The 280640-nt window shown below is 41.7% G+C and overlaps 24 protein-coding genes across 45 annotated transcripts; 13 read left to right on the top strand and 11 right to left on the bottom strand.

The window, feature by feature from the left end:
* Positions 1 to 22542: 22542 nt before the first annotated feature.
* Positions 22543 to 36313, top strand: fscn1a (fascin actin-bundling protein 1a). Its single transcript, XM_026358771.1, has 5 exons — positions 22543 to 23565; positions 31714 to 31870; positions 32843 to 32964; positions 33463 to 33630; positions 34000 to 36313. The coding sequence occupies exons 1-5, from the start codon at positions 22725 to 22727 to the stop codon at positions 34206 to 34208; spliced, it is 1497 nt and encodes a 498-aa protein (XP_026214556.1). The 5' UTR covers positions 22543 to 22724; the 3' UTR covers positions 34209 to 36313.
* Positions 36314 to 38631: 2318 nt separating this feature from the next.
* rnf216 (ring finger protein 216) lies at positions 38632 to 76075 on the bottom strand. 4 transcript variants are annotated; one of them, XM_026346663.1, is made up of 18 exons: positions 75939 to 76075; positions 75014 to 75133; positions 73493 to 73623; positions 71893 to 73230; positions 71585 to 71661; positions 70920 to 71028; positions 70562 to 70723; positions 70339 to 70450; positions 68988 to 69121; positions 68437 to 68487; positions 67891 to 68028; positions 67333 to 67481; positions 66759 to 66837; positions 43720 to 43817; positions 42407 to 42629; positions 40864 to 40933; positions 40166 to 40611; positions 38632 to 39549 (listed from the first exon to the last, which is right to left on the bottom strand). In XM_026346663.1, exons 2-17 carry the CDS (start codon positions 75078 to 75080, stop codon positions 40202 to 40204), a joined length of 3348 nt encoding a protein of 1115 aa, XP_026202448.1. In that variant the 5' UTR covers positions 75081 to 75133; positions 75939 to 76075; the 3' UTR covers positions 38632 to 39549; positions 40166 to 40201. The 4 variants fall into 4 exon arrangements, 3 of the variants coding, with proteins under 3 accessions (XP_026202448.1, XP_026202436.1, XP_026202458.1); XR_003297964.1 differs by lacking the exon at positions 38632 to 39549 and adding an exon at positions 39643 to 40107 and having other exon boundaries at positions 40142 to 40611; XM_026346651.1 differs by lacking the exon at positions 38632 to 39549 and having other exon boundaries at positions 39643 to 40611.
* Positions 51267 to 62788, top strand: LOC113153187. 2 transcript variants are annotated; one of them, XM_026346685.1, is made up of 10 exons: positions 51267 to 51448; positions 52997 to 53048; positions 53566 to 53609; positions 54180 to 54314; positions 55061 to 55174; positions 56187 to 58221; positions 58588 to 58692; positions 59811 to 59867; positions 60142 to 60204; positions 60930 to 62788. In XM_026346685.1, exons 1-10 carry the CDS (start codon positions 51446 to 51448, stop codon positions 61154 to 61156), a joined length of 2835 nt encoding a protein of 944 aa, XP_026202470.1. In that variant the 5' UTR covers positions 51267 to 51445; the 3' UTR covers positions 61157 to 62788. The 2 variants fall into 2 exon arrangements, with proteins under 2 accessions (XP_026202470.1, XP_026202480.1); XM_026346695.1 differs by lacking the exons at positions 51267 to 51448; positions 52997 to 53048; positions 53566 to 53609 and having other exon boundaries at positions 54171 to 54243; positions 54315 to 58221.
* An 852-nt stretch (positions 76076 to 76927) lies between the features above and the next one.
* smurf1 (SMAD specific E3 ubiquitin protein ligase 1) lies at positions 76928 to 90115 on the bottom strand. Of its 4 annotated transcripts, none has more exons than XM_026350384.1 (18): positions 89851 to 90115; positions 84262 to 84300; positions 83625 to 83733; positions 83314 to 83447; positions 83139 to 83204; positions 82914 to 82989; positions 82330 to 82541; positions 82133 to 82217; positions 81522 to 81668; positions 80959 to 81184; positions 80485 to 80588; positions 79941 to 80055; positions 79690 to 79868; positions 79425 to 79562; positions 79181 to 79301; positions 78839 to 79040; positions 78417 to 78501; positions 76928 to 78333 (listed from the first exon to the last, which is right to left on the bottom strand). In XM_026350384.1, the coding sequence occupies exons 1-18, from the start codon at positions 89903 to 89905 to the stop codon at positions 78234 to 78236; spliced, it is 2193 nt and encodes a 730-aa protein (XP_026206169.1). In that variant the 5' UTR covers positions 89906 to 90115; the 3' UTR covers positions 76928 to 78233. The 4 variants fall into 4 exon arrangements, with proteins under 4 accessions (XP_026206169.1, XP_026206170.1, XP_026206167.1 ...); XM_026350385.1 differs by having other exon boundaries at positions 78417 to 78492; XM_026350382.1 differs by having other exon boundaries at positions 79690 to 80055.
* A 3325-nt stretch (positions 90116 to 93440) lies between these two features.
* Positions 93441 to 106729, top strand: LOC113156378 (myosin-16-like). The gene is made up of 44 exons (XM_026351487.1): positions 93441 to 93647; positions 93756 to 93899; positions 94175 to 94331; positions 94824 to 94851; positions 94941 to 95037; positions 95136 to 95228; positions 95473 to 95536; positions 95665 to 95763; positions 96185 to 96288; positions 96494 to 96632; positions 96906 to 97007; positions 97109 to 97275; positions 97381 to 97551; positions 97660 to 97836; positions 98022 to 98207; positions 98341 to 98428; positions 98554 to 98671; positions 99000 to 99120; positions 99225 to 99361; positions 99484 to 99565; positions 99653 to 99826; positions 100050 to 100130; positions 100275 to 100421; positions 100501 to 100605; positions 100688 to 100774; positions 100901 to 101046; positions 101202 to 101292; positions 101390 to 101446; positions 101601 to 101687; positions 101778 to 102023; positions 102145 to 102262; positions 102340 to 102467; positions 102767 to 102963; positions 103098 to 103230; positions 103523 to 103739; positions 103835 to 103971; positions 104112 to 104215; positions 104416 to 104608; positions 104701 to 104904; positions 105056 to 105181; positions 105281 to 105451; positions 105577 to 105777; positions 105945 to 106173; positions 106268 to 106729. The coding sequence occupies exons 1-43, from the start codon at positions 93441 to 93443 to the stop codon at positions 106140 to 106142; spliced, it is 5829 nt and encodes a 1942-aa protein (XP_026207272.1). The 3' UTR covers positions 106143 to 106173; positions 106268 to 106729.
* Positions 106730 to 107775: 1046 nt separating this feature from the next.
* On the bottom strand, positions 107776 to 113610 carry wipi2 (WD repeat domain, phosphoinositide interacting 2). Of its 2 annotated transcripts, none has more exons than XM_026359741.1 (12): positions 113392 to 113610; positions 112651 to 112733; positions 111835 to 112004; positions 111602 to 111698; positions 111066 to 111163; positions 110469 to 110561; positions 110266 to 110336; positions 110021 to 110134; positions 109708 to 109872; positions 108748 to 108855; positions 108563 to 108660; positions 107776 to 108416 (listed from the first exon to the last, which is right to left on the bottom strand). In XM_026359741.1, exons 1-12 carry the CDS (start codon positions 113463 to 113465, stop codon positions 108304 to 108306), a joined length of 1284 nt encoding a protein of 427 aa, XP_026215526.1. In that variant the 5' UTR covers positions 113466 to 113610; the 3' UTR covers positions 107776 to 108303. The 2 variants fall into 2 exon arrangements, with proteins under 2 accessions (XP_026215526.1, XP_026215535.1); XM_026359750.1 differs by having other exon boundaries at positions 110027 to 110134.
* Positions 113611 to 115956: 2346 nt separating this feature from the next.
* Positions 115957 to 124514, top strand: mmd2a (monocyte to macrophage differentiation-associated 2a). The gene is given in 8 exon segments (XM_033326120.1): positions 115957 to 116231; positions 116234 to 116286; positions 119982 to 120063; positions 120758 to 120918; positions 121649 to 121723; positions 121812 to 121913; positions 122028 to 122097; positions 122712 to 124514. Coding segments are annotated over 8 exon segments (840 nt in total). The 5' UTR covers positions 115957 to 116135; the 3' UTR covers positions 122913 to 124514.
* On the bottom strand, positions 124503 to 132139 carry ap5z1 (adaptor related protein complex 5 subunit zeta 1). Of its 2 annotated transcripts, XM_026362343.2 has the most exons (18): positions 131999 to 132039; positions 131585 to 131722; positions 130895 to 131075; positions 130425 to 130575; positions 129624 to 129736; positions 129364 to 129538; positions 129137 to 129184; positions 127920 to 128060; positions 127556 to 127593; positions 126913 to 127075; positions 126579 to 126757; positions 126315 to 126457; positions 126070 to 126188; positions 125836 to 125963; positions 125624 to 125721; positions 125383 to 125515; positions 125015 to 125229; positions 124503 to 124924 (listed from the first exon to the last, which is right to left on the bottom strand). In XM_026362343.2, exons 1-18 carry the CDS (start codon positions 132037 to 132039, stop codon positions 124672 to 124674), a joined length of 2457 nt encoding a protein of 818 aa, XP_026218128.1. In that variant the 3' UTR covers positions 124503 to 124671. The 2 variants fall into 2 exon arrangements, with proteins under 2 accessions (XP_026218128.1, XP_026218134.1); XM_026362349.2 differs by lacking the exon at positions 129137 to 129184 and having other exon boundaries at positions 131999 to 132139.
* Positions 132140 to 133661: 1522 nt separating this feature from the next.
* Positions 133662 to 150999, top strand: card11 (caspase recruitment domain family, member 11). 2 transcript variants are annotated; one of them, XM_026362330.1, is made up of 25 exons: positions 133662 to 133891; positions 139060 to 139268; positions 139511 to 139648; positions 139974 to 140150; positions 141120 to 141268; positions 141367 to 141546; positions 142083 to 142229; positions 142669 to 142794; positions 142931 to 143125; positions 143221 to 143373; positions 143642 to 143711; positions 143812 to 144002; positions 144108 to 144214; positions 144349 to 144383; positions 144590 to 144713; positions 144792 to 144993; positions 145128 to 145254; positions 145333 to 145576; positions 146076 to 146145; positions 146682 to 146777; positions 147208 to 147277; positions 147849 to 148031; positions 148594 to 148715; positions 149335 to 149450; positions 149922 to 150999. In XM_026362330.1, exons 2-25 carry the CDS (start codon positions 139070 to 139072, stop codon positions 150124 to 150126), a joined length of 3426 nt encoding a protein of 1141 aa, XP_026218115.1. In that variant the 5' UTR covers positions 133662 to 133891; positions 139060 to 139069; the 3' UTR covers positions 150127 to 150999. The 2 variants fall into 2 exon arrangements, with proteins under 2 accessions (XP_026218115.1, XP_026218107.1); XM_026362322.1 differs by having other exon boundaries at positions 147208 to 147325.
* Positions 151000 to 152220: 1221 nt separating this feature from the next.
* LOC113160896 (carbohydrate sulfotransferase 12-like) lies at positions 152221 to 161605 on the top strand. Of its 2 annotated transcripts, none has more exons than XM_026358362.1 (5): positions 152221 to 152316; positions 154406 to 155115; positions 155705 to 155857; positions 155947 to 156126; positions 156763 to 161605. In XM_026358362.1, the coding sequence occupies exons 2-5, from the start codon at positions 154750 to 154752 to the stop codon at positions 157309 to 157311; spliced, it is 1248 nt and encodes a 415-aa protein (XP_026214147.1). In that variant the 5' UTR covers positions 152221 to 152316; positions 154406 to 154749; the 3' UTR covers positions 157312 to 161605. The 2 variants fall into 2 exon arrangements, with proteins under 2 accessions (XP_026214147.1, XP_026214155.1); XM_026358370.1 differs by lacking the exon at positions 152221 to 152316 and adding an exon at positions 152371 to 152770.
* c1qtnf6a (C1q and TNF related 6a) lies at positions 161400 to 164564 on the bottom strand. 3 transcript variants are annotated; one of them, XM_026358381.1, is made up of 4 exons: positions 164435 to 164564; positions 163757 to 164241; positions 162398 to 162601; positions 161400 to 162204 (listed from the first exon to the last, which is right to left on the bottom strand). In XM_026358381.1, the coding sequence occupies exons 3-4, from the start codon at positions 162591 to 162593 to the stop codon at positions 161657 to 161659; spliced, it is 744 nt and encodes a 247-aa protein (XP_026214166.1). In that variant the 5' UTR covers positions 162594 to 162601; positions 163757 to 164241; positions 164435 to 164564; the 3' UTR covers positions 161400 to 161656. The 3 variants fall into 3 exon arrangements, with proteins under 3 accessions (XP_026214166.1, XP_026214173.1, XP_026214180.1); XM_026358388.1 differs by lacking the exon at positions 164435 to 164564 and having other exon boundaries at positions 163757 to 164285; XM_026358395.1 differs by lacking the exons at positions 163757 to 164241; positions 164435 to 164564 and adding an exon at positions 163098 to 163648.
* A 2963-nt stretch (positions 164565 to 167527) lies between these two features.
* Positions 167528 to 174926, bottom strand: il2rb (interleukin 2 receptor, beta). Of its 2 annotated transcripts, none has more exons than XM_026360118.1 (10): positions 174649 to 174926; positions 173709 to 173806; positions 173196 to 173349; positions 173010 to 173076; positions 172765 to 172858; positions 172431 to 172576; positions 171769 to 171949; positions 171434 to 171521; positions 171246 to 171324; positions 167528 to 169957 (listed from the first exon to the last, which is right to left on the bottom strand). In XM_026360118.1, the coding sequence occupies exons 1-10, from the start codon at positions 174651 to 174653 to the stop codon at positions 169187 to 169189; spliced, it is 1683 nt and encodes a 560-aa protein (XP_026215903.1). In that variant the 5' UTR covers positions 174654 to 174926; the 3' UTR covers positions 167528 to 169186. The 2 variants fall into 2 exon arrangements, with proteins under 2 accessions (XP_026215903.1, XP_026215896.1); XM_026360111.1 differs by having other exon boundaries at positions 171246 to 171333; positions 174649 to 174925.
* A 4951-nt stretch (positions 174927 to 179877) lies between these two features.
* Positions 179878 to 184813, bottom strand: LOC113155638 (SUMO-conjugating enzyme UBC9-like). 2 transcript variants are annotated; one of them, XM_026350375.1, is made up of 7 exons: positions 184498 to 184813; positions 184156 to 184241; positions 183953 to 184036; positions 182719 to 182791; positions 181992 to 182101; positions 181708 to 181787; positions 179878 to 181124 (listed from the first exon to the last, which is right to left on the bottom strand). In XM_026350375.1, exons 2-7 carry the CDS (start codon positions 184219 to 184221, stop codon positions 181061 to 181063), a joined length of 477 nt encoding a protein of 158 aa, XP_026206160.1. In that variant the 5' UTR covers positions 184222 to 184241; positions 184498 to 184813; the 3' UTR covers positions 179878 to 181060. The 2 variants fall into 2 exon arrangements, with proteins under 2 accessions (XP_026206160.1, XP_026206162.1); XM_026350377.1 differs by having other exon boundaries at positions 184617 to 184813.
* Positions 184814 to 186010: 1197 nt separating this feature from the next.
* zgc:162544 (uncharacterized protein LOC796025 homolog) lies at positions 186011 to 188084 on the bottom strand. The gene is made up of 2 exons (XM_026350370.1): positions 187273 to 188084; positions 186011 to 186995 (listed from the first exon to the last, which is right to left on the bottom strand). The coding sequence occupies exons 1-2, from the start codon at positions 187859 to 187861 to the stop codon at positions 186697 to 186699; spliced, it is 888 nt and encodes a 295-aa protein (XP_026206155.1). The 5' UTR covers positions 187862 to 188084; the 3' UTR covers positions 186011 to 186696.
* On the top strand, positions 187937 to 195941 carry LOC113155617. Of its 3 annotated transcripts, XM_026350352.1 has the most exons (5): positions 187982 to 187999; positions 188519 to 188719; positions 190232 to 190694; positions 190861 to 191262; positions 191676 to 195941. In XM_026350352.1, exons 3-5 carry the CDS (start codon positions 190251 to 190253, stop codon positions 195579 to 195581), a joined length of 4752 nt encoding a protein of 1583 aa, XP_026206137.1. In that variant the 5' UTR covers positions 187982 to 187999; positions 188519 to 188719; positions 190232 to 190250; the 3' UTR covers positions 195582 to 195941. The 3 variants fall into 3 exon arrangements, with proteins under 3 accessions (XP_026206145.1, XP_026206137.1, XP_026206129.1); XM_026350360.1 differs by lacking the exon at positions 188519 to 188719 and having other exon boundaries at positions 187937 to 187999; XM_026350344.1 differs by lacking the exon at positions 187982 to 187999 and having other exon boundaries at positions 188096 to 188719.
* A 3340-nt stretch (positions 195942 to 199281) lies between these two features.
* mief1 (mitochondrial elongation factor 1) lies at positions 199282 to 203209 on the top strand. Its single transcript, XM_026349649.1, has 5 exons — positions 199282 to 199357; positions 199579 to 199726; positions 199813 to 199993; positions 200334 to 200605; positions 200716 to 203209. The coding sequence occupies exons 2-5, from the start codon at positions 199580 to 199582 to the stop codon at positions 201553 to 201555; spliced, it is 1440 nt and encodes a 479-aa protein (XP_026205434.1). The 5' UTR covers positions 199282 to 199357; position 199579; the 3' UTR covers positions 201556 to 203209.
* Positions 203210 to 203364: 155 nt separating this feature from the next.
* Positions 203365 to 207382, bottom strand: napsa (napsin A aspartic peptidase). The gene is made up of 9 exons (XM_026349636.1): positions 207175 to 207382; positions 206698 to 206851; positions 206221 to 206344; positions 205860 to 205978; positions 205514 to 205713; positions 205279 to 205401; positions 204885 to 205029; positions 204664 to 204762; positions 203365 to 204517 (listed from the first exon to the last, which is right to left on the bottom strand). The coding sequence occupies exons 1-9, from the start codon at positions 207237 to 207239 to the stop codon at positions 204356 to 204358; spliced, it is 1191 nt and encodes a 396-aa protein (XP_026205421.1). The 5' UTR covers positions 207240 to 207382; the 3' UTR covers positions 203365 to 204355.
* A 1135-nt stretch (positions 207383 to 208517) lies between these two features.
* LOC113155092 lies at positions 208518 to 214169 on the top strand. Of its 3 annotated transcripts, none has more exons than XM_026349618.1 (13): positions 208518 to 208888; positions 210000 to 210098; positions 210541 to 210639; positions 210778 to 210930; positions 211027 to 211182; positions 211616 to 211729; positions 211855 to 211971; positions 212112 to 212204; positions 212379 to 212501; positions 212630 to 212713; positions 212836 to 212875; positions 212993 to 213047; positions 213347 to 214169. In XM_026349618.1, the coding sequence occupies exons 2-13, from the start codon at positions 210030 to 210032 to the stop codon at positions 214068 to 214070; spliced, it is 1827 nt and encodes a 608-aa protein (XP_026205403.1). In that variant the 5' UTR covers positions 208518 to 208888; positions 210000 to 210029; the 3' UTR covers positions 214071 to 214169. The 3 variants fall into 3 exon arrangements, with proteins under 3 accessions (XP_026205403.1, XP_026205410.1, XP_026205396.1); XM_026349625.1 differs by having other exon boundaries at positions 211027 to 211152; positions 212627 to 212713; positions 213347 to 214168; XM_026349611.1 differs by having other exon boundaries at positions 208519 to 208888; positions 212627 to 212713; positions 213347 to 214168.
* Positions 214170 to 214944: 775 nt separating this feature from the next.
* Positions 214945 to 217899, top strand: atf4b (activating transcription factor 4b). The gene is made up of 3 exons (XM_026361393.1): positions 214945 to 215112; positions 215918 to 216382; positions 216518 to 217899. The coding sequence occupies exons 2-3, from the start codon at positions 216022 to 216024 to the stop codon at positions 217513 to 217515; spliced, it is 1359 nt and encodes a 452-aa protein (XP_026217178.1). The 5' UTR covers positions 214945 to 215112; positions 215918 to 216021; the 3' UTR covers positions 217516 to 217899.
* A 2128-nt stretch (positions 217900 to 220027) lies between these two features.
* On the bottom strand, positions 220028 to 225586 carry si:dkey-110g7.8 (GTPase IMAP family member 8). The gene is made up of 6 exons (XM_026348115.1): positions 225001 to 225586; positions 223651 to 224206; positions 223222 to 223319; positions 222999 to 223130; positions 222206 to 222796; positions 220028 to 222092 (listed from the first exon to the last, which is right to left on the bottom strand). The coding sequence occupies exons 1-6, from the start codon at positions 225029 to 225031 to the stop codon at positions 222019 to 222021; spliced, it is 1482 nt and encodes a 493-aa protein (XP_026203900.1). The 5' UTR covers positions 225032 to 225586; the 3' UTR covers positions 220028 to 222018.
* A 754-nt stretch (positions 225587 to 226340) lies between these two features.
* Positions 226341 to 231802, top strand: adsl (adenylosuccinate lyase). Its single transcript, XM_026348124.1, has 12 exons — positions 226341 to 226649; positions 228848 to 229051; positions 229253 to 229297; positions 229540 to 229619; positions 229764 to 229935; positions 230019 to 230065; positions 230199 to 230289; positions 230512 to 230581; positions 230696 to 230843; positions 230945 to 231125; positions 231364 to 231540; positions 231629 to 231802. The coding sequence occupies exons 1-12, from the start codon at positions 226506 to 226508 to the stop codon at positions 231713 to 231715; spliced, it is 1446 nt and encodes a 481-aa protein (XP_026203909.1). The 5' UTR covers positions 226341 to 226505; the 3' UTR covers positions 231716 to 231802.
* A 119-nt stretch (positions 231803 to 231921) lies between these two features.
* On the top strand, positions 231922 to 235620 carry tmem150b (transmembrane protein 150B). Its single transcript, XM_026348136.1, has 7 exons — positions 231922 to 232401; positions 232507 to 232612; positions 233361 to 233420; positions 233575 to 233642; positions 233727 to 233860; positions 233949 to 234120; positions 234836 to 235620. Exons 2-7 carry the CDS (start codon positions 232548 to 232550, stop codon positions 235012 to 235014), a joined length of 678 nt encoding a protein of 225 aa, XP_026203921.1. The 5' UTR covers positions 231922 to 232401; positions 232507 to 232547; the 3' UTR covers positions 235015 to 235620.
* A 16876-nt stretch (positions 235621 to 252496) lies between these two features.
* Positions 252497 to 261516, top strand: pdgfbb (platelet-derived growth factor beta polypeptide b). Its single transcript, XM_026356285.1, has 8 exons — positions 252497 to 253274; positions 256677 to 256773; positions 257253 to 257309; positions 258082 to 258275; positions 258373 to 258552; positions 258734 to 259526; positions 259673 to 259835; positions 259924 to 261516. The coding sequence occupies exons 1-7, from the start codon at positions 253209 to 253211 to the stop codon at positions 259816 to 259818; spliced, it is 1533 nt and encodes a 510-aa protein (XP_026212070.1). The 5' UTR covers positions 252497 to 253208; the 3' UTR covers positions 259819 to 259835; positions 259924 to 261516.
* A 3314-nt stretch (positions 261517 to 264830) lies between these two features.
* Positions 264831 to 275278, bottom strand: csf2rb (colony stimulating factor 2 receptor subunit beta). 3 transcript variants are annotated; one of them, XM_026353690.1, is made up of 15 exons: positions 274453 to 275278; positions 272489 to 272694; positions 271745 to 271856; positions 271511 to 271662; positions 271212 to 271366; positions 270331 to 270475; positions 269931 to 270063; positions 269672 to 269826; positions 269271 to 269398; positions 268997 to 269177; positions 267757 to 267862; positions 267284 to 267350; positions 267091 to 267170; positions 266769 to 266931; positions 264831 to 266558 (listed from the first exon to the last, which is right to left on the bottom strand). In XM_026353690.1, the coding sequence occupies exons 2-15, from the start codon at positions 272592 to 272594 to the stop codon at positions 266163 to 266165; spliced, it is 2079 nt and encodes a 692-aa protein (XP_026209475.1). In that variant the 5' UTR covers positions 272595 to 272694; positions 274453 to 275278; the 3' UTR covers positions 264831 to 266162. The 3 variants fall into 3 exon arrangements, with proteins under 3 accessions (XP_026209475.1, XP_026209466.1, XP_026209458.1); XM_026353681.1 differs by having other exon boundaries at positions 264832 to 266558; positions 268997 to 269180; positions 274457 to 275277; XM_026353673.2 differs by having other exon boundaries at positions 264832 to 266558; positions 268997 to 269180; positions 274453 to 275276.
* Positions 275279 to 280640: the final 5362 nt, after the last annotated feature.

The raw sequence follows: 280640 nt of genomic DNA, 5'->3' as shown, positions 1-280640 counted from the left end.
AACTAAATGACACTTTAACGAGAGCAACAAGTGGAAGGTCGGGGCTTCCACAAACCTGTCATTTAGAGTCAGGGAGGGCTGAAACTTACAATGACTGTAATTTAGCAGCAAAGGCCCCATTCCCATGTGCAAGGTGCTCAAAGTGCAATAACCAACAGGAGGCAGGTGAGTTTTTCAACTGTCTACCTTTGGATGCTTGTCATTACCATTTTTTCTTAATGGCATGTGCAAAGCAGAAGGCTCAACCTGGAAAATCATAACTCACATAACGACGGACACACAGTTGTAACCTGTGAAGCTCCAGCATGGAAAACCCTCCTGAATTTAGCTTTGTATCTTCGTCTGTGTGATTCAGCGAGTGACCTCCCAGCGCGACGTCCACTTCACCTTCTTGCCTTTGTTTCTACTCTTTATGCTAAGCTAATCCAAACAGCTTTTGGATGGTTAATATTCTTACTTATATTCCTTTTAGTAAATAACAAGTGATCTCATTGAGTTCTTGCCTCATGCCTACTGAAAGTAGACATCACCAAGACCATGTGATTAGTCAATTAGTAACCCAATGACCACTGTAACACGTGTGTTTGTATACATCTCAGAGTATGTGATTCAAAGGTCACTCAAAGAAAGCTTTAAATAACAACCGCTAATCATAAACAAGTTAGATCTTTGATGACCTTGCAAGTGTGTGTATGAGTAATTCTGAGCTCAGCAGTAAGTTCAACGTCTATATATGATTTCAGTGAATGTGTGTGTCTGACTGAGATTTCTGAACACTCCACTTTACAACACCCGGTCCGCCTTCGAGCGTCTGTTTACCTCCAGGAAGCTGTTGTGACACCCTGGCGTGACGTCACCAGCTCTGGTTATTTCTCTTCAAATAAGGTAAGGGACGGCCAGCCAGGAGCAGCCCTGCAGTAGAAACAGCCTGTTGTGCAGTGTCGCCACTCCCCATATTACTAAACCCATCCTACCATGGCTTCCTGTTCCTCTAATGAGCAAAGATGCTGCAAGTTTTTCTTTGCTCTCAACCTAAGAAGGCCATTGTCGACTAATTCGGTCCCACCACCTCCTCTTGTCTCCTCTCAATCTACTTTTACGGTGCCTCTTCCTCTTTCTGTCGCTCTTATCATAAGAAGAATTTTATATTTTGTACACATATTATGTGCAGTGTAGGCTAGATACAAGAGAATTTCAATGTGTACGTGGGTGAATGTTTGCGGGGGAGGGGAGAAGAGTCATGAAAGGCCCATTGCTAATGAGTAAAGTTGACCATAGGGGGTGGACGTGAACACAGTATCTATTATCCTCACACAGACTGAGTTAAACATCTGCTGTCCTGAGTCTAGCAGCTACTAGACTGCAAGACTGCAGTTCAAAACAAAAAGCATTAGCTGCAATTAGCTTTGGGTGAGGCTGGAAGCTAAAGCCTGGAAATGTGGGTGTCAAAACAGTCAGGGTCAGATGAGAGCAAGAAATAAAACCATCAAGAGGCTTCTGAGTGAACCACAGATGGAGACATACTGATATAGATTAGAGGGAGGAAGATGATCAGAAGTGTTTGATGTCATCTTGGAAATCATGTTTGTCATCCAGGAGTTTCATTCTTGCTTCATTGACCATTTGGACATATAATAGCATGTGTGAAGGTCATGCAAAGGCAAACTGAATGTAGCAATGCCGGGATTTTCTGCTTTCGATTAACATTTTGAAAGTTGCGTGTATCTGATGCCGAGTTAGATGAGAATATTGTGTCTGATTTTATGCAGGAGATGAATGACGACATTTAGACACGAGAGTGTTATCTGTCTTAAGATAAACTTAAGATAAAATGAAAAGTATAACATGTCACGCACTGCTGCCAACAGAAATACACGCAAAACCAAAGCGATAGACGAAGGAAGGTGTTGTGAAATCAAAAAGACTGGCAGGACTCCAACAGCCTGCAAGTTTTATACTGTGTTATAATAGTAATGATGATGATAACAACAATTACATACTTTATTGATCCCCTTGAGGAAATTGTTGTTTAGACAGCTGTAGTAGATAACAGCACTACCGTGCGATGTCGGTGTCTTGACCAAAGACACCTCCACATATAGCCAGGAGGAACCGAGAGTGGAACCACCAACCCTGGCGTTCATAGGGTTTATACTGTACTGCACATGTATTCAATTCAGAGCTCTAGGATCTTCCAGCAGGGTGGATGCTCATGGATAGGGGGTGTAGAATTTGGGTCAAGTTGAGATTTAAGAAAGAAGTGGCTGCTTTTAAACAGCTAAACAGCTAAACAGTTGCTGGCTGTAGTGTCACATTTACCTGAGTGATACGGAGTGTCACCCTCCTCCAAACCTGTTTTTGAAATGTATTCAGCTTTTAATGCAGTGACTCAACGTTTTGCATACCAGCACCAACATTTTTCCACTGCTTCCCCTTTTCTTTCTTTCCTTCTTTTTTCATCCATACCCCACATCTCGCTGAGCAGGCCTCTCCTCTTTCCCCACGCCCTCTTTTCCTCTCTTGCCTTTTGCAGCCTGTTGAAAAGTGACTGGCTGGTTGATTGTTTGCCATCTGTGACTGGTCAAAGTTTCAGAGAGGGAAACCCTATTCACCCCCTTCCTGCCTCACTCCCTCCTTCCTCTCTAACATCCCCCCACCCTCCCCTCTCATGATACGGCCAATAGTTTGGTTGTCTGCAGCGTCATTGATCCGTGGGTCACCATGGTGGCAGTCTGACTCCAAGGCATGGGCCAGTTACCAGCTGTGTGTGTGTATTGTGCTTGCCAGCTGGCCTACTCTGATTGGATTAGCTTCCCGTTTACGGCCCAAATGGATCCTTAACTCCAACCCCCCACTTCTTACACACTAACACTTCACTGGCCGCACCTCACTGTGGCATCCTGACCGGTATCTTATGCCGTTTATCAACCCTGACAGTTGATAAACTGTGGAATTCCTTGTTCTTTTCCACTGTACCTTCATCCACAGTTGTTTCTGGTTATAAAGCACATATTCTTGTAAGGACCCGAACTTGTTTTAGCTGACTGACAGGCTTGGCACTTCCTCTTTTAAATCTGTGTCACAGCCTGTGTTGGTCTCGCTCCAACTTCTTGCACAGGGCTCTAAAACTAATGTGATTTGTTAGCACGCTGATGTAAAATGTCTTCAGTCTAATGCTGCATCCGAGACTCTCCCTGCTGTTTGAAAATGGTACAATTATTATGGCTAAATCTGATCAAGAGCTTGAAGTGTGTCAGTTTTCAGACTTTTTTTTTTAACAAAGGAAATTTCTCTGTAATCACATGTAATAACCACATGCTAGGCTTGAGGCTGTGCCACTTCTCTGAATGTTGTTCTCTTTCTCATAAACACACTGAAGACCTTCTGTCCTCCTTAGTTCTGATTCTCTTCCTCTTCCAGTGCACTCACATCACTTCCTCCTGGTGTTCTGGCCTCTTATTGGCCCAAAGTAGCAGCTGAGGTGCCTTTTAAGGCTGTGAGATTTTATTCAGGTGTCATGCAAAACAGGCACTGAGCGTCCATTGCCTCAACCATTGATGGAGAAGTGTCAGAACGTCAAGATTCAAACTTTATTAATCTGAAAGAGGGAATTACTTTACCCTTAAAAAAAAAGATCTAAAGATACAGAACAGACGTCTGCAGTCATGATGTAACACGAATAAAGATGATGATACTGGGCCAAATGTTGCATGATAACAGTGCAATTAAAAATTGTGATGAAGCAGAACATAGTTTGTGTTCATGTTGACAGAGACATCCTAATGTGTTCACCGTGGCTGTCTTTCAAAATACTGAGGGCATGCAAGGACACACAGCCAAAGAGAAACTTGTTGCATGTGATTTTGTGGGCAAAACAAAAGTAACGAAAACACATATACATATCTATAAATATATATATATAAATATCTCCTCATCTCTGCCGTTCAAGCCAAGACAACTGACCAGCTTATCTATCTCTGTATCTAATTCTATTTCCTACTGATGCACACGCACACACACGCTTCTTATTCACCCCCTGTGTGGTGGTGAGCCCTGGGAGGCTTATCTATCCTCTGCCATCTGTCTCTGTCTGGTGGGAGGGCTCCTCATCTCAGATTGGCTCATTTCACATTCTGCCGACCCTTTCATTGGTGAGTTGCGAGCCACTCGACTGGCCCCGGCTCTGCTTTACTTCCTGATTATCCTTATTCCATTGCTGCCCCCTCAGCTGTGCAGTGAGAGAGGTCAGCCACCTACTCACGCCCATGCACTTTGGTCTGCGTTTCTTCTGCTTGGACGTTCCTTATGCAACATCACATGTCGTGCCTCTTTGCTTTCTCCTATCTTTTCATATCTGTCATTTATTTCCTGTGTATCATCTGACTTTGGCATCAATCAGGCGTCAGCTGCTGATTATTTTGTGAACAATAAGCACCTACAGAGAGCCCACCCTGTCTGTTTACCACCAGAGATCAACCTCACTGTGGTGCTGCAGCGTGCATCCACTGCCCCTGAAATGCTGAGTAAACTTTGCTTTGCTTTGTTGCATTGTGGCACCTCTTTTTTGTTTCAAGCCAGCAGGCAGCTTTTCTATGTATATTGTTTTGTATGGTGCGATGCTGTTTGTTTCTGTTTGCAGTTCCCACCCTTCTCGTCTCTCACACTCGCTGTTTGAATGAGATGCCTGGTCTGCTCTGATTGGCTGCTTGCAGCTTCCATATAAGGACATAGGCCAGCAGCACAGGCAGGAAGTGGGGTAAAGAGGAAGCGGAGCGCCGGCTCTCGGAGACCGGCAGCAGAATGTGCAGCATAGAGGATTTAGAAGAAACTGCCACACCTTTAATTCAGCTCTTCTCCAGCTTTCAGTGCCAGTTTATAACATGTCATCCCATCATTTCTAACACACGATATCTCCTCTCTCTCCTTCTGCACAGTTCTCATTCACCCTCTTCTCTTTTCTCCTCCTCTCCTCGTTTTTCGTCTGCATCCTCACTTTGCATCCTTTCCTCATTAGCAACTTCAAAAATGGGTCTCAGCTCAGTAACACATGCTGCACTTTCTGTATCAGTGTTCTCAGAGTGTGTGACTAGAAGCCAGTTAATCACTCGTGGCAGCAACATTTCAGCTTAGTGCAGCATACTAGCGTTGCTTTACAGCCAAGGGCAGGGCAAAGTCCAGTTGGAGCAATGCAGCACTAGTACACGGTGTTGTGCAGCAGATTGTTATATGAGTACAGTATGATGTAATGTGTCAGTGTGGAACACGGAGGGAGAGCTATCTCTTAATTTGTGAGCTAATAACTTCTATTATACCTGCTTAGCACAGCAGAATAACTGAAGGATTTAATTAAGATCTAAACAGAGGTGAACACAGATTCAAAAAGTCCTGCTATTGCTCAGTTTTTGAGGACTTTCTGTTTGGAGTTGACTACATTTATGCAGCATTTGTATTATGTTTAAATGTGAGTACGATCGGACAAAGAAATCAAAGTTTCTTCACGTCAGTAGAGGGGCTTCTGGAGGGGAGGTGTCCCAATGATTTGCTTAGGATGCCTCTGCTTAAATGTACCAGGCACCATCCGGCTGGGAGGAGACCAGAGGACAGACTCAGAACAAAGAGAGATCCCACATGGCCTGGAAATTCCTCAGGATCACCCAGGAAGAGCTGGAGGAACATACTGCACCGACTGTCAGATCAGGGTTAGTCGTGGAAGACAACAGGATGCAATATTGACGTGGCTTTCTTTAGAAATTCATGTAGACAATTAAAATTTACAGAAGGTTGTATCTGAGGAATTAAACAAATAGTTAATGGTAAATGTGCCACAACGACTCATTTGTTGGTTTGTAGGTTAGTAGCTGTGTTTGGAAGCTTGTTGTCAGTGCCAAGGTGAGAAACATGAGACTAATGTGTGTAATCGTCACTGAAAAGAGCTTTAATGCTACACAAAACATTTCGAACCACGCCGTATCAATCTGCAGAATAACTTTTACTGCATGACTGTAACTCCCATTGTGTCCAACTTTATGACCCAGATTACACAACTAAGCTTAATACAGAAATGTGTTTAGTGTACACAGTTCGGATATTTTCTTGACCTAAATGCTTAATTTTCCCGACCCCGTGACACATGGAAACTTTCCAAGTTTACCTCTATGTCTGTTCGACTTGTGTTTGCGTTCCCCTCCATTAGAGACATCGGGAGGTGGTTTTGTTACTGGTAAACAGTGCTGGCCTAGCTGTTTACTGTATTTACTGTACACACATTTTCCTATTTAACTTTAGACAAGAAAGTGAATCATCATATTTCTTTAACAGATGAATGTGCTTATAAAACAGTAGTATTTTATTAAATTAGCCTATTTTGGTGTCAGGTCATATGTGGTGGATTCAAGTCATCTGCACAGTTGCCTTCCATCATCATTCAGCTTCAGCTCCACACGGAGGAGAAAAAATGAAACGAGGCAGACGTCGATGAGAGGACGAGGACATTTCATGTTTGTTGAACATTTACGGAGAAGCTTTCATTCAAATTAAACTGGAAGGAACAAAGTGTAACTGAGCAGTTTTTGAGAATAAGCCTGAAGAGTCTGTTGCACAGATTCAATTCTTTTATTATTATGCACACGCTGCTCACATTCCAGGTAAATCTGAGCCACCTCAACACTGTTCACACTGGATCTGGATTCACACCACTTACAAACATCAATGTGAACATATGCACAATAGGATCCACTAAGGCCTGTAATATGAACGCAGCCCAAGCTCATTTCCATGAAAAATAAAATAAAATAAAATAAAATCAGATCAGCAGAAGATAACAAATATGTGAACGCAGCCTGTGATATTCATGCTCTTTAATTGCATTAACATCCCCTGTCATTGAACATCCACCCTGCTGAGGTATTCTCAAGCAAAACACCAATTATGATGTGCATCCACACAGCTTTTCTCTGTCATTGTTACTCAGCTCATTACTGTAATCTTCCTTTTCGCCCTCAGCATTTCTTCCTGACTTCAGGAACTATATTATTTCTTATATCTCTATCTGCATTGCAACAATAGCAGCAGATAAACAGTTTTCTCTGTTACAGTTCTGTGATCCATGCATCACATCTTGTAGCTGAACTGAAACTTGCAGGCTCATGTGTGGAGTCTGGTTGTACCTGTGAAGCGACTTAGAAGAGGATGACAGTGCTGCCAGTCTGACTTCACAGCTCCTTCCCTGCTTTTGTCTCTTTCTCTTTGGCTTTGTTTGGAGTGTGTGAGTTGTTATGGTGAGCCATTATGTGCATTCTTTATTTGTATGTGTGTGTGTGTGTGTGTGTGTGTGTTTGTGACCTCCGTGTGTATTAGCGAGGCCACACCTTCCTGTTAACACTGACGTCCATAAAAGGAGATCTTTAAGTTTGTCACATGACAACAATCTGAGGAATGCGAGTGTGGTCACATGGGATGCCGTCTCAAGGAAATCAGCTTCACCCCCCGAGGACTGTAGAAATCATGTGTGTGTCTTTGTGCCCGTGTGTGTTTTCCTAATTGTAAGCAGCACTTTGAATATCTCTGTGTCAGCAATGAAAAGTGTATCTTTGTTTTTGCAGTGGCTTCCGATGAATGTGTGTGTGTCTGTGTGATTACAGGGGAATTCACAGCTCAAGTGATTTCACTTCTCTTTCAGTTGTATTTCGGTAACTGGAAACTACAAAATAGGACACCCCCCCCCCCGCTCTCTCTGTTTGAGTGTGTGTGAGATGATGGACTTCGTGTTAGGCCTGTACTAGTCAGCCACTAAAGTTCAAATATGGGCCGGTTCAAACATCACTTTTACATCAGCGTGGAATCAGATGAGCTGTTGAATGGTTAGAAATATCAAAGTAAAAGCCCCTGCTTTGTGTTGGACTGTCTAAAAGCCCCATGCAAGATAAAGTATGAAACAGCACCGTACATCTGTGTGTTTATGTAGAAATGAAAATCAGCACTAACACCACTTCCTAAAGCTGTACCGCTGTGTGGGCTGAAGCTGATGCTGCTCTGTGCTGCCTCCTACAGATGCCGACCGTTTACTGAAACCACAAGGTTGTCACTTGTTTCTTGTGCAGCACAGCGGGACTTCCTCTTTGTCGGCTATCGAGCACCATATAAGGTTAACATCTGACAGGTATAGACACACACATCACCGCTGATGGCACTGGTGGAGGAGTGGAAGCCATATCTGGGCAAACTGTATGAAGCTGTATGAACCATCTTTCCTTTCATCTGGTGCAGGGTGTGTGTTAGTCATCGCGAGGACAGGAAATTTTGGGCAACAGCCCGGTGAGGCAGTTTAGCTGTCATCAGCACATCATCTCTGTGTTTTTCCAAACTGGACAAACAGACAGAGAGAGAGAGAGAGAGAGAGAGAGAGAGAGAGAGAGAGAGAGAGAGAGAGAGAGAGTTTCTGGTCTAGATCTGTTTAACTTAAGTTAAGTTTTTCAAATCAAAGCTGCATAAATGTTCAAATCTGCTTCATGATTCTGATTTAATTATCATTTTCTTCAGCGTGACTATCGTAAATTTGGTTTCACCTTAATGATCCCGTGACTTTGGCAAATGTTGACTTATTCCTTATTTGTGGTTTTGAGTGAAATGTCTCAACAGCCATTGGATCAACTGCTGTAACATTTGGTACTTAGCTATTTCTGTTCCACAAATGATGAATCATGATCATGTGGCAGAAAAAAAAACAGCTTAAAGTGCTGGCTCCACAAAACACTGACTTCAGTTGATTCCTATTCAGAAAGTGTCGTTCTCTCTCTAGATATAATACTAAGTCAACAAATTCTATTCAGGAGTCATTGTGGTCTCAGTTGCTTCACACAGATCCTCTAAAAAGTGGACTGATGGTAATTTTAGAAGTAATTGCTCCATTTAGATCATTTTAACGGCTGTTAAAGTAACTTAGCTGAGTTAGCAGCTTGGCTAAGTTACTGTTTTAAATGCAGCCTTCACATCATGTCGTTTAAACCGATTGTAGGAGCAGAAGTGGGTAGAAATATTCACATGTAATTCTGAATCTGAGACATCAGAATTAACATATTTCATTCAGTTCATGCACGTCAACGTTAACACACTAACTCTAATTATTGAAATCTACGTAACTGTAAATAAAACTTAATAACTACTTCAAAGTTGCTCTTTCTAATATGGTGGGGATGATGACGTATGACGCAGTGGGCACTGTGGCGTCCACCAGCTGTAACCTATATTATGTCTGTGGCACAGATGCGTTTTTATGCAGTACATTTGTTTCTTGACATCAAATAGATGGATAGCCGATAAATCTGATAGACGTGCATGGAAGCTCAAGTTGTGCACATATTCCATCCATTGATTTCCCCTGACTTTTCTAGAAGTGCTTACATTCATGGTTCCAGGCACATGCCGTGGTAATCCCCTGACTTCTCCTCTACTTCCACAATGAGGTTTGTGTTTGTAGATTTGAGTGAAACATCTCATACCGAGCCCTGAAATTTGAATATTAATTTATCCAGCGTTTTCAGTTTTGAGGGTTTCGGGCTTTTTATTACAAAGTTTGAACTGTATTTGTAAAATGAGTGATGAGACATGAAGAACAAGACAAACATGTAAATGAAATCATCTGAACTTTGACCCCGAGCACATTCCTCATTTAAGGAATGTGCTCTACAGCAATGTACCACCGGAAATTGATAAACAGATTCTAATTTGGGCATCTGTCAGCCCCAAGTTTGTTTCTCCATGCATGGCCTCCAAGCTCCATCACCACTGACTCAGCTCCACAGTCTGTTCCCACCACATCACCACCAGCCAGGAAGCGATTCTGGGAGAATAAAGGAGGAAAAACAAGATGAAGCTGCAAATAAGTAGGAAAGAATGAGCTAGAAGGGGACAGACAGGGATATAGGGTAGGCTATCCGTGACTCAGACACTGCTTTTCCCATCCCCTCTTCTCCTCGTTCTCCTCCTCCCTTTTTAAACAGCCTTTACTCCCCGACTTCACGGCTGAGCTACAGCCTCGCCCCTATTGCCTCCACGATCCTGACACATACATCCCAGAGGAAATGGGAGGCGGTGATGTAATGCCCGACGGCCCTGCATGAGAATACAGACCAGGCAGGAATCCTCCTCTTTTCTCCCTCTTTACTAGTTTTCTATCTGATACGCTCCTTCCATCCATCCCTCCATCCATTCATTCATTCATTCATTCATCATTTACTCTCGTCATCTCCTAGACTTTGGTATGTTTCCCTGGCAATTAACTGCACCATCTGTGTGTGTTCAGGTTAACAAGCCTGTTTGGCAGTGTGTCCAAATAAAAAAAGAAAAACCACCCCTCCCTCCTGCCCGTCTTCCCTCCCTCGCTCCAGACCTTCTCTGTTACATTGCCTCTTTGCAGAAAAGCTGTGACCTAGTTGCACTCCTGCTTCCCTCTTCACTGAGTGCATATTTTCACTTCCTGTAAAGGGGTTAAAGTGGAAACACTGAATCAAAGTGCAGTTCATTTGAAGAGGAGACGAGAAGTAAGGAGAGAAAGAAGATGAAGACGGAGCCACAAGCAGAGGGAGAAGAGCGAGTGTGTTACAGCTAATCATGTGAAATTCCTTAAGCTTTGGGACAGAGTCAGACCTCAAAATATAGGTCAGGAGTCACAGCATTTTTCTTGTGCTGTTGCATAACCATGCACACACATGTTCTCCTACAGTACACGCACAGTTGTGGATCTGAATTCCTACATTAGCTGTGACTGTGCAGATGTGCTGGGATACGTCCAGTGTAAACAACTGGAAAATCTCTTTATGAAACATTCAGTCGCAACTTTTCTTTCTGCACATAGAACAACTGATATGAAAATGTCCAGCATCTGTTTAACCGTCGGTGTGCATGAAGTCCACATATGGCCTCAGAGGAAAGATTGGACTTTTACAGTTAGATAACTGCTGATTGGCTGAGGAGCCTCAGGTAATCACCTGGACTGGACTGCCTTTTAAGGACACTGGTGACAGACCTGCTTTAAATCCCTCCGGACACGCCCTCTCTATCTAAGTTCATGCTTCATTTGTTCCTCTTTCCATCCTATTCCACCGTTCCTGTTTCTCTTTTTATTCTGCGAAGCTTCTTTCTGACCCTCTCATCACACTTTCTCTCCATCCTGCTGTTTTAAACACTCCTCTGAGTTACAAAAGGTTTGCAGGCATCAGAAAAGGAAGGGAGCAGACGCAAGGGGAGAAAGATGGAGAAAGGGAGTTGCCGAACTGAGAGAGTGGATGTTACGCCTTTCTTGGCTCATCTGATAGTAAGCTAATAACCTGGAACATACTACCAAGCTGTTACATAAGGAATAGGAGACACCCTGGAACATGTTGGATGTGTGTGTAGGTCACAATATTACAGTAAAACCAAGTGAACTGTTTCATCTACACCAGTAAACTATCTTCTCAGTCCTTCTCAGTCGTGTGTTGGGAAATCCTGTAAACCAAATTTACTAAATTACTAACTCAAGTTTCATCGGGACTGATGCTGTTGTTTGCATAAATCATTTAAAGTAAAATTCCCTAGTTTCCATCTCCCTGTCAGTCCCTTGCTACGGTGCTGTATGTGTAGGGCGATGCAGATTTTCATTTTCGATGCAGTTTATCGTCCAAACATTTAAGAACTAAACGTGTTCATGGTGAAGGTTTTGAAATCTTAACATATTGTAAGTAGTCTGCACTGCACCGTGATGACTCAGAAAACAAAAGGAACATTTATTATTAAAACTGAAACTGATTCTTCACTTATAAAAAACACTCAAACCGAGTTGCAGTCACACTATGGCTTTTGAAGGGGGGGGCTTTCTTTTTCTCGTCTAGTGGCGTGACACCTCATCTCTGCAGCTTTGTGCTCCTTCCAAACCATCACCGCCTCAAGTTTTACAAGGAAATAAAACCAAAACAAAACTCACAACCGAGTAAGAGATTTAGATTTAGGTCGAGAGCGTGCTGAGATATTGGAGAGAGGCTGAACGTGCAGTCAACAGGTGCACGAAATAACACAAGCAAACAGCCTGTGAGTCACGATAAATAAAAAATACCCTGCACATTTTCTGATCACTCGTGTAAAGTCAGAATAACACTGAAATAATTTACTGTAGCATTAGAAATGTCTTGTGTTTAGTTACTGTGCAACCACCAAAGGCTGTGCAGAACTGTCATATGGTTATTTTATCAGTAATCTTAGTAGCAATGTGTGATGAGCTTTTGAGGCCTTAAATTATACTGTATATAAAAACTTTATAAAATCCCCACATCTGCATCGAAACCACAGCACTTCCTCCTTTGTCCACTTATCTCCTGACTTTCCATTAAATGCCACAACGACAAGACAAGTGTGCAGAAGTACATTTATTCTTATAACCAGTGATAAACAACAAGTATCTGAAGTTTAGCAAATTGATTTCTGGTCTCATGCTACAGTTAACTTAAGCTGAATGTTGTAACTTTAAGTAAAGGTACACTACGTAGGTGTCACCTGGAATATGCACTTAAAGTATTAAAGTATTCAGCCACAGTGACAACTACACAAACTGTATTTTAACAAATCTTGAAATGTAGTTTAAATTTACTTTTTAAATCACAGTAATATGCTTTTCATGCACAGACAGGATTCATTACATCAGGGGACAGTTTACTGCAGTTAGAACAATATACGTACAACAAGCTAACTTTACACCAGCTGTGTACGTCTGTTGGGAAGATTCACAATACCTGAGTTCACATGCAGGACATTAAAATTCAGGAGGAATTCCCAGGAATGAGCTTTGCAAATATCCAACACTAGTGCTGACATGTTTCTGTTGTTTAGTTTTTGCATATTAAATCAAATTAAGTTTGCCTCAAGGGGCTTTACAAAAAAACTCCCACGTACCGTCTCTCTTATCAATTTACAGCTTATCAGTCAGTTTGACCTTTATTAAAAATCTGAGGAAACTTCCCATAACTCCACGTTCCTGTACACACAGATTACCATCACTAATCCAATCAGAACCTTGGATCACCTCCATCTTCAGTACATGATATTAGATTTATACTACGGATGTTCAGGATGAATGTGTAAACACACAACGTCTTATAATAATCTGATGATCCAGACGTCTCACGTGACTCAGAAATAAGAATCATCAGTCCTGTGCACTTCTGTCTTTCAGCAGTTAGGGGCAGAGCTGAGAGCAGTCATTCAGCAAACCACTGAAACTTGTTTAATCTTTGTATCAGGTTTTGCCAGCTTGGTTTATTTTGAGTCTGAACAAGAAATTGAAGATATAGATAGATAAGCATATAAACAAGAATATCATGTTCTGAATACAGACTCAGTGTGAGATTACATTACACACTGTGGTTGTTTAGAAGGAAACTTAAATTAATCTGAAAAATCAAGTGATGGAGCTTTTTTTTACCCGGAGGTGAACAATCAACAATCAAATAGTTTCATCAAAAGCATTCAAAGTATAACGTAGTATGTAAACTGTTCGCTCATGATATCAAGTCTCAACTTTTATTTCTTCTATTGAGAAAATTACTTTACAGTAATAACAAGCAACGACACAGCTTCAGCTTTACCTGTGTGTGTAATAAAGTTAAATGTACAATATTTGAAATAGAATTTCTTCTTATTACATTTATATATATTTGTACAGAACTTGAGTAAATCTACTTATTTACTTTCCACCACTGGTTTCCAACATCTAGACTATAGTAGAAACCCGTCTGTAAATGTCTGTTAAGCTTCTGTACTGGCACCTTCACACTGGTTTGACCAATGATGGCGGCTGGCCAGTGTTTGTGTTTAAGATGGCCAGATGTTAATGATCCCCCAGTGTGTGTGTGTGTGTGTGTGTGTGTGTGTGTGATAGCATCAGCAGATGGTGTGTGTCTGTCACACACATGCTGTCTCCCATTATCAGTTCCCAATCATCAATTATTCACAGCAGGAGACTGAAACCAAGAGGAATAAATGAAATACTGTAAAATCAGTCAAATAACATCTGAGCTTCAATATTACAAATATATTTTCACCAGTTAATAACATTTATCATTTAATTTCACAATGTGAAGACAGAACATTATGTTTGTTGATAGGAAAACTGTGTTTTATATATAATATTTGGAAATAGGTTAGGAGAGAGATGATGATAAAGATAATAACATAAATAAATAATAAATATCGGGGAGGACCTTGTGTTTAGGTGTCTGTTTTACATGTGTGTGTGTGCAAAGTGAAAAAGAAGAAGAGAGCAGCTAAATGTTGCAGGGGGTCCGTGAAATAAGAGGCCAGCAGAGAACAGCTGGTGTTTGTGCTCGACGCTGGTGTGTGTGTGTGTGTGTGTGTGGAGGGTGAGTGTCCCAAAGAGGCTCTGCAAGGGGTGCCTCCAACCCTTTGTTGCAAGAGGGCAAATCATTAGCATCTAGAACTCCTTATTGCCCATGAAGAGAAAGACGCAGAGATAAAAAGCTGCAGAGAGAGGGCGAGCAAGATGCAGAGGAAAGAGAGAGAGAAGGCTAGAAGGAAAGAAGGAGGGAGGATGAAGGATGAAGGAGAGGAAGAAGGAGACCCAGGGGAGGCAGCAGGAAAGTGGTGGCGATGACCAGCAACACCTGCCACCTCAATCAAACGTCCCCTCTGTGTGTGTGTGTGTGTGTGTGTGTGTCCATCTGCTGCGGATGCACATGTGTTGCTACCGGTGTCGATCTTCTGGGTGTGTGACCATGAAATTGAAAGTAGACGGAGGAGGATTTGGGTGGTGTAGTTTTCTGCTGTCACCAGTGGTGGTGTAGTTTTCTGCTGTCACCAGTGGGTGGTGCAACAGAGCTCTTTTAGACTCAGAGATAGAAGAGTCTGGATGCTACTGTACAAATCAATGATAATGATGAGTAATAACTATAATATAAATACTATGATGTATTTTGTGCATTTACTGTAAACACAGTATAATACACAGTATATGTAGAATACAAACACTTCATAGTAGGAATATTTCACTATAGTGAGTAATTGAAGGTAAAAACAATAAGTTTTAACAATAAAGACTTTAATTATCTCCAAGTAGGGAAATCAGTTGTTACAGCAACGCAATGACAAACCAGGAGAAGAGCAGTAAAACAAACAGAACAGGCACGATTATACAACATGGTGGTAGATATTTTACTGCTACATACAGTAATAATACTTTCATGTGTGTGTGGATCTTTCCTGGTTGTGGTTCCTTTTCTTTCTGTCTGTGTTGAGAACAACTGTAATGAGGTAAAACTATTTTCCTCTGGGATTAATAAAGTTTTTTGACTCTTGAATCTTACTCAGTGTTCGTTAATGAATATGTTTATATAACAGAAACTAAAGATCAATAATATCAAACTTTATAATGATAAATTAAAAATTTAAAGGGACAGTGTTTGTGGTGTCTGTGCAGTTTTCAACATGATCATGTTTAAAGCTGCTCTTATAATTTTTTTTCTGTTAACAGTGAATCTAACGACTAATGTGAACTCTAACCTGACTCTGCAGTTCCTCATCAGCTCGATGGAGCATGTTGGCACCTCTCAGCTCTCTCATCTCTGCCCTAGTGCAGCAAGCAGCTTTAAAAGTAGACACAGTTATCAACACCCTAGTGGCTAAAGTGCTAAAAATTCACTTAAAACACAGATGAAGACCACAAACAACTGAAAGAAGAGTTCACATTGGACTTGCATTCTCTACATTTATAAAAATGTTACTTAAAACCTGCTGGATTTGACATTAGTCAACTGTTTGCTAGCAGATCCAACATGTAATCTTTATAATGATGATTGATTGGTGATAATTACATTCACACATTGTACTTATGTCATTTGTCAGATGCTTTTATCCAAAGTGAGTTTACATGAGATGCAAAGGTCTGAGCTCTGCTGAGAGTGAGTGGGAGTTCAGCACCTTGTGACTAAGTTGGTTGGATGTTGGACTGTGAGGTGTAGGGACCACTAATTGCAGTTTCTTGGTGAAGCACAGTGGACAAGAGGGATTGTGGACCTCGGTGTGGGTGTTCAGGTACCAGGTGAGCATCAGAGCTGTCAAACCGATGTGGATATCAGAGTTGGTTTGATGTGATCTTTTCATTTTGATAGATGATGGTTGAGATGTACGTCTGCGTTTTGGATCATCTGCAGGTTTTATTGCACATGCGTGGGCTTTAAAGCAGTGCTTTGAAGTGCTTGCAAGTATTTAGAATCTAGGGAGATGTCAGGTAGACAGGCAGAGATGTGTGGTGAGACAGGGAAGTCATCCAGGAGGTGGAGGATGGCTGCTATTCATGGTAAATGAAAAAGCGCAAATAAGCTCACCTTTATTTACGAGATGAAGAAAGAATAAATGTTACTGTGTGTACTGTGCAGCTGTTCACTACCTCAGAGGTAATAGAAGCTGCACAAGTTGTTTAGAGGAGGAAGGAAATTAGTCGTCATCAGGAAGGAGGGATATTTTGACCACAGTAACAGTGTGCATTCATGAGGACAGGATGTGATATGAGAGACAGGAAGAGGTATTTTAGTGGTGGTGTGGTCAATGTTAACGTTGGCAGTCAGCGCTGAAGGTGTCGATCAGCCCCCATCAAATTAAGCACAAATATATAAGTTGAAGATGAGATGATGCGACAGCTGCACACACGGATGACTGTCACGCTATCACACCGACACACATGCTTGCCTTTCCATATTTGCAAGTGCACCCACTGACATTCTTACCCTAACTTTACCCATCATGATAAAGTGCCTCGGTCCTCAGGCTGCTTAGAAATCGCAGCCGTCACCTGGCAACATGGTGCATTGTCCCACCGTGTGCATGTAAGTGGACGAGAAACAGTAAATTTAAGTCTTACCTCTCAAACAGATCTTTGGATTTGTGAGGACCAGCCAAAATGTCCTCACAACAGTGACATTAAAGTTAAATGTGTCCACACAACTATAGAAAACATAGAGACAGACATGAGAGACCCACTGACACAGTGACACACACCCTGCAGTGTTGTGCTGACGCCTCACTGCTCTGCTTCTCCTGACTGACCTATATCGTTCTGTTGGCTACAGACATCAGAACCACACACACTTCATAATGTGTTAAACAGGAGGAGAAGCCACGAAGCTGCTCTGCTGATCTTGGCTCGTCTACTTTGCTGTCACCATGACAATAAGAGGGTTGGTGGTACCCCCCAAAAGCACCCGCACAAACACACACAGGCTGACCTTTAACCTGAGGATAGAGGCCAAGACGAAGAGGGGAGTGTGTGGTGTTCCCAAGTGGCTCCAGCTTCCAGCTCTTTTGTTGGTGGAGACGAGAGGAGGCCCTCGGTGGGGCTGCAGCTGTGTGCAAACACACACTCACAAGCAAACACACACATTCCTAAGTGATTGCAATAGACACCAGGACTCACTGATCACTCACTCACCCCCTCATCGGCTGCAGCATAGTTTCACAGCATGTTTGAAAAGTAATCTTTCTATAAAAGCTGCTCTGACATCTGCTGCATAGCTCCGGTGTTGATAAAATAGCAATATATATCTTTATACTACACTTAGTTTATATATCTGTATGTTTATCCCCCCTTAGAGGCTTTAGAAGAACAGACTGTACGGACTGTAAAGCCTCCTGAGACAGCTACATGACTAATATTTGACTTGACGTGAATGTGAAACATCCTCATCCTAACAACCATACAGGAAGAAGACAATCAATCAAAACACAAAAAAGACTCTGTACCAGCTGTAATCAGGCTCAAGTGCAAAAACCTCACTGGAAAACATCATATTAGGGACGGGGCATGAAGATCTAATTTGATTTTCAAGATATTTGCTGCATCTGCCTGACAAAGCTTTCACAGTCTGACCTAAACACAGAAATGGGGCAGCTGATATTTTCATTCACATACAGAACCACATCGACGCTCACTGATCTTATCTAGTGTTCACAGTAAAATATAGGTTAATGCAGGAGCGATGACACAGATCCTGCATGTTTTTAATAACCAGTCCTAACATCCTGAACTAGCTAAAGCCCCTGTGGCCACAAATCTCCTCCAATTCAAGATGACCCAGTGTGAGGCATGTTGACCGAAGACACAATTGTATGCATATTTCTGCACATGCCCACTGTTGTGCAGTATTTTCTGCAGGCTTGAGATGTTTTAGAGAATGACTATAGGTCAGAGGAGAGACTCAGAGCCCCCTCAGGACTGTGTGTTTCTCTCCAGCTCATATTCACACAGTTTACTCTTCTTCTCCTCATCTCTCATTCAGTTTTTATCCTTCCTTCCTCAGCTGGTGTTCTCACGTCTTTGTCTTTGTTTGTTATATTACGAATAAGAATCATGACTTAAAGCTGCATTAGCATCTCTACAGCTGCAGCTGGAAACAAAGACAAAGGGCTGTTGGCTGTAACGTGAATCAGACCTCATACAAAACTTGAGTTTAACAGAAACTTCTCTGGTTGGCCACACATCTGGAAAGGCGTTCCCTAATTGGTTGGATATCATGTGAAAAGAGGTCCCAGTTGGCTCCAGCGCGGAGGTGTGTGTTGTAAAACGACGCTGGTTGGTCAGTGATGTGACTTGTGACTCAGTGCTGCACCGTCTGCAGGAGTTGCATGTGCAGCAAGTGTCTCAGTGTGTGTGTGTGTGTGTGTGTGTGTGTGCGCTCGCTGCAGCAGATTGCCCGTCCTTCATCAACCAGCAACAGTCTCCATAGCAACCATCCTGAAAGCTCGGCGTCTGAACAAAGCTAGCTTCCCCCTCCTCTCCTGTCTTTGACCAGGCGTCGGAGGCTCCGGTGTAGTTAGATCTCTCCGGGGGGTTGTGTGCTTTGTGTGCACGTGTGTCCGGGTGAGGTGTGGAGTAATATCACCAATCACTGCTAATCTCATCAATCTCCTCACATCTCAGGGTCAAGATCTCTTTAACAGATGCTTAATTACAAAGAGAGAGAAAAGGAGAGTGTGTGTGTGTGTGTGTGTGTGTGTGTGACATTTTCCACAATGGAGGCCCCCGTCTGTAGAGAACGGCAGAAGAAGAATGATCGGACATGCACCCACACACACTCTCACACACACATCTGAGTGATCAGCTTGTTTTGAGGTGGAATCATATCACGTTTAACATGTTTGTGAATCTGCTTCACAATATTCAAATATAACAAAAACGTAAACAGGAGGTCCATTGTAGGTGAGATGAACATCCAGTACTTTGAATTACTGTGAGGAAGTCATTCCTGTGTGTTTTATTTCCAGTTTGCAGCACATTAAATACATTAAGTTAGTTTAATCCTTCTCCTCCCAACACAAACTGCTCATTTATACAGACATACAGTATTATTCTTCACTTGTATGTTTTGTTTTCTGCTCTTCACAGATGAATCAACCACAACTCCTCATGAACCAGCGTGCTCCTCTCTCCTGATTGTGTTTCCTTCTGTTGTATTGGTTCTTTTTGCCACTAAGGAAACTGAGTTGGATTCACACTGTCTTTTAAAAGCAGTGTTTGTTTTTACCCCATGAAATAATCTCTCTCCACACCTCGCTATGAATTAAGTTCTATGTTGGTTATTGCAGACGAGGTTACAGTTTACTATGTGTCTTTGAATAAGGACATAATAAACTCTACTGCATGGAAATGTCAGTGCATATCTGTGGACACTGTGTCTACCTTTCCTAATGGTGAAGTCTCCCTTTCACTAAAAGAAATCTGCCTCAGGGGGCTTTTACAATCTGTGCAGCATATGTCACTATCTGTCCTGAGACCCTTGACTCTGACTCACCCAGACTCACTCAAAGCACTTTAACAGAGTTGGATATGAACACGCTGTAAACTAACTTTATTTTCCTAATGAGGATGGTCATTTACTGATTAGCAAACAAACAAAGCTGAATTCGTCCTTTTGGGGCAATTTCTGCTGCTTTTGGCTCAGGGGCATGTGAGGGATGAGCACTTTGGGGAGAAGGTCTGTTGCTGCTGCTGCACCAGACCTATTCCATCAATCAATCAATCAATCAGTTATTGATTCTTTCCATTTGGTGCAACATTTACTCATTGTGCAAAGTCTGTAGTCGCACTCTGAGGTGCTAAGCAAAGCTCGGGTGAGAATTTGTTTTGTGGTCAGTTCTTCACAGTAAGGTGACTGAAGCACTGAGCACTACATGAAGTATAGTTTGTGCGATGTGTGAGTTCCTGTTTCACCACCAATGTTTAATTAAACTGTATCATCCTTTTACAATTCATGCTTGTAACTCTATTATCATAAATACATGGGGCACAACAGAGCAGACAAATATATATCCAAGCAAGTCTCGTGTTTTTATTAGAATGGGATTCTGGAGCTGGAATTACACCGAGATTTGATTTGTTTGAAGATGTTCTGACTGCAGATTGGTTTTATCCCGACTGCAGGAGAGAGACAGAGAGATTACCACTGATTAGATTACCCTGCAGGGTCAGATTACTTTCAGGCGGCAAACCCATCATCATGCAGAGAGACCAATGGGACCCTGAAGCACAGTGATGCTCGCTGTTTGGGATAATCCGTGTTCATGAGTATTATTTATTTGAAATGAAGAACGTAAAGAGCAGTGGTGGAAGAAGTACTCAGATCTTCTACTTAGATCTTCTACTTTTCTAATTAAAGGACATTTGTGAAATTACAAAAGTATTAGCATCAAAATCCACTTAAAGAACCAAAAGTGACAAGAAAAGTCATAGTAGTTCAGAAAGATATTAGTAAATTACAATAATTGATGCATTCATGTGTAAACATCACCAGAGTTACAGCTTGTAAATAGTATTTACTTTGAATGACCACATATTAAATGTATATTGAGTTTTTTTGTTTCCAGATGTTCTTTTTGCTGCTGTTTGATGAGTTAATGCATTCAGATCTTATGGAAGCCCAAATAAACAAATAAATAAATAAAACTTTCAACTTTGTTATTTATTTACATTATCTTACTGACCCTGTGTTGGCTGAGAACTGTGTAGTTGTCCCAGTGAAACAATAATCAATAATACTAAGTGCATGAATGAACGAGTTAAATTCCCTCTGCCTAGTATCTTTGTCATCAGTCTTTACCATCTCGTTCCAGATAGAGCAAATACTTGTGACAAAGAGAACCCACTTTGGTGACACACACACTTGTTTACTTTGCATAGAGACTCAGGTTTTAATAATATGTGGCTTGTGCAGTATTCAGTTCAGGACTGAGCCGCTCTCATCACTCATTTCGCCCACAGACACAGGGACAGCTGAGCACTCAAGCCATTTCACCGGGAGAGAAATGAAACACAAGCCACTTCTGTTTTGACCTCCGAGTGTGTGTGTTGTAATAAAAAGAGATGTATTAGTGCACAGCTGCTGCTGATGTGGCCCCCACGCTTTGTATAAACCTGCATTTCTGTGTCAGTGTGTGTGCGCGATACAAGCGCGTGCACACGCACTGACTGAGAAGATGCCAGCGTGATCTGTTTGGCCTCTTTGTTTATGGAGCCGGGTCTTTCCTGCCCTCTCATGTGCGTGCTCAGGCCATGAATAGAGCTTTGTCTGTGGACGAACCTCGCTCTGTCCTCGATGATTTGAATGCGGAGTCTGATCTGATCAGTGTCTGCAACAGAAAAAGAGATGAGGGGGAAACAATGTCATCACATGCTGCAAATCACATCTCCTACCACCTGTGAGCTGATGTCACAGGCAGAAGAAAAGAAAGGAACGAGGAAAAGGGGAATTAATGATGTGTTGTCTGCAGGACTGCATCATCCTGTGTGGAGAGTCGTTCAATAAACAAACAGCAAACAGGCTGAATCAGGTTAAAGTGACTCTCTGTCCTCAACACTCTGATTATAAACAAAGGTTGCACTAATTCACCCATTACCTCCAGTGATGCATTAGAAATCACTTCTTCTGTGGTTTTTCCCTTTAACATTCTGGATCAGGATGTTTCACAATGAGGTAAAATCTCATGAACAAGTGCTGGAGCCACAAATTCACGTCGTCAAGTTTAAAGGTGAGCTCGATACGATAATAGGATAAATCATATGTTGGATTTTCAGAAAGACCAGAAGACACTAACTCCTCTAACTGTTCTTGTACTTGTACACAGATTTTCTCTTACTTGTGTTGCAGGTTACCCATCAACTACTACTGATACTGCATGCGATACTTACTAGTATGCTGCTTTGTGTGTTTTATACATGAGGGGAAATACTTTCATGTGGTGGAACAAGTACTAGATCTACTTCAGTAAAAGTATCACAGTGCAGAAACACTCAGATACAGATGTGGAGGGACCACAGTATTATGATCCACCTGTAGTACTAGCTGTAGTACTGACAGTAAAAGTACTCATTGATACTTTGATGTTACTGATGCACAAATCAAACTTATGTATTTATGATTTGTGGGGGGGTGGGGGGCGTGGCCTGCAGCTCCACGTCACTGATGCTTATATAGGCTGCAGCCGTGGCGGCGGGCTCGCGCTGCTGAGACACGCAGAGCACCGAGGACCGGCGGCGCGCGCTCACACACTCCCCAAACAAAGAGAAGCACGCGAGGCAGCGGAGCATCCCACCCTTACAGCCGCGAGCTCAGTCACTTGCAGAAGCGCCCACCCCCCCCACCCCGTCCCACGCACACGGAACCGGTCCGAGGCTCGAGCGCACAGCACCGACCATGACGACTAACGGCGCCGCGAACGGAACCAGCGACATGCTGCAGATCCAGTTCGGTCTCATCAACTGCGGGAACAAATACCTGACGGCGGAGACGTTCGGCTTCAAGATCAACGCGTCCGCCACGAGCATGAAGAAGAAGCAGATCTGGACTCTGGAGCAGAGCGGGGACGACTCCGCCGGGAACGTGTTCTTCCTCAAGTCACATCTGGGCCGGTACATCGCCGCCGACAAGGACGGGAACGTCACCGGGGAAACCGAGACCCCGGGCCCCGAGTGCCGGTTCATCATCACCGCCCACGACGACGGCCGCTGGTCCCTGCAGTCCGAGCCCCACGGGCGCTACTTGGGCGGCACCGAGGACCGGATCATCTGCTGGGCCCAGACCGTCTCTGTGGCGGAGAAATGGAGCGTGCACATCGCCATGCACCCGCAGGTGAACATCTTCAGCGTGACGCGCAAGCGGTACGCGCACCTGAGCGACAAGGTGGACGAGATCGCCATCGACCGGGACGTCCCGTGGGGGGTGGACTCCATGATCACGCTGGTGTTCCGCGAGCAGCGGTACCACCTGCAGACCTCCGACAACCGCTTCCTGAGGAACGATGGCGCGCTGGTCGCCACCACGGACAAGAGCACGGGATACACGCTGGAGTTCCGCTCCGGTAAGGTGGCCTTCAGGGACTGTAGCGGCAGGTACCTGGCGCCCTCCGGGCCCTCCGGTACCATGAAGTCCGGCAAGAGCGCGCGCGTTGGCAAGGACGAGCTGTTCGTGCTGGAGCAGAGCCACCCGCAGGTGGTGCTGACCGCCGCCAACGAGAGGAACGTCTCCACCCGGCAAGGTGGGTGTGGTGGTCCGGCCTAGTGCAGGCCTGTGTGGGTGTGTGCATGGTCTGTGTCACTCTTTGTTTTTGGAACCGGGCCTTTCCGGCCCCCCGCCGTGCGCGCATGTAGGGGTCTGGCGGTCTTTGTGAGTGTGTTGTTACCTCACCCTTTGGTAGAAGAAGGGTTAAAGTGATGGAATTTCAGATTGCATTTCATCCCCCCTGCAGCCACACACACACACACACACACACACACACACACACACACACACACAGGACAGTGATGGTCTGTATCAACACACAACACAACACAGGCCTGTCTGTGTGTGTTTGCACATGATACACAATCACTTGTTTGGTTGAGTCCACATAGGAAAATGAACTGATGAACTGAGGCTCGAACCCTCCGAAGTCCTGATGTGATAAAATGTGGAGAAACATGCAAAATAAATGAAATGAATCAGTTTGAATCACAAAGAAACTGCTGATAAAGATTTTAGTGAGGTTACTGACACGAAGGGACTGTAACAAAGAGTCTTCAGCCTTGTTAACACATACATGTGCACACACACGTGCCAACATTCAAATGTAAAACAGCCTCAAACTGGTGAAAGGCTGAGCTGGCACAGAGCAGAGTACGGAGCTCTGCCGCTAGAAGGCAGGAAAAATACAGCGAATGCATCAAAAATGGTGAAATTCAACTAAAAATACTTAAATTAATCATCAGACTCCTGAGTTTGAGCATCAGTTCGTGTTCAAATGAGCCAGAACTCCATCATACAAAACATGCATCACGACGGTTCTCCAGATATGTTCTCATCACTGGGTTTTTGTTGATGCACCTGGCTGGTAGCAGTGTGTGTAGGATGTCGTGCTCCACATGTTTTCTCTGATGAGATCAGTGTGTGTGAGTTGATTCTGTCCATGTGTGTCTGCTCTTCACGTGTGCAGATACACTCTTGTCCCTCCACCTTCTTCCTTCCTCCCTTCATAAGTTTTTCCACTTCCTGCTCGCTGACACCTTCCTTCACCTCTTCCCTCCCTCCTTTGTTCCTTCTCTACATCTCCTTTACAATTTCCTCTTTCCCATCCTCCCATCACTTCTCCTCCTGGTCCTCCTCACCCCCTCCCCCACTCCTTCAGGCTCCTTTATTTTTTATCAGCGGCGTCCCACAGGCTGCTGCCGTTTAAATACACATGCACCTTTTTTACTTTTGAAATGGCTGGAAAATCAAAATGAATCCAACGTGAACATTTTACTCATCATTATACTTTTGGATTGAGACGAGGGAAACGCCTGAACAAGACTGTGACTCTCTGTCTGCAATGAATGATGGGAATATTCTAATTGATGCTCTTTAAATCTATATTTAGTTCCTGGTCAGGAGGAGCACACTGGTGATCATACCGTGCGGTGCGGTGGTTTTACTTCTTCTCAGAAAGTATGATGTGTCTATCTTTCTATTTTCCATGTCACACCCTGAGCCTGTTTTGCTCTTTCTGCTTTGTTTACTTGTCACAGTTTCTTTCTCCACAAGTGCAGAGTCCAGACACAAAATGGAGGCCAGTTTTCAAGGTGGATGCTCAGTTAAAAAAGATTTGTGGCTTTAAACTAATCCAACACAATTAAATGATGGAAATCCCTGTGATGAGAAAATGGATCACACTTTAATAATCCCCTAGTGATGAAATGATGCCTGTCAGACATGGAGCTAAATCAGATTTTGTCCTTTTTATTATGGAGGATTCAACCGCCCACGCGACTGTTAACGTGTAAAGTGAAATACTAAAATAGGAAGCTTGAAGCTTTAAAAACAAACCATATGAATGAAATATGTGTAATGTGCAAGTTTCATCAGAATCCGGAACCAGTAAAGAGTTGAAATGAGTGAATCACTGGTCAGTTACTAGTCGGATGTCTTGCCCAAGGACGCCCTGCAGCCTACAGCTCAAATCTGTCCATAATGAGCAGGATGTCTCACTCTTTAGACGAAGACCACCTCCAACCTGCCAACAATTGGATCATTGTGATGTGAATTAAATGTTGAGTGGAATTAAACTCGCTCCAGATGTTTTGCTCGAAGCCCCTCGCTGCAGCGGCCTGGCAGACTTGAGCCAAAATGCCGGTTGCAGTCGGCTGACTTCCATCAGCAGCCAGAGGTTTTTGACGCGAGCGCATTTAAGTGGGTCACAGCTGCTTTATCCTGTCAAGATGTTGTGACTTGAAGTTTGGTGTCAGATGGAGTAAATGTCAGAAATGTTGTGAGAGAACAAAAAACAACAACAAAATTTTAATATATGTGAACTGATTTGTTTCTAGCTGAACTGACTCATTGTTTTGTAGGTTTATTATAATATTTAAATTTTCTTTAAGTTGCTCTAAATGAGAACTTATCTCTACTAAGGTTTTGATTTTAGATGAATCCTTAGTCGTGAGTTTGTTGGTAAAGATTCTTCATGTTTCGATAAATGAAGAACCTGCTCTCTGCTGAGAAATCTGGTTCCAGAATGGAACCAACTCTTCGCTGGTCTAGAACCTAGAACCACGAGTCGATGGGAACGAACGGTCACTATGACTGTTCCCATCCCTAAAAATGGGTCGTTAGGCATCATCTAGCTTGTGGACATGTGAAGTGGTCTTGGTTGTCCTTTTTATATGGATAAACTGCACTGTCCATAATGTCCTTGGTCCTTCAGATGCTGCCGGAAGCGTTTAACTCCTCTGTGTAGTTTATTCTGTTCTGCCCACATCTGTAATCGTTGTAGTGCAGTAATAATTAGAAAGGCAGACTCTAATTAACCAACATTACTTCACATGAAGTGGAATTCTCCACAACAACAACGAAACATGAGTCCAGTAAATTCGGGCTTATTGAATTATGCCATTAGTTAATGCAGAAAATCACCGGAAACTGTTTTCAGTCCTGTTTCTGCTGTTAATCCGACTCTGTGCTGGTGCTTATTTCCTGCTCCTAACATCTTTTCTCCTCGTCCCTGGTCGCAAATTCCCTGAGAGACTGTTTAACGACCCTCATGTGGACTGAGACACTTTTATCAGTCCTTTAGCCTGGAGCTCGATGGGTTTTAAATGGCCTGTTCTGCTCCTAAACTGTGGCGCAAGTGTGAGTGAGGACTGACGCTGGTTTGTCAGTTAAATGGATGATAGTCCATTATATCCTGTTGGCTACTGGTGTGACCGCTGAGTGCCGGCTGATGGTCCTCCAGGCCTTTGGCTGCAGGGAGGCAATGGTGAAATGAGTCATGTCGGGGGGGTTCGTCTTCCATTGCTAAAAAACAAACCATAGGTCACTTGTGCAACAGTCCTTCAGCAGCCTCAGTAATGACGGATGGGTCAACAACACTGAACACTGGACTGTTTCGTAACCTTAACAATTTCCTTATCATTAGAACCGTGACAGTGACGTCCTGTGATGTTAATGAAGTATTTATATGAACCCGAACCACAGTCTCTCCCTAATCACGGAACATCCATCATCCTACTGTTCAGCAGACATGTTGAACAGTTTATGTACAACTAACTTATCCAGGAAACCGGACCACACTGAGATGTAACAGAACGTAGGAACATCTGAAGGGGATTTTACTGAGTTACTCAGCTGCCTAACCTTTCAGTTCCTGGTAGCGTCTGATGAGGCAGTAACCCTTGAATGTTTTCTGGCTGAATCTCATGACTAACTCCAGTCTGTTAATTGGAAACTGGATTTACAAGACCTGGTATGATGCTCTTATAAAACATGACCAAAACCACATAAAGAGATTTTAAATACCATTTGGGAATAGGTCAGAACACTTTTAAAGTAACAGCTTAACATTTTGAGCTCCTGAGTGTTCGATGAGATACTTTGCTCATTTCTGCAGCCTCCAAACAGACATTTAAGATGTTATATGTCTGCGTACGTTTGTGCGACAGCTCATTTCTCTCCCCCTTTTATGAAAAAGCTGTTAAAGTTAAAAGTGGAAACACATTTTGAACTTGTTTTAGGACGGGGCGAATCCACATCCAATCAGCCTCTACCTCTGAAGCCCAATAAATAACACATTAGAATATGTCTTGACTCTCAGAAATGCAGTGAAGAAACGGTGCAGTGTGTTGCCCTCATCAAACCATTAATTTTCCTACACATTAAACAAGATTTAGCTGCTGTTTCATCTTATAGCTTCACATTAAATATTGAATTATTCAGTTACTTTACTGTATATTCACATTCAGATCTGTCATAAAATTCCAGCGTGTTTCATATGCTGTATTTTCACAACTCTCACACTTGTGCTCCCAGTAAAACAATACACGAGGAGGGCTGGAGTCTGTTTTTGGCGACTCTGTCGACAGCGCTCTCAAAAGGGCCGAAAATCCATCATCGCATCAACTCGGAGCTGAAGTCGGGTTTTAAACGATGCATTGTGTGGTAAAAGGCGACAGAAAATGTGGCTCCATGTTGTGTCTGGCCGTGATTCACCCCGACACCCTTTCTGTATCCTCCACCCCCCAGCTGGCAGGAAATGAGACGCACAACTCTGACCTTGGCTGGTGTGTTAATCCCTGCAGGCTGAGGCGGGGGGGCGTGATGTGCTCCCTGAACAACACAGTCACCCAAAAGGGAGGAAAAAAAATAAGGGAAGCAATTTATTTCTGCATCCTTGGTGGTGTCACTGGCTGTGACAGTGTGTGCATGTTGATGCTTCGATGTGTTGACACCCCCTCAGCGTGTTTGTGTTTTTGACTGTGTGTGTTGGGAGCGTGCCAGGGGAGCTGCCTCGTGTCTGCTGCAGAGCACCGGGGAGCCTCTCCTCCTTAATGTCGTCTACTTTATTACGGGTTAGGCTTGAGCTGGTCTCCAGTGTGTCTCCACATTAATGGCCTTTAACTCACAGCCCGACTGGGCTTTGAATCAATGTGCCAAAAGATTTGGGACATCCTCAGGCACGGTGCCGACTCTGACCTCCTTATTTAGGAGGTTTTGCTTTTTTTTTTTTTTAAACAACTGGGAGCTTTACTGGTGTGTGTGGTTTCCAGTTTGCCTTTACTGTATGAGCAGTCAGCACAGAGTTCAGTGTTGAGGCTGCTGGCCCGTTGTTCCGTGTGTTTGGATCAGAACAAAGGCCGATGATCTGGCTCTCTGTTTGTGCCCCAGCTGCTCGCCTCCTCTCTCAGGCCTGCTGAACAATAGGAGACGCACAAAAACACACAGACACAATTGCGCTTGATACAATCGTGTGCTTTCACAGCAGGCCTCTGGTGCTGGCTCACGGTAACTGAAGCCAGCAATCTGTGCCTGCCGCCATCAGGCCGCCTGACTGTGGTGGGTGGAGTGGACAGAAAGATGGAGAGGTTGCTTTCAAGAGCATGGGAGTTTTGGACTCTGTGTGTGGTGTGGTTTGCCAAAATGGGGACACAGCGTGCACAGACCCATGTCTCTCCTTTCAGTAGATTCAAGATTGAAGCAGCTTTATTGCATAGTGGACTGAAATGTTCCTCGTCTGGTCCCAAGTTTTAAAATAAACACACACACACGGGTCACGGCTAAAACTACGCAGGTCCAAGTTCAGGAGGTTTGTCTCTGTCAGTGATATTTGTCTTTCCTTGTGAAAATTTGTGAGTTCAAGGTGTGTGGAAAGATGAGACACTACGCCTCGGGCTGAAAGCAGATTATTTGAAAACCTGGTGGCACCATAAAGACAGATGTGTACATTCACATCACATCAAGACCTCAGGGGAATAATTATTCAAACCAGCTAAATGGTAGCGTGAAGCAGTTCACAGTACAGCATGCAGAATTTGCCTTTTGTTAGCGTCCTGCCCGATTTTCATATAGTAAAAATCATGTTGGTTTTTCCCCTGGTGTCCAGGGTGAGAAAGCAGCTTTCACAGCCTGAGTATTTATAGAGTAGCTTTTAATATCTGTGTATTCAACCTGTCCTTGGCGGAAACATTAAGGTTTCATCTACTGACTCCATCTTTTAACTTTGTTGTTGAGAGAGAGAAACCTTGTGATGAATCGTTCTTTGTAGTCTTATGCAGTAAGCTCCCTCATGTTGTAGATGAGTCTCGACGTTCCTCATGGGTAGAAACGCTGTAATAAATCGTCCTGTGCTGCTGCATCAAGTGTTTGCTGAGCAGGAAGCGCCGAGAGTTCAGCGACTGATCCTGCAGACGAGCAGACTCTGACCCGGCTTCAAGCCCTCCATGTCTGCTGCAGCTAAACGTGCATTTCATCTTCCTCTCCCTTCCCTCTGCACCATGTGGTTCCCATTATAGTCAGTTATATTTTCCTTCTGTGTGTGTTTGTGTGCTCGTGTGTCCCCGCATATTTCTGCAGAAACTCAATCTGTCCGCAGGGGCCCGAGTTTTGGAGTTGACTTTAGTGGGCACTCGTGTGTGTGTGTGTGTGTGTGTGTGTGTGTGTGTGTGTGTGTGTGTGTGTGTGTGTGTATTTCTTTTGTCTTTTTTTTTTCCAGTCACAAAATGAGAGCAGTAATTTATGAGCAAATAAAACCTTACGTAATACTTGGTCTGCAGAAACACAGGCCTAATAGAAAGTACATGTTTGGCTCAAACTGCACCAGCTCACTCATCAGGAGTAAATCGTAAAGATTTTTAATAATTAAATAAAAATCTGACTTGAGTTGGGGACAAATTGTGCACAACTTGTATGAAGGGAAACGGAATCACTATTTAGGGACTATATGAAAATAGGTGGGTTGCAGCAGAACTATTTAACATAAGTCATTAATATTTGTTGCACCTTCATGTTTATTTAAAGATAAAATTTAACACCCACATCAAACATGCTAATAATATTAGCCACAGGGGGGGTCACAGGAACTTATTTCTCTTTTCCATATTTAATCTTACCCAACACCACAATGATTGAAGAATAAGGGTTCATCTTTTCGCAGCTTCTTTGTTTTATTCATGTACACGCGATTAAAAGACGTTACCGTTGAACGTTCCAGGAAGAACAGAGCGTTGTTTCAACTGTAAACAGTGTGTAACGGTGCCAACACTCTTATTTACGTCTGCAAACGCACAGAGAACCAGGATAATCTGGTTAAAACTGACATTTATCATCTTTACAAACCACATCCTGTTCAATCGGTGGTCGAGTGGCTCTGCCAACTGAACTACAGCCTCCTGCAAAGAATGACACCAACATACGGCCACAAACTCGGTACATTAAGACACTTCATTAAACTTTGTACAGGAGTACAAGTAAAATGAAACTGAGGGATATTTGTCTTATGGTCCGTTAGTAATAATCATAGTTTATGAATTCAGCAGACAAACATCACTCTGGGGGCTGGTACTCACACAAAACATGGGCTGGAGGAGGGGGGAGGGTGTCACACATGAAAAGCACATGAGCGTGTTGGTTTGTCTTCTCGAACACATGTCTCTTTCTTTCTCTGGTTTCCCTCTGCAGACATTTACACAGCGCCCCAGCAGACAGCCCATCTCTCTCTATCCAGTCCTTTCGTTATAGACCATCCACACGATGACCTCATCATATACAATGGTGCACTTTGTTCTGCATCGTGTGCGTGTGTGTGTGTGTGTGGGGGGGTTGTTATACGTTCATCCTACGGTTGACTCGTGTCTGTTTATCTCTTAGTTGCTAAGTGCCTGAGTGCGTCCATGTTTTGTTTATGTTTAATAATCTACAGTGAAGAGATATTAAATGTAATGATTCATACAATGATGTAAAAGACAGTGATGGTGTTTTTGTGATCGATGCCTTAAACTAACCACTCGATCGTGTTGCTTGTTGTTGTAGAACCGGTCTCTCTGACGTTGCTTTTATCTTCTATGATTTGTGACCGTCCACCTGATCTTTTTGAACGGTACTAGACTATGACAGATGTGGTGGTGAGGGTTGGGGGGGGGGGGGGGGTGCAGCTGTGTGAAATCCTTCACTAATCCAAGTCGTCTCGTGTTGCTCATTTAGTTTGTCTGATCCTGATCAGAGCGTGTGTGCGTGTGTGTGTGTGTGTGTGCGTGTGCGTGTGCGTGTGTGTGTGCTCCTTAAAACATCAAAGGTCTGTGCGAGGGTTGAGGTAAGATTAGGTTCAGGAGTAAGGACTGAGGTTAGAAAGATATCTGCGTCTGTTCTGTTGCTTTAACTCTTCATCCGTCTGATTTCCACTCAGGTATGGACCTGTCAGCCAATCAGGACGAAGAAGGTGATCAGGAGGTGTTCCAGGTGGAGATTTGCCGCGAGAACAGGAAGTGTGCGTTTCGGACTGCTGCTGGGAAATACTGGACCCTGACTGCTAACGGCGGCCTGCAGTGCACCGCCTCCACCAAGTAAGAATCCCCACCACATCATCATCATCATCATCTTCATCATCATCATCCTCAGCTGCTCCAATCTGTCCGCTCACTAACCTCAGAGCTGGTGACTGTGTGTGATCACAGAGAACCTGACACCGGTCCGTCACAGCTCTTAAATCCAAAGTACCCTCTGGTAATCTGAGCTGTGACATGACTTAGAGGTTTTTTTTGTGTGTGTGTGTGTGTGTGTGTGGGAGGTAAAGTGTGAGTGATCTCGCGGCATGTTGTGGGAGATTAACCTGAAGGGAGTCATTTTCTTCTTATGTACAGTGGTTGTCCATCCTGAGCGCTGACTGTTAACCTCTGACCTTCGAGCCTGTGCTTCTGGATGATCTCCCTACGAGGCCCCAGGCAGATTGAGGGGTAGAGGCTGCAAAGATTAGTGTTTTGGACCATAAAAGCTGCAGATGTGCAGTCATAAAGCAGATCCATATGAACAGGAGGACACAACAATGATCGGATCCAGTGTTTGTACAAGTTTTTAAAATATGAGACGAAGCTGACGTGAGGGGCCACGCTGCAGAGCGCTCTGCAGGAAGTTCATCACATTCCTCCGTCACATTCTTGAGATTAGACTCGCTTCACTCTTCGCACATTAGACCACAGAAATGTCTTCAACTCCTCTTGTGGTTGTGTGGAAAACGTTTCCCAGCTTCTCTAAGACACTGTAGAAAGATGAGTTTGAATCCATACGTGTTGAAGCTACTTGTGAAGTGAAATGATTTAACGAGCTGCTTGAGTCGGATTAACCACAGACTGAGAGCTCATCCCGACCAACCGATCCAATTACCCAACAGTTACTTAAGTGCTTAAAGCAGAATAAGCAGCTGGTTGTAGTTTTCTGATTCACTGGAAGTGTGTGTACGACTGGATATCCACCATGTAAACTGAATTTTCCTACTTTCTGCTCATACCTGTACTCCCCCCCCCCTTCTCTCTCTGCAGGTCAGCTAACTGCTACTTTGACATTGAGTGGCGTGGGAAGAGGCTGAGTCTCCGCGCTGCTAATGGGAAATTCGTCGCCGCCAAGAAAAACGGCCAGCTCGCAGCCACCATCGACTCTGCCGGTCAGTTGTGATTATCAGACGATGACTATGATTTACTTTTCAGCAGGGACGGGGGGAGTTTCACTTTAGTGCGGGTAATTAAATCAAGGCAGGATGTTCCAGTTGTCAGCACTTCTCAGTGTCTTTCATGACGACCGAATGTCACTGTTGACTCATGAGGGGATTTAGCTTTATTGCAATATTTCTGTTTGTTCCTTTGCCATGTTCCTGCTCTTCCTTTTTCAGCGTAATTGCGTTGAGTGGAAACATTGTGAGAAAATAACTGAGTGTGCAAAGAGCGGCTTGCACTATGTCACTGAAATATCTAATCAGAAATGCATGGCTTTTACTGACTGTGTGCAAATGAAGAAGCACCTCAGCCCCATCAGATTAGTGCTGATGCTGGTGTTCACCCAGGAACCAGCACTCAGCACTCTCACTTCAAGCTGCTGTAGCTCAGCATCTAGTTTATTTATTTACTCATTTTTTAGTAACAACACATTCATCGTCTCTGTCCAGGTGAGTCAGAGGAGTTTATCATGAAGCTCATTAACCGCCCCATCATTGTGCTGCGTGGGGAGCACGGCTTCATCGGCTGCAGGAAGGTGACGGGGACCCTGGACTCCAACCGTTCGACCTACGACTACTTCACCTTAGAGTTCAGAGATGGAGCCTACAGTCTGCAAGGTGAGTTTACCTCCAGCCTCAGTGCTGTGTTGAACCAGACTCTGGATAACGAGGGATGTAAATCTGAGCGCATGTTCAGCAGCTAGAAACAGACATGACTTGTCAGAGCATGTGGAGGAAGCTCCTGCAGGCATCCAGGGGATTAAATGATTTATTCTTTAAGGGATCCTCATTATGGATTTACCAACACATGGGGAGTTTGTTCCAAAAGGAGGGATTTGATGATTTCGCTGACTCCACATTATGCTTTTGTTCTCATTCATTTTCATTTTCACACCCCTCCCCCACCTTTCCACACACCGTTCCTCTACTGCCCCTGATTTCACTGCCTCTTTTCTCCAATCTCACCTCCTTCACTTCCTCCCACAGACTCGACTGGCAAATACTGGATGGTGGGTAACGAGCAGTCGGTGGTGAGCAGCAGCGACACGCCCGTCGACTTCCTCTTCGAGTTCTGCGACTACAACAAGCTGGCCGTCCGCCACGCCGCTGACGGCAAGTACCTCCGCGGTGACCACGCAGGCGTGCTGAAGGCCAACGCCGACGACCTGGAGACGGCCACGCTCTGGGAGTACTGAGGGAAGTGGGGAAGCCACAGCAGAACGGACGAGGTCGCCCGCTGCTGCAGTGCTGATGAATGGGTGAAGCGTGGCGCCGCAGCATGGCAGCACTGCCCGTCCATACATCTACCTATCAACAGCCCCCCCACCTGGTCCCTGTCAATCCTCATATTATATCCTCTACTTATGACTTTATGTTATAAACTGCACAGAGAGAACAGGAAGGATAGAAGAAGGGGGGAGGAGATGCTCGTCCCTCTCCTGCTCCCTTACCTTCCTTTTATCCTTCCTCCCTTTTCCAGCTCTGCTCTGCAGTGCCGACCTCTATCTGTTGCCATAGTTACCACGGGGCTGTGCACTTTTTCTGCTCCGATCTGGTTCGCTGCTCGACCTGTCACTCACTCCCTCCTCGCCTCACGATTGAGCCGTCCTTCTCCCAGAGCAGAGCAGAGCCACGTTTAAAGAGCCCCCGTCCTCTTTGAGTTAACCCCCTCCTCCTATTGTCTGTGTGAGCAGCACACGGTGGCAGTATTTATGGTGTCTGACCTGGTGCTGTGGAGCCGCTTCTACCTGATCCAACCGCCCAAAACAGACTCGACTCTGAAATCGACTGCAGCAGCCTTCTGTGTGAGACGCTGGGTCTGTTTTTGTGTGTTTGGGTCGAGTAGAAGCTGATTCACACACCAGGTTAAGTACATTTGTTTCCACGAGCAGGCCTCGCTGCCTCTGTGTGACGACTGTGATGTAACTGGAATGATTCTTAAGACGATAAAGATATTGAAGATGATTTAACCAACGGGTTTGATGCTCTCCCACTCTCCTAACGTCCTTCATCTCTACTGTAAAATATTGAAATGTAAAGCAGTTTCCTGTGTAGTTCTCTCGCTGTGTTCTCTTTGGTTGGCGGGATGTCCGACTTCCTGGACCAAACAGGATGTAGGAAATTAAAATGCTTGTCCTCACTCCCCTCCACCACAAACTAAACCTATTGTCTCTGAGAACAATATAAAGAAAGTTTAAAAAAAATAATAAAATAAAAAATGGTGCGGTCACTCATTAACTGCACTCACGTCTTACTGGAAGAAAAAACATTTGGATTAGTTTCTTTTTCTATGTCCAAGGCACAGACATTATCATGAGTAGTCGTACGGTAGATAGACATAGCAACTGGAGTGAAATCTTTTTTTAAAAGCTGCATTTTGAATCCCTCAACCAAACGTAAACCACAGCCTATATCTAGACCAAAACCTTTGATACTGGAATAACAAACTGGAACCTGGTGCTACTAACTCACATGTTGAGCTGCAGGAGTGCCCTCAGCATCATCGATCTGCTTCTTCTTTAGGTTTTAATTTGTCAGCCAGGTTTGTGAGAAACGTCATAACAGCCTGTACAATGAAATACGACCAAACTGTATTTGTTTTTGTTTGTTGACTCCTCATTAGTGAAAGTGATGAATGAACTTAAAAAGAATTATTTATTCGGCTGAAGTGTCTGTTCTGCAGTCATGTAGCACATTGCACCCATGGGTCCTGCACCCTTTGATCCTCGACCCTTCTGCAACCTGCTTTCTTCATTAAACATTTAGCAGCAGTTTTTTTTTTTGTCTGAGTTTACCGTGCAGCAAAGATCACCTTGGCACATGGTGCCAAATTATTGGGCTCTTCCACCCGTCGTCGTTGTCGTAATCAAGCGTTCCTCAGATGTGGAAAACCAATCACTGTAGTCCCAAGACATGGTGCATGATTGTAGCCAGCTCTTCACAAAGCCCGTCCAATTTTTCTCTCTGAAGTTTTGACCGTTTTTCCACAAAGGGTTGAGAATCTCAAGTAAATAAAAGGAGCGGTTGTCCTCGGAGAAACCCGAGTCTCCAAGGTAACATCGGCTCAGACAAACGGATGTGGAAGGGTAAACATGTGGTAATGACTGTGCCTTACGCTTGAGTTTTTGGGCAGTAGGAAAATAAAACATAAAAAAGAAAAGTCCACATCTTTGCTTTGTATAACTGGAACTTCCTTTTGTATTATTTTGTATGATTTCTTTGGATATTGTGGATTAATCTCTCTCGTGCCATTGGTTCACCTGAAATCCAACGACCAATAAAACTGGGATTTGGAACGCTACGTGTCTCAATCTTTGTTTCCATTTGTCTTTAGTTCACTTCACTTTATTGAAGCTCTATCTCATCAATACTAGTTACTGTCTCAGTCCTAACCCCCCCACTTACCCTCGACTACGATACATTCAATTAAACAGAAATGAAATGATGAATGATGTGAAATGTTGGACTGAGGTAACATGGAAGCTCTCTGGGAGAAGTTAGGGTGGATCATAGCATGTTTAATAAATTCAAACTCACTCCAGCAGCTCCATGTGCTGCTCCACTTATAAAACACACAGCGTCTCCTGAATGGAGCCTTTGTGTTGAACAATTTATTCTAGTGCAGAGAAAGAACATGCACACACACACACACGAATACCATTCAGTGTGGTAATGTAATGATGGAGCCTCCAGAGCAGGTCTCTAATCCATTTCCCTCCCGTCAGGCCTGCAGATCCCAGAGGAACACCCAACATGGCAAAACAAACACACCCCACCCCTCCATCTAATCTCCCCCTCCCCTGCCTGCTTTAAGCATCTCCTCCCATCGATCCTTCTACACTTTTCACATTTTCCACCTCTTCCTTTCCCACTCCTCTTCTCCCTCGCTCCCTCTCTGAACAATTTTTGCTGAACAGATGAGTCACTCTGAAGAACATGACCCAGATCCCAGAAATTGGTGCAGTGGTTTGTGGGTAAAGTGTCGGGCTGCAGGCAGAGCCGGCTGGTTGGCTCCCAGCGAAGAAAGAGAGGGACGGGGGGGAGGTGTGCGAGAGAGCTGAGGGAGGGAGGAGAGGCTGTATGTGAAATGGCTGCCGTCCCCACCCACATCTGAGTCCCCCTGCTGCACAACCATTAGCTCTGTTGCCGTGGAAACGCCAGATGTTGAAATCTTTCATCACATCTAAAATGCAGGGTAACAGAAGCCTCTGTGTGTGTGTGTGTGTGTGTGTGTGTGTGTGGGGTTTGGAAGAGGTGGGGTGCACAGAGCTCAGGGGGGGTTGAGAGGGAGAAAGTGTGGGTGTCTGATCAAAAAAGAGCTGATCGTTGAGGAAACAGGACAAACCACTGCAGAGCTGTTCGCCTTTCTACCAGCGCCCCCCGCTCTAATCAAATCTACAAGCCTCCACCGGGTTTTTCCATCGCTCACATGGTGGAGCAGGCAGTCAGTGGGTCACTGGGTCAGTCCGTAATCTCTTTAGGGGATGTGCAGAATGAATAGCAGGTTGAATCACTATGACAGATCAGTCATAGGAGACGGACAGGGGAACTACGGGCATATTCTCACATCTACAGCGGAGGATAAAAGCAGTGTGTCGACATGTCTGTGCCTAAAAATGCAACGTTAGCACCGTGAGGCTGCACTGGAGCTAAATGTTAGCATCATCATGTTGGTTCTAGGCAGCCTCTGAGTTTTAGCATGCTTTCAGACTGATGCCTAATGAAACAATAACGCAACCGATCAATGCACACGATTCTGCTGCTCTGTTTTACCATGAATATATGAAGCAAATGACATGTCCAGTAGGACCTGTGTTCAAACCTGTGGTTTGAAACATCTTTCAAACACTGTGCAATATAAGGAGCTGCAGCAGGCACTCATTAAAAATATATACACTCATTAAAGATACACACAAACAATAAGAGATGCAAACAATGCCAGCGGAGGTGAAGCAGCAAGAACTGTCTGGGGAGCAAATGCTGCCAAACACCAGTGCTCCCTGTGGGGGAGGCAGCAGAGGGCTTTAACATGCACACACACACTGAACAGTTACATTCACTCTGACAGGAAGCTGCAGCTGAGGGGGTGTTTGTCAGTCACAGGTGTTGAGGTGGGATACGCAGGTCAAGTCTGGTTCAAATCTTTTCTAATCTAAACCCATTCAGAACATCAACAGCCTGTGTGTTAATAGAGAACGGTGACGTATCTCAAGGTAAATAAAGTGACGCCACATTTTTATTCATATTGGCAGTTTGATGTGTTTTATCACTGATTTGGATTCTATTTTAAAATATACATCACTATACTGTGATTTAACCAGCCTTTAACATTTCTCCTGTGTATTTACACTTCTGTCCAATCTAGTTCTTTAACTGCTTTTGAATTTTTATTTCAGAGAGGGTGTCAGATCTACAAGTGTGTTTGAGTGAGCACTGTTTTGCCAGAAGTCTCCTTTATTGAGCCTTATCACGTCAGTTAAGCCCGTCTTTTGTTCTCTGAATTAAATGAGTCATTAGCAGATAATACTCTATAATACTACCCAGCTGTAATCCATGACCCACCCGCTCGTCTAAAGGGCCCCGGGGTGTCTTCAAGGACTACAAAAGAATAAAACACAGTAGATTTATTGAAAACAAAGCCGGGCAGCCATTATTATGTAAAAGAAATATGCATGCTATAAAACCACCAATGTGTGAAACATAGTTATGTTGAATGTTTGTGAACCACTGGGTCACTTAACATGAAAGTTACTGAAAAAAAAAACAAAATTATTAATTTATAAGAATATATTAACAAAATATAAAGAAATCCAGTGAAGAGTGAATTAAAAACCTACGGAGAGATGAAAAATGAACATGAAGGGACAAAAAATGAATAAAAAGAGACGAGAGAGACCATGAGACTCAACAACAACTATCTTGGCAAAATAATGGACCACAAAGAGATGCAACATGACCAAAACTAAACTTGCACCTCATCTCTTACAGTCCATCCCTGGTGAAGACAGGTGAGTTATATTTGGATTAAAATATATTATGATATTAATCTGGATTCACTTCTTCCTATTACAGGGGGAGCTCGAAAAAAACAGCAATCATAAGTCAATAAAACGTTTTTCTAAGCTGAACAACTCAGATATTTTATTAAATATTTTTACATTCATGACATGTTCTGATCAAAGTCTAATTCTGTTTCTCACACAAACGCGATAAGTGTCACTTCACCCATGACTAACACCGTTAGGACCCTCGGGCTAAAAACGGGGGTTCACCGCGCTACTTGTATTGTCTGCATGTAGAGACAAGAGGCTGAGAGTGTGTGTGACCGAGTGTGTGTGCAGCAAAATGATTCGTCACACTCGCAGCACACTTGGCCGAACAAAGAAGTCCCCTCTCTCTGGAACATCACAAAGCCTGGAGGTAGCTGTGCCATGATTGGTGGAAGGCAGCTGCTCTGTCACGTGATGTGGACTCGGTTATCATGAGTCAGCCCCTTTTTCTGCATGTGAGCAGCCTGAGAGAGACTCAGTGACCTGACTGAGAGAAGAAGAGTCAGAGAGGCAGCAAAGAGAAACGTAACATTGAGGTTTTATAGAGAAATAAAAGAAAAATGGGTGTAAAAAGCAGAAGTCAAGGTGAACAGAAGTCTTTATTAGAAAAGTGTGTGGTCTCTCACATGTTACACAAAAGATACAGAAGGGAATGCTAACAGCTTTTTTTATTATGTACTCAAAAATATCTGTATAAACTGCAAAGAAACTGTCTCAAGATTCTCATGAGCCCCACACTGAAACAGGAGAAGATGAAAAAGGGAACATGTGACATGGGGATCCACATCATTACTGACGTCCAAGCTTCAGCAGGAGAAGGCAAGATGTCTGAAAAGGTGCCCGATTCTACAAATGCATGTATCATTTCAGTGCTTTTTATCATCTGAAAGCAAAAGGAAATGTAGAGTAGCAGGTGTTCTGGTGTCAAACGGGAGCTATGCAAACAGGTAAAGGAACAAACTGAAAGAGGTAACGCACACAGAAAAAAACCAAAACCATTAGATCTGAAGTCAGCACTGAAATGAAAAGTGTAACTGTAGTGAGCACGTGTGTGTGTGTGTGTGTGTGTGTGTGTGTGTGTGTGTGTGTGTGTGTGTGTGTACCGAGATTAACACACACTCCTCACTCGAGTCTGTGTGTTAGAAGCGTCTGTAGTAGCGGTGTGGAGGTCCGTAGTGCATGGGCAGGTCCATCATGTCCATGTTGTGGTGATGAGGGTTAACTGGAGGGTGAGGAGGGTGGTGGTGGTGGTGGTGGTGATGGTGGTTGTTATTATTGTTATTGTTAAGGGGGGGCAGGTGCTGTAGGGGGGGCACGTAGGGCGCTGGCGGCAGCCGTGGCATGATCACCTGGTGGTATATCCTGCCTTGTGGTGGACCTGGAGGGTAGCGGGGGTGTGGAGGGACAAACAGCGGCGCTTGTACTGCCTGGGGCTGAGGAGGGGCTGCTGGGTTCGGGTTGGGTGCGTTTTCCAGGGGCGGACCCACGCGAGGACGCTTGGCGTCAGCAATGGGCTCCGCTGGAGGGCCGACTCTCTTTCCTGAATTATCTGAGAGAAGGAGAAACATTCGAGTTGAATCCACTGGAGGTTTGAACCCTGAACATCCTCGCTGCTAACACGCGTTACACAAACACAGGAAACACGCTGCACCTGCTGCCGGTTTGTTCTGTAAATAAATAATGGTTAAAAAACAAAGAGGAAGCAGCAGAGAGGAAGACTAATGTTGCTGCAGAGCAACAAAGCTAACAGGAGGTGATTAACGGGACAGAAACAGAGCTTTGACAGGGTGACACCACCGACCTGCACACTTCTTATTCAGCTCGGCCTCTCCTTCCTTCTGGATCTCCTGAATGATTCGCTCGTCATCTTGCTGCAGAAACAAACACAAAGAAGGGTTTCGTCAAAGAAATGCCTCTGCTCTGTGGGTTAGAGCTTGTTGTAGGGCTGTAATGAATTCTACTAAATAGTAACAGGGTTCCTGTTATTTCGTCCCACAGCTAAGTGAGCACAGTTTCAGTCTCCACGTGGTAAATCTGTAGCTGCTGGTTCAGCCTACGCTGAGCTTTTCTACACGTCCTGTAGCTATAATTTAACCTTAAATCACCTATAAATGATGTTTTAACCTACACAGTGCTGGTTTGACTGCAGCCTTCGTTTGTCTCGTCTGAAGGAGACTGTCTCCAGAGAGGCTGGAGCTACTGTGGTGGGTGGGTTGTAGTTTGTCATTAGAGAAGCCGGCGTGGTCTAAACTGGCTGATGTTGAATTCTTTACAATAAAAAATGATTTTCTTCTAAGCTTGTGTGTTCTGAACTGTTCATTTCCTGCACTTCAGTCATGAAAATCTTTAAAATCACAGCAGCCGACCTCCTTTCACGGACTCTTCAATGGTCCCAGTATTTATCCATTTCTTGGCAGTGCTATCAGGACTAGCTCTTGGCCGGCTCCGTCTCTGTGGAGCTGCTGGAGTAGCTCCAGCTCATTAACTGCTTGGGGACTAATTGTTGCTTCTGGTTGCCAGAGACACTACGGCCAGGTCACTGTGGGCTGCCATGGAGTTAGATCCTCAGGGTCAAGGTTGATGCATGTCTTCTGACTGATGCTCCACTCAGCGACACATTCGCTGAGAAACCTACTCTGATCATCTGCAGTTATTTAGTGAGAGTTAGAGTTTCCAAAAGTTTCCAAATGTAGAATGGGAGGCAGAGCCTTTAGCTATCAAGCTCCTCTCCTGTGGAACCAGCTCCCAGTTCAGGTCTGGAGGCAGACACCCTCTCCACATTTAAGACTAGATTTAAAACTTAAAACTTTTTTATGAAGCTTATAGTTAGAGATGGATCCGGCGACTCTCTGTTCTCCAGGTATCCTTTTCCTTGGAGATGTATATCTCCAGAGTCCAGTTACTGGTTCTACCGACCTGTCCAGTGTTTCTGCTGCTTGTTGTTGTTTGTTGCCTGCTGTTCTTTTCTCTCTTCTCTTTCCACTCACTCCAACCGGTCGAGGCAGATGGCCGCCCACTATGAGCCTGGTTCTGCTGGAGATTTCTTCCTCTAAAGGGAGTTTCTCGTCTCCACTGTATCCTGGTGCGGCTCAAGTGCAGTTGTTGGGTTTTCTATATAATTCTGTATACAGTTATATTTTGTAAACTCTGTAAAGTGCCGTCAGACGACTTCTGTTATCAGTTGGTGGTATAAATATAAAGTTGAATTCAAAGGTGCAGGGAGAGTGTGTGGAGAGAACCACTGAAAGAACGTTGGCCTGACATTTTTACTCTTTTAAACGAAACCTGACAGCGCACACGTTTATACTGTTATAAAGAGGAAGCTTGGACAGTCAGATGATTACCGTGGGATCAGTCCAGAGAGAACATTTGCGGCAGTGGCGGCAGGGAGCACCAGGGGAGCGGGCGTGCTGGCAGAAGTGGTTGTAGCCGGTGATGGGCTCTCGGCAGAGGTAGCACATGAAGCTGCCACAGCGGCATGACATCCGGTTACAGCCCTCTGACTTGACCAAGCCGGTCCCACACTTGACACACTTCCTCACCCGAGCTGCCGTCATCCGCTCCTCACTGCAGCACACGGACAGACACTGGTTAGACAGTTAAAGAAGCGCTGACTAGAAGAATCTAATAGCAAGATCGTATGTGGCTGTAGCAGGGTTTTTAAATTAATTTTAAGGTGAAATGGAACAGGTTTTGTTCATCAATGTACCTTTGTCTTGTCATCAAAGCTGCCAAGAACATCCTTAGCTGAGTTTAGAGCTTGTAACATGGGACCATCTTAACTAAAGAACTATTTTTTTATGTATATTCACGTAATTTAATGCTGCTTAGTCATACAGTCATGATCTAGGAAAACAAAACAAAGCAGGACGTCCCAGACCTTCACCTGATTGTCAACCTGTTGACTAAAACACCTGAACCTCCTTTAGAGGTTCACAAACTTTTGCCAAACACCGTAATTTGAGATTGGATCATTTTCTAAAAATAATAGAACTTTCTCATTTGTTTTTATTGATTTTCCCTTATTTAGCTGTAGAACGTGAAAATCTGATCATGTTTTAGGTATAAAATGTTTATAGAGGCCACTGTAAGTTCTGTTATAATGACCAGGCCAGTTCTGCTCAGGCCCTGATCCACTGATCTGTCTACCAGGCTACTTCCTGTCCCTTTCAACACAAGACAGTAAGAAGATCTGTGAATGGCTCAAAACAGGAAGCACTGCCTGTGAGCTCCACAGGGCCACAGGAAGCAGCCTCCACTTCCTGCTGTGATGTCCGGGAAACTAAGCTCTTTGTCCAGCATCCTCTCCAAAGAGGAGTACACGGGCGAGAGAGAAAACAGAGAAACGAACTGGGCCTGGGACAAAACTGTCTAAATGTTCAAGGGAATAAAACATTGGAGATAATAACTATGATAACATGTGAAAAGTGTCCTGTGTGAAGCACGAGTGAGGCACTGTAGATTGTTCTGGGTCTCTAGATGGACTTGTGGTTTGTTATTCAAACTAGGGTGTCCTTCCTTAACGGTGGTGTGGTCTAGAAATATGTTGATAGAAATATATGAACTACCTCAGAGGTCAGTCAAACCACCCAGACTAAATAAGGTTTTGATGTGCTGATACAGGACTCTGATGAGTTTGTTTCTGTGAGCCACTTACAAGAGCACCCTCATGCGGATCTCGTCCCTCTCCAGGACCTGCTCACACGTCTTCCCGACATGCTGCTTCCACTGGACGTGGCACTTTCTACAACTCTCCTATAGACAAGAGAGATCAGGAAGAGGAACAAGGCAGAGAAAGCAGTTTCATTAGAATCTACCTATACTCTAGTATATTTTTTATAATATCATCACATATAAAAGACGTTCCCACGTTTCCACACCCCATCTCACCATCCACCCCCACCCACCCCTTCCTTAACACTATCTAATTTAATGCTGAATAAGAGCAGCCCTGCAGTCAGTGTGTGCTCTGTGCTCTGTATGCTGCTGCTGCTGCCACTGCAGGCAGCTGCATGGACACAGATAGGTGTGGCTCTCCCTGCAAAAGTGCGACTGCAGCCACAGTGCGATTTTTCTTGTCGCCGACTGCTCTGTTGCCTAGAAACAACAACTCCGTCCTCCATCCTCAGCTCCAAGACATTTAGCTAAAGGACGTTCTGAGCAGACAGCATCACCCCCTCCCTAACCCTTATCCAAGTGGTGTCATCATAAATATTTGAATCGCTCATGTAATAAGTGTGTGGCATATGACAGCTGATCCATCCATATCTCCATGGCAACTTCTGCCGACCCTCAGTCTCAGACAGAAACACTCTCCTGACATCCGGTGACAATATGTGTTTTATCTTTTATACCTTTTTGCTGAACACAGGCTTGAAGCTCTGACAAAATTCACAGAGAATTTTGTGTGTGTGTGTGTGTGTGTGTGTGTGTGTGTGTGTGTGTGTGTGTGTGTGTGTGTGTGTGTGTGCTCTTGTTTTTCCAATCTGGTGGGGACTTCAACCTGATTGCACACCTACCCATGGGGACTCATTTTACCGTGGGGACCTCAAATTTGGTCCCCACCGGCACAGCCTTACCAGCAGCTCCAAAACAGTATTTAAACATGTCCCATGCAGTTTTTTTAAAAAGTCCCCATGACCCTATTTCCAGACAAAAATCAGTGTATGTGTGTAGCTATGCGACCCTAGTGGTTACACTAGTGTATTGCAGTCCCCATGATGTTTGTTGTTCTGGAAGTGTGCCTTGCCATTTGTTCACTCTCTAGCGCCCCCTAGGAAAACCCCATTACCAAATCTATGATTTAATTATTACATTGAAAATACATACAGACAGACAGACAAAACATACAATATTACTATATATAATTTGTAAAATAGATGTAAATAGATGAATAGATGAAAATGCATTTATTTTCAATGACCTCATCCTGTGGCTGAATGAGTAACATTTCATTATAGAGTGAGTGAGACGGATATTTGCAATTGACATTTATACTAAATGTCTCTCTTTTAGCTGAGACCTCCACTGTTGAGCGGGTTTGCTGGTAAATGATTTTCTGAGGTGATCAGAGATTGGCAGGTGTCGGCCTAGGCACATCATGCTACATGACCCACATACTAATTCTGGTCTAGTGTTGGTTCAATGTTTGTTTGTTAACGTGCGAACCTTCTAAGAACCAACCTGCTTTTTTGCGGGCTAGAGAGCCACCATCATGTACTACCATATATATATCTGCATACGTTTCTGCCTTCTCTGGTCCGCTAATATTAAGAACAAAAATAACTACTAAAATATCTCTGTACAGGTGTTGCTTCTGACTTTGTGAGCCTAAACTAGGATTATTCAACTAAAATTTAAAGAGGTCCGGTTACACAATATTTTTGGAAGCAAAGGTCCAGAAGATTATAATGTCTAACTATTTACTGTGATATATTATCAAGTAGCCTGCATATAATCAATACTTGACTGTCAAATCAAATTAATTCATTACAATTCAAAAACCTTTTGACAAATTTATTGTTACGTAACATCAAACTGAGCATGTGGCTCAAGATCCTGGTGGACTGGTCTTATTACTGGTCTCATACTGGGCTCTGATACTAACAACTTTCTGTGATCGCACTTCAGATTTGAGTGGGTATGTGTGTTCAAAACCTTTGTTTTGTCTCATAATGCTGTTTGACACTGGTACTTTTAATAAGAGCCAGTTTCTGAACATATCAGACACACTGGTTTAGTGCTCCCAGTGGTAATATGAACAGAAAGGAGTCTGTTCATTCTGGATTAAAAACTCGATTTTCACTGTCCACTTTTCTCTTTTTGGACATTTTTAGATTTATCTCTTCCTTTTTCAGTCTGACGTGTACCTTTATCAGCGTTTGCCTCTCTGTCGTCTGTCTCTCTCCTCTCTGTCGTCTGTCTCTCTCCTCTCTGTCGTCTGTCTCTCTCCTCTCTGTCGTCTGTCTCTCTCCTCTCCGTCGTCTGTATCTCTCTCCTCTCTGTCGTCTGTATCTCTCCTCTCTGTCGTCTGTATCTCCTCTCTGTCGTCTGTATCTCTCCTCTCTGTCGTCTGTATCTCTCCTCTCTGTCGTCTGTATCTCTCCTCTCTGTCGTCTGTCTCTCTCTCCTCTCTGTCGTCTGTATCTCTCTCCTCTCTGTCGTCTGTCTCTCTCCTCTCTGTCGTCTCTCTCTCCTCTCTGTCGTCTGTCTCTCTCTCCTCTCTGTCGTCTGTATCTCTCCTCTCTGTCGTCTGTCTCTCTCTCCTCTCTCTCGTCTGTCTCTCTCTCCTCTCTGTCGTCTGTATCTCTCCTCTCTGTCGTCTGTATCTCTCCTCTCTGTCGTCTGTATCTCTCCTCTCTGTCGTCTGTGTCTCTCTCCTCTCTGTCGTCTGTATCTCTCCTCTCTGTCGTCTGTCTCTCTCTCCTCTCTCTCGTCTGTCTCTCTCTCCTCTCTGTCGTCTGTATCTCTCCTCTCTGTCGTCTGTATCTCTCCTCTCTGTCGTCTGTATCTCTCCTCTCTGTCGTCTGTGTCTCTCTCCTCTCTGTCGTCTGTATCTCTCCTGTCTGTCATCTGTATCTCTCCTCTCTGTCGTCTGTGTCTCTCTGTCTCTTTGTTATCACGGTCTTTATTTATTAATTCCTTTCCAACCTCTTTTCCACTTTCTCTCATCTACTGTTGAGTCGCTAAATTTATGCCTAGACGATGCCTAGTTTGAAAAGTGTTAAGTTAAAAAATACAGAAAATGATAGATTAATTATACAGAACTCACGCAGAAACAGATCTCAAGCAGTTGCAGAATGCAGGAAGCAAGTCACAGAATGTAACGTACCAAAAAAATGCTATAAAACATATATGCAATAAAACACTACTAGTCCAACACATACTGTATGTGCTTCTCATTGTGATCGCAATGTACATCGATTACATTTGATTTGATACATTTTGATCATTGTTAAATCTAAATGTTGGCTGTTAATGTTAGCCTTTGTTAGCTTTTTCTGTTAGTTCACTAATAAGCATCCACTCAGTTTTAGCAATCACACTGTAGTTAAACTAATATAATAAATGACAGATTTTAGCCCCCAGCTCCTGATGCCCCTTAATTTAGACAAGCAAAGAGTTTGTGCCAGCCTGGAACCAATTTTCCCAGCCCAGAACTAGTTCCTTAGCTGTCCAACCCACCCTGGAACTGCTATGATGTTTTGCACTAGATCAACATGAACATTTACATACATAAACCCCCAGACTGCAAAGCTTATGTAACGCTTCCTTCACCCTTTAACAGAAGGACAGCGCCCTGAGCTCATAAACTTTACTCCCAAAGTTAATTTATGAACACCCCTTGTGTAAAGAACAACAGAATGAAATCAATTAGTACCATTACCCCGTATAATTGTCTATTATTCTGTGTCAACCTATAAAACACATCACCAAAACAACTATGTCCCCAAATTATAACCAAATTTATTAACTAAGAGAAAATAAATAAAAGTACTTTTGGTTGAGTCAAATAAAATATCAGCAGATTGCTGTCACATATAGGTACTGTGTTCAACCTTTGAAAATAGGTGTACAATACTTAATATATTTCACAGTCATAAAACACAGTAACAAAAGTCTGTACTGAAATAAAAGAAAACATTAATTAGTATCACTTCACTCTAGGAGCAGAAATAAAAGTTGGAGTACTCACATACAGCCAGTGTCAATATCAATGTCCATCCGCTGCACCTCCTAACAAGCACAATATTCACCATAAAGCTGTACTTTCTCTCCTGAATGTCACTGTCTCTCGCATTTACATTTTTTTTTTCGAGCGCAGCGTGCCGCTCGCTTCGCTGTCTCTCCCTCTCTCTCCTCACCTCTCGACCTCTCTCTCTCTAACTCCCGCCCCTTAGCCAATCACAATACAAAACCACTGGCATTGACACTTCATTTTCCAATCACATTAACAGGGTTAAACATCATTGGTTGTTCACAGAACAAGCACATGGCACACAGTACATCACAACCAAACTACAACATACACTTTAATCTCAATGCACATTATTTCTTTCAACCTAAACATTAAATGAAGAAATAATTAAACTGAACACATCTGTAACACTTCTACAAAACAAAAGAACTTGTTATGCATAGTTATTTGCATGTCATTTAGTTGCCCAAGATATTAATCTGGGGCTACAATTGATACAGGACTTATGCTGATCCCTCTTCACCACAATATTAGAAAATCATATTACTGTTGTGTCTAATCAGTCACTCCCTTTAAAAATAATCCAGTCTGTAGGGCGTTTATAGGCTACATAGGACCATCAAGATGACTTTCCATTGTGATGTCTAAAACACTTGCATAGCTGCAGTTGCTTATATATTGGAAATGACATGAAACAAATTCCCTTTGCTGTAAGTCAGCTGCTGAATTACTGAAGTATAATTATATACATGTCATAAAATTGTAATACCAAAAGCAAGCTATAAGCTGGGTCAAGGTTTCCAAAAAATCCCCAGCCTTTCTCATCATTTTGCTGGTGTCAGAGGCTGTAATGCTGCTGCCCCATCAGATAGCGGCAAAGAATATTGCATTAGCTGCAACATACTGGCAAATAAGTCGAAACATGTTGCTGCAACCAATAAAGGCTTTATCAAGAATTAGAGTTTGCCATGTTCCTTCCTTTAGACAACCTCCAAGTTGCATTTTTGTATAATTTGTTGTGTAGATCAGGGGTGGCTAACCCTGTTCCTTGAAACCACAGTCCTGCTTATTTTCCAGTTATCCCTTTCGCACTCTCTACAGATTACCTGGATTAGTCCAGCCAATCAGAAATACAAGGATAGTTGGAAAACAAGTAGGACTTTAGCTCTCAAAGATCTTAGATATTGTACTTTTTATTTCATAACGTTTCTGTAAAATGTTGTTACTAGTTACTATTGAGATAAAGATTGCACATCAAGTTTAGCTGCTAGGTAGCTACATGCATTCAACTCGAAGTAAATGAATGAATGAATGAATGATTGTACTCAACAGCAGCAGCAAGAAATAATGGTCTGTGGACTTTCTTTATGTATCTTGTGCATCAGACATCGATCCTGCTAATATCCAGTACCATCATAGTATGGTAACACAGCTTCTCACGTTCTTAACCAAGGAGGTGACTGTTTGTAACGCTGTTTGGAAATATGAATGCCTTTGCTATAAAGTTAAATGCAGTAAACAGAGTTCTGCATACTACATGAATAAGGTAAACAGAGAGACAGACGACAGAGAGGAGAGAGACAGACGACAGAGAGGAGAAAGTTGATAAAAGGACGGTGAGACTGAAAAAAGAAGGTTTAAATATAAAAATGTCCAAAAAGAGAAAAGTGGACAGCAAAGAGTTTTTAATCTGGATTCCTCCTCCAGACTCCTTTCTGTTCATATTACCCACTGGGAGCACTAAACCAGTGTGTCTGATATGTTCAGAAACTGTGGCTCCAATTAAAAGTGCCAATGTCAAACGGCATTATGAGACAAAACAAAGGTTTTGAACACACATACCCACTCAAATCTGAAGTGCGATCACAGAAAGTTGTTAGTATCAGAGCCCAGTATGAGACCAGTAATAAGACCAGTCCACCAGGATCTTGAGCCACATGCTCAGTTTGATGTTACGTAACAATAAATTTGTCAAAAGGTTTTTGAATTGTACTGAAATAATTTGATTTGACAGTCAAGTATTGATTACATGCAGGCTACTTGATAATATATCACAGTAAATAGTTAGACATTATAATCTTCTGGACCTTTGCTTCCAAAAATATTGTGTAACCGGACCTCTTTAAATTTTAGTTGAATACCCCTGCTTTAGACAATATAATACCTCTAGTAAATTCCTTATTAAAAATACTATCAGACAAAGACAAGTGCAGCAAGGAGTACTCCTTAGTTGGTCATGTGAAATGAAATCTCTACCTCTAAGCCATAGGAACTGACAGCTACCATTTAGACCAGTTTCACTGACTAATCAACCAGCCATGTGGTTGGTAAACCATTGTGACTAAATCTCTGTAATGACGGTGCCAGTGCAGCACTTTTGCTGGCATCGAGGAACCAATCCAGGTTACTTCTGTTTCAAACGGTCAAAAATGACCTTCACTAACATCACAATGTACTGCAAAACAGCCTCCTAGGATATAAAATGTTGAAATCTATCATTTTATCGTATTAGACTTTTGTGTGAAATCTGGTCATGATTAGTGTATGAATTATTGAGTTCTTGTCACAAATGTATAACGTGAGGTCACAGTGACCTTGACCTTTGACCTACAAGCTCTAAACAGTTCATCCATTAGTCAAAGTGGATATTTGTGCCAAGTGCAGAGCTCATGAGCAGGTGTGTGAGCAGGAGTGAAAGCAAGTGGGAGCCTGTAGATTTTGGACAGAGCAGCTTTTTAAAAAAGGAGGAAGTGTCGCACGAGGTCCCACTCCAATTTTACTCCAGTATCGCTTAGACTACGAGCCTGAAGCATGCCTAAGATGGATCCACAATGCTTTCAGTCAACTGTTACGAGTTGTTGGGTTTTATTTCTTTGCTTGTAAGGCTCCAGTTTAAGTTACATGTAGATTGTTTCCTATTTGTAGAGTATGTGGATGCAGGTCTGAGTGAAAAATATAAATACTTACTGCTCCACTCTGCTAGTGTCCCCTGGTAAGATGTAGTTAAACCTCTACCAGTGACAAATACCAGAATGGGTTAAAACAATTCTCTAATTTTTCTAGCAAACTTTTTACTGTTTTATAGCCCTTAACTGGGAAAGAAAACTCAACCTCGTTCATATGTAAATATTTATAATCTTTCACTTTTAGTCTGGAATTATGTATTTAGCATACATTTTTCCAAGCCATGCATGAAGTCTTCCAAACCAGTTGTTTTGGGTATTCATTCACTCTCTGAGGGGAAAAACAATACTGGAAATTGTTTTCAGTTATGCATGTCTGCATTGTTTTAAGTTATTTTGTGAGTTTGTTTAAATCAAATTTCAGTTGAGTAATTTCATTTTTAAGGGAGCAGGAAATGTTTATAGTTCCTCGTTTTATTCTCAGCAGTCCTTGATATGTTACACGGATCCTGAGATTTGAAGTCCCCACCTAGGCCATGCCCTTCCCCCACCCTACTGTCCACAGCGCGGGATGCTGCGCGAGTGATTTGCTGTTTGTTTTAAGACACCGCGAGCCGTCGGTGTCTGTTGTGCTATATGTAACTACGTGCGGAGTTAATTTGGTGTGCGCCGTATAGCAAATCCAGCGCTACTTTTTGATCACCACACCTGCTCCGTCGGAAGGGACAGACAGAGCTCATGCGACACAGAAGAGTGGAGCTGCTTTTGGAGCGTCGACTGAAATGGTAAGTTTTGAGGTATTACAGTAAAACTCCCATTATAATATTGTGCTGTTCAGTTCACTGGCGTGCGGTTTGCACGTTGAATCAACACACGAGTTATATGCAATGTGGGACTGGAACTTTACTAGCTTGATTAGCTAATGTTAGCTAACAGCGATGCTAGCTAGCTAATTGAAGTGATGTTAATACCTGGTCTGCGCAGTTGAAACTAATCAAAATGTATTTTTTGTTATATAAATTATTTTCGTAGTAGTGTAATGGACCGAAGGTTATCTGTTATTAGTTTAACCTCCACGGTTTCATAATTTGATCCGCGGATTAATTGCCAAATTCACGGGTTTTCTGCCAGTGTTGCTTTTCAGAAAATACCTAAAAAACGTCGTCATACAGAGTTGCTGTGAAAATATCATATTATTATCACGTAAATGGCGAAAAGCAGCTGGGGTGAATGTCATGGTCAGTGGAGGAGCGGAAAAACTCCAGTCTCCCTCTTTATTTGATATAACATGATCAGTCGTCGAGCGATTGATTTGTGCACAGGTGTCGAGGAACAAACTAGACTGCGTATTATTAGCACTTAAAAAGAACAGTGAGAGAGATCAGCCACATGGAAATACAGTTACATGTCACTGTGGGGCTGTCACTGTGTCTCGGTAGCCGAGGGCGGAGTTCAGCTCCTCCGCACCTCGCGCACAGCCGACACAGACGGAGCCGAGACGTCAGTTCGTGATACAGAGCGAGTTACTGCACTGGCGACAACCTCGCAGAAAGTGTAACCGCGCGGTCTCCTTCCACCGTCGTCTCCAGGCTCGTTAATTACAACAACCTTATTAATTATTCTTTATAAACACGCTGAAACTAAAAGTGAACAGATTCAGGTGTACTGTGTCTGACAGCATCCCACACTCTGCCAGACTGTGTGCTCAGCAGTGACTAACATCAGCAGTAGATGAAGAGATAACTCAGTTCTCTGAATTGTGTTCTATTTGTACTTCACCCACTTCTTAAAGTGAAGACTTCAGTGTATTTATCACATAAGTGATGATTTATTGGACTAAAATATTTTCAGCTATGTGTACCTGATTAGGCTTTATCTTTGGAGACATTAGCCCATACTATGTTATGTAAAATTTAAACATTTTATTGGAGGTAGGGATGATCGAAAAATTATCTAATCCTTGACTTCTACAATCTGTTACACCTATTACTATTGTAATAATAAATGCCCATGGATAAATGGCTAGCATTATTGCTAAAATCTTTAATCATTTGTCAATTTCTTTATTATTTGAGATGGTATGTTGGTGATGACTTGGTGCTTTAGTAAGAAATTTACAGAGAGGAATAGATGAAGAAATTGTTTACTGTGGATAATCTAATACTAAAGATGGTGTAAAAAACAGAAAATACTATTTAGTTTTAGTCAGAATATGATGACCAGCATCCCTCTCGCTATTTTCAGTGTCACAAAGTTAGCTACATCAACATACAGTCAAAGTCTACAATTGAAGCTTGAAATTGAAATATAATATGATAATGTCGGTCCTTTAGGCAGAGGAGGATGGCCCAAGCTTTGTATCCACTGGCAGTACTGAACACACAGGTAAGACAAGGGAGTCATTATGAGATGATGGCATAGTGAGGTCATGTTGTGTGGTTGGAGCCAAGCTTATACCCTTGCATGAAGTTCACACTCCTAGCTGGCAAAACATTGGTGAATCTCTTAAGATCTCTTAGTGGATAAACATCCACTAAGAAGATGAAAACCTGCAATGCAAACATGTTCAGTGGAGACACCACTGTCACTGTAGGTAAACAGATTGTAATTTTTTCAGTAATTTCCATTTAGGATTAATAGTGTTTTAAATCTTAATAAATTTATTGTATGAAAATACAATAAAAAAATACATTAAAAAATCATGTTGAATTTTGCATAATTGGAGCTTATGCCAAAACAGTGCTTTAACTATTGGTGTTACCCAAATGAAACAATTTCCCAAGGGTTTAAGCTATTTTAATTAACCTTTACTGTAAATGAAATGAACTGCTGCAGCCTCACATTGCCGTTTTTGGTTGATCAAACCAACATAACATTTCATTTTGTGTAATTGTATTTGCAGTTGCTGATATGACAGATGGCTGTGATGCTGAACAAAAGAAAGAGGTAGGATATGTCATCTTTGCTCAAGGGTTTTAGTAAACATTTTACAGTTGGCTTTCTTGAGTACGCTGATTTCTTTAACTTCTTGGGTGTCATGTAACGCGAAAACTGGTCCTTGTAATTGGAGTAGGGGATCAGCGAAACCTGATTTTGCCCATGTAGATTTCTTCCAGAGAACTCTGAGATTACTTTGCCATGTATACACATAGCATAGCAAGTATTTATGTGCCAGTGGAGAAGCTTGAATGTCTCTCATGCATATGTCGCGGGAGAAAAAAAGTTGTCACTGGTGTAAACAGCTGATATTGTGACGGTAGTAGTAGCACTAGCATTGTTAAAAAACTCAGCATTACTGGACTTATGAAGAAATGTTACGTAATGACAAGCGAGTGAACGCTTTCTTTAGGTTTGGCTTGAGTAACTTTTTCTGGATGGCACTAAACAACTTAATGTTAATGGTTACCCAGTTCCTTGAGTGCATGTAAAGACACCATCTTTTCTAATAAAGCATGGCAGCTAAAAAGGAAAAAGTCTATAAAATAACAAGGGATTTGTCTTGTTTTCTGTTTGCAGTCTCAAAGCCGTCACTTACGGCGCCTCCAGAATCTGAAAAGGCATCATAATATGTGTGAACAACGTTATGAGGAGGCACACATCAAGAGGTTAAATGACCAGAGAGAGTGGACCTTGTTGAGCCTGAGCAAAGAGGTTAGTCGTACCACGCATTCTTAAAATATACATTAGAGGGAGCAGATGGAAGTCATAGAAGTATGGACACATTTGCAGTGTCAGTCTTGGCTTTCAGAAACTTTTTCCAGATCTCCACTGAGGTCGCTAAGGTCAAAAACACAGCAATTTGAGCTGGAGGAGAGGAGTTTGCAATAGCACTGATACATTTCTTTTTCAGCTTCAGAGAAGCTAAGGTTTGGTTAGCAAGATGCCGACTGAACGTCTTAGTCAGTGTAGTGTTGAGAAAGGTGTTCTCATCCTGCAAGAACACATGAGCAAGCAACAAGTTTTTCTTGAAGAGTTTTACTGTGATAACGGTTTCAAACTTGTCTTGATCTGTTTTGTTTGTTTGGAAACCCAAATCACATTTTTTTTTTTTTTATCTTAATAATGCATACTTTCATGTCAAGAGTACATGTCAAGCAGGTGACGATACATAGCTCACTAGTCAATTACTCTTCCAAATTTAGCAAAAAACAATCATTCCCTTGTTTAGAGTTTATATTATGCTGATCAAAGTGAAATTGTGATTCATCTTATTTAAAATGGACAACTGTGATATTGTTAGAGCTACTGCTGCAAGACAACACAACAAATCACCACTAGACAAATATTGACATAGAGATCTGTGTGTTAGCAACATAATAATTTTGATTTCAAGTCTGTGATATTTTCACAGTTTAATAGTAAAAGATTTTCTAATTTTAATTTTTTTTCCCCCCCAGGATGAACAACAATTGTCCAGCAACAGTGAGAGCACAATTATTCTGGAACTCACTCCAGCTGATGTTGAGAAAGACCCAAATGTACCTGAGCTCAGAAGGACTGACAGTGTCATTGTAAGTTTATTTGTACAACTTCACATGCTAATGTAAGAAATGCCATTGCACCTCTCAGGTGACTGTTGTCACAGGTTTGCCTGCATAGATGCCAAGGTGAATAGAAAGTAGGAGGAAATATTTCACAAAAATCGTCCTGGTGTTGAGAAATACTATGACAATAACTAACCTGTTTCACAGTCATACCTGCATATTGCACTTTGGTCTGCAAAGGTAATTCATACATGTAAAAATATGTCCAGTTTACATAAAATTAATCAACACATTTTTACTACCATATTTTATCCTAAAAAATAGAGCTTTTCATATTTTTAACATTAGTATGAAAACAAAAAGGTAACTAAAGGTCTACAGTTTACTAGTAACAGTGTCTAAACATAGCTTAGAGAATAGAAAGTTTTTCCAGATGTTTGAAACCAACCTATGTGACATGGCAACTCAGTTAATGAATGTGCCATTAAAGCTGTATTGTTAATCAGTTGGCAATGACAGCATATCCAGACAGAGCCACGCAGGGATGTTTGGTGAATGTGATACAACAAAGGAAAGTTATTACTTAATGTAACTAGTTTAAAGGAAGTTGTAACAAGACATGACTGCTAGACTGTTTTGACTCTGTTCCACCATTGCATTAGATTCATCTTTTACCTGCATATTGTACTTACATTCTTCATAGCATTGTTTGTCAAATGTTTTGCAATGGAAAATAATACATAGTAACTATGACCATAAGGTTAGTAGTTCAAATCCCAACTGTGGCAATAGTGATACTACAGCATGTGTTATTGCAAGCTACTATTATTACTATTTCCAACACTATTACAGCAGCAACTCATACTGTTGCAGCTGCACATACTATTACTGATAGCCGTTACAATTACTACTATACTGCCACCACCCCTTCTGCTCCTATTACTGGTGTATCTGCCAATATCTATGGTCTTTAAATGCGATGTATGTGATTTGGCAAAATACTTGATGATGGTTTGATTTTTTTTTTTTCTTTTTAAAGCTTACCAGAGAAATGCTTGGTTACACATCAGAACACTCTCTCTCATGTTCTGGGAGCAGCGGGGATGAATATGTTCCTCGATCTACAGAAGAAACAAAAACTGACAGTTCTGCAGAAAGTGACAGTTTGGCAGAAAACATCAAACGGCACAAAAGTAAGAAGCGAAAGTTACAGGAAACAACTTCAGCCAATTTTCAGGAAGTAGGTGTCCAGCCACTGAAGAAAATGTGCAGGACACCTTATAAATCCCCGACTGCAAATGACACCAAAGAATCCTCTTCATCTGATTGTGATGACACCAGAGAATCCTCTTCACCTGACAGTTCTGATGTGACTGTCATGACTTTAAAGAAGAAGGAACATGGTGGCAGACTCTACAACAAGAAGTTCTACTGTGTTTTTTGCTCTAAGCCTTTCAGCAAAATGGCACGCCATTTAGAATCAAAACACAAAGATAAACCAGAAGTGGCAAGAGCAGTTGCTTGTCCAGTAGGGTCTAAAGAACGAAAAATACAGTTGAGTTTATTGCGAAACAAAGGGAATCGTGCCCATAATAATCAGGTGCTTAAAGAAGGAAAAGGAATGGTGATACCTCGTCAACAATCCTGTGCACCTGTAAAAGCCAGTGATTACTTGCACTGTATAAATTGTGAGGCTTACCTTAAAAGGAGGTCAATGTGGAGGCACATGCAGAGATGTCACCTCAGCAGGAAAGTTAAAGGTTTACCGCCAGGAACGTCTAGAGTTCAGGCTCTATGTAAATATGCTGAGCCAGTTCCAGACAATGTGAATGCACAGTTTTGGAAATTGGTACAAGGTATGCATGATGATGAGATAACGAATACTGTTCGCAAAGAGAAATGTATACTGAAATTAGGGGAGCATCTCTTCAGTAAGCATGGCCATGATGTCACTAAACATGATTATATCAGACAGAAAATGCGTGAGACAGGGCGACTGCTGATCCAAGGACAGATAAATGGCAAGTTGAAGATGATGTCAGATTTTTTTGTACCAGCTAATTTCCCTCATGTGATTGAGGCTGTGAAAAATGTGGCTGGCTTGAATGAGGAAACAAACACATACAAAACTCCATCTTTGGCACTGAAGTTAGGCCACAACCTTAAGAAAGTAGCAGATGTTCTTGAATGTGAAGCAATGATCTCTGGTGACGAGAATAACATTCACAATATGCGGGTGTTCAAGCAAATCTGTGACACTAAATGGAGTGAATGTGTATCATCCAAGGCCCTCAGGAATTTGAGTGAGGCAAAATGGAATGCTCCACAACTTCTTCCCTTCGCTGAAGATGTAAAGAAGATGCACCAGTATCTCGACATACAACGGGTAGAATGCCAAACAAAACTCAAAGATGAGCTGAGGAGGAAGCACTGGGTAGAACTAGCAAAAATCACACTCTGTGACGTGATACTCTTCAACCGAAGAAGAGAAGGAGAGGTATCTAAAATGTCTCTCAATTCTTTTACATTGAGAGACACGTCCTCGACTCATCCAGATGTAGAACTTGCTTTATCTGACCTTGAGAAGAAGCTTTGTAAGCACTTCCAGCGAATAGAGATAAGAGGCAAACGTGGAAGAAAGGTCCCCATTCTCCTCACACCTGATATACTGACATCAATGGAATTACTTGTCAAGACTCGCCGCAGCTGTGATGTGTTGGATGAGAATCCTTTCATGTTTGGGAGACCACAAACACTCAGTCACTTCAGAGGATCAGATGTCATACGGCAGATTGCTCAAAGCTGTGGGGCAAAGCATCCAGAAGCCTTGTCCTCCACCAAGTTGAGGAAGCACATGGCCACTATGTCTAAGGTCCTCAACTTGAAGGACAACGAAATGGATGACCTTGCGGACTTCCTTGGCCACGATATCAGAGTGCATCGCCAATATTACAGGCTGCCTGAAGGGACATTACAACTGGCAAAAATAAGTAAAGTTCTTATGGCTCTGGAACGAGGACAGCTGTCTGAATTCAAAGGAAAGAATCTTGATGAGATCAACATTGATCCACGAGGTAAAACAGGCCTGTGCAAATGTATGTATTTAAAACCAAAGTAATAGTAATTCAAATTAAAGCAATATCATAGCCAGCAGATGGGTAGCAATGCAGTACATTGAAAATAATGCATCAGCAGATGTACAGACCCTAGTCTAGTAAGACTGTTTATATACAAGCACAACTAATATATGTATGTATGTATTTCTGGAAGTAGATTCATGGCACCCTTGTTAGGTTTGAGTGTTTCATTTCTCATGAAAGTTTGAGGAAATTTAGTAGGAGACCACAAATGTTATATTCCCTTTTATGCAATATTGATTTCTTAATCTTGTTCATGTGCTGTCTTAATATTTGTTTCCATGTGGTTGCTGTGTTTCCCAGAGAATATAGCTGTGGACAGTGATGCATCTGACACAGAAGATGAGGATGCCACAAGTGTCACAGATACTGCATCATCAGCTTCACTTTCATCTACACAATCATCAGGTATAAGTGGTGAATTGCTAGGCAGTTGCTGTGGTATGGGATTACCATAAGAGCATTTGCAGATGAATCACAAGGAGGGAAAGACGTACTAGATAATACTGTGTTTGTAGGGTTGCAGTGGTTAAAGAAGCAGACTTTCAGAGTAACAAACACTCCACCTCTTTTGGACTTTCCAAGGGGTCTCACACTTTCACAGCTCCCTAATGCTCGCAAATTATATAAAATCATCCAGACATTAGATATGTCCTCTTTTCTTGTCATTAGCGGATTTAGAGCACAGCATGGCCGTTCCTTAAAGTAGGACTAGTGAACCATTTAGTGTAGGTCATCTATATCTGTTTAGCTGTAATTTGTAACTTTTATTTTGTATTTTATGTGATGCAAAAATGAACAAACAAATAAAAACATATTAGCCACCCAAAATCACCATGGCCAACGGCTTAAAAAAAAACAACTCATATTTGTCGACAACTAATATTTAGCCAAATATTTAGATGCAAGATGGCTGCAAGAGAAAGAAACACCTCTCACATATTCCCCCAAAGTGTGTGTCGCATTCAGAACTTGAATCAACATTGATTAAACATGTAGTATTGATCATAAAATGTGGTCTTGAAATAATTTCTGAAAACCTCTTATATTTTATTACTCATTTAGAGAATCTTTGAATGTATAGCTCACTATTTTCTAATTTAGATGAACCCAGTCACTTGAAGGAGAAAATAATCAGCAGATTCATTAGTAATGAAAGTAATCAGTTTTAGCTGAATACAAAATATTTTAATATCACTTTCAATATCCACCTAAACAGTCACACAGAAAATATTAACTTATTTTTATATTTTTTCTTTAAATTGTTTAACTATTCAATTCAATTTTATACTATATTTATATACTACATTAATGTTATAATTCATACTTTTAACGAACATTTTATTTAGTGCTTTTACTTCAGTAAATCATGTGATTAATTATTCCACCACTGGTGTTAAGTTCTTAATTTGCATTCATAAAGATTTAAAGAGCATTGTCTACGCACCTATGCCTATGGACTGCTTTCACTGTTGAATACTCATTTACTAAAAGCGATATATATTTTTTTAATTTTGTTTTTACAGACAGATCGACTACTGGATCTACTTCTAAACAAAACAAACATCTATATCCAGCCACAGGTAGTATTCTTTTTAGTATTTGGAAAGAAAAGCAATGATTATGGACATTTTAGATGACGTTTGTCACTTGTAAAGAGTGCATACTGTCCAGTGCAATTGTTAGCTTTTGTGATTACGATACTTTTTACTTTGTTTCTGTCATTTTTATTTACAGTTTCTTTACCTGATATTGTTTGTTTAAACCACAGGAAATACAGAAGAAAAGTTTATTCTGTGAGCACCAACAGTTATTTTGACTGCATGTATTGAAAGTCTGTTTATGTGTCTGTAATAGGAAGGTCAGATGAAGAGATGCCACCTGTCTGTGAGGTCTCTGGCAGGTCGCACACCACAAAGGGTAAGCTGTTCAAGGTTTCCACTTGTGTTTCTGGTATTATTGACACTTTGGCTCTAGATGTCTGAAAACACCATTTGTAATCAATTAACTAGTTGACATTTTATCTTGTGCTCTACCATAGATACCTGTAGGTTACTTGTTTACTTTTTAAAACAGGATTAGACACCAATTTTAATTCCCTGATGACAGCAAACGTGCTATTTTTGATCTGTGTGGTGTTGGTTTGAGTTGGTGGACAGATGGGCAACAGTGGTATATGTAGAACATAATGTGTACTGTAATACCTCTGAACAATGTTGAATGATTGGGTGTCTCTGTAATTTTGTCTGGAAAAACTCTGAGTGAGAGATCTTCTCTAGTAAAACCATGAGCCCACCTGTCATTTTCATAATGTCAGAGTTCAAATGTTCATATCATGTTAATGAGTCAAATCCAATTTTGTTCTAACTTGTTCTAAATCTGGAATGTAGGTGTTTAAAGTGACCAATGAATGTAAATGATGTATGTATTCTTTTGCACAAATATACTTATTTGCATGTACTACTTCACCCCATCCCCTGCTGCCACCACCATGAAATTCTTCAATTTTTGTGATGAACACTGTGTTGTGTATACTGTTATTGTTGTCACCTTTTATCAATTGAGTTTCATTGTGGATAATGTAACTGCACATCAACATTATATGCTATTATTTTTTAAACACAGTTTCTTTCTACTTTATGCAGAGTTATCACAAAACAAAAGAAGAAAGTGGACTGAAGATGAAATCCAGGCTGTGGAGATGACTCTGATGGACTACATCAGCTCTGGCAAGGTTCCTGGGAAAGCAGAATGTCTGAAGTGCATAGAGACATCCCCAGTAGCATTAAAGGGGAGAACTTGGGAGGGAGTTAAATTTTATGTAAAAAATCGCATTGACGCTTTAAAGCGAGAATCTATGAAAAGAAGGTAAGCATTTACATTTCTCCACTATTGCTGGGAGATGGATTAAACAAGTACAGATACTGTACTGTACCTGTAGTATTATATGTTCCCCATTTTTGTTGTACTTTATGTTTGGATTTTAATATTTGATTGGCAGTATTACTTTCAATTACTGTAAACCGAGTTGTCCAGAGTGTGGAACGGTGGCTAAAATAAGCAACAGGGGTGTGCAATATTGACAAATGACATTTGGGTACTCATAAGTCGATGATGATAGCAAAATGTGAAACCTTTTGCATCAGAGTTTGCCAACAGGAATCATACAATTTAGGAAAGATTTTTGGACTGTAATATTTTCTAATAGGCTGGCACCTAAAGTACAAAATTAATTTGAAACAATTTGTCTAATTAAGTTTAACTTTAATCCCAGAATTCTGGGATGGGAAGTTTTATGGTGGCCCTAATCCTCTTCTGTAGTATTTTTATTATTATTTTTTTTTTTTGTAGGGCTTTTTTTGTAGCATGATTCTGCTGTGTGTGTTATGCTGGTGCCTTTTCTGGTTTTGGCCTGCCATGGACAGCATTTTTCATGTGACTGAGGATGATCTGTATCTAGCAATTAATAACTGATAGTTGACTGCAAGTGGTAGTGTCTGTATTTTGTCTCCTGGCACTGTTTTGGTTTGATAGTTTTCTAGTTCACTGCATACACTTTCAGTTGTGTATTTACAGTGGTGTATCCCGCTAGGCTTCGTAATTCAGTGAATATATGTTTTTGATGTTTGCAAACTGGGACATAATGCTACGATAATGTAAGCTTGCTCATTGTCAAAAGAACAGATTATTACAGACAATAAATATTGCACACCCCTATTATACAGTACTGTATTGTTCATAGTGGTTAAAATTGGCCCCACATTTTCAGACTTGTTCCAGAAGTCTGCATGCAACCCACTTTGATGCCTATTTTTTTGTTTTTACTAATTATTTTCCTTTTTCATAATTTCAACCTTTGAATTTGTTGAAAAACAAAGACTTTGTGATTAGACTTGGACATTTATGTCAACAGCAACAACTTTTATACTGTTTAAATTATTTTTTTTTTTTTGTAGAGACTTGACATTTGTACTTGAAACTACTTTTACCATATGTATGTGTGCATACATAAGAACTATAGGCACTACATCAATTTGGGCCAAATAAAATCCAATATGTTAAATGTATGTGCACTGTGGTACATATGTTTAGCTTTTTTTAGCCCAACTATGTTTGCTAGTGACAGCCATGGCCAGAGGTTATTATGTTTATAGATTGTATGTCTCGCAAACACAATACTTCAGTAGTGTTGTGAGGGAATTTCCTCAAATATAGCACAGGTATCCACTTGAATGAGCAGATGTAGTCTGACATACATGCGTAGAATCTGCAATTAATTTATTATATTAGTCATATACATGAGTCATATTATTGGATGCAATCATCAGTAGTAACAAAGTAGTTTGTTGAAAGCATTATTTATATAAATAAATAAGTTAATTAATTAATACATATTACACAGTAAAATATTAATTGTTGTGGTACCAGTTCTGGTACTGTGATATTTTATTCTCCAGTGTCCAGTGCACATTATTTGACAAATACAAGGGGTAATGGTAGATTAGAAAAGGATATATATATATATATATATATATATATATATATATATATATATATATATATATATATATATATATATATATATATATATATATATGAAGCAAAAGCCATTGTATTAAATTCAACAAACCTTTTAAAGAAAGTTTTTTGATTATGAAACTACTGATCATAAACTTACCCTCTATTAAACTGGGTTTTAAATTTGCATTAATAAATCCTCTACGGGTAAATGCATAACAGTGTCACCTGGTGGTGGTTTGTTATAAAAAACAATAGCAGTGTCCCCACCAGGATGGAAAAACCTGACAAAAAGGGAACCCTGTAAATTTCATAGATTTTGGTACCAAAGTAGATTTTTTGTCTCTAAAAAAATTGTAAATTATGAAAATGCCTTCATAATGCCTTTATTACATTCAGAAACATGGTGTCCCCATGCGTAACCTGCTAGTCTGGAAGAAAAAAATAGTCCCCACCAGGCTGGAAAAACGTGTATGCGTGTGTGTGTGTGTGTGTGTGTGTGTGTGTTCGTGTTCAAGGTCAGCCAGAGGGTGGGGAAACAGACAAGCCGGAATTTGATTGAATTCACACGAAAAAACAGACAAAGACCTTCAGAAAGAAACAGTTGAGCAGCGTGAATCAAAGGAGGAGCCTTTATCTGAGCCAAATCAAACATGAAATTATGAAAAGTTCACTACATTTTTATAGCGTTTGTGATTTATATGGGAGTGAAAAAGCAGAGAGAGGCAGGAAACACATTTGCCAAAATAAGGTTAATCCCTCTCTTGTGTATTATTTCAGCTAAATATCGGCTTTTAGAAGGGGAGAACCAGACTGAAGAGTCAGAAAATGCCAGATCACACAAAGACCCAGAGACACAGCGGCAGGAGGGGAGGAGGACAGCAGGCAGTGCAGTAAAAGATCACCCTCTACTGGTAACACGGACACTGGTGACAGCGACTGCATGAGAGAAAGAGTGACAGAGGGACCTGTTTGACATGCTGCTGAAAAGCAGGAACACACCTAAGTTCTTATAGCGTGGCTAAAAATACACCCGGTGACGTTGGAGTCAAACCTTACATGGGGCGTGTCTTCCCCACCCCAGGGTGTCTTGTTTGAAAGCAAGTGACTAGAATGCGAAAAAGGTTAAAGAGACGCCCACAGATGCATTTTTTGTGTGAGTAAGAGTAAAACGAGGAACCTGAATGTGGGCAAATGAGCCTGTTCTACCTCAGTCTCACATTCATGCATTTAAATGGACTCACTTCTGCTCTTGCTCTAACTCATCCTCCCTCTCACTGCACTCCTTTCCTTTAGATCCTAACCTCCTTCCTCCCAGTGTCTCATTCCCTCGTCTTCATTCATTCTTCACCTCTCCTTGTCTGGATCTCCCCCTTTGTCTATTTCTTCCCGCACTGTTCAGGTTGCAGCAGCCCTTATAGGCAGTGCAGGCTGTTTGCAGTGATTCTGATTGGAGGGGGGGTTGCATCAACTGTGTTTCTTAATAGGAAGGTGTGCACCGAACATGACACCGTGATACCAGAAATGATGAGATGTGCACAGATGTAACAACTGTTCACTGGCCTTATCCCAGGCTATCTCGCCCGTCCTTGTATCCACATGTGGAATACATTAGCATCAACTTGTGAGTGTAGGTCAGACAGAGTCAGGGGAGAGGAGCAGGAGAAAGGGAAAAAAGAGGGAGGGGGAATCTGGGTCAAACTAAATCTGAACCACATTTGAAAAAAGAGGAAGACGTGTCTAACCAGTAAGAAACCAGTATGAGGGGAGCGGACGGTGTGGCCAACCAATGAGGCAGCAGTGAAGCATGAGGCGGGTGGGCTTACGGAAGTGTGTCAATTACATAACAAAGCCCCTCCCTGCTGAGGGCTGAGGGCCGAATGTACAACAACTGCCTTCAACTGTGCTAAGGCTAACGCTAACGAGAACCAGGGGGAAAACGAAAACAAAAAAAACACAAAAGACACATTAAAGGTAGCTATTCTTCTGGTGATATGGGTTTGCACGGGGGTTTCCACCACAGAGGGGGGGAACACAGATCTCCAGGCAACACACTGCCACAGACTCACATCCTGGTGCTGACACACATTAAAGAAGGAAGACACTTTTGGCTTTATGTAGCACCAAAAAAAGCCACGACCACTGTTTTCCTCATAACTAGAAAGAGTCTATTTAAGTAAATAACACTAGTACTTTTATTAACGTGTTTCTTCTTATTATGTTATGGCGCTGACCTACATATGCAGTTGCTGGTTCTGTGCTGCAGATGACTAGTACTCAGAAAAGGATCACACTAAAGTATTTGAGCATATCTAACTTTTCTGTGTCTTTGGGTGTGTGTGAGTATCTAATAAGCTGCAGCTGTTCAGTAACAGTTCATGGCAGATACTAAGGCTCTGGCTCCATCTACAGGTTACTACAAAGAACTGCAGGAGGAACAACTGAAATCATAATCTACACAGAGTTCCTGCATTTCTATAACCTCAAGAGTTCTGCATGATTACATTTAGGGTTCTGTTATTTCCAACGGGAAAGGGAAATTATGTAAATATAAAATAACCTGCTTCAAGGGCAACACCACAGACTGTAACACATCAAAACTTTGGAAAATCAGTTACCAGGACTGCATAAGTAAAATATCGCTATTCGCTGCTGAGTTGCACTGTGGATAATGTCTGAATCAGGTTTTGACAAGGAAGGAGACCAGTGAGTAAAGGTTAATCCTGCCACTGTCACCTGACTCTAAGAGAGTACTAACTTCTTTAAAAACTGCAATGTACAAGCTACGTTTAGTTCTTGATTCCTCTGGCTGAAACACAGTTTTAGTTCCTGTGTTTCTAAGAGGTTCTTGGTCACCTTGGGAGGTTCCTGTGATGGAAAAAACCTTTAATACGATGGCTTTAACAGTAACAAACACATTATATCTTAGTACTGTTATCGAATCTGATGATGTGCGTTAACAACAGAAGCTTTCTTTTATTTTATTAGCAATAGAAGAAGAAACAAGAGGTTTTGCCATCTTGCTTAATAAAAGAAAATGTTTTCTAGATTTGCAACACTGCTAATCCACGTCTGATTAACTGATAAACGTGTACAAAGAAAACAATGTCAGTTGCAGTTAGAGAAGGACTTAACCTAAAACCATCCTGCTACTATATACTGTGTACATACACACACATTATGTCAGGATTTTTGATACAACCTCATTTCTCTCTCCCATTCTGAGAAATGTAATAGGAGAAGGGAGAGTGTGTCTGTGTTTGCTGAGTCAGACAGAGACTATGCGGTGAGCGTCAGACAAGAGCTGAGGCAAAAAAAAAAAACAAAGACACATGAAGAGAAAGAAGAGAGAGTGGTGTTTCTGTGAACAGTGAGTATAAGACTGTAGGTGTGTTTTTTTTCCAAATAATGCAGCTTGTCAACGGGAATGCATGTGTCAGCCTTGGCAGACTTAAAGCACCACCTCCCCCTGCATTCCTCAGACAGAAGGAGGAGGTCAGAGATAAACAGAGAAGGAGATAGAGGTGGCGACCGCTCCAGATGGAACCATTTTATCAGCTCCAAAAACTGTTCATCAATCTTTCCTCTCTCCAATTTTTTTTAATCTCTATCTCTCGTCCCAGCTGCACTCAGATGATTTATGCACCTTTCACACACAGATTTCAGAGTTCCTCTGTCATGACAGACAAGAATTATACATCACATCTCCTCTTGAATTCAAATCAAGGCCCAATCTCTCTTTTGTACAGTATAACTCAACTCTGCAACATCGAAGTGTTATTACATCAGGGGATGCACATAACATAAAACAAATACCAACTAAAACCCACACTATTCGACTGTAAACATACAGTTATGGTCTCTAGAGGAAAGAAAATCTCTAAATACAACAGCCGGGCATTGCCGGAACATTTAAGTGTTTACTAAAGCAAATAAACACAGAGAACAGGACTGACCTTACGGCACCGAGGGTTGGGACAGCTGAACAGAGACCTGTCTTTGTCCAACAGGGCCGGGAAGTTGCAAAACGGACATCTGCAGAGGCCAGAGAGGAAGGAGGATAGAGGTGTGAAGGTGAGAGGAAATATACGATCCAACTGTACATGAGGCACAAAAAGCATATCTAAAGAGCCTCTGGAATATTAACACGCTGATTCAGCTATAAGTAAGTCTAAATATGTTTGCCCGTCATAAAACACAAGAGCATCTAAAGATTATTGCCATTATCAATCTGCTGATAATTTTCTCGAACAACAGTTTCATGGTGTAAAATATTTGAATATCTAACTTTCACAGAGCCTGAATAAAGATCTTTAAACTGCCTAAAACATAATCTAAAGAAAGAAAAGCAAATCTTTCAAATCAGATTCAAATCTGATCTCCTGCATGGAGGTTGGTGATGTTACCAATACACTACCCAGCCCCTAATTTACATGCAAAATTGTGTAAAGAGCTCAGATACAAAACAACCATGAGGTGTAAACACACACACACACACACACACACACACACACACACACACATACATACCGCACAAGTTCATCAGCACAGGTGGCAGCGACCGCCTCCTCCGCCTGTCTTTCATTATATTTACACAGTATGTTCTCTGGTAGGACCTTCTCCAGCTCACACATTGGGTATGAGCAGGGGCAGCCCCCCTCCATGCAGCTCAGCTCCAACTGCAACATTAACACACACATGTATGAGTAATGACAAATATAGCACTATAATAACCACCTTCAGTTGATAGCCTAAGTATACACATTCAGCAAAAACACAGAATCTGAGTTCCCAGTTGATAACAGTGTCTGTCTCTTCATGTAGACGGAGCTGGATGAAACCTCTTCTACTATTAATGTAATCTAATTCAACACTAACTTGAAATACAGCTTGATAAAGCTGAACAAGACCAGATGTACTTGACTCAATACTATGTACCAACCAATATCTGAATTTATAATAACCTTCACTCTTTACAGTCACAATAAGTTGTTTTCTACATTAATTGACATTTATAGTTGCCTAGCAACATCAGCCCACCAGCCCTTCTCCCATTATGTGAGGAAAACCATGAGCACGAGTCCGTACCTTTCCGGAGCCAAACACTGCCTCCTGAGCGTATTTGACCAGGCACTCTTTACAGAACAGGTGACCGTCTGAGCACTGCGTCATCTTCTCAAAAGCAAACTCCCCATAGCAGCAGCCACACTCAATCAGTTGGCCGTCCTAGACGAACAATGAAGTACAGTAGTAAATGTAAAACTTATACCCTTTGCCTTATTTTCCAGAAATTATTGAAAGTACCTTCTGGTATTAAACAGATTAGGAAGTAAGCTCTCATACATACATTACTTAAGGATTAGAAAATCAAATCTGTAATTAAGTTCAGACATTTATTTCACACTCATCATAACTGCAGGACCTAAAAGACAGGTCTTAAAATTACAATTACTTAGCGTAACCCATGTAACATAACAATAACATAACATGTTATCATGTTATAGCACATTTTTATAGACAACAGAACCAGAAAAGATTAGTTGAATGAAGCACCAGCTTATTTCTCACAATGACCACATTTCAACTGTGAAGGCTGGATCAGTTTGTCAGTGATATGTGTGGTTCCTACTGTACCTTCTTATATTCGTCTTCATTGACCTGCAGAGCCAGGAGGAAGTCCTCATGCTGGAGGCAGGGAAAAGGCAGGACACTGTCAGACAGTATATTCTCCACCATGTCTTCTGGCAGTAAGAAATTCAACTGATGGATCACAACCTGTGCTTACACATGTTGTGATCCATACAGGGTGCTCTGACTGAACTATATTAAAAATGTCTTAGAACCAAGAGATCATATTATTTAAATCTGCCGATACTACAGTGGTCGTGACAGTAACGATGGGAGACTCTACTATAATCTTCACTAGAGGCACCAGAATCATTGTTTTAATGAAAGCTATGCCCTAGCTTTATATTACTGTTGTGGAAAAAGAGACTGTGAGACCACTTCAGCTGAAAAAAAAAGTATTAGAAAAAACTGGTTAAACTGAACCTAAATGTACTTCCTTTAGTCCCTCACCTCAACCTTTGAGCCAAAAGGGTAATGTAAATTGTAACTAAGATGAAAACATCATGTAGAACCCTAACTCTTGAAATGTGCATGTGCTTGTCTTTGCATGTCTATACCTCTGCCCATTCCTTGGCTTTCTGCTGATAAAACGACAGCTCCTTCTGCACAGAAGCTTCCAGATTGCTGTACGTCCTGCAATAGCGACGGTCATTCTCCAGGAAATACATTCTCTTGTCATACTTCAACGAACCTGGTGGACAGAGGGAAATAAGTGAGTGAGATCAGTTGGCTAAGCAGTCGTAAATGAATTGCAGGGTCAGTGGTTTGACTCAGTTCCTCTTGGCTGTGTCAAAGTCTTCCTGGAGAAGACTGAATCACAAACCATGAGCACCTTAAATGTAGCAAGGATTTTCCCATGGGGATTAATAATAATAATCATCTATTATTATTATTATTATTATTATTATTATTATTATTATTATTATTATTATTATTATTATTATTATTATGTTGGAGCGGGTGGAGGAAAGTGTCAGGAGTGTTGTGTGACAAAAGAGTGTCAGCAAGACTCAAAGGAAAGGTGTACAAGACAGTGGTGAGACCAGCTCTGCTCTATGGGTTAGAGACGGTAGCAGTGAGAAAGAGACAAGAGGCTGAGATGGAGGTAGCAGAGATGAAGATGTTGAGGTTCTCCTTAGGAGTGACCAGGTTAGACAGAATAAGGAACGAGTACATCAGAGGGACGGCTCACGTTGCCTGTGTTAGCGACAAAGTCAGAGAGGCCAGACTGAGATGGTTTGGACATGTTCAGAGGAGGGATAGTGAGTATATTGGTAGAAGGATGTTGGAGATGGAGCTGCCAGGCAGGAGGACAAGAGGACGACCAAAGAGGAGATATATGGATGTCTTAACAGAGGACATGAGGTTGGCTAGTGTTAGGGTAGAAGATGCCCATGATAGAGTTAGGTGGAGAAGGATGATTCGCTGTGGCGACCCCTGATGGGAAAAGCCGAAAGAGAAGAAGAAGATTATTATTATTATTATTATTATTATTATTATTATTATTATTATTATTATTATTATTATTATTATTGTACATACGTTTAATTTGCCAATAGATTTGAAAGATCCAAATCACAGCAAACATGTTTAAATTTTATTTATTTTTTAGTTATTTATTTTATTTATTTATTTTAACACTAATGGAAGTCTAGAGATTAAAAGGTACCTAAATGTTTTCCAATGATGCACCTGAGCTGCAGCTCTGCAGCCAAACCCGTTTACTGAGGCTTTTTGCAAATCAACTAGACAAGCTTTATCAAGTTTAAATGATGGGTGTATAGGAGTGAAAACTATTTCATGCACCAGTTTTCTAAGTAAGGCACATGGGGGTAGGCACATAAATGACAGAAGAAATGTGGTTTGAATAAAAAAAGTGAGAGTCAAATAGTGAGAATGTTTGCTCACCATGCTCAAAATGAAAATCAATGTAGCAGCGCTCAGAGGAGGCTCTGCTCCGCCGTCTCTTTCCTGAGGGGTCGCCTGAATCTTGCCACTTCTTCAGAGCTTCACATAAGGCCTGAGAGAGGGGGGAGAGAGTGAGGGGGAGTTAAGTACTCAGTTGATAAAGGTGAAAAAGGAAGGAGAGCTGGAGTTGCATTCCTAAGATGCACTACTTGACCACAGGTACCTTGCGTGTGATTGCATAGTGTCCCTTCATAGCATTGAGAGCCCATTTGATATCCTGACAGCTGAGCATCCTGAAATCTGCCATGAGCAAGTCTGCAGCCTGCATCACAGCCTCAGGTCCCACCGTGCCCAGCTTGGAGTAGTCAAACAGGTCTTCGGTCACCTGAAAAGAGCCACAGCAGAATAAATACAGATATCTGACTCAAAGACCCATCAACTTATAAGTGTGCGTGGAAAGTATCCTGTTAATATTGACTTCTCCCTTAGCAATTTAAAACACTCAATAACATAATATATTTTCTTTCTCTCTCTGTATATTAATCAACTGTGTACACACACACACACACACACACACACACCTCTGCCTGGGTGTCTCCAGACTCCAGCAGGATGCTAGTGGGAGCTGCTGTGGCTGCTGCAGCCTCCCTCCTTGGATATTCTGGATTCTCCAACAGCAGGTTACAGATACTAAGAACACAACAGAGCAGTGCTGCATATTAAAAAAAGCGTAGTAATTTCACCACTGGCCTTTCTGTACCTATTAACCTACAACAATGATAAAAAAAATGAAGTATGGATTTTATTGTTGTATAAAAATCAAACTGCCATAGTTATATATGACTTTTAAAGTAAAAATACCTCAGTTTACCAAAAAGGAGACACCAAAAAACTGTAAATGTAAAACTGTAAAAAGCTGATATCATAATATTCAATGTATTTTTATAATATAATAAAATAATTAGACATTATTAGACTCTTTGCTAATTAATTCTGCATTAAATAGGATGGCTTGAAACCAGCATTACATGTTCACATTAACCCCAGTATTCATATATATTCATATATATATATATATATATATAGAACATTTTACACAGTATTAACCCACAATGTCTACTTTGTAAGAGAAAATATACATTTACCCAAATTATACAAGTGTAGGTATTAGTTTAATGTCCTACATGCCTGAATCACTTATCATAGTTCTATATAAAATACTGTACAAAAGTTAGAGGCTTCTTACACATTCAAGTCTTTCACATTATTTGTTCGTATGAGTTCTGCTACATAGGCCTCTTGGACATCAGGGAACAGATCCAACTGTGGAGAAAACAAACCGGGTTGAAGTGATACAAACAGAAAATGAGTAGTGAGTTTAGACGGATGAGGTGATCATTGAGTGCATAATTACACTACTATTAAAATTATTTACCTTGATATTAAATAAATATGACCTTACTGCTTATTTCTGTTTGGGTGCTCATGTGTGAGGAAGATAGAACAAACCCTCAGAATTAACTAGAGCACAGGCTCCTTTTAAGTGATACTCACAACACCAGTGATTAGGGTTCTGATGAGTGGCTGCTCCTCCGGTCTTGCTCGTGGCACAGAGGGGCCGGGCCTTGCATCCTCTATTCGGGGAATGTCCTCTGGTGCAGGAAGGACCATGACCAGCCCAGGGGCTGGGTTGACCCTTTCAGGGTTTGGAGCTGGAGCCAGAGCAACATGAGCCTCCTCTCTTACATTCTGAGGAACTGAAGCTATTGGAGCTATGGGAGCAGGGGGGTTAGAGTTTGCATTAGACACTCTGATGTTTAAGCTACGGACCCCAGCCTGTAGTGGGGGATTGGGAACTGCTTCCCCAGGTGCCTGGCTCCCCAGGATGATTCGGTGACCTGCCTCTGGATGTCCCAATCTCTCTGGGGCTGCAGCAATAAGCACTGCAGGTGGGATCACTGGTATTACCTGAGGGGGTTGAGGGAGCTGGATTTGAGGCTGGGCAGGGGCCTGGGCCAGGGGTTGTGGCTCAATCTGTATGAGATTGCCCTGCATTTGATTTAGTAACAAAGGCTGCTGCAGGTTCTGCGTCCTGAGTTGCAGCTGTGGTTGGGTTATCAGAGCAGAGGCTTGGATGCTTGGCTGCTGAGGAAGAACAACTAGCTTCATCTCCTTCACCTGGATGACCTGCGGCTGTATGGTTGTAGTCCAACTGGATCGGAGCTGTGTCGATGTACCGGGCTGAGGCTCTGTCTGTGTGTGAGTCTTTAACTGCAAAGATGATGTACTGGCCTGAGAATTGTCTTGTGTAAGAGTGCTTGTACTAGCCTTTTCTTGAGTCTTTTTGGAAACGGTTGATTCAGTCACTGCTACCGCACAGGGTGTGGCGCTTGCAGAGGTACTCGCCTGGGGCTCCATGGATGAGTGTGCTGAAGGGCCAGCTTGTGGCTGTGTGAGTCCAGATGTGCTGGGTTGAGGCTGAAAAAGTGTGGGTGCACTGGATGACATGGCATTAGCCTTGGCATTTGTGGAGGTAGATATGGTCTGAATAGAAACAGTATGGAGCTCCACATTTTTGTTTGTTGACGTACCGTCCTGTTGTTGTGAGTTTGTGCTAAGTTGTGGCTGAGTCAGTGTATATGATGATGGCCCTGGTTGGGGCTGTGTAAGTCCAGATGTGCCAGGCTGCACTGGTGTCTGTGTTTGTATGGCTGGCGTTACTGTGGAGGAGTTGGCCTTGGCATCTCTGGAGGTAGAGGGGGCAGGGCCGGGGTCTTCTGTGGGAAACCCAGATGTTGAACCACTATGACCTACAACTTGAATTAGGTTGCGAGAGACCCCACTCCATTTCGCTGCTGGGCGAATCACATGTCTTCGTGCAGGAGTTAGCTGCTGTGGGAAAACACAGAAGACAAGAGAGGTTTTTTGACATTAATAAAAAAGGTCATACATATACATATAAACAATGCTACTTCAGTAGTAACTTCTTCAACTAACACGAAGGCAGAAAGTTCTGTGACATGCGGTATAACAAAAACATGTTTACACCTGTATAAAACTTACCCTCTGTGCACAAAATTTGATGAAAAAAAAAACATTTCTCTACAATTTGCACAGTAAAAAAATATGAATATGAATTTTATCTGTCAGTCACCTCCAGTATTTTGATGTCATCATCATCAGCATCATCTGGTACTAAAACAGGACTGCCAGGTACCAGAGTCACAGGCTCCTCATCAGAGTCATCAGAAATAGTGATAAGTTCCCTTGGACGGGCAATGGAGCCTACACACACACACACACACACACACACACACACACACACACACACACACACACACACACACACACACACACACACACACACACACACACACACACACACACACACACAAGAACATACAATTATTATTAGCACTCTGAGTACAATGCATGAGGACTGAAAATATTTAAATAGCATTGATAAGAGTGCGGAAAGGAAAAAAAGGTGCTTGTTTACTGAACATGCATACATTTTGGTAAAACATCCAGTAAAAACACTGATGAAGCTTTTCTAACACTGTAATGGCCTTTAATTTAATCTAAAGTACTTTTAGATTTTAGATTCTAGAATCTAAAGTACTTTTAGATTCAAAGTAAGTTTTTTTCCGCAAAACAAAAATCTTGCAAATATTATATTTAATAAATACAAAAGCAGGTCACTGCCAAAATGCTCATTTGCTTAGTGACATCCCTGCTGTAATGCTTAAAGTTGAAGAGCAACGCAACTGCAATTTTGAAACTATAACGACCAGCTCTGTCATATCCACTACAATATTTTGCAATACTTGAACCAATATGACAGAAGAGTATATTAGCCTGATTCCAAACCTAGTGTAGCATGTGTAAATTATAGTATACTGTAAGATGTCACAACACAAAATATTTTAATCCTCTGTCACAACCTGCCGGTAAAATATCTGCAAGTTGTGTCATGGCAACTGGACATCCAAGTAGATTCTTCAGTCAGTATAGTTGGTAAGAGATCACAGATTTATCCACTTCACACTTGGCCTGAATAGGCTGTTTAGGTAAAACAATGGAAGGAGAGGGTGTGAAAAGATGTAATAATCACACCTCTGCCAACTCCTCCAACCCCCTAAAGTGGGCATGTAGGCATGGATGTGTGAATTGGACATGATCTTCCTCCGGATGGATGAAAGGGCAGCATATTAAATAGAGGACAGGTTGTGTCTGAGGCCTTCACCTCTGTTGAGAAAGGGGGTGTTTATTTGCACATGCAAAGTTTCCCTCACACCTCTCTCAAACCACTTGTCTTCTCTGTCCAATATGCATGAGTGTCCTTTGTCCTTTTAATGCAGATACACCACTGATTGAGGTCCTGAGGTTTTGCTCCTCCTGTGCTACACCTCAGAGTACTCTTCACTGCACTGGACTAGTGAAACCTTTTTAAACTAACAAGAAGGAAGTCCAGATGCCATGACTTTACTTCTGGATAACTTAACATGAATGACTGAGAATCTTCACAGGCATACTGGTGCTAAAAATGTATTGATTGTTATGTTTACACAGAGATGATTCTCTGCTATTTTGTGCAAAACATGCACAGAAATTGTTTTATTAAAGTCTGAGCTCCACATATGCATAAAATTGAGGATATGAAGGTGTGTCTCACCTTGGCTTCGGTGAACGTTGAAACTTGCCAGGTGAATGACATCATCATCACTGCCTCCATCTGCCATTGTGAAATGCACACTTACCAGCTCCCACACAGTCACTGCTGAATCAGTACCATCTATTCTCCCCACACACAAACACACATTGTTATTAGTGCTGGTATTCCCCTGAAATTCATTGGTTTCACTTTAAAATCTATGACTTGTCATAACATTTACCAAAAATCGAGAAGGGTTGTACTCCACCCTGTTACTGTAAATAGTCTGATGACACAAGACTAATAACATAATGAACACAGACACGACAACATGCATGCTAGCAAAAGAGAACTATACTAATAGGAAGCTCATTAAAAAGCAGAAATGTAAAACGTACGAAGACTGGTTAGAAACTTGTGTCACTTTAAATTACCTAATTTAAATATCAGCTGAAAGTTGGTTTGATGGCAACCTACGCCCCCTGTGATATTTAATAACGTTGTCTCTGTTAGCTTTAGTCGCTAACTCAGCCCCAGTCCCCTTAGTTAAAATCAAAGTTGGCATTAAATCAATGCAAATCTTGCATTTTGTTAAACAGCAGACGCGAACAGTGCGAGTAGCTGGTAATGTTGCAGTTCTATAAACTTGCATTTGGTTAAACGTCTTGACATTAGCCTCAACACTGCTAAATCATCTTAAAGTTTAAGATGCTGTGGTTAAAAACAAACACGTCAGAACAGCAATCGATCATTTCCGCGCACACACTCAGAACAAACCACAGCTCTCAGCTAAGCTAATGTTGCTTAGCTTGGTTAGCTAGCTAGCCTGTAGGGTAACTAGTCAGCTCACTTCTGTTTGGATTTCCATCCAGTACATTACTTCAAACCAATTCTGTACAATCTAAGATTTATGTATGACAAATATAAGTGCAGAAATGTACGATACCGTTGTTTCGTGTTGGGTAAGCAGTTCAAAACGCCTTGTTGGTGGACTGACAATCCGTGAATATCGAAACAAACTGCCAAAACAAGAACAATATGACGTCACGAGTACGGCATCCTTCCCTACGTAAGGCCAGTGGCCTTCTGGGAAGTGTAGTCGGACTGAGGAGCGGCGCTCTTGGGGGGTTAATTTAACAACTGAGAACAGAGTTGTGCAACAAAGATAATTATTCATAACGAAACTGGGCAATTACTGAGCTTTTAAAACCGCACGTGGAAAGAAAATGCAATAAATATAAAATAAATCTATTCCGAAATATTATCAGTACAAGTGGTCAAGTACTGTACTCAAGTATAATTTTCACTTGTACTTCAGTAGAATTATTTTTCATTCACATGCATTTTCTAATACCTGACAGCTGTAGAGACATTTTGCATTTAGGTTCTTAGTGCAAAACATTTAAACAATTAAATTGTACGTTTTTATTCCAATAATAAAAACATAATTCTGCATAGTTAGCACTTTTTCGTTTTTGTCTTATTGGAATACATTTGTACTTTTAAGTACTACTGACTTTGTGTACTTCTGCCAACTCTGGTTATCTAAAATCACAAAGGGAAAACTCATCAGCAGAAACTGCAAAACCTGCATTTCTAAATGGCAAAGTTCCTGTAGGGGATTTTCAAGTCTCCACCAAAATAAATACATATGTTGTTTAATAATTATAAACACACACACACACACACGTTTGATTTGACAGGTCAGTGTTCACATTCATTCAACTATCCACTCAGACTTTACATACAGAGAACATAATGCACATAACACAAGGAATATATTTTCAATTTAAATTCTTTTAATATAATCTTATTTACACTGTATTTTTTCATAAATGTTTAGTACATAGTAAGTTACAATACTCTTGCATCCATTACACAGTGAACTCAGAACCTAAAAAATGCAGATTGAAATGATACTGCGTAACAGTCATCAATCTACAACACATCCCAACCTTTTCCATGTTACTCGCTCAACTTTTAGTCTGTTTTTTTTTTTTTTATTCGTTTAATTTATTCACTTCTATGGAGAATTAATTAAGAGACTTTGTTCATTCATGGCGGTCTTGAGGACAATGACTACTTTTCTAAACATTCAAGCTGTGGAGAAAAGGGACAGGCATAGAAACATTTTTAAAAAACGGTGAAATGGATGATGAAACATAAATGAAAGGCTTATGAGATTTTATTATACATGTCACATACAACCAAAGAATTCCTGAAGTTGATTCCTTCTTCTCATCCTTGTCGATTGTTTTGGAAAATATCCAGGTCACGCCCTCAGAACTCTCCGTAACATTAATCAAGTTAAATGTTAGAATTACGGCGGTGATGGTCAGTCCCTTTAACTTCAATGCTTGTAACATGGTGTTTAAAGCACCAACAAACTGTTAAAAATTTCCATACATTGACAAGCAATAATATGAATATTAAAATGTAACAAAATGCAATAAAATCCACTTTGTGGATTACTTGAATTGCAAGTGAATTGACCCTTCAACTCTGACGGAGGGGGTGATGAAGAGATTAGTGTGGGCTCTTCGTAGAGCATATAGCAGCTTGGTCAGTAATCACTTAGTAATAAATAATAAAATATCAGAGTGGATCAGAGTGGTCACAGATACAAATGGGAGAAACCAAACAGAGGAGCAGGGTCATTAGATTTTTTTTCCTTTTCTTTTTTTAAATAGCGTAACCAGGTGCCATGCCTGACGCATTCACTCCCACAAACAACCTCACACTCTTAAACATACACACACTCTAATACACGACAGTGGTTAAAAATGAAGTATGAATACTAGTCAAATCGATCAGCTTATCAGACAGCAGACAGAAACAATCAGTTCGCAGGCTCGTACGTGACTGGCTGATTCCGTCTGTGGACTCGTGTGTAACTGGAGTCGAATTCGCTGCGGTGGTCAGACATTCTGAAGAATGACATCATAGGTTGTTAAAACTGAAAAATAAAAATGCTTCTTCAAAACATTTGAAAAATTTTAAAATACTTCTTTTTTTTTTTTTTTTTTTTTTTAAATGTTTTTGTTTTGTTTTTTTTTCCCCCACTCCTGCTGTGCTTCCTCGTTTAACCCCCAACAGTTCGGTGGCGAAGAGGTGGCAAGAGGCGGTGTATTCTTGTGATGCTTGGCCGCTCTGTTTACATGATATTCAGTTTACGGGAGGTGTGTGTAAAATGTCAAATAGTTGTGTGCAAGTGCAAGTGTGACTGTGTGTTTGCTGGTCGTCACTCCACAGCGAAGCCGCAGGTCTCCTCCACAGCAGTCAGCAGTTTCTCGTAAAGTTTCTCGTAAGACTCGTAGGGAGGGATGTCTATCCTGTTAAAACTAAAAGCAGAAAAAAATAAATAAATGAGTGACCCCACTCTGGACACAAACACAGATATAAGAGCAACTGTACATGTACTAACCATGTGTGAGCCTTGGGTAGGTTCTCCGTGTTGGCGTCTATCAAATGGATGGTGAAGAGCCTTGGGCCTGCAGAACCTGTAGAACCTTACACACATACATTCTAGTTATCACTGTTCTAATCTGATTCATAGAGCATTACACAAAGAAACTATTAAAGGAAATCTATGATGCAAGTAAGGATCTTTGGGATTTGGACTGTCTGTGCATGACTCTATGGAGGAAAGAGTAAATTATACTAGCCTCAAACATACTAAACTGGGGTTGTTTTGTAGAGATTTCAGCAGCACTTTTGCTGTAACTGTGTTTTACTGCTTATATGTGTGTATAAACACATTTATATCCAACCTCAGGAAGACTTATTAAGTCAATCAAAGCAAACTCTAACTGATTTGAATGGTTACTGAGCCAGTGCATGACCCACCCTGCAGCGCTTTGAAACCCTGTAGTGGGACCCTGGTGGAGCCTGTGACAAACTGCAGAAGTCGTCCTCTTCTCTCCTCACTGAAGGCCTCCACTGCCTGCCAGAACCACCGCACCACGTTGCTTTCACTTGTGCAGTGCTTTAGGCGGGTGTTTGTCTTCCAGTCTGCAAGGTCGATCTTCCCCAGTCCACCGATGATCAACTGGAGAAGACCAAGAGGAAAAGATAATGAAAAGACAAAGTAAACCCAATAAAACATGATGAGTGCCTATTACAAAAGCCACACACTATAGCAGGTGATTAAATCAAACTGTTTATTTTACTCTGAGTGTCCACATGTACCTCAAGTTCTTTATGGTCAAAGGGTTTGAGGAGGTGCTGTGGGATGAGTTCACTGAATCCCTTCTGAAGAGCTAGAAACTGGGCTTCAATCCCGCGCATGAACCTCCAGTTCACATACAGTCTGGAAAACATAAAATGGCACAGAACTAGTAAATACACACTGAACTATTTCTGCTCATCAAACGTAGCGTGGAATGTGGCGCAGTATTTAAATACGACCAAAAACGTTCCATCTTGCTTTTACCTGACATATTCCTTCTTGTTTTCCTCAGTGACGGGGATATTACGGCCATTAGGTTTGAGTTCATGTTGGAGGAACTTCCCAAAGGCATTGTGCTCCACGCAGAATGTGTGGTCGAGAACTGAAGTGATGTCATTTTCTCTGCACACAGAGCATTACAGTAAGTAACAATGAAATGGAAAATCTGTCCTCTGGGGGACAGTGCAGGACTTAAACTGAGGAGTTCCTGTTACATTGACCTGACCTGTGAGCAGGTGCATTTACTCACAGTATCCAAACGAGGCTCTTGTGCAACTCCGGGTCAGTGGTCTCCAGGTCATTGAGCTGAATGGGTTTGCCCAAAAGCTGTTTGTAGAAGGGCAGTGTGAAGCTCCCGTTAATGTAGTGACCGTGGAAAACTGCCAGACCCATCACACGACCCACAAAGTGGAAATAAGACAGGTGGTCCTGAGGAAAAGAGAGACACAGGGTTAGTGTTGGGTTAAACCACAAAGTGTGTGTGTGTTTGTGTGTACTCACGGGGTTGATGGAGGAGTCGGGGTTGATCTGTAACGTGTAAATATTGTCTGTGGAGTACTGGAACAGGCCGTAGTAGGGGTTCAACATTTCATGACACAGCAGGTACAGCCACTCCCTAAACACAACCACATGAGCAAACATTATGTAGCAAACTAGCAGCTCTCAATTCTTCTGCGGCGCTAAAATGTATTTAGTTCTGTAATTAACCTTATGAATTCAAAGAAAATCCCACCAAATGGATTTCTTTGTTAGTTTTAAAGTTCTAATTTGACTGCTGATCAGAGAAACTAAATTGATTACACACTTTTACACAAACTTTTCAGTCATCCCTGGCTAAGCTGAAACTATTGTACAAACAAAATAATTCAAGAGGAACAAACCATTTCACTGTCTACTATACTGTCATTAGCAGTACTTCGTGATATCAGATCTTTTTGCTCCCCTATGGACACCCTCACAGCTCTTACTGAGCAGAAGTTTAACCAGCAACAAATCTTGCATCAGGTAAAGCAGCTAAGCTTGTCTGCTTGAGCCTGAGAATTACCTGGCCACCCCTCCGTAGTCCAGTCCCTCCTCTCCCCTGAACTTCACCATCAGACGCTTCTTCAGGTCTTTGGGTCTCATCTTCATTATCTGTCGATAGGACTCCTATACATATAAACACAACAAATGTGAGCCACGGCTCTGTTCACTAGATCACTGATGCTCTGTTCAGTGGTTAAATATGCACAGGATGTGCTTCTTCTCTGCTCTTTTTCAGAGAAAGACACTGAAACAATGGCTTGTTGTGACTGCTGTATGAGTCAGGAGCAGTGTGAAAGTGTTGGTACGAATGTAAACTTTCACTGTATTATAAACACTTCTTTCAAAACTCAACTGTAAATTTGTTTGTACAACTGTGGGATCTGCTTGCATCGATGTCTGGTTATGTAACATTCAGGGAAAAAAAAATTTTTTTTTTTGTTTTTTTAAAATAACCTTTCATTTTCTTCTTTCTCAACGTCACACCTGCACCCACCTCAAAGATCTCCTCTCGTGACACCTCTATGCGACAGTGTCCCGCTTGTGGCTGCTGCAAGGACAGCTCGTGGCGGAGCAGCTTCAATTTGTGGACCAAGTCTCTCTCGTAGCGCGCTGCCACATCTCCATCCCCTCCGCCACCACCCACTCCTCCACCTACACCCTCCTCGCCCCCAACATCCATCTGGGGGCCTTGGGAAGATTCCTTCGCTTGGGATTGCTGGCTGGAGGTGGAAAGAAGTTAAAGAAAAGTAGGATGTAAGAGAGACAATGAGGTCAGAGGGAAGAACGCCAAACAGGAGTATATATAGGAGAATAGATTACACACAAACACACACACACACGTGCACAAAGCAGCTAAATCTCCTATAAGCCCTCATTTCTGTAAATCACACAAATCAGCATTAACAGATCTGTTGACTGTTAGTAGGTCACGTTCAGCTCCAGTCTGACCGCAGCACTGATCAGATTAACAACGTATTAAACCAATTATTCTGTACATGTCTAGTATATCTGCCACTCTTATTAAAGCGTATGTGCAGTGTTTGTGCATGCCTCTACCTGATAATCGTATGTAGGCGTGGGTCTGTGAACTGTGTGGTCCGGTTGTTGTGGTCCACAAAGTAGATCCGCCCAGACACTGTGCTTCGGACCTCCCAGCCCACTGGCAACGGACCAAGCTCCTCACAGCTCACACTGGCCAAGTCCCTGCAGCAGTGACAAGTTACCAGAGTGAAGATTCTGTGCTTTCAACAAGTTGTCTCTGTAACACTTTCAATTCTACAAACTGAATGTACGAAGCCATCATATTTGTCTAAACCCAGACTCTGGAGGTTCTGGTCTAAAAGCAACAGGCGACGGCTGACAGAATCAGTCGGGTAGAGCATGAAGCAACCCTAACATGAACGTGAGGATCAATTGTCAAATTGTTCTAAACAAGTTTCTTGATTTGAGTGTGAATTTTTGCCATCATAAAAATACTCATTTAACTTGCGTAAAACTCTAAATGTTAGATATTTGCTGTATTATCCTCATTATGGCCCATGTGTCCTCTTCTCTACGTCCTCTTCCTGTGCTGATGCTATGACCTCAATTTCTGGAGGTTTATTCAAGGTTCATCTCATTTTAGGTTATGTTTGGACTAGATTAAGTGAAGTGGGGTGTAATCATACCGTGGTATCCGGGGGTCGTGCCAGGTGCTGACACCCGTCTGTGTGTGAAGGAAGTACACCTGGCCCTGCACTGTTGTTCGCTGCTCTGTTTTTTTTTTTGCAAAGAAACATGTTGCATTACTTTCTGCGTGCAATCTGAGAGATTTGGGTCAAGTAAGTATTAAGAGCAACAACAGAATCTAGTGTTTTTAGCTGACCATATCCTTCTGGCAGGTCAGGCGGCTGGTGCCCGTGAGGTCTGTTCTGAGGTGTGTGACAATGGCCTCGAGAGTCCTGTCCTCTGATTCGCTGTGTCTGAAGACGGCTCTCCTGACTGGGTGAGTCAAGTCGGCAATTCCCGCCGCCTGCCGCACCAGTGGGGTCTGAGTAGGGCAGCGGCTCTTCACTGAAACATCCTTCAAACACAGGCCTGTAAACACACACACACACACACACACATACACGACTACTGAAGTCTGTTTATTCCACTTGTAAGGAAATCACATGCTAGGTCAACTGCTTTTTGTTTGGACCTCAAAGTATCAGAGTTTGAGAAGATTAAACAAATAATGATTATGACTAAAATGATCCTGTAACACAAATAAGTCTAAGACCTACTTCACATCAGACACCAACTTGACAAACAAAGGTCTAGTGCAATTGTTCCCATACAAAAATGATATGAATATATGTTATAAACTTCCCACTCACTGAACTCATCTCCCCAATCAGCAGCAAGAAAAAAACATGTGAGCAAGGTGTGAACAAGGTGAAACGCCCAATGATTTATCGTGACACTCACCCGTCATTTTCCAACAATCCTCTGCAGTCCACCACTGGGCCTCCGCTGCCGATGCGGTCTCGTGTCTGTAAGCTCACTGGAAACAAGCAGGTGGAAAAGTGACAGTGAACACTCGTATACAACAGAGAGGGAAAACAGAATAAACACAGTGAGAGAAAACTGACAAGGAAAGAGAGAACCCTGGAGAAATATGTATAGATTACACATCCGTGCTTCCAGCCTTACCTACAATGTGCCCCCGCACTGCGTCACTGTCCGAGGGGTTGAGCTTACATAAATCTAGACGCTGGTCTGAAAAAAAGAGGAGACAAAAAAATACATCTAAGCCAAATGCTTTTATTTTTTTTTTTGATAATGCATGTCTAATTAAAATCTGAGGACTACACAGAAAAACACTTACATCCTGTGTCTTTTAGTCTACTGATAGCATTGGAAAGAAGCCGTATGCAGCCCAGGAAGCCTGCCCCCTGTCGTTTATGGATCTTTTTGTGGTTCCATATGCTGATGGTGATGGAGTCTGTCTTTCCAATGTAGCTTAAAGAGAACACAGCACATTCTTCTGCATTAACCAGATATTCTAAATAGAAAGTAAAACACTGAATACATACAGTATGTTTAATAAACAGTCACATCTTTAAAATGAAGTCAAACATTTGTAATTATATTTAACATCTCAAAGAAAACAAGCAGACCGTGGTGCAGGGGACTCACAGGTCATAGTGCTGATTCCATTTGGGGTCCAGTGAGCTCTTGACTGTGTCTGTAGAGTGGCATTGACCTGATCCGTCCACCACAACCTTGGCAAATGGATCCGGCAGTCCTAAATAGACATAATTTATCCGTCTGCATCAACTATATTAAGTCACAATGAGCTAATCTTTGAATGTTAAAACACCTTTCTTCAGCTACAGGAATTTGACTAAATGTGTACAACTTTCTGAAAGTGGTCTGTAGCCAATTAGTTGACAGGGTAATGAAAGTGATAATGATAAGTGGTGGAAATGAAGAGCCTGATCCTGCCAATCAAAACACAAATCTAATTTGGTATGTTTGCAGAAACTTTAAGACCAGGAACAAATCATCTGATCGTGGGTTGATTGCTGCAGTGTGCACAGGCTACACAGCCAAACTTGTTATTATGATGCTATCAGAGGTAAACAGTTCTCCCTGCTGTGAGGGCACAGCAGAAGTGCAAATGATTATGGCACAGCGCCCGAGCAACACCAATTTGTTTACAACACTGCCTTTGATGGCAAACAGATCCTCAGTGAAAGGCATCATCCATCTCCCACCATCATAATGCAAGATTCATGCCCATGGAAATGAGCACAATAAAAAAGGTACTTACGAAAGAAGTCTTTCTTTGCAAGGTTCTTGGCACATAATACTGCAAAACAAAAAAAATCATTATGAACAAAACGCCACACACACGCAACTATGTAAATGATCTCACAGTGTGTAGGCTGCAACTAATGGATACTTTTGCAGATAAAAATGTCTGAGGAGGAAGAACGCTAGTTTGGATAATATATGAATGCCAGAGGATGGTAATGATCAGGAAAATGTATGTGACAGGGGGAGCAGTAAATTACTGGCCAGTGTCAGAACCACTGCGCACACAGAAACTCACACATACATACACAGGCCGCCTACAGTGAGCAGAATGCCTTTTTCTTTTTGTGGATTCAGAGAGTGACGCTCAAACTGACCAAGGCTTTGTAAATGTGTGAATGTTTAGTTTGTCTGTATGACTGAGTGTGTGTATTTGTCTGCCAGACACCCTGTGTGGTGCGACAGCAGTGAGATGTCACTCTACTTACCTCTAAAAAACACACAACGGAACCACAATAAGGTGAATCACACCAATAGAAACACACTCAATGCTCAGTCTGTCATGTGTACAAGTCTTGATTATAGAGCACTGGACAAAAACAAGCTGCTTACTTGTATTTAAGGCTGATGTAATACACTCACAACTGACCACAATATGGGTAACTCACATAAAAACTACAATGACAGTTACTCTGGATCATAATGCCTAGCTCTGAATGCATTCCACAATATACTTGAATATGTAAACAAAGTGGCTCCAGATTTGTTCATGATGAATGTAGCGTCTTCAGTCTGCAGCAGTAGCCATTAGCCAATAGCCAAGTCCCATGACCTGACTACAGACAAATGACTTGTAGTAGCATATGACACAGGCGTCAGTCTGAGGAATTAGTGGTTGGAAATAAATGTATTTTTAAATGTTAAACCATACAAGCTTCTGTTCTGGTGTTCATGTGTAGATGATAGAGCAATGCCGAGTCCAGACTTCTGCCACTTTAATTCTATAGAAAGTGAGTACGGTCGTCAAATGTCAGTGTGAGTAAGATATGTCTTGCTGATTTTAAGGAACTGAATGCAACATCTGATGAATACAATTACTGTTTATTACAGCAAAACATACTCTTTATCAGCATGTGTAGTTTATATTGTGTTTACAGTTGTTAAATTATCATTTAAATTATTTTATTGCTACAAATGCTCTGCAAAATATTAACACAGCTTTTTATATGGACAAAAATGATTAATCACAAAAATCATCTGTGGCTTAATTATAAACTACAATAGCTTTTACTTCAGGCCCTAAACATAACCTGTGATAGCTGGACAATGGTGGGAAATATACCAACTGAGAAGGACAAAAGGAATTTCAAGATCCATTATAGCAGTTCCCAAATGATTTGCTACACCACCCGAACCTTTATCATAGCACTGAGATCCAATTAAAAATGTGTCTTGACTTGGTTTGGCCCAGACATCCATCTAGGAAGTTAGTCAGTCAGCCAGTGGTTTCGGATGTGGTGACTGTGGTGGTGTAGCATGGTCCTTTTCCTGTGATTAACCCATGGAGAAGGGCTGCAGGATATCCTTGCCTCTTCCTCGTCAACCTTTTCCATACCTCCTCCTCTTGAGTCACACATTCCATAATAAGATCTCATCTTTTCGACAAGAGACACAGCTACAGAAGGAGAGAGTCAAGTTTCTAATGCCTCCTCTTTCAGACTGGCAGCAGAGGAGGGCTTTCTCTGTCACTGCTGTGCTATCCTCTCCACTCACCCTCTTCTTGTCTCTGTCTCTTGCCAGAGAGGAGAGACACCCCTAATTTCACCCCCTCTCTCTCGTTTTTTCGCCTCCTGACCAGCTATTCTGTGGCACTGAATGTGTGACAGGCTCTTTCTCTGTGTCTCAGGAAATTCCTCAAGGTCCTCCTGCCAAGGTCGTGGCTGGTAAAGACACATAGCCACAAGCTAAGCTGGTTCTCAATCCCCCCCTGTGCTTCTTTTCTTTTTTTGCATCCAAGTCTTTTCTTTTGTTAAAGAAAAAAAAGAAACCCTGAGAGCCGGAGAGAGCCACCAGGAAAAAAACACTATTCATTCAATCTTAAGGGAAGAAGTAGAAACAGTACAAGGAAGATGATGAAACATTGGGCTACTTCTGCACCACACTAGCAGCTCCTCTAGGAATTTTAAGTCAGAGCATGTTTGTAGCACATTCAACCACCTCCCACAAATATTTCAAAGGTTTGCACTTTGTGCTTTGGCCATTATTCAGGTAATGATAGGACCATAAAACTGCACAAGCTGCTTAGAATCTCATTAAAACTTATTAAATCACAAATAATGGTCGTGTTTTTGGCAAAGATGCCAAGTTGCAGTGCTGTGAAATCGATAACAGTGATAACAGATGTGGCAAAAAATGTTTAATTCTAAAACCCTGATGGTGCTGAGTGGACCGTCTTTTTCTCTGTAACCGTCTCCTCTCTGCTGCTGCAAAAAAAAGAGAGCAGTGACCACAGGAACACAAGCAAATATCTTACCTACTTAATAACAGCCTCCACTAGCATCCATCACACTCACACACATACACACACGATTAATTGACTTCACAGAAAGTAGGTTTAAGGTAATCACAAGCCCTTTGCTCAAGAAAATTCAGTCTCTGCCTCATCACTGTCGAGCTCTTCATTCACATTTCTACACGTCTGTTTGCTTGTGTGTATGCGTGTGTGCTTCTGCACATGCTGCAGGCTCAGTAAGTGAGAGGATTAAAAGTGCTTATGCTGCTTCCTAAGAAAGTAAGCATGATTCCCCCTTTTCCTCTCGGCCCCTCCACCACACACACACTTTAGCTGCTTTTTTGTGTATTTCCTGTTTGTTCTTTTTCTTTTAGGTAATCCCCTGTCAACTTTCCACCTCCATCCCTCCCATTCTTATATCTCAAGTCACCTGCTGTCGTGACGCTGCCCTGTGTTGGTGCTTGGGGAGTTCAGCATCCAATCTGACTACCTGGCACCAAAACTTAAGAAGCATATGTTGCCTCTGTGACTAAATTAACATTATTCTGAATAAACCATAATTACTGGTTTGATCTTTGATATTTTGTCTTTATTCACAATAAATCACAGCGATACCAAAACAAAACAACTTTTTCCTCACATTTAGCATTGTCCTGAGGGCACCCCTGTATATAATTAAGATTTTGTGAAAATAATACATTTTGACGAGAACATAAACAAATATTAACAGACGGCTGCATGACAATAAATAGTCTTGAAAGATATAGTGTAAAATAAAGTGACAGAATAAATTAACAAGACTAAACGCTGACAACTATCTGAAAGTCACACTCTGTTACAGGAGTACAATTTAGGTTCTACACACATTGCTAAACAAAATGGACTTTTTTCCCCCTCACTAAGCCATATTACCCAAGGATAATGTGACACTTAGCTTATACCCAGCTCTCCTTCAGCTAACTTTAGCTTATCTACAAAAAAGAAAAAAGCCACAAAGACGCAACAGTCACCTCTCTGCTAGCTAAAACATGCCCACATGAACGCAACCCAATCTCTGAAATGTGAACCAGTGTCAGGCTTGCCTGGTCTTTGTCTGTCTGTGTCCCTGCCTCAGACGCACAGGCCTTTCTGATGTAGGCCAAACAACCCCTCACTCTTTGACAGACTAAACAGAGCGCTGGCCATCCAGGCAGCATTTCACCCCCATTGGTTCATTGCACATTCCTCACCCAATTAGAATTCCACTCATACCTGTGGGGGCAGAGCACAGTCGAGGGGGGCAATAACCTCCGTTTGCATCCATGCTGAAATAATGACGCGCACAAACACATGTATGTACACGAGCACACTCTGCACACAGTCATCTCCACTCATGTTTTTTTTACTACTGTTACACTAGACTGGTACTGGACCCAATGTACTCTGGATGAAATATAGCACTAGTACTTTATTTAGTATTACTAGTGTATTTAGTATTTATTTTAAAAGTTCAGCAGATCATGATTTACTATTGTCAAATTATCTACCAATTAATTGTTTGGTCTGTAAAGGTAAATCCCAGTAGCATAAAATACCTTCCACTACACTACAAGCTCCCCGAGTCCATAATGGCATGAAAAATTTTGCATATTTTTGACCAACAGTCAAAAAAACCTTAATGTCATAGAAAATATTTATAGTTGAGAAGAAGGATCCTGCAAAACAAGTATGCATAAAAATAATTGATAATCTTGAGCTTGAGCGATGTTACCACTACACTATCCAAAACTGTTTTTTTTACCTCTTTTGTAAACCTTTGGTGTGTGATGAGGTATCTTACTTTGGTACTTCCCTCTTTGGTATATAATGACTTTTGGAGTTTTCCCTTGTGTTTTTAAAAGGGCTTGATTTCAGTCAGGGACTTCTGCTGTAGGGGAACCATTCATTTATTGGATGTGATACTTGGCAACACAAATGAACTTGAATCAATTTTAAAATTGATGATCTGCATGTTCTGCTCTTTTTGAGTTTCACAAAAAGAGGGACAACATAGGTGAATAAATAGACATTACAATAGACTGACTTCATGAGTATCTAGAACAACATCTTTACTCAAAAACAACCATCACAGTTAAATACTTGGTGTGTGCTCCTGCCCTGATTCCTACAAACAATTTGAACAAATACTTAGTTGACCAGCAAGCAGATTTTCTTAGAATCAGAACAAGATCAAGGCGTCTGCCCAGAGGAACAGGGGGGTGATTTCCATTTGAACAGAGAGACCTAGATGCCCTGTGGGGTCACATTAGCTACAGTAAAAAAAACCATTGTTGCAGCTGTGCGTGCGTGAATGTGTCTGTGCGAGAGAGAAAGGGTCGTGTGTCCTACAGAGGAGAGTCTGAGCCCAGAAAGACAAACCAAACGCTTTAGATCAATACATCGTTAATGTGTTTAATAGAGATAACAACGTGTCAGGCTGCTGTGGGTATGGGCAACTTTAACCACTAAGACATTTGTCTAGCTATAGCTGACACAGCCAATCCATATTCACGGGTAATCTAGACTAGCATGTCACATCTACCGACAGATCGATTCTCATAGAGGCTGCTGTTCGACATTTTGATATCCTTGATAAAAGGACTCGTCGCATTCAGGTCAAGCGAAGGCTGCTGCTGGTGGTCAGCCCCAAAAACTGGGTGTAGCTAGCAAACGTTCAAGATTAACTAGTAACAGTGTTGCTGTTAGCTAACGCTATCTCGCTAAGGGGTTAGCAACTAATAAAGTTTCTGAACATGGCTTTGGAGCGTGTACAGTGGCCCGAAAACAGCTGGCTAGTCGGTTCTGTCAGCGGAGAAACCCACAGGATAGTGGACCGCTTCTTGGATGTCCTCTCGGTAATTTGGTTAGCATTTCAGCTAACACGCTAATGCTAGCGCTGCTCTGCTGGCTACACAAAAACCGGATGTTTGGGCAAACAGCAGATGAGGAAAGCCTCAAAGACACTTCAGGGCGGCGTGTTATGTCGACTAATTTACAACATCACCACAGGTAAAACATCGTAGCCCCAGCTGAAACATGCACCGTAAGCGCTTTCTTTCCGTCTCGGGTTTTTACCTGTCAGTCGGATTTTGATGCTGGACCCGTTCCTCCGAGTCCCAGGATTCGACATCACTCCGGGAAAAACGATCACACAAACTTCTCGTTGGAGTCTCCCAAAAACGCGGTTTCACCACTCAGCGGGGACACGAATAAGTTCGGTACAAAATCATGCGGGTTGTTTTTGTTTTCTTCACGGGTAAAAATGTATTATTTCATCGCAAAGTCTTGCGCTCCTTCGAAATCCAACAACACGGGAGAACATTTTCGGGCAGGCTCAGGCACGTACTGACGTCATGTTCTTAACGGGTGAAACGCTGCGTGCTCGCGTCTGGGAAGCGTGGGCGTGCCCGTGAGGATCATATTCTGAGGAAACGTTCAGAACATTTAATTAATAAAAAAACAAAAAAGACACAAAAAAGACTCCCTCCTGACTTTTGGTTTTACTTTTATTTTATATCCAAGACAGGAAATTCCCCCAATTATGTATGGTTATTGATAATAGTTAAAATTCTATCTGTAACTCTCTCTCTCTCTCTCTCTCTATATATACATTTATATATATGCACGTAAATATATTTTATTGCACATTAATGTTTATTTGACACGTGAAAAATGAACACAAGTTGATTTAGAGCCTCTGATAAGTATAAATCATCATCATATGAATGTGCGCTTCAGTGGCAGAGCTAAACCTCAAGGTGATCTGACTTCTGACCTACAAACAGTGCAGAATCTTAAATATTTCTTCTCTGACATAACTTCTTCTGTTTCTAAATACTGAAACATTCAGATAATTTACAGGTTTACGTGAAAATACCACACATTTTCAATGTGCTCTCAAACCCACATGTGGCCACATCACCAGCTGGAGGGTATTAAGTCTAAAAAAAAAAAAAGTAAGATTTCCATCTTTCTACTTCAAGTGAAGTTTCTCTAACATCACTCAATTGAAGTTAAATACATTTCTGTGAGAAAATAAATAAAGATTATCTAGAAAAAAGTTCTCTAATCCTATAATTCTATTGATGGTTATTCTGTTCCCCCACACAACCAGCTATCAATAAAGTTCAGTTGCGTAGGTTCTCCTTAATAATCTCTTGTATAATAATCAATTCAAAAGAGCTTGTTGTTTTTCATTGTTGCCTGCATCAACCCACCCACACCCCTGATTTGTATTCAGTCTTTTATTATTTAACAGCCTAAGGTCAAAATACCAATGTTGGTTCAAGTAAAAATAGTGGGATTCATTTTTTTCTCATTATTTTGTTCTTATGGGTTTGAAACGTGTTGAATGCTGTAGTAGTACTAAAACTTAACCAGTAAGTCTACAGTAGAAGTGATGCTGCTGGAAAAGTGTAAGTGAAAATCTCAGGAGTTTATTCCAGGAGGTTTGTCATTTCCATACCTAAAATCAAAACAGAGAAACAATAAATCCAGGAGGATGCAGGACTTTTATATTTTGTATTTTTGTACCACAATATGCCCTGATCCGAGTATAAAATAAATAATATGATAGCAGATTTTAATGAGAGATCACATATGAGAGTAAATATGAAGGAAGGCTGTTAAATAGGTTGTTGTTAAGGTCTCTCACAAACAACTTCTGCAATGTTGGAGCTTCCCACAACAACATGATACAATAATCCAAAGGTTGAACTGCATTATAAGTTAGATAAAACACAGTATGTGGGGGATATGACTCCAAAAAATCGGATTAGGATGCAAATCGGTGGCTTGATGGAAGTTGATGTCAATCTATTGCTTTATCTATTATGATGTAGCTTTAAATTGCTGTAATAGTGGAGGAGCTATTGCTGGGTGGGTCGTGGATAATGACAGGAGGCATTAGGAACGTTAGCTGGGTTTAGCTGCACTGCTGCAGCATTAGCTGCTGCTGGAACAATGGACCTTCACAGGAACCTGTTTTCAGCACACAGCAAATCCACATAAGCAGTGGAACAGCTCACCAGACACACACACACACACACACACACACACACACACACACACACACACACACACACACACACAAAGACGGGCAGTTTTTGTTTGAGTCCGTTTCTGTTCTTTGTCTCTTTTCTTCTTGTTCTTCTCTGTTTTCATCTACAACTCACTACATCTGTCTCATTCCCACTTGTGCATGTGTTTGTATGTTTAACGCTGTCAGCACTCCACAGGTGGCTGCAGCCAGCAGAGACACACACAAATGAGTTTATCCCTCAGACAGGGTCATGAACAGCTGTTAGTGTGATGATGTGATTATGTGTGTGTGTGTGTGTGTGTGTGTGTGTGTGTGTGTGTGTGTACAGTACACATCCTTGTATGGTTTTGGTAGATATCATTTAGTTCAATGCTAGTTCTGTGAGGACATTTTGTTTGGTTCTTTTCCACTTCTTGGGAACAGAAGCAACAGGTGCTTAATTTCTGAGGAATCTACATTATAAGATTAAGACAGCAGCACTGGGAAATAGCTAAGAACATTTAATCAAGTACAGTTTTGAGGTACTTGTGTTTAACTTGAATATTTCAGATGTATGCTATTTAAAAATTCTACTGCATAAGATTTCAGATGGATTCAGATGTGTATTTATGATTACAATTCAGTTGAACTGGATTTGTACTTTGAATAGACATTTGCATTTACAAAAAATGTACAGATAAGTTTTAAAATACATAAATGCAGTATAAGTAACACTCAAAAAAATAGACAAGTACAAAATTAATTATTTAATTAAAGATATCGACGAATTTGTGCATAGAATATTTTTCTTTTCTGTCCTCGCCTGAAATGATCTCACAACCCCTCACATGTATTAAATGCTACTTATACTTAACTACATTTGCAGAGAAAATTTTCATTATTTAAATATATAAATTTTTTGTATTTATTGTATTATGTATTTTTAAGTAACATTTGGAATACAGGACTTTTAACAGTACAGTACCAAGCCATACATAATCAAATAACTAAACACGCAGCTGACACATTGCATTAACATTTTATCATGTGCTTATGAACATGCTTTACGGTGGACTGTGTGAGTATTTTTACATCTACTGATGTAGAAGACTCTATCTCTGTGTGTCCATGACTTTAATTCTGAATGTCTCGCTCATTCCAGATCCCACAGGATGCACAGAGAGGCAGTAACTGATGGTTCAGAGCAGAGACACAGTTGGATGAAAATTGAGGTGTGGAAGGGCGAGGGATGGAGAAGATAGGCCGAGCCATGGGGTGAGGAAAGGAGATGGTTTTAGCTTGACTGATATCTTTCCAGGGAAACCCTAAATGGACAGAGGCAGAGTGAAGAATTCCCAGATCCTGAGACGGACTAGAAGGATGACACCTCAGGGTAATGGCTGATTTTAGACTTGTGACCATATCAGGGTGGAGACGGCCTTATATATAACAGCACAGCCTCAGCACGCAAACACCCGTAGTCCTCCAGAGTCTACCTCTGCATCCTGCATCGGTGAGTATCAGCCTGTTAAACTCATGACTTCTTACTACTTATAACTACTTTATTAATATTTTTCTCCATCACTCAGCCTCTCTCAGTCACTTGGTTGGTGTTGGTGTGTTAGTGGCAGCAGCAGCAGCAGCCATGCCGGTTTATAAGGGGGAATGTGGGGACAATGTGGACCCCATGCCGTTCTTGGTTCCCTCAGAGAAGGAGCGCCTGGATGCTATGAATAAACCATACGACATCAAACGCTCCTGCTGGATCAAAGATGAGAAGGAGGCTTTTATTGCTGGGGAGATTCAGTCTGAGGATGGGGATAAAGTCACCGTCAAGAGCAACAAGAACACTGTAAGACGAACACTGAACATGTATATTTCATGTCAAAGATTTACTTTCACACGAGCTGATGTTAGAGTAACTAAAACTCACAGTTTAGTGATTGTTCTGTCTTATCAGACGGTAACCGTGAAGAAGGATGACATTCAGCAGATGAACCCCCCTAAGTTCTTCCAAGCCAACGACATGGCCGACCTCACTTTCCTTAACGAGGCCAGCGTCATGGAAAACCTGCGCAGCCGCTACGTCAGCATGAGGATCTATGTAAGCTTGTTAATCAACAATCAAAACCCAGCAGCACCGTAAAAACCAGCTCACAAACATTTGTAAATGACACCCTGAAGACAGCAGACAAATACTGTTTGTCCTTCATGTTTTTACTGTGGCACTTACAACAAGGTGCTGATCAATCTAAAGCATATTCCATCTATATCATACAAATATATATAGAAAAGCACACGTAGAGTAGAAAGTGGATGGACCAAAAACAAAATACGCAAGTCTGTACTGACACATATTTATATTTCTCCCACTTCTAGACTTACTCCGGCCTCTTCTGTGTGACGATCAACCCGTACAAGTGGCTGCCCATCTATGGGGCTAAAGTGGCCCAGATGTACAAGGGGAAGAAACGCAACGAAGTTCCTCCTCACCTCTTCTCCATCTCCGACAACGCCTACCACGACATGTTGATGGGTGAGGAGAAGGGTGTGGAGGATGTGAAATAATGAGGAGAAAAACACGTGAGAGACGTCTGAAGAGTAAAGAGAGAGAAGAGACTTTTAAATTAGTCATAGGTCACTGATAGGTGAAGCGAGGGAGGTACAGTTGGTAAAGAGAAGAAGCAAACATGTACGTGGTGTGTTGTAATTTGGGATCACCCCCTCGAGATGAGTTGCTTGAAAGTCATTACATGGTTACATGTGGAAAGAGGGAGTGGGGCAGTTGCTGGAGGTGTGTAATCACTGTGGCGTGTAATAATTTGTTCAGGGAGTAGAAAAATACTTTGAAGCCATTATGTGGCATCAAGGGAGAGCTGACAGCTGTCTGCGTGGCTCGTACTGCTGACAGAGAACATCAGCAGCTCTCTGATCTGCTCAGAGGGAAATCAGCAGTAATTATCCACGTCCCTCTCACATTCTCTCTGTTTCTCTCCTCCCCTGCTCGATTCGTGTCCTGACATCACAGAGCATGAGAACCAGTCTATGCTGATCACGTAAGGACAGCTACTTAAAATATGTTTTCAAGTCTTCCTTTACAAAAGTTGCCTGCATCGTTAACTCCTTCCTGGTGTCTTTGCTCTAGTGGAGAATCTGGTGCTGGCAAGACTGAGAACACTAAGAAGGTCATCCAGTACTTTGCCAATGTTGGAGCCACTGGGAGCAAAGCTTCAGACTCCAAGGCAAGTGTTTTTGTGTGAGAGCTTGCACACACACAGTTTCACATGCTGTTTTTTCTTGTCTGAGATTAATAAGATAAATTTCTTGTGTATTGTCTCAGGGATCTCTGGAGGACCAGATCATCCAGGCTAACCCAGTGCTGGAGGCATTTGGCAACGCCAAGACCATCAGGAACAACAATTCCTCACGCTTTGTAAGCACAAAAACATTTTTTTATTAAAGGTTACAGCATCAAATGAAATAATATACTGTGGAACTAAGCTGGAATTAGTCTAAATATTTACAGTAGAAACACAGTCTTATCCTGGTTTCGTATTGTGGATGTGGTGTTAAAATAGAGAAACCCGTTTCTTAATTTCCCAACGTCTCAGTAACACTGCATGTGCAACACATAATACGGATGCACACTCTAAAATAACTATGAGTCTTTGTTTCAGGGAAAGTTTATTCGGATTCACTTCGGGCCAACAGCTAAGCTGGCTGGTGCTGACATTGAGACCTGTGAGTGGATTAAATGGATTTATTCTTTAATTACTTTGATTTGGGCTTTAACAGCACCTTAGTAAAATGCCAGTTCCTAATTGTATTGGTGCATCTGTGGTGTCTTTGTGTTTGTGTTCGTGTATCAGACCTGCTTGAGAAATCCAGAGTGATTTCCCAGCAGGCTGCAGAGAGAGGTTATCACATCTTCTACCAGCTCCTGTCTGGAAGGAAGCCAGAACTTATAGGTGAGTTAGATTAAAGCTGCACTGACACTGGATAATGGGAATGTGAATATAAGCAAGATGACAAACTAGAAATACCCTTAACTACCCAGCACCCCTTAAACTGAATGAATGGCTAATCCACTACATAAAAATTATATATATATATATATATATATATATATATATATATATATATATATATATATATATATATATATATATATATATATATATATATATATATATATATATAAATTTTTATTTTAAAAGTAATTGAAAAAGCTGAAAAAGCTGCATAGTGACTTTATTATAAAGCTAACACTAACCATTTTACTGCTAGCTAACTGCAGCTTAATGCTAAATGTCTAGCTTCTACTCTTTTACCTAATGATGATATCTAATTATGATTATTGTCTTTTTATTATGTTGAATGCTTTATCAGAGGCTCTGCTGCTGAACCCAGACCCCAAACAGTATGTGTGGGTGTGTCAGGGCGTCACTGTGGTGGACAACATGGATGATGGAGATGAGCTACTGCTCACTGATGTAAGTCAACATGTTTATTTCCATAAACAGATGTTGATTTAAATTTGTGATAAAAACCTACATAAATATTCTTATGATCGATATGAAAAACTGCATCTGAATTCACAGGCCTGGCCTGCTGATGGTGCTGTTGCATCTTTTTCTGCAACTTTGGGTGAATTTTCTTAAATATATTCTCACTCTCTTCATGTGTGTGTCTTCACAGGAAGCCTTTGATGTCCTGGGATTCACTCCTGAGGAGAAGATGAGCGTGTACAAGCTGACCGGAGGCATAATGCACTTTGGAAACATGAAGTTCAAACAGAAACCCAGAGAGGAACAGGCTGATGTCGATTCCACTGAGGGTATGAAAAGCCCACCTCTCTCTACCTCTCTCTGCCTTTTTCTCTTTATCTTTATAAATGCCTCTTTATCATCAAAGTACGTCTCTCTGAACCCTGTTCTAGTTCTCTATCATTTTTTCCACTCCTTCCCTTTGAAATTTTTCTTTAAGCCTAACCTTTAATTTTGGTGTCACTACCCTTTCTTGCCTTTGCGTGTCTTACTGTTCTCTGAATGTGTTACACACTGTTAGGTATGTTAAAATGATTGAAATCCTTTTCCCTCCCTTTCTAAAGTGGCTGACAAAGTTGCTCACCTCATGGCTATCAACTCAGGAGAGCTGCAGAAGGGCATCACGCGCCCCAGGGTCAAGGTTGGAAATGAGTTTGTGACCAAAGGTATTTCACAGATATTATTTAGACGATAACAATGATTGGAGATTAAAGCTTATCAACAACTGGGGAAAATGCACTTATCCCGACAAAATATTTGAACTCAGGTCAGAACCAGGACCAGTGTGTGTATTCCATCGGTGCTCTGGCAAAAGCCATCTATGACCGTATGTTCAAGTGGATGGTGACACGGATTAATAAGACCCTAGACACCAAGATGCAGCGGCAGTACTTCATAGGAGTGCTGGACATTGCTGGGTTTGAGATCTTTGATGTGAGATTTGGATTATTTATATGGTTAAGACATGTTCATAAATGTATTGGATATGCCAACTCATCCTCTCACCTTCCATGATCACACTCTACTTTTCATTTCTAGTTCAACAGCTTTGAGCAACTCTGCATCAACTTTACCAACGAGAAGCTGCAGCAGTTCTTCAATCACCACATGTTTGTGCTTGAGCAAGAAGAGTACAAGAAGGAGGGCATCGATTGGGTCTTCATCGACTTTGGCCTCGACCTGCAGGCCTGTATTGAACTTCTGGAGAAGGTAACACACAAATACACAGTTGGTACAAACAGGAACATATGGTATATTATGTTGTATGTTGACCTCATTCTTTCTCTACCCACCTTCCCCTCTCTGTCACCTCTCCAGCCGATGGGGATTTTCTCCATCTTGGAGGAGCAGTGTGTGTTTCCAAAGGCGACAGATACAACCTTCAAAACTGCTCTGTATGATAATCACTTGGGCAAATCCTCAAACTTCCTCAAGCCAAAAGGGGGGAAGAAAGGAGCTGAGGCCCACTTTGAACTGGTGCACTATGCTGGCACTGTAAGTACTGGACTGTACTGAACGCATAACTAGATGTTAGTAACTGATCAACCTGGTTATTTGCTGTTTTCTACAGTGCCTTTGAATCAGCTAATTATCTATGTTTGTGTAAATATAGTGTATAGTAGGATGTGTGACTGAAACAATGTATACAGGAATAGTCAAGCTGTTTGCGATTCTCACAGGTGGGCTACAACATTTCTGGCTGGCTGGAGAAGAACAAGGACCCTCTGAATGAGACAGTGGTGGGACTCTTCCAGAAGTCTTCTATGCCTCTGCTGGCTCTGCTCTTCAAAGAGGAGGAGGCTGCTGCAGGGACAAAGAAGCAGAAGAAAGGGTCTTCCTTCCAAACTGTCTCCAACTTCTACAGGGTGATTCACAGAGACACATGGGGACACTGACATGTACATACACATCACACTGGAAAGTAAATGAAAGTGGTCAGAATATTACAATGATAACAGGTGTCTGTTTATGCTGTTTATTACCATTTATGAAAAACAGGAACAACTGAACAAGCTGATGAGCACCCTGCGAAGCACTGCTCCCCACTTCGTCCGCTGCATCGTGCCCAATGAATTCAAGAAGTCGGGTCAGTAGAGCAGATGTGATGTTTGATTTATTGATAAGAAAATCTATTATGTTTCTAGGGCACAATAAATGTTTTGTTTTTGAGATAATATTAAAGACATGTTCTCTCTCCTCAATGTTGTAAAGGCGTTACAGATAACCATCTGATCCTACACCAGTTAGCCTGTAACGGTGTGCTGGAGGGAATTCGTATCTGCAGGAAAGGATTCCCAAACAGACTACTATACCCAGAGTTCAAACAAAGGTTTGCCTTCCATTAATTCTGTATTGATCTCCATTATTGCAGAACCCTAGTAATCTTTATTTAACTGCACTTGTGATAGATCTTCACATCATTTTGTTTTGTTCAGTAACAATACAGTATATTTTAGTTTTAGTTTAGTTCTAAATTATAACACCAAAATTATTTGAAAAAGCATTTTTTTATATGAACTTTATCCAAATTAAACTAGTATGCTTTTGCTAAAATGAGGGTTTTTGTTTGCTCCTACTTTTCCATTTCAACCTTTTCCTGTCTATTTGGTTCCCTCACCGTCTTTTCTCATTCTGTTCCTACTCCTTTTGTTTTCTAGGTACTACATCCTAAACCCCAACGTCATCCCTAAGGGATTTGTTGACAACAAGAAGGCCTCTGAGCTCATCCTAAGTTCTGTTGGCCTGGACAATATGGAGTACCGCATTGGCCACACCAAGGTAGACCAGTATTACAGCATTTATAAAAATCGGTAGTGCTGTCATAAACCTTAAATGTTTTTATTATTTTCTTTATTCACCTGTGTTTACCTTACCTGTTGTAGGTGTTTTTCCGTGCTGGCGTCCTGGCAAAGCTGGAGGACATGCGTGATGAGCGACTGGCAAAGATCATAACTATGCTGCAGGCTCAGCTTAGAGGAATTCTAATGCGGATCGAGTTTAAAAAGATGGTGGACAGACGGTCAGTTTGTGTCTGTGTTTGTGAATGGACTCATAGGTGGCGTTTACCTTTAAGACAGCTTGGTCAGAATATATTTTGGTTGTTCATCTGCAACTCTGCATATATGTGTGTGTGTGATGCAGAATTGCACTGATGGCCATTCAGCGCAATGTGAGGAAGTTCCTTCAGTTGCGCTTCTGGGGCTGGTGGAAGCTCTACACTAAGGTGAAATGTTTAATTCTTCTCTAATGTCAGGTGATCATTTATCATCATCATAATCTTTATCATGATTCCTGCCTTGACTCCCCTCAGGTGAAGCCCCTGCTGATGGTTGCTCGTCAGGAGGAGATCTTCAAAGCCAAGGAGGAAGAGTTGAGGGAGGCGGTAGAGAAGGTGAAAGAGCTGAAGGGCAAGATCAAAGATCTGGAGGAGAAGATGGTCACTCTGTCCCAGGAGAAGAATGACCTCGCCCTGGCACTGGCTGCAGTAAGTTCACATCTGCAAACATAAACAATAAAACTATAACATTTCAGTTGAAAGGTTCTTTTAGAATTTTATTAACAAATTATGAGACATATTTTAGCCTGTTTTTGAATTTCGACTGGTTTCCTCTTGCTGAATGCTTTGTTCTTGTTGTCACATGACAAGAAGAATGAAGACAATTTATACACTACAGTTCCCAAACACACATTACATACATTCTCCACAGGAGCAGGACACGCTGGGTGATGCTGAGGAGCGCTGCACACAGCTGATGCACCAAAAGGTCCAGCTGGAAGAGTCAGTGCAGGTAATATAGCAGTCACTTACTTTTATTTATGTTTGTCTTTAATATTTAACAGTATACCCTCAGGGCATTCATGATATTGTAGCAATACAACAGATACTGTATATCAACAAAGCATCAGTGATTTCTGCAAAATTGTGAATTTAGGATCTGCGTGAACGCCTGGAGGAAGAAGAAGGCAACGCAGCCTCCCTCCAAGGCCAGAGAAGGCAGCTGGAGGGGGAACTGACAGAGCTGAAGCGAGACTTAGAGTCTCTAGAGTCCACACTGGCCAAGACGGAAAGAGAGAAACAGGTAAAGAGGAGATGAAGAACAAGGTTGAATTCTGTATTCCTCTAATTTCCTACTGAATCCTGTTCAATGGTGTGTTTAGGGTCTGGACTTCAAGACGCGGAGCCTGACAGGTGACCTGAGCCAGCGAGACGACCATATTGCAAAGCTGCAAAAGGAAAAGAGAGCACTGGAAGAACTGCAACAGGTAGATACACTCACAAATGCATGCACATAAGCTAATATATTAATGGGATTAATAGTGACCAGTGGTCTTACGATATTATCAGAAAACTCTGGAGGATCTCCAAACAGAAGAAGACAAAGTGAACCATCTAAACAAAACCAACAGCAAGCTCAACGCCCAAGTGAATGAGGTCAGACTTTAAAGTTTCTTTGTCTGCATGATTATTTCAATGTATACCGATTTAAATCAGAATATATTTAGCATTAGAGCCTAATAATGTACGGGTCTGTTCGTTTGTGTCTGTGTGTGTGTGTAGCTGGAGGACAGCTGGGAGCAGGAGAAGAGGATACGGGCAGAAGTGGAGAAAGCGAGGAGAAAGGCAGAAGGAGACCTGAAGATGACCATAGAGAACCTGAATGAGATGGAGAATGCCAAGCTTGACCTGGAGGAGGTCATCAAGAAGTGAGAGAGGCTGAGGAGACACACAAACATCAAAGCTGGCACCAAACTATCATAGCATCTTGGCAGCACACCAAACAAAGTCTTAGTTTTACATTTGTGCATGTTCCTCACTCTTCTTTACTCACTCTTACTGACTTCTGTGTCTATTCATGTAGGAGAGACTTTGAAATCAACACCATGAACTCAAAGCTGGAGGATGAACAAGCTCTCAGCTCCATGCTCACCCGCAAGCTCAAAGAGCACCAGGTTTGTGCCAAAGAATCTGCACATTTTTGTTCTGCGAACGATACACTAGCTAACGATTACTGATGCACATGATTATAAATTGTATCTACTCTTTCAGGGTCGCATTGAGGAGCTGGAGGAGGAGCTGGAAGCTGAACGCGCCATGAGAGCCAAGGTACGGGTTGTATCTGTAACCACTTCATCCACATTTTCACAAGCTCTAACAGGCTACTTTAGTTCAAACTAGAAACAACATGGTATAAACAAGTAGACAGGTGAGATTTTACTTACGGCAGTTGGAGATTAAAGTTAGTTGTTTGTTCCGACAGGTTGAGAAGCAGAGATCAGAGCTGTCACGAGATCTTGAGGACCTCAGTGACAGGTTGGAAGAGGCAGGAGGAGCCACCGTTGCCCAGGTGACTTTGACTGAGAGCTGTCCGTCTTTCACAGGATAGTGTAAACTGTCCTCATGACCTCTACAACCTCATCTGTGCTTCACCCTTCAGATTGAGCAGAACAGGAAGCGAGAGGGGGACCTGTTGAAGCTGAGGCGCGAGCTGGAGGAGGCAGCTCTCCAATCAGAAGCCACAGCTGCAGGGCTGAGGAAGAAGCACTCAGACGCTATGGCAGAGATGGGCGAGCAGCTGGAGAACCTGACCAGGCTCAAAGTCAAACTGGAGAAGGACAAACTGAGCATGAAGGCTGAGATTGAAGATCTCAACTCCACCATTGAGGCTGTTCAGAAAGCTAAGGTTATTTGCAAAACCTTGTGTGATTATTATCCCTCCATCAAGAAAATATCATATCATCATACCTGAACACAACCTCATATGCACACATCTAATCTGTGTATCTGGATATTTACATGTGTAGATGAATTCTGAGGCACACTCACATAAGATAGAGGACAACCTGGCGGAGGCCAACGCTCGCCTGGCTGAGATGGAGCGCACTCAGACTGAGCTCAGTGCTACCAAAATCCATCTGACTGGTGAGAACACACACACATTTCAGCCCACATGTTGGTTTTATTTTTTCAACTTTTTGCTTGTTGCTTTGTGTCCGTAGCAGAGAATAATGATCTGAGCAGGGAGTTGGAGGACGTGCAGAGTAAGCTGACCCAGGTGACCAGGCTGAAGGCCTCACTCACCTCGCAGATTGATGAGCTAAAGAGACAAGTGGATGAGGAGAACAAGGTATACGCCACTACAGACACACATAGCAGTTCCATTCTCTTCAGTTCAAATATTCTAACCTTTATTAAAGAGAGGGAATATGTGACATTTGTAAGAATACACAGTTGAAAGATGGTTGGTTCAGTCACAGTCTCTCTTGTGGATTCCTGTTGCTGAGATTAAAAATAACTGAGCCCTTCAATATTGCTCTGACCTTTAGATGATTGTCTGTCCTACATAAGTGAAGTTTTCTTGTTGTTGACCTCTCATAAAGACCTTTATAAAACGCACAGCTCAGGCCCTCTCTCATTCATCTCCAGGGTCGTAACACAGCCGTGGTGGCCCTGGCCAACGCCCGTCACGACCTCTCCCTGCTGAAGGAGCAGCTAGAGGAGGAGTCAGAAGCTCGTGGGGAGCTGCAGCGCCTCGTATCCAAGCTCAACGCTGACGTCACCACCTGGAGAAGCAAATATGAGACGGACGCCATCCACCGCACAGAGGAGCTGGAGGAGACCAAGTAGGTTTAAAAGAACTAAAAAGAATACTTCCACTGCTGAGTGGAGCCAAAATGTTGAATATCATTCATGCTACTTCTGATACTTTTAAATTTAATCCCACGGCTTCTCTTCCTTTCCACGTGCTCTCCTACAGGCGTAAACTTGCAGTGCGTCTCCAGGAGGCTGAAGAGAGTGCGGAGGCGGCCCAAGCCAGAGCTGCCAGCTTGGAAAAGATCAAGCAGAGGCTGCAGGGAGAAGTAGAGGACCTCACCATAGACCTGGAGAAGGTACACACAATGATGCCCCAGTGTACTGATTAATCTTTTCCATAACTGGCTGTAAAAGCAAATGGCTGTCTCAGTGTAATGGAGCCGGAGTATCAAGTGCTTGCTGTGAATGACCTACTGGAGTCTCGAAACAGCAACTGTAACTTAAATCTGTATGAAATTAATAATAATTTTTTTGTATATTTCTTGTTAATCAATGGATAAAGAACTGTGGACATCTAAAAGCTGATGTGGGTTACCAAAGATAACCCATGGATGTTCTTAAAACGTTCTTCTCTTTTTGGGTGGCTAGTCCAATGCGGCAGCAGCAGCTCTGGATAAGAAGCAACGAGTCTTCGATAAGCTGGCGGCAGAATGGAGCCAGAAGAACGAGGAGCTGCAGCTGGAGCTGGACAACAGTCAGAAGGAGAGTCGCTCCTACATGACAGAGCTCTACAAGCTGAAAACGGCTTATGAGGAGAGCCAGGATCAAATAGAGACCATCCGCAAAGAGAACAAAACCCTGACAGGTACAGTACCTTTTCATTGCTGCAGATACTTTAGTAAATTGAATCGTAATGGAAAAACTGTGAGGGACACTCTCCTCCTGACACTCTCCTCACAGAGGAGATCAAAGAGTTGGTCGACCAGCTTGGGGAAGGAGGACGCAGCGTCCACGAGCTGCAGAAGGCCAAGAAAAAGCTGGAGGTGGAGAAGGAGGAGCTGCAGCTGGCTCTAGAGGAAGTCGAAGCTTCACTAGAGGTACTTAAAGAAATAAATTGGTGTAGGTGACATTTTATAATGGACACTTTATATTAGAATTTGAAGGCTTTTTCTTGCATCCATAAAGTAGGTCCAGTTGTCAAAACCTGGTGTTGGTGTGTGTGTGTGTGTGTGTCCAGGTGGAGGAGGGTAAGCTGGTACGTGCACAGCTGGAGCTGGCTCAAGTCAAGGCCGACATCGACCGCAGAATCCATGAGAAGGAGGAAGAGTTTGAAGTCACCAGGTTAGACACACTAGATTATACTGCACACATAAAAGTGGCATATTTGAACTCCCTGCAACAGGTCAGGAGATCTTCTGGCAGGTCACAAGGAGGGGCAGATCTTCTACTTCTAAATTCAGACTTCCTGTTTGATCTCCGTCATATACAATAAGGTCACTTGTATCTGCCGGATGAGCCACTTATAGCCATGTACTCTTCAGGAAGAACCACGCGCGTGCAGTGGAGTCACTGCAGGCCAGCCTGGAGGCAGAAGCCAAAGGCCGTGCCGAGGCTCTGAGGGTGAAAAAGAAGATGGAGGGAGACTTAAATGAAATGGAGATTCAGCTGGAGCATGCTAACAGGAATAATGCAGAGCTGGTCAAAACCCTCAAGAAGCTGCAGCAGCAGATCAAAGTAGGATTTTTTATTTGATCAGCCACAGCAGAGGATGGAACTGAAAATACCACTTCAATAATCCATGGGTTTTATTCTTGTTCCTCCTGTAGGATCTGCAGGTGCAGATGGACGAGGACGCCCGTCAGCACGACGAGCTGAGGGAGAAGTACAGTCTCCAGGAACGGCGCCTTTGCCTCATGCAGGCAGAGATGGAGGAGCTGAGAGGAGGCTTGGAGGCGTCTGAGAGGGCTCGCAAGCAAATTGAGCAGGAGCTGGTGGATGCCACAGAGAGGTTCAGTGAGATCACCATGCAGGTAGGTGGCTGCACATGACGTAGATCCCACAGAGGCACATTCTCACCTTTTTTTCTTTAGTCTTGATTATTGTAGGCTGTACACTCCTTCTGATGTTTTCTGTGGTTTTAAGTTGCATGTAATCAAATTCAATCTATTTTTCTCATATTAGAATCAGAGTCTGACTATTCTGAAGAGAAAACTGGAGGCTGATCTCGCCCGACTGTCCAGTGAGAACGAAGAACTGATCTCAGAGTTTCGTGCTGCAGATGAGAGAGCCAAGAAGGCTGTGACTGATGTGAGTGATCTGACTACATAAACATTTAATCAAACATCTGGTAGCAAAGTAGTGAGTTCAAAATGATATGCATTCATTCATGCATGTGTCTGCGTCCAGGCAACACGACTGTGTGAGGAGCTTCGGCAGGAGCAGGAACGATGCTCTCACCTGGAGAAGGTCAAGAAGAACCAGGAGCAGAACCTCAGAGACCTCACAGTAAGGCTGGAGGAAGCCGAGCAGCAGGCTCTGAAGGCCGGAAAACGCACCATCCAGAAACTGGAAACCAGGGTGAGAAGTCGCATTGTTAAAAGGCAACAGGTTACCTGGAAAAATCGCAAAATGCTGGATTGAAAAGCGATACAGAGGCACCACACCTGGCTAGGGCATCTCATCTTGGTTTTTATTCCTACTAGATTAAAGAGTTGGAGAATGAGTTGGACCAGGAGCAGAAGCGACACATTGAGACGGTGAAGAGTCTCCGTAAGGGAGAGCGTCGCCTCAAGGAGCTGATTTTCCAGACTGAGGAGGACCACAAGACCAATCAGCGCATGCAGGAGCTGGTGGAGAAACTCCAGAACAAGCTCAAGTCCTACAAACGGCAGATAGAGGAAGCTGTGAGTAGGAGCAGAGACGCTGGATCTTTTATGTTTTAATCTATGTTATAAGTAGCTACTGCTGGTAGTGCTAGTTGAAACCAAAACTTTGCTTGTTTTATATCAGTGAAAATGAAGAAGGACCAAACGCTAACAGTCACTAAGTCAAACTTTTTATATATATGTAGGAGGAGCAGGCCAACTGCAGCCTGTCCAAATACAGGAAGACGGTCCATGAGCTGGACGATGCTGAAGAGCGTGCAGAGATGGCAGAGGTCGCCCTGAACAAAATGAGGACCAGGAATCGAGCCTCGGCCACTAAGGGCTTCACCTCGGTGGAGATTGTTCAGGTCACCAAGCCTACAAGTGGAGGACGTGATGGGTAGAGGGGAGAAGACACAGACACATCACCAGCAGGTAGGCACTTAAACATAGCAAAACCAAGCTGCCTGTGCATCGATGATGTACACACACGTGTACTTACATCATCTTTGTATTTTTGTTCCTGCAGAGCGACACACACCCATTCATCCCTCTAGAAGACGGTTCGCTGAGGAAGAGTGAGCACAGGCACCACGAGGAAAGTCTTAAAGAAGCCCAGACAGAGGTCCTTAAAAAGTCTTAAATTATTAAGTCTTCAACATCACAAATAGTCTTAATCTGCGTAGTTTTAGGATCGTTCACACAGCCTGTTGTAGTCTGTTTTAGTCTGCACACTGAGAATGTTTTACTGTTAGTCTGCCTTCAATGTACTGTGTATGTCTGCTGTGTTTTCATGTTGAACTGTCAGGTATGAAGCTCTTTTGGATCCCACATTTATGTTAGAGTTTGTGTCACTACTGTGTGTGTGCCTTGCCATATCTTCCTCACCAGAGGTTAGAGTGGGTAAAGCTGTGTTCTCACATCAACGATAGAGAGCCCACCTGTGTGTGTCGCTCCTGTAAGCGTGTTGTGAGGCTGCAAAGTCTTAATAAATGACCAGCAAGTGACGGAGTGCCTCATTATTGTGCATGTAGATGAATCACACAGAGAGGGGGTCACGCTTGATGAAGCAAACATCCTGCAACACCAGAGTTTGTCTTTTTGACTGCGATTCTATCTTTTGTACAGTTACAATACGCACAGAGATATGTCAAAAATGTCAACAGCATAACAAGAACAAAAGGCTCCTATCTCATACGTCAACATTGAATTTATTTTTATTTAGTTTCAGATGAATGTTTCACATTTTGTACAAAATCATTAGAAAATGTCTGACACTCCAAAATCCCACAGCTAATCTTCGTTTAGCGGCTTCAGACACCAAAGGATTAAAGGTGAATCATGCAGCATCCTGGACCAGGTGATGAGGCTCCGAGCTCTGAGCTCCAGATCAATCAAATTATAATCCACAGTTCACTCCATGGTCAAACAGCCGCTATCCCAGAGAGTCTAAAGTCTGGTTGAAGCCATAAACTAACAATATGGTAGTGATATTTTGCCACATCTAGTTATGTACAGAGTAGTTATACATGAGGAGTAAGAGGAGACTGTAACTAGCTGTAACTGCTTTTCTGCTCTGCTGCTTGACCTACATCGATCTTCACCACCCAAACATCTTTGATGTATGGACACATGACCACATCAACAACACCATGCATGTTTTCATAAGCATGACACATCATTGGTTATGATTGGTTATGTAGATTTTTTTAAAAAGAGATCATTAATATCAGAGCTTAAAATCAACCGATGACTGCAGGCCTGAGGAGCGGGGTGAGCGCGGGAAGGTCCACTGAGCCTCTGTTTGGATGAGGTAAAAATGAGCAGGGAGAAGTGGAGACTAATTGTTTTGCTAATGTACATGCCCAGCACAAGCGCACAAACACACACACTCTTATCCGCAAACACCTCTGCCTCGTTCCAAAAGCTTCCAAATCATCAACATGCCACACTCTCCACGGTGCAGGAGAGTGTGAGACTGTGTGTGAGAGAGCAACGGGTTTAAAAAAACAAAACAAAGATAGTACACACCCTCGATTAAGATCCAACAACTGAAAATAGATTTTATTAAGCCAATGCAAAGAGAAGAAACCATGACACTAGGGGCAGAGAGGCACTTACATCATCACGTTCATTATACACAGTGTTTGCGTCTGTCTGTGTGTGTGTGTGTGTGTCTATTAAGTGGAGACACAGCTACATTTTTTATTTATTTTTTTTTAAATCAAACACCCAACACACATGCTCACGGATACTCGTTTTCACATTGGAGCATGTTTCTAGCGGTTGGCACATGTACATGCAAAGCTTCAATTTGGCCTGCGCAGGCAAAACTGAGGGAAAAGGGAGCAGGGAGGAGGAGGGAGGAAGTGAAAGATAAGACGTATGTGAACAGACGAACGCACAGATAGACTGAGAGACAGGCTCTTGAACACTTTGAGTATTTAAAAACACCCCCCGCCCCGCCGCGTCTCGTCTTTGATCCTGCCCCTGCTCCCCTTCGGTCACATGTTCATAGCAGCACCAGAGGAGCTCTCTGATTGGTGGGTACAGCCGTCCGTTAAGTCAGTCAGTTTCGAGGATGAGCGGCGGCTGCTCATTCTCTTCCTCTAAACGCAAGTCATTGAGGTCTTCTTCTAAGCCCGCCCCTCCCACTGCGCCCTGTTCTTCGCAGTAGCCTGAGAAATGAGAGGTCAAAGGTCAAATATTGCTTTGATGACAAAGAAACAATGATGCTTTATTTCTACAGCCTATGAGATTGTTATTTGCTTCCTAGACAGAACTTTAGAACAGTAAAGCATTAGTAGAAATATTGACGTTGTACCTTTAGACACAGCAGCACTGTAGGTTTGGGCCACAAGTGGGCGATCATGTGACCCCTGCTCAAGGATCTCATTGGGTGGCTCAGTACTGCCGTCTAACCTGAGGTCAATAACAAACAGATTCAGTTACAGAAACTTTGTCAAATCTGTGTGTGTGTGTGTGTGTGTGTGTGTGTGTGTGTGTTACCTGTGCTGCTTCATAAGTGTGCATTCTCCTCCCTCTTGTGGATCCAGGTTGTACAGATACAGGTATCCATCAGCTGCTGCCACTAACAATCTGGGGATCTTCTGAATCCTAATTGAAAACAATAAAAATTCACGATTTACAAACTATTTAATAAATGTAACTTTATACTGGTTCATCTATTACTGTTACAAACTGATGCAAGTAAGACACTTTTAACCACATCCATTAAAAAAAACAAGAAAAAAAGATTCAACATCAAGTTCTGAAAACTGTTCAAAACACTTAGGCACAGACAAACAAAGATTTATAACCCAAATCATTTATTTATATATTTTTATGCTTCCTAAATAGGAATCAAATAAAAGCAGAAAAAAAGATGACTCAAAAACATAAAAAACATATTTAACTGATACTAAAAACCGGCCAAACAGGACTGATAAAGTGGTTCTTGAGCTGTTTTTAACCTTAAACAAAGGAGTTATGTTCCTCAGCTGGTTACAAACAGGAACAAACCAAGAAATTTACACCATACACAACAAGCCAACTGTCAAACATCACTAAGTGTGTTGGTCTGGTTTTTACAATGTGCCCACACCTTCGGCACTAGTTGGATCACTGTGTTCAGCCCAGTCAATCAATCAGTGCACGACAAGAGAACTTAACCCCAGTGTCATTTACAAGTTCTTAACAGACATAATCTGGATTAGAAGCAGCCATAAACCATTTGTTATGTGAAAAAAGTAAGTAAATGCTGCCAAGTGCTACGTTGTTTACAGTAAACATAGCTGCAGTCTCAGATCTTCCTCTAGTTTTCCTTTTCTGAATGAAGAATACAGACTAGTGCCACCTGCTGGAATGAAGAATTAATTCCTGGTGCCACTTTTTGGCCCAGGCAGAGATGTCGAACACCATAGAAACCGCTTTTAAATACGGGGTCATAAAATGTGTGTGTGCACTCACACAGCTAAGGCGCAGATGTTCTTATGTCCGCAGAAGGGCAGACGTACGGTGGCAAAGGCCCGCCCCTGGGTGAACATCTCTGTGACCTGGGAAGGCAGGTAGGTTGTGGACGCCATCAGGACCTTGCCCAGGTAGCCTCCCCATGTGGTGGGCTCCTCTGCAGGCCTACACACACACAAACACACACACACACACAGAGAATATGAGAAGTCTGTTCTTCTCCGTTTATCACAAAACAAAATGATCAGGAAAACCAACCCCAGTTGCCTCACGACTACTGAAATCTAAAGTATAAACACAGAAATGTACGTACACATACTTCTCCTTTTGTGTCTCTAATTTGAAGATGTGCACCGTCTCTGTGTTGCTGGAGGCCGACAGGTACAGGCCCTCCATACTGAAAGCCAGCGAGCAGATGCTCACACACCTAATATGTGAAACACAGTAACACCAACCAAGAAGGTTAATGCAAACATGTACAGATGCACCATGAACAGATAGAGACTCCCACTACGCAACAAAAAAAACCCAAACTGTAGCACATTAAACGTGTTTTACCTCTTGACTCCTCGCCGAAATTCAAAGAGCTTCTGTCCCTCTGGTATTGAGAAGACACGAATGACTGTGCCCTGGGAGGAATCGAAAAAAACAAGCGATACTGAGGACGACAACAAAATGAAGCAACAACAGGGTTCAACAAAATAACACACAAATAAACCACTTACACAGCAGGTCCGTGTACTGTACAGTAATTGTCCTACCTTCTCTGAGGCTGTGGCCAGTTTGGTTCCACTGGCATCAAAAGCCAGAGCCGCTAATGGGCTGTCGTGGGCTGGAATCATGTTAGCCGCTCTCTGGAAAGCCAACACACACACACACACACACACACACACACACACACACACACACACACACACACACACACACACACACACACACACACACACACACAGACACACACACAGACACACACACACACAGACACACACACACACAAGTTAGAGATGTTCCACTTCAGAGACATAAACAACCAAGCGCTGCTTGATAAAATAGTGTCGTCCAGATTTAATTTACATTTCAATTTAGCTTTAAATCCTTTCTAACAAGACATTTACTAAACATAAAATACAGTAGTCAGCAGAAAAGGTGCCTTAACTGGTCTCTGTTTGCAATGAATAGTTATGTATGAGAGAAAATTAACTGCATGAAGAGCCAAGTTGGTAAATATTAAATATAACAGCTTTATTCAGGGACAGGTAATAAAAAAACAGGAACAAGACCCCTAAACTGCACAATGCATCTCTTCTCATGCGAAGGCACTTTAAAAACAAAAACCACTTGAGTTTGTGTTCACCTACCAGATTGACTGTGTCAAACACTTGAACTTCGCCTATCGTAGCACTGCCCGGATATGCCAGGTAACAGTTATCATTGCTGATAGAAAGGGCGCACAATCCTGGAGAAACATGCACAAATAGAAACTAATCAACTGACAGAAAACACATCGTAGAAGACTCTGTTTATCTGAATAATAATAATCTCAATTAAATGCAAAAAAGCAATAGTTTACATGCTAAAACAGTAATAACTAAGAAATATATATGTATGTATAATAAATGTTTAATTAAAGCTGTTATTTTAATAAATTAACAGCTTTGGCAGCACACGTGTGTTTTTTTTCTATTGTGTACACGAGACAGTGGCAGCAAACAAAGACACAGCTGAAGAACCAAAAGTGAAACCAAAAACCAGAGGAATTTTAAATTCCTGGTTTCACTATGAGCACATATGCTGTATAGGTAAAAAACTCTTCCCCAGTATTTCAATATGTGAAAATTACACTAATGAGTATGAGTACTATGCTGAGATATTGGTTTTCAGCCATCAGACTCACCTGAGGGGTTCGGTGGAGTCTCTCTGATAGTGTGCAGCACTTTCATATCTCGGATGTTGTGAATGTAAAGTGACTCCTCCAGACAAACTATCAGCCTCTGCAGAGGACGCACAAAACATTAATGACAATAAGAGATTTTGCTGTAATGATTTATTAGCAAAACTGTTACACATGCTCATGTTTCATGAATCCAGGACTCTGTGGTATTTCTATGCCTTCGTCCTAGAACCTACCTGTCTGTTGAGTTTCACAGCCAATATGGTGTTGGAATACGAGTAGTTGCAGATCTCAGTTCCCTTCTTGAAGTGACAGACTTTGAGCTTCCTGGGTGCCTTCAGGCTGACGATGGCAACCAGGCTGCTGGAGAACAGACGCTCCACAATACACACATCCTCCGTGTCCGCTGCATAGACAAAGAAATAATCACTTTTAAAGATTCCCTCAGTGGCTTCCTTTCATCTTTTATTAGCTGCCTTTCCATGACCTGTGTGGTAACATCTTTTTATTGTTAACAGAGCAAAATGATGCAAATGAAGACATCACACAGTAACCAAATCTCAGCAGCAAATAAATTTGTTTTGAGAATAAAGTGTTTTCTCCCTTTCTGTTGTCTCGCTATGTCAAGAGAAAACAATAGCCGGTTTAGTGAATAATGGTTAAAGAACCTATTTACCAAGATGACTCACTGTCTTCCTCTGTCTAGACTACTTGAGTTTGCTCTTACTCACTTTGCACTATTTAAATGTAGCAGAACTTAAAACAGTCCAGGTTATGTTAACATACGATGGTGCATAATACAGATGTTGTAAAAATATGAAGCAGGAACAAGACGGATGATGATGATATATGTGGAAACATGCTAATAAACTAAACAACACTTTAAAAGTAGTGTCAGTATGTCTTGTATAAACAGATCTGACTAACGAACAGCATTATAGATCAGTGATACTGAAGAACATATTTTATAACCCGCTATATTTTGCACCTTGTGTTCCCAATAAACATTATTTACATACAAGACAGCTTTAGAATGAAGTGAAAATACTTACTACATTCATATATCTGCTCCAATTTGTCCACAGAAGACAAGGAGAAAAATTTGTATCCTGATTTGGTGCCAACAGCTAAGGACCTATATAAATAACACAAACGGACACAACAGCAGCATTTATCAAGCAAGGCATCAGCAAGCTATCACATCCATACACACAGTGTATACTGTAGATGTCATTTACATTATAGCCCAAAAAAAAAAAAAACATTTCAAAGTGGACAGCAGAGAGATCGCACTGTTAGTTTAGCTGCAGTGATCTGAGCTGTCTGACTGTGACAGTGGTCACACGACTGGAGCTGTGTTGTAATAGCCACCAGGCCTCTTTGAGGTCTACAGTAGTCACCAGTGGAATAACCCTCAGTGTGTGACAAAAGCATTTACATGTTTTTAACATGTCAGAACAGAATTAACTCTACAGTGACTCAGGGCTCCATCTGTTGCGCAGCTCCCAAATGTATCAGCTAACTCAGAAAGTTAGCCTCAACATCATGTTAGCTAAAAAGCTATGCTAGTGACCGGCGATTTGAAACATGTCTGGACATATTAACCAGCTAGCTAACATCAGGGTGTAGTGGCAGCCATTCCTAACGTGAGGAACCCCATCTATGCAAATTCACACCGAGCCATGTCACTCTGTAAGACGCCCAGACAGCCCACATAGAGCTAGCTAACGTCAGCTAGCTTGACAGCACAGGCCATCGGATCCCCAGACGCTCTCCCCCCGGCCCTGCCTTACGTGTTGTCCTGGTTAAAGTTGGCGAAGAGGAGCTGGCTTCCGCCAGCATCCCCGCTCTGACTAGCCAGGTTCATGGGCTCGACACCATCGATATATAAAGCTCCGGTAGAAACAGCAGCAGTCGAGCAGGGCTTCGTGTTGCGGCGGCTCTGGCGCTTCACGGATCCATCTCCCCGTCGTGGCCCTGTTCTGGTGATTGTTGTTGTTTTTCAGAGGGGCTGTTGCTCCCTCTCACTGCGCATGCTCGGAAGAGCCAGCGTGAGGGACATTTAAAGAGACAGTACAGGTTTTTATGTGCGCTGTCCTGGACTGAAAATACAAATTAATCTCACCTGTGTGAGTCTTTATGGGATTTTATGTCTGAGAAAACTTTACCAAACACGTTTCTGCAGAAACACTGCCCTGTACAGGAATCAGTCGTCATTTGCAGCACTAGCGCCCCCCTATGGTGCTGCAACCAACATCTGGGCGCATCACTGTGCTATCTATCTATCTATCTATCTATCTATCTATCTATCTATCTATCTATCTATCTATCTATGATCATATAATTATTTGTGTGTTTATTGAGTTTTCTGGGAGCAGGGATGAAGGACTCACACACAGCTGGTGGAGCAGGAGTTGTTGGTTCATCCTGCACATGTGGAGAAAATATCCATGCTGTCTCTACATTGTGTCCACTTCCTGGTTGTTTACCTTTCTGTTTGGATATTAACCAGCTGGCAGTTCATAAAGTGCATTAAATGATCTCCACAGTTATCAGCTGCAGCATTACTTATTAATTATTATTTACATTCAAAATGAATCATACAACATGTCAGTCTGTACTCATGAATAGTTTGAAGCTCACACCACACAGTGAAATAACTCCACTGAGCAGATCTAATAAAATAAAAAGATGATCTGGTATAAAACAGCATGCAGCGTCAGACCTGCTGCACTAAACTAAAACTGTCACAGTGAGAACAACTACGATGTGAAATCAATCCTCTAGCACTTAGTACATATTGACATTTTATTAAATTTGAAAGTGGATTCTCTGAACGCCCACTTGTATACCTTTAGCTATTTCATTACTGTATGAAAATATCTCTTTTTCATGAATACAGTTAGTTTAAGAGCTTTACTAAGACCTTTTTGCATCAGCTGCAAAATGGCCACAGTGATTCTATTTGGTCCTTTTGTCATTATTTGTCATTTTAATTTTCTCTGATCAGTCCTTTTGTTTGATCCCATGTTGCTGTGATTCGGTGTCAGCTGCCTTCTTTAGACTGACACGGCTGCATCATCTCGTCCAGAGGTCTGTGAACACAGGCAGATGTCCAACACACTGTGTGCTCACCCTTTACACCAAACAAACACGACGGACAGACACACAGAAGCGGTGTGTGAAGCAGAAAGCAGAGCTGCACATTTAGAGGTGGTTGTGAGGTAAAATGTTCTGTTTATTGTAATTATGATTATGTAATAGAAATATTAAAGATGCAAATATGATTTAAAAATCCTAATGTATTAAAGACATGCTTTCTTTAAGGAGTTTCAGCATAAAAAAACATGGACTTAAAGTAGGGGAGATTATTATATGAACCACTGCATAAAAATACACACGGCAAAGCATAAAGAATATTTTATTCACTTTTTGTGAAACAGACATGAAGATAATCTTAATGTTCAAAAGACAGAGTTGAACTTTGAGCATTAGAGGGTAGTAAACATTCACATTACAGTGTGTACGGGGAATATTATTTACCTTGTCTGACCACTGGCATTAAAAGTTTGACTGTTATCTCTAAACACAGCTGGGAGCAAACGTAATATGTTTTGTTTGAAGCGTGGAACTTATTTGGAAGTCAGTGTGTTTGCATAATGTGTCTGTTCTGTCTCACACAGCTGCCACTGAAGGCCTCCGCTCGCCGCTGTTATTGTTGGATAATATTTAATTTTCCATTCCATTTGTGTGTGTATGCGTTGTTTAATGGGAAGCATGTATAATAGAATATTTGTGGTCATTTTGTGAGCAGTTTGTATGATTTTGTGTCTATTTCATTCTTTTTGTGTATCTGTTTTGTCTCTTATTTGACGTTTTGTGGTCATTTTATGTCTTTATGGTAATTTCTTGTCTCTTTCTGTTTATTTTGTATCTTTTTGGTAAATTAATTTTGTTTTGTAGCTGTCATTTGTGTCTTTTTGGACTTTTTCGTGATTCAAATGATGAACATTAACAGTAGCTTCATACTGAGGTGTTTTCCTTTTACGCATCTGTGCGCTCAGTTATTAATCCATAACTCTTTCCCGTTATGTGCTGCACACTGTCTCCCCCCGTTATTCCTATAAAACCTTTCTATCTACTTCTATGTATTTTATAAAATAGTTACACTACACAAATGCTCCAACAGAAATGTCCACATGGCCCAACAGATGAAAATGTGAAGCACAAGAGAGCGTTGTTGAGTTGTGGGGAGGGGTTGCTGTTCGCTGGTGCGTTATCATCAGCCAGGAGAAGGGAGGGGAGGGGAGGAGAGGGGAGGAGAGGAGGGGTTACAGACCCGCAGAACATCCTGCAAACACGTCTGATACTCGGAACAGAACTCTACAGTTTCTCCCTCATGCGCTGCGAGTTGTGTCCGCGCTCTCGGATGGCTCGTTGTCTGAGCTCCAGAGCTGTTCCAACACTTTAGTTCATAGAGTCGTTCACTTGTTTCGTAGTTCACCGACTCTGCAGGTCGTTGCCCCCCGGTGGACTTATGTGTTTTTGTTTGGACGCACGGCGGTGGGACATCCGGAATGGGGAATCCGTAGAGGAGACGACGCTCGCTCATGTGCAGCTGTTCGTAGCTAGAACGCGCGCACACGAACTAAACACAAGATGGACTTTAGGAAGACAAAATTTGGAAGGTAATTTTATTTTGTCAGGAAAGTTTTTTACAGCCAATATCGAGCATCATGTTTTTAAAAAAAATATATTGTGACAGATCATGCGCTCTGACGCGCTGGCACGGGGACAATCAGATTGATGTTATAGATTAGTTAGTGTGTGTGTGTGTGTGTGACATATTTATTTATCTTCATTATTTGTATTATATTGCTATTAAAGTGTTCAAATGGTTGAACAGGGCTCTGAATATATTTTCTCCATTATATCTCCACTTTCCCATCAGGCTTGTGCCGTTTTCCACATGGAAAGCTGAACTAATTATAATTATAATGAAAATAAAACGTATCTAACTCAACCAAAAATAAAAATAAATACACATATTATTTAAATAAATTACAAACAGGAGTTAAGAAGGAAAACATTACAAATGTATGTGGTGAAATAAAATAAGAACCTACTTAATAAGTGGACTTTGGTATAAATCTCCACCAAAATACGATTTAATCCAAACCAGTAAAGCTTCAGATTCTGAACTCACCACTGTTCTCAGAGTACAGAGGCAAGAACCAAAGAACTGGACCAGCTGGTGACATCAAATTAGCAGCAGATTAACTGTAAAATCATCTGGGGAACAAGACTGTGCAGTTCAGGTCTGTTTGGACACAGTGTGAAAGTTTTTACAACTTCAATACAACTTGTATTTGGATAAACACTAAATGTAATGAATTAACAGTTGTAAAGGATCTGAAATAAAGTATAAAATATAAATATACTTGGAGTTTGCTTTTGAACTAGAAACTGTGTCAAAGCAGCTTAAAATGTTCGTAATTACACCAAATCAACGAATGATGAACAATAACAATAATCACTTCTGTACACCTCACCTCGTTAAATAACAGTTAGTTTATAGTGTAATTATAAAACCATATATGGGCCATGACACATGGCGGGGATGGAGGGGGGTACTTGAGTCAGAAGTATCTCTCACATTCTTCCTGGAAGCGATCATCAGCCAGTTTTTCTGTGTGTGTGTGTGGGATATGGCGATAATCGTGAGAACCAGAGTTTGATTCCCAGAGGAGAAGAACATGATCTTTTCTGGAAAAGGAATAGTCCTGGAGTTAAACAAACTCTCTCACACACACACATTCCTGTAGTGAACCCTGTCCTACCTGCATCCGTGGTAGGATAACGCTGATCCTCTTTGATGCAACTGATCCTATCCGACTATGGAATGTGCTTTAGTGAACCGAACATCTACTTTGTTAAGTGAAAACATAAGAACGTGTCTCAAACCATATGAAACACACTTACCGTGTGCAGAGAGTGTGTGGAAAGACAGAATCAGAATAGAAGAATGATAAAAGAGAGACAGAACAAGAGAGAGAGACAGAACAGTGTTGTGCTCCTGACAACAATGTCCCCTCTGATCAGAGCCTGCGAATCCCTTTCCCTCCTTTCAGCTGATCACACACACAGAGTTCTGTCATAACTAATTAGAGGACATCAGAGAGCCACATTCAGGTCCACTGTTAGCCCCACAACACCTCAACAGAGAAAATAAAGTTCTCTTGTTGTGCACACAGGGAAAGGAGGGACTGGAATAATCTAGGATTATCACCTGGACATGGATCATTTACTTCACACAAAGCACAGAGGTTATTATAAGAGATGTTAAATGAAATGTCATAACAGTTGATTAAAAGCAAAAAAGACCAGAACAATCATTCTTTTTGATCCATAATGTTGGAGTTAGTGAGGCGAAACTCAGCTGTAACCTGTGTCTTTACGTGTCCGTGAGGTGGTTTGTGCATTAGAGAGCAGTGATACCTTGTAATACCAAGCGGATCCATAACAGGAACACACATCACAGTTCCTGTTATGACTGTAGCTGTGGTCGTGAGCACACAAACATAGGATACGGGCTGGGGTTAGACACGTAGCTGTGATGGCTGAGATTGAGCTTAAAGGCTGAGGGATGCATTAGTTGTCTCAAGCTGTGTTGGGAGCTCTTGGCAAGGGAGACAGGCGGGGCACCCAGGGAGTATATTCTCCTTTATAATAGAGAATTTGCATCATTAAATTAAAATATTAAATATTAACTATGGCATGTCCGATGAGGCCCTGTGCTGCAGCGGGGCCCCACGTCAGGATCCTTACTGTTTGAACTTGCTCAGTAACCTCGGGGTCACGTACTGTTTGTTCTCTGTGTAAAGTCGTGTTTTAGATGCAGCAACTGTTAACAGTTGTTATCGGTTCAACTCAAGACACATTTCCCCTGTAAACCTGTCACATGATAATGATTTACAGATGAAAATGAAAAAAAAATCACAAGAAGCATTGAATAGTGGAAAACCCGAGCTGTGAATATGAAATGTTGATAACAGAGCTTCACTTTTCTTGTTTCTTTTTGTTTGTGCCGAAACGTTTATTTTAACCTGTCTGTAACATTGACAGCAGCCAAACACCAAGGAGCTAAATTTAAAGACCTTCTTTAAGACATTTAAAGTCCTGAACATCTGTGAACTGTGTTCAATGAGCTGAACCTCAGGTCCTCAGGTTCCCAGAGTCTCAAAGGAAAGGAACCTGCAGCTCCCTGACTTCATAGTGTGTTTGCTTCACTTTGTACTGATTGCTTCAGTTAGAGGAGTGTGTGTGTGTGTGTGTGTGATCACGAGCTGTAGGCCTAAATGTGTAATTAACTAACACAGCTGACCGACAAAGACACACCTGTGGCCCTGCACGAGTGTGTCTGCGTGTGTTTGTGTGTGTTCATCCTGACGTATAAAACATGGTTTCGTAACATCTCCAGATGTGTTTTTCGCTGTAAGCTGGGATTGAGAGCTTTACTGCTGATTAAACAGCCCACACACACACACACACACACACACACACACACACACACACACACACACACACACACATGTGCAGTCACTTTCAGTTGCTAGTTTCCAGAGTATATGGCAACATGAAAAGCAATGCAAATGTAGTTAATGGTTAATGGTCAGTGGTATCCTGTTGTGGTACCACACCTGATGGCCTTACTGGTCACCATAGCAACACAGGTAGTTGCCCCGGTAACAATGTGGCACTCTAACATTCAGCGTGATGCGGATTAAAGACCTGTAAATCCTCCATTCTCTTATTATGACCGTAATCTAAACCTAATTCCAGACACACCTACTAAAAGTAAAAGGGTTGAAATTTACTGACGAGAGTACTGCAGGAAAACACAGTAGACTTTAGTCCAGATTTGTTTCTTATACATAAGGTTTGTGCATAAAGTTTAATTCATGTGCAGATTCAAGGAGAGAACAGCTTCAGAAACCCAACTTATAAAAATCATTAATATTTATTCATCTTTTTCTTAGATAGCACCAAGAAAATGTTGATGGCTACACAGCAAACCTTTAAAAGGAGACAACAAAACCACTACAGCTGGGAAAGATGGAGCTAATTTAACAGCTTTATTCCAAGTGGTTAATAAAACATCATTTATTAGTGGATTACATTTGTATTGAGTAAGTAACTAAACATGTAGTCGATCGGCCAAAATGTCCTCACAATGACGACACCAGACTAAAACATGTAGCCACAGTCATTCATACACCACTGTCACTCATGGGTTCACACATGAACCTATTAACTAAAACCATTTCTTGTTTTGCCACCAGATAAACATTTCTTACCTAAACTCACACACTCTCTCTCTCAGGTTCATGAACTGCCGGGTGCCAGCCTGTAAGAGATACCAGCCAACTGAATATGAACATGCTGCAAACTGCGCCACGCACGCGGTGAGTCAGACAAATACGCACTCAGTCAAACAGAAACATGCAAACGTGGGAACAGCTAGTAGATGCTTTTTTCGTTTCCCTGTCTGCACGTGTGTTTCACCGCTTCTAGCGACTTTGTCCGTTCAGGAAACCTTTGAAAAGATTAGGGGGATTCTGAGGAATGATGCAGAATGGGGAGGATTTTTGACTGTGCATGGGAGGCAGTGGACTATAATCTGTGATTCAGCCTGCAGCCTCCTGTAATCTGCTCTAATCCCTGTGCGCCTCTGCCTCAGAGAGAGTGAATGAACCACAGAGAGAAAACATGACTGTAAAGCACCAAACTGTGCAGGGGTTTCTGTCTGATCATCATATAGAGGATGTCCATTTATTCACTCATGATAAGGTGCTATTCACATTTTCCTTTGTACAGATTCATCTTATAATATGTTATAAAGTCAGAATAGGTTTGACAGTTGTTTCAAAATCAAGCAGCTCCAAACTTAGAGACTGGACAGAGGAGGAAAGAGCTCGCCTGGACGTCCAACAGAATTCTCCGTTGGTATTTGGGGGGTAGTTACATGATGGAAAGTCACCATATAGAATTAGAGAACAGTGATACCAAGAAATAAAAACTGCATCATGCTGTTTTTACACTTGAACATACAACAAATGTATTAATTATTAATGAATTATTAATAATGGTTGTTTGTAGTTGTGGATTCTCCCCAGCATGGTGGGTGGCTCTGTGCTCTACTTCCTGTCTGTGGACCAGTGGCATCGCGTCGCTGCCTGGCTCTATGGGAGCGGTCTCACTGGCCTGTTCATCACCTCAACGCTCTTTCACACAGCTGCCTGGAAAATCAGCCACCTCAGGTCTGTGTGAGTGTGTGCGTATGGTAGAACATTTACTCTTATGACACCAAAAAACAAACGACAGAGGTTGTGTGGTAATAAAAATATGCCACAGACCCTAACACAGATACGGACTGGTAGTTTTAACACGTATCTCCTCATAATGTAAACGTTTTACTGTAAAAATGAGCTAAAGAATCATCACATTCACAGAACCAATTCTGTGAATTGGAATTGGATAAACTTCTACTTCTGCAGCAGTTGAGGACTTGTTTGTTACGACAACAGGAGCTTAGATCATTTTTTAAGTGAGCTAAAAATTCCAGACTCGTGTTGAATCATTAACGCTTAATCAAGCTACCAGACTAATCCATGCATGAAGAACAAAAGCTGGGACAAAATTAATCAGAGCTCTGTGTAGTATGAAAAACCTGAGTGTTGAGTGATTGAACTAAGAAATGAACAAGAAAGATTCTTCTTTCAGTGTTTAAATTCCTTGTGTGGCCTTTCACACACTTCGTCCAAACAGACACAACACACGCTGTGTTACGTGCTGAAGGATGGTGTATCCAGTGTGAGTGCGAACTTTGCACTGAAACAAACTCTATAAAACGTCTCTGATGATTTACTTCCCTGGATGATGATATCTTTATAGTCTTTAGAGTCTGTATATTTTCCCACACTACGTAGATAAAGTTCGTCGTGCTGCAGAAATGAGTTCTTATCTGTTCGTCTCTTTGTCTCTTTGTAGGACGGTGGAGCAGCGTTTCCACATGTGTGACAGAATGGCCATCTACTTCTTTATAGCTGCCTCCTACTCTCCCTGGTGGGTTAAGTGATTGAAGCCAACATATACAGTCTGATGTTCACGGCTCTTTAACAGGATTATAATGAATAATGCTGTGTTTCCTCAGGTTGATGCTGCGGGAGCTCGGGCCCTGGGCCTGCCACATGCGCTGGCTGATCTGGGTCATGGCTTGTGTTGGATCTGCCTATGTCTTCTTTTTCCACGAGAGGTATCACAGTCTCTCTCTGCCCTGTGTGTCCTGTCGACTTCCTGTAATCGTGTGTTTACAGCAAACATACAGGAACATTACAAAGACTGGAGGTGTAATTTTTTCGACCTGCAGGTACAAGCTGGTGGAGCTGCTGGGATATGTGTCCATGGGAGCTGTTCCAGCTTTGGTCGTCCTGTCCATGGTAAGAACAGATCACAAACTTTAAAATGCGTCTGTCTTCCAAAAAAACACACAACAGCTTCCACTTTTAAGCCGTTTTCTGCTGAAACAGGCTTCCTGTTATTGTGTGGGAACCAGACACCTTCAGCATTTAAAGAACTGAACCAGAAGTTTTGTTTGTTTCAGCTCATTACCCACAAATCTCCTTAAGGAAACTCACAACTACACTCGGCTGCCAGTTTGTGGTATTAGGTAGGTCAAACAGGCCTCTGTTCATGTTGCGGCCACAAAGAGAAAATGAGCCCAAAGAGAATTGAACAAGAACATAAATCCACCAAAAAGAGTCGAAAATCACACAATAAGACAGGAAACAGACATCAAGTGGCAGAACATGACCTGAGAAACGAAAAACAGACTAGAAACACACAAAACCTCCTAAAAAAGACATCAAATGTCCAAAAACACCCACATATGACAGAAAACTGAGAAAATGACAAAACAAAATGACCACAAACAGATACAAAAGTAAAAAAATGAGCACAAAACAGGCATCAAATGACTAAAAACAAACACAAAAGGACAAAAAAAGAGACAGATATCCTTTTTCTTACCAACACTTATTTGGTTCTGTTACAGGTGGAGCGTGCAGGTGTGTGTGAGCTGGCTGCAGGAGGTGTCTTCTATGTGGTGGGGGCGGTTTTCTTTAAGAGCGATGGCCTCGTCCCTTTCGCCCACGCCATCTGGCATCTTTTCGTGGCAGCTGGAGCAGGCATTCATTATTACGCCATCTGGAGGTACCTGTACGTACCCGGGCCGCTGCTGCAGACGTCCAGGTGACAAGCAGGCATCACCCAGAGAGACTGAAGAAGAGAACCCGTCAGATCACTGTGACAATTATTAAGCTGATTATTAAGAGGATCTGTCCATTAGCACTGAAATGGGATCAAACCCTTTTGAATTAAAGTCAGTTCAACAGCACTGATCAGTGAACATTTGGCCGCACTGAAGATAATAATTCTTATTTTGCTTTGTAGGATCAGTTATTATCACAAAGACGTGCGAATCGCACTGGAAACAGTTTGAACGTGTGTTCACCAACAGTTAAAGGAATAGTTTGGCATTTTAGGAGAGTGTGATGTTTTTTTCCTGTTGATGTAAGATGCTACTCTAGCTGCTGGTTAGCTTAGCTTAGCACACAAACTGGAAACAATGGGAAACTGCTAGCCTGTGTGTCAAACCTGCTAATGGTCACGGACAGATAGGGAGAGAGAGCACGACTGGACACAGACACTAAGAGACGTCTCACTCCTCTTACAGCCAACAGGACCCTGGACACAAAGACTTAGTCAGCAGTGGCTTTAACTCTATTTTAGGTCAGTTTGTGTCTCCTTTGAGCTGATTATTCATCTGTTTCTTCTCACTTCTCAGGCCTGTGTCCATTAGGCCAGTTCACTGATCAGCTGTACTGTGTGTTTCCTATGGGCTGTGGAGCAGTGACACGATGTTCCGTTATCACCATGAGGTTGTGAGGCGTCCAAGCAGACTGCGGTCATGCTAAGCTCAGCTGTAGCTTTATATTAATGTACAAATAGGAGTTTGAGATCACATCGAAATATTATAAAGTAAAATCGGCTGAATCCCAAAATGTGAAACTGTTTCTTTGAGCATGACGCTGTGACTGAAGCGACACCTCCTCAACTATCCTAAACGAATGAACTCTGTAATCCAACCAGTGATGTGCCAAAATGTAAAGACAGACGTTCCTCTGTAGTGGTGCTTGTCAACAGCTGTGTTGAATTTTAGTTTTGTCTTTTTTTGCACAGTTTCAATTAAAACAGAGTCACCAACAATAATTTTATTTCTGTTAATTTTCAGCCAATAAACTGTCAGTTCCTGATTGTGGTCAATTTAAACAATGATCAATAAAAGTTAAGACAAAATTCAGCTGTTTAGTTAAAAACAATAGGAAATGATTTATAGGTAATTCATTGATTATATGTCATAATTTGCAAAAATGAAACTGATTTGACCTCAAAGATGAAAATTCTAATTAAAGATTATGACCATGACCATGTGCCATCTGTATTCTGGGTCATATGTTGAATTAAACCTGCGTTGAGTCATAATCTTCTTTAAACGACTATGATTGCCAAATATTTTGTGTTGCACTCTTGTTCTTGAGCACTTTTCTGGAAACACAAGTGATTAGTAAAGTAGAAATATCCTAAAATATATCAGAGTTAACACCTGCAGACTGAATTTATGTAGATTGTATATTCATATTATTGTTTTTATTTTCATGTAGTTTTCATTTTATAGTTCTTCGGGCACTGAACAGATCATCTTCAGTTTTTCCTAATTTCATGTATTGTAGTTAAAATGATTTTGTTCATTTACTCAGGAAGTGAACACCTATTAAAGAAGAGTCACTTTATTCAACTGTGTGGTGTCTGTGGATTTATTTACAAAAATAATGTGCAAAGATCAAACAGGATTCATTAGGGTTCTCTTTCATGAGGGAATCTGAACTTTTTACACTCCTGAATCACCGAGTGTAAAAGCGATGATGCTTACTGTGCATGTGTGTCTGTGTGCTTCACTGTGAGTGTGTTAGGCTGGTCAGAGCTCGCATTTGCAGTGGCATGGACACGTTGGTGTCTTTGTGCCACTGTGGGGTGGTGACATGCGCAGACGGGGTCAGGACACTCTGCGCCACACCAGGGGTCTTCAGCAGCGACCACAGCTCCTCCCCACGTGTTACTATGGCAACGAGGTCCTCCTCATCCGAGCACCAGGTGACGGAGCCGCATCTGGTAACTGATCTCAGCTTGGAGAGGAAAAGAGACACCCTAGAAGACAAAAACACACAAACACATATATATTACAGACGTTTGTATGAATAAGAAGTATATAAAAATGTTGATGTGCCTGTCCGTCACCTGGGTATGAGGTCATGTGACCGAGATGCCAGCTTAGCGAGAGCGCTCATCAGAGTGGTGATGACCCTGGGGGCAGGGCAAGGCGATCCAGGTGGTGGGGTAGATGACGTGATCTCGAACAGCACTGCCTCCAGTGCCTCAAAACAGGAAGTGATGAGCCTCACAGAGCAGCGAGAGTCACAGGACACCGAGAGGTACTCACCCAGCACCCACACCTGAGATTCAGGCATGAATGTTTGAACATTCATGAACATTTTTCAGACACTTTGTTGTTTCAGTGTAAGATTTGGCAAAAGCTTAAGGAGGTATGAGCTGCATTGGGTTTTGTGCAGAATCACAGAGAGGAAAAACAAGCAGAGTTCCATTACCACGTGTGTGTACATTTCTTCTTTGTTGTAGACGTTGGCAGTGGTCCCAGCAAACTCCACCAGTTCGTGAGACTGGTCCATCACCAGCGAGGGCTGAAGCTTGCACAACCTGAGCAGGTGGCAGCTGAACACCCTGCAGAAACGAGAGAGAGGGATGCAGCAAATAAGGAGCAGGAGATGAAATTAATCCTCTAAAACAGACAGCAGAGACTTTAGGTCTGCTGTAAATATAAAGATTTACCTGTGGACCTCTCTGATGAAGGTTCGGAGGCTGAGGAGAAGACTACTTCTCTCCAGCATCACCAGAATCAAGTGAGCTAAAAGCTTCTGATCAGCTATCTAGAAAGAAATGGACATTCATGATAAGTCATGTATATCACAGAAACTAAAACAACCAGCTTTTAAACAGTTGTAGTTGTAATGAATTTGTAAAGAACATTTTAATCTCTTCACCGTTACAACTGTGTTGAAGAAGATGTGCAACAGTACAGGGACAGTCTGAGCACACTGGACAACTCTCGGCCAACTGGCTGCCTCAGCTAGCTGCTCATGGAGCGTGCTCAGTCTGTCAATTGTGTCCCCTGTGGGGAGATAAAGAACAGCAAAGTGATTTTCAGAAACAAACTCTATAGACTGAATAAATGGAATGGACAAATGTAATTCATCTATTCATCTGACTGTGTTCACCTGAGCCTGCTTCCCCACGAAGCAGGAAGAGGAAAAGTCCTCGGAATGAGGGGTTTCGAAAAGCATCCAGTGACACGAGGCTGCGTCCGCCGGTGTCAGAGATGGGTAAACACGTTGACCTTCAACACAAACATATACGCTAACCCAGTGAGATGGTGATGAATACATGGAAATGTAGTTAGATGAGTGTATTATGGATAATTCTGTCATTTGTATGCAGTTTTGCTTCAGTGTGTGCACCTCACCTGTGCTGCAAGACCAGTGTAGCAGAGAGACAGGGCAGGTCCAGCAGAGTATGAAGCAGCTCCACTGCAGTCCCAGTTGTCACCAGAGATGGCAGCAGATCCACAAAGTCATCCACCACTGCGGGGCTGTTCCATGCTAAGAACTGCACAGGAAGCGCGCAGAAAGCTTGTATTACACCCTTAGTAAGTTGTAACATGCCTTCCTCAGTAGTTTGCAGAATACATATGTTGGAAGTATTTTTTGGCATTTTCTGTGGTTTTAACCTTCAGCAGGTTTGGAAAGGAGCGGGTGTACTGTGGCAGTCGGAGCTGCAGGCTCTCAAGGTTCAGTCTCAGAAAGCGTAGAAGCTCATGTGCCAGAAAGGCGTCGTTGAAGAGCTCTGCTGGGAAACGGCCAAACACCACCTTCCAAACACTCTCACAATCCACTGCCGCCATCTCACCTAAATCAGTTCAAGCACATTTCAATCTGTCAAGAATTTGGGCTGTCACTGTGATAACATATGTTCATATTGGTGCTTATGCACATATGTGATTTGGAGAAACAGAGAGATCAACGTGAAGTGGTTCATATGTACATGTCAGTGTGTGTACACACCGTGGTTGAGGTAGAATTGTGCTATAGGCAGCAGGACTCTGGCAAACGACAGGTCTGAGCTGAGCCGACCAAAGAGCGCCTTAATGCACGGAAACGTCCGGTACACCAGCGAGGCGTCTTCTACACACACACAGTCCAGGATTCCCACTGCCTCCACCAGGCACTGTAGGAGGAAACATTACAGTAACAGTAAGAGCACCGGTGCAAAGTCTGGCTCACATTGTTCCTTGGAATACAGGGAAAATGTGCGAGCTGTATTTTATGATGTTTTCTCTTTATCGACTTTCCTTCAGAGATTTCTTTATTTTTACTTGGTGTTTTTTTTTTTTTTTTGAGGATTTCCTACATTTGTGTTCAGCTGTTTTAACACGTCACACTGTCAGAACAGAAAAGACAACATCTTTTTTTAAATGAAGAACTGAACAGAAATGCTAACAATAATTTAGACACATTTAATTGTCAGGGACAATTAAACTGATGCAGCACTGATTGCAAATGTACTCGTGGAAATTAAAGACACCAAACAGATAATCACTTAAAAAGATTTTTCCTTAATATTAATAAAGGTAGTGGATAGGACATGTAGGATGGAACACTGTTGATCCACTCAATGAGCTGTATGATAAGTTATACATGGGCTCACCGCTTTCTGCAGCTCTGCATCTATCCTCCTGTGTGTCTCTGAGACAAAGAGAAGTATAAAATGTGAGTACTATGCTGGTTAGTGTCACTTTAATGTTAAATAATAATAAATCCTGTCTATTTAATACAATTTTATAAAGAGGAAACAAAAAACTGGGCGGGTTTTGTTGCTTCACCTAGTACAAGAACGTTTTATTGGAATTAAAATCAGAAGGTGGACACGAGTGTACGCTATTTTCTTGTATGTATAATGCACATATTATCATGTACAGTCACAATCAGACAAACAAAATTACATAAACATTACTTAATTAATTAAAACCTGCATAAATGACTTTTCCCTCGATTAACATGCACACACTCACTGCGATCACTCTGTTCGATGAGGCGTTGGCAGTACTGAAAAGCTTTCTCCCTCAGACGCTCCTTTGGAGGCAGCAGTCGGCTGGAGGAGGAAGTTGCCGAAACCATAGAAACCACTGATCCATCCACCTCTGACCGGTCATCTGCAACATGAAAGATCAGGAGTGAGGGGTCACAGTTCAAAATCCATGTGACTGATCCCTTAAATGTAAACAGTTATAATAATTTAAATGCTTTTCATTCTGTAAAAACTGATTGGATTGATTCACAGACAAATCAAACTTTAGCAAAGTAACAGGTTTTGTGTTACTGTTTAATCAAAGTTACGTTATTTAGAAACAGATTTGTGAAGCAGGAAAAAAGGGTTTCTTTAAAAGGTGTTACAACTAGCACTGTAGAGCCGTTTTTAAAAGTGAATCCCTGCATTGTTTTTTTGTGTGCAAGTGCACAAATTTGCAAATTCTGCCAATGGTTTCACACTATTCCACTGATCTACTTATGGTGGCGATGCACTTAGAAATGCAGCATTGCAAAATAAGACTGGATGGAAAAAAGCAGGTTTCATCTTTTAGAACTGGGGCTTTCCCCTTTTATGAAAAAGGACACAAATTCAACAGGTTTCTGACTTCAAATACACTTCATGCACTTTGGCTGAATTTAAACGGAAACTTTGTTTACAACAAAACGCCACAGGGTACTTTTAAAACTACAGCTTTAAGATGAAACTGATTCTGAGAGAGTATAAGACACATTTGAGAAATTCACCACTGATCCAATCACACGCCTTTAGATAGATGAAAAATAACTGTTGGAATTAAAGTATAAAATTAAGAGTTCAATGTTCGCTGTAATCCAAACAGCCAACATTTATTAAAGGTAAACAAGTGTGGTGTGTTCAGTGTAGAAGTATCTCATTCTCAATGTGGTTGCTGTCAGAGAATTTAGTCATTCACCACAGTGATTCATTCATTTACAAACTTGTTAGAGTATTTAAGGAAAGGCAAAAGGCACACATGCTAAAAGAAGTATAATTAAGAAGGCACAGATTAGAATTTCTGGTTAAATGGCTTGTTAGATAAAGAGTGGTTGTGAGTCAAGATCATATGAATTGACCTCACCGCTCACGAATTAATCACAAGCTGTGTTGGAGTAGGAGTTTAATTACAGCTTCTTAGATGCACGCACAAGCAGACAAGGTCCACAAACTCACAAGTCTTACCATTAGAAAGTGAGTGGGAGAGGGAGAGGCTGAGTCGTACCCTGTTTGCTGGGGATGACGAAAACACACAGCAGGTCATCTGGGATGAGTATTATAAACGAATTACGGCCTTCATGGTTTGTACTACAACCCTGATGTTTCTTGTTTGTGGCTTTGACATAAAGTAATGAGCTTCTCTTGCGTGGGTAGACAAAATGTTGTGGTATCTGACAGCGAGGAGGTCATACCAGTGTCAGCTGTGGTGCTGCCAGTGGAGACAGAGTGGTAGGTGAGAAGCCAATGGCGCAGCATGGAAAAGGAATAAACATTCATCCACTGGTCTTCAGTGAAGCCTTGGCCCACACACAGCACAGTGAAGAAGTCTCCAGACACTGTACCATCCAGCTCAGCTACAGGCATCGGCTGATGGAAAACGGACACATAAAACAAACAGTTGGCTGAAACAGCTAAAAACCTGCAGAATTACAGTGTAGTGTAGATTACCTACCTGACGCAACCTGGGTCCTGTGAAGAATCCTCCTGAGGAAGCTCCACCTCCCTGTGTGATGCTTGCATAACGCAGCCAATCGACAAGCTTTTTACTCAGGAGGGTCACGTGATCTGTCGTCAGTCAGGTGTAGAGAGAGTGTGGCGTTACAACTTCTCAGCATGCACTCGTTTTTACAAAGCAGAGGATACTTATATAAATTCTAACTTTCCTTTTTTCCATTCTTTATTTAGTGGATATTAAGGAGTATTTCATCAATTACAAGTGGGCTTCAGATTATACAGGGTGTTAAAGTCCTTAGAACAGAACAATAACACACTTTTAAAGCACAATAATTTAAATATACACAATAACGTAAAAGATGGTTATACACCCTTTAAAAAAAAAAAAAAAAGTGGTGTAACCATGTCTGACTTATTGATATGATATTTTCTATAAAATGTGGGCAGTTTGGCTGTAACTAACTATAATTTAGTGAGAAAGTAATTTTTTCCATTATGTGTATTTCATTATTTCAGTCCTTTCTTTTATCGTGGGAGGGTCAGGAAGCTGCCAGTGTCTAGTAATTGTTTTCCTACAAGAAGATATCAAAAGACTAAATAAGTGTATTCATTAAAATGGCCTAATTGGAAATGATTGTTGCTGAGGATAAATTTACAGAAATTAAAAGGTAATTTTTATTAACCTTCCATTGTTTTATGTATCTCTTAACAGAAAGCTTTTATTACTGGACCGTTGCAGAACAGTGAATTCTAACTTAAATTTTTATTGTCTATAAACTAGGTCTGAATTATCTGTTACCTTCAGTGAGGCACTCTGGGCTGTGTGTGAGCATGGTGTTGATAATCGGCAGGATGTGTGTGAATGAGTGAGCTGGCCCTTCTGATTGACGGCTTTCCAGGCTCCGAAGGAACTGAGTGCAGAGAGATGATAGCTCAGCCCTGGATCCAGCCTGTAAGGATCAAAGTGTGTGAAAGATAGTGTAAAGGAAATTAGTTTAGATCTCAAATAAGACCACACACCTCTGTGTGTCAATATGTTACTGTGTGCTGAACATGTAAAGATGAATAGAATTAATATTTCTTGGTGTTTCCAATGCAACCAAACAAATTTCTTCCAATATCCAAATAAACTAATGTGCCTTTTATTCTCTATAGTCTCTTCGAATGACAAAATCTTATTGCCAAGAAATAAAGAGGCAACAAACTGCCTCTTAAAGTGTTCTAATTGTGATGAATGAGGCTGAACAAGGGAAATGCATTACTGCGCACCCGTGAGAGCAGCAGCGCAGCAGCATGGCTGTTCAGCTGAGCGGCGTTCTCCTGATTGTAGTTCAGTTCCTGACCAGAGAGGGGCAGCGTCTCTCTGAGCACAGCTGAGCTCAGCACCTGAATCTGCTCTGCTGGTGCTGAGAGGAGTGATAAAAGCCTCTTCTGAAGCTCTACAGGCAACCTTTGGTTGATGAAAACAGAGACAATGGATTGAGTACTGCAGAAGAGCAGACAACTGTGATACAATATATATTATTTAGAGCAGACAGAGAAACCTAGAGGCCACTCAGTGAGGACTTGGCAACAGTCCAAATGGCTGTAAACAGGATTATGAAGAGTTTCTGAGTCATGGAATAAAAAAAAAAAAGATTTGATCCTTGCCATTCTGTGGAGATGGCGGGTTTCTGTCTGTCTTGAATATATTATGAAAATGCAAAGAAAAGTTTTTATATGATTAAATATTCATATGATTAAAGACTTATTTTGTTATAATTATAACTATGTTGAGAGATTATTGTATAAATGATTTTAGTTTCTTTTAAGTGAGGAACTCTAAGGACATATGCTGTGTATAAAACACAGCCTGATGACTGAGCAGCTGAAGCTCAGGATTTTAAGTATATGTGGGAAAGAGAAAAGAATAAAGACAGAAACTTATGTGATGTGGGAGGTGAAGGGTGGAGATCTTACGTCCTGGTGAACTTGGTGGCAAAGAGGATAATGTGCAGCCTCTGCAGGGAGTCGACGGTCTCATGACTGAGCTCCTTCGCCTGAAGCAGTTTCACTAATCTGCTGTAAAACTTCTGCAGCTCAGATTCCTGAATCTCCCTGGAAATTATAAACACAGTCCAACTGGTTTAGTTTCTGTAAAGAGACATTTAGATCACTGACTCTACACACACACAGTCCTAAAATATACATAAACACATAAACACACACACACAGTTTAAAATAAAGTAGCTAACAGGGAAAGGCTCAGTGAGGACAAGCTAGCTAGCTTTAGCTTGGTTAGTTTAGCAGTAAACAAATAGCAAAACTATGAGTGGAACAGTTCAGGAAAAAAACTGACAGTGTCAGAAAAAGGTCTCTTTTATATTTTCTTACCTTGCTTGTTTAATTAGACTCTCTGAACCGTGAGAGTACATTTTGAACCAGGGTTGGACATTCCACCGCTACGTCTGTTTGTAGCGGCAGCGGAAGGTAAACAGTGCGCTCGCTAATGAAGTCCTGACGGAAATCACATGACATGACTTCTGTTCCGCTTTCACTTTGGTGGAAGTGAAATAAAGAAAAGTGCAACTATTTGCCTCAACAAATACTCCATTACAGGTAGAAGTTGAAGTACTAAGTATATAATATATAAATGTACAACAATATGTATTTTTTAACTGTATTGAATTTGATGCTGTTGTTGATCTAAATATGTCAAATTTCCAAAGCTGAAATTTATAGCAAAGAATCATCTCTGTTACCTAGAGACTTGAGGTGGGACAATAAGATCCAGAGTAATATATCAGCTTTTAATGTTGATCATATTTTTTTATGAATATGCATCTGCAAAAAGTAACTACTATCTAAAGATGTTAATTTAACATAGTGGTGTAAATATGAATTGTAGCAGAGTAAAGGTACAAGTAAAATAATTAGTAAATGTACTTAGTTACTTATAGTACCAAGTGCATTTCACTTCTACATTTTTCTTTTGTCAAAAGTTTCAAACACTTGGATTCTAATTAAAGTTGATGCAACCCGACTGTCTTTCCTTTATCACATGATAACAAAACAGGAAAAGTGTCTTTCATTGTACAGCTGGTTACCACAGCCTACACTTAATACCCACAGTTATTATTAGTCACAGCATTAATTATTGCATGTTAGTAGTTCATGGGGCGGCACACTATTATGCACAGTACATATTAAAATTATTAAGCCACCAGATGCAGGGGAGAAACAAGTCCAAACTTATTTACTCCAGAAATGAAATGGTTGAGGAATGCTGTTTAGCAGCTATTTTGATGTGATAATGCTATTGTATTGCATTTCTTTGGAAAGCCTGGCTTATGGGAATGCTTGCCCAGGTTTGCAGATGCAGAAGATGAAGGAAACATTGATATGATTAAATTATGGAGAATTCTCCATCGCTAAAAGTCTGATTTCTATACGTCAGTACGAGTTCAGAGCTACAGAATCACTGTAAATATCAAAAGTAAAAAGCACTTATGATGTATAATGTCCACTATCAGTAAGAGAACAACCTTTAGTTCAGTTGTAGTAGTAAAGTACTGCAGTAAAAATGTGTTTTTAAAGTAACTGTTGTAACTGTACGCCACTAAATGTGTAAAATGTGAACAATTCCAATTGAAATGCAGCTTAGTGCAGTGGAGGTGAATTTATGTGGAGTCGCATTACTACAGTAAAGTGAAGTACAATGACACTTCAGTATCATATTCCAAGAACAGATTTACCTGCATGCAGCCAAGAAGAAACAAGGAGTTTACAACAGGTAGGATCAGATAAAACAGCTTTATCGGAAAGCACTGTGACCCAGCTGCTGTAAACCTCCATGAAGTCTGAACAACAGCGTTTAAAACTCTGCAGCTGCTCCACATGGAGCACAGAGTGACACAGGTGTCGGAGGCTGCAGCAGGGTTTCTCTTCTTACCTCACTGCAGTCAACTTGTTATTTCCATCTAACTCACCGCCTCCGCTCTCTCTCTCTCTCTCTCTCTCTCTCTCTCTGTCTCTCTCTCTCTCTCAGTCTCAGTCTGTTTCTCAGGCACTGAGTCGGGGACACAGGTCCCATGCGCTCTCCAGCCTCTTTAAGACTTCTGTCTCTCTCTCTGTGTCTCTCTCTTCTGGATCAATGGAGACAACCTGAGCTGCTCGGATTCTGGGTAAAACAACCGGGTTTGTGATTAAAAAGGAGAACAACACACACACAAACAGAGGAACCACGCCTATAGACCACGTTTGATTGATTTCCCTTCGGACTAACAGGTAAGACAGGGCTGATCGACTCTTTTCCTCTCGTCCACGCGTTTAACAAAGTGCTGATTGGTTCAGAAATGAAGACGCATGCTGTAAAAACGCCAGGCAGCCTCGATTGAGTGGAAAAAACGACGATTACACCTCTCATACATCCCCAGAAGCGTGCTATGTGTCATCTAGAGTAGTGTGATGATGAAAAGAGCACACCACAAATCCAAACACAAGTCACGGAGACTTTCAGAGAAGCGTCGCGCTCGTCTCCTGAAACCTGCTGACAGCACCTCTGCGCGCTGCTGACACCTGTGCAGCCTGTGAGGACACCAGCGTGGCACCACATCTCTCATCAGATATGTTGTTGGTTTCTATCTGCAGATCCTGCGGTTTAGGACCAGCTCTGTTCGCCTTCACAGGCTCCTTATTAGTTTGGTAACACAATAGTTGGACTTCTGTTAACGTCGGGCAATTTTCTGGCATTATGGAAAATATTTGGGATTCCAATAGCAGGTGCAGGAGACAATGAGGTCCAGTGAGAGGGGAGATTCAGGGACACATGCAGGGCTCATGTTCACTGCACATTAACTGAGGTGCTATTGCATTATTCATTAAATTCTATTGATCTCAACTTTTTAAATGTCATTGCCCTGTTGAAACTGTAATACTGCAGTAACAAACTAGTACTCAGATCACTATCAGCACTGTCACTATGTAGAAATACTGTGCAACAAGTGAAAGTACTGCATTCAAAGTCTTACACAAGTGAAAGTACGACAGTATTACTTCAGAAATACCAACTCTTTATGCAGAATGGTTCATTTCACATCAGTTAATACATCTTTCATTATAATTATTGATGCATTAACATGTTATAACTTTAATGTTGCAGCTAATAGTGGTGAATTTTATTTTAACTGCCTTAAAATATTTTGATGATCATAGTTTTCGTATCTAATGACTTTATAATACATCTATTAATTAATTGATTAGTCGGAAACTGACATTTGCCTCTTTCCACCAGTGGCAATGTGTTTTAGGAAGTGGAAAGACCTGCTCTTTAAAATTAAGCAGGAGGACAAAAACCTGCCACCCCAAACATATGAATTAATCAGAAAAGTGTCTTCTAAAAAGCTAAACTAAACTATATTATGGTTCAGTACAACGTCCAATCCACGTCTGTGTCTTTCTGTTTCTGAAATTATGTAAATTGTACAGACAACACCTGTCAGCTTTTAGAGGAGCGAAGTCTCGGTTTCTCTCCTCTTGTATCCCACAGTCAGACCCCAGATATCACATTCCTATAGGCTTCATGCTTTTCTTCTGCTGCTGCACAATGGGACCTTTATGAAGGTTGGTACACCTGAACCAGTCATATCTGCCCATCAGAACAGCAATCCCAGGTCAGCACACAAACAGTAAGGCTGCAGGAAACCATCCAACTGGGCTTTAGAGAATACAAACTCTATGTTCTGTATGATGGAAACTTCAGTATTTGTTTACTATTTGATGTTGGATTGGATTGACTGTACTATAGTGTTAAATCTCACTCACTCGCTCAGTAACCTCTGAGTCTCAGCTGCCAGTAAATTGGATTTCCATTGTGATGGGCAGTCTGGTCTCCCTGACTGACACCTATTTTTGGCTTGTGTATGTGCAGACTTTGTGGTTGGCTGAGGGTAAGAAAAATCTGGGTCACAGTGAGGCCAGTTTAGACATATTTGTGGTTTGTGTACATTTCAGGGAAACAAGGAGGAAACGGCTGATATTTAATTTACACTTAATCCACAGTAAGAGATGACTGGGCTTTTCATTTAGCGTCTGTTTCGCACAGTTAGTTTGGTTTAAATCAGCTCGATAAAGGTGATTGAGATTGGCTGCAGCAAACAAAAAGCATAATGGAAAATCAGTGGAAATCAATGATGTTTCCACCAAACTGTTTATCGTTAATCTCTAACAGAAAGTAGCAAACCTTCAAAACTATTTAATGTTCCCTTTGTACCTCTGTTATCAACCCAAACTCCTGCACGAGTACGTATATAGGCTGACTCATTTGAAGACTTTAACTTAATGAAGCAGTGAAGGAAATACAGTGAATTAAACAGAGGGATGCAGAGAATAGATTTAGTGAACAGCAGGGCACCACTGTCAGATATTTGCAGTGATTTATTACAGATGTTAGTAGTGCTCACAGTTGATATATATGTCAAATATAGATGCAGTGCAGGCAACCCACCATATGTCACGGCTGTGTATTTACTGTTGCACTGCTGTGGTCACTCTGCCTTAATGTAAAACGACCAGGTATCAGAAACATGCGACACGTCTGTGAAGAGAACTAATATAGAATTCTGCAAAATGAGGAAGGAAGAGGATCATTGTTAAAGGAAGAACAAGATGATACAAAACACCTACATGTTTTCACTTTTATTTGTTCTTGCCATCTTGAGTAAAAGCTTTCGGTACTTACAGCTGTGTAACATGCAACATGGATTTATACACGTCATACTGTCTCTACACGATATATATAGATAGATAGATAGATAGATAGATAGATGTGTGTGGGATTCATTTGAATATTTATTTATATTTATTTTTAAATAGTTAAGACATTCCTGTCTTCCAAATTATATATCTTAGACTTCCATCTAGTTTAGGTTGACACAGTGAACTCAGGTAAAATAATGGCTGTGGACCGTACTGTTGACAAAATGGAGGTCGACAGCACTCTAGCTGATTTTGTTACTGAATACTTCATATTCGGAGAATGAGTTTGTGCTGCAAAGTAACTGCTTGTGTAGTACCAGTAGTACTGCCGGTAGGATTACCAGTAGTAATCCAGTAATAAGAATGCACGATATAAGAGAACTAAAGAAATAGCCTGGTGCATTCTCTGCAGGATGTAAGGACATAATTGAACTGCTCAGTGTGTCACAGTCCTGTGAGAGAGTACGTCGTCATGTCAGTATGTCTGATGCTGCAGAGAAAAAGGGAAAATGTAGGTTTAGTTTGAGGACACACACGCAGTGCTCTAAAAAGAATATAAACTCCCCTGACCACAATACTATAAACAAAGGCGGCCGACTGACAAGGCTAAAAGAGAATAGAGGAAGAGAGCTACTACTCACATCTGGTTTGAAAAGGAGGAAGCAAGGATGAGCTTTCTCGGTAATGAACTCCAAAATAAGAGAAGAGAGAAGAGGAAACATGTATGTGGTTACTGAAGGGGTCTGTGTGCATGTGATGAGTGTGTCTGCGCGTTTAGTGTGTGTCTGCATGCACAGTGCGCCTGCGGTTTGTCATCTGCTGTGACTGTGGCTGCGTAGACACACTGTAGATACAGATAATAGCTTGTGTTGAGAGGGTGTGATATTTTTGTATGCCTGAGACTTCACACAATAATGATCTTACAGTTCATTTTGTTCACTGACTGTATGCACGAATGTGTGAGGATCAGTAAAATAATATGAAATGAACAGAGAACTTGAGGATTGGAGATATTCACTGAGAGTTCTGTTAATATAAGAGTAAAACTGACATTGCTGATGCATCATTTACCTTTAACCAAGTTCACGTTTGTATGCGTTTGCCTGAAGTATGAAAGTACAAGCTGAAATTTTTACATGCACAGTGCAGATGGCAGTTGTATGCAAAAGTGTGTGTGATTGTATGTGTTTACAAGTGCAAATGCATCAGATAGCCTTGATTTGCCTAACTGTAGCCTACAAGTTACAAAGCAGGATTATAGGATAACACCTACATGTCTGACAGCATGCAAATGCTAGAGATGCATGGACAGTGTGTGTGTGTGTGTGTGTGTGAGAGAGAGTGAATTGATGGAGACAGAAAATCTAGTGGGAGTTAGAGACAGATAAAGAGTGGAAACAGGCTCTGGAAAAATAAAAATAGACAGGAAAGACAAATGGAAAGACGTCAGTTGGTTAAAGTTTGTAAGGGAAACAGATGAAGTGGAGAATGTGTGGGACCAAAATGATCAAAAGTTCATTCTGTGTTTGTTTTGTTGTGTTTCATCAAGGCCTCGCATGGTCATGTTCATCGTGATCAGCTCAGAGAGTGGGGTGCATTTCAACCATTGGTTCAACTTTTCACCTTGGTGCATGTGTGCTTGTTGGTCATTTCACTATGTAACTCTCTGACTGCATTTAATCAGGGACTGTTGTTTACTGTTGTTGACTGTAAATGTTAATGCCAGCAGGCGATGACAGCTGATGTTTAGCAGCTGTAATGTTTTTTATGTTCACCAATAAAGCTGATAGAGCCGGGCGGGCAGCTTAAGACAGAACAATCCAACATTGAAACACACACACGGAATATCACCAGTCAACAACATCCAAAGGTTTTAAATTCTGAGGGGCTCTAAGATCTAATTTGTAGTTACTGACCTTCTATGGCTGTCTTTTATTTACTTCAGAGATTCGAACATCTTATGAATGTATTTGTCATTTTATTGTGGAGTTATAAGTTTAGGAGCTCATTGATGTTGGAGTAGTTGAGAGTAAACCTCCAGCAGCAGGGACCGCTGCCTCCTCTGCCCCTCTGTAGATCTGCCCCTGCTGCTGAACTACTGTGATTAAGCGTAGTTCAAACATAATAAATTGTTCATTATTCATCTCAAATAAGAGTGTTCATGTGTTGTGTTTTATTGTTTTTGACTGAGGGTGTTTTGCAGAATATTTATGATAAGGCTGCGTAGGTTGATCAATTTAAATCATTTCATTCATCTTATATATTGATTGTCCAGGGACTCATTCACAGTGGCGTCTTCTAATGCGTCAAATGAAATAAAAGAAAGTAAATGGCCATGGCTAAAAATAGAAAAGTTATCTGCAGTATTTTGCTTCAGTGCCCAATATTTGGCACCCCGCAGTCACGTGGTCATCTAACCACCACAGATTCCACTTGTAGATTCTAAGAAGCGATAAGACATTTCAGAACTACTTTCTTGGCACTCACTATTGTATGCTAATGATTAAATTAGTGCAACCACAGAAGTCAATTTCCACATTAGGTGTTAACCTAAATAAGAATGTGCAGCAGCCCTGAATAAAGGGCGTTGTTTCAGCCATAGACACACACATAGAGTCTTTCATACTCCTCATGTGTGCTGCAGCGAACATCTCTCTGGTTCAGCTGTAGATGCTAATCTTTTTTTTATCTTTCTTCAGAGTGTGAAAGATGGAAAACGGGACTTCTGGTATGTTTAATGACGTGGACGCACTATGGGAGAAGGTGGAGTGCAAACGCTATGACTTGTGCCGCGCCATCTCCCCAGCTAAGCTCACCCCCTACCTCCGCCAGTGCAAAGTCCTGGATGAACAGGATGAAGATGAGATTCTCAACTCCATGCTGCTGGTCTCTAAAGCGAATCGCACGAGTAAGTCGAAGGATGTGTGTGTGTGTGTGTGTGTGTGTGTGTGTCTTTATTGTGGAGGGTGAACTCTCTTTTTTTTATTTAATCCCAAGCTATAAACCAATAAATCATTTCATTCTCCGTCAATGCAAAGACAATTGTTCCTCTTTACTGACATTGTGTGGGATGAAATATGGCCTAGGAAATTAGGTCCTGTTGTGTTTGTGTGAGTACATCATAAAGCATGTTAATCAATTCTCCATCAGGCCGACTACTTGACATCCTCCACACTAAAGGAGAGCGAGGGTATGTGGCGTTTCTGGAGAGTCTGGAGTTTTACTACCCCGACTTGTACAAGCTGGTCACGGGGAAGGATCCTACACGCCGCTTCTCCACCATCGTAGGTAAGACTGTAGACCGTATACTGATTTCTAACAAATGATTTATGTTAATTTTAGTGTCTGCTCGTTAACTAAGAGACAAACAAAAAGAATATAAATATAAAATGTAAAAAAGCAACTACATGAGCATAAAACCCATTTAATTATTATTTGTACAACTGTTTTTTTGCTGGTTCTAATCAGGTGGGGTCATAGGTCACATCCGTGATAAGTTCAATCCAACAACTTTTCATTGTTCTTCTTCAGGTTGTGTAGAATCTGAGATTTGTCCCAATCAGCTCACCGTGTAATCAACTCTGTGATGTGTATTCTGTCCTTCTGTCTGAAGTGGAGGAGGGTCACGAGGGCCTGACCCAGTTCCTGATGAATGAGGTGGTGAAGCTGCAGCAGCAGTCCAAAGTCAAGACTCTGCAGCAGGTGGAGCTCAGCAGGAAGAACTGCACGTTGGAGGACGAGCAGAAGAAGCTGCGACTGGCCAATCAGGAGCTTCAGGCCTTCCAACAGAGTAAAACTGCACAATCTTGTTCTTGTAGTGACAGATTATTAAAGGCAACGTCCACCAACATGCACTGAAACTTACTACTCCACCACACAGGCTCGGTTTACACTGCTTGGTGCACCACATTTGAGTTTATTAAAGTCCCCCCCAAAAAACCCCCAAAACCTTTACTTCTTAATGAAACTAGGCCACTGTGGCATTTTTTTAGTTCTTTCTCTGCACCAAGAACATTATTCTTTTTTTAAAACAATTGCTAAATAATAATAAAGAATAATGTTAATGTTAGAATAAAATGTATCTGACAGCCACAGTGCACTGAAATCAGGATCAGCTACTGAAGTTGTCAGGTTGAAATGATCCTATACTATATATATTCGTTTGATTTGGATTTTTTGTTGAAGAATTCATGAAATCAGACCTATTAGCTGATGATGCACTGAAAAAACAAACTAAATTACTTAACTTCTGTTGGTTTAGTGAAATAATATTTAAATTCATTTGACAGGATTTGTATATTGTTGCGTTATATGTTCAAGTGCTATAACAATACTATTATATTTTATTGCAAAAATATATGTCACAGATTGCTCTGAGTTATAAGAATGCATTTATAAAGATTTAAGTTGATTCCAAACTAATTAACTGAATTTAGCTGTTAGAAAACAGAAGTAGAACGTTCTGTGAACTTTAAAGAGTCTTTACATGGAACTAGTTTAAAATCAGCTGAAATAATGTGTATTTTTAGCTGAGTGAGCTCATATAGTGCACATGTTAATAGCCAAGTGTCCTGAAACTGCACGAGAAATGCAGAACAAAGAAGCAGCATAAATGCACAAACCTTTTTCGCACCACATGTAGCATCAGGTATAAAGAGCTTAAAAGTAAATATCATATTTGGTCCATTTTGCTAGAACCAACTGTCCAGAAACAGGGCAGCACTGATAATGTGCTAAAATAAATGTGATGGTTCTCTAGGATATAATAAGATGAGGGAAGAGAGAAACACCTACAGTGATGAGCTGCTGAGAGTGAAGGATGAAAACTACAAACTGGCTATGAGGTACGCCACGCTGAGCGAGGAGAAGAACATGGCAGTGATGAGGAGCCGAGATCTGCAGCTAGAGGTACTGATGAACACGTGGGCGTCATTTTATTGTAACGCTAAAACGTGGGGACTTGAGAGCATCACCCAAGGAGTGCATCCATGTGTGTGTACATGCAGATTGATCAGCTGAAGCACCGACTGAATAAGGTGGAGGAGGAGTGCAAGATGGAGAGGAGGCAGAGTCTGAAGCTGAAGAACGACATTGAGAGCCGGCCAAAGAGAGAGCAGATCTTTGAGCTGGAAAGAGAGAACGAGATGCTCAAGATCAAGCTACAGGAGCTACAGTCCATCATACAGGTAGCTCACACACACTCACACAGGTTCTCCCCTTCTCTCCTCATCCTCATATAGTTTCATAGACTGTTAGAAGTCCAGCTTCTTTAAGCTCTGACTCCACCAGCTCCTGAGAAGCGTGTCTGACTGTTCAGTTGAAGCTTTGGCTAAATGCTCCAGTAACTCCTCACTCACTTTATCTGCAGTTTGTCGTTGGGCAAGCAGGGTACAATGGGCCTATCACAGCTTTTATGTTGAAAACAGCCGCCTGCTGTTGAAATGAAACTAATGAGGATGGTGAGAGTGACCCAAAACAGTAAAGATGTGGGACATTCAACCACAACCATGAGATGAAAGGGTTTAGTGTGCTGTGTAGTTGAGGGGAACTGAGTGTGATGATAACTCTCTGTGACTCATTGCTTTCACTCACTTTTTCCATTGTTAATGTTGCAGCTTTAATTGAACAGTTTACGTCCAACTGGACATTTTTCCATTCTGCCCATTGCAGCCTAGAACACAGTTGTACAAGGTTCATATCTAACAGTGTTCTTTTTATCCAGCCTGGTCCTTTACCTGAGTCAGACAAGGCCATCCTTGACATTTTGGAGCATGACAGACAGGAAGCACTAGAAGACAGACAGGATCTGGTCAACCGCCTCTACAATCTGCATGAAGAACTCCGACAGGCTGAGGAACTACGAGATAAGGTAACGAGAATGTGCTGTACGCACGACACATGCACACAAACACAGAAACACGCACAGGTATGTGTTCAGAGAGGAGCGGATGACTGTGTTAGATAGAGAAGTGGGCTTATGACTAAGTGGCCGGTTTTTGAATCCTTTTTCAAATGTACTGATTGTGTCACCTGTATATAAATGTGAAGCAGAGTCAGTGTGGGAACACACAAGTCTTGCAAACACACACCCTGGAAACACAAACCCATGACCAGAGAGCCTAATGCCCATGAGACCATCTGTGAAACACACCCTGTGCAGAAAGCCCCATTTCAGGCCTCTTGTCTATATGTAACCTGGTCTCTCTTCTCTCTCCTTCTTGTTTCTCTTCCCTTATCATCTTTTTTGGTCTTAACTATAAAAAGACTCCATCTGTGATATCTTTGTGTGTGTGTGTGTGTGTGTGCAGTATCTGGAGGAGAAGGAGGATCTGGAGCTGAAGAGCTCCACGCTGCAGAAGGACTGTGAGATGTATCGCCACCGCATAGACACCATCGCCATACAGCTGGAGGAGGTGGAGAAGGAGAGGGACCAGGTGAAAACACACACATACAGTACAGTACACGTACTGTGCAGTACAACCATACACATGCACATACATGTGCTTGTATTTGTGTATGACTGTGTGAATATCATGTGGTTGTTTGTTTCCACTCGGCCCTTCGCTGCAGGCATTTCGAGCCAGAGACGAGGCCCAGCACCAGTTCTCCCAGAGTCTGGTTGATAAAGACAAATATCGCAAGCAGATCAGGGAGCTGGAGGAGAAGAGCGATGAACTCCACATCGAGATCGTTCGTAAGGAAGCCAAGCTCGTTACCCTGGAGTGTCGCCTACGACGGATGTCCAAGGACATTGTTGTGGACCAGGTTGGAAAAATCATAGTCTAATTGTAGTTTTAAAAAGTTGCTGAGGTTTTCATGAAATGTTTGAGTTGGATATTTCTGTGTATGTGTGTCTGCAGACTCTGCCAAGGGACCTGCCTCCAACTATCATCTCTCAAGGGGAGGATTTTAAACCCGTTCAGGGCCAATCAGAATGGTCCAGCGATGAGTCGCCGGAGGACAGGATCAACGAGGAGCCTCGTCTCAAACGCAGACCTAACCTCAAAGCAGGGGTCAGCTGTCACTGTCCACAAGCTATTTACTTATTAGACACTAGGGTTAAGGCCACATCCTGTATTTATCGAACTGAAAAGAATTACACGTGTAAAAAAAGCATACTTTCCTCAGAAAGTCTTATGAAAGTTAAGAAAAGTGTTTCAACACAACCCTCAAGTGATGAAATATTTAACCATGCATGTGGGCTGTTTCAAAAAGAGAGGTAAAGTAAAAGGTTTGTCACTGTGGCTTTTACTGTGACTGATTTATTTTTTGGTCTTTTAGATCAGAGCTAAATCTCCGGTATGTCTACCCAAAGACCCCCAACTCAACCTAGAGGCCACTCCGGCTACAGGTGAGCACATTGTTAAATAGTTTAATTATATATTACACCACAGCTGTAGTTTGTCCTTTTATAGATCATCACTCATGTTTCCAACTTGTGTATCTGTCAGTGAACGGTAAGGATTTGCTGGAGATTCAAATACCAAATACACACGCCAACAGCAGCTCGCTCCCGCCCTCGCCCAGCTTCCCGATGTCTCCAACGTATCCTCCCTTGTCTGCTCCACCGCTCTCCTCCTCCTGCCCCTCTCCCTCACAGCTTCCTTTCATCATGCCAGAGCAGAGCAACAGGCCAAACATGGTGAGTTGTATCCCATCAGGTCAATGCAGGAAAACCATTCATCAGCTGTTCACAGGTGGAAATTGCAGTGTCATCAGTTTCTGCTTTGTTTTGTCAAATCTTCAGCTGCGTTACCGTAACGACAGCATCCTGTCCACACTTCCCGAGCCACCGGAGAAAGCGTCACTTTACCGAAGAGAGAGGGAGAAGGAACATGACTTCCACCCCCGCAGGTGGTCGCAGCATCAAACCAGGGCGTCAGTCAGTCAGTCACAATGCCCAAATGTTCAGTCAGTTAAAGTCACGCTAATGTTCCACATTCATTTCATCCTTTTCATGACGTTGTCTGATGTTTGGTCTCTTTTAGCCTCTCGGACAGTGACAACATGGAAATGGAGAATGGTAAAGTGCACTTTTACACATTGTCTAAAATAACACAATAGCACAACATTGTTATCATGCACTTGAGTCCAGGGGAACAAACCAACAGGGGGCAGATATCAGAGAAAACCAGGGGCAGAAATGTGACACAGGTGATAACTGTGATCTGTATGTTTGTATTTGTCATCTCAGCTTTTCTGTTTCCTTCCGTCTGTTTTTATCCTCAGAGGATGACGTGCAGCGCGGTCCTCCCTCTGTGCACTCATCTTCCTCTTCCCATCAGTCAGAAGTGATGGACGGCTACGACCTGGAGCAGGTCCACAATATTTTCAGGAAACTCTCTTTGGAAAGGTACAGTGCAGACGGCGATACACTCACAGCTGCAAGAATCACTGCAAGTTATGAACACCCTTAACTTTCTGTTCGCAGGCCCTTCCGCCCATCTCTGTCCTCCTTCTCCAGGGTCAGCTCGTCCCTGAAGCCGGTGCAGGATCTATCGTTGCTAGGCGACAACCTGCTTAAGGACATCACACTGGTTGGCGGCAACGAGAGCGGGATTTTCGTCTCGTCTGTTCAGCCGGGGTCCATTGCTGAGAAGGCGGGGCTACGAGAGGGCCACCATCTCCTGTTGGTACGTGCTGCACATGTTAAACTAGGCTGTAACACCAGCGAGATACATTTGATGTAATTTCTAAAAATAGTTGACACCCTAACACACCAAACCCCAAACGATTTACTCATCGTTCTCTATATTTCACTGACCAGCTTGAGGGCTGCATACGTGGGGAGAGTCAAAGCGTTTCACTGGATACCAGCACTCAGGAGGAAGCCCACTGGACTCTGCAGCACTGCTCTGGCCCTGTCAAACTGCACTATCGGGCCAACTTCGACTGTAAGTGATGCTTTTATTACAAATGTCTTTGTGTCGTATACATTCATTAACATTACCAATTCAATATGTGCTTTTCAGCTTTCCGTCGTCTGCAGAGGGACTTGGCTGATGGCACACTTGCTTCTGGTGACTCCTTCTACATACGGGTCAACCTCAACATCTGTGGCCAATCAGACAGCTGCTCCTTGAGCGTGCGCTGCGACGAGGTGGTGCACGTCCTAGACACGAGGTACCAGGGCCGCTGTGAGTGGCTGTGCTCCCGAGTCGACCCCTACACCGGCTCCAACCTGCCTGACTCTGGAACTATACCCAGCAATTCACGGTACAGAGCAGTTGGAAGACGATGCACCATTTTGACGTAAAAGATGAATGTTTGATGAAGCATCTTGTCTTAGAGGCCTGTGCAGTAAAACACATTTTATGAACCAGCATGTGTGTAAATACCTGCAAGTAACTGAGTACCATGCATCACTTCTGCCTTAGTACTTCAGCATCCTGAGCATAATGCAAAAGTGCTGTAACAGTTGAGCAACCATGCAAAATTAAGCAGTTAAAGGGGGCTACATCTGCTTTCAGGATGTAAAGTTTCACAGCTCTTCCCAACACAGAGGCAACATCCAGCAGCACTCAAATACACACAACACATTCTCTTGCATTTTCACACCTGAGCCTTGCAACCTGTTTGTCGACAACAAGACCCACAGGAAGCAGCTTGACTTTAAAACAATCCTACATGTTGCTCTGCGGCTTTTTGTGATTGTGTCAAAATAATGAGTCGGGCAAGTGAATGAGGACTTGTATGTGTGTGTGTGTGTACGTAGGGCGCAGCAGCTGCTCCTCGTAAAGATTCAGAAGTTAGTGTATCGAGGTGGAAAAGAGGAAAACAGTAGGGTAAGAGATATTCTCAACTATTTTCTCACTCTCAGTTTTCTTTTCTTTTTTTGCTGAGTTAAAAATAATCATATACATATATTTAAATATGTGACATTTATGTACCGACACATTCCCATTTGACTAACAACTCCTCTGGGGCCCAAAGTATGATGGTGAGTAGGATGGTTGTTTGAAGGGTGTGAGGTTGGCGAGAGATCGTGTTCTCGCAGCTGTGTTAACAAGTCCTTCTTGCTGTTAGGACCCTCGGATGGAGGGTTTTAGAAGGTGTGAACCTCAGTCTCTGTGTCAATTTTATGCATCTATCAAATGGGGTGCACTGCATTGTGGGATTGTTTACAGAGTTTAGCGTCCATGTCACAGACACAATTCTTTCCGCTCCGGTACGGGAGTATTTTAAAGCACCACACCGTGCACACGTTTTACAGTTTTAGAAATACACCACTATACACTGTAGTCACTCGAGTCTTCTTCTTCTTTTGTTTCATTATTTAGAATTGTGCATGACTGTAAGTGTTTGAATTGTGCCTGTGCAGAGTAATTTACAGCCAGAGGAAGCCAGCCCTTTGCCTGATCCCAAATCCAGCCCGCGTATGTCTAGAGCCAGCATCTTCCTCACTCAGATACTACAGGTAATAAAGTCCATGCAAGGACTCTGCTGCCGTCCAAAGGCTCATACTTTAATGTGAACATAATCTTTTCAAGGCTAATGATGCGAAATAATATAATTGTACTTAATTAATGACTGAATGATGTCTATCTATCTTTGCTTGATTCATTTCAATAATTAACTCTTCTGAAAACAGATTAACATCTTTTCCATGACCACAGGATGTGTCTTCAGACATGGTTGTTTAAATAAGAAGCTACTCACTGCATCAGTTATAATTAAATAACTTATTACCAGCTGAGAAATAATTATCCATGCAGTAATTATCCAGTGGGAGGCTCCTACCTGTTGGCTTAGTTAAATCCAGGTGGTGACTTTCTTTTTGGACGGGCAGTGTATTAATGTATTTATGTATTAATGTGGTGCATTTCTGTCTCTGTCTTGATGTGCAGTTTGTCAGCAAGGTGGATATCAAGTACAAGCGAATGAACAGCAATGAGCGTGTGAGGATCATCAACTCAGGTAGTACAACACTACCGAGACAAATCTTTGAGGCGCTTAGACCAGAAGGTGAGGACAAATAGATGTAGGCGCAAAAGTAAAAGAAAGTTGAAAGTGCTAAATTGTATATAGAGTGGCTTAAAATAAAGAAATAATGAAGATGAGAAGACAGTGGAGGTTTATTTGAATTTAGCAGATAAATACAAATGAAGCAGGTGAAGTATAATTTACTGAAAAATACAAAAGCTAAAAGGCACAAGATGAGTTCAAGTGATTCTGAACGGTTTAAAGTGTGAAACGGTGACTGAAATCCCTCCTGTCTTCACTCACCACTCATCTCTACACAGTGCACTGCAATTACAGAAAAACTATGACATATGTGAAAAAGTTGAACTAACTGAACTGAATAAAGTTTCAAAATAAAAGCATGGAGAGCAGAATTATGAGCTAAAACAAGTTTTATATTTAAATTTTAAAGTATCAGGAGGTTGTAAGCTCCCAAAACCCTGTCTTGTGTTCTTTAAGCTGCCTTGTCTTCCTCTCTGTGGGTGTATCATTGAGTGCACGTCTTTTTCTAATTGTGTTACCTTAGATGCTGCTGACCCAGACAGTGAGCTAAGCAGGGGTTTGAACCTGATTCCCTACAGTCCTGTGACGCCCCAGAGGACCCAGAGAAGAAGACCGGTGCTGTTCACTCCCACGGCTTTAGCCAAAACCATTATCCAGAAAATACTCAACATGGGGGGAGCCATGGATTTTAACATCTGCAAACCAGGTCAGTGCACGATGGGATTAAAAAAGCCATGTAACCTTCATGTCAGCGCGAGGAATATTTCCACCTGGTTGCCGTGTCCCCAGTGTATTCGCTATTGTGAGTCAAGGATAGTGAATAACAAGTAGTTTTGATAGGTGAATGAGGGAGAAGGGAACTGCTATTGGGATTCAGGTCAGGTATTGTACTGCTCTGTGGTGTAAATGTTGAGCAGTGTAACCAGAGAGACAGCAGGGGCAGGATGGAAGATGGTCTAGTTGATAATTACGATGATGATGCATGACGACGAGCAGTTTAAATGTTTATTTTGAATATTACAGCCAGCCCAGCAGGCCCATGACAAACCAAATGAGGGTCAGACCAAGTCCAACATCTGGCAAACCAAGAGACTGTGTCATGTATTGATTAAGTAGATACCCCCCGGGGTGTTAAAAGTTTCTGTTCCTCTTGTGCTAAATGTGCTGTGGCAACAATTAGCATATGAAGATTTTTTTTTTTTTTTTTGCCTTTATTAGTCAACAATTGTGAAAGTTGATGTGTGTTTTCTTTCTACTCTGTTGTGCAGACATCCTGACAAAAGAGGAGTTTCACCTCAAACAGAATGTGGAGCCTTTTATTCACTACAAAGAGAAACACGCCACATTTGAATGCATCACCAGAGAAAACATAGAGGCTGTGGCTGCAAAGGTCAGTGATGCGGGTCTGTGTATGTAATTCACAGCATGGAGTATATGCACTAAACAGAAAATGGTTCAATATTATTTTTTGGCGTTTTTTTAGCCTGATTTCATGCAGACAGGAAACATGGGGAGAGAGTGTACGACGTGCAACAAACGTCTCTAGGCAGACTCGAACCAGGCACGTTGCAGTTCTACAGCATGTGCTGCAGCCATCTTACTGTTGTTTTGATATAATATCGAATACAAAACTTTAAAATTAAAAAAATTATAAAAATATTTTTCGATATTTTTCTTTAACTCACCAGGGGCATAAAATGGAGCTAGATCTGTGTAGGGTCGTTTTAACAGGAATTAGCTGGTTCAACACTTGAATACCATAATCACACTTGATATCTAAAATGGCATGCATGACTAATCAAAAGTACAACATGACTAGTCAAAACAAAACAAAAAAAAAAATCTACAATTGCTTTCTGACTCAGAACAATGACATTTAAAAATAGCAGCATAAATATTCTTATTAGTAAAAATAACTTGAATGAGAAAATTACTTCTTTTAAACTGTGAATTTAATATTTATTTATATGTTTGCACACTATTTCACCCATATTTCCACCCGTCACCAGGGGAAACACTGCCTGCTGGAGGCTGAGCTGAGCTGCGTCAAAGACCTTCTACGGAGAGAAATCTACCCGATCATCATCTACATCAAGATCTGTGACAAAAATGTCAAGAAGTTACGGTAAGTCTAACAAACCTCACACGCATGTTTACCCCCCACCTTTTGTGCCACAGCTGCAACCACACTTCTTTTTCCAAATGCAAATACACGTCAATCCTGTGGTGAGATTTTGACTGAGGACAAATCTGCAGTTTGGCTTTTTTAACCAGTTTCAAGGCATTTGCATAGTTTAATGAGCAAACTCAGTGTGAAACAGCCAAACAGACGGAGAACTGTTTAATTTCTAATGTATAGAGGTGTATATTTAATTTGGGTCTGATCACGTAAGGTCAGTTTGTATGATGACTTTAAGTGTGTGTGAGTGAGCGTCAACATGTGTCACGTACCATCTGATGGATAATGCCTTTAAATAGACTGATTATTGTAAGTGAAACCTCTCTGAATATTACAACAAAGCACGCAGACCGGGCTCCAAATATTACCACACTCACCGCTGCAGCGCTGCTTCCTTCCTGTATCCTGTCCACACAGGAAGTTGCCTCTGCGCGTGGAATCGGAGGAGGAGTTTGTGAGGTTGTGTCGGGCCAAAGAGAAAGAATTGGAGGGCATTCCCTGCCTCTACGCCAGCCTGGAGCCCGACGCCTGGACCGGAACAGATGACCTCATCAGGGTCATCAAAGACCGCATCGTGGATGAGCAGAAGAAAACTGTCTGGGTGGAGCAGGACCTCCTGTAGACACACATACAGCAGTCTGTACATGAAAATACATGTGTAGTGAGCACAATATAACATACAAAAAAGCTTGTACATCATGTTTTTATGCATCTATATTTATGCTCAGACTTATTAATGCACATACGGACACTTGAATAGTTTCAGACTTAAACTAAATGCATTATATATTTTGTAAATGTGTGCCTTTCCTTTAGAAATAAACATATTATACATAAAATGTTCCATGTTTACTTGTTAAATGAAGCATTTATAGAGAAGGTGTTGAAAGAACTCTCCTGAAAATGGCACTTTCACTTTTACTTTAATTCTATTTTGGTTTGATTATACTGACTTCTAGTGGCCACTAGTCAAATCTAAACACATCAATCTCTTGTTTATTTATAAATATGGATTTTTAGATTATACTTCTTCAATAAATATTAGAGCGTAACGTCAAATAAACGGTAAAAGTAATTTTCTCACATTGTTTAATTTAAAATGGTAGTACTGTACTGCAGTAGCAGAATTTAGTTTAGACCTGTTGTGGGTTTACTCAACAGTGCTTCTTCACCATGGATGAGTCGAAGATGTCTGGGCCTGACCTCCACACTGAATGTGTGTTTAAAGATGTTGAGTGTGTCTCTTTGTAGTTTTTTGTGTCGTTTTATGTCCGTTTTGGTCATTTTACCTTTTGTTTTAATGTTTAATGTTGAGTGCTTCTATTTTCAGTCATTCTTCTCCATTTTTGGTTGATTGCATTTATTTTTGGTTGTTTTGTGTCCATTTGTGGTCATTGTGTGTCGATATTATTGGCTGTTTTGTGCAATGTTCTGTCATTTTGCACCTATTTTTAGTTGTTTTGTACCTGTTTTTGATAAATTTACATTTATTGTTGGTTGTTTTATGTCAGACTTTTGGTCATTTTGCATTTTGTTTTGGTGGTTTTACATCACATTTTTAGTAATTGTGCATCTATTTTCTGTCATTTTATCCGTTTTTGGTTGTTTGCATCTATTTTTGGACATTTTGCTCAGTTTTTGTGTCTTTTATCTGAGCTCGCTGACATCGAAAAATTACGAGCATTCATCTGGTGCAGGGGATCTGGATTAGGAGGCCTCAGGCCTGTGCCTCATTGGCCCATTCAGTAACCCATCCATGCACTTATCTCACTAAACCTAATCTATTAGTTGACTTCTACAGCTTATAAATCAGTTAAGACTGTTTTAAAAGCCCATAAAAGGTTCAGTTTGACAGAGATGGGCTGGCCAGATGGGGATTTAGAGTAACCTCTTTCATAATGCTGCTACATAATCTGCCCATCTGCGAGAGGGGACGTGCACACTAATATGAAAAAGCCACAGAAATACTCAAATATTGTATTTACTGGAAAAAAGAAACCTCAAATGGTGTATCAGCCGTGCAAAGTGCTACTTCCACTGTTCAACCTCTGCACATAATATGTAAAATACAATTAGCAGCATCATAAAAAGTAATAAATAAGATAAATAATAAGATGCTATATAGTTATACCTGATATATAAATACTGGGCTGTGCTCACTTTTTAAATAATCTCACCTTCCTCCTCTGGAGATTTGTGTGTAATGTTTTGTGCTCTGACTTGTTCATGCTCATGTTGGTGTGATCAAAGCAGCATGACTGCCAGGGAACAGTTATATTAAGCAAATTCATGGGAACACAGCGCTGACACTCTGTGGGGGCTTCGTGCTGCGTTTGATGTCACTGGATCAAAAGAGTTCCCAAATAACAGGATTCAACCGAATCAGCCTGGAGCAACAGAATCAGACTCCTCACACACATTTCTTCATTATCCTTCTTTCACTCTCGGTTTTTGTGAGAGTGACATTTGTTTTTGCAGGTAGAGCAGGTTATTTTCAGCACGCTGCTCCTGTGGGAAGCTGAGAGAGAGCGGGAGGACGGACTGTCGACATAAATCATCCCGGAGCAGAGACATGTTGTGCAGGAGCTGACCCAGAAAAGAGAAATGTTCCCCTCATGAGCTCACTCTGCAGAACCCGCAGCTGCAAACTCTCGCGGTGCTTTGCGGGCTCCCGCTCCGTCTCCAAGGAAAAAATAAAAGAAGAAGAAGAGGAGGAGGAGGAGGAAGAGGAGGAGGAGGAAGAGGGAGGGGGCTCGCATCACAGGCTCCGCTCAGTTGACGCGGCGCTGGGAGCAGGAGGACACGCACAGAGGTGAGGAGGTGTTTTCTCAGTTTTACATTTTCATCATCTGTTCGTGATTAAAGTCGCGTCACGCGTCACCGCAGCAGCAGCAGCAGCATCTTTGTCCTGCACCTTTGCTCCGGTGCTCGTCGCTGCCAGCTGTGACACCCAGACAGCCTCGGCACCCTGACGGCACCCTGACGGCACCCTGACGGCACCGGCTGAGCCGAACCACAGGGAGCTCGTTGTTTCCTCTCACCTATGTTCCGGCTCCACGCAGCCGAGCGCCTCCCGGTGCGAGGAGCAGCCCGAGCCCGCGGCGCGGCGCTTCCGTCAAAGGCGACATTGTGTCCGGTCTGGCATCCGCTGCCGGCTGCTGCGGACGGGACGATGTGATTTATCAGCCGCTGGATGAGCTCAGGCTGCCTTTGAAAATCCTGATCCACTGTTTGCACAGCTGGTTTGGAAAACAGAGTCCACGTAGGTGCGTTATGGAGCGACTGATACTGTGAGAGTTGAGAGAATAGTATTTATTGTTCCAGCTTGTTGAGCTGCTCCAGTTGACTTAGATGATTAGTTTCTCATCATTTATTGAGCTAATTGATGTTTGAACAGCCTTGGAAAAAGTTCTTATGATTTCATTTACTTACTGTATGTAAAAGTAGGAATATCACAGTGTAGAAATATTCTGCAAGTGGAACTAAGAGAGGATACTAAGAGTAAAAGTAAAAGTAGTCTTCATGCTGTGTGGATCATCAGTACAGTGATGGTACTGGATTATAATTATTAATTATTATTATTACATTAACGCTGCAGCTACCAGAGATTATTTTATTACCAGTAAAAGTCTTATAATTTAATTATATGTTGAATCTCTAATCAGATTCTGAATAGTAACTAGTAACTATAGCTAAAACGATGATATTTACCTCTGAAAGTGAAATCAAAGTATGAAGTAGTACTGAAACACAGTAGGAATCACTTAAGTAAATTTACTTTCTTATTTCCTACCACTGTTTTTTTTTTTTTTTTTCAATAATTTAACTTCTAGGATTTCCATTTTCATACCTTCTTAGGAAGCGTTTTTAACTTCAAACAATGAGTCACTGAAAAAATAAAATAAATCCACAGTAAAATCAACTGTTATGTAGCTGTATACTAAAATTAACACTCAATTAAAAAACTCAATTAAATCAGAAGTGTATCAAATTTGTACTTAGTCTAATGAGAGTACTGCAGTAAATGTATGTGTTAATGCTCCTCTGCTGTCAGAAGAGCTCCATATTTGCTGCCCCTGACACGTCTGGAATGATGTACATTAATGCACAGGAGTTAATTCGCCGATGTGCACGGAGCGTAGTCGGCTGCCTCTGGTGAGGGGAATGATGATTTTCCACGTGAATGTTTCCCTGTTAGCTTCAGCAAAGTGAGAGAAAAAATATGAGGACTGTTGCAAGAGAGCTCCGGATTCAGAAGTGTGTCGGAATGGAAAAGTGACGCCCTGTGACTTTTAAATTGAACAGGAAGGAGCAGATAGACTGGAGATAAAGTATAATTAAGAAGCAGGAATTGCAGTGGAAGGAAGCCACAGGTACAACACACACTGCTTTTGACTCCAGTAAAAAGTAATTTTGCACATTGCATGATCACAGTGAGCTTCAGTGTTTTGGTGAACAAGTAGAATGTGTTCAGCACGATACTTGAACAATGCCAAACTTATTAGCTAAGCCCAGGCATGCAGATATTTGACAACCAGAGTGGGAGTCAGGTCAACTCTGAGAGGCGAGTGTTCAGTGCAGGACTTGTCAAAACTTGAACCCAGTAAACTCGCTCACTTTGCTCTAGTTTCCAAGCTCGTTTTAGAAACACAAGACCAAGAGTGCTCTGCGTTTTTACTTTATTATTCTCTTAATATGTATGTGGGATTCTCATGTTGGTGTCTTACTGTTTTCCAACTGTTGATTGTTTTACTTTACATTTCCACAACTCTTTATTCTTTATGCTTCTTCCCTGCTTTTCTTTGTGCTCACAAATTACAAAATAATAAAAATAGAAATGGAAGATGTTATAAGAAAGGCAGAGTACTTGATGGTGTTTTTCCCCTCTCCTTATCCTGCAGGATGCTGCAGGCCTGGACCAGAGGTGAGACTTAATCCATGCATGGCCAGTCGTGCTCCCGTACAGTGCTCTCCTGCAGTGCACCAACATCATGATAAGCCCAATCCTGCCACACACTCTGCTGTAGCCATCTACCTATCGCCATGGTGACAGGAAGCTCCTGGACCTTGACTCTGTTGCCATGGTGACCCCGTAGCAAGAATCTCCCAATCTGTTGCCCTGGTGATCACATAAAAGAAGACCCAGGTAACTGTTTCAATCTGCTGCCATGGCGATGCTGTAGAGATGCCTCGTACAGTCAGAAGTCTGTTACTATGGTGATCCTGTAGCAAAGCAGCAGTCGCTATGGGAACGTCCAGGATGTTCCGCATTTTTGTCGTCCTGGGTTCGGCCTTCATGATCCTCCTGATCATCATCTACTGGGATGATGTCGGAGCCTCTCATCTGTACTTGCACACTCCCGTCTCACCCGGCCCCAAAATCCCACATCCCCCTCCCCAGCAGCGGCCTCATACCTCCCGAACCCCGTCCTTCCTCTCAGACATCGATGCCTTCGTGAACCAGTTCTTGGAGCCAGGAACTGGGGAGCCCACAGACCCAGTCCCTGTTGAAACAAGCAACCAATCGGAGAAAGCAGAAGAGCGATACATCCCACGGCGGGAGTGGAAGATTCACGTGACCCCAGTTGCAGCAGAACTCCGTGAGAGACAGGTTAATATCTGACGTTATTATTAGCAGCAGCAGCAGGAGTAGTGAATATTTTAGATCAGAATGGTCTGGGTTAGACTGAATGCATGCAACTTCCTCCTGCAGCATTTCGACATGTCACAGCAGGAGCAGCACACGTGTCACTAATAAAACTAATAATCATTATTTTCATGTTAGCGGCCATTTGCATGAAATCAGTGGTTCCACCTGTGCTCATCCTGTTCTGACAAGTCTGCTGTGATAAAAGACCTGCTGGAGACTCAGTGCTCACATTTCTGAATCCCTGTTAGCCGGCAGCAAAAGCTTCTCAGATTCAAACGCTGTTTAACAGGATTAGAAGGATTACACTGAGTGGAGTAAACCTTATAATATTGCTTGTCTGTACTAGTGCTGACACGATGTCTGCGTCTGTTTCCTGTTGGGTCAAGATGTTTGGTGACCTTAGTGGTTTCATCACAGCTCTGTAGCTGTGGACATGGATGAATTTGAATTCCTGATTGTCTTCTTTTATTTGTTTATTTGTGCACAGTAGGCTTCTTAAGACAAATATACATATACATTATACATAAACACTTTAATTCTGTTCTCACAGGAGCAGCGGCGGAGGTTACTTCAAGAGATGTGTGCTAATGACAGCGTAGTGTTTCGGGGCAAAAACCGCTCATTTGACGACATTCCCAACAAGGAACTGGATCACCTTATTGTGGACGACAGGCACGGCATCATCTACTGCTATGTTCCTAAGGTACCTGCACTGTGTTAGTGCTTTGTCTGACTTCCATAGATTAAATCAGAGCTGCAGCAGTGAGCTGAGGTTTCTCTGTCGATCCTCAGGTGGCGTGCAGTAACTGGAAGCGGATCATGATCATCCTCAGTGAAAGCCTTCTGCATGACGGTGTTCCAGAGAGAGACCCGCTGTCCATCCCCAGAGACCTAGTCCATAACAGCAGCATGCACTTTACCTTCAACAAGTTCTGGAAACGCTACGGCAAGTTCGCAAAGCACCTCATGAAGGTCTGTTTGAGCATTAATGTGAACTAACTGATTAAAAGTATTTGATTGTTTAGTTATTTGTTAGATCAGCTTTTTGCCACATGGTGAGGCAGATCTTCTCCTGCTGTGTACGTGACCTCACCTGCTAAACCATTTAGTGCAGCGTGAGCAGCGTGTACTCACCTCATTTTGCCCTGGGTTGATAAGCTAGACAATAAAAAAAGAAATAGCTTTCATCTTTTCTGGGCGTGTTACTAATGAGTGATGTGATCTGTTTTACTTGCACAGACATTTTTGATGCAGACACATCTAAAAGCAGCTTCGTATTATTGCCACCTCAGCAGTGGAGCACCTGGGGTTCAGTGTACCTCTTATTTTTATCTGCAAGGGCAAATTCACTTTGGGTTATTCTGTATCTTCCAGCCATGGACGATATTTTACTTTTTGACAGGTTGTTATGTAGAAATGCTCCAGAATTAATATCCATCCCAAAAACACTGAACCACTGCTGCAGAATTAGAAAACAGTCCTTTGTTGTGTCCTAGGGTCTTTTATTAGCTAGTAAATTACCCTCACTATGCATATGCTAAATGATTGTCCATTATATGTGTAATAATGTTATTGTTATTATGTTGTGTTATGTGTTCATTTGTGAAGGTGAAACTGAAGAAATACACCAAGTTTCTTTTTGTGCGGGACCCCTTTGTGCGTCTCATCTCCGCCTACCGGAACAAATTTGAGATGCGCAACGAGGACTTCTATCGGCGCTTTGCACAGGTCATGCTGCGCCGCTATGCTAACCAGCCGACACCTCCGGCCTCTGTGGATGAGGCATTTGCTGTTGGCGTGCATCCCACCTTCTCTCACTTCATCCAGTACCTCCTGGACCCTCAGACCGAGAAGGAGATGCCCTTTAACGAGCACTGGCGGCAGGTGTATCGGCTTTGCCATCCATGCCAGATTGATTATGACTTTGTCGGCCACTTGGAGACGGCAGAGGAGGATGCTGAGCATCTACTACGCCAGCTGCGAGTGGATAATGTGGTGGAGTTCCCCACCTCTAATAGGAACCTCACATCCAGCAGCTGGGAGGCGGACTGGTTCAGCACAGTTCCTGTGGAGGCGCGGAGAGAACTCTACAAGCTGTATGAACCTGACTTCAGGCTGTTCGGCTACGACAGACCAGACTCGATCCTCAATGAGTGACTCATGTTCCTACAAAACCTTTTTTATGTAATGAAATGATGCTACACTCCAACAACAGTGACACCTCCCTTTGGTTCTGGGCTTAGCAAACATGTTCTTCAGTTGTTGTCTGCTCTAGTGAATGTGCACATTGTTAAGGACACTCCTCTAAGGAAGCACACTAATGAGGTGAAACAGCCATTATCCAATAACTTTTACTGTATGAAATCACAAAGATAATGAGAAGCACACAACTCAGAGAGGAGGAGTTGAGGTAAACTGTATATTGTGCAAACAGCCGGTGTCCCTAAGATGTTCAGATTTAGTGTCCTTGATTTAAAACGCTCGGCGTTTTGCACTCCCAACTTTGATGTCACACCACGCCTGCCATCTGTGATGTCGCAGCTCCGCTGTGACTTAGCAGTGACCATCACACAGGCTTTGTAGCAGGATGTTGCAGAGAAGCCTTAGCCGAAGTGATGTCACAGAGCCATACTGTTCATGACGTCTCCGGCACGTCACCACAGATGCAGTTAAAACACGCTGTTGCTAGAAGAGCATTAATGTAGTTGCACTAGAGCGTTAGCCATCAGCTAATTTATTTCACATTTTGGAAGTGCAATGTTTCCTGAACACATGAAAGGGATTGTTATGTTGAACACTTGCTGGAAATACATCAGAATACAGGCAGAATTCTTTTATACCTCATTCTCACTGCTTTTAGTTTGCAGAGTAAAGACGTCCATTAAATCACATTACCACAGTGGTTTCTGACAACGTTTTAGCAGCTTCATTAATTTGACTGTCGAGACATGATATTCCTGCAGCATCGTAACCTCGTCATGTAGAAGCACAGCAGCTCCGGTGAAAACTAAAGAGCTGGATTTGTCTCGGTTTGTCTCTGAGGCATAAAACTGGAGATTCAACATAGTTTTGATTTCATCTCCGCTGTACGTGCACAGGAGAACAAATGGTTTTCCAAAGGGAAGAAATTCTTTTATTGCTTGCTGTAACCATGATCCTGTCGTCATCTACATTTGATCAGATAGTAACACTGAACTACACTAGATGGCAATAGCACTGCAACCGAGCTCTCTATCTATCTCTCTCTCTATATATAATATACTTTTTTTCTTTTTTACATTTTAAGGGCAGCATTTTTATGAGATGCAGTGTTTTGTAGCAAGGAGCTGTGCACATTTCCTGTGGCTAACAAAGAGTGTTACTGAGTGTATTTGATATTACTATGCTGTAATGAGGATGCTTCAGTCGACTGATGAGCGCATATAGGTCAGTATTAATGGAAAGATGGTGATTAATCATGTCACTGATTAGGTTACATGTATATATCACATCATATATCAGAGTGGAAAGGGAAGATAGTGCCTTTGGTTGCTAAAGTTTACACAGCAAAAGAGTATTTTTGTAGTAGGACTTAATTTTTACTTAGAACAAAACACAGTGAGAGCTGTATGAAGCCACAACAAGGTGTTTGATACACTCAGACTTGTTTATCTTGTGTGGTTCTTAATAACGGAGCCCTTCCGCAGACCTGTCCGACCGACTTTCTGGGAGGTTTTGTACGATTCAGTGCTTTTTAAGTGTCCGTGTCATCGTGTAGCATTTAAACCACATGACTGTGTGTGAGGTCGTGGACGTGCTCTGTGCCACGTTGTTCTTCAACTCACCACCGTGTTCACACTATTGACTCAGTGTTGTCTCCCTGTTGTTTGGTTTTATATGAGTGTGGGATGTTTTATTTGCTATTTCAGTTCAGTTGAACACTTGAATGGGATGAAATTATTCAACATCCGTGTTTGAGTTCCTGCACTCCTACCTTTACAGCATTTGTATTGTCAGGTTGTTCGTATTTTTATCTCTTTTGTACCTTTCTGTTCTTTCTTTTTCCTGTGTTTTTTACATTTCAACTGCAGAAAACAAGACTATAAAAAGAACAATTTTGTAAAGCAAGAAGAACGTTTATTTATTGGCAGAACAAAACCTACAAGGACACGCTGCTGAGTCTAAATGATCCTTTATTTGGCTGCTGATATGCATATTAATGTTATGTTAACAGCATCACTGCTTTGAGTTTAAAAGTTTGTGGAATCTGTGGGTTTATGCTCAGAAAAGCATGTTCTGTATTTTGACTCTCCAGTTCCCAGTTATCATGTATAGGCACATACCAAAATCTATTTTTGAAGCTGAAGATTTTGTACGTCATGTGTTGTTGTTTCTCGTTCCTGGAGAAAATGCAAATCATCCATTCAGTTTTATCATTTTTTGGTGTCATGCATCATCTGGACTTCATACAAGAGAAATAAAGGTTGTAGGGGCATGATGGAGGATTAATTAGTCTCACTTTGTGCAAATATCTCACAAGGAAGCATTTCCGTTCTCCTTTAGTTGTGTGATATATTATATAATTCATCTTAGATAATATAAGGACAAACCAGTATTGAGCTGCCATAATAGCATTTTATCAGATGTCTCTTAGACAATAATTCATCCTGGTATTGTCCCAAACACCAGGAAGCAGAACAGTTGAGCAGTGAGGACCGACATCAGGTCTGGAGGAAATGAGTGATATGCTGCATGTGGAAAAGTACCAGTGCTGACAGAAAACAGAAATGTTAACAGGAAATGCTGTGTTACAAGAGGAAACTTCTGGATACACTTTAACGTATCACAAGTTAAAGTACGTGTGGTCTTTGTGATGCACCCATTCGAACACTGAATGACTGGTAGCTGCCCTCCTGTGGTCACAGCGAGGAACTACCCTGGTTGTTATTAAATTATCTAATGTTTCCTGGATAGAAAAGTGTTATTATATTGAAATGACTGCATATTAGAACAAACAATAGAACAAACTATTCTTGCTCTGGTGAAAGCTGCCACTTAAAACTGAACCATGAGTGTTCATCACCCTCCAACGTTTAATGTCAGGAGCCACATCAAAACAAGACATGAGTAGGTTCATATGTTTTAAGATTTAGAGGAAAGTCCTGAGAAAAATCATGATTTCTTAAAGGAATAGGGAGAAATGAGGACACAGCTAAAAAAGATTGAACTTATGTGTTAACAGCTAAAAATAAATAAATGTAATCAACCAGAAACCAACAAAATGCAGAGGATTCTACTGTACAAACTCATAAATGGGCTTATTTATATTTTATTCTTACTCTGCAGCTACAACGACATTCTTAATAAATGTAAAAAATACAGGTGTGTAAAGCATTATTTATTCATGTATTCAGGTTTGATTTGTTAGAAACCCTCTGTACAAACACCGTTTGTGTTCATCTTCATTCGTGTCACATTTATATGATACTATATTAAAATGAGGATGCAGTGGTCAACACCACCTCACAGCTGGAAGATCATGGGTGTGATCTCCATGTCCCCCCTGTCTGTGTGAGTGTCCTCAGCGTGTCCCGTGTCTCTCAGCCGGTGACGTCCATCTATCCATCATCTATAAACAGTATAGATGATGGATAGATGGACGTCTATGGTAACAAGGGACGCGGACAGATAGGACTAATGTGTTTAGCACAAAACAGTCAAATGCACTTTTAAAAGCAAAGTTCAGTCCATGTAAGGAATTCAATGTGTTAAATGTTACTGGGCGAAACTTCAGTTAGCACCATGTTTTAGCACCAGACAGATTCAAGAGTTCACAGGTCACAGGTCACAGTGACGGCTGTGAGATTCTTCATTAGCCTGCAGAGTGGGTATATTAATTATCAGGAGCTATTTTCTGTCCTCTTCATATTATTATTAGAGGTTTATACTTGAAAGATTATTGGGAAACACTAGATTTACACCACTCTCAGTTTAGCTTAGCTTAGCATAAAGACTCGAAACAGAAGGTTAAAAACCCCAACCAGCACCTCCACATCTCACATTTTAACATGATTTAACAATGTTAACAATATTTTACTTATGTAATTACTAAACCAAATCATTAATGCAACATATTGTTGTCTCAAAGAGAAAAAAAGTCACTGCACACATGACATCAGACAACTTGCGCCTTAGTTTCCTTCTGTTTCTCGTCTTCACACTAAGTTAAGTCTGATTTCAGCTACAGATCCACCTCACAGACCTGGTGATGTCAATCTCCTCATTTAATATTCAGAAAGAAGAAAGATGTACATACTTTTAAATATTTCTACACTTGAAACCATGCCTTCAGACCCTTTTTTTTTTTTATTTGTAGTTTGTGTTCAGTGTAAAGAAACTGAATTTGCTGTGAATGGTGATTCTGCACCATGGTGGAGCAGTCAGGACCTATTTTTAGGAAGAAGAGACCACATGTATAGTGAATTTCCTTCTTCTTCCACGTCAGTTCTTCTATTGTTCATTCTTATTCCACACTGGCTTTGATGAGGTATCCGTTGAAGGTGATATACACGTCTACATCATCGCTGTAAATGGCGTTCTCCCTCTCCCTCTTGTACAGCCGGATCCACACCTCGTCGTTCAGCTCCAGCTGCAGCATCAGGCTCTGGCTCTGCATGATGGAGCGGTCGCTGGGTTGGGCGTACACGATGGCCTGCTCGGTGTCGTTCTGCATGATGTGCAGGTACGTCTCCTTGAAGTTCCACGTGTGAATGTTGACGTTGAAGAAGTAGATCCCTGGGATGCGGCAGAGGAACTTCCCTGTGAACATGTTAAAGTGGTCGTCCAGGTTGACGAAGACTGTGTCAAACACCAGCCCCTGGTAGGACTCCAGGCTGTGGAGGGATTTGCGGCGGCCGACAGAGAAGGCAGAGTAGTGGACTTTGCAGGGGTCACCTGGAAGACCTGCCTGGCCCTTACTGCCTTTTAAACCCATGGGTCCTCTGGCACCTGGGGGGCCTTCAGGTCCAGCTTTACCTGGTGTTCCTCTGTCTCCACGGTCTCCTTTGTCACCTGCACGCAGTGAATTTATTCTCACTAGGAATAATTCTAATATTTAAAACTGACATCAGAAAGAAGAACTCTGTTCAACTGTATGTTGAACTGTCTTTGACATAGAGACATTTAAACTACAGCGTGCACAAACTGCTGTTGTGATGGACACACAGGACTGAGGAGGACTGAGGAGCCCCCATCCTTCATGTACCTTTGAGGATGGTCATGTTGATGTACGTGCGGACCTCTGGCACATGGCTGAACCCTCCTGTAACTGGCTGGGCTCCGCTGCCCTCTGCTGGCTCCAGGTGATCACAGCAGTGCCTGCAGGGGACTGGAGGAGCACTCGGGGGAGGCACCGGGGCCACCAGAGAGAAGACGGACGTAATGAGGAGGACACCCAACATGGCTGTGCCTGCAGTAAGAACAGACGATTGGAAGAGATTCAGAGTTCTGGACACTTTGTCTTCGCCGCCTGTGTATCTGGTTCATAAAGCAGAGATGTAGACACGCTGAAAATGTGATGTGATGGTGATCAGCAGCTGTAAGGACACACTGTTCAGTTCATGAAGCTCAACAGAAGTAAAAGTAGTTGTTAAGCAGCTGTTCAGAATAGGAGATTATTCCCTGTTATTTCCAGAGCAGTGGAAAACTGAGAGAGAAATCTTCAACCCTGAGCCAGAGAAAACAGAAGCAGACGAGAAAAACAAAGGGAAGCTTTCCTTGAACAAAAGCAGTAGATCTGGTTAAATGCTGTTCAATGATTCCTTCAATGCATACGTGTCCACAGACTCTGAGAGGTCAAACGGTGCCTCCAAGACTCACTAATGTGATTCACATCTAGAAACCAAAAGAAAACGTAGACATCATTATGGGAAAAGAGAAAAGAAGACAGCAACAGAGTTGATCACCAATTAGCTCCGGAAGATTTTTGTTTCAGACAGAGAGCCAAAGAAGTGCTGAGTGTGAGCCAGACGCCAGCGATCCGCCACTCTGTGTGTACTGTAACAGGCACAGTGTGTGCTGCTGTGCAGGACGACTGGTTCCATGCTGACGGTGTCATCCTTCAAACATGATGGAGCATAAACCACAACACATGGTCTCAATGTTCAAATGCTGCATCTGTCACTTTTCACCCATTATGTTTTGGTACATAAAGTAACAGGACATTAATCCACTGAAACCAGCTGATTGCAGTGACTGTTGTTGTCGGGATGGACGCAGACAACTGGAAAGAGACGCTGATTACTTCAGTTTGTGTTTCTTTCCATCTGGGTGTGTGTGTTTACAGTTTATCTAACAGCACTTTGCAGCTTGGTCTTGGTACTTTCTGTCATGTCATTTATCTTAGGAACCAGCTGCTTGTGTTAAGATTCTGTATATATTACATAACTGGTTTTCCTGGAGAGCTCTACCTAAACTGGAAAGTTGAAAGGAGACACTACACTGTCTTCATGCACTATAAAATATTTTTTTCATATATAACATATCATAAACAAAAGGGATATCCCACTTGTTGCAAGTATCAAAACAAAGGTTCATGCAATAATCAGATTTGAATGAGCCTCACCTCGTTCACAGCCTCGTCAGTCCGCTGAGGAGCCGGAGGACGGAGGAGAGGGGGCAGCTCTCCCTCTCTCTCTCTCTCTCTCTCTCTCTCTCTCTCTTTCTCTCTCTCTCTGTTGTGTTTTAGATCCCACCTAGTTTCATGCAGACTTAGGGAAGTGAGGGCTGGGGGGCAGTTAATGCCAGTAAAAGGTGACACTATGACCCCAAAGATAGAAAACTCAAGCAGCTGTTCAAAAGCTGATTTTTCAGAGTCTCCAAACAGTAAATCTGATCAAACTATAACTTATTAGTTTGGTTTCGTGTTCTTCCAGACTCATGGTACCAGTACCGGTGCATTTGTGCACACATCTACAACAAGATCACTCTCCAGTGTGTTTACAAAGCCAAAGAAACCCGTGGTCATTCCCCCATGGCTCTGCATTTCCGCTGCCCTGAATTCCTCCTCCATCTGCTGCAGCTGCAAGAACAGCGAGAGACGTGCAAAACCTGGAATTGCAGGAAATGAGAGAGATGTCAATTAGTGACTAGAAGTTGCTGCTGGGGTTGTTTTGTGAGATAAAGAGCAATAATAGAAACACATGACTGAACAGAGTAACAGAGATAATGAAGAGAAAGCACAGGACAGAGACGTAAAGGGAAGAACATTTTAATTAGTTAACAAGAAGGTTCTCCTAAATACCTGCTCAGGCACACGCTCCCCCCACAGTCCAGACGACACAGAATCATAAACTACGTCATCATCGGTTCAGAGCAGAGGATGTAAAAGTGGGTGAAAGAACTCCAACCAACCATTTCATACGACGCCCGCTGCAGCTGCTTGCATACAGTCAGGGAGCAAGTGGAGGCTGAGGGAGGATTTGTGCACACGTGTAACATGAGCACAGCTGCTGAACATTACTGTCTCTGGGTCCTGAGGGCTGAGGTTTCATAGGCTGTCATGTCATAACACCAGGAGAACATTCCTCTGTTTCTGGCCAATGGACGAGACATCTGAAAATACCTGCTGCTGTCAGGCTGTCGTCCTGTTAACACTCTGTTTAGGAGTCAGGAGTTCATAATTCTGTCTCTGTTTGACCCCAGTATCTACTAATCCTCGTCTGGTTCTACTTCTCAGGTAGTATTTTATTTTGAAAGGCTGCAGCAACAGCATCTCACACACAACGCTGCACACATCTACTGTTGTGGAGACAAATGGCAACTGGAGACAACAACCACACCCTCAGCTCTCAGCACAAAACATATTGTTAGTGGCTGACATAATGAAGGGGAATTGTTTTCAGCTCTAGAGACCAGAGGTGATGACAAATTTCAAAGCTCACAGCGTTCCTGTGGTTTAAGTCAGGAAAAACAAAGACGATGGACAAGACCTGTTATAAAACCATCTCTGCCTGCACACATTTCAATATCCTAATGTACCGTGTAGTCAACAATGTAGTTTAAAGATCTAATGATGAAGACTCTCTGCTCTGAAACGGTTTTACCGTCCGACAGCAGACTGAATCATTTCACAGCGTTGTGTGATGACAGGTAGCTGTAAAGACTGACTCCGTTAAATAACAGGCTTAGCTTATAGCACAGAGACTGGAAGCAGGTGGAAACAGACAGTCTGTCTGCCATCACCGCTGCAAATCTGATTTCACCTTGTCGTTTCCGTACAAGAGCAGAAATGTGATCATTTGCACGTTCGAGCTGTTTTTTTTCCACCTTTGTGTGTTTCTGTGTCAAAGGTGTTTGAGGTGAGATTTGCTTCTTGTGTGTTTGTGTAGTCTGCCCTCTTTCCAGCTTTTGACGGTGCAGAGGAGGTCACACAGAGGTCAGATAGAGGTTGGACAACATCCTCCCTGAGCTATTCAACATATACTGTGTGTCTATAGTGAATGATGTGCTTCTGCACGTCCATGATATAAAATCTACTCTTTTAACATCCGTCTGTTAGAGGGATCCCTCCTCTGTTGCTCCTCCTGTGGTTTTTCCTGTTAAATTTTTTTTCCTTCATCATTTGAAGATCTGAAGACAGGTTTTAAAGCCCCATGATGCAAATTTAGGATATAAATAAAATGGGGTCCGATTTATTGTCCTGGAATCTCCACTGGCTGCACCTGACCAAGAAGTACATGTGAAATAGTGAGTGGGAGAGCAAGGAGAGAAGTGCATCACCCAAAATAAAATCAAGTGGAGTAAAGAAGAAATGACTTTCTACTTCAAAATAAGCTCTCACATCTGCTTCTGTTGCATTAGTACAACCACTCTTGTATGTTTATGAGATATCTGTGCTGCCTCCCTTCTCCTCCCGACAGCAATGGGTTCTGTTTTTACTCCACATAAAGAGGGTGGGAAACACTGTTGGCCTGACCTCACATCCTCCCATTTCACTGTGAGAAAGATCCAAAACAAGCTCTGTGGTTTTTCAACACAACGTACAGGGCATATTTTCATCCTCTCCCACCCTCTGTGCGTCTCTTCTGGTCAGCTGGGTCAAAGCTTCCCTGGTGACTGTCAGAGCAAGCAGAGGAAATTTAAACAGGCGGAGACCCCAGAGTCATGCAGCTGGAGAGACGCCTGACGAACACAGACTGAATATTTATTGAATCAGTGCATATATGGAATGATGGAGGCACCAAACAGACCCAACAAGAAAGAAGAAGAAGGAGAAGGAGGAGGAGGTCGACTCTTGTTCAGTTTTGTAATGTCACCTACTGGTAGAAAACACATAGTACACTACATGAAAGATACTTCAACCTGTTCTGGGGAAGTTTTTCCTTTTTCTGTCTGAGGATTAAGGACTGGGGAGGGTGTTGCCCAATAATTTAACCCAATAGTTTTTGTTGGTTTGACCTGGTGTTGGTGCTATTTTCTAAATTATAATTGGTGGAAATTAAATGAAGTACATTTACTTAAGATCTGTAAAATTGAAATGTACTTGTACTTTACTTTATTTCACTGCAGTTCAGAAAGAAACTAGGTTTTAACTACAGTTTAGTGAAATAAACTAGAATCAGCAAGTAAATTATGATGTATTTTAATTAATACCTTTGCACTTTTACTTAAGTAACATAACAAATGCAGGACTTTACACTGTGATATAGGTTATTTTACTTGTTTTTTTAGTGGACTGAACATTTAAACATATCTCACTATTTGGCATTTGCATCGTTTGTACAATCACCAATTAAACTGTGATAGCTTTAAACACTGGGACAATTTAATCACCATTTTCACCAGCATTGATCCACGTTACTGACTTTTTCACAGTTTGTAACACGCAGCCCCTCTTCTTGCTGTGTGGAGGCTCGTTGAGCACTAATTTGCATTTGTGTAGTTAATGAGTTGTGTTTCTGTACTTTCACTACTATCGAGCCGTCGGCGTATCCACAGCAGTTCTGTGTAATGGCTTTAGGTGTGAAATGCGAAATGGAAAGAAAAGATTTTAGAATAAGTCTGATGAAGAGCAACATCTTGTGCGGTTTCTTACTGACATGGCTAAATATTGCAAATTCTCTGTGAGGTAAACGGATGTTGCTGGTTGTGTCAGAGTTAAATGTCAAACCACACTCTAATACACATGCTCACACACACACCACCAGGACCACCTGACAGGACATGTAAACACTCAAACCTGCACACACACACACACACACACACACACACACACACACACACACACACACACACACACACACACACACACACACACACACTCAGAAACTTCGACTCTCTTTCTACCATCGACTTTCATGCCCACCCCTGAGCCCTCATTCAACGACACAGGAAGTCAAAGGTTGACCCATTTCTACCAGAGCATTTATTTTGTTTGGTCTCTGCACAGATGTCAGTGAGTACAGCGGAAATATGCTCTGCTGTGTAAAGACAAGAGTAGCAACATTTATCACTGACCTCATATATTTATATCCAGATCAAGCAGCCTGATAATAAAGATCTTTCTGATTCTGTATGCACACGTCTTCATTGCAACATATTCCACATACCATCATATTGTGGGATGTATCTGCTTCTAAAACAATGATTAATTGTGATGATCTGCATTCAGTCACTCATAAAGATATGCAAGCAAATAAGATTAACAAACATTTCACAGGCAAACCAGCTGCCTTCAGTAAAATCATCTAATGTAATGCTTGAATGCTCCTGTAGAGTCGGTGAGTTTCATGCCCTTGAACATCAGCTTAGAGTGCGAGCAGTACACTGTATACACTGTAATGTCTTTATGACTGCATGTTCTTAATTCAAACTAATTTAAAACTATTTACATCATCAAATCAGTACTTGGATCTGCCTGCAGGAGTAAAGATTTTTCTTTAATTATAAAATGATGTTTGTAGTTTTAAAGAGCTCTCACACCGTGTATCTAAAGTTAAAGTAATGAGCTCCAAACTGCATCTTTGTGTCTTTAAGACAGAGTCATCAGTTGCTGACAGTAGAATTAAGCCTAAAGTAGTTTTTTCACTGTATCTGTGTTTAAAACTTACGCAAATAAAGTAAAAGTAAAACACTGGAGTGGTCAGAACACATTCTTATAGTACGGTACACATTAAATTGAACTTTTACACTGTGCGCCAGGCAACAACAGCTCATCTGGCTGTTAATTGACACATTACACAGATAGTTCATCATCAAAATTCCTGTACAGCTTCTTACTAAGCAAAATGAATTAACTCTGAAATCTAATATCATTATTAATAGTGGAACTGAAGTAGTTCTATTTTATTTTAATTCTAGTTTCTGTTAATGCTATCAAGCTAGCTCTTTCTAGTAAGCTAAACTAACTGATTAGGATGATCTGAAATAATAAAAATATACTTTTAAAGCAGCTCGAATCAAAAATCTATCATATGATTAGATGATTTAATGTATTGTGAACAGTGTTGTTTATGGTGACAAACTAAAATAGAATTATCACCTGGCTTTGCAGCTTCCCTCACTTCCATGTAGCTTCTTTGCATCTTTCAGCTTCTTGTTTTGGTTTTCTAGCTCCCAGCGTTACTGTTTTGATTCACTCCCCCAGTCGTAAAAGGCAAGCAGCATGCAGCAATGTTTCCGGGGTCCAACGTAATCCAACTACTGAAGTCAGCTGTTTTCAAAATGAGCTAAAATGTTTATCATTGATTCATTTTCTGATTGCAAGTGTTTAATTGCCTTGCATTGAGCGGTGTTGAAAAAAAAAAACTGAAAAGGAATATTCTACATTATACCACCTTTGCTTTTAAACATAGTGGCAAATACAGAACCAAATAATTCAGGAGAAAAACCAAAACAGAGCTAAAAGGAGAGTTAATATTAGACTCGTGTTCATCAGGTGTTTAGAAACACAACTCTTGTCCTGCTGACTTCAGGTGACCAAAATATATCACCGCTTATTTAAATGTTAAAAATAAAGACTAATTATTTTTCTTATTTAAAACATTTTCAGGTTTTAGATGGATTTATTGCTGAATGTAGTCTGAAGTTCTTTGAGGGTGAGATAGCCTGTTTTACAGGGCTCAACAGGCATGGAGGAAGACCTGCACATGGCACTGCCCACGGGCCAGGCTGCATAGCTGCCACTAACTACTACAGGTACATTCGTCTGCTGGCTATCAGAGGACTTCTGAGTTGGACTGGGAAGACGAGGAGGGGGAGGAGTAGAGGAAGCAGGGCACATTCGAGAAGGAAGATGCAGAGGGAGGATAATATGCAGGGGGCTCTGGGGATCATCAGAAACCTCTTCCCCTTCTACACTCATCTCCATTTCTTCTTTCCTGTCCTCTTCATCTTCCTTTCCGATGCCAAAACCGGAGTCTGGGCTCTGCGGCTCCCTCTTCAGGATTTCGTAGACTGGAAGAGTGGTGAACGAAGGGCAGAGGGACACATGAAGGTTGTGATCATTAATAAGGTTGTGAAACTCATCTTTATAGGTGAAGTAGGCAGGACTGGGGTCAGCTCGACCCGAGCTGCTAGAGGAATCGGACACGAAGTAGCCCATGTTATAGAAACAGGATGAGGAGGAGGATGAGAAGTTGTCAACAATCCCACTGGTGTCTGAACTAGCAGAGGGGTAACTCTGGAAATGAAGCAGGGCGCTGTTGGAGCTGGAGGAGGGAGAGCTGGAGGGGACCACATCCCAGCTTTCACACACCTCCACTGGGGAGATGTGATCGCGTGTCTGAGCCGTGAAGAAAGATTCAGAAGTAGGATTCAGCCATTTCTGGGGGACAGTAAAATAGAGATTTAGTCTAGATAGTGTGAATCGTAACATCATAGCCTCAAACACAAGCGACAAACAAACCAAGCTGAGAAGCATGTTCTTTTGTGGTTTTAAAATGGATTTTTTGTAATCTGGGGCAGACTGTGGCTGCAGCTCTGTGATTTTTACTGGTAGTCAGTGGTTAGAAGAGAGTATTTTACCTTACTTCTTATTAAATTGACCAAACCTGTAAACTGGAAAGGAAGCAGCTGCTTGTGGTGACTGAGGCTTGGAGGGGAATAATGCTCATTAGAAGATATTAACAGTAGATTTCTGGTAGGTTTCAGCGTTAAATGTATTGAATGGAATTAGAAACCTTCATTTAGAAACTTTAGCCTGTAATCATCGTAGGAATTTAGTAGTTTTTATTTTGTTTTAATACATGGTCAAAACTGAAGCAGCAGATTCTTCCCTGTCTGGTAAATAACCATATTTCTCAAGTTTAATAATTGATAATAATAAAAATTTATAATAAAGGTTAATGTACACGCTGAAGCAGAAAATTAGGTATTAGCAGGTTATTTTATCAGAATTGTCAAAGTTTCTGCAGGAAAGAAAATATGCTTCCTCAAGTTAACTGGCAAAAACAAATATATAAAGAATAACATTGGTCCTAACGTTGAACCATGGGGTACTCCGATAAGGGGAGAGGAAATATGGTTATCTTTAGAAAAAATATTTTTTCCAGGCATGCAGATGCCTTAATCCCACAGACATGTTAAAATTAATTTTATCCTTTGAGATACGTTAACCAAAGTGCTTTAAAGCCACTTTTTCTCATACAATCACATACAATAATCTTATCCTGGGATCATCAGATGAGAAAACACTTTCATCTGCTATTTTATGTTCCTGCATGGACAAACAACATATTCTGCACACTAAACCAACAACAGCACCAGTATATTACTGTTCCACATCTAGCTGTGGTTCATCAGAATCAATGTACAGTAACAAAATCGGCTACGGTCAGTGCTGCAATTACTAGTTGTAACTGAATATAGTTTGCAGCACACTGATTACTTCTATTCATGTACCAAAATAAATATATAAATTCACATCAAACTATTCATCATACGTGATGTTGAAAGCCATGTTAATACCACAGAGTTATAGATGTATTAATGGTGTACATGAAAGCTTGTGGTAACAGTGCAGTGTACGCAGCATCACTGCTTGTCAAAATGTTCCACGTGGTAAAATTCAGTGGTCAGAAGGTTTAGTGTTTGGTGACAATATGTAGATTTACCTTTAGATTTCCTCTGTGGACAGAGTGGAGAGTGTGGAAGTATTTGGACGGGTTTGGAACAGGCTTCCTTTTGAGACGCCTGAAACAGCTTGAAAGAGACATTAGGTTAAATATATGGCATGCAAACACACCCACACACAGTATAAGTATGGTGTAAGTATAGTATAAGTATAGTACAAGTTACTCACCCACTGATCACACAGCTCCCGTAAATTGTTAATATTATGACAAAGAGGATTATGCATAACTGCACTCCTGTTTTTACCCAAGGCCAATCTGAAACAGAGAGCTGACTTTATAATGTGCAGAGCAGGGTCTACAAACAAACACACACACGTTTTCCTTTCCTGCCTGTGTTTGGCGAATATCTTAAATCCTGACTGGACAGACACAGTCGCTATCTAGTCCAGCATCATTTCGAGACGCACAAAACACCTGTAACCCTGAGACTGACATAAAAAAAACCCTGTAAAACCTGTAAGGGTGTCTCAGTTGTTGGTTGAAGTGTTTTTCTTCTTCTTACCTTGATCCTGTGAGACCTCCATATCTATTTCTCCCATCCAGGACGCTGTCGGACTCCAGTTGCTCCAGTGGCTGTCGGCCTTCTTTGAGTACTTGACCCTCACCCTCACATGGCAGATCCCCTTCAATTGCCAAGAGGGTATTGTTATGTCCTGGTCTTGTGTGGAGAAAGTGTGGGCCTCCTGTTAACAGATGCACAATATCTTAAAAAATAGGCAGCAATGTATCTTAACAACCCCAACAGACAGATATCAAATCTACGAGAAGCTGAAAATAAATAAAAATAAATTAAATTGCCATGAAATTATGCACAGACATTCACACAGTGTCCAGAGTAAAATATCTCCCTCAATCTGCTTTAATCTGCCACCATCATCAGTTCATCTTCAGTTCAAAACTTGTCCAATAACATGGTTTATGACTAAACCCTTCAAATATAATCTGTACTATGTGAGCACCAAAACATCAGCATTGTTACTGTGAGACTGTTAGCTTACTCATTTAGTGCCTACATACAGCCTCACGGAGCTGCTTGCGTGGCTGTGGGCTTTCAGTCATGTTACTGTATGTTGTGCTTTCGATTTACCAATATTATATGGAATATACCGCTCACGATTGTGTAAAATGTTCATGCCTACAACACCAACAAGCACAGATGCTCACCTTCCATGTCTGGTTTTTCTGTATGACCTGGACTTCGAAGTCAAATGTCTTGAACAGTTCGTTGAGAGGACTGCCAGGAGTCCATGATATCCTGGTACCATTAGCAGTCGTGCTGACATTGGGAACACCTGGAGGATGCATTTTAACTGCACACACACACATACACACAAACACAGAAAGTCACAAAAGTTTTAATTTTATTAGAATTCAACAGCATCTGCACTTTCAGTCGGTGATTCACATGGCCTGTCTTGTCTTTTTATTATATTAATAGATTTCCAGATTTCGGAATAAGTCTAAGGATAGAAGTTTTGTTAAGAGAAACCACACTCACTGTGATCGTAGGGCTTATAATGTTTGATGCTGTCCACCATTGTGCCATTACACTCTATGCTGATGTTGGGCATGACTTCAAAAAAGTTGAATGGCTGCAGAGATTGATTACATGAGGACAGAGAAAATAAGAAAAGACGAGAAAGAGATGCACTGAACAAACATTGATTTTAAAGGGAGAGACATAAAGGGATGAATGATACTGTAGGTGTAAATGTTCTAATGAAAGACATATCAGCGATTTACTTCATTTTCGAAGACAAAACTGCAGCCTGGAGGAGAAATTCTGTGTTGTTTCAGTCTGCAGCTTTTTCTAAATAAAACAGATAGGAGAACAGTCACATTTTAAATAACCCAGACAGGTTTTGAGTTACTTCATTGAGTCTCCAAGAGAAATGGAGCAAATACACTATAATATGTGTAACATCTTACTTAATTAGTAGAGAATGTCTTGTGCCTTCTATCATTTTCGAGGTTTTCCTCACACCCATGATCCAACAGTCCACACCAGGAGCCACTGGGGCGCCGCTCCACGTGCAGCTGATGTTGTTGAAGAAATCATTTATACAGGAGAGTCCTTGAGTGCCTGAGACAAAATACCAGGCAAAAAGAAAGAGATTAGGACGGTGTCTCTTAATCAGTGTCACCGGACTTGTCCTTCATGTGGGACATTGAGATAGACCAGTGATCTCTGTACGCACTTACTTTTGCAAGGTTAAAGTGGGAATGGAAACATAAAAAAGTCTTTATAGGGGGATAAACACCAATGTGGCACAACCTGGAGGTTTTAACATTGTGGTGGACGGGTGTGGATCACATGCTGAACCCCGTCCACCAGTGTAACTCGTCAGCTTTTAAATATGATTGGACTTGTTAAAAAATAAAAAAGCAATGAAACAAAATTCACTAAAGCAGCGCTGTTTTCTAACGCTGTGTTAGTTTTACCTGCTGAGACTTTGTGAGAGCGGGCTGCGTGGGCCGAACACAGAGCCACCAGCAGGTACGAGGACCACAGCGTCTTCATGGTCACCGATGCGGTATGACTGTGAACAGAAAGGAGGATCACTACAGGCAACGCATTAAAATGACAACTGTGAAATCAGTAATGTTCCAAATATTAACAAGCTCAGCAGAAAACAAATGGCACAAATAGAAGTGGTGATATGCTGAGATATTGTGACAACAACCACCCAGGTGTCTATGATCTTCTTTTCTGAAATGAATAGAAACTTATTTCTGAAACCTGGAGGTTGAAACTACATCAGCAAACCCCCATCACCATGGAGCTTTACACGTAATGTAAAGTGAGAAAACAGCACTGGATGTCCACACGCAAGATACTCACCCTGAGAAGGCAGCGGCTCTGAGTGAAACTGGACCGAAAACACTGACACCTGTGTTCGTGCACTAACAGCAAATATATTAACTATGTTTTACAGCCAAGAGCTTCCTCCTGGTCATACTGGTAAGAGTCATATTTAAATTAGACTAGAATAGAAGAAGACAGACATTAAACAACAAGCGTACATCAGGATGTAGATTGAGATGATTGGACCTGACGAGCTGGACTTTTCCATAAAGTCAGACAGTTTGTCACCACTGTGACTCATCTGTGGCTGGTTTTTCCATCAAAGCCTGAACAAGTTGCAGGTGTCGCTATAACTGATTTGCGTATTATATATTAAAAAAAAAAGCACAGTGGAAATAAAACCACTTGCTTCATGTAATCATGGAAGATCAGGACTCCTACCTAACACCCACAGTGAACAACAAGAGCTGAAAGTGCTCAAAGAGGCTGTAGAGAAAATCCTACAAGTGCACAAACTAAAACACATGAAGTCTTTGTCACTTTTGAACAGGATTTGTAAAGAATGTGATACAGTACCTCATTAGTCTTGGTCAGTGAAGGCAGCAGGGGTCCCTGAGAGGAAACACATTGTCGCCTCCTCCTCTGGACTAACGAATTCAGATTTCCTTTTGTACTGCCTCCCTCTGTCCCTCTTTCTCTCTACTTGCACATCACTTTCTCACCTTCTTGTGCAATCTTCCCTCTTCTCTCTCTCTCTCTCTCTCTGCTGCTCACGCTCATCCCTCTGTCTCCTCTTTCTCACCCCTCTCTCTTCATTTAAGTGCCCAGTTACATTTTCCACTTGTAACCACTGAGGCTTCACAGGAAGCCTCATGAGGCGGTGAGAGAGAGAGAGACAGAGCGAGAGAGAGAGGACAGGCTCGGGGGGGGGGTGCGAATGCATTAACTCCTCCTGCTACCTGGACCCCGTCACAGTGTTCAAGATAATTGTACTAAAAACGAGAAATACAAAGCCACATCACATCCTGTTTGAATCACAACATAAAGTGGGTTGTAACTCGCACGCTGTCCTATGAAGTGGTTTGTGTCAATGAAACTCAGCTTAAACTGAACATTCAGAGGATTAAAGAGCCTAAAGATACCAGATTTAGACCCGTGGGTTTTTCTTAAAGATGCAAACACACACACACAGAAAACATGTACAGCATCGAAACCACTGCTGTTGCAGCCGCAACCACTGCAGACATGTATGTACACTCCTCAGCTGCTTCTGTAGAGGAACGAACGAAGGTGGTTGAAAGTTAAAGCTGCAGCCTGCTCTCACTCAAAGGTCACCGAGCATTTCATTTCTTTAGCCACAGGCCTCAAAACGTTTCCTCTTGTGCGTCTGTCCGTCCTTCGATTCCTGTCAATCAGTCTCAGAGGATGGCAGTTCGTATAACCTGAGTATTTCTATCTGTTGCTATTTTCTGCTTCAACTCCTACACACTTTTTTATCACCCGCTTTTCAGGTGATGAATTTACCATCATTTTAAACCATTAAGCTGATGAAAATTAATGTTGAAGAACTGTCAGCAGTTCAACTAAACACATTAAAAAGTTCAACAAATAAATAAATTAAAATCTGATGAGCACAACTTTATATATTTTTAATTTTATTTTTACTCCATTTAATCACTCTACTGAATCTTGGGGCTCTTTGGATGGGAATGCCCCATAGGTAGAAACCACTAGACTATTTATTTAGAAATAAAACAGTACTACTAATATCAATAGTACTTATAGTACTACATGTCAGTTGAACATAGACATCATGATCACTTCATCACTTCAGGTTTTACAGTCTAATAGTCGTATTTTATACCAGTGGTTCCTAAACTTGCCCCCTCGTTCTGCATGTTTCGCATCTTCCAAGTTTGACCTGTGATGTGGTATTTTGAAACTGTGGTATTGGTATTTTGACCTAAGTAAAGAGATGAGTACTTCTTCCACCACTGATAGATTAGGGACTTTCTGAAAAGTGTTGTAGGAAATGAGACCAATCGCCACAACTCCACTTACAGGATTTATTTGGGAGTGAATTTTTATATGTCGTCTTGGTGTAGTTTTACTAAACATTATCAAAATGTGTCAAAGGTTTTTTCTACAAACACATCAAACTTGCAGTTCTTTTCTACATCAAGGTCAAAGCTAATATGAATAACCCTGGGTAGCTGGATTTTTAAGATGTTAAATATGAGGTGCTAAATATGAAAATTTTTTTACAGTCCCTAATTATCCTGCAGCAACAGTAATTACATTTTAACACAGCTGTGTTGCAGACTGCATGCTCTTATTATACTGTTAACAAAGCTGGCACTTTCCTGATCAAGGTCACCACAGTGGTGTTAATGAAGTAGGGACAAGGTTCAATCCTGCTGGTCCAGGAGAACCGCACAAGCTCTGGTCACAAGCTCATGTACAACAACATTACTGCTTCTCACAACTACCACTAAAACCACGTCAGAGCCACAAAACAGTCCAGCTTGTGGCTCCGGAAAAAAATGAATTGATGAAGTGGCAGTGAGACAGAGAAACACTTTCAGCCAATCCCATCCGAAGCCTTGTAGTCAAAAGGTCAATACGTGAGTGCAGCAAACGTAGCAGAGCTGATTGTATCAATGTAGGTTGCAAACGCTCATCTCATTGTCTTCAAATTCAATGAAAGGCTGTTGTGTAATACTCATCAGGCTGCATGTAGGGGCCTACCATGCATACAACTACTGTTGCAACACAACATGTTTGAACTCAGCTGTAAGCAGCCTGAGGGGGTTTCAGACGTGCAATAGGCCAAAGGGTGATCTGATGCATGCCCCCTCTCGCCCCCCCACGAGTTCCTGCAGTTACTAAGGTGTCAGCATCAGCTACAGCAGTGGTAGCAGGAGAGACAAGGGGAGAGCCGAAGCGTGCAGAGGAGGTGTGGGAGGAAGAAGAGCGTACAGCACTTGTCTAAAGGTCAAAGTCCGCTGTATCTGAGGTGGGAAGCTGCTGAGAAGACCACGGTGGTGTTTACGCTCAACAGGCAACAAGAAAACAGTCTTCACCAATAGACCACAAAGACAGGGGTTTGCTCAGTGGGGAGGAGGTGAGAACATAACAAGGGAGGGTACACTCCGATGCTCATAGTGCAAAACTTGTTAAAAAACATAATGCAACTCTTGTTTACAATAGTGCTTATTAAAGAAAGATGCAGCTAATGGAGTGCTAACTGTCTCTGTATTTAACAGTGTTCATTGACGGTGAATGCAGAAGTCTAATGTAATAATTCCTGTAAACAGGGGTCTGCGTTGACTAAGCTCAGTATCCTGTGGTGCAAACATCTGCACATTAATCTGCCACAGTATGATTCAGGTACAGTCCCAACACTTAACACTAGCTCCTGCACTTATGTGAAGAGTCACCGTCAAATTTGAACAAAACTAAAAGTCTGCAGCCGTGTTTGCTGCTCTGCAAGACTGCATGTGAGTTGATGTTAGCTTTAAACTGCAGCTAGTAAAAGCTTATGTAAATCATGTCATATAATGGATGTAAACCAGAATACGGTAAACTAACATTACAAATGTTCATTTGTAATTTGAAATTACGGTTAGAGTTTAAATAGATTGTGGCTTCCCACATTTAAGTATAACATTTCCAGCTAACTCTGCAGCAGCAAATTTAACATGCACACTGAACTGACTACGCCTAAAATTAGTGTCTGCGTGCGAGACAGATTAATCTTCAACTGGGGATTATTTTGACGGTTTATGATATTTGTCAATTGAGTTGTACGCAACTTCAAACAGTTCCTCAAACTCTTTTATCTGCCTACTAAAGAATACATGAGATTGCTACTACAGATACACATTATATAGATCTCAGTTGACAGGACAGACAGCAAGTTGTGACAAAAAGCAAGTTTCAGTGGTTTCTGTAGAAACCGCCTCCATTCTGCTGCCTTTACACACCGAGCAAAAAATAACCTCTTCAGCTTCTGCAACCATTCAGCGGTTTAGGTCCTTCAGTTGTAGTTTGAGTAGGGACGTCTGCACCCTAAATTATTCATCGTAATTTATTTTACATTTCAAGCATCTCTACGAGTTTAAATTGACACAATGAGTTAAATTAACACTGATCAGTTTTATTTTGCTTCAACATAATAATTAATTATTAATGCTCATGCATGGGCCATTGTGCTGCTCTCCCTCTGTATCACCAACACGATTACATTTCGGTTAAACCTAAACCAAAAGGATATCACAGATATCTGTTGTCTAACCAATAATCTTTCTAGTGGTATTTCATCTCCAACATAATGCTCTTCTTTGTTTGCACTCAAGCAGCAGCCTTAGTAATTCGTGCAGCTGCAGATCACACCTTATTTTTTAACCAAGAGTGTGAAAAGGCGCTGTACATCTTGCGGTCTTCTTGCGGGAAGAAGGACCTCATTTTGTGGTGTCCTTTTTCTACTCGAGTCCGTTTCTTGTTTAGCCGATGTTTCTTTCTGTCCACCGGGCTGCAGGGCAGCCACAGTGATACCCTAGATGATAGACTGGTAAAACTAAGAACTACACATGAGAACAAACTGAGCTGACCAGGCTCCTTCACAGCATTGTGTTTCAGATTTAACTGTAAATAGATAAAACATTTGCATAACAAAGTGAAAGCATAACAATGTTTTTGAAGTTTGGCAAAAGCATTTAAAGCAGCCTCGAGACCCACTGTCCCACTTGTTTATCATTCAGCTTCTGATTGGCTGAAAACACCTGATCCAGGTAATCAGCAGTGGGCGGGACAGGGGCAGATGGAGAACAAGCAGCAGGACAGTGGGCCTTGAGGACCAGAGTTGTTAACACCATCCCTACAGTGAAGCATGGTGGGGGCTGCATCATGCTATGGGGATGCATCTCAGCAGCAAAGACAGGGACACTGGTCAGATCTGAGAGAACAATGAACTCAACCAGATAGAAGCCTGTAGAGACTTCACCCGGAGACCTGGAGCAGTACACAAGTAAAGGTGCAAGTACTTCAGTAACTTTAATATTTAATATATTTAAAAAAACGATGCAAACCCATTTGTTTGTTGGTTGATGTTGCAAAATATTTCCAGAAGTCATCTGTGATACCAGAGATGGGAGTTAAATGTGTTAAAGTCCTTTTTCCTGCATTTAGTTTTACAACAGATAGTGTTTATGGAGCTGGAGCAACTTCTTCAGGGTGTGTGATGACGAAAAGAAAAAAGAAAAGAAAATTTTATCTGCGCCTGCTCTTTGTCTTTTTGGTCAACTGAGGCCAGAGCGAGATGACAAACGGCAGGAAGAGTGGAGCAAAACAAAAGGTGTTACATTTCTGAAGAATCAACATCTGAGAGAATAACATCACGCTCCACATTTGGAAAACATTTAAAATAACTGTGGTGTACGTGTGAGGTGTGCTGGCTATTTTGAAGTTATTACGAAAGTGTTTGTCACAGTCTTATCGCTTGAAGGACAAAGTTTAGAGCAGAAGTGAAGATAAATCTCCTTTAAACACTTAAATTTCTTTCAGTCTCCTTTAAATGGAAGCTCTCTTTATCTTTTTATATCAATTTTATATAGAATAAAAGAACACTACAAAGTAACACATGATAAAATTAAGTATACACACACCATATATATATATATATGATGCATATTTAATTTTTTCATGTTTCACTCACCATCAGAAATTATTTTGCATCATAAACCAACATTACACCTATTTCCACATAAGAAAACAAACAAACAAACAAAAAACAATCCACAGAGGAAAAAATTAGTTCCTTTATTGAACTTTATTTCACATGTTTATGCCGTTTATTGTGTTCGTTCTTATAATACCACACACAAATGTCAACTGGCTAAAACAATATAAAACATAACTTCCACATTTGTCATTATTTATATTATGTACATGCACTCACATATTTAGAAAATAAGAAAATCACTTTTGTCTGTTTACTTGCTGGTTGAGAGGCCATTCCAATAAGGAGCGTTCAGCTTCTGTCGGCAGCTACTGGATTTATAGTCAATTGAAAGCACAGTAGGATAAAAATGAATGAATGAAAAGATGCCAAATAAACACACACAGAGACACAGAGACAGTTCTTCTTAGTCTATCTCACAGCACAGCATGTTGGGAAGCAGATGATGGTGAAGCATGACGTTTTATCACTGTGACAAATCGTTTCACTCCCAGTTAGATTCCGAAAAAAAGAATCTTAACATGAGGTTTATTTTAATTTCACTGCACTAAAGGATGATCTGAACAGTTTAGCTCACAACCAGAACGCAAGTCTTTTTCTCTTTTATTTGAATTTGATGAGTTGATGGTTCTTTTGATGCTTTTCTGGAAACTATTTTATGAAGATGCGATAAGACTGAAATAAGGCATCAAGAGCACAAAGGATGGTTTAGCTTCCATTGTGCTTCTGACTGTTTTGTCCTAGTTTATCCCCAAATTCATGAAACACTATCTACAAAATCTCCTCTTCCACCACATTTGACTGAACATCACACACAGAGATGTTTGGACATCAACATTAGACAGATACAGAGCTGTCAGCACATTATCATGAGTTACAGTATTAACGAAAGCATCAGTGAGCTTAGCAGTGCTCATGACCAAACTGGAGATATGGATTATACGAGAATTACAAATAACAAGGGTCATGTTGACAGAAAAGTTTTAGGATCTTCAGCTTTGCATTAAAATGCAAATTATTTCTTGAAGACAGGTAAACGTATGATTTTACTGAACGTTTTCTGTTCTGAAAAAGAAAGAAAGAAGAAAAAGAGAAAGAACAACAGGCCCATTTGTCACCTGTGTAATAGTATGATAATACTCAAAACTGAATTCTTATTGGAGTGGTCCTTCAGGGGCTGCCTGCCTCCTGTTTGTAACCTTGATCAGTTCAGGCTGCTCAGGATGGGATGGAGGAGTGCTCCCCTCTCTATGTGGGGGCAAACTTCTTGGCCTGTGCCCTAACCCGCTTTTCATAGTCCATCCTGTTCTGACTGAAACACACAAAACAAAGTGATAAAGACACATTTAACCACACCAACATTATTTATTTAGATTCCTTAGATAATATATCAGCGTATAAAGGACTGAAAGAACAGAAAACATCCTTTTCTTCTTTGTATTATGACTTGCCTCTGATATCCAGGCCTGCCCTGCAAATTCACAGCCGATCCTGAAGGTAATCTGAACTGACTTAATGTAGCTACATCTACAAAAGTAGAGCCTTTAGAAATGAATCTGCAGTGTTCAGCATATTAAAAGTGTCCAATACAAACAAGAGCTGCTAAAAAAACAAAAAAATTCAGACTTCGACTCCCAGAAATCGAGCTCAAAGGCAAAAAAGTAAAAAGATTCTCACACAAAGATAAAAAGCATTTATAAGAGAAGTTATATTTAAATATGTTTATTCGAGTACTTAAAAAAACTTATCAAGTGGAACAATACAAAGATGTCATTGACAAAATGTCACAAACTAAGTAGAAAACAATATGATACACAATGTTTTTATATTGAAAATACTTCTCTCTCTAATTACAATGAGGGATAAAGCTTCTACAATCAAGCTGCTGCACTTACCAGTAAATTGTGTAAGCTTCTGCTTGTGCTGGGTCTTGAATGTTGGGCTCATTCAGCAGCTCCTGGATGCCCAACAGGATCTGAAACCACAGTCAATAATCCTGCAGTCAGAGTCAAGTGAGTTTGAGGGTTTATTGATTTCAACATCAATTACTCCTCTGGGATCCACATAAACTAAAAACTGCAGCATTCAGTCACTGCACTGCACAAAAGCGTTAATTATGCTTAGAAATCAAATGGCCAAAAGCACAATAACCCCCTCACTGTATATCTAGTGTTCACACCTGTTTGATGGTGATGGCTGGTCTCCAGTCTTTGTCCTCCTCCAGGATCGAGAGACACACAGTGCCTGATGGGTAGACGTTTGGGTGGAATATTGGTGGCTCAAACTTGCCTGTGTGGAAATCAATGAAGAGACAGAAGTTGAAGCAAACCCATGTGGTAATACTGAAGATTAATTACAAAGGACAAAGTAGCCGTTGTAGAAAACCATTCATTACCTGTCATTGAAGGTTTTTCACTCAGTATCTCTAAAGTACAAGAGGATCCATGAAAGTGCTGTCAAACATGCAATTTTCCTCTGATCCATCCTTCAGTAACTGGAATGTTCATAAGCTAAGCTCTTTAAAAAACCTTTTATTAAAGATTGGGGCAATAACACTGCACCATCATACTCTGGTTTAGCATCCATTCTCTTCATAGTGAAGTTTAATGAAGTTAAAAGAACCATCACACAAAGGAATTCTGGGACAGATCCTTGATTATGTCCCAGAACATACTGGTGACTGACACATCAAATATTTAATAAATCAAGATGAATGTGTAACAACTTTTTAGAAACCGTTATCCATGCTCACAAACACAAAAAGTCGCAATTTAAAGGACGACATTTACCTTTTTGACTAAAAGAAAACATATTTAAATGTACTGCCATCTACTGAGGGGCTGTCGTTTATACAAGGTGCAAATTTCTACCCTTCAAAATAAACTGAAGCATGGCCTGTTACTCACATTTGGGTGGAGAGGAAGGGTAGTCATCTTTGAACAGCATTCTGAGTTTATAGAGTCCTCCCTCCCACAAGGTCTGAACAAAAAGAATGAAGAAAAAGAACCAACTCCATCAACCAACTCACTGGGAAGATGAGAAGAGATATTAAACCACAAAGCACAACTACGTCTAGAAACTAAATTGGATTTCTTTTCAACATTTACATCAGTGAGACTTGAATAAAAACAGAAACACCTCTGATGTGTATAATGCAGTACATTAGAACTTTAGAAAAGTAAGAACTTACTGCAGGAACCCTGTTAACTACCAGCTGAGAGTGATAATTTGCAGTGAAAAATTACAGATCATACATGTCACCATTATGTAACAAAACTAAAAATGAACTGCAACTTGTTTCTTTTGTTGTTCTATGGCTTAGTAATGATTGTTTTGCAAGAGTCCAGCCTGTTTTGGTTAAACACCAAGAAAACATTCGGAAGTGTCCTTTACACTATTAACAATAGATAATAATACTTTTAAGTTATTTCAAGGTCAAAAGATTAAATGAGCGTCACATTATTTGTCACTTTGGGGAGATTTTTTTTGTTGTATTGCCTGGATTCATTCCTTAGAGGAATTAGACCAATATTAAATATTAATGGATAACTTCCTCCTCACAGCTGCTGTCTTTAACCTGTGCACTGGTTCATTTTATAAGTAAATATGGTCTCATCGACATGCTCTCTATCATGACTGTGTTTCTGTTTTACACCTGAAAAGTAGTTCAGCGTGCAGCACACAACAGAGGAATAATTTCTAGTAAAAAACTACAGACATTTAATGTAATTAAATAGAATCACATATAAATGTTTGGTTTCACAGTTGCACAGCCCACGCAAACAGAGTGCACCTGCTTTGATGCCGTGGCTCTCTCTGCTGGTACGAACATGACAGAATATAGTCAGGTGAGGTTCCAGACGAGCATGAATTAAACAGCCCTAATACAAATATTACAGACTAAGCTGTTAAGTGTGTTGTTTAAAACTACCTACATTTACATTTAGTCATTTGGCAGATGCTTCCTAACACGACCTAAAACTGAATAATGTGACAGTGTGGGTGGTAATATTGGCAAAGGGAAGGGTTTATAAGAAAAGGATGACAAAAATGTACTGAATTCTCCATTGTAGGTGTGAAAACACCTGAAAGCAGCCGGTCCAGTGGGGCTGACTCTTTGCTAGTAAGCATCTAACTTACGCCTTTCTTTCCTGGAATGGCACACTCCCAGTTCATCAGATTCATCGTCCCATCAGGATTCTTAGTGGGCACAGCAACAAAACCCTGTGTGGATACAAACCGTGAGCAGTCAACTTCTGTCCTAGTCAACCAACAGCTGCAGTAACATTTGTGAAGTGTGGACATGCAGAAATAAAACAGTAATCATCACGCTGGCTGCCTACAAATGGGTGGTCTTTTCTCCAGGCTTTGCGCTCCTGGGACAATCTGCTAAGAGCGATGCCAGACATGGCTGCTCATCAACGCCTCCCTGCGGAAAAACAACCCAAACAAGTTAATTATTCGCTTCAAGACGTCCAAAAATCCGCTGATATGGTCTTGATTGTTTGTACTTAATATGGCGACAGCGGCTGACAGTTTACTACATAACACTGACGGTAAATGACGTTGTTTACAAATGTTAGCGTTGATGTTCGCCTCTAGAATTCACTGTACATGACAGAATACGTAACACCAGCAAAACACAGACAAAATAGCACCTTTACTTTCCTTTCAACGGAACTTACCTGTAACTTTTTGGCTAAATATCAGAATTAAGCGGGTTTCAGTTTCAGTTTAAGCTAGTTTGCTTTGCTAGCGCTAGCTAACGTTTCTGTGTTGACGGCGACTGAAAAAGAAAACACACCCTTCGACGTTTAGACACAACAACTGGACCAAAACGGACGGAAGAAATAAACCGAGTCAAACTTCAGTGTGATCAACATTCCTCAGTTACTCTTGTGAAAATATGTCGGGGTCGTTATTTGACAGTTTGCAGTTGTGTACAACAATGTGATTAGCAATAGCGCTTCGACAAGAAAGGACCCCAATTTGTTTATTTCGCCAGGACCTTCAGGCAGTTTCCGGGACACCTAAGTGAACACGGTACAGCTCGGCGGCCATCTTGGTTGTGGCTGCTGGGAAGTTCGGGGTAGCAGATGAGTCGGTCATTTTGAATCAGTGCCTTTAAATGAATCAACATTCACAGTCGCCTTTAACATTTTGCTTTTTTCCCCCCACAACAGCCTATCCAGTATTGATGATATATATCCAGTATTGATGATATATGTGCATGGATGAGTACATTATTATTAAATAATATTACAGGTTACTGATGGTAGTGCAGTTTAGGCTGCCAAGCTAGCTAAATATTAAAGTCAAGCAAAGTTGAATTAAGTACACCACAAAGTAGACCTCAGTGTGTTATCAACATTGACTTATATAACCCACAAAATAGTATGTGCTTCATAGAAAACAAACAAACAAAAACAAAACACAAAACATAATGTAATTTCTGTGTAGACACACATTTAAAAACTTTGTAGTTGTTGTAGGATGTTGCTTAGTTTTGTCTGTTCACAATATTTATTGAATTGATTTAATATATACAAAATGATGCTTACTCTGTGCTTTCCAACAGTCTACTATCATGGTATTTAGCTATATTTGAAGCCATTTGGTGCATGAGTGGGTGTGATATCAATAAGGGGAAGTTCCCCTGTTTTGAAACAGTATGCATCACAGACACTGTAGGCAAAAAACTCAAATCTAGAAGAATAGATCAAAATGAGCAGTTTGTTCTCTTCTGCCCAGTCATACTCTTTTGTTCTGGTCTCTGTCTCATTGTTTTTACCCCAATGGACCATAGTAACAGCTGACATCATAGACAATAAGTACATAACTAATTACTTGTTATGTTTACAACTTCAAACTGTACAATGCCTTATTGCTTGAAATAAAAGAGTATAATGCTAACTGGACTAACTACATGGTTTTTAATGCAATTGTACTAACTACTCACATAAAGTGACCCATACTTAGCATTTTATTAATTCCTTTTCACATTAGTCTGCATTTTGCTCCAATATCAATATAAAGACGATGCTGTGCAGTTGCATCTTTTACTACTATGATGAAAAACACACACATTTTAGTTTGGAAATCGGGCATCTTGCCAGACACCTCAAATCAAGTACAGGAACCAGACTGAACTGGTTTTGATTTGTCAGCATCCCCAAATTGATGTGTATTTTATGGTACTATGTTTTTTTTTTTTTTTTTTTTTGGTACTTTTATCTGCTTCAAACTTTTATTCACTGGGATCACAGTTTTATATTTGTATAGGAAACTTTACAACAAATAGGAACTGCTATGAAGTGAAAAGACATTATAGGAAAAAGGGAGGGAAACTTGGAAAATACATCTTTCATCCACAGAACTTCCTATTTATTTAAGACAAATAATAATGACCTACTTTATTAATTCCCTTGGGGCATTTTTGATAGAGAACAACAAGCTCTTTGTAACATTAAAGAATAAGGACCTTGAGTATTTGGTTTTTGTAATATTTCCAAGAGTGAAGAACACATTTAACTGATATATTAAGAAACGTTTTCCAAGAATGAAACCTCCCCTCTCTCAACACGTCTTGGTCCCATGATTGAACAGTAACTCTGATATATTTTCACAATCTGGATCAAAAATATCCTGGAGTATTTAACACAACAATTAAACCTACCTTTACATTACATGCTTTGGTACATTTGTAAACTTTTCTCCTCATGAAACTGCATGAACAGCTTCTGAAAGCCTGCACAGTGAAGGTAACTGTGACACAGGCTACTACAACAACACATTACTATTAAAGAACACTTTAGGGTTAGTTTAGAAGTCTTGATCTGTTATTTGGCAGCAAACACATCCCATCACTGCCTTTCCTCTTTCATTCACACTTTCTTCTCCTCTCCCTCGGAGATAATATGCTCCGGAGATGCTCTTTTAAACCACTCACACCAAGAGCCGTCATAAACACACACCCCTGGGTGGCCGAGCAGGTGAGCAGCCAGAACGACGTGACACGCCGTGACACCAGAACCACAAGAAGCCCAGAGTGGTCGCTCCAGGTCCACTCCTGCCTCTCTGAACAGTTTGGTCAGGGCCTCGGTTCCCAGCATCTTTCCAGAAGGATCCAGGAAACAAGTGAATGGCATGTTGACGGCACCGGGGAAATGGCCTGGCAGCGTGTCTGTGGGGATGGGACAAGGGAGAAAAGGATTTACAAGGTTGATTGAAACTTAAGTCATTTTAAAATAAACACAAACGTAAATTAAAATGTTAACATACAAATTAATTAAGAATCACATGATATAGGTTATGAAATACTGATGCAACCAAGTTGTAACTTGATTAATTAACTGCAGAAACATCACAGTTTCTTTTAACTCTTTAACACAGACAATAAAACTTTCGTTGCAAAATTCTGACTTTTGTGCAATGATAAAAATACTTTTTTTGTTTCCTACCAGGTCTGGTCTCCGGCTCAACCCCCCTGAACCTGCCAGCAGACCTGGAATCCACAACCTGGACCTGCTTGGTTCGGATGTTCTCCAGCACGTCTTCATAACTCTTCACCCAGGCCTGATTCAGAGTCGCTTGGAACTCTCTGCGCTCCGGCTTGGAGTAGTCCGATGCCACCGGATGGCCTTCAGCTTCCCAGCTCTTCATGCCACCGTCCAGCATCGACACCATACTGTGTCCAAACACCCGGAACATCCACCACACCCGCGGCGCACTGAATGACCCAAAGTTGCTGGTGTCATACACGACGACGTGCGTGTCGTTGCCAATTCCCAGATCTCCTACATACTCGGAGAAGTGTTTGCAGGTTGGAAGCATGTGATCAAACCGTGAGCTCTTGTCACTGCATTCATCTATGTCGAAGTACGCGGAGCCTGGGATGTGTTTCTGCGCAAATTCAGCTTTTGCGTCTCTTTGCATTATCGGTAGAAACCACGATGCGTCAAGAACGCGAAGTTTGGCACCGATGGCGCCGTTTGTGACAGCATCTGTCAGCCACTGGGCTGAAACCAGAGCTGGGGCCTTTGTCGCCATAACGAGGAACTGAGAAATGTTCCAAACTCTGGAAGAGAAACGGCCCAGATGGTTTTAAGGATGTTCACTGAACAGCTGGAAAATGCTTTCCCTGGGTTGAACTTCTGAGGAAGTGCACATCCACCAAAACACCAGCAGGTTGAGCTATTACTGTATATATTTACATGTTGTGACACCCAGAAGAAGAATGCATTAGAGGTTGATGAGCTGAGGTGTTGTAAAATAAATTAATGGGGGGGGGGGGGCTCTTTTTATTTAGTTTAAAATTATCACACATCATCACAGTGGGGAAAATCATTCTTCTTATCTCTAACAGGTATTTACCTGCATCATAGGTGTATTAAAATTCACAAGTCTTCTTACAACAGTCGATTAAAGTACGACTTCTCCAATTTTCAAGTGACTACGTCTCTTGTCAGTATCACTAGAATGTTAAGTAACTGCTAAACCTGTGCATTTAATAGCTGTATTTGTCCATTGAGCCTCCTAAATTAAAAAAACTATATCCTTGTTCTTTATTACTGAGGAAATTTAAAACCTAAAACGTGTTACAGGACGATAGGAGGGCAGCGGGGAAGCAGTCGATTAAGGCTTCTGGTACTTTGTTGATGGCAACATTACTAAATGTTGGGTTGTATAAAACACATGTAAATGCAGAAAGAAAGCAGCCAGACACAGGAGGAAGAGTTGGAGGAGTCAGGGGCAGGGGGAGGCAAAGAAACTGAATTGCTTAATTGGAGTCACTGCTTCTAAATTATGGACAAAGCCTAGTTTTTGTGGTCCAACCAAGTTTTCTTCTCACTGAGCGTTTCACCACCGAACCAACTGGCCAGGTCTTGGAGAAAGTTTCATATTGAGGTAAGGTGATTTTATTTTGAAGTGAGACTCAATTATTCAACTTTAGTATGTCGTTATAAATCTAAACTCTGAGTGATGGTAAAATTATTTGATAGATGTATAACAACAAAGTCAGATTTGAAGTATGTGTATGAGCACTCAGGGAGAACTCGCTGAAATGTGACTATTTCGCCACACACATATTTATTTTCTGTATAAATATCCCTGTATAATTAAGAACAAACCACAGCCACAAAAAGATCCTACAATTGAATCAGCACCTTTATTTAATGGTTTCAACAGAACCATAATATTACTATTAATATTATAATATATTATTACTAATATAGAGTTAGGACTCATTGCAGGAGTCCTTATATCAAATAAACTAAATGTGTTTAAATTAAATGCCAGATCATTTCTTCTTCACAACATGACAACATGAGAAAAATAATTCCTTCTCCAAGTCCTTCACTGTGCACAGGAGCACAGTTGTCATTTCTGTGACTCGAGTATTTGGGATTTTGTTGTTGTTAATGTTTTGTTGGATTTTTTGTTGATGTAGATTTTTTTGTTTGCAGTGGTTTGAGTAGAAAACTAAATTCAGGTGTATCTAGTGAAATTTCAGAAATACATATTTCAAGTTTCTAACAGAAGAAACTGAAATTGAAATGCCTGGCTTGATTCCACTGAAGTAAAAAGAGAAAACATTTGTACAGTATATAATTTGATGTAATGACCCTTTAAAGTAAGAATCGAAATATGAGAAAATGCTTGTGAAAGACAGGCTTTTGCTAATTTAGTTTGGTTTGACAAACTGTAATTTTTTTAATGTCAGTACAATCTTAATGTAAGACAAATTTACATTGAATAAATAAACATTTTGTAATATGGTCCATAGCAGTAGTACCAGGAGTAATTCTTACAATCAGCTATTGAGCTATTGAAATCACAAGACCATGAGCCCATTCTCAGATAAGATACAGACAACTAGCAGTGATGGGACAAATCATTAGAAATCTAATTATTCAATAGCCGCACAACGCAGAGGGATGCATTTCTTTAACAAGAAAGCTTTAGCAGTTTTAGTTTTGCATAGACGGGTGGGAGACTAACTAGTTTCACGTGTGAGCAGATGGGCTTGGTTATGAGCTGTTACTAGGAGATTCCCACAGAGAAGGGAAATCTCGATGCAGTCTTTTCATGTATACCACACATTTACACAAAGAGACCTGTGTTAGACTGAGCCCCCTTCACCATAAATCACATAATTGACTAACTGGTGGCAGTAATGTGAAAAAGGCTGGATATCATGTGAAGGAAGTGTAAGGGATGCTAGTAATATAGAGTATGTTGTCTGTGTGTCTGTTCGCGATCAGAGGGGAAGCCTGATCCGTGCTCAGTTCATACTACATTCACCAGCGTGTTAATGCTAATGTTAACAAACTAAACACAAAGCATCGTTGGGGTTGCTCGCACCATATTCAGTCTTTCGTATTTGTATTCTCTTTTTCCTCGTCTCTTTCTTTCTAGTGTCCTCCATTTCAACAGGATGACCCTTCTCAAGTACCCTGTTCCAGAATTGGATGTTACGTTGCAAGAAGTGAGCCGTGTCCTGCAGCTCACTTTAAATCCTGCTCTTTACCCTGAGTTTAAAAGTACTCTTGAACAGCAGAGGGAAGTCCTTCAAGAAGTTCAGCAGAAATTGGCAATCAGAGCTTCAGGCCAAGAGAACTGGGTGACAGAGCAGTTCAAGACAGGTCTGCTGTCTTGTCCTGACCCCCTGCCCACCTCCACTGTCCTCCCTGTTGTTCTTCTCCCATCCAAAGCAAAGAAATGTACCCAGCTGGGGAGGGCAGCTGCGTTGCTCTGGGCAGCAGCAAAGCTATATAGTGAACCCTTGTTACTGGAGGGCAACGCGCCAATGGAGCGCACACAACAGTCTGAGGTATTTGCTGCAAGCCGGATTCCTGGCAGGAGCCAAGATCAAATTAAGGTGAGATTACTGGTAGGACACAGTTGGAAAGATAAAGTAAGGTGTTTATAGATTTCATGCAATTTACAACAAGTTAAATATGTCAGGGTGAATTTTGTCACCCTCCACACTTGTAATGTTATGTATTTTATGTAAATAAAATGATCTTTAAACTTGTCATTTCCAGGTCTACCCAGAAAGCCTCCATGCCATCATCACCTGTGCTGGAGGAGTGTTCCCTGTTGACATACTGTGGCGTCCCAGCACTGGTGGACCAATTTCTGCTCGATCATTTGTTGACATCTACAACCAGCTGACTCAGGTGATGACACAACCTAGTGCAGGAAAACAGAACGGTCCCACTGTCATTTGCAGTTTCTCAGCTCTGGAACGTACAACTTGGGCTGCCATCAGAGAACAGATCCTGGAACAAGGAGGGGAAGCAGCTGCATCACTGGGGCTGATGGAAAGTGCCGTGCTGACACTCTGCCTGGAAGACTGCAACGCACCCTCTGACCTGGCTGATATACTCAATGCAGTGAGGCTGGGGGGAGGAGGAAACACTCCATGTCTGAGACATTATGACAAGGTATTAGATAAAAATTCAAGTTTTCAAGTTCAAGTTTTCAGATGCATTCCTCTTTTTATTCCTATTTGTACACACCAATAATCCCCTTTGAGCCAGTGCAAAGATTATATAGTGAGTCCCAGTTACCATTAGACATGATTCCAACTTTATGGGCAACTTCATATACATTATTTCAATGATTTATGAAAAGGTTCAAATAATTATATGACAAAGAATTTCAGTTACACTCTTAGAGCATTCCCATTGGTTTCTATTTGTGGTTATCAAAAGTAAATAAGGGTCAGAACATTCAGTCTTAAATTCAGGTAATAAGCTAAGCTGGTAAAATAATTAGATTTTGATAAGTGTAAACATATGACTGGGAAACAAATACAGTACATAGATAATTAAATAATTTTTCTTCTTTTTGACAGGTGGTGAACCTGGTGGTGTTTAAGGACAGCACAGCTGGGATGGTGTTTGAGCACAGTGCTGTGGATGGGATGGTGGCTGGCCTTATGACTGAGCGTGTGTACAATCTGTCTGAGACTGCTGACTTACACCTAGTCCAAATGGACAAGGACAGTGTGAATGGGTCTGTCACAGTAAACAGTGTCAAGTCTGTTTGCCCAGCTTCTCTAAAATTCCCCTTGCAAGGTGCAGATAACCATCAACCAAGCCCTCCTTTAAAATCTACACATCCTGTTCTCACTTTTGATGTGCCCTCGTATCCTGATGTCTTTTCTACTCTTAGGGCTCAAAGAGGTTTGTATGATGCCTGGATCAATTTTTCTTTGCAGCTTTCCCTGAGACAGACTCTTGGGGAATCTGCTGCAAATCTCATGCTTGTCACTCCTACCCATATGCGCCACTTCAAACATGGGCGTTGTGATCCTACATACTCAATCACCATGCATTCTCGCAAGTTAGTAGGTGCCTTGGCATCCTGCCTTGGCCCAAATAACAAAGTCCAATACACTTCTGACCTCCTACAATTGTTCCACATGGCATTCTTGGAGCATAAGAACCTCATCAGAAAAACCAAATGTGGTCAAGGTGTTGGTCCCCACCTAGCTGCCCTGCGCCGATCTTTGCCATCTGACAATCCATTGAAAAAGTTCCTGGACCCCTTTGGATGTCCATCTGTGTATCTCACAGGTACAGATCTGATGGAGGGTGTGGAGTGTGGAGTAGGAAATGTTTATGCACAAGATCAGCTCGCTGTGACCTATCTTGGTAAGCGAGATATGGTTCGCATTGTGCTTAATGGGAAAGGAAGCTTTGCTCTGGCACTAGAGAAGCTTCAGGAGACTCTCATTGTAAATCTGAAATTAGTGTTGCTTCTTGCTGTCAGATATGCCATTGCAAGCCAGATGGGAGCCTTGGAGTGTCTGCTCCATCTTGGTCAAACACAGAAAATAAGTGCAGATACATATCGCTGTTCAGAGAGCGCAGACAATGGAAAAAACACAGCTGACTCCACCTCAGGCATGAGTCAAGACTATACTCTGGTGATCCATGGTGGAGCTGGAGAGGAAATGATGCTGAACACCCAAGTGAATGAGGTTATTGAGTTTGCTTTACAGACAGCTTTAGTCCTCGGATCTCAAGTACTTCAACAAGGTGGAAGTAGTCTGGACGCAGTTCAAAGGTCAGTGGAAGCTATGGAAGACTGTTTCCTGTTTAATGCAGGTAAGGGCTCAGTATTCAACAAAGATGGCAAAAATGAATTGGAAGCAACCATTGTAGATGGCAGTGCAGGGAGATCAGGATCAGTTGCTTGTGCAAAAAGTGTGAAGAACCCAATAAAAGCAGCCAGGTGTGTCATGGAGAAAAGCTCACATGCACTTATTGTGGGAGATGGGGTTGAGGAGTTTCTGCAAGGGTTGGAGGAGAAGGAGAAACCTGTTGGGCCTGAGTATTTCTACACAGATATACGTCACAGAGAGTTAACTGCAAAGCTCAGTGCTGGAAATACTTTAAAAAACAATCACCCTCAGACAGTTGGAGCTGTGGCCTTAGACCGTTGGCATAGGTTGGCTGCTGCATCATCCACAGGTGGGTTAGTAGGAAAGCTAAAAGGGAGAGTTGGGGATACAGCAGTAGTAGGGGCAGGAATATATGCTGATGACAAGTTAGCTGTTACCTGTTCTGGAGATGGAGATGCTTTTCTGAGGCATACAGTTGCACAGAAAATAGCCAGTCTCTATCATCACAAAGGCTACAGCCTTAGGCAGGCATGTAGAGAAGTCATGACTGAAAACCTGAAAGGGTTCTGTGCAGGTATTATTGCTGTGGACACTAAGGGTGATGCTATCATTGAAACAAATGCTGGTGTGATGTTTGTGGCCTCACTGATAAGTGGCATTTCACGAGTCGAGGTCCTTAGGCCCCTGAAGAACTTCTCTAATGTGATCTGGGAAACAGATGAGCTAGTTGCCTTTCTGAATCCCAGTCCCTGGATCACTGGCTCGACCATTCTGACCCGAAAAACTCTTAGTGGGGCAAACAGCATCTTCCATTTAGCTTTAGCTGATTTTGTGGCAGTGCTACAAGGAGCAAAAGCTGTTTCAAGCTTGCTATGTGAGCGACTGGGAGTGCAGCGGTGTGCCTTGGTTTTCTATCCAAGCCCTGATCATTCAGCACAAATCAGAATTCTCCCACTTCATGGTTTAGAGCCAAAGTGGCAGCCCCATCTTGCTGGAGAAGAGGAATTCCACACTTATGATCCAGGTTACTGCACCACAAAAAGTGGGCCATGTTGGGATGATGAAGCACTGACTCAGGTCCAAGCCAAGATTAGAAGTGGACTGCCAACACCAAATGCACCCTCTTGCTTTGAATTTTTTGGGGACCCTTCCAATGATAATCTCTTCAGCCGTATTGTACGTGGAGAGCAGCAACAGTGGAGGGTGTGGGAAGACAGTGAGCATGTTGCTTTCCTAACACCATATCCAAACAGTCCTGGACTAACTGTTGTGGTGCCACGCAAACCACTCACCAGTGACATCTTCAAAATGGATGAAGCTGACTTCAAAGCACTAATTCTAGCCACTCATAAAGTTGCCCAACTACTGGAAAAGGAAATGAAAGCTCGAGGTGTTGCACTGATCTTTGAAGGGTTTGAGATCGACTATGCTCACGCCAAGCTAATCCCCCTGGTATCGTCATCAGATGGCACTCACATGGCTGAGCTGAAACCAGAATTCTTTGAAAGCTACCCTGGATATGTGTCATCACTGGATGGCCCAGCAGCTGACTCAGAGGCCCTCAAAAAGATCCACTCCAAAATCACCCAATGCAGGCCTCCTCATTCGTGGAAAAATCCTCAGTCTCATTCCAGACTTGCCATCAAGAGCCAATGGTATCGCAGTCTGTTCCAGATTCAAAACACTCTTTTCCACAGCACAGTGGAATACTTCAACAGTTTGTGCCAGTACAACTATGCTCTGACCCCTCTCACCACAGACACCATCTCCTCACCAATGGGTCTGGGATCTGACTCAGAGCCAGTTTCTGTTAACTTGCTGGGTCAGGACATCTACCTGGCGGACTCAATGCAATTTGTACTTGAATACTTCCTTCGTTTCCAAGAGAACCTGCCAGGGGCCTATTACATATCTCCAAGCTTTAGAGGGGAAGATCCTGATGCCACACACTTGAACCAGTTCTACCATGTTGAGTGCGAACTGTTGGGTGACATGGACAATGCCATATCTGTAGCAGAGGGATACTTGGCTCATCTCACCAAGACCATGTTGAGGAAACACTCTGATATAATTCTCAACACTGCTGGCACCTTTTCACATGTCACAGCCATGCTAAGTAAGCTGGATGGAGATAAAACACTACCAAGAGTTTCTCTGGATCAAGCCATTCCCATGATGCCCTCTGCTGACTGTTTAGAGTGGGTCCAAGATGGTCAGCCACAGTTCGGGAGAAAGCTCACACGCAAAGGAGAGCGGGTCTTGATAGAGAAGTATGGTGGTGCTGTTTGGCTGACTGAGATGGACCATCTGGGAGTTCCTTTCTATCAGGCATACGCAAAAGGCACTGGGCAGCGCAAAGCCAAAGCTGCCGATCTTCTGCTTGGACTGGGTGAGACCATGGGTCTTGGTGAACGTCATTCAACCCCTGAGATGGTGCAGGAAGCTCTCAGACACCATGCAGTTCCAGAGCAGCCCTACAAATGGTATATTAACATGCGCCAAGTGAAACCACTCCTCACTAGTGGGTGGGGAATGGGAACAGAACGCTACTTGTGTTGGCTGCTTCAGCATAACGACATCAGAGATATACAGATCATACCTAGAATGAAAGGAATGAAATTCATGCCCTAATTATGTGTTTGTTTTGGATTTTGAGACAAAGCATGGGATAGAATGCGGAAATTAATTTCCTATTGCCCTTCATCCAACATGACCCATGGATCCGTAAAACATTTTTAAACATCTCTGATGAAAAAAGACCATTATGTAAACATAGAGATGTCAAAATTCATGTTACAGGATTTTATTGATTTTATTGTGCTACAGTAGAAATACATATAGATTCTAAGCAGATATTATTATTAATAATTAATGAATTGTCATTTCTATGTTTTAGATTGATTAACATTAACATAATATTCACAAATATTATTTTACATAATATAAATAGCATAAATAAGTTGTTCGGTTCTTGTAGTTTATATTCTGATTCATAATTCTTTTGATTATGCAAGTAAATGTTTATCTTTCTTGATTGATTTTTTTGTTGTTGTTTTCTTTCATAATGTTTTTATATGTTAAGGAATTTATTTGAAATTGTTGTTTTTAATGAAGTAATAATACTTTAAATTGATATCACAGCAATGACTGGCCTGCAAACAAATATCAGATGTTGCTGAATTGTTGAAAACTCTAATGGAGCCCGAGTCTGTAGGAGCCTCTGATCATTGTAACCTTGGTTTGGCCTCAACCCCATTTTAAAATGTATTTAAAATAAAAACAGATTAGTATCAGTTTGTCATACTGTTATTCCTAAGCAAAAGGTTAATGATTAAATTATTACACTGGAAATGGTTAAACTCTGCATCATTGTACACAGTTGAGTTGAATCACTAGCAACAGTCTCAGGAAGTAAATTAATTTAATGTTTAAATAATTGATACTGCTTAAAGCAAGATTCAAGATTACCATGTTTATGTTTTATAATGATCTATGCCAGATTTTTCTTTATTATGTTACAAATTAAAGATTATTACAGAACATTGCAGATGAAGTTTTGGATCAAAAAATGAATCCTAAATGCAAATATCAGTGAAAATAATTGTGTAATTATAAATATATATAGTAATTGAGGTATGCAATAAACATAAAAGTAGTGATGGTATTTATTTTTCAGTCGCCCTTTTCTGTGAGAGCAGCAACCGTTTTGGGTATTCTACCTATTTAATGATCTATAGATTAATGATCTATACATTTAGTCTAATGATGTACATAACTACAATGTTAAGATACTTGATACTTGTACTTCTTTTACTCCAACGATTCAGTCATACCATACTTACATTTACTTATTGCCATTTCACAGTTTTACTTAGGTACTCCTTATTTGCACATGCTGATTTAGTTGATTTGGTTTCAGAGCATGTATTTATTAATTCAGCTTGAGTAAGAATTTTAAGAGCTACTTCTTATTGTAGTTGAGTACTTTTTAGGCAAGTACTTACACTCTTAATTGAGTACAGACCACCTGCTTGATTATGTATCATTGTGTGTGGACTACAGTTGCAAATTAGCTCTGGAGCTAACCGTGACACATTTACATTTCTCATGCGAGCCCATAAATGTCAGAACAAACAAACAAACAAACAAACAAACAAACAAACAAACAAACAAACAAACAAACACATAAACAAACAATACAAACTCATTGATAAAGATATAAGGCATTATTTGTGAATGCATCATATAATGTAATATCTGATATGTAAAAACATATTACTATACAGTCTAAAGGTTTATTAGTAAATTATTTATTAATAAATAAATACCATGAATTTAGTAAAAAATTCGCAATTCGCTTTTAAAAAAATATAAAACGGACAAACCGGAAGTAGTATGTGAGCAGCAGGCTATTTGTTTCCGGTTGAGACTGCTAGGTCTGACCCCGGCTTGATCAGAGTCCTGCTTCAGTCTGAAGAAAGAAGTTTCATCTAATTTCTGAAGCGTATGTTTGCTGTTTCTTTACAATTGTGTACTGCTTTTTTTGTGGACTGATGCTTTTACTATGTCGCATGCATTTTTAGGAGTATGCTTTGTAAATACAGTTCGTTGAAGTTAAGGTCAGCGCTGCAGCCTAACAGCTAGTCAGCGTGTTTAGCTAACAAGCTAGTCAGTAGAAGTGTGACTCTTCGTGGAGCCATTTTCTGAAGACAGAGGAACCTCGGCTGATTGCCATGCCGCTATTCTCTGTTCTGTTGTGAAGATTGTCGTATAACAATCGTTGGAAATTGGTGAGACAATGAACAAAGGTGTTTGTTTAATTACATTTGCCTTGTTGCTAATATTAGCCGACATTAGAGGCAGTACCGGCTGATGCTGGATCCGAGAAACCGTTATGGAGTTTTAACCATTTGTGCTTTACAACACACAAAGCAGACAAACAACTGAGAATATTATGTTTACTGTCTGTTATAAATATGCTCTTAAATGTTTATTCAATGTATTTCTTTTTTCCCTCAAAGCAGGGACTAATTAGTTTGTCCATTGCTGCTGAGTTATCACTGAATGACAGGCAGATTGCCTAACCTAATAGTTCACTGCATGGCTTCAAATCATCATAGCATCAATTCACATAAGTCAATTATTTCAGCAGCAAAGAGTTCTGTAGTTCCACTCATGCATGTTTACCAGATCAAATCTACAGAACAAACAAACTATTAAGCATTCTGTTCAGTTGTATGTGGAGGTGCTTGTGCAATACCAAGGAATGTAGAAATGCATATGATACATGAGCTTGTGCAGCATCTTCCTCTCAACAACCTGCTCCAAGGGTTCAAATTAAGTCCCCAGTACAGAGCCAGCCTTCCTGATCAGTTTGTGTAGTTTGTTGTTGTTGCTGGATCTGTTGCATCATCATCATGAAAATGATGTCAGTCATTCAGGAGACTTTAGAGGAGTCAACCTACTCAACCTGCTTCTCTTTGAGCAGGACAGGCTGAACTGTATTAAAGGCAATTGAGAAGACAAAAAAACATAATCCTCACAATGCTGCCTACTCTGTCCAGGTGAGAGAGAGAGAGAGAGAGAGAGAGAGCTTTCTGGAAAATCTACTCCAATCTGGGAGTAACCTAAAGATGTTTCCACCTGAGGCCTCAGATAGGTCTGTGCCAGTGTCTCTCATTATGAGAGGTGAGGGCAACCTGTTTGTAATAATTTAGAGCAGCTGGAGATGAAAATTGCAGCAGTGGCATGAGACATGATGTCTTCAATTTAGTACACACTCCTGTCTCAGGCTGAGGTTGAATAGGTGCTGTAGAATCCCACAGAGCTGATCAGCACAGGCCTTCAGGACTCTAAGGCGGAGGAGGAGGAGGAATGGGTGTTTAGGGTTCCCACTGTAAATCTGTTAAAGAATTTAAACAGGTTCCCCGTCTCCTTGAGGCCTTTGATCTATTTCATTCCAGACCACACATGCATGTTGTTATGCTAGAGTTGGTTCTGCAGCTTCCTCCTGTAGCATCCTTACTCTCCCTCTATGAGAAATGGTTGCTGTGTCATGTTAGGATGACTTGCTCATTATTTTCCATCGTCACATAACTTTTGCGTCCTTTGCCCAGGTGCCAGGGTGTCCCCCCCCTCTCTGTGTGTGTTCCCTGATGGGCGGCTGGTCTCGCAGTGCGGTGCTGGAGCTGTACCGGGCGCTGCTCCGTGCAGGACGTCACCTTCAGTACACCGATCGTAATTACTATCGTCGTGCTGTGGCTCGTGAGTTCCGTCGCTGCCAAACCCTGACTGTACCTGAGGATAAAGAGGACGCGCTGAGGAGGGGGCAGTTCTTCCTCAGCAGCAGATTGGGTGGGCTTATGTAGGGGGAAGGATCACAGGTCCTCTGGAGGTGCATCTCCCAGGTAAGTTGGCAATTTGGGACAATGTTTTTAAGATGTTGTCTGTAGAAAATGGGGGATGATTAATTTGTCTTTGAAAGGGGAAAAAGTCAAGAGTACATGTTTATTTTTCATTGTACAATGGGATGTTGCTCAACATATCCCACAGCCACTAAGCTACAGATCAGGGCAAATAAATGGTCTCATGTCTCTTTACTCTCTCTGCCCTTTGTGTTCAATGGCAGGATGGCGGGGGTGAATGGAGACCGTAAAGGGAAGAAAGATGACAATGGGATTGGCACAGCTATTGACTTCATGCTTTCTAATGCCAAACTTGTGCTGGGTGTGGGGGGAGCAGCCATGCTTGGTATTGCAACACTAGCTGTTAAAAGAGTAAGTTAGAACTGTTCCACACCCATGTGTTATGAAGGAAAAAAATACTTTTACTTGAGCATCTCTATGAAATATTTGCTATGTAGATGTATGACCGTGCCATAAGCGCTCCCACCAGCCCAACCAAGATGGAGCAGACAGGAAAGAGAAGTTGGGAGGAGCCTGCCTGGATGGGTTCATCACCACGGGTACTGAACCATGACATGAAGTCTACCGTTAGCAGGTCACTACAGTCTCTGCCCACGTCCTCGCATGCTTTTGAACCAGGTGAGGAAAATTTAGTTTATTTTTATTTCATGCAAAATGTACAAAATGCTAATTCAGAGTTTTAGACCTTGTGTTCATTGTAGCTTATTAAAATATTGAAACATGTTTAATCTGTTGACAGTCTGCCTACTTGGAGGATTGTTGCTCTTCCTTTACAGTGGGTGTTGGCTCTCTGTAGTGCTGTTGTTTGGCTTCCAGCTGTTCAGCATTAGTTAAAAAACACTCACACTGTAGTACTTTAGTTAGTCTTTGTAGTTTTTTTTTTTTATTGTTACAAGGTCAGTTTTTTATTTTAGCTTAGATGAGTCTTGTAACTTTAAAAAACTTCTAATCATCTCAGACTGTCTGCGGAGGACTGTGGGACGAGCTGCTGTGAGAGGCAGTGGTGCTGCTCAGTCAGACCTGTTGCGGGCCCGGATGCGCTTGTCTCTCCAGGAACGTTTGTGGGAGTTCTACCAGAATAATGTGAACATCCCGACTGAGGAGCAGGCTATGGCCAGGAGAGCTGCACTGGACATCTGTGCAGAGCTCCGAGTGTTTCTTCATGCCAAACTTCCTGACATGCCACTCAGAGAGATGTACCTTAGTGGCAGTCTGTATGATGACCTGCAGGTAAGAGGTTTCACACATGTGGACTTTTAGACAGTTTTTTTTTTTTTTTTGGTTCATCAGATAGATTGATTTGATGTGTAATAGCTTTTATCCTCTTCTCTATCTTGTAGGTGGTTACAGCGGACCACGCCCAGCTTATGGTGCCTCTTATTTTGGAGAAAAACCTGTGGTCGTCCATCCCTGGGGAGGACACAATTATGAATGTCCCAGGCTTTTGGCTCGTTCGCAGGGAGAACTTGGAATATTTTCCACGGAACAGCAGCTACTGGGATCGCTGCATGGTTGGAGGTTACCTCTCCCCTAAATCAGTCCTTGAGGTCTTTGATAAACTTGTGGCTGGTTCTATCAACTGGCCAGCTATAGGCAGTGTTCTCGACTACATCATCCGTCCTGTAGTTCCCTCAGAAACGCTGACCCTGGAGGTACAGTATGAGACAGACAGGAAGCTATATGTGGACTTCCTACCATTACTAGTGATGGAGGATGGAACCTCGCTGATTGCTAAACCACATCGGCTTGCTGCAGAGCGCCATGAAAACCTGTGGCGCCAGAGCTTCCGCGTAGCTGAAACAGCACGACTCAGAGCTTTAGATCAGGAGGACGGAGGCTGCCGATGCACCTGCCTGAAGGTGGCGAAGGCAGTGTGCAAGCTCAACCCTGCCCTCAACCGGCTCAATGCTAGCCAGCTCACCAACACCATCTTGTTGCTGAGCGAAAAAGAAGGTGACTGGACCCAGGAAGCGCTGGCCGACCGCTTCCTCCAGCTGCTACGAGCACTAGTGGGACATCTAGAGGCTGGGAGGCTGCCGTGTGCACTCAGCCCTAAGGTTAATTTATTCTGTGAGCTTACTGAACAAGAAGTGGATGAGCTGGGGTATACTCTCTACTGTGCCCTCTCGGATCCAGCGGGGCTGCTGAGAACTGGTGTGGCACAGCCGCCTCATCCCTGACAGCCTCGTCACCACAGCAACGTGGCACTGAAATGTGTTAATGGGCCAGGTCGAGCCATAATGAAGTTCTTGGAGGGAAAAATGTGCATGTGATCATCCTGTCTCCTAAAATACATTTCTCATTTCTAAAAGCCCCTACACAAACCACTGCGAGACAGCCTCTCACACATCGTAGCAGCTACTTTGTGATGATCAGTTTGAAATGATAACCACGTGGTATCATATCAGATATTTTAATTTCAGGTGAGAGTGAAGGGTCATGGCTCTTAATGAAGTTAGGAGTTCAGGGATGTTGGGAGGGAGGGGACTGAACTCTGTATTGGTTGATCCATAAGTAAATGTCACATTTGAGCTATTTTTAACTGGAATTTTAGGAATGCCGACATGTCTGAAACAGATAGTTACCCTGGTAACAGTATGGGCCCATTAGAATAAAATATTGTGTGTGTGTGTGTGTGTGTGTGTGTGTGTGCCAACCCAAAAATTAATAAATGGTTCAGCCTGAAGGACTCGACATTCTTGAGTTAGAGATGAGCTAAACGTCTTTTTATGCCCTTTTTGTCTTGGAACGTCTGAAGTTTGCATGTGTTAGATACTTAATCCAGAATCCACCAGGTGAAAATGCACTGAATTAGAAGTTGTTTCTAATTCACACCTTTGACACGTGGTTTAGAGGATCAATATTAACCCTTAAAGTGAACATACTACCTTTTTATGGAATACGCCATTCATTAATTCATGAAATTTGAACAAAAAGAACCATTTTATCATGAAATTATTTTGTTGTGAACTGTGTATCTAATGGTGTTTTTTATTTGCTCTAATGAAAAGGAGGTTTCATCTACAGTATAATGTCTGTTGTGCTGATGCACAGCTCTGCTTTATTAGTTATTTATATTCTATGAAAAAAGTATTCTGCAGTAGTTTTTCAACAACATTGGTCAAAGTGTTGCATTCAGTATAAGAGCTGTGGTCTGATCCTCTCACATACACCTCCTTGGCTCCTCTGGGTGCAGATATTTGTAGCAAGGCATCAACTTCTGGTTGGTTTCATTTTCTAGCTACTGTCCTGACCTGCAGAAGATTGTGTTTGAATTCGTCTCAGTGTTAGCTTCAGTTTTGGTCCTGATTTCAGTTGGAGCAAAGAGCCTGTTGGTGTTTGTGTACATACCTGTGCACGCTTAACCCTGATTAACTTCGATCTGGCCCAGTCTGTCGAGCAGGTAGCAGACATAGATTAGTACAGTATTAGTACTGGCGCTACACTGCCCCAACAACACATGGCACAGGTCAGCTGTGGCTGTGTGACCTGTCGTGAGGATCACTATTAGCGGGATGCTTCTTCCTGCCAGATCTACGTGTATGTTAATAGATTATCGGTGCTAATCTCTCTAGAATATGATCTAATTACAGGAGATCTACTCTCAGATCATCAGTTATGTAACAGCAGCTTTAATAGCCAAGGATTTGGATGCTAGATTAGCTTGGCTCTTAGCGGAGCTTGATCAGTTCAAGCTGCACAATTCAGTTGACTGTCAGTGCAACACAGGTGACGGCAGTAGATACAATACCTGCCAGACTGTAAAGTGAAGAGCTCATTATCTAACTTACTATTCAAATATATTGTCCAAGATAATCACAAGGCTGCTTTTTGTTCAAACATTTAGGCCTTAGAATGAAATCAAAAGCAGTGATACAGAGCAAGTGTCCCTTCAACCCAACCTGCTGTTTGTGTAGTGAACAATAAGGAGGGATTTGTTCCTAATTCCGTTGCGTATTCAGCTAAAATAATCATCCAGACGACGGAGAAACAGGTGAATATTTTTGTATTTATTGTACATTTGTAACCAAAAATTGCTCAATATTTATTTGCATTGAGTCAAAATCAACATGTCAATTTCCTTGCTTAAGTGCTTTGTTCTGGATGTACAGATATGAAATTAATCCACAGTAGAGATCTGTGTGTGCATATTAAGTGTCTTCCTTTGCAGATCTAGTTTATGCTACTACTGTGCTGAAGAGAGGGGAGAGTCACTGTGTTATTGTAAAAGAAAACCCAAAGTAGATCACTACCTCTACCTTGTGGAGTGTGCACTAGCTGCAGTATATGCTTTGTTGCATGCTGTGAATTTTCCCCCTCAGCTTTTTTAATTTATATTTTGTTATTAGTTCAGCTCTGGAGTTGAACTGAGCAGCACTTTGTCTACTTCATTAAATATTACAAATGACAATCTGTATGGTCATCTGAGTTTCATTTCAAGGTAGTATGCACATTGGTTTCATTGTTTTAATCTAATAAGGTTTACTTTGTAATAAAGCATCCATCTGAAACTTGGTTAGACGTAGTTATTTCTAAGTTTATTTCATGATATTTAGTGATAAAATTTGCATAGACGTTTTAAAAGAAACATCTCCCGTGTACAGAGGCAGCTTTAAAGAATAGAGACGAGGCGCAGCTGCTGGGATAGACGCTAAATTACATTCAGAAAATGACGATGGTTTTTCAAAGCATCAAAATACAAAAATTAAATAGCACAAATATATTAAACGGCATAGTTTGGGTTGAGAGATGTATAGTTAAAGCTCCACAAGCAAGTGCATAATTTAGAGAAGCTATTCGCAGATCACGTGGCTATTAATGTAGCATCCATGTCAACTTCCTTGTTCTAAGCAGATGTGAGATATATGTGGAAAACCTGCAGTGACTGACAGTTTTGAATGTAGCTTTGCATAATGTGGTGATTCTTGCCACCAAAAAATGAGCAGTGCAACTTATTTCATACCAACAGTGTTGTGTCAACTACTTGGCAGGGGCAAAGCCCACACGATCTGCATTCCTGTCAAACACAGTGTAGTACTTCCCGATGAATACATCTCCCAGTATCCACAGGGGCCCTGCAGGGGGCGGGATATCCATGGCCATGAAGCCCGAGAGACAGATTGACACACCCATCTGAGACTCCTGCATTGAAAAGGACAAAGATTCTCATTCTGAGGCTGAACGAACAAATTAATATCAGTGAATTAGTCAAGTATTCCTGGAGATTTGTTCAAACAAGAGCTGGTGACATAAATAAAATGAATTTTATCTGATTTCTGTAAATCTACCTTCACGACATAATCCTCTCCAGTCAGGTTATACATATTCCCTCCGATGTTGAAGGAGATGACCGGGAGAGATGGAATCTTCTTACAGTCGATCATGTACTACGAGGGAGAGGAGAGGAGAACATGCAGCGTTTAAGACCACACAGAAAAACTAAAGCCAGTGACTTTGTAATTAATAATAAATTTATTTATAGAGCACTTTTATAAGGCGTCATCTCTACCTCTCCAACCAGCAAGGAAATGGCTCCGATGGCCTTCTGCAGCGCTTTGACTTCCTCCCGAGGACCCACGATTAGAGATGTTCCTGTGTCAACAATAGCCTGGCAACCGGCTTTGCAAAGAGTCAGCTGGTTGCCTACTTGTACTCTGCGGGGCAGGTTATGGAAATTCATTATCATGTTATGAGGATGCAGATTTTTAAGGTAAACAAGTTTTTAATAAGCATCTTTCACTGATTCTATTGAGCTGCAAAGTGTGTGTAATGAGGATCTGGACATGAGCTGGGGTTTTTATTATTGTTTTCATTTTACAGAACAGAAAATGCATCGACGTGGACTAAACTCCTGCAGCTCCCAGTTCCTCAGAACAGTGAAGCCAAACAAAGCTCTTTCTCACCCATTCATCTGGATCTGCCAGTATGCCTTGCGTGTGACATTAACATAGTGCAGGTCTCCAGTATAGTACTGCGGGTCCGTCCCACCCAGGATCAGTTCTCCTCCTACTGTTGCTTTTGGGTTTCTGAGAGACAAGGGGACAGAAGCATAACGTATTGTACAAGTGTGTAGAGTAGAGAACTGAAAGGTCAAGCTGTCTGAAGAGAATTATCTTTGTCTTTCTGGCAGAAACCAACCTGTTGATATAGAAAGAGAAGATGTTCTGTGGCAGCAGCTTGGCAGCCATGGCTGTGTCAAACACTGGGGTGACCTGAGCCACCGATATGGAGGGGTAGGCCATGCCCAAGACGCCATCAAACCGTGCGACAGCAAACGTGATGCCAGGCTGCTTCACTGCTTCACCAAACTGCTGGCCTGGAATCGAGAGACCTGCAATCTGCAAGCGGTGGGGGGGCGGGCGTAGAGTAGAGAGAACAGAAAAACGGATTCATTATAATGAAATGATAGGAATGGTGTGACCACTAAATCTGAGGAATGCAGTTAAACAAGAAAAGCTCAGTGGCGAGTGTTCCCCAAACTTACAGAGACAGTGTCTCCGCTGATGAAGCCGGACAAGCTGCCGCGGCCGTACCGGATTGAAAAGTCTGTGCCATTCTTGACATACGTGCTCGACTTCTTTGAGTTGTAACGATGATGAAGCCCTGAAGAGAGAAGACATCAATGGCACAGAAAAACAGAGATCACATAGACTGACAGTAGGAAACGTAACGTCATAATTTACCGACCAGAGCTTCTACATCATCAAATGAAGTGAGCACAAAATGACTGACAGATACTTGACACGTCAGGGTTTGGTTTGACTTCCTTTGTCACAGCACACTGAGATATCGGTGACTACTGTGAACGCGTGAAATGAGTCATTTTTTCCAAAAAGTAAACTCACAGCAGGCCAAGTCGAGGAAGGCGCAGTGAATGGAGGGAACCCAAAGGTTGGAGGAGCCTGTGTCAAACAGCACGGTGAAGGTCTGTGGAGGGGTACCGATGCTGATTGCTCCGTAGTACTGAGCCTGAGGGGACAGAAAATAAATGCAATGCAGGTGATGTGAAATGGGAAATGTTTATCTTAACGGTTATCTGCTCTGTTCCTTAAAGGCAAAAGTTACATTTATATTTAGGAACAAATGCAGAGACAGACAGACTTCCCGGCCTCATATCAACCTCTTGTGCAGGTATTTAAAGCAAGAACCAAAATAAATAAATAACATCTCATGTCAACCTAGCTAAGATATCATGGTTCCCTTAGTCAAATATTAACTTCACCAGTTCCTCTCTTTCACACTGGTAGTGTTTTATCAACCTCAGTCAGAGGAAAATGACTGCACCCCCCATTTCTAGTGCTATATTGTGTAACTGTGCGTACATCCATGAAGTTGGTCAGCCTCTCCACGGGTAATTTGGGGGACTCGGCGCTGTCTACGGCCCCGGTGCGGATCCCCAAAGCCTGGAGCTCCTTCAGGGACAATCCGCTGTCGCTCAGCAGACGACGGACGGTCCTGGTTTTATGAAGGGGGACTCTGTAAAGACAGTATGACACAAGCACACCTGTGCGTTATTACGCGCGAAAAGCCCATTTTATTGACGCAGCGCTCGGATGCAGATGTTGTTCCTGTATAAACTGTGCAGGTGTGTTAATAATATTTAAAGTTCATCCGGTGTTATTAGCGACACTAAATCCTTTGCACATCAACTGGAAACACGTGGAGCAGCTTAAAGCTGCAGAAAGCACGAATAAGGAAGTTAAAACACTCAAACAGAAATTCAATGGTGCTTTTTCTGGCTCAAACTAACATCAGCGCTCATAAGTTTCCAAAAACACCAGCTGATAAATCGTATTTACCTTATGATGGCGGCGCTGTGTGTTATCAACAGCGCCGCGATGATATAAAACATGTGCATTGTCATTTCTGTCTTGCTAAAATAACACAAACACTTTTCTGCTGTTTCCGATTTGAACGAGCGCACAAACTAATTCAACTGGCGCAGAGAGCGAAGTGAAAGCGCTTCGGCCATGTCCGGGTTGGCTCGGCTTTCCTCCCCTGGGCGCCGATTGGAGGAGCGCCGTCAATGGCGTGCTCCCATTGGTGGAGGAGGGTGTCCGTCATCTCGCCTTAAAAACCCGAGCCCCTCGGATCCGGAAGCGTCACGAGTTGTGATGCTGCAGTGAAACAGATGATAGAGCACAGAGTGAAACACTGAGATAATGTTTGAGCAAACGCTTCACACAAAGGCAAACAAGCAGAACCTTTAGAAAGTTAAATTCACATCTTACCGCAAAGAATTATAAAAATAAACGCACTAAATAAACTTTAGGTGCAGTTTATGGGGAGGGAGAAGATTATGGAAGTTAAGAGGCTTGGAGAAATCCTTGAACTGCAAACTGTGCATGTTTATTTTTTAATTTGCCAGTCAGAGAAGGTTAAAGGATAAAAAAAAAAAAAAAAAAAACACTATTAAATTACAGTAATTAATGTTCAGGAGATGTCTTTTCTTCAGTCCTATCTGAGAAAACCATGATAACATCACCAGAGGTTTTATTATTTTTTTCATCCAGATTTTTATTTATTTAATTGGTAGTCCTACTTTGAACAGTAACTATACCTATTTAGCCTAAAATTTACTTTCCTGACAGATTTTTGGTCCTTCTGTATTAGAAATCACTGTTGTCACCTCTTTGTCCTCTTTCCTTCTCCACTGTCATAATGCAGGTAAGGCTGAAAGAGTTGATGAATTAACTGATTTAAATGTGTAAAATCTTGTTTCTGTAAAGGTTTAGTTCAATGTTAGAGGAAAAACTAACTTTTTCACCATTAAATAAAAGACTAAAGCCAGCAGCCGATTGGTCCGCTGTCTCCAGCTGCACATTTATACTGTACAGACATCAAAGTGGCATCAAATGTCTCTTCTTATTATCAGTAGAAAATTAAACTAGGTGAAGAAAATGTCAAATACCTGACTGTGGCTGGATTTACTTCCTGCAGCTTAAGCAAACCACAGTAAATAATAAATTAAAACGAGCCATCAGTCAAACACCTATCCTTTCTGTCAAAGCAGTGAATGCAGCTGCAGACTGTCGCTCTGCTGGTTGAACGAGTTTCAGATAAAATCTGCAACACAGAAAACTCAAAGTATCTGACTGTACAGGCTGACGTGAGTGTAGAAAACTGAAACACACCCTCCATCATCATCAGTCAGTTGAAGTTGACTCCAAGGGTTAAACTTTAAGGATAAACACTAATAATTAGAGGTAGTAGTGTTGTTGCTGTAAAAAGTGTATGTGTTGATATATTTTAGTTTCCATTCAAGTGTTTAGGTGTAGCTTTGCAAAAGGTTAGTGCATCTGTTGTGCCACCACAGGAATATCTCACACCCTAGAAGATAAAGCAAGAAGGAAAGACAAAGAGGGAGGAGCAGACATCCATGGTATCTGAGGCCTGACAGGAGTCCAAGTATGAAAACACACCGGGGAATCCAGCAATGAGCCATTTCTAATGCTGGATTCATTAAAGAGCAGTAATTGAGAGAGAGAAGAGTGAAAACGACGGAGCACAACGGTAAGACTCGGCTTGATTCGCTGCGTAGAAATGTGGTTTGGAAAAATAGCTGGGCTGCTGGGATTTATATCTTACAGAGAAACATACAGTTTCATGAATGGTCCTGGTTTCGTGTGTTTACGCTGCGTCATGTTGCTTCTCCTCGCCTACGGCAGTCTCATTCATTGAGGGTACCTCACACATGAGCTGCATCACTGAGTCACTGAGTGAGCTGCAATAGACTAACTACTATATTGTTAAATTACATAATCTTATTTCAATATTTTAAATCTTATTGAGATATTAGTATTTTCATCCAAGCAGCGAGGTAAAAGTAAAGGCGAAACTGCGCACAATTAGAGCAGCTTCTGTACACCCACAAACAGGACAAACCAGTACTGTGACCCAGTCAACACAGCACACAGTGATGGTTGGTTTGAGATTCTTAAAATGTTTATCATCCCAAGTGTTGTTCTGATAAAAATGACGAGCAGGTGGGTTTGTCTGTTTGTTGTAAACATGGTACAGACAGAAGTCTTCTGATGAGATGTAGGCTGGAGTCAGGCCATGTGGAGCTTTACTGAGGATCAATAAAGTCTTCAAATCAATGCTAATATTAAAGACAAGAAGACATAAGATTTAAAACCTTGTAATATAGTTTTTCCCCATCACGAATCTGTACATTCTCATCAACCATTCATTTTTGATCTCTACTACTCAGTTGTATTGACATGGAGGCTGTCTAGTCTGACTTTATCTTATTGACATCTGTCCACTGTAAACCTACAATGTACTAGACTTACACGTTGTATAGATTTGGGACACACTGTGTGAGTTGTCATAGAAGGAAAAGTGCAGGAAACTACGGACTGTTGAGTGTGGTTTCCTTTAACAATGGAGAAATGTTCCACCTGCTAAACAGCCACCAAACAATTCATATCATCAGCTCTCAAATAAATAACAACTTTTTTTGACTACATTTACAAAATGATGGTAGTTTTTATTGCATTTTATAAATAGTCTCAACTTTTCTTGGGATGGGGTGTGTGTATACATCGAGAAGAACAGAAAAGTAGTGTAATACTATGTTATGGTACTCTAATGTCATTTTTGTCACTGTGAAACTCTGTAGCTGCCCAAACTCCCCACACTAAACTGCACAATGACGTCCACCATGAGCAGTCCTTATGAAACCCCACCGCCAGCCTACGAAGACCTGGATGCATCAACGGTAAAAACAATTCCACCTAAATGTATGAATTGCTGAATGATTTCCAAATAGTGTTGTTTTTTATATACAGTTAATATGAAAACAACATACTTTATACTAACAGGAAGTAATATAAGGCTGAGATCCATCAATCTGACAATTTACTACAAGTTAAACTTCACTCCACTCCACAACCTTTAAACCTTTTATTAAATTGTTGTTGTTGTCAAATATCTTTATGGAGCTTGTCAACCAGCATTGTTTTCTTCCAGATGATCCCAAATGTTAAATGCTTTGTAAATTTCTGATAACAGCACTAAAGTCACTTCAAATTTAAGTTTGAAGTTTCAGAACTGCCTGCGGGGTTGTTCTGAAGAGGGATCTGACAGTGTGCACATTTCTGGTGATGTTTTTTGGAAAGAGATGATTAGAAAGTGAAATCACTCACTGTTAAACCCGACAGCTTCCCCAATCCCCCACGCCAAACTACATGATGACGTCCACCACCACAAGCTCTCATGAAGTCTCACAGCAAATCTATGAAGACGTGGACACATCAATGGTAACTGGTTCCTTTTAACAGTGTCCATATTAAACAACAACTTGCTCAAAGACTTTTTCTCCGTCTACTGTCATTTACACATTTTCACAGGATACCCACTACATCACGTCCTCACTTCTTATGCGTTATTTTTGTCAGCCTGCTGTCACAGATGGAAGCCAAGTAGAAGTTAAAGTCAAGCCTGTCCCTCGTCCCAGGTCTAAAGTACAACGAAAAGAACAATGCAGCAACAACAACAACAACAACACTAGTGACTCTGTAGACAAAACTACCAGTACAACCAATGAAGCGGTGAGTTGAGCAGATTTTACACCTGGTGATATTGTTAATAAGATCAACTTGTGATAGTAAGTGTTCTTGATTGCATGTACTTGTCCTTTTGTCCAGAGTACCCCAAGTAATGAGTATACTCCAGACTTTCAGAGGCCTCATCCGGTCCGTCCTCCACCAAGCCCACCAGTGAGCAAACGTATGATCTCCAGTAAACCCACAGCAGCACCTGAAAATCAGTATGTGAGTTCCAATACTCAGCCAAGAGTGAAGGTATGTGACACAGGGACAGTCGTTCCAGATTGGAAGTGTAACCACAAGTTAAGTGCCACAAATGAAAAAACTATTGAAAATTGCTGAGTTGAGACACAGCAGCAGAAAAAGCTGATGCGATTAATAACATTAATATTTGCTCCATAGAACTGTGCTTCTTCTGCAGTGACTATCATGAAAATAGTTCTATGTAACACAATGCAACAATGCAAGAAGAACAGGAAAGCATATTTCTAACTGTTCCTTTAAGTCTTGTTGCTGTTTTCAGCTGTAGAAATGTGTCTTCGGATCTCAAATTATTGCAGATTATTATTAATGCTTTTAATATTTATTGGAACTAAGCACACACTGTGCATGAATAGCTGTTTGTGTTGAGATTAATACAAAGACTCACCAGTTGTTGTGATACTAATTCAATCCGTCTTCTCTGTAGCCTCCAGTTGTCAGGCCTGAGCAAACACCAAATCATCCTTCTCGTCCTGAACGCCCCCCTCCTCCCTCCATCTATTATGGTACGCAAGCTTCTACATCAGGGAGACCCTTTAAAGTAAGCACTAAATATTTCAGGTTCCTCATATGATAGAAATTGTTGCAACTAGAAAGCATCCTTTTCTGAACGAAGTGTCAAATGCTGAATATTTGTTTATATCTTGTTAATACTTTCTCACATAGAGCAAAACTGAGGAGTGCCAGAATTCCACATATTCATCTATCGGCTCCAAACAAAACCCAGTCTATCCATCTCTCCCTGAAGAAATGTCCACCCTCCATGGGTCTCAAGGAGAAACAGTGAGTTGCTTGTGTTTAAGTCATGAGGCGTGTTTTGTGTGAGTGGAGAAACAAAGAAAACTGTTGCTTAAAAAACAAACAAACAAACAAACAAACAAAACCAAAGAAATTTAAATTAAATTAAATTCTTTAATTTTTAGGTCACAGATAGTAAAGACAAACCTGCAGTTCCACCTCGACCTAAGCAATCCCTGCCTTCCTCCCACGCAGTGTGTGAAGGCTCACCTACACAGGTATGAGATCCACTGCAGAGCTGAAACTGCAGAAACAGGACACGAACTCAGGCCAAACAGACTTTTTCTGCATTAGTACACGTGAAACATGTTCCTTCCTGGAAGTGTAAAGAACACAGGAAGCCCCTCTCAACTGTGGGCTAAAGATACCTAATAACTCATTTTCTACTACAGGGCAGAACACAACAGCCACCATCACTTCCAACCAAGCCACCACCTGCGCCTTCAGAGGAGTCTCTGTACAGTCAGATAGACGATCGACTCTACTTGGAAATTCTGCCAGATGAAGATAAAACAGTGAGAGAGACACACACACACACACACACACACACAGAGATCTGTATTATAGACAGAGGAGTAAGTTTTAAATGTCTACATTTAGACAGTGGTACTAATAATTTATTTCTGTTAAATACTTCCAGAAGCAGGGGAGGTCAACACTTCGTTCTGAGCGACACAACCAGAGTAGCAGCTTTTCTCTATGTCAACAAACCACAGAGGACTCAGACGTGAGGCCTTTCTAAATAAATAGTTTGCTGTTTTTGCTGTTAATAAACTCTTTGATTGCAATTCGCATTTTAAATAAATTGTGAAAGTGTTTCTTGTTGATAAAGTGATTTGTTTTCCTCAGGACCTCAATGGGATGTTGAGATGGTTGAAAAAAGTGTCGAGTAAGTTCACATTCAGTTTTTTACTATGACACTAAAATAATGTCTATTCGTTCGTAATAGTAATCTTGTAAAAAACCGTGTGCAGTCTAATCTGTCTCTGTGTTGCTATTCTAACAGAACCTGATTACATGAGTCCGTCAATGTACGGCCTCAGTATAGAGGAGGAAATCAGGTAATAACAAAACAGAGCTCATCTGAATTCCTTGATGACAACTGATGATTTTACTTTTATGTTATAAGAACAAAAGCATAATTTAAAGGTTTTCAGAGGATGTATTGCTTAAGGGGATGCAAACTACAGGTAGTAGTTAGTAAAAGTTAGAGTTCAACAACTCTAAACACACAACTGCATCATTGTCTTTTGCGACAGCTTAAACATGGGAGTTGAAATTGAAAAATTAAAAGGTCTCTGTGACTGCAGCTGGATGAAGTAGCTGACTTTTGTTGTGTCCTCTCATTGTTTTTGTGCAGATCATTTCATCAGAGAACCATGAATGTGAGCAAGGCCCTGCGTCTCTTCAACCTTCTCATGATGAAACGCAATGAAAGCCTGAAGAACTTCATCACGGAGTTCACCTCCATCTCCGACAGCCTGGACAAGCTGCAGAAGAAAACCAAAACCATGGGCATAGCTGGAGGCACCGCGGGTGCTGTGGGAGGGGTGACTGCAGTGATGGGGATCGCCTTGGCTCCTGTGACCTTGGGCGCTTCACTGATTGCTACAGCTGTTGGTGCTGGCATGGTGGCATCTGCTGGGGGTATGAGCGTCCACACTGCTAAGGCCCGGAAGAAGATTGTGAACAGGATGGCGGTTGAGAAACTAGTAAATGAATATCAGACAAATGTTGTTGATCTTGAAAACTGTCTGGATTTTATCCTGTCTGGGATGAACGAGCTGCGACGACACGACATTGCCAGGTTACATAGAGCAGGAGCCAAACCTGAGGCAGTGAAGATGGCACACCTATCACAGTCTGTGTTCACGAGGACCTCTGCTGCACCCACAGGTGGGATGGCATCTGAGAGGCTGCTGCTGGCTTTTTCTGAAGAAATGGACCAGTATTTCACAGAAAGAGACGGTCAGAAGCTGAAGAAATTAAACAAGAGCAAGTTTTCAGGTAGAGTTCGCCTGCTGGCTAAAAATCTGCAGGATGAACTGGAAAACCTGAATCACATGTGGGAAGTGTTTAGCTGAGTCATGCACCTTTATATTGGAGTGAGAGAGTGTGTGTGTGTGTGTGTGAGTATTTAATGAAAGCAATAAATGTGATTAAATGTCTTATTTACACTTTAATTTAATAAATAATTATGAAAGGTATGTGTGATTTACTAAATCCACACTTTAAGGAGAGTTCAAGATAAATTAGTGATAAATAATAATGTAATATTATTCTTCATGAACTATAATAATAATAATTTAATATTATTCTTCATGAACAGTAATAATAATAATGTAATATTATTCTTCATGAACTGTTATAATAATAATAATAATAATAATGTAATATTATTCTTCATGAACTGTTATAATAATAATAATAATAATAATAATAATAATAATTTAATATTATTCTTCATGAACTGTTATAATAATAATAATAATAATAATAATAATAATAATAATAATAATTTAATATTATTCTTCATGAACTGTTATAATATAATAATAATAATAATAATAATAATAATTTAATATTATTCTTCATGAACTGTTATAATAATAATAATAATAATAATAATAATAATAATAATAATTAATATTATTCTTCACGAACTGTTATAATAATAATAATAATAATAATTATTATAATTTAATATTATTCTTCATGAACTGTTATAATAATAATAATAATAATAATAATAATTTAATATTATTCTTCATGAACTGTTAATAATAATAATAATAATAATAATAATAATAATAATAATAATAATAATAATAATAATAATAATAATAATCTTAATAAACTACTGAGTGTTACTACCAACACGGGCGGAGTGATAATGTGATCACTGCGGAAGGATACATGAACGCCCTCGCTGCAGCTCTATATTCTCGCCGTAGCACAGCCTGCGCCATTTTCCCTGTGAGGAGCAGAAACCGGAGAAGCAGCATCGTCGGACATCGCCCTGTTGGCCGAAATGGCAGTGTAAACGTGTGCAGCGACCCAGCAGCAACCCACAAAACAGTGCATCCAGCCAGTGCACTGAGTCACTTCTAATTCAGCAAAAATGTCGTAAGTATTATTTTTGTAGTAGCTCGAACAGCTGTCAGGCCTCGGCCTCCCACATCAAAAATATCCCATCCATTACAAATAGCTAATGTTAGCTTGTCTGTTCAGTGTCAGTGAGATATGTGGAGTTATCTAATACGTGGATACAGAGGGTTTATTTTATCATGTGCATTGTTTGTCGTTGAGATGACGCAACACACGACATTAGGATGAAATCTTTTATTTTGGCGCAGTTGCCTCAAATATTTCTCCCTTCAGTGAGTCGATAATAAACTGATGGTCGGTTTGGCTTCTTTAGTCCGACTTTACGTTCGTCTTTACGGTTTTTCTGTTGGTGCCAACGTGGCAGACAGAAAATGGTTCGTTTCCTCTTCGGTGTCAAAATGGCGGCTCAACTCAAATGTAGGCGGACGGAGACAAAGGTGTGTCTGTTAACAGTGACGTCAGCGTCACTCCGAAACGGGGTCACGCTGACGTCAGAGTCACAAGACTGGCGCGTGGGCGGAAACACGTGATGTGCAGCAGGTGTACTGCAGGGATGGGGGCAGTGTTGTCTGAAATGGGACAGAGGCACTAGTTCACATGTTGATCACAGAAATCATTAAATCACTTCAACAGGATTTTAGAATATTCACATTTAGACGCTTTTATCTAAAGCGACTTACTGTTACTAAAGGACTGCACATAGGCCGCAGCTGGGATTTGAACTCCCTGATCTTTATATTGCTAAAACAAGCACAACTTGTCAGTTGTAAACTTCAGTAATGTTTAGGTTTTCACTGTGGTTTTTCTTTCCCCCGTTCCTCAGGTCCTACGTGGAAACCCTCAGCACTGCTGCATTCGACAGCATAAAAGAATTCAACGCTCTCTTGGCATCATTGCACGCTCCGTTTGTGACCAACAACAGCCACTATGACCATGATGATGACAAACTCACAGTTTGGCCTGGAAGACATGGAGGCCCTTCTCTGGGGGCCTTCCTCTCCCATGGCTGACGCCATGAGCTCTCTGTTTTTTAACTCTGACCAAGAAGAACCACAGAAAGGAGGAGGAACCATGTTAGAGGGGGACGCCTCACCTGCGTCGCCCCTCGCCTCCTCATCGCTATCTTCTTCTTCCTCTCCTCCTCCCTTCTACTCTCCTCCTCCCTCCCCGCCGACCGTCCTTCTCCATGAGGACAAAGCGGGGACTGAGTCTGATCTGCTCTCCCTCCCCTCGTTAGGCCACCCGGGGCAGCTGAGATCTAGTCACATGATCCCAGATTACAGCAAAGGTAATGGTTAGTAAGAAAATATTCAGTGCCAGTCATTAGAAATCAGTCTTTTAGGCTCTTTTAATTCGTTGCCTTAGTGTCAACAAATAGTGCTGATACAAGTTAATTAATTCAGTGCCTCATTTGTTTCCACAGAGGATGTGTTGGGTGACCTGGACTGGATGGCTGAGAGGGTGGATCTTAGCGAGTTTGACCTGGACTCTCTGATTGGCTCCTGTAGTCCAGCTGAAGAGTCCCCCAGCTCTGCAGAAGACCTCCTTTCTGCCCTAGATTGCTCCATGGAGGTTGACTCCCACCCGATTCCCAGCCTCTCAACTCCCGTTCTCCCAAGTTATCCTGATGCTTCTCCTCCAAGCCCCCCTACTCTCTCTACTGTCTGTCCAGATGTTTCTATCATCACAGTGGATGAATCTGAATCCTGTGTTAATGGGCAGGAGGCTCCCTCCTCTCCCCCATCTGTCCCAGAGCCACAGGAGGAGCTTGAAATCAAATCTGAGCCTACTTCCCTTGATCCGTCTTCCCCCTTGGTTGATTCTCCTTCCTCCCCAGCATATACACTGGATCTGGGCAGTGAGGTTGACGTGTCAGAGAGTGAGGTGAAGCCAGCGGTAGCTGCAGTCGTCCCTCAGGTCCCCAAGCTTGTGCTGTCCCTTTCGCCAACCCGTATCATCCTGGTGTTGGCCCCCAAAGACGAAATCGGGATCACCACCACTACTGTAACCACCAAATCACAGGCCATTCATTCCTCCCCTCCCTCCTCCCCTCCGCCAAGGTCCTCCAGAAGCAGACCGTACCCCGAGCCCAGATACAAAGCCAGTCCGTCCTCTGACACAACCAGTGTAAAAGTCAAGTCCACGCGGGAGGCTGGTGGAAATGACAGGGTGTCTTTGAAGGCACCAAAGGACAAGAAAATAAAGAAGATGGAGCAGAATAAGACAGCTGCCACACGTTACAGGCAGAAGAAGAGGGCTGAGCAGGAAGCGCTTCTCGACGAGCACACAATCCTGGAGAGGAAGAACATGGAGCTGACTGAAAAGGCTGAAAGCATGGCCAGGGAGATCGAGTATCTGAAAGAGCTGATGGAGGAGGTCCGCTCGACCAGGATCAAAAAAGGTCTGAGTGCAGACCCCTAGTGGTTGGACCTGATAGTGACAGATGGTGTGTGAGTGTGTGTCTGTAATAGCAAGTGGACTATTGGAAAAATGGGCACAGAAGGTTTTATAGCTTGTTTCTTGGCCGCATGTCTTGGATCCAAAATCCAATAAAAGTTAATGATCATCAGTTATACCTTTTCAAGTATCTAACACTGGTATTAAATATAAAGTACTTATATTTAGAGTAGTTTTATGGAAGCAGGTATTATCTATTCAGTATATAAACTGTGTGAACTCTTTTGTTCTATGTATTTTCTTTATATCTGGATTTCAGAACTTTGTCTTTTTAAATTAAATCCTCTACATTATATTGTAAGCACATTATCTGTATACTCCATCTCTTAATAAAGAGTCTTAAACCCAGATGTGTTTTTATTTATTTTGAGAGAGAATTAAATCTTTAAAATGAACTGAAGCCAGTAACAAACCGACTTGACAAATAAGACAATCTTCAAATTGTTCAGGCAGTGTTACCTTTTATTTCATTAGCTCAAAAATTACACAAGGTCCAGAGGTTTTCAGCTGCCATGTTTTCCGCCAGCTTTAGGTAACATTTAATGGACTCCATGTGTTTGTGTGCTGCCCCCTTGTTCTGCAAAAATCTCTGATGAATGTGGCCAAATAGCTGAGCTCATCAGTTTTCAATAGGACCCTGACTTGTCCAGATGCTGCTTTGCAAACATCAGGTGATGAGGCTCTGTTGCTTTGCCTCTGTGCAGCACTCCTGCTTTTTGATCTGGTCTAACAGACTTTATTTCTCACAGTTCCTTCCTGTTTTATAGCTTCATTTTTCAGATGCTCTTTGAGGAGATGGAACAGTTCTTGACCTGTTTTACAAGTCCGGATGAATCATTTAGAGACGAAAGAGTTGAAGCTGTGAGACCAATAGAACATAACCAAACCTCCTCACATGCCACAATTACTGTTTAGCACATTTAGCCGGTGTTTATTTCTATTCACTTTAAAAATGCACAAAATAAATATTTAGCACACAACTGTACCTGTGGACTAAATATCGCTCATGACCTTTTAGAGACTCTTTTCAGTCTGTTGTCACTTCAACATAAAGACTCTTTGTTTCATGACAATGAGTCTGTCATCTGAGTGGAGCCTCTTTCATGAGGATAATAGATACCACCTGACCAGCAAAATGCTGCACACGTGTCTTCAATAAACTCACTATCATGTGAAATGAGAAATGCCATCTGTACATATAGAGTGGCAAGAAAAAGTATGTGAACTGGTATGTGCTATTTTATGTTTTTCTGCATTAGTTTGTCATAAAATGGGATCTGACCTTCATCTAAGTCAAGAATATTAACAAATATAATGTGTCTAAAGTAATAGCACCAAAAATATCTCCTTTACCATAAAAACCTTATAGTGCTACTGCGAAAAGTATGTGAACCCCTGGAATATTGACCTCAGGTATTAGCAAATGGGGAATAAAATTAGTTTGTAGGTGTGGACTAGATCTACTTTGATTAACAAATTCCACTCAAACTTTTTGAGTTTTCTCCGCACAAGAAGAATACGCTTATATGAGCGATGCCTCGCCAAAAGGAGCTTTCAGAGGATCTGACAGAACAAGAACTGTTGATTTACATACAGTCAAAAAGACAGGTACAAAGTGATGTCATGAAAGATCAGAATTTATTTGTGTTATTGTTTTAGGCACATTATATTTCTTAATACTCTTAACTTAGGTGAAGGGTGGATCACATTTTATGACAAACTAATGCAGAAAACCATAAAATTCCATAAGGTTCACATATTTTTTTGCCACGGTATATATACATGTACGTATATATGGGAAAACTGAAGAGTGCTGACTGGTGCTGACTGAGACACAGCTTGAATAATATTACCCAGGAAAATATGTACAATCAGCTTGTCTCTCGCCGTAGGTGTGCACGCTGTAATTGGTCCAGGCTTTCATCCAAATAGCTTAGAGACAATCTATAACTGGGCGAACGCCAAAGTCAAGATGGTGCAGAGCTACTTTCAAGAGGAGAAACGTTCCCTCCAGAAAAAACTTGGCTGTGGATTCTGCCTGTGTAAAAGGCCCTCATTTTTCAACAGTAACATTTAATTTTAACCTTTTACCTTTAAATATTATAACAACATGTTCAGTATAACAGTACAGTACCGATTCAGATTCAGACTGGGTTGTGGACGCCCTCCAGGAGCGGGTTTGTGGCCTTAGAATTAACATTATTACTTTCTGAACAATGTAAAGATGGATATTCACATCAGTTCTGCATCTAATGGTTGGTGAGACATTGTGACATAGAGTAGTGATGGTCAGTGAGTGATTTGTTACTTAATTAATGTTGTACCATGATGACAGACAAGTGTGTTTGCCACAGTGCCACTCAGTGTCCATACTGCACAATTACCACGTCCTCTGTCTGAACTATAACTAAATACACACTGAAGAAAGGGTTCAATAAAGAGATGGAAGCCACAAATACACAACAATATATCCACGTCTTTTATTGTTGCTGCAGTATGAACAAAGTACTGATGATGCAATCACCATTTAGGAAGGACCACACAGGAGGTTACATCACTTTGGCTACAGTAAAGTGGTACACAGTGCAAAATGCGTCGCTAAAAGCCTACAATGTAACATGGTTTACACTGTAAATATACTCTGCTTATACAATATGTTCACAGGTGGAGTGGGGCTCTTAAGTCTCTGAATGAATGTTTGAAACATCCTCATATCAAATTGTAATCAAAGTCATGCTTTGTCACACAAAGTGCTGCGGTAGCCTACGTCACTAGATGAAGCACAGAGTCGTTAAAGCGTCGAAGAACTAGTGTCAGGGTTTCTTCTCTAGGCGACGTCTTTTGTATAAAATCTAATTATACAGCGTGGCAGTGGTGTCGGTCACATTTGATATATTCTTCAGGTTTTACCTTCCAAAGCGTGATGTCAGTTGTTGTAAAGGTAGAGGGTTGTGATTCACACAGAGCTGCTCAAGCAAGAGTCAGAGGAATAAGAAGTGAGGTTGCCTTCAACTCTATAGGCACTCGTTTATCTGCATGCACTGTATTAACATGCCTCTGAGAGCTGAATATAAATATTTTATTTTTGCAAAACACCACTATGGCTGTCCGGAGCAGATGTCTCAATGATGTAGAAAAAGGTAGTAAAAGCCCTATGTGAGCTCGAATGGTTCATGAGGTTATGTTGTTTCTGTAGCATGCGAAAGCTTGATGTAGCCTAAAGGATACCACCCCGCCGCAGGGCTGTACTCCCACTCTCACGCTTTGATGCTGAGGCACGTAGCTGAATCTACCTTGTCGATAAATGCACTGGATGCATGATCACGAACAGTGAAGCAGAGCTTGCCCGAGCTGCTCCACGGGGATCTGATCCTGCACTCGGTCTCACTACAGCCTTTCCTAACTGTTCTCAGAGCTTCTCGTCAGCGTGAACGCTACAGCAAAGGTAGAATAAAAATATATATTTACTTCTTTAGATGAATTCAACTACATTTTTACAAGAACCAAAGTGCAAACATGGACTCATGGACTCTCCTTTAGCTGCAGCAAACTAAAACTAAACTTAATCTGTGACTCACGTTTGCAGATCTGCATGTTTCTGTAGATTTTGCCCCAAAGGAATCATTTCCACGCCGACTCCCTGAGCTACACTAATTAGACGTTAATGAAGAAAATGTTAATATCACAATATCACAAATCTGAAGGTTTACTTTTATGCAGGGCACAAACAATTCATTAGTTTTCTATTCAAATGCACATATTGCAGTATAGATTATTGTTGTTTGGCACATATTGCAGAGTCAAATCAAAACCATTATTTATATAGCTCAGAATCACTGATCAGCCTCTGTCTTTAGACCCTCGAATTGGAAAAAACAAAACAACCTTTAACTGGATGAAAACAAGACTGAGATGATATTATTGTAAAATCCATCCAAAGCTGATACAACACATACAAACAGACTTTTCTCTTGGTTTTTCCCAAAGCCCAAGGAATGAATCCAACCCCCCATTTCTGACTGGTCATGATAAAATGATCTTTTTTTTTCTCTATTGCTTCTAATTCTCCTCTTACAGTAATTTTACCCTTCGGCTTAGAACGATGAGTAATCTTTACTCTGCAGTGTTGGAACAGGGTCTCTTTAGCAGCAGTTGATTTCTGAAAACATGCTCATAAACTGGTATGAAGCTCTGGTCCCTTCAAACTGTTGGATATTCCTCCTCCTCTTGGGTTTGAGGGGAGTATTTCCAACACTTGACCCTCCTTCATTGTCAGTGCTCAGTGAGTCCAGTCTTTATGTTTCTAACAAAGAGCTCCTCCTGACTCCTTCTGGTTTCCCTAGGACTCTTCCGAGTTGAAGAGGGATATCTAGATGAGGTTTTAGTTACATGAGGTGATGTTTGGGCCTGTTGAAGACTCCGAACAAGGACAAAGAGCCAGCGCACTTCGCTTTTAGTGCCATTGTGTTACTGCAATTGGCATCCCCTGCAGTCATCTTCGGGCTCTGTGTTGTCAGAGGAGTACGAGCTCTCCTCACTCACTGTCAGACAGATGTATTTATTAGACATTATTAACATATATTAATGTTCAGATGTGTGTGTTTCAACTGTAAAATAAGGCAAAATGTGATAATAATAAAACAGTGTGACTTACACCACTCATCCTGGATGGGGAGAAAGGCCTTGTCACCGTTCTCTCTGATCATCTCTTCTATCCTATCCAGCAGGACGGACACACTCCTGTCTTTGCCGGGGGTCTTACTGTCCAGGACGTGATAATAGTTTCCACAGTATTCGAGAAGTCTTTGCAGCTCCCGTCCGCCTCTCAGAATGTGTTCTTCGATGGGGGTGCGACCCAGCCAATCACCGCAGCTGAAGAGCACCATGGTGTGGAGACAGGCGCTGTCACCAAACAGAGTCTCTATGTGAGCCAGGAGCGTCCGCCGCTTCCTGGCTGTGAGAGACGAGACAACGGGGAGGACCAGCAACAGGGTGTGGGGTCCAGGTCGCAGGAGAGCAGCTCCGCGCTGAGACTCCTGGCGGATGCGCTTTGGGGTCCGCCGCACTGAGAACCAGTCCCAGCCCGGGGTGTCAACGATGGTAACCCGACGACCAGACACGAGCGCCTGTCTCCTGAGGCATAGCTCTGTTTCCTGTCCTGACTCAAAGTACCGGCGGCCCAGGATGGCGTTCCCCACTGAGCTCTTCCCGACGCCTTTCCAGCCCAACAGCAGCAACCTCAATTCTGTACAGCGACAAGACGGACAGAGAGAGAGGGGAAAGAAACAAACAAAGAAATTAGGAGTGGAGAAAAAGGCTACAGGGAAATGAGCCCAGAAAAGCAGCTGTATCGATTGACCAATAATGAGTAAGCAATATCCCAGAACACCACTTCTCTTTTCTCAGGAACAGCATGTGTGTGCTCTCCTTCACTGTGTGACTCATACCTCTGGGAGGTCCTCCAATCATCTGCTCTCTCTGTCTAGCGTGTTCCTCCATCCTCATCCTCTCCTCTTCCAGAGCTCTCCTGGCCTGCTCCTCCTCCAGCAAAATCAATTCATTCACCTCAAAGTACCAGCCTGCACAATAAACGATAAATAAACGATTCTCTATTGGTGTCTTCATTGATAACGCTCGAACCCTCTCGCAGGAATGATGCTCTTTACAAACCTTGGTTGTCAGTGATCATTTCCTCCACCTTTTCCATCAGCTCAGGTACCTGTGTGTTGTCCTCCGTCTCTTTCCGAGTGTTATCAAAGGCGTGATACCTGCAAGACGAAGGACACAGTTGTTTAAGGGCAAATCCACCAAATGTAAACAGACAGGAAAGGTCTGTTTACTCCTTGTGAGGATGGCAGCCTAGTCAGTCTGTGGAAACACTTGTACAGCTTTTTCCACAAGCTTTTGTGCTAGTAAACAAACTAGAGGGATAGAAAAGCTGTTGGCATCAAAAATGCAGTGAGACCTGATGAAGAAATGCAGGCGACATTAACTCAACTGATGTCACTTGAGGCTTTTATGCTTCTTCTGGAGCCACAATCGGCTTTTTACAAGATAATAACAATGATATTTTAATTGTTCTGCTACAAACACACATACCTGCTTCCACATCTCTCCACCAGCCACTGCAGGGCCTCTCCAGTGTTCGCGATGTGTTCCTCAATGAAGACACCTTTGGGCAGCTTGTCCACCCCAGTGAAGAGCACCATGGAGTACCTCCAGGTGCCTCCACCCAGGGCTCCCAGCTGCTCCTCTGCAGCCCTCCTCTGGACGTCAGTGAAGGGCTGGGTGACTGACACCACGAGAAGTATCGCGTGGGGTCCAGGAGGACAGAGAATGGCCCCCATGCATGGCCCCTCACTGTCCAGGCTCGGCGGGGGCTGCGGTGGGCTGTTCGACTCTGCGCCAGCATTGTCGTTGCTCTCGGCTTCGGTGTCCTCTTCCGGTTCAGCGGGGATGGCCCAGGGTGGGGTGTCGACCACAGTGACACGCCGGCCGTAGATCTCCGTCTGACCCACGTTGCTGTGAGTCGTCTCTGTCCCAGCATCAAAGATCTTGTCCCCGAGGATGGTGTTGGCTGAGGAGGTCTTACCAGACTTTGGGGCCCCCAGGATTAGCAGTCTGCGCTCCGGGGGGTGGCGGCCCCTGGGGTCACCTGTTTGAAATGCAGATAATTAGACTGAATTAAGAACTGTGGGCTGGTTTACTTTATTCCACAACAGTTGCCCTCAGAGGAAACTTTCATTCTGTTTTGATGTTCGGCTTTTTCTCGTCCCCTAAGTGCTTTTTGCTGAAGGGGACTCGTCTGAATTCTTTCCACAGCATTATATCGTGCATCCTTCTCCAGCTCACGCACTCTCCTCAGATTTCCCCTGTGTCCTCTTATCTGGGCTCCTTGCTACCTCACCCCCCTTCTCATGTATTGCCTGCTCTTTCATTCTGTTTCTTATCCCCTTCTCTACATCTACACCCCCCTCCCTGCAAGCTTCCCATGGGTTTTCTTATGTCTGTAGCCTTTGGAAAAATTGGGTCAGAGAGGAGGAACCCTAGCGTGCCTTCCAGATAGAAGCATGTAGACAGAGTGTGATTTACTTCAGGAAAAGTTACACAAAGGAGAGAAATGTTGTGATGAAGCAGCATCACAGAGAAACGTGAATATTCAGATGATGACAGGACGAACGATGATTGGTCTGTGAAGTTGTGATGAGGGGAGGATACAGAAGGAGGAGATGGAGGTTTATTGATTTACTCATTGCTGCTGACACTTTTCCATGTGGGCTGCTAAACACATGAAGTTGACTCAAGCAACAGTTTCCCTCTGTCAAGGATGTTTGGTCCAAATGTGACATGATGGCTGGGAGATTTTTACCTCGGGGTTCTGTGAGCTAACGAACAGCTAGATGGGGAACCTGCGGCAAGGTGTGATGCAAAGGATGAAATCAGACTTACCAGTGTCAGAGGCAGAGGACACAGCAGCCATCTTGTGTGTAGAACCTCTGGTTTCCTCTTCCTCAGCCCCCCTCCTTCTTCTTCTTCTTGCCTCCACCGTGGATTCCTCTTCTCCCCTTGCTCAGAAAGCGACGGATCCTGAGTGGCGTGCAAAAAGCTGGCAGCTCAAATGCTCCTTGGCTCTCTCTTTCACTCTAACTCTCATTCTACTGCAGTGCAACTCACTCTAGCTTCAGTTTCTTGTGTGTATCACTGCCCCTCTTCCTTCTCTCATTACTCCTCTGCCATTCAACCTCTCCCTCGCCTTTTCTTTAATGGATTATCTTCCACACACACCCCCACAGCCCCACTTCCGTCCTTCCCTCTGTGTCTTCTCTCTCCTTCTCCTCGTGTTCCAGTGCTTCTTCTTGTGTCTTATCTATCTGTCCGAGCAAAAGAGAAAGAGTGTGCAATGCAGGAGACGGGAAGCCAAATCCACCCCTGCTGCAGCAGTTCCAGGAAGATGTCTCGTCATTTCTTTCTTTTTTTTTTTTGGAGACAAAACAGAAAGCTGTTCCTCCCACTCGATTGTATCACACAGTGGCAGCAGCAGCAGCAGCAGCAGCAGCAGCAGCAGCAGCAGCAGTGTAGCACTGTATGCAGACTGCAGTCAGGAGGGCAGATAGAAAGATGGATAGACAGAGGCAGAGAGAGAGAAAGAAAAGAGGGAGGGAGCACTCTGTTCTCTGTTTACAGCAGGATGTATTCCCCAGCTGCTGCACAAACACAACTATTTAATACGATGCCTGCAGATAAAAATACTGTGTTGACAGGGAGGGAGTGTGTGCTGCATGAATAAATTTAAATATTGATATAAAACTCACAGCCACAGCTTACATAATACATAAAACGCTCCTATAAATAGCAGTAAGACGTTATCTAATTGCATGAAATTCAAAGCGGTGTCACCTTAGTGTGAATAATTTCTGAAGCATCCTTCATGCGTAGTAGGAAAATAAAAACCCACAGCTCCTCCTGAGTGTCTGAGCTCATCCTTGGCTCCTGCACAGGTTACTTATGCTATAGGCGAGATACGTTCACGGACCCAAGGGAAACACGTTAATACCAGATTAAAAACATTTTGCTGTTTGGGTTTTTGAAGAAGGTTGTGTTTGCTATGTTACGTAAAGTCTGTTGACGCACTTTTATGTAACGTAACAGTTTTAACACACTGACACAGCAGCTGTTTTAGAAAAAAACAACAATAATCTGCGGAGCGTCTATTTAGTAAAAACACGTTGACGCACTCTGCCGTACAGCGCTGTAAGCTGTCGTACTCAGACCTCACGCCGTATGCCGACGCGAAGTGTCGTAACACTCGCTCCGCTGCACATGTGATGCTGCAAACGGGTCGACGCGGCTACTTGTGCAGCAAGAGTGTGTGTGTTTGTGTGTGTAGGTGTTGGTGAAGGTGCAGGGCAGTCCTCCTCCTCCAACCTTAGAAGACACCACCGGTTCTTAGAAACATGGAGGCAGCTGACGAGTCCATGAAGTACCGGTCCCCGCTGGTGTCCAGATATGCCAGCAAGGAGATGGCCTACAACTTCAGTGACAGGAAGAAGTTCACGACCTGGAGAAGACTGTGGATCTACCTGGCTAAAGCCGAGAAGGTTTGGCACACTGTGCTAGCAGCTGTAGCCCGTGTGGTGTATTCATAGACACATTATGTTATATAACTTTATGTGTACGACCTTCAGAGAGACAGATCGAGTTCAAGCTTCCTGGTCTAAAAATAGTTTGACACAGAATCACAGCAGCACTTAAGAGCTGTTTTTTAAAGAATCAAATCTTTATTAGCAACAGAGAAACGTGGATCAGTATTCACACAAATACAGTGAGTAGCTTCTTATTTCTTAAGACACATCCTGTGATTGTGGAAAAGATGTTAATCTGTTTCAGAAATGATTGGTATGAATCAAGCAAAGAAAACATCTAAGAATACTGATGAAACTACTAAAACTGTTCAGTGGAAGAAGGTCATGTGGTCTGATGAGTCCAGATTTACCCTGTTCCAGAGTGATAGGAGCATCAGGGTGAGAAGAGATGGGGTGAAGTGATGCACCCATGATGTCTAGTCTCTACTGTACAAGTCTGTGGGGGCAGTGTTATGATCTGGGGCTGCTGCAGTTGGTCAGGTCTAGGTTCAGTAATGTTATGAGGTCAGCTGACTACCTGAATATACTGAATGACCAGGTTATTCCATCCATAGATTTCTTTCTTCCCTGATGTCCTGGACTTATTCTAAGATGACAATACCAGAATTCATCTGGCTCAAATTGTGAAAGAGAGGTTCAGGGAGCATGACTCATCATTTTCACACATGGATTAGCCACCACAGAGCCCAGACCTTAACCCCATTGAGAATCTTTGGGATGTGCTGGAGAAGACTTTATGCAGCGTCCAACTCTCCTATCATAAAAACAAGATCTTGGTGAAAAATTAATGCCACTCTTGACGAGAATAAATGTTGAGACATTGCAGAAGCCTAAACTATGCCACAGTGAATGTGAGCTGTAGTCAAAACTAAAGGTTGTCCAAGGAAATATTAGAGTGTGACTTTTTTTTTGGGACGGGCAGTGTATATCACCAATCCTCTGTCCACTAGATATAACATTACACCCAATATATCAGTCTCTGCTTTGGATTTCATTTTTCTAATAATAAGTCTGCATGTCTCTCCAAATAAAGCCGTTCCCCCTGTTGTTGTGCTGCACTATTTTTTTCACATGGAAATACTTTTTACATGTGTTGCACATGATTTTATTCACATTTCGCCACATTGCAGATTATATAGAATAAATGTATCTGACTTTAAACGACTTTAGCTGCACAGAGTGAGTCTGCCATGATGCCTGCAGGGGGTTATGAGAAAATACCCTTTCTCTCATCGTCATATTCTGAGAGGTCTCTTGGCATTAATTAACTAATCTTTCAATTACCCAAAGCGTTTTCTTTGTGTTTTAAATTGAAGACAGTAGGGTGCAGGTTAACTAGTGACAGACCCTCACTCACATGACCTGTTAAACACACACATGCACACACACATTAATCTGCGCTGATCAGAGTCCATCTTTCATAGTTTTTGTGGGCTTTGAGGTAATTTTTAGCTGGGTAGCTTGACTTTGCAGAGCTGGTCGGGGCCTGTGGCTGCTACTTTGTGGTTTGCGTGTGAAAATAGCATGAAGGGAATGTCACAGTAATAGGAGACCGGCCCTGGAGAGACTGTGTTCTAGCCTGTAGCCTTTGAAGTGTTGTTTTTGTCTCAGACTATTTATATTTTCTGCAATAGAATTTCTTATATCTACTCACGATTTGCTCTGAATTAGTTTGCCTACAGTCTGACCTTTGACCCAGCAGGGTTGGATATGTTGTTATATACAGGGTTAGAGTACAGATGGACATTGGGTTGGAGCTTGTATATCACAGCAAGATTTAAAGGGCAACTGATTTTTCCCTTTGGTTGTAGTTTGGGGAGTGAATGTCCTTGACTGGTATTAAACGGGGAAGGCAGAGGGGAGTTTGAAAATTGTTGATCTTTAATTAATCTAATTCTTCAATCAATGAATTTTTTCACTCAATTTAAATATTTTGTTCAGTGCTAATATCTGTCTAGCAGAAACCCATTCTGTGTTCCCATCATGTGAGTGCTTTATCCCAATAGATAAACTCCCAATCTAATCAGGATACTGAGCATCTTCCCATGAGGACGGCACATGCTTTTCCAGGAGTAGAGTAATTGAATAATCAAAGTCTGCCTGTGTGTCCTGTTCAGATAATTTAAAGAGCAATGTGTAATTCTCCCATTCAGGCTCTCGGCCTGCCCATCACTGACGCCCAAGTTCTGGAGATGGAGAGCCACGCTGAGGACATTGACTTTGCCATGGCAGCAGACGAAGAGCGTAAACTCAGACATGACGTCATGGCTCATGTGCACACCTTCGCACACTGCTGCCCCACTGCAGCTCCCATCATCCACCTCGGAGCCACCTCCTGCTATGTGGGAGACAACACTGTAATTACAGTTAACATTACTTGCACTGTTATAGCCTGATTCTATAAATATGATCGCATCAACTGTAGTCCAGCATGTAGTCTCTAACTTGTCTTGTATGGATGAATCACTCGCTGGGTGCCCCTAAAAATCCTTGTGTTTTGTTTTTTTTTTAAGTACAAAGTACTTTTATGTAAAAGTTCTTTTGTTTTCCTTCCTCAGGATCTGATTATGCTGCGTGATGGATTTGATATTCTGTTGCCTAAGGTGAGGCTCAGCTGTCAGCCAGAAAACATGCTCACTCGTTCAGTTGTGTATCTGTGGAATCAGTGGAAACAGGCGCATAGTTGTTTTTTTTTTTTTTTTGGTCAGCCCCAGCTGTTTAACAACTCAACAGTGTAGAAATAATCAGCTGTCTTTTTCATGGTATTGTAGCATTGTATGGTTGTGAGTGACAGCACAGCATGTTGTAATAACTCAGTGCTAAAAGTCTTGTTTTAATCCCACAGCTGGCCAGAGTCATTGACAGACTGGCCAACTTTGCTGAGAAGTATGCTGACCTCCCCACACTTGGCTTCACACACTATCAGTGAGTCTGAATTCAGCTGCACTTTTCTGAGCATGTACTTCTCAGAATCATTGTTTCACAATCATGTTCTCATATTTTCATGAACATCCAGCGTCTCTTTCTGTTTTTTCCAATCATTGTGCTTCTAACCTGCTCCACCTGCAGACCAGCCCAGCTGACCACTGTAGGAAAGCGAGCCTGTCTGTGGCTGCAGGACTTGGCTATGGACATGAGGAACCTGCAGCGAGCCCGTGACGACCTGCGTTTCCGTGGAGTCAAGGGGACCACTGGCACCCAGGCCAGTTTCCTGCAGCTCTTTCAGGGGGACCATGACAAAGTATGCATAAATCAGTTTCAATTAAATGAAGCCATCGCTGATTTAGCTATTTAGTGATGCGAATATTTCACATTTTCTATCAGGTAGAAGAACTTGACAGGATGGTCACAGAGATGGCCGGCTTCAAAAAGTAAGTTCTGTATCTGAAATTGGATATTTTCACATAGGAATCGAGTCAGTTCAGTTTATAGATAGATTTATTTTATTAAAATAAGGCTGATGTTATTTATCTCTTATGTTGTTGTTGTTGCCATCTTACCCAGAGCCTACCTGGTGACTGGTCAGACATACAGTCGTAAGGTGGACGTTGACTGCCTGTCCAGTCTGGCCAGTTTAGGAGCCACTGTTCATAAGGTAAGCTGCAGATCTTGGAGACATGTAGAGAAATGTCTCCATCTAGTGGTTTTATATGGCTGTCAGATTAGCGTTGCCACACACCTGGTCCATTTGTTACTAGCTTTACTACTTTAAAGAAATGTTTATCATACATATACTATTAATTATATTTATAATTAATTATATAATATACTAACCTAACTTGTTTAAGCTCATCGTTCATCCATCTGTCTGCTGTAGATCTGCACAGACATCCGCCTGCTTGCCAACCTGAAAGAAATCGAGGAGCCATTTGAGAAAGAACAAATTGGTACGTTCACTTATTGGCCTTATACAGATGGATCACACACAAGGTGACGCTGCGTCATAGTGAAGGTGGTAGTACAAACTGTATGCCAGACTGAAGCTGTCTTGTCCTGCTCAGGTTCCAGTGCCATGCCCTACAAGAGGAACCCCATGCGGGCAGAACGTTGCTGTAGCTTGGCCCGACATCTGGTGGCACTGATGTCTGACCCTCTGCAGACAGCCTCGGTGCAGTGGCTGGAGAGGACGCTGGACGACAGCGCCAACAGGTCAGACACACATTCACTATTCACTATATGATGGAGACATTATGCATACGAATCCTTTGTCCTGGTTTTTCTTACTAATTCACCCCCTTGCTCATTTGCAGGAGAATTTCTCTACCTGAGTCCTTCCTGACAGCAGACATCATCCTCAGCACGCTGCAGAACATCACAGAGGGACTAGTGGTCTACCCCAAGGTCATTGAGAGACACATCCGACATGAGCTTCCCTTCATGGCGACAGAGAACATCATCATGGCCATGGTGAAGGCTGGAGGAAACCGACAGGTAGGAGGAGGAGGAAGCTCTGGTTGAGGAACAAGCCAGCAAGGACTCATTAAGTTAAGATCTGAACATAAAGCAATAATTAAGCAGTGTGGCTAGTAAAGGTGGTGCAGTGGTGTATATACTCAAAGGATGAATAATAGAATAGGAGATTTACTTCTGAGCCAGGCTGCGGCGTCCAGCTTCACCTGTACAGGTACACATCAACTCTCTCCATCTTTCTGGTCCACCTCTCCTTCAGGACTGTCACGAGAAGATCCGAGTTCTGTCCCAGGAGGCAGCAGCTGTAGTGAAACAGGAGGGCGGTGATAACGACCTGCTGGCCAGAGTCCAGCGAGACCCCTACTTTGCCCCAATTCTGGATCAGCTGGACGCGCTGCTGGACCCCAAGACCTTCATCGGCCGGGCTCCACAGCAGGTACTTGTCTTACATAGCATCCTCAGTTTGTTACTGATGGTGTGTAACTCTTTCTCTTCATTCTCGTCTTTCCCGCCGGTGCCTCCAGGTCGCTAGGTTCCTCTCTGAAGAAGTACGCCCCCTGCTGGAGCCATACAAGGCTAAGATGGATGTTAAGATTGAGCTTGAGCTCTGACACACAAACACACACGCACACAGATGGGGAGACTTGATGACATGAACGCTGCCTTGTCTCTCAATAAAGAACTGTAAAAAGAAAAAATGTCCTAGTGATTTAATTTCTGCTGCTGTATTCAGAAAAATAACACAAGCTCTTCTTACTAGTTTCTATTATCTTTATTGACAAGAAGCAAAGGTTATATTTGCTGAAAGGCTTTTACAACATGAATCATGGTAAAATGGTAACTAAATACTATTGACCTATACATCACTGAACATTTAAACCTCTTTCCGACTGTTTCGTCTTGAGGCTTGTTTTTTGTTACCAGAAAGGAAAAGGGAAACCGTTGAGGAGAGGAAACCCACATTTAGCAATAGGAGGAACTCATACTGGATGTTGTAAATCTACATTGACTCAAAGTTCAGGCCAACGCTCATGTTACCGTATTCCACAGAGTAGTTGCCACCTGAACTCTTCACTTGTTTACATATTGTATATTACACATCCAGTACTCGCACACCTTGAAGTGCTTTATTGCCCATGAAAATGGACATTGCTCTTTATGTATGCAACATGAGGGAGAGGTGCAGTGTTCAAGCTCCTATCATGTACTAGTGTCATTATGGTAACGGTGGAATGGTAAAGAATGATATTTTGAATTTGGTTGTAATAAAGAGCTTCTTCTGAACCTGAATCACTGAGTGAGTACACGTCTCCTTTCTCGTGCCTCTTTCCTCTGAACTCATAGGTTGACACTGTAGATGTTATTATGGGCTGTGTCAACTCTTCCATTTGTCTTTACCTAGTTTAATAAGGCAGACGTGACTTTTAGTTTGTGAGGTGCAACATGTGGCTGTGGGCACTGCTCCCCATCTGTCTGGCTGTCTTCGGCACTGTGGGCATTTGGACTGTGTGAGTATTTATTTGCTTCCCGTGTCAACATCTACTTACTATTAAATTATTATTGATATGTACTGGAAGCTCTTCTGACAGTTAACGGTGGATGAGTGCTACACTACATCCAGACAGTAGCTCACCAGCAGTTCTTATAGCTGAGTACCATTAGAAGGCTGAACTGTTCTCTTAGTTAATCATAGTTTTTAATTTAATTGGTTAATTATTAATATGCAAACTTAAATACAGTCATATTAACTAATTATTAGTGTACAGACAGGTGACGAACAAGGCTAATGATTAACTTGTATATGATATATAACACGTGCACTAATACAGCAGCTATACACACTCTGTGTCATCAAACAGAACATAAAAAACTTACCATACACCACATGTACTATTAGCTATACACCATTCTTACAGTTTGTATAATGTCTTGTTGTTCTCCAACAAAAATCATGTTTATCATGATAAAATATTTGAATCATGTGATTTACCATAATCTGTCACTGTTCCCTAACAAACATAAGATTATTTTAAAATAAATTGTACTTCAACTGATGTTCTTGTATTGTTGTTTATCTGTATTTATATATTTATAGTTTGCTTTTCTCTTGTGTGCATACTCCTTTATATTAGTGTGAATGTCCAATAAATACCCTTGATACCCTGTGGCTAAACAGTTATACTGTAAGTTGAGCTGTAGCTATACCATTTATATCTACTAATATGAGTCAAAAAGCAGCTGTTTCCTTCCCGTTAGGTTCGGTATAGCTGTAACAAATGGATCCGTCAACCTCACAGAAGGAGTCCCTTACATCAGGTAAAAATATTTTCTGATGGTGCACTAATAATTAAAGTAGTTTAACTGACTCGACTTGACACTCTGCTGCAGAGTGAACCTCATGTTCCAGTTCATAATTAAGTTTAGTCATGAATTTAATGTTGGATGATTTATTTTTTCCTTCTCCTATTAGTACATGTGGCTCATACAACCCCCAGAGTTGTCTCTTCTCCCAGATCTGCAACACTTCTTCTGTTTTAGGTAAAGACAACTGGATTTCGATACCATTGTTTGTGCCTTTGTACTGTCTGCTGTTTCTGAAGTGTGTACCTGTGTCCCCCTCAGGCCTGTGGATTGTGGTGATCCGTTTCCAGCAGGTTAGGGACTTTGGAAACCATGGATGGGTCAACACTGCCAGCATTGTTTTCGGCTTCATTTCCTGCGTGGGACTCTCAATCCTTGGCAACTTCCAGGTATCAGTCTAAGAAGACCTTTTTCTGCCTCCTAGCGATGCCTCTGTTCTCACCAGCATCTTCACTCCCTCTGTTTGTGCCACTTAGCAATCAGTCAATTTTGGAAATTCACGTTTTCGGAGCGTTATTGGCGTTCTTTGTTGGCCTGGCCTACTTCTGGGTGCAGCTGATTCTAACGTATCGAGCTGAGCCGTCCCAGGACAGATGCTGGGTCGGTCCTGTCCGGGCGACATGCTGCACCATCTGTACCATCCTGGCCTTTGCTAGTATCCTTTCTTCCTGTTTGCATTAGTAACAATACAACAGGTAAACACAAAGATCTGAAAGATCACAATAGATCTGCTCTTCTTAGTGTTTTCTGCTCAACTAACATGAACTGTGCTGGTGGAACAAGGGCCAAATCAAGCCGGAGAAAAAAACAGAACAATCGTTTGTGTAATCGTATCAAATCAGTTGAAGTCTTATGAAGTATTTCCACATACTTCCTGGAAAGATGAGACGGCAAATGAGCCTCCTAGCCTCCTTTTGGCTAGTGTTTAGTTTTAGAGTGCTTAACGTGTCTTTAATGCAATACACGTAATATAAGACATACTTATTTGGTAATATGTTAGATATATAATCCTTTTTTAATGGACAATAATTTCCTTTTAATTTAGTTCATGACTCCTGAACTGAAAAGAATAGTTTCTTTTTCAGCTCATCAGAATTTCACTGCATGAGTTGTAAAGTATATATTCTGAAACATCCATCTCATTGTTTGTGACCACACAACCACAAACTATAACAGGAAATGACAGTCAAAGAGGTGCAAGAGGAAGGGGCTGAAAATACAAACATGACCTATACTTTGCACAAAAAGATGTCCAAGTACAGCTCAGTAAGTATCAAGGAAACTGTACTATAAACTGACATTTACTGTTTGATTTACTGTGACATGCATTTCGTTAGTGTAGCGTGCTCCTTGACTGACCCCTCCTGCAGTGATTGGTCTCCACCGTATGAGATATCCCTCTCCAGCTGCTGTGTGCGAGTGGACCTTAGTCATGTTGTTCTTCTGCCTGTTCGGCCTTTTCGCAGTTGAGTTCAAACACATCGACTGCCACCGCCTCACTGTGCAGAAACGAGCTCTGGAGACCGACTGCTTCTCTGCTTCTATGTAAATGAACACATGTTCATAAGCAACAGTCTCATTGGGCTTCAGTTGTCATACTGTAGGTGGATTCATATCTATTTGCTGCATAACTGCTGCCTTGAGGTCAAGCTGCTCAGTGGGGGCTCCTGATGAAGCTATTTATTATGTGTTTGCATTTATCATTTGGAAAGATTTAATAATACAAGGGTTATTTTAACTTCAGATTTGAACATATTTAAATAGACGTTTTCACTCGTATGGGGAGTGTTTGCCCCCAAAAAGTCAAAAAAAGGAGAAAATAAAGATGTGATAATAGCAGAAAAAAGTTAATAGTCAGTCAACAAAATGATTACATCGACTAATAAGTCAATCAATTAATCAATTGGGTCTGTGAGATGGTAGACCCTGCATGTGAACAGCACAGACAGAGATTCAAAGACTTGATTAGGCTCACACATCAATAGCTACGTACCAACACATGGTGGTGCCATTCCTTCACCCTGAACTCGTTCCTTCAATGGGAACATTAAATTAACTCTGTTTTTCCAACTCCAGTCGCCTATAAAAGTAATTTATTACATTTATTGTCATCTCTTCTGATATTTTACTCAAATAAAAAAAATCCCCCAACGTATTCTCTGCCTGGAATTTTATTATAATATATTATAGTCTCTAATCATGAAATGATCTCATGATCAGTGCTGAGACGGTGAATACCAGGAAAAGTCTGGTCATTTTCTGCTTCACTCTCCACCTGTCAGCTGGAAAATACAATAAAGAAAAGGGAACAGAAACAGAGGATGGAGGTGAGACGGAAATATCGGGTTAGGAAGACAAAGAAAAGAGAAGTTTCACTATTACAGCTCACTGTTAGATCAATTTGAAGTGCTTTTATTTGCAAACGTCACCGACTTTGGTCTTAAGATCATCTCTGTATTCCACCTTCAGTCTAACACGCTACCTGCTCATTGTACATGTCCCTCATTTCCTCAGAAACAGCACTGAGCTGCAGGACGTGCTGAGGCTCATCATCATTTCACCGATGGGAAAATGCAGTCCTGGTGTCGTGCCAGCATGTTTGTGGAAGATGCCTCTAGTTTAGACAGAGGTTCCACATTCAGCACAATTTGTCAGGGTTATTTAAGATGAGCACAACAATGGAGCTCTCATAGCTGTGCTGATAGTGGGAGAGGTCCTTCTCTTGGCTCCAGCTCACAAACTGTTTCTCTGTTCGTTTCAGCGTATTGTCTCAGGCTCTGCTGGCACCATCTTTGGTCACACTTTGTGATCACATTTTCACTTTTATTCACTATTATTTCATCTTTTATTTATCTAATTAAAAAAAAAAATCACTGAGGGCATATGGTGGAGTTTGAGATGGGAATACTGGGCCCCCAGTGTCCTGCCATGTCTGAACAGCATTCTTTCACATACTCTATGCTGTGTGATCACCAGAGGAGGGCTTTGACGACGGGCACAGGGATCAGACGGAATTCTATGGGAATTTCTCAAGTGCTCTTACTTTGCAGCGTTTCTGCTGCAGGCAGCGTTCAGGTTTTCTGCACACACTGGTTAAACAATGATAAAAGTGTGTGCTGCAGCTGATTCAACTCCAGCTTCCTCTGACTTGACAAATTTGTCTACATTAAGATTATTTCAAAGTCTATCTTGGTGACTAGAGCCTGAAACCATCTTGGATTGCACAGCAGCTCACACAGAGGAATTCAGAGGGAAAGCTTTGGCGCCAAAACACCCTTAACCCTGCTGTTTTCATTAGTGAGTATAAAAGGCTTCTGATTAAGTAATAAGACTCATAAAACCACCAGTAGCGATGTCCAAAGGCTGGGGGGCCCTTGATGTAAATGTCAGAAAAGGGTCTGGATCCTCTGTTGTAGTGTAAGAAAACACGGTTTAAGTGACGCCCGCCTTGTTGCTTTTGACTTTGATTCAAGATGGAGGTAGGAGCAGACAAGCTTTCTAGGCCTGTACTGTAATCTCCCCTAACACCTGCTCGTGCTCTAGTCTCTCTTATCCCCTCAACAACTCTTGACCAGAAACAATAGCAATGCTTTCCTATCAGGCAGCGGAGCAGTCGCCTCCGAGTCCGCTATCAGACATCGGAGTGGTCGCCCTCAGCCGCACAGCTTCTCTCTTCCAGTGGAACCTGTCAGCTCTTATCATCACGGAGCCAAATCCTGTGCCACTTTATCTGCAAGACAGTTGGATCTGCCAAACTGCAAGGTTTATAGAAGACAGGCATTTAATTGTTAGGAGGCAGGAGAGCGGCAGGGTGCGAATGACAGATGGAGAAGGGAGATGTGATTGTGGAGAAGTGAGGCAGCTAGATTCAGGGACAGATAGACATAGAGACAGGGTAGAGAGTCCCAAAATGATGATCTGAGAGATAGAGACAGACAAGGGAGAAGGAGAAAAGTGGGCACCAGCAGCTGTGATCTCACCCTCCTCTCCTCTCTCCTCTCCTTTGGCACTGGCTTCCAGAAAACTGCCCTTTTGCAGAAAAATGCCAAGCGCACCGAATTCCACCGGCCACACAAAGGCCCTCCCTCGTCTCAGCTGCACAGGCACAATCAGACAAGAGATAATTATATAATTAGGGTGGCAGACAGAGATCTTCAGATGGTGTGTTGGTGTGTCATATTTGTGTTATCGGACAATGACAGAGTCTGGCCTTATCAGAGGAGGCAGCAAAGTGTGTGGGGGAATCCAGCTGTGGCACTTTGGAACCGATTGTCATGATAGAGAATAACGGTTCAATGGAATGACCTTCAGGTCGTGGCCCAGCTGAGATTAGGACGTGGATTGAAGCCGAGCATTGGCGTGTATGTGCATGTGGAATCTTGGGATACGTGTGGAGGAGGTGGGGACTTTTTGGGGCCCCCACAAACAGACATGACATGAAGTGAATAGCAGAAGACAGATGACATTCAGTCAGACAGAGGACAGAGCTGCTCATGTCAATGTGCTGCATCTGTGTCTGCACATATGAACAGATACAAGTCAGCTCTCATTGAATTAATGCACATACAGAAACGTGCACGTCACACTATATAAGTGTCTCTTAACGTTTCCTGACCAATGTTCACCTCTTGAGTTCTGAGCTCTAAGTGTGTTGCAAATGTTCATTTGAATGGATTTTCAACTGACTGTTAATGTTATTAATTATGTTAAATGGCATTTATGTGGTAGCTAATACCATTCTTTTATGTTTTAGCTTACTATTGTAACCAGAAAGGCCAATTTAGCCACTTTTAGCTGTTCACCTGCTGCAAATTCACTTTTTTTTTAGACCTTTTATGTTACTTTTAGTTAACAATATCAACCATTTATTTTACTTTTAACTAATCTGTACAGCACCTTTAGCCAACTAGCTAATTGAACTAATTTTGTACCTTTTGCAGTTTTAATCATTCATTTATTTTATTATATTTCATTTTATTTTATTTTTAATCAGATCCAACTGAGATTGGCAGTCTCTTTTTTAAAGGAACTAAAATCCTCTAAAAAAATAGATCTTTTTCCAGATTTGTTTCAAATTAATTGAGTTATTCTAAAACTTTTCACATATCCCTGTCAACAGCAGAAGAACCTCCAGTTGTGGAATCACTGAATTAAATGACCACTAGAATTTACAGCCACGCAGACGAGGCCACCTCTGCCCTCTTGCCGAGGCAGCATCCACGCTCCCAGACGAGAATTGAGTCAGTGTCCCTCTCTGTTGGCCACCACCCAACAATCTCCCCTCGCAACCATGGCCTTGGCTTTGGGTGTGTCCCCATTCGCACGGGACAGCACAGAATAGACTATTGTTGATCGTGCAAGACAGAGAGCCAGGGGAAGAAGGAGGGGTGGTGGTGAGGGAACTGGAGATGGTGGGGGAAGAAATTAGATTTTAACAAAGGAGAGAAAAGCACTTGGAAAAATGAAGCTTGGTTCTCCTCCTACTTACATACATGTGCACTGATGCAGAGCATTTTAGTTTTTAAAAATGATCTTTCACAACTATGGTGCAAACAATTCATCTTGCTTTGAAGAGGATTCAAAAAATAATTAAACAACTTCAATGAGCACCTGCACAACATTCGTCACAGTATCGTGTTTTAGTAAAATCCAAAAGCTATTGAGGGTTTTCTATCTCACAATCAATCACTCACTGGATGTTCGGGTTTGAACAGATGCTGCAACATTTGAGCCAGAACATCAGATTTTCAGTGATATAAAATGCACCTAAATGCTTCATTGGATATATTTGCCAGTGTCTATTATTAAGAAAGACAAGTGCCATATTATAAAACTGTAGCATAAGCAGTGCTATTTATTTATTTATTTATTTATTAGTTCTCATATCTATTCAAAATCACATTTATGCATAGTTTAAAGCAATATCTCAAACAGCAGCCTGGTTTTTGTATAGCTAACACCTGTTGTAGGCAAATGCAATAAAAGGTTTTGTTTAACTTAGTTTTGTAAGTGCATGTACCTAATGTTTTGCCAGTTTTAGCTTCTGGACAAATGTTCATTTTCAGGAAGGTAATAAATCAAACTAAGATTCATGTTAATGTGAAGGAAAAGTAATGTGAAGTCTTATAGCGAATGAGCTAAAGTAATCCAAACCAGTATATGGTCCTTACATTTCATTTATATATTATTTCACCAGGTATTGAGATCACAGAGAACTTAATTGCTCTTTAAACATACTTCTCATGGTGAGGACCGGCAAAAAGTCCTCACTTTGTAAAAATGTCCTTACTCTAATAGTTAGAAATCACAACGACAGCCCACACACACACACAATTGTTGTGATGAGAGAAAGCCGAAACTGACATAACCACCGACTTAAACACCAGCAAACAGTCATTAGCACTTATGAGGCTCCAATCGTCTGTCTCTTTAGTGAGATTGCTGCTTTTGAAATGTGTGAAAAAAACAGATCATCACGATAGAAAGTTCCACTCTCTCTTCTTCAATTACAGATTCTCATCCAGCTTGGAGAAAATATTCACACGTAACCTACGGCCACAGAACTATGTTTGGGCTTCAGAGGTTTTTGAGACGTGAGAAACTGCTGTCTCAGTAGAGATGGCTGCCGCTGCTGAGGTTCACTGTTTTTAATCGTGCTGTTTTTAGATGCTGGCAACAATTTCTTAAGCTTTGTTTTCCCCCAGAGGTTTGCATTGCTTTGGAGCTTCAGTAAACATTTTGCAGAAGAGAAAAAAGAGATTGGGCAGAGGTCACAGTTATTGGCATGGAACATGAATTAAAAACAAAATAAAACTGCTTTTAATGGCATGCCATGTTAAATTGGCTGGAGATACCGAAACCTAAGCTGCAGAATAAACTTTTACCATTAATGGTGACAGATGCAGTATAAAATGACAAAGTTGAGTCACTTTGGTATGAGACAGTGAGCTGTGCAACCCGCTGAGGTCAACTTGTGGCAGTTCAACAAAGCCAGACTTGAATACACAACTTTAAAGGTCACTTATATACTGCGACAAAACAAATAAATTAGCATTAAGAGAACTTAAGAGAGATCTTTCTCATATCGTCCCAGTTGTCTTTCTCTTCAAACTAACCTTTTGCATGATGCTAGGCAAACCTGCCAGGACCGTTCTCTGTCTCTGCTCCGTTGTCTTGACCTTTATTTCTTGTTGGGAGACTTCAGAGAGGGGGCATAGAATAGAATACATGCAGAGTATTATGTACGGACTTTGACATTTTGTAGTGGGCTCTGACCTGCCCTGCTCCTTCACTTCTTTAAGGATCAGTCAGACATTCACTCAGAGAGAACCTCGAGGTCGGCGTCACTCGTGGGCTGAATTGATGCAGCATCAGTAGAGTCACAGTGGAGAGACTCAGCACAGACTCAATATGTGTCATTAAACACAACAAAGACATCGTTATCACCTCATATGACAAATTAGCAATGCATTGCTACTCATCTGTGCTGAGATTTAAGGTCCCGTCCATTCAAATATGCGTTTGGCTAATATAACTTCTTCAACACATATATCTCTTGCAAAGAAACACACTAGATCACACAGAAGTTATAATTCAATTCTGCTGAGAAATATTATTGGTGCGCTCTCCTGCTGTTGTTCACGTTTTCTTTATAATTTAATATTTTCATTGCATTCATATTTTTCAAAAGTTAAAACATCTAGCTCCTCTTTGTTTTGGAATTTTGGACTCATTAAAATCGAGTTTAATCGGACCAAATACAATAGCAGTGCTCTTCAAATATTTTGTCTAATACCCCATTAACTGCGATGATAGGAACTGTTGTGTGGACACAGGCAGATCCCCAGAGATCTCTGATGAACCTGAAGTCTCATCCAAAGCTGGACCAGTCCATGGGAAACTTGACGTCAAAGACGTTCACCCTCCAAAATAACTAACCTCTTTTCCCCTCTCCTCTCCGGTCTGGCCTGCATTTTCATATTTCACTGGTATTTCCGGATGGCTCCCACATTTGCAAAATAAAGGCCATCAGAGTAATCATTATAATGTTGAACAATAATAACTGCGGGAACTAAATGAAAGCCTGGAGAGGCTTGTTGACCTTTCTGAGCTAAACTGGTCCTGGCTTCTGTCTGTGCACTGCTGAGCCCATTGTGTTCCCAGACCTTATCATTGTGTTGCAGTTTCCTCTCCTTGCTGCGTGTGTGCACATGTGCATGTGTGAGAATGTAGGAGCTGATGCGCGTGTCCTTGTGTATATGGATTTGTGTGTTTTAGTGAACTGAGTCAGTGTAGCACAAAGGTACAGAGGCTTGAGGATGTTTCACAAGCTGTTTCACACTTACTGGACCCCTCTCCCCAGCAGCACAAACAGGGATCTCAAAGGGATGTTAGAACGTGCAAGGGGTTGGGCGAAGGCAGCTAAATAAGGTGGTCAGCAATTATTTGGTAGCCTAGCCCAACTAGTTGTATCTTATGATGTGTCTTCTGACCCCGATTTTAGCCTCACGCTAACCACTTGACAAGCTGCTCATAAATTTCTGTAATATCTTATGTGAAAGATCACTGTTCACATTTCCTGCTTTACTATCTAGAATGATGGTTTCACAAGCTGATGCAGCCACGTAACAGAAGAGAACTGATTGCTATCGAGACATTATTTAATTTGTGAATGAATATGATCTCACAAATATGTCGGCTGTAATGTCACAGCAATGCACAAGTGCACAGACACACACAAGAGTTGTCTTCCCCTGGCATCACATCTCAATCAATGGTCTTTCTAAATCCCTCAGAAAAAAACAAGACTTCTAACAGTGAGGCTTATTCATAAAAGTTAATAGCTGATGATAGGCGCAGTTATTCAAGTATTACTTCAACTAGGGCATGAGTGAAGGTTTCTCCTTTCACCTGACCCGTCACCAGTGGCACTCAGTCCTTAGCACTGTAAAATAAGAAAGAAACAGAGGAAGGAATGCTGAAAGAAAGAAAATACATTTCCCAAAACATAGAACCACTGTCTCCACCTTTGCTGAGCGCTCTCCCTCCCTCCGCTCTCCCCTCCTACTCGACCTTCTCCACCGGCTGCTGTGGGAGAGAGGCGTCCTATGATGTCACGGTCAGCTCTGTTCTTCCAGACAATACACCCACACCTCTGGGGGTTCCCCTGCCCCAGCAACAGGGGGAGCTGTTGTGTCCTGGTGGTATGTGCGCTATGACTCATCGCCTCCTTTCCCTCATGCAGGACACTCACACAGTTGTCCATAGTGACACACAAACACGATGCATCATTGGGTATACGGTGCAGTGCATGGACAAAATGGACAGGGGATGCAAGTGAGGTGTGGGGGAGGACTGATGGAAATGTTGATATCCCAACACAGTTCTGACCCCGGTAACGCCTGTGGCTTATTGAATCAATGGCAGTATTGATACACATGGAGCAAGTGAGGCAGAGAAGGAACATTAGAGAAAGAGTGTGAGGACACACACACACACACACACACACACACACACACACACACACACACACACACACATATGCACACATACAATACGCTCAGTCAACCACTGGATGCTCATAAAATATAGTAAACAGCCATTTGTTTCCTGTCCTGCCTGCTACAGTGATTACACATGCATATGTCCTGAGATCCTGACGCAGGGTAAGGATAAAGCAGGATACTGCCAGGAGCTCTAGCTGCTGTGGTGACGTTGGGGCTGATGAGGGAGTATCTACAACAAACTACCACTGGCCATCAAAGCTATCCTTCTATTGTTCCCCACCACACAGGAAGCCAGGTTTGTTGTGTTATTGTTGGATGAAAGAGAAAGAGTGAGAGAGCTGTAGTAAGACGGTGTGTGTGCACATGCATGCACATTTCAGTGCAGTGTGTCTGCATTTTAATATGTGAACTGTGTGCGGCAAATGTGTATATTGATCAGTGTGTGGTGTATCACAGCCAGAGGAAGCCGTCCGTATGGTACCTGAGTCAGAACGGAAGAGGAGCTTAAGCGGCCCTCTGCTCAGCGGAACATGTAGCCGTGCAGGAAAACACCTGGGAGCCGAGGGAGAACAAACAAACGCAGAGGAGGGAAGAGGAAGAAGAGGGAGAGGAGAGGCAGGATGAGGAGGTGAATTAAATGAGAGTGAGAGAGAGCAGGGCACAGCAGCTGCTGTTAAAGCCATGTGGAGACCAGGAAGATGGCCGGAGGAGAGAGAGTTCCGGTTTGAACGTCAGATTAGCATCAATAAGACTGAGCTGCTGGAAAAGAAATTGATTTGTGAGTGTCCAGAAAGGAAAGAAAGGAAAGACTCTGTCAGGCAATTTGTTTCCCCTGTTTCAAGCCTTTGTGCTAAGCTAACTGAACAAAGAGTTGGATTACCACTCCCATATCTGTTATTTCAATAGAAGGCTACAAACTGCAGCTTTGCACAGCTGGACATTATGGGATGTTCTGTACGATCATTCAGCATCTTTCCAGTATTAGATGAGAGGATTGATACCACTCACAGAGGGAAACAGTAACACTGGTGCTCGAGTATGATTCTAGCTGTTCACTAAAAATTAAAAAGGTTTTGTTTTGAGGCCAAGTTACTGTACATGTAATTAAAAAATGTAAAATCATTCCCCACGTGTTTTAAACTTCTTTAAAAATATATAATCCTGTCAATGTTACCAAGCAACATCAGTGAAAAGCCTCAGAAGTAAAACTTCCAGCACCCTCACGTGCAGATCGTCATTTACTAACATTTACTAACAACAAATCTGCCTCTTTTCTCCTAGCAGCTTCTTCAGACTCACTCATTATATGATTGTGAGCGAGGAAAGGACTGAGCGCTGTTATCTTCCATTTTAAAAAAACAACAAAGTACAGCTGGCCTTGGAAACAAGGTCTTTTCACAGAATGCCCGGACTTTTGTGGCTCTCCAGACATCACATCTCCTGCACAGTTCCCTGGCTGCCATGCAGCTGATTTGGGTCACTCCAAAGTTTCTTCCCACTCTGTCTCTGCAGATGGCATTGTTTCCAGACACAATTTTCATTGTATATTGAGTAGGAGGGGATGGAAATTGCTGCTACAGCAGACGCCAAGCTGTTTTGTACTCAGCAACCCTCAGTTGCAGGACGTTCTGCCTGCAACCCCTTTGACGTCTCCCCTCTCCACACCCCTCCCTCGCCTGTCTTCTGGGAGGTAAAGCCTGGATTTCCCCGTTTCCACTCTCTCCAGCTCTTTAACAACTAACACCTCACTCTCACCCTCTCATTTAGCACCACTCCTCTCATTTCCTCTCCTCCCCTGTTAAACCATTATGTCCTTTTATTCAGCCAGCTTCCTCCTCCCCTTTTCCTCTGTGCTTACCTGTGCTCTGATCACTCAACCTGATGACATTTTTTCTTTATTTGTCCTTGTACACGTTATGTCGAATCAGATCTAGTCATTATAATCACTCAGCTCTGTCCTGGTCCTGTAAAAAGATGTCCTGTCTTAGTTTTGAACCTGGTATCGGTCACATTTTTCGTATTTAAACGTGTACTGTACATATATTTGCTTACCTAGGGTGCACATTTTCCCACTTCAATCACCTACATAGTGCCAACATTGTTTGCTCATTTCCTCCTCTCCTCTCCCGTCACCATCCCTAAATCCATCGGATAAGTAATTCCGTCTATAACGTAATAAGCAGGTACGGCAGAGATATTTAAGGCATTTTCGGATGCAGTTAGGTATTCACTCAGCGTTAGCTCTGCACCTTGTCCGTGCTGTCTGGACCTGTCTGATTGTTCAGTTTGATTACAGGGTCCTTCCCTCAACCAACATATTAAAACTCCCAACTAAGTATGCAAAAGATACAGTATGCATGTACAGAATCTGGGTGTGTACGTGCACATGTGTGCAGAATGCAGGTGCGCACGTTCTTACTGTATAAACGACTTCCAAGAATCAGTGCAGTAGACTTGACATGTGTGTAATTTATGGCACTCTAAGGATTTTCAACTTTCAGTGAGCAGCTGCATGGCAGAGAAACAAAGAGAAGCTACCAAATTACAAAGGTGTCAGGTGTGGGAGCGTCACATTAATTATCTTGACCTTGTGTTTTATGTCTGTTTCAGTAGATGTTTAGAGTCTTTATTTTATGCTTTGTAGACAGTCACACACTGAGGTACTTATAGGAGATAGTTACCACTAACTTGGACTGGAGATTTTTAAAGCAGGTGCATCAGTGGTAGAAAAACATCCCTGCACTGCAACACAGCCATTATTTGAGGGTTACCCTGTATAAAATTCACATGGTCCTCAAATGTAAAGCAAGAAAAAACTGTGCAGTGTCAATTCTCATCGACGCCTCAACACATATGGTTGTGTAATATTTTTAAACAATAATGAAAACATGTCAGCAGCAGAACTGAGGTTTTTGTTCATTAAACAAATTATATCAAGTAAATCAAACAAGACTGAGGTTCACAGTGCAGCTGCCTAACTTGTCAATAAATCAACCAAAATAAGACAAATTTTACAAATCATGCAATACTGAAGGCGTGCACACACCGGACAACTGCACAGTCATTTATAAATGTGTTTGGTTACGATGACTTCAGGTCAGTGCTGAAGTCTGATAGTTGGCAGAGAAGATCATTCAGTGTGTGCTGTGAAGAGTCCAGTATTTAATCTTAAGAACCAGTCGCTGCCAGCACGTTTAATATTTACTGACTTCATGACTTCACACCTGAATTTATTTTATCTCCATACTAGTTTTCTGTGTACACTCTGTAGTCTCTGTTGCCAGTTTCAATCGGCTCTTTCAGGATTTGCAGCCAGAACTTCAATCTTTCCTGAGACATTAAGTGTGATACCCACTCTCTTCAAACCAGTCTTTAGGTGTGAACTGTCCAGCCTTTCAAAGTCTTAACTAGTGTTTAGATCTGTTCCCACCTTTAATCAAGATACAATTTAGTTGCGTTAGAAAAATGAATTCCATTTTTTGACTTCACATTTCATTTCATGGCAGCTTGTTCAGTTATACTTGTTTTTCACAGTGTAGTTCATCTTAGCTGTCGTGTGTCATTACATGCAAAACTACATGCCTGAGCACTGAATGTCCGGTACATAGACAGCATTTCAAAAATAAAGTTGCATCTAATAACCAGGAACGTGCATCAGAGAACCTGGTTCCTCAGTGATCTGACCAATGAATCCAAACTGTCAGACACTAGCATTCATTCCCTATTTCTGTCTAGTTCATTTATTTATAGCTTCACTTTGAATTTGATGGCGCGTTTGTTTATTTGTCACAGTCTTACCGACCAGGTTATGACGGTTGAATCAACAATTTCAAATTTGTCTTGTGAGAGAGCCAAAGAACAATGTCAGGTCCCCTGTGCCAGGATGTGAACGTGTGTAACCTCCACAAGCCGACTACTGAAATTAGAAATGTGGCCTAAGTTGATGCTGAACTTGTTTCTAAATCAGAGAAGAAATGAAAATGTAAGACGCAGTGTTATTACAAGGGTCTGTTGACTGACTGAGAGGACAAGATTAATTAAGTCACATTCACAAACACGCACACAGGATACGTACAGGAGTTATTCTGATTTCTGAGAGGAATACCAGATGACAGACCACGACACACTCGGACGGCGTCATCAGGAAGTAACCTTGTAAACAGGAACGACTGGGAGGAGGCTCGGCCACTTTAAGTAAAAGAGACACAAAGTTCACCGAAGCATTTTTAGATTCACAGTTACAGCTACACCTGTAATCCTGCCCCCCCTCCTCTGTTTCTAATTCGACTTCCCTTTCTATTTCTGTTTTGTGATGAATCTCAACCGCCTTCTTGTCTGTCTGTCTGACACTTTACTCTCTCGTTTCACTCTGTCACCGTCTCCTCTTCACATTGAAGGTTAAGAGACATAGGTGTAGTACAGTGACACAGCCGCATACAGCATCTCTCACACATCAGACAACAGGACAGGCTGAATAACATTTTGCTCCTCACTCATCTAAACCTGCTAAAACCTAAACTGAAACATCCACTACCTTTTCAAAAAACGTCACCACCTCGATTTAACTAAGCTTATCAGTAAGAGCCTCTCACTGGATAATTACTGGATGATTATTTTTTAGCTGGCAACAAGTTATTGAACCCAAACTGATGCAGTGAGTAACTGTTTCTTAAAAAATCATATCTGAAGACACATCCTGTGGTCGAGAAAAAGATGTTTCAGAAGAGTCAAATTATTGATGCGAATCAAGCAAAGATAGATAGAATGATGAAACTACTAAAACTGGGTTAACAACTGTCCAGTGGAAGAAGGTCATGTGGTCTGATGAGTCCAGATTTACTCTGTTCCAGAGTGATGGAGCATCAGGGTGAGAAGAGAGGTGGGTGAAGTGATGCACCCATCATGCCTAGTGCCTAATGTACAAGCCTGTGGGGGCAGTGCTATGACCTGGGGCTGCTGCAGTTGGTCCAGGGCTAGGTTCAGTAACGTTATGTGTCCAAACAGTGAGGTCAGCTGACTACCTGAAGATACTGAAGGACCAGGTTGTTAATAAATGGAGTTTTTCTTCCCTGATGACACGGACATATTCCAAGATAACAATGTCAGGATTCATCGGGCTAGGATTGTTTTTACTCATAATTAGTCACCACAGAGTCCAGACCTTAGCCCCACTGAGAATTTTTGGGATGTGCTGGAAAAGACTTTGTGCAGACTTTATCCGACTCTCCTATCATCAATACAAGATTGTGACTTTTTTGTACAAATAAATCACTCTCCCATTTAAATGTTTTTATCAAATTTTATTACAATCAATCCAGTATTAATAAAACATTTTGTCCATTCAACACTCCAGTAGTCTACAAAAAGATCCTCGTGGTCAGATTCTCTTCTTTCAAAGGAGAGAAGACACTTTCTTAGTGTCTTATCCAAAGAAATAATAGTTTTACTGCTATTTACAGTACAGTTGGTTCATGCGGTGTTCATTAGTACAGCAGAGAGCAGGAAAGTCCCCCTGTGAACCAGGATAGGGAGTGGAGGCTGGCAGAGGAATGCTGCTGTATACAGCCTCTTGGAGCTGAACAAAACCAGGCATTCCTCATGGAGGTGTTTATACTCTGCAGCGTGGTGTGGTCCATCCTCACTGCATCTGTTAGTGTTTTCATACTGTCATTGTCAGCAGCAGGCAAATCCAACAGAAATAAAACAAAATTAGGGAAGGAACGTCGACACATTGTGAATAGTTTGGGTTGGCTCCGTGGAATAAAGAGTCGTGATTATACTGATAAAACTACTGTGAAAATCAAAGCTGTAATGTTTCTTTTGATTATTCACAGTGTATTCTGTCTGTTCTTAAATATAAAACAATAAAGACACAATTGGAGGGGACGGGTCCAAATACTGTGGTAGTCACAGAGGTGATTCATCATTTCTATGGCAATATTAATCACATCTGTAAGGTGACTGTGATCAGTCCAACCTGAAAACATGCTGACTCATGCTAATTCTTTCTCAGTGATATCTGGAACCACCTCATATAATGGCAGCATGAGTCTGTGTTGTTATGAGAGGGACACGGCATGAGTTTAATGATCTAATGCTAATAATTCATGTGCTGGTGCATTGAACAGTTAAAGACGTCTAGATATCTTCTTTTGCACTTGATACACAGCCATGTGGGATCTTAAAGGTGCTGATTAACCAACGACCATAAACTAGTGCAACGATAATTTACTGTCAAAGCTGTGACCTGAAAGACTCCGTATCATCTGTGTGAAAGTACGATGCCTGTAAATCAACCTGACTTGCGACAGCCGGGCTATGAACTTCAGAAGGACTGTGGCTGGCTGTGGTCCAGCAGCACTCTGACAAGACAGAAACGTACTCTGTCTTTTCTCATTAACATTTAAATTGCAGCTTTTTTCCTCTCTCAGACAGGCACTCCAATATTTCCCTAAGCATATTTACCTGCATTAGCCGTGGCCATTTTTAAATCAGCTATTGGTTTTCTGTTTGTCTTGTCTGGGTTTAAATCTTTTGTGTCACCCTGCATGTCTCAGTGCCTCTCTGCTGTCTTTTCCTATTCAATCTCTCTCTCTCTCTCTCTCTGCCCTTGTAGATTGCATTCCTACAATTCTTTCCTGCCAGTCTCTCATTCAGACTCATTTGTTAGCTGCTGTTGATGGATCCTTGCTGAGACATGAATATTTCAAGTCTGTCAAATGGCCACAGTCACATTCAGCTCACGACTAGTGGGTTAATGGTTACAAAAATAAGATCTTATCTTATAATCTAACACATTTGGAGAGGGTTCTAAATGTTCCAGATCTGAGCAGTTTGCATTTTGCATCTGTTGAATATAAATAAGTGAATCACCGCTCTCTGCACCTGAATCTACACATTTCATCTTTTGTTCTGATTAAGCTGCATTCCTGTTTCTGAGAGAAGGAAACCTGAGAGCCAGCAGCGTACTCTTGGCTCAAGGAGCCAACTAATGACTTCCCATTAGTCCATTTGGTCTACACGATCCTCTGTTATCTCCAAGACACGTGCTAGAGTTAGTCTATCCCCATGACTAATCGAGGGTCAACTGTTTCTTCTTAAGGCATGCGCACCTCTACACACACACACACACACACACACACACACACACACACACACACACACACACACACACACACACACACACACACTCAGAAGCAGGTACTATTAGCATCCATGCACAAACACCAATGTATGGCCCTTTGTGCAACTCAAAAACACCAGATTCATATTTTGCATCTATGAACGCTGACCACGGTGGGAGGAGGAACACAACTATGTGATTACTGCGTCAAATTAACCACAGAAGCTTTTCAGCCAACGACGGAAAAAAGGCAGGAAACGAAATGCCATCATTGTTCAATGGGAGATTAGTTCAGGGTGCTGTGACCTTCTCTGGATCTTCTGAAAAGATCTTAAATATTTGAGCGAGCGCTGTCATTTCTCACTCAGTTGTTGAGCACAGAGGGTCCTCTGTCCTCTCCTCATGGCTCTAATGGTTCGGGACAGAGCGTTTATGGCCTTGTGTGTGTGCGTGAGTGTGTGTTGAGCTGATATGTGAGGGGGTGTGATCTGTTCCACACAAAGTGTGTGAATGCTTTTCATGTGCAGTTTCATTGAGTCTCTGTGTGTACATTGGGTTGTGTGTGTGCACATGCCCGTTTGTATTTCCATGTTTTTACTGTGTGAGATTTGAACTTTCCTAAGACACCGCACATGGCTGCATGTAGATTAAGTGTGTCAGAGACTGAACTGTGTGTTTTTAAACACACACACACACACACACACACACACACACACTGCTGAGCTTTAAATGCTGTATTTTTCTGACTTGTCATCTCTGAGAGTGATGGATGACATCTCACAAAGAAAATCTGGCGAGTTACAGCCACAGGTGTGAGAAAGAGAGTCGGCCATGCTGTGCTACGAACGCAGGTCCTGGTGGGAAAATCCCTACCTCCAGTCAAGAACCTGCTCCCCCCTCCTCATCCTCCTCTTCCTTCTCTTCCTCCTCCTTTTCCTTTCTCTTTAGAAACCAAACACTTCACAACATGGACATAAAACAAAATATTTTTTGACGTTTACAGACACAGTAAAATTAACACTGATGGAAAAGATGAATACAGAAAACTGTGTTTTCCTTTACGTGGTCTACAGATGTTATCACTGCCTCAGATCATCACAACTGACGCATATTTTGACTCAGGCGCAATAAACTTTAACTTTTGAACTGTAATGAAAAGTGATAGCAACTTAAGTTTAGATTAACAACCATACAGTATTTTAGGTGTAATTCATTGCATTGGTATCGTAAGTCTATTGTTGCTCCATACAGCCAGTGGCCTTGGCTAAACATGCGAATATGAAACACAGTGTAAATATAGATTCATAGCTCATACTGTTTCCTCCATCGACTGTTGTTAGAAAAACAATGGCATCCTATTATTCACTGGGCCATGATTGAACTAGAAGAAAAGCCTTTACTAAACCGAGGGAGCATTTGTCATGTAGCTAGAGAACAGCGGCGTTTGAGAAAATGTGACGGTCGGTCTTAAATGGCTTCATTCAAAAACAATATGGACGTGTAGTAGTTTTTATTCTTTCCTTATTCTTTTATGTTCTTCACCTTTCAAGTGCTTTTTCCCACAGTAAAAACGTTCTCGCTCTTTTCCCCGACACAATAACACTATAAGTAAGGTGGCTGATATAGAGTTTGAACATTCAGAGACACCGCGGGGGCATTGTTCACAAATGTCCCCAAAACACGAGCGACCGTCAAAGGTCAGGAGTCTGAGAATAACTCCTGTGATATTTAGAAACACCTTTTGTTTCCTGACAGCCTACAGCAGCCAGCAGTGATGCTGAGGTAATAAGAGGAGTCAGTTGGCATCACAATTATCGCTGTGACCTCTGCAGTGAAAAGGCCTGTTATGCAATGAGCTGAATTTAGAGTTAGAGTTGACTTTGCTTAAAGTTTCTTTTGTTTGACATGAATGAAAAATACTAACAAAAGTTCACCTCCGTAACTGTAAAAACTACAATCAGCAAGTAAAAAACGCTCTGTGCTAGTTTATTTAGTCAGGGTGGAGCTGCTAATGTGTTAATCTGGCAGGTACAGTATGTAACTGAGCAGATGGAGAATAACATTTCCCTGACCCCACCAGAACTGAACACTCATATAGTAGAAGTACACAGAGTAGAAGTACACAGAGCAGAAGTACACAGAGTAGAAATACTTTAAAACTTGACTTAATGAACTTAGTATAAAAAACTAAAATCAGATATTAACGATTAAAACCACCCAGGACCTGACCCAGGCTGAGGAATATATGCTCACATGATTCACGACACAGGAAACAGTGCTCAGAGCTGCTGCGTCTTTGTGCGCAGACTATCCCCGGTTCTCCAGACAGGGGGCGAGAGAGGGACCCAGCAGAGCAGCAGCAGACTCCACCACCTCCTCTGCCGCTGCGTAATCAGGCAGGTCCAGGGCTGAAGCGCACTGAGCCACACAGCGCTTTGCATGTTGATAAGACTCCTTGGAAGAAGTTGACTGCAAACTACCACCGTCCTGACCTGCGACGCTGTTTCAGCCACTCAGGGTTTGAGCTGGACTTTTGGAACGAACACGGTTAAAGAAATAAGTCGTTTGACTGCTGGAAAAAACAAGTGGATTTTTAATTTACTACAACTTTAAAGAAATCGGGACATCTTTGGAATAATTTGAACTTCACCTGCTTTTCGAGTCTCCTGGATTGTGCGTCCTGCGAAGTTCGGACCTCTGTGCTTTAGAAATGTCGTTACGTCTTCTGTTGATTACATTTATTGCGCCCCGCTTGGGTTGATAACCCGACAGCGCACAGTTACGCGCAAGACAAGGTGGACTAGACCTGAAAAGGGAAGACTGAAGTGTGTGAGTTCAAATTTGGAAGTTTCTTATTTATTCAGCACGTTGGAGTTTTTCTGTCACTTGGGTGCCGCTGGTCGACCACGGGCGCGCTCCCCTCCACCTCCACCTTCTCCTCCGTCTTCTTTGGATACCTCTGCTGCAGAGACGACCGTGGGCACTGACCGTTTACGCGCGCACGGTTCCGCAGGGCGAGCCGCTGTCCCCCCACGCGCAGTGCTGAGGAGAGAGGGACTCTCGCGCTTCCATAAATGCCCGGTCCGTCGAAGAGGCTCGAGGCTGGGCTGGAAGATGCGCTCGTGGGTACAGCTGCTGCTCGTGGTGCTGGCGGCGTGTCTGTGGTTTGGCGTAGCCGAGGTGAGTCTGCGTCAATCACAGCTCAACACACTTTGTACCAACGCAACACATTTTATTTTATTCCTACTTTAACTGTTTGAGAACGGGCGCGCACACCTACATCACAATCAAAGCCGGGTGATTTTATGACTTCAGAATTAGTGCACCTGCTTCAGCCCACTCTCTGAACACAAACCAGCCTTTTGCTTATTGCTTAGTGCGGAAAATAACAGTTATTCCTCCCATTGACTGGCGCTGTGAATGGATGCCCAGGGGCAGACACATGCAGAGGTCGCCCTTTGTGGGTGATGAGCCAGGAAACAGGGACTGCCATGATATGCTCTTTTACAGCTGGATGCTCCACGTGGTGAACTGAGGCATTCATGGATGCAGCTCCAGATGTTGAGCATGGCCATAAATCAGCCATCATGTTTCATGACGATGAGACAGCATGGTCCTAACGCTGATGCCAAGAGAATAGAAACATCTGGAAGAGGAGAGGCGGATTAGCACAAAACAGTTTTACATTTATATCTGAAAGTCAAGACTTTCTAGAGACCTTCATTAGAGAGAACCAGTTTTGTACAGCGTCTCCAGTTTTCTATTATAAACTAAATGAAATTAGCTGACAATGGTGAAATGTGGAGACCGAGCAGATGAACGACGTCTGCTGAGGTCAAACAGGAAGCCAAAACCCAACTAAAGGTCTTGTCTGGGTCAAGTGAGGTTAAACGATAACTGACATTGTTATGTCCACTGACCTTCTGTGCTGATGACGGCAGATATGAAGTCTATAGAAGACAGCGATTTTATCAGCCTCTCTGCCTCCTCTCAGATAGAATTGGTCTTTCTGTACCCTGGCAATTCATCACCACAATGAACTGAGCCAGTGTCAGTCACTAAAGAACGAGGAGTTTAAACACTCACAGATTAGAAGTCAGTCATGGTGAGCGCACAGTGAAACCAGTCACAGAACAGGGCACGACCCTTTAAGACTAGATTCATCCAGTCGATGAAGTGGTATGGTGGCTGCTGCATGAACAACAACAGTAAGAACAAACAGTCCTCAATCAAATAAATCCATCCGATGTTACATACGGTTTGATTCCTCCCATCACCACGACTGGGTCACATAAAGCTGTGATGGATGACTTTAAATTCCTGTCATCAACCCATCTTTTCTTTTATGGCTTCTGTAGGTACCACATGTAAGAGAAACTCAGACTTGACAGGTCAAGTGGTTTAGAGGGAGACTTACAAAAGCTTTGAGGTCTACAACCAGGAATTCCCCATGTTGCAGTGCCACAGCTGTGGGCTCAGTCACATTATAATGTTATTTTAAAAGAAGATTATGACAAGAGAATGGGTTTCAAACACATATACTGCTGAGAGGGAGTGATAACATATGAAGACACGCTCTCAAAGAGGAGGCCAGACGTTTGCTTTTATCTAACACAAACTCGTTATGCACTTAATTGCATAAGACACCTCCGAGGGATTAAGTTAAGTCCCATTTATTCACAGATTCCATTATTGCGCACGTGTGAGCAGAGTTTCAGTGTCTACATGTGAAAGCTAACATGTGTGCTGTGGCTGCTGCGCCGGCAGCAAACTCAACCCCCTAATTATGTACGATTAGATGTTCCCTCTCATCCTCGGCCCGCTGCAGCCGCTGCCTGTACCTGGGTTTTCTCAATGTGCCCGACAGGCCTTCAGGGGACGGGAGCTTGCTTCAGGTGGTAAAATCTGTGTTAAGTCAAAATGTGGATATGATGTAGATAGTACATCAAACACAATCATTTCAATCATACTGTGAAGAATAGAGATTATTGCACTTCACTGCACAGTGTAGGGAACAGTTTCTAAGAAGTGGTGCTGCACAGAGTCTCCTGTGTTGTTGTGGATTAGCAGTAGGCCACCAGCATCATGATGCCTGATTCAACATCTGCTGTCTTTGCTTCATCAGCAGAAGCTAATTATTTGAATCAGGGAGCTCCAGATGCAGCTGGATGGTGAATCTCTGCATCAGGCTGACTCAGCCTTTGGTGTTTTTGGCTTTGAGGAGCTTCTTAACGGAGAGATGACATAAGACACAAAACTTGACATATGTCTTCTTTATAATTTTGTGAAGGGAGTGGGAACTCCTTAGTATCATTTATCAGAGATACTAAACATTATAAATATGAGTTTACATATCCTGTCAGTCTGTGCAGAATAAATCTATTTACATCTGGTTTGTTTAATATTTCCTGCTCAGACACAACTCGTCACGACAGCAGGCACCACTGTGAACAAAGGCACACGGCCTATTATTAACATCAGACACAATTAGCCGAGCAGGCAGGTTTGCTCCATAGGCAAAGGGAGGAAACGATCGTGATGAGTCGTCCGAGGTATCGGCAGCTCTGTAAAATAGTCGTACAGCAGGAACTCCCTGCTGGATCATGAAAAGCCGACCAACAATAGGCCGAGTCGGTATCATAGTGAATGAGCAGGGTGAGAACACATGTTCACGTCTGTTGGCTGCTTCCTTTGGCTGAAATCGTTTTTCTGTCAGGACTCATTTATTCCTCAGAAGTGGAATCACACACACGGGGCTCGACTGAAAAATCGTCTGTATTATAAAAAAGATACAAGAGCAACCTTTCCCATATTGGATATTATTTAATGTATGCCATTTAGATAGATTACGTTTGCTCCTTTCAGATCATTGTCTTTGGTTCCATCTCACTGAAGCAAATGAAGCACAACCAGCACATTTAAACTGATGTGAGGGAGAGTCTCGAGCCACGTCTGATCCTTATCCATTTGAACACGTCTTTTATTCATCCTTTATCCTTCTCTTTTTCAGATTCACCTCCCTTCTCCCCTCTTCTCTGTATCACTCCTTCCCCCACTTCCTGGCTCCTTCCTGACTCCTTTGACCCCTAAATGTTAGCAGATGAGAAGACACAACGCCAATAGTCATTCACCCTCCTCTTAGTGACCATTGTGTGTCTGCTTTAGTTAATACTCCTGCCCCCCTCCCTCCCTCAGCTCTCCTGCGCATTAATGACCAGGGGGGTTAAACCCACAGTCACTTCATAGAAGGACAATGTAGAGCTCTTGCTTGGTTTTTGGGACGGTTGTATTGAAATATTTGGTCAAATTAAATGTTGTGAAAGGATAAGTTCTGTGTCATCTTAACCTTTTGTTATCAACAAATCCCATTATGGACACAAAACCTCATATTATTTATACCCACATACCAAAAACCTGCACTGTCAAAACACAGAGTTAGTGTGGACAGTCCCTACAGCTCCAAATTCAAAGAAACTGCTGTGTCTTCTTCTTCATAACCATGATTAAGGATGGTTCAGAGTGATGTGCATTATGTTATTTCTTTGCTCTCTCATTTAATCTATATATACCTGTGTGTTTCAGGGGGACCGTCTGCCAGCAGCCCTGGTGGAGCTGGTTAGAAACAGCCCCATCGCTTCCATAGAAGACCTTCAGCTGCTGTTGCTCTCTGACTCCGTAGGTAAAGATCAGAGCGTTTTAATATTACTGAAACTAGTTTACTGAATATTAACAGTAAAATGTGTGTAACAAATGCAAAGATGAACAAAAAAACTAACGCAACAATTAGAAGTTACTTTTCTACCCTAATTGTGATTAGTAAACATCAGCCGTAATAAAACTGACTCAGACAAACAAAACAGGAGAATACGAGCCCCGAGAAACACACGCACACACGCAACTACACAAATGTGTATTTGTGTGTTACCTAAACTCGGTGTTGCTCTCAGTTTCTTGCTCTGTGCATTAACTAGCCATCAGGTCATGTCATCTTCTGCACCCACATTTACACACCAGCATGAGCTTATGTCTGCACATCTCCCCACATGCAGAGGGCGCTAAAAAGTCTTAGATTAAAACAAGAACCGCTTGACTCAAGCTGTTCATGAAGCAGTTGTTTGTACAGTTAAAATGTTTTATTTGTCTATTTCTCTGTCTCAGATGAGGAAGATGGGAACTCTGCAGCCAATGGAGGTCACAGACTACCAAGGAGCCTAAGTGAGTGAGCTGATGCCCCTTTTACTTCTGTTTGTGATGATATACAGAGTGACAGGTGGTTGTAGTGCCGACACGCAGGATTCCTGATTTTCCTCATAAGTGTAGATGTCCTCCATTCTCATTAGCACTTGCCGTGTGTTCAATCAGCCTTCCTGGGGGGAGATTAATGTGAGAAGTATGGTTTTAGTGACACAGAATAACCTTTTTGCCTATCATGATGAAGCAGATGTCTACATTAGTTGACATCAGTCTACAACAGTCTGGGTGACTTTGCTGGATGTCCTCCAGCATGCAGAGATACTAATGGCTCTACATTAATCCTCATGTAAACCATGCCCAATGGTTTTTATATGTCAACTCAGGAGGACCACAGCATTAATACTGAAGATTATGTCTGTGCAATAATCAACAAACTGATTAGGATGAGTTGTGGCATTGCTCCTTTTATGAGCAATAATAATGCATGAGTTTTACATCACATTCTGCCTACTCAGTAAAAACACATCAATGAGTAATGTAGGTTAAATAGAAAGTAATTAGGCCTGTCACATTTGATGCTCATGTCCGAGCAACTTGGGAAGCTTTCGACTTCTATATGAGGAGAAACATGCATTTAATTTGTTTCCTTATACTTGGTGTAAAAAGGCAAATACACAAATGACGGGTTGGTCTTAGTGGTCAAACAGATGCATTCACAATCCAATATGATCTGAATGCTAGTACAGAGTACAAATTCTAATACTAAGAGTCACACTCATATCTCGTTCCTCAGACGCTCAGCCAGCCCAGCAGGCTCTGTGTAAAGTTCGTACTGAGGTGGTCGAGGTCACCAGGGCCATGTTGGACCGCAGCAATGCTAACTTTATGTTGTGGCCGCCCTGCGTCGAAGTGCAGCGCTGCTCTGGCTGCTGCAACACCAAGAGCCTACAGTGTGTCCCTGTGGTCACACACACCAGATACCTGCAGGTAAATAAGCCAAATATACACACGTAACGTGAATATTCAAACTCATCCAGAACATCCCATCCAATGGATTCTCGTGTCTTCCTCTTCACATCTCCAGGTCATGAAGATTGAATACATAAATAAAAGACCTGCCTATGCTAAAGCTGTGGTGTCTGTGGTGGATCACGTGGAGTGCAGATGTCAGCCTGCCCCAGCGCCCAGGAGAAAATCGTTGCGTCGACAGCACAGCCACCAGCACAGAAACCAGACGCTCAGCCAAGGACACGGGCAGGGACAGGTAGAATACACAGCTTCCTGTATATTCTATTGGTTACTTGATTGATGTCAAACATCCTGTGACATTAGACTGATCAACATTTCTGCCTTTTTCTTTTTCTGTGTGAGCTGATATTTGTTAACTGTACATAGATAAATAAGTTGTAGACGGACTTTACTAAATTTTGCTTTTTTTGTCAAAGGTAAAGTTGCACTCTAAGGATGAGCTCCATCAGTGGGATGAGCTGAAGCAGAACCAGAGGCCCCACCTGGAGGATCTCCTGGATCAGCACTGGAGCTCCAGAGGAGACACCTTCCCGCCTGGAGAAGGCTTCAGTCTGCCTGGGGAGGAGCCATCTCAGTCCGGAGAGGCTGTTCGTCACAGTCCACACTGGGCACATAACTCCACCAGGCTCCACGGGACTAAAGAGCAAACTGGGAATCCAGAAAGGAAGGACGGCAACAAAACCGTTTTCTCAGACAACGAATTGGTGGAAGGTGGGGATGGGTTACTGCCCAACAGCAGCGAGGGGAGAGTTACTGAGGAAGACAGGGGCAAGGACGAAGGCACACAGACTCACAGTCTAGAAGACAATTCAGAGTTTTCAGTGGGTGATACGTGGGATGTCTCTCAGCCCGTTACTCAGAGTCCTCAAGCCAAGTTCAGTCCTGCTCAGGAAACCGTTAGCGAGAGAGCTGGGAGCAGGTTCCGACCCACCAAAGAGCCAAATCCAGATCCTCGAAATCAGGCGAGACGGAGACATAACGAGACTCCAGAGGAAGAGAGGATTTTACAGATAGAGGAGACAAAACTCGAGGAGGAGAGAAAAGAGCTTCTCCTGCTTCACAAGAGGTTGGACGAAGAAAAGGAGCTACTGCGACAGCAGCAGATGAAACGAGACGAGGACGAAAGGCAGAAGGAAAAGGAGACGGACAGGCGACATCAGCTGCATGGAAAACACCATCAGCTGCAGCAAACAACAACACAGAGACCAGGTTTGGATCAATACAGACACAAGAACTGAATGGCTTCGTTCCCAGTTAGACTAAGATGAGATTAAATTAAATGAACACATTTTTCTTAAGAGTACTTTCACAATAAGATTTTATTTCAAATGTTCTGTAAAATCTTATCCACACAGAGACCACAACGTCTACGACCACCACACGACAGCCCTCCGCTCCGTCAGGCCACAAAGCTCCAGCTCGTCCAAGTCAAACGAGAAGAAGAATGAGGAAGAATCGGAAACGGATCAGCAAGGCAGCTATGAGAGCCATGCTAATGTAGAACTACAGGAACCCCAGGTGAGTGCTCTGAATGAATGTGGACTGTAAAACTGTGGATCACACTACGTAGCAAGTGTAAAGTGGTTCTCCTGTGTTTCCTCGTCAGGGCCACAACGTGAACTTGGTGTATTTGGTTGATAATCCAGAGGTGAAGCAGAGCGGCTCCGTTCATTGAAATATTTATTCCCTTGTCTGTAACCTGCTCGTCCTGTGAGATCGATCTCCTCAGTAACACTACTAATGACTGTCTGGTGAAACTGTAACTGCATCTGGAAGGAGGGAGCGAAGAAGATGGAATAGAAACAAAAGGTGGACCTGCTTTTTTTTCCTCTTGCCTGGGCGGGTGATGACGTAACAAGCGGCACCCAGAGACAAACTGCATGTGCACACAGTACATTTATTTGGAGGGGAACGGGGTTGGGGGGGACTGAAAACTGCATTGCTGCAGAAATGTGGAAACTAGTGCAATTTCCAAACTCTACTTGGAGCCTTGTTTTGATATCAACAGAGAGAAATTGCACTTATATCTCGACAGAACCGAGTCCTTGTGGGGTTTAAATGATAAAGTTTGTTGCTGAGAGACTTTTTTGTGATGATGACAGACTGGACTGTGGTGAATAAATCTGTGTTTTTGTAATTACTTAATCTTACAGACAATCAGTGGATCGCAACGACAACTAATGCTGACTAAAACGCATGATACCAGTCACACATGTAAGGCTCAGCGGTGACTATGTTAGGGAGAAAAAGATTTACCGTATCAAGGCCAGATATCATGTATTAGCTCCTTAAAGCAGTGATGGTCTCGCTTTAACCATATTTAATTATATTTAACTCATCACAAACACTGGAATTACTCAGAGGCGAATAGAGGACAAAAAGTTAATATTGCATTAGTGAGATTTCTTTTTCAAAGTCTCATCACAGGTGTGAAGAAGGTGCTATCTGAATACGAGGTGACCACGTTAACACCTGATTTTGCGTTTCTTATTTATTCTTCTTTGCCATTACTGTGGATTAACCCTCTGTACAAATACTGAAAACAAGTTGTCGTTGAGCTATTTACAAAAGAAGCAAAGGACGGGGGTGAGGGGTGCGGGTTCAAGCAGAAAGAGTCAAAGAGCATCATGGTATCATGCATCGTCAAAGCAAGTTTGTTTTGTATGATCATTGTGTGGTGTCGTCCACTTCTGTCATGCATCTCTGTGCTCATGTAGAAACATGTATCTGTTACGGTGTGTTTCATTCTCTCTTTGATAGAGAGATGTCGTTCTACTTTAGTTTTGTTAGAAACAAATCACAGTCCTTTCAGACTTTAGGAGGAGGGAAATAAAACACCAGTGTTCAACATGCTTCAATCTACTTCCCTGTATGTGTTGAATTCAGCTAAGTTACAGGAAACCAAAAGGGTTTAAACAAAAATCACTTGTTGCACGTGTAGTTATTGTCGTTTGTGTCCTTTATAATTTCCATTAGTAACAACACTTGATGCCATTTTTTATCCAAAAATCTATTGTCAGCCAAAACCCTTAAGTTATTGAAAAACCCGACTATAATGTTCTTTTTGTTTTTCAACTTACAACTGTTACTGATTTTGTCTGTTTTATTATAAGATATGATGGAACAAAGGAATGTTTGATAACTCTGCCACCTAATGCTATTTTCATATAGATATAAGAAGCTAATGTGCTTAAATCAACTTCTGCTTCTTGTTTTTATTCCACTTCACCATCTTTTGTTTTCAGACATGCGATTTTAAAGAAAATGTCCCTGAGCCGACAACAGTTGCCCCTCGACCTGAAGACTGAAGCTGCGTTCTGACCGATCTAACCTTTAAAAGACAAACCATTCTCGCTGATTTGAATAGAAGAACAAAAACGATTACCATGTGAAACATCTGGTTTTAACATGTCCGCACGTTAACATTAACGCTTCGGTTAGATTAAAGAATATGAGTGCAAACATCAATCACACGTACAGTAAGGTGAATATGAGTGGCATCACGTAGGACAGTAGGAGAATTGGTTAGTTATGTTTTGTAAGGGCAAAATGATCTATGGGTAACACAGACGTTGCATCCATTCATCCCTGACCCCCTGAAATGAAATTCTTCAGGATGTGACATCAGAAAAAAGCAACACAAACTAGTTCACAAACTGTGAATTAAGTTAAGTTTAGAAATTATGAACTGTGAACATGAGATCATTCATTTTAATCTGTGCAAACTGGAATTTAAGTGTGATCTTGTACAACACTGGTTAATACTAAACATAAAGTACAGCCGAGGCTCATGGGAATTAGTAGGTATGTCGTCAAAACCAGCACCAGACAAAAAGCACTGGACAAATATAAGATTAAACCTGTTGATGAAGTTGAACTTTGTCACTTCAGCCTGAGGTTTGTTTGCACCTGCAGTGGGGACAGTACAGCATCGTATATTCAGTAAGGGGTTTTATTTTGACACATGAGAAGGCACGGGGATAAACCCCGACAGTTTTTCTCTACCGTGAACTCTCTGACCTTCTTCTTATCTTTATTTTCGAAACCTGTTCCACAGACATCGTATGGCCTTCTCAAATCTGTTGCTTTACACCGTGTGTTAGTGCCACTGATGCCCAGTGAGGGTCGTTCAATCTGAAAACAGAGGCAGAAAAGAAAACTTTGGATTTGATATATTGTAGGTGAACTCTGGCACACACTCTCTTTATGACTTGTTTTTCACATTTACCCACTTGACTCTTGGCTGCAAAAACTCCCCAAGTCAGCAGCCAGCTGAATAACTACGTCTGGTAATTATGGAGTCAAGAAGTCATCTTCTCCCCTGTCTAAGTGAAATCATACGAGGAATGGCACTGAAGCATGATAAATGCTGTGTGCTCCTGTTTAAAATCACCTTTAGAGTGTGTCGGTGTCATTGTGATCATTTTAAGTTGAATCGGTTGAATAAATGACTGGATTTGATCTCATGTTAATCTCCTCTCCTCTGCTCAGTGTGTATTCAGGTAGCCATGCACTTCCTGAAACCCTACTGTCAGTCTCACACAGACATACTATTTCTAAACAGCAGGTCATCTCCAAATTCAGCATCGAGGTGGGATGCCTGTTTTTCCGCGGGTGTCCGAGCAGCTCCCCACCCCCTGCGGACTTCAAACACAGAACAGGGAAGAGATGTGCGTGGAGGCTTGTTGACTGTGGCATTAAAACACACACACACACAGAGGGGTCAACCACCATGACGCTGTGGGAGTGTGTGTGTGAGGGAGCAGAGACTGTGACTAAAGACACAGTCAGGAGGGTTATAGCTGAGTGACTGACCTAAGTCTAAAGAAGACAACCTCTGAAATAATAAACTATAGACCCATCATGGACAACTCCTCATTAAATGACCCATGACCAACAGAAGCTTTGAGCTAAGTAGTGGTCGAGGTTAGGTTAACATACATGTGGTGGACCTCTGGGACTCGTTTTTAATGGAACTATGCTCTATAACTTATCTCATTTGAAGAGGTGCTGTCGAAGCCTCCTGCGACACAGGCTCACAGAACAGCCCGGCAGTGGTGCAAAGATAACATTTTTTATTTTGTGGAGCTTCTCATTTATTGAGCATTGTGGAGATTAAGAGTGAAGCAGAGCTGTGTTAAAGAAAAGAGAGGAAGGGCTGGACACAGTAGGTTGCATTCAAATGGTTGATGTTATATTGTCTAGAGATAAGGCTTCTAATTGTCCATGTGCTCTGTGGACACGTGGAATCTTTACCAGAACTGTCCTGGATTCCCTGATGTACAGTAATGAGGAAACAGGAGAGCTTTAACAGGAGGTTACACAAGCATCCGTGTGCGGAGCCACACATTCCCTACACCTTCCAGCACTTTTATTTTCCTGTTTTTATGTATGACAAAGGACAGGGACATGCTGTACACAGATGACCACACTGCCGACATCAACGCTAACAATGGTGCTTTCTCACCTTTGTCCTGTGTCTGTTTTCTTTTATTTTGTCACTGATGAGGATCAAAATGAAACGCTCACTCACTCCCTGTGGTCACTGGGAGATTGAGGAATGTCGATATTTTTTAGGGAAGAGCATCAGAAAAAGCCAGGAATGGTGAAAAACACACACTAAACCACCTTCCATCATCATGATCCAGGCCAAGTAATGTCTTCAGTGACACTGTGGCTCCGAGTCTGTGTGGGTCAAACGGCTCCTCAGGCTCATCAGACAGGAAGTTGTACCTAGCGATGGTCTGGAAACACAGGAAGCGGATATCAGCGTGCCTGGAATTCCAGCATTGCTCTGCAGAAACGTAATGACCTTGTTCAAGCATAATGTGTTTATGGTATGTGTTACAGAAATGTGTGCATTGCAACCTCACACATGCAAACACACCACACACTATATGTAATACAAACCTGAAAGTGATGCTGCCCTGAAAACTGTTTACAAACCTGCTACGGCAGAAAGATGTGCAGATAAACAGAGCAATAAATTAGAAAATGCTGACAAAGTGTGTGTGTGTGTGTGTGTGTGAGAGAGAGGTGGTCCAACAACTGTGCACACAGTTCTGCAGGCACAATAAAATCCACTGTTTGATTTGGTGCTGAGATTCGCTGTGCAGAAATGTCTGAAGTGAAAATGATGAACACTTTACATGATAAGGTGAATCATAAGTTGCAAAAGAACAGGAACAAGCAAAAGGATTGATCCCTGAGGTCAGTTTGTTTTGATCTGCTGTAAATATGAAGAATAGAAAGCGAGTGCGTTACCACCTTATGTTTGAAATGGCTTTGCAAGTTGTGTAATTTTAAATCTGTGCGTGCACTTTAGTGAAAGAACAGAACAGACAAAGCAAAACACTAAATTATATTTGCAGTATATCAAAACTGTTTGATTATTGATTCAAGATTCAAGATTAAAAAAACTTTATTAATCCCAGAGGGAAACTTTCCTCATTACAGTTGTTCTCAACACAGACAGAAAGAAAAGGAACCACAATCAAGAAAGATCCACATCAACATAAATACACAGTAACATCAATGCAGCAAACTCAATATATGTACAGAATACCTGAGATGAATGAAAATGGCTTAATATTTATAGTCCAGAGTGGAATGACAGCAATTATAAGACATTGGTTGTCAGTTCCCAATTGGAATTGTTGATTATTGTACAAAAATGTAAAAAACTTAATCTAAAAATTGCATTGACCATAAAAAACAAATTCAAACCACAGTTGAAATGTATTTTTATAATGTGGTAAATAAGACAAATAGCTGCTTTATGATGGAGACACAGGGAGAACATGCAAACTCCACAATAAAAGGCACCCGGGTGACCTAAGTAATTTAATTCATTATATAAAGCTTCATTTATGTAATCACATTTGTTACAGTGAAAAGTGAAAAAACCTTTCTTCTCTGTAACTGGTTAGGAGTAAGATATCATCAGACCATCTTATACGAGCACTTATTCTGTGAGCTCAGGGCGATTGCTGGTATCTGCCTTCGGGCCAGCAGTGAGGAGTATAATATGTACTTAGATATTTCACATGTCAAAATTGAATTCACATTGACAGAACTAAAGTGCAGCAAACAATTCAAACCATTGCAGACTTAGATTATTTCACTCAGGTTACGGACGTTGGCCTGCAAGCACCACCGCTGCAGGCACATCCTCCCCTGAACTTAGCTTCAACATCAGTTTAACAGTGACAGCACTCAGTGAACTGAGTACCAGGTCACACAGCAGTCAGAGCACACTGCTGTGTAGATAACACACAGAACCGTTCGACAACATTCAGCAACATTTAGGCTACATCAAGGTCCCAACTCATAGGTTTGTGCAAACATGCATATTGTAGAAAGCAGCACAGAACATGGAAGTTAGCAAACACCGTTTTCCCATGAAACACAGTTTAGAAAGTCAATCTTATCTCCTAACATGTTGGAGAGACAAGATGTGTGAGGAGGTGATAAAAACAGACCACACGACACGGTTTTTAACACAGTGTGGTTAGATATTTACATCCTGTGAGTAACACACCCACAGATGTGGGAAATAGCACAGTCAGTAAAAGATAGTAAGTAAGATAATAATATTCTGGATGTTGAGCATCACAGAGTTGAGCGTTATAGCAGGGCTGTGTATTAGTTTATGATACATTATAATATGGAGGACATTTCTGAAAAATACCTGTAAATAAAGAATTATTACACCGCTGCCGTCAAATCCTCGCTTGCACCATAATCTACATCCACCCCTCTATCCTGATCTCAGGTCAGACCGGGTTAAAACAAGCAGGAAGGTTTTTTATAAACCACTTGTTCGTCTACCGTTGCAGGCTGCTTTCACTTAGGCTGTGGGAGGAAGCAGTACCCCGAGGCCTGCGTCTGCCCCCCTTGAGGCCAGGGGCTGAAAGGTCTTGAGGTGTAAGCTGGAGGTTGGGTCCTGCCGGTGAGCTCGCTGATGCCGGGCTGGACGTCCATCTCACCTGTCCACATCGAGGTGTCTGGACACTGAGGGTTCTGCTCAGGGCTGTCGTACATGTGTGTGTTCTTGTTGGCTTCGCTGTGAGATACGAGATCCTGTGTGGACCTGGACATGGTGCGACTGGGTAGACACACATACCCCTCTCCAAAAAGTGCAAAATTAACAGGGGAAGGGGAGTCATCCGGGGAGCTCTTATCTTCTTTGACTTCTCCTTCACTCTTTGAATCCGCTGACATATGGATGGGATGGGATTTCTGTGAGAGAGACAAAATGACTTTTAATTTTTAAACTGCCACATTATATGTGCTAAGGTGTGTGTAAATAAGAATCTTAGTTAGAATTAAGACCAGAAACAGAAGGAAGGCAACGAGCCTGTCTATCAACACTATTAAAGCTCATTCATTTAAATTCAGAGAAACTGGGAACACGACACATGGCCCTGGTTGTGGAGATGAGTAGCTGACCTGACAGAAGATGTAAGGTCCGCTGAAGCTCATGGAGGATGTGTCAGAGTGGTTAGCCTTCTCGGCAAGGGGGAGCAGGTTCTCTTCATTCCAGAAGCCCTCATCAGGCTCCAAACTGTTTTTGTCAGTGTCCTTTATTGGCCACAGTGAAACGTCTGAGGAGCTGCAGCGAGACAAAGAGCAGAAGGTGTCATCAGTAATTCACACAGGTGACTAAGTGCCTCCAAAGACTACACTGAATTCATTCTGTAGATGCACGTAGAGTGTTTTTTATCTATGATGGAAGAAGTTGTCTGGAGGTGTCAAGTTTGAAACATATTACCATGTGGACACAGTGTCGAAGTGCAGCACGTTGCAGATGGTGTCGTCGTCGTTCTGCATGAACGTCCCACTAGTGGCAGACTGAATCAAACAAACACACAATTATTCACACACCACACAATTTAAAGAGGAAAAATGATGCATTGTTTAATTAAAATATTTCACTTTTTCATTTCACAATTAGCCAGTCTCACCTTGAGCTCAGACAGAATTTTGCTTTTGCCTGGAGAAGGAACTGAGTCCACCCACAGGATTATCCTCCTGTAAACCATAGAAAGAGTTTCAAAAGGAAAAATACACATGAAAATACATTTATGTTAACAAATAAATGTGACTAAAATAATAACATAAAATAAATACTTTTTCCACTAGCATTATGAGGTTTTTATGGTTGTTCTCAATAAAGACATGAAAGATCAGAATTTGTTTTGTGGTGTTATTTTAGGCACATTATATATTTATTATTATATTTGTAAATACTCTTGACTTAGACAAAGATCAGATCATGTTTAATGACAAACTAATGTAGAAAAACACAACATCTTAAAAGGTTCACATACTTTTTCTGCCACTGTATCTGAATGATGACACATTATTTAATTGGTTTAACTTTACGCGTCTTGTTTTAACATAATATATAATATAAATAACAATAGAAATAAAATACCTTTGACAAGATGGAAAGCTGCAGTAGAATATGAGGAAGACTACTGCCACAAACACACTGATGAGGAAATACAGGAAGTTGGTGACGGACCAGGCTTCTGTCAGGGCTTAGAAAACATAAAATAAATCAAAATGATTCATGATAAATTATGCATAAGTCACGATTCCTGCTTGGTCCTGGCCCAGTCTGTTCTCTCTCTCTCTCTCTCACCTGGCCCGGCTCTTCCCGCCTTCATCACCTGATCAGCTCCACTTGTGTTCACCCTCAGCCCTCAGTTCCCCTCAGACTGTGCTGTTTCAGCTCCTTAGAACCCACTGTCCAGCAACAGTTCCTGACCTGCCTACTGTGCTACCAGACCCTGGACCTGAACCTGACCTTTCCTCTGTGCTCCATGTTGCCACCCAAGCCTTCTAAATAAAATCTGTATCTAACCTATTGTAGTGTTGAGTTGTCCTTGTAAACTGGTCGAGGTAACAACCCTCACAACATGATGATGACTTTTGAATAACTGGACACTTTCTCACAATATGTGAAATTAAATGTTTTATATATTTGAAGAAATTGTCAGGTCCAGAAGTATTTGAACTATGACAATCAATTTACACCACCGCAAAGGAAGTAGAAGTATTCAGTTACCCATATACAACTATTTATATGCACAATCCCCTATATTCACAGGCTCAAAGCTAATTGGACAAATGATGACAAGCAGTATTGTGCTCAGATGTGGTCTGTTCACTCATTATCCCACAAAATCAAGCACAAAACATCTTGACAGGAAAAGAGTGTTGACTTTGCATGTGTTCACTGGAACAATTAATATGGGGTCTGAAGAGTTGTCTATGCAAATGATGCAGGCGTAAAAAACGAGTTCTGGAATAAGATTCTCTGGACTGATTTATATCAGAATCAAAGACCTAGAAATGAGCAAAAGCTGAAGGCAGGAGCAGTAAAGACCTGGCAAAGCATCTCAGAACGTCAGCATTTGGTCATGTCCAGACTTCAGGCAGTCGTTGACCAGAATGTACTCTCATTCAAGTAATAAACACTTTAATTATGTTTGTAATTCCTAAATGATTAATCGACTGCTCGTGTGAAACCCTCTGAATTAAAGCTGAACATCTACGCTTTGTTACACTTGATTGCTTCATTTTAAATCTGTTGTTGAAGCTTAAAGATGCAACAATTGTCACTGTTCAAATACTTCTGGACCTGACTACAGTGTGTAGCTCTACAATACCTGTAGAATGAGAAGTCCAATTTTTAGGCTCAGTCCATTCAGAAGGGATCCCCTCATATGTGGAACCATATCCAGGATCAACCAGTGATCTGACTTTGACCTGATATTGCTGGGATGGAACCAGAGACTCTCCTGGGATGATCAGGTCCAATGTTGTTCTGTTCACATATGTAGAGCTTCCCTGCTGAAATAAAACATGTTTTGATCAATAGACACAATCAGATTGAAATAGTCAAAATAAAATTGAGATAAAAATACAGTGTTAGTTTCTTACTTCATCCTGTGTCATGTAGTAGCAGACCTGATAGTTCAGGTTTAAATTCATGTGTGGTTGAGTCCATTCCACCACCCAGTTGCCGTCTTTCTTTTTCACCTCTACCTGCTCTGGTTGCTTGGGTTTAACTGTGGATCAGAATATCAGTTTGTGGAATAAGTTAGATCTATGCTGCTTAAATAGTCTTGTCTTGTGGTAAAAATGAAACAGGAATGCAGTGGTGCAAGTCTAACACTAGGTGGGGACACTCAATCAGGCCACAGATGTTCTGCTCCCCATTTCTCCCTGCAGTTTTATTTCCCGTGTGTGTTTTTAAGTTGGTCTTGGACATTAACTCAGCTCCCCACTCGGGTCATAGCGATAATACTGTAAGCTGTGGCCTCGGTTTCGTAGCTACTCACTGTGTTGGAAGGCATCAAAAGTCTTGGAAATGTGTTTTGGTTGGAGCTCCAGCTTCAGATGTGCAGGGTCTGTAACATTCACTGAGCAGCTGTACGTCAGCACTGTCCCTCGGAGGTCAGAAGTGACGGTTGGGTTCACACAGCATCCCTCAAGCCTGGATGCAGGGATCAAAAAAGGGGGGATCAACCATAAATAGCTGATATGCGGACAGTTGAAATGTCCAACCAGGTGGTTTTGTCAGCATCACACTTGACTTACAACGGAGTCTGGTTGTGTTGACAGTTCAGCTGGTAGTAAATGAAGCGAGCCAGATCTCTGCTCACCTCCCAGCTGCACGTCACCTCTGTCTCTCCATCCAGCACACAGTGCAATCTGGGAGGCTGTCCAGTGTCTGAGGGCAGGGAGGGACAGAGAGAAAGTTAGAGCTATAAGAACAGCAGCTGTAAAGCTTATTAAAAAAATGGAAAGAGAATGAAAATTAGAAATGTGAGGGCAGGAGATAAGAGGCAAGGTCTAAACTGGACCCTAGTTAAGCAAAATGTTCTAGTTTAATGTGCAGGCTACATGTTTTTTGGAAATGTTAGAAGTGACGCTAATTTGTACACATATAGCAGATCATTCACACATTTGTTGTTGCATCATTTAAAACCTAAACTACCGTCTTCACTCTTCCAGGTCACCACCGGGGTCCAGTCGCTCCACTTGCCCACACTGGCCCGGGTCCTCGCTTTGGCTTCGTACCTTTGACCTGGAAGCAGCGATTGCTTCTCTAGTTTCAGTCTGGTGTTGGTGACGTCCACGGTCTGCAGACAGAACGAAAATAGGTGTGATGAAGATATGAGATAATGTGATCAGAAGTACTGTGACCACCACATTCACACATTTGTGCCTCATGCTGCTTTCATGTCACATTGTCTTTTCTGAAATTATGAGAAGTTGAGGGGGGAAAACATTCACAGCAGACTTGTGATTCTGAGTCAGATATTGGGAATTTCTGACACTGATAATATTTCACACTTGGTGCATGTGCGACAGGCATGACAGACAAAAAGCACAGTGGGAAATTATATTAGAAACAATCAAGCTAATGACATGATGCATGTAGAGTACACAGGCTCACACCTTTAAACACAGTGTGAGATGAACAGGGTGAAGGTTAAGCTTTCCTTGTTTTCTCTCTTATGTTAATGCAGCAAAAATGCAACCTGTATTTTTTCACCCCAGGGTTCAAAGTGTAGAGTGAGTAGACGATTTTGAATAAGATTTGATCCAATGAGTTCACAGGTTGCACTTGATTTCCTGTAAGAGGAACTACAGCTCATGTCATTTATACAACAGCTACTGCTTTCAGTATTAATGCTGCAGTATGTAAAGTACAGCAACTTTTTCTGAACTACAATTGCACAAGTGTCCTTTTTTAGCTTTCTTTAGTTGAAGTGAAACATTTCAGAGGATTAGGGATTTCGAAGAAGCCACATCTTGATTTCAAAATGACATACACTGAGCTATTTGTTAAAGAGTGCGCTTTGTGATGCTCACTTTCCAGTTGTCCTGCGTGTCTGTCCTGTAGCTGAGCTGGTACGTGAGGTTTTTGTTCAGGGATGAGGAGGAAGGGTAAGGGCTGGACCAGCTGATCCATCTGCCCCCATCGGCTGCATCATGCGTGGACAGGTCCACTGGTGGGCGTGCTCTCACTGGTCAACACAAATACAGAAACACCTCCAGCATTCGAAGTAATCACACAACAGAAACCGCACATTATAAATATCATTGTCCAATTTGTTCTGATTAGCATGATTCATGTCCCCATACACAGATGTCCGACTGTGGAAACTCACAGTGTTGAGAGAGGTGCACAGCTCCATGTGCAGCAGACGAGCAAACGGCCGGAGTCTCATTATTGAGGAAGAAGAAGGTGTGTTTTATGCCAATAGCCAATGAAAGGGGTTTTATTTTACACTGGACAGTCCCATATAGCTCACACAACTCCCTGCAGGGACATGGACACTGAGTTATGAGACAGAAAAACAAAAGAGCTACTGTTCATCTCTGGTCTTCTCTGCTGCCTTTACCTGCCATTTTTAGTCTTGAGCCAAAGCTGCAATGTTGTATTTTCTTTCCACTGGCAGTAGATGTAGGACTGATAGTCGTTATAGCACTCTAAGGATTCCAGCAACGGCGACACTGAGAAGAGAGGAACATGTGTACTTCCTAGGGAATTTCTTGTATTTGCTTTTGGCAAGTAAATGTGCAGAGCTGTGAAAGAAACATTCAGATCTTTTCAAAGAAAAGGCGGAATAAAGAAGCCGTAAGTGGAAGTCTGGTATTCAAAGTCCATGCAAGTAAATCTGCAACTTAAAACTACTTAAAGTAGCACCAATACAAATCTTAAAGTACTTGTGCATTGTTTTCCCAACATTATTTGCAGTCAGAGTTGTTAATGCAGATGTCCTAACAGCATTTTAATTTTGGACAATTTAATTATCAAAACTAATTTACACGTCTTGTACTCATCTCTGTAAACGTGAAAGCAAAAGTCATGTCGCTGCATCATGAAACCTTTTTTTCTTCTGAGATTCAGAGAAGATAACGCTTTTTTCACCTGAATGATTCATGTTTTGGAAATTAAAGTTCGATCACTGTAATCATTCCTTATATTTAGACTGTATACACATTTATGTTGTGTTTTCCCCACACATCCATGTTTAGCTGAGCAAAGATCCAACTTATAATCTGCAAATATTCCAGATCATTTTTTAATGATAGTTTTCCCTAAAAAATTCCAGTCATACCAGGTAAACACTGCAGAGACCTACCGTTATGTGCGCTGCTGCTCTCATGGAAGGAGCAGTTATCTGGATCCAAGGAGAGCGCCAGACAATGGTGCACTGACCAAAGCACAAGCCACAAGAGATGCGTCATTTCTGGGGACAGGGTGGGCTGTGAGCCAGCGTTTTTCTGAGTATGCCTCAGGAAATTCACTTAACTGTGTGTGTTCACATCATCAAGACGTCTGTGTGGTCTGAATGATCAGAGAGAGAGAGAGAGAGAGAGAGACAGAGAGAGAGAGAGAGAGAGTTCATTTACTAGAAATAATGAAGAAATGACTCATGACCACATTACTAGCACTTGCTTCCGCTTTAAGTGTCTGCTTGTTGTGGGTTGTCCGCCTGCCTCTTATCTCTCTTGTTCACATGTGATAGACCCTGATAAAAAAAAAAAAACAACAACACATACTGCCACATGGGGATCGCTCACGTCAACAAAAGCCACCAGATACTGATAACAGGTACTGATGAGTACTGTTACCTGTGTGTACAGTGCACATCACGGCACTAAGAGTTCACTGTGCCTGTGTCTTTAAAAGTGCAGCATTTATTAGAAAAGGGAATTTTTCATGTCAGTGTGTGAAGTGGTGAAGCCTGAAACTGGCTAGATTAAGTTTCAAAGGGGTGTTTGGTGGAGATAAGGAAATCCTAGAGTGCTGATACAAACACAGACCTCTGAAAAAGTTCATTCATATTAGCCAAAAGTTAATGGACCCTAAAAGTCTGTTAGTGATCTTGGTGTTTTTATTCCATTACTAAGTTTTTATAAAGGTATAAATGACTTTTTTGATAAAATAAATAAATAAATAAATAAATAAATATGAGAATCCATCCTGTGCTAAATGTCACATACATTTGCATTAATTTATGCTACTTATAATAAAACTACATTCTATTAATAGAAAAATCTGTATAATTCTGAAGGCAATTAATGATATCTGCAGAATAACATTATCAATTGTCATTTCTTTATTGAATAGCAAATATTTAAATTTCTTCAATAAAATTTTTTTTATGTGTTTTTTTTACTTTGTACCTTAAATATATTTATAATACTCCATTCATTTTAATATTTATTTAATATTTAAAGCTAAAAACATGCAGATTTCCACTGTTCTTAAAATATATTTAAATAATAAGTGAAATATGTAATTTTATATAATAAAAAAATATTCATTCAAAAAGTGATTCAAAAAAGAAAGAAAAAGGTGTGAAAATTTCAAGACAGTAACTCAAAGGGGATTTTAAGGGTTTGTCAGGCTCAACAGATTCCACTTCTGCCTTTTAGCGGCTGTTTACAGTAGTGGGTTTGTGGGGAAAACCCAGTCAGGAGAATGTGGGAATCCAATACTCACTCTGAAACCAAATTATTTTCTGAACCTGTTATTGTCTTCAGTGCAGTACGTCACACAGCAGAGCGACAGGTAAGACGGTGATGTAAAATCACACACACAGAACCAAAACAAGCACAAGCATGGAAAGTTTGCAAGTAAAGTAAATGTCTGAGACTACACAGAGACCTTTTCTTTTTTAATCATCTTCAGTTCGTCCACATTAGTCACATAGACGCATTTCTTTTCATTGTTTTGCACAAATCATCATGGGGAGTGTCCAGTTGTTACAAAATTCTTTGGTTATGAAAATTCCTTGTAAATCATGTGGTATCTTGAGTCACAGGGTGTCAGCAAGCAGGATTTCACATCACCATTCATCAACTTGAGTCATGTCATCATCACCTCCCATGAAGTCCAAACCTGTTCTCACATACCGATTGTTGTGTTTGCTGAATTAGAGCTGTCCTACGTGCATCATATGTTCAATCTCAAGCCGTGGGATGAAAGAGTTAAGATAAAGACTCTACACGTGAGCAGGATGACACAAGTTTCACCCCATACAGTAATTAATGATTTGTGGAGCAGTTCACAAAGTCACAGAGGAAATCTCTCACTTACCTGCCTCATCTGATGAAAACTGCTTGGCTTTTGTCCGTGTGTCCGTCTGTCACAGTCACGTCCTTCTTGTCATCCAGCTCCTTATGAACACTGCTGAGAACTCTGTGGGAGTTTCCTCTGTGTTGAGCTCTGTTTCCTCTTTCTGTCCACACTGATACTTGAGGCTATTTTCACTTTAAAGTATCATCAGCGATTCTTTGCAGCCTGCGAAATGCTACACCTTCTGATTGTGACAGATGTTTGGTGTCATCAACTGAACAGATACACCCATATCATTAGCCTGAAAGCACATGAAGCATTTCTGGGTTTGTGAGTCTGTCTTTGACATAGTTCCTTTGAATATTGTACATAGAATATGGAAAAACAACGCGCACAACTTAAAAACCTGCAGTTTTGACCCACTCTGGCCTCTACCTTTAGAGCTTACATTACAGTTCAAAGGCAAAATTAACTGCTCTCAGTTGGTTTCACCATGTTTCTACTCGGGTTCCCTCAATAAAGACAAGTATCAGTGATTAATCAACCACAGTTTTTGAGATAAATGCATACTTACACATTTCCTTTTCTCACACTCTTCCTCAAGAAGCTATAACATTGCTGTTACAACTAGATAAGTTCAGGATGTTAACACAACATTGTGACTTATTCATTTATAAGAGCTGCACCTCCTGAAACTGTGTAGTGAAACATACCTGACATTTTCCCACAAATGACTTCAAACAGCCCACAGAACAGAGCTGTGCTGATGTCAGTCATAGGTGGGTGTTTTAACTTCCAGCAACGCATGTTTAGATTGGATTAGATTATGGTTAGATTATGGTTAGATTAGATTAGATAAGATTATGGTTAGATTAGATTAGATTAGATTAGATTAGATTAGATTATGATAAGAATTAGATTAGATTAGATTAGATTATGATAAGAATTACATTAGATTAGATTAGATTAGATTAGATTAGATAATGATGAGAATTAGATTAGATTAGATTAGATTAGATTAGATTAGATTAGAATAGATTGTGGTTAGATCAGATTAGATTATGGTTAGATTAGATAAGATTAATATAAAAATTAGAATAGATTAGATTAGATTAGATTAGAATTAGATTAGATTAGATTAGATTATGGTTAGATTAGATAAGATTACGATATGAATCAGATTAGATTAGATTAGATTACTGTACATTAGATTAGATTTCTTTTTATCATGGATTGATATGAAAGAAAATTGTGATTTTTACTCTATTACATGTTTCTGTCAGGTATTACTTTTATTACTTTATCTACTAACATTTTAATGACATGATGTATAATCAGCTTCTGAAAATGATGCACTGTTAAATTGTTAAAAATCCGCTCTCCTTTGAGCAGCTACAGATGTGGACAAAATTATTAGAACCCTTCCCTTAAAGAAAGAAAACCCCACAAAAGGTACTGAAATAACTTGAAACTGACAAAAGTAATAATAATAAAAAAAATGTATGTTGAGTACGTTCAAACTAAGATTTTAATTTAATTATCATATGTAGGCTGAATGCTGGTAAGGCAGCTTGAATTTGCTTCTAAGAAACAAGAGAACATTACTGGTTTGAGCTTCTCTGTCTTGATACTCTTTTGACTGTTCTAGTTTCTTTGTTAGAGAGACCAGTAAAGTTATTAGATGGCACTCACACTGAGTCTAAGCATTTGATTTAGCATGCTAGTCACACAATGACTACATCAGACCTCTACAAAAACATTAAATAGATACCGAGTAGGTAGCTAAATATACACGTTCCATAGGTGTGAGAGTATTTAACATATTAATAAGTGTTATTTAATGTTAAAACTGTCTTTTACCGACTTCACTGCACCTGAAGCACTTTTCACTTTCCATTAATACTAATTCTGCAATAACACCTTAGAAACCAAAGTGTGATTTTGACTCATACTTAACTTTTTAGATCATCTTTCACTGAACTATTAACAGTCTTCTGTCAAATGTCTCAAATGAGATTGTTGATACTGTGGTTTTTTCCAATCCCCACACTTTGCTGCCACATGGGATTTAAGTAGCAGCCCAACATACATTACAGTTGTGCTACAGTTACACTTGTCAGTTCAATATGGATTTAAAATCTTCATGTTATCTGACAGGTCCAGCAGTTTGCTTGTCTTGCATCGTGGGCCACATCGCAATCTGATGGCGGTCTTGGCTTGATGCCTTTGAGTCATGAGAAAGGAGAAAAAAACCCCCCAGCAAAATCAATGTGACAAAGGAGCAGGATGAAGAATATAAGGGACATTTTAAGGCCATGAAGAAAAGCTAGAAACATGAACATGTGCTTATGATGTTTAAATAACACGTCACATTTTGTCATTGAAGTTATTTGCCGATGACTTTGCAGATTTTTATTAGGGCCAGTTCCAATGAACTTCATCATTTAGACTCTCTTTTAGACTGTCTCTTTCTGTCTTTCTCTGTAACCTCTTACTTCCTGCTGAAAGACATATTTTAACGCCTCAGTCTGAGCAAAGTTCATAAGTGGGGAACATACAAAATGATCAATTCCTCATTTTAAATGCTGCCTCTGACCCATGCAGTTCAACGTGTTGTTGCCTGGCTGACTGTTAATATGTAAGTTGAGTGGAAACAAACCTTTTAATGTAAGAAATAACGCATGGGGCTACCCCTGAATTTTGAGCTGATGAATGTGCACTTTGTCCGTCTCCTAACTGCAATTCAAAGCCAAACAGACATTAAAACATGTTATAACGTTAGAAGAAGCACTTCACATGTGGGCTTGTACCCAGCCGAGTTGGGAAGACCAGAATAGGTCCTTTCTCTAGAGACTTCAGAAGAAAAAACAAAGTATGCTCTGGTTCTCAGAATCAATGAGGAACTCGATAATCAACTTGCTGATCTTTACACATCAGTTGTTTGAGGTTTGTTTGTGTCAAGGCCACAGTTAGACTAGGTGACACGAGCTCATGAGAAAGTGAACATGAATAAATAAAACATCCAATGTGCAGAGTTTGACATAGGTGAGCTACATTAATAATCTAAAATTGACATCATATGAGTCAGTGAGACGAAGCAATGTGTGAATAGATCAGTGAATAGATAGATAGAGCGTAGATCACACCGGACTTACACTTAGAAAATGTGTTACTTCTCAAAGCATGAAATGCAGCATATGGGCCCTTATATGTTAAAACACTGAGCACATAGGTTAATTATCTCGTTCTCATATGTTTCAAGGGGTTTAAACACACACACACACACACACACACACACACTGCAGAACTGCAATCAAATAACACACATTTTATTCACTTTAAATTTTCCAGGCAGCTTGTCAAAGCTACTCCAACCTCAACTGTTCCACCTAGTGATCGCAAGCTACAACTGCTGCTACTTGGGATGTGGAGCTGGATGCATGACATAAAATATGCATGATGAATTCTTGTGAATCAGGGAGTTTCTTTCAATTGGTCCTAAAAGGATTTATTCATAGTGAAATGTGAACAAACACATTCAGTAGTTTTGAGGTTTGGGCTGAGAGATTATCTAATCATACAGCTGCTTCTGAGGGCTGAAAGCGGTTTCTGTTAAAAAGACTCAGCCCCAAAGCAAATGCTAACAGCCACAACATGAACTGAAATTGAATTTAAATTCAATTTCAATTCAATTTAGCGCAGACACTATAGAGGCACACGCCAAAAACTGGATACTAGTTAAAGAAATTCTTATTAACCTGACAATTTTACAGCAAGATACTACAAATTATACAGTTAATGGCCGACACCTCAAATAGTACCCGAGGAATACAGTGCAGCATTAAGGTTCACTGTACTGACAGAGCCAGAGCCAACAGGAAGCTTTTATTTCCTTTTCATAACTGACAGCTATGACAGAAGACATCCTGTTCAGTGTTGGTGGCAAATGTACGTCACATGTTTTTCTTTAGTTATTTTTTTTCCATATGTCACAAACGTTCATCGCAGCTTTTTATTACTAATTTAATTAGTTAGTTTTGTGCGTTGGTGTAAATTTCAGTCAATTACTTTGAACCTAACTGTGAATTTATGGCTGCAATTAGAGGTTTTGCTTAAATTTTCCAAAGCCAGATCCATGCTTTAGGTAACTTAGGACATGTGTGGACAACTGCATGGGACTAGTTTGCAAGTAAAAGAATCGCATTCAGGGACAAAATGCTGTTTTTGCTGTTGAATCTGCTGTGACCTCAGTGAGAGGAATCTCATTTATGAAGACACACAGCTCACACAGCAGACACAAGCAAAGTAATTGAAAACAGGCAGCTTTATTTCCACGGACAAGATCACATGAAACGCACCTGAAATCTGTTTTTTTTAGTTTAGCTGTTTTTCTTGATAGATGAGAAGATATAGAGAAATTAGAACAACAAAATCAAAACCTTCAAATTAGTGCTAATTGCATTTAAACACAGCATGATCCAAATGATTGGACCAATCTGTTGTTGTTGACTGTGGGTTCTGCTTTCACCACTGCACTGCCATTATGCTGCTGGTGTAAAATTAAATACTCTTCGAGGCTAATGAATATAATGGGAATTAATGAGATCAATAGACAGCGTGAGTGAGAGGAGGGGCGACTCGAGCTGGCGGGGACAGAGTCAATTATTGGACTCTTTATTTAGAAAGGCATACTGGCCCATTCAGAATACATTATAGTAATTGTAAAGTGTTTAATCAGGACGGAGTGCTGTAGGCTGCTAAACAGCTGAAGGAGTCTTGTGTGGCATTTCTTTCTTTCACTGGACACCCCCGCCCACAAAAACCCACACTGTTATTACCGTCACAGCACAGTACATTCCGCAACTGCCTGTTTTCCAATATCACTTAAAAACAATGAAATTGAAAGTGAGACTAGAATACACATTGAAATTTACGCCAGTGTCAGTGGTGGTGCACACAGTCACCGAAAGGCATGAGCAATCAAAAGCATTCAATTGACAATGCACGAAATAGCCTGAGAGCAATGAGAGTTCAGTCACTTCCCTTACCTTCTGCAATTTCTCCCTCAGACAAACATTTAGATTTCCAAACTGTGATTTTTATCTGAATATATTATTTCTTTGGTTTTACTTCAGACAGTGCACTGTGCACTGACTTCCTCTTTCATTGCGGGTAGTGGGGCTTGTGCAGGACTGGCAGCCAGAGTCTAGTCTGTAATGTTGAAGCAGCAGCTCTGGAGTCGACAGAGATGCAGCAGCTTGTAAGCTGAAATCCCTCAAAGCTGGAACTGTGCCCATACATCTTGCCCTTGCTCTGAGTCTCTCGTGCTGTCCGTTTCTTTTACAAACACATAATCCATGCATACGCACATGTATAGTACACACACACTGTGAAGGTTGACTGCCTGAGAGCCTCATCTGGGTGAGTCACATGGTGCAACACATTAATGTGTTTAGATTAGTTAATACTCAGTATTGTTGAAAAACAGCCCTTTATTAAAAAGACTGATGCTGTGAGTGATGTGTTTAAACAGCTGAGTGATTTTTTTTTTTAAAGGGAGACAAATGAACCCGGATTTAAGCTCTGCATTGGCAAATATCCACTCGGCTGAAGTGTCCTTGAGTTAATGAATACTTACCTTTCCTCATCAGCTGCAGAGGAGTGCTGCTGACCCAAACCTCTGACAGTGAATACAAAAAGAGATTTTCAAATGCAGCACTTGACCTGTAGTTTGAGATCATGTTTTTTTTTTCTAAACGTTATCCAGAAGGTATTTTAACGTGCAGCGCTGCTCAGAGCATTCATTAAAGAGGGTATTCACCTGCAAAGTAAAAGTAACAGAGACACACGAACGCACCCACGTAAAAAGGAAACACACAAGCTTGAAACTGCTCGAAATGACAGGATGTTATTTTTACCACCCCGCAATTGTGAATGGATTACTGTGTGGGACAACTGGGTTTGTGACTGTTAATGGTTCTTGTTGGAAAGTCGATCGAATGCCTACAGTGAGATGCAAATCAACTACAAACACAAAGGCACATAAACACATTATATTACATAGACACAAAACGAGTGCTCCCTCCTCTTCTTGTTTTGCTTCTCTTACTATTTTTTCCCTCGCAGTCCTCTGTCCATCGCCTCGGGTAAGTTATTGCTCCAAAGTTAATCGCAGTATTTGTACTGCAACACACCAACACACAGAATTG

Source organism: Anabas testudineus, chromosome 8, assembly GCF_900324465.2.
Source record: "Anabas testudineus chromosome 8, fAnaTes1.2, whole genome shotgun sequence".
Lineage (NCBI taxonomy): Eukaryota > Metazoa > Chordata > Actinopteri > Anabantiformes > Anabantidae > Anabas > Anabas testudineus.
The sequence above is the reverse complement of the archived record's forward strand: the minus strand, read 5'-3'. Positions and strand labels throughout refer to the sequence as shown.

Bases quoted from the DNA above. Each gene is read 5' to 3' on its own strand.
- si:dkey-110g7.8 (XM_026348115.1), bottom strand. From the start codon at position 225,031: ATGGCTGCTGTGTCCTCTGCCTCTGACACTG. The intron at 223,131-223,221 runs GTTTGTAAAGAG...TTTATTGTGCAG, and splicing joins AATGATCACTGACAACCAAG to GCTGGTACTTTGAGGTGAAT. The intron at 222,797-222,998 runs GTATGAGTCACA...GTCGCTGTACAG, and splicing joins GATTGGAGGACCTCCCAGAG to AATTGAGGTTGCTGCTGTTG.
- il2rb (XM_026360111.1), bottom strand. The intron at 172,577-172,764 runs GTGAGTGTGGTT...GTGTGTGTGCAG, and splicing joins TTATAAGCCCTACGATCACA to TTAAAATGCATCCTCCAGGT. The intron at 171,522-171,768 runs GTAAGAAGAAGA...TCTCTGTTTCAG, and splicing joins GGAGGTCTCACAGGATCAAG to ATTGGCCTTGGGTAAAAACA.
- LOC113155638 (XM_026350375.1), bottom strand. From the start codon at position 184,221: ATGTCTGGCATCGCTCTTAGCAGATTGTCCCAGGAGCGCAAAGCCTGG. The intron at 181,788-181,991 runs GTGTGAACACTA...CTGTGGTTTCAG, and splicing joins CAGCCATCACCATCAAACAG to ATCCTGTTGGGCATCCAGGA. The intron at 181,125-181,707 runs GTAAGTGCAGCA...TGTGTGTTTCAG, and splicing joins GAAGCTTACACAATTTACTG to TCAGAACAGGATGGACTATG.
- mief1 (XM_026349649.1), top strand. From the start codon at position 199,580: ATGGCGGGGGTGAATGGAGACCGTAAAGGGAAGAAAGATGACAATGGG. The intron at 199,727-199,812 runs GTAAGTTAGAAC...TTTGCTATGTAG, and splicing joins CAACACTAGCTGTTAAAAGA to ATGTATGACCGTGCCATAAG. The intron at 199,994-200,333 runs GTGAGGAAAATT...TAATCATCTCAG, and splicing joins CTCGCATGCTTTTGAACCAG to ACTGTCTGCGGAGGACTGTG.
- pdgfbb (XM_026356285.1), top strand. From the start codon at position 253,209: ATGCGCTCGTGGGTACAGCTGCTGCTCGTGGTGCTGGCGGCGTGTCTG. The intron at 256,774-257,252 runs GTAAAGATCAGA...TCTCTGTCTCAG, and splicing joins GTTGCTCTCTGACTCCGTAG to ATGAGGAAGATGGGAACTCT. The intron at 258,553-258,733 runs GTAGAATACACA...TTTTTGTCAAAG, and splicing joins AAGGACACGGGCAGGGACAG to GTAAAGTTGCACTCTAAGGA.
- atf4b (XM_026361393.1), top strand. From the start codon at position 216,022: ATGACCATGATGATGACAAACTCACAGTTTGGCCTGGAAGACATGGAG. The intron at 216,383-216,517 runs GTAATGGTTAGT...TTGTTTCCACAG, and splicing joins GATCCCAGATTACAGCAAAG to AGGATGTGTTGGGTGACCTG.
- tmem150b (XM_026348136.1), top strand. From the start codon at position 232,548: ATGTGGCTGTGGGCACTGCTCCCCATCTGTCTGGCTGTCTTCGGCACT. The intron at 233,861-233,948 runs GTCTAAGAAGAC...CTTAGCAATCAG, and splicing joins TTGGCAACTTCCAGGTATCA to TCAATTTTGGAAATTCACGT. The intron at 234,121-234,835 runs GTATCCTTTCTT...CCCCTCCTGCAG, and splicing joins TACCATCCTGGCCTTTGCTA to TGATTGGTCTCCACCGTATG.
- LOC113160896 (XM_026358362.1), top strand. From the start codon at position 154,750: ATGGGAACGTCCAGGATGTTCCGCATTTTTGTCGTCCTGGGTTCGGCC. The intron at 155,116-155,704 runs GTTAATATCTGA...CTGTTCTCACAG, and splicing joins CAGAACTCCGTGAGAGACAG to GAGCAGCGGCGGAGGTTACT. The intron at 156,127-156,762 runs GTCTGTTTGAGC...TCATTTGTGAAG, and splicing joins TCGCAAAGCACCTCATGAAG to GTGAAACTGAAGAAATACAC.
- wipi2 (XM_026359741.1), bottom strand. From the start codon at position 113,465: ATGAACCTGGCTAGTCAGAGCGGGGATGCTGGCGGAAGCCAGCTCCTC. The intron at 111,699-111,834 runs GTAGGTTCTAGG...CGTCCTCTGCAG, and splicing joins CTGTGAAACTCAACAGACAG to AGGCTGATAGTTTGTCTGGA. The intron at 110,135-110,265 runs GTAAAACACGTT...TTCACATATTAG, and splicing joins TTTCGGCGAGGAGTCAAGAG to GTGTGTGAGCATCTGCTCGC.
- card11 (XM_026362322.1), top strand. From the start codon at position 139,070: ATGGAAAACGGGACTTCTGGTATGTTTAATGACGTGGACGCACTATGG. The intron at 144,714-144,791 runs GTACAGTGCAGA...TTCTGTTCGCAG, and splicing joins AGGAAACTCTCTTTGGAAAG to GCCCTTCCGCCCATCTCTGT. The intron at 147,326-147,848 runs GTGAGGACAAAT...GTGTTACCTTAG, and splicing joins TGAGGCGCTTAGACCAGAAG to ATGCTGCTGACCCAGACAGT.
- rnf216 (XM_026346663.1), bottom strand. From the start codon at position 75,080: ATGGCAGATGGAGGCAGTGATGATGATGTCATTCACCTGGCAAGTTTC. The intron at 71,662-71,892 runs GTGAGTATCACT...TTTTCTCCACAG, and splicing joins GAACCCTAATCACTGGTGTT to TTGGATCTGTTCCCTGATGT. The intron at 42,630-43,719 runs GTAAGTGGCTCA...CGTGTGCTGCAG, and splicing joins ATCCGCATGAGGGTGCTCTT to TGAGGAGCGGATGACGGCAG.
- fscn1a (XM_026358771.1), top strand. From the start codon at position 22,725: ATGACGACTAACGGCGCCGCGAACGGAACCAGCGACATGCTGCAGATC. The intron at 23,566-31,713 runs GTGGGTGTGGTG...ATTTCCACTCAG, and splicing joins GAACGTCTCCACCCGGCAAG to GTATGGACCTGTCAGCCAAT. The intron at 32,965-33,462 runs GTCAGTTGTGAT...GTCTCTGTCCAG, and splicing joins AGCCACCATCGACTCTGCCG to GTGAGTCAGAGGAGTTTATC.
- zgc:162544 (XM_026350370.1), bottom strand. From the start codon at position 187,861: ATGGCGACAAAGGCCCCAGCTCTGGTTTCAGCCCAGTGGCTGACAGAT. The intron at 186,996-187,272 runs GTAGGAAACAAA...CCATCCCCACAG, and splicing joins TGAGCCGGAGACCAGACCTG to ACACGCTGCCAGGCCATTTC.
- LOC113156378 (XM_026351487.1), top strand. From the start codon at position 93,441: ATGCCGGTTTATAAGGGGGAATGTGGGGACAATGTGGACCCCATGCCG. The intron at 99,121-99,224 runs GTAGACCAGTAT...TACCTGTTGTAG, and splicing joins ACCGCATTGGCCACACCAAG to GTGTTTTTCCGTGCTGGCGT. The intron at 99,362-99,483 runs GTCAGTTTGTGT...TGTGTGATGCAG, and splicing joins AAAAAGATGGTGGACAGACG to AATTGCACTGATGGCCATTC.
- csf2rb (XM_026353681.1), bottom strand. From the start codon at position 272,594: ATGACGCATCTCTTGTGGCTTGTGCTTTGGTCAGTGCACCATTGTCTG. The intron at 270,476-271,211 runs GTGAGCATCACA...TTCTGTCTGCAG, and splicing joins ACACGCAGGACAACTGGAAA to ACCGTGGACGTCACCAACAC. The intron at 267,351-267,756 runs GTATTTTATTTC...TATGGTTTACAG, and splicing joins AGCTTTCCATCTTGTCAAAG to GAGGATAATCCTGTGGGTGG.
- c1qtnf6a (XM_026358381.1), bottom strand. From the start codon at position 162,593: ATGTTGGGTGTCCTCCTCATTACGTCCGTCTTCTCTCTGGTGGCCCCG. The intron at 162,205-162,397 runs GTACATGAAGGA...CACTGCGTGCAG, and splicing joins CAACATGACCATCCTCAAAG to GTGACAAAGGAGACCGTGGA.
- LOC113155617 (XM_026350360.1), top strand. From the start codon at position 190,251: ATGACCCTTCTCAAGTACCCTGTTCCAGAATTGGATGTTACGTTGCAA. The intron at 190,695-190,860 runs GTGAGATTACTG...TGTCATTTCCAG, and splicing joins GGAGCCAAGATCAAATTAAG to GTCTACCCAGAAAGCCTCCA. The intron at 191,263-191,675 runs GTATTAGATAAA...TCTTTTTGACAG, and splicing joins GTCTGAGACATTATGACAAG to GTGGTGAACCTGGTGGTGTT.
- LOC113153187 (XM_026346685.1), top strand. The intron at 53,049-53,565 runs GTAAGACAAGGG...TTGTATTTGCAG, and splicing joins TGGCAGTACTGAACACACAG to TTGCTGATATGACAGATGGC. The intron at 53,610-54,179 runs GTAGGATATGTC...TTCTGTTTGCAG, and splicing joins ATGCTGAACAAAAGAAAGAG to TCTCAAAGCCGTCACTTACG.
- adsl (XM_026348124.1), top strand. From the start codon at position 226,506: ATGGAGGCAGCTGACGAGTCCATGAAGTACCGGTCCCCGCTGGTGTCC. The intron at 230,066-230,198 runs GTAAGTTCTGTA...CATCTTACCCAG, and splicing joins GAGATGGCCGGCTTCAAAAA to AGCCTACCTGGTGACTGGTC. The intron at 230,844-230,944 runs GTCAGACACACA...GCTCATTTGCAG, and splicing joins CTGGACGACAGCGCCAACAG to GAGAATTTCTCTACCTGAGT.
- smurf1 (XM_026350382.1), bottom strand. From the start codon at position 89,905: ATGTCGAATCCTGGGACTCGGAGGAACGGGTCCAGCATCAAAATCCGA. The intron at 83,734-84,261 runs GTAAGTACCTTT...ATGTCTATTTAG, and splicing joins TGCAAAGAAAGACTTCTTTC to GACTGCCGGATCCATTTGCC. The intron at 83,448-83,624 runs GTGAGTCCCCTG...GTTCTCTTTAAG, and splicing joins TGGAATCAGCACTATGACCT to CTACATTGGAAAGACAGACT.
- napsa (XM_026349636.1), bottom strand. From the start codon at position 207,239: ATGACAATGCACATGTTTTATATCATCGCGGCGCTGTTGATAACACAC. The intron at 206,852-207,174 runs GTAAATACGATT...CTGTCTTTACAG, and splicing joins CACAGCGCCGCCATCATAAG to AGTCCCCCTTCATAAAACCA. The intron at 205,979-206,220 runs GTGAGTTTACTT...TTCTCTCTTCAG, and splicing joins CTTCCTCGACTTGGCCTGCT to GGCTTCATCATCGTTACAAC.
- LOC113155092 (XM_026349611.1), top strand. From the start codon at position 210,030: ATGACGTCCACCATGAGCAGTCCTTATGAAACCCCACCGCCAGCCTAC. The intron at 212,714-212,835 runs GTGAGGCCTTTC...TGTTTTCCTCAG, and splicing joins AAACCACAGAGGACTCAGAC to GACCTCAATGGGATGTTGAG. The intron at 212,876-212,992 runs GTAAGTTCACAT...CTATTCTAACAG, and splicing joins ATGGTTGAAAAAAGTGTCGA to AACCTGATTACATGAGTCCG.
- ap5z1 (XM_026362343.2), bottom strand. From the start codon at position 132,039: ATGTACTCTCACGGTTCAGAGAGTCTAATTAAACAAGCAAG. The intron at 128,061-129,136 runs GTAAGACTTGTG...TTCATGTTGCAG, and splicing joins CTCCCACTCACTTTCTAATG to ATGACCGGTCAGAGGTGGAT. The intron at 125,230-125,382 runs GTAATGGAACTC...CCTGAATCTCAG, and splicing joins AAGAAATGTACACACACGTG to GTGTGGGTGCTGGGTGAGTA.